Genomic DNA, 288358 nt, shown 5'->3' with positions numbered 1-288358 from the left:
TTGAGTAGCATCCAACATTATTACAAAGCATGGATTTTAAACTTATTATTTAGACCAAAAAAGCACTCATTTCATATCTTTGAATTTATTAATGGAAAAAGTAATAAACATGAACAGAATATTTCCTGTTTGGAGAAAATTCTAAAAAGAAACTGAGTAATGCTTCAATGGATGTAGGTTTTCACTCTTGGCCCCTTACACAGCACTACTCACTCCACCATGAGTGTGATAGCCTCTACTTAGTAGGACACCCATTGACTCCAATGGACTGATGGGAATCAAGACAAAGTTGCCTCATTCAGATTTAGAACATTGGGTGTTCTCATATTGATTTTTATCTGTTAGTGGCTTTAAAAAATGTAGGAATGTTTGGTACCTATATAGTATGGGGGACAGATATTTGAAAATACTTTATTCTGGGCTGGTGCCGTGGCTCACTTGGCTAATCCTCCACCTGCAGCACTGGTACCTCAGGTTCTAGTCCCGGTTGGAGCACTGGATTCTGTCCCGGTTGCTCCTCTTCCAGTCCAGCTCTCTGCTGTGGCCCAGGAAGCCAGTGGAGGATGGCCCAAGTGCTTGGGCCCTGCACCCACATGGGAGACCAGGAGGAAGCTCTGGCTCCTGGCTTTGGATCAGCGCAGCGTGCTGGCCATAGTGCCATTTGTGGGGTGAACCAACGGAAAAAGGAAAGACCTTTCTCTCTGTCTCTCTCTCACTGTCTAACTCTGCCTGTCAAAAAAAATACTTTATTCCAATAAGTCATCAGCTTCACTGTTTTTAGACATTGCAGGGGAAAATTTGAATAAATAGAAAATAAATACCAGTGGTTATATTGACATGTCCTGCTGGTGATGAGAGTAGTTGCAGTGAAAGCCAGCCAAGCCTACAGGGAAAATACCAAGATGATTTGAACATGGCACAAAATTGAGTTTCAGAAATCAAGTCCTAACTCCCTAGCAATTCAAGAATGGGAAGTTTCATGTGTTTAGAAAAACATATGGTGTCCCTCCCTCCTGAGGCTACTGACATTCCCTTTTTTAAAACCCATGAGATAGTTGTTCCCTTGGGAACCACTGGAAATGAAATGTTATGCTCTGGGTAGAAAGGAGACACACGGGCTACCATTCCTGAGCATGTGGAAGAACTACATTCTATATAGTGCATGAAATATCAGTTTGGCCAGCGTCGTCTAAGGCTAAATTGATCCATATGATTGGAATTTTGCCCAGACCCTTTAACCAAAAGGAAAAAAAAGGCATCATTTTGAAATTAGCATTATCAATATGGTAATACATTTTGAATGCTAGTTGGGTCTGACATAGGAAGTGATGTAATAAGGGAGTGCTTACTGCTTCTGCCCCTTGAACAGGAAATATTTTCCTTGAGGAATAGAATACTTGAAAACTGCAGATTGCATTTTAATATTAACCAGATTTCTACATTAAACATGATTTCCGAGAACAATTTGATTTTTCTTTTTTTCTTGTTACCCCCACTGTGCCCCTCAAGCAAGTGATCAGAACTGCATTCTACCACGGGCAGCTCCTGGAATGAACCCAGGGCTGCCTACAATTTACATGTCAACCTTTATGCCTTTAAGCTACAGAGAATCACTCAGCAACATGTGTCACTCATTGCTGCCCTGTCGCTCGTTACTGTTGCTTGATGCATTCAGATGGCTACAAATTCTTTCCTGATTCCTTTGATTATCTCCAAGTGTGAAATTTCAAAGCTTGTCTCTTCTTCCCGTTGTTTAAGATGTGTAAGGGTGATCACCTTTTAAAACAAGTAAGGAGCAGCAAGATTACCAAACCTGTTTTATATTTTGAAAGGTGCGGAAAGGGGTTTGCTGAGTTCCTAGAATTAGTTTCTGTGACTAACTGCAGAGTCAAAAAAGCTTTTAAGTTGCTAAATGTATCTGTCCCAGTGGAAAGCGCAAGAGAATTGAAGCTACCAAAAAGGCCTGTGCTGTGGCAGATGTGACATGAGTGACAGCTTCTGCTTGGTTAATGGAAGCACTTCAAGATTTATCACTTTTGATGGGTTCCATCTTCGGCAGTCAGTAAGATAGTGAAATAATAGAAAATTTAATCACGGTTGTGCAGGGACAGGGGAGATTGTAGAAGGACTGGTGGACTGGTACAAATACTGTGCCCTCACACCCAATTCTTAGAAAACAGATGGTTGTGATATGGGGACCACATAGAAGGATAAATTAGCAGAATATAAAGATTGCATTACAACATAATAAACCAAACATGTGGATATTTGATGCCTCTTATGGTGATTCAGAGGATGATAAGTATGACCTCATATGATAACTAAGGTTAAATGCTAAGGAATGGTTATAAACAGAGTTTGCATCATTTTGCATAGCTAAATAAGAATTTGTCTTGAAATGCCTGAAGTTATACAGAAATTAGAAAATGCAAAGGAGTCTTCAATCAGTCTGAGGATCTATCACTACCTCTTGCTCCTTAAAAAAGTGGTGTCCTGTGCAAAGGAACTCATAAGGCCACATTGTCGGTACCGTCAACGCTTCAACAAAAGCCAGAAGTTAGGGAGCAGCAACAGCCATGCTGGTTTCCCGCTGCGGTCAGAGTGCACTCTTCAAGCAGAGAGATATGCTTTGGTTGAAATCTTCAAACTTTAGGCTACAGAGACTCTTGAGAAAAAAAGAGCACAGTTATTTAATTCTTTATCTTGATGTAACGTAATGCCTCAGAGTCCTACGTCTCCCTCTTCTGTACTCATCCTACATCTGGCTTTACGGAGGAAGGAAGAAATCTAACATCTGTAAAATGCCTACTGTACTAAGCTGTCTGCTTTATGTCCCGACTATCACTCCATCCTACATCTAACCCCTAGGGAAAACATAACAGTTCCATTTGAAAAATGAGAAAACAAGCCAAAAAAAAGGTCAAGTATCTCAATGTAAGATAAGAAGGCACAAAATATGTGTGAAGGAAAAAGTCGCACAGCAGGATTTGAACTCAACGTTGCCCAAATGGAAGATGAATGAGAGCCCTTTTCGTGTTACAACACCGACCATCCAAAGTAATCCACACACAGTTTGACCTGATGTTGGGCAGCATTGACAATTGCACTGAACATGTGTGGTTTACTTCTCTCAGCTCCGTCTCCCTACACTGACCCAACATTAAGAGTGGACTTCAGCCTGATGTCCCTGCCTTACTCTAAGGACCTGCCCTGCCTGGTGAGCCCCACAATATCCAAACCTGCAGTCCAAGTCCTCTGCAGAGCCCCTATTCCGTTTGACTGAAGACCTGCCTGGCCATAACACAGGGTCTTTCTAGCACCTTCACCCCTCTACATTGGTATTTTCTACAAAGTAGTGGAAAACCCTTCTGATGGCTGCTTCTTAACTCACTTTCCCCTAGTTTATTCCCATGTTGTACTCTACATACACGCACACCCACATCTGCACAATTAGGAGGACTTTTTCTTTGTTCTAGAAGCAGTTGGCTGCCTGTTAAATCATGCTCTCTCTCAGAGCTTTTATCAGAACACGAATCCCAAATTGTTTTCTGTGATTCCACTTTCAACTACCAAAACACTTGAAGCAAAATAGGACAGAGGAAAAAGAAAAAGATAACTCCATACTTATAAAGATTTCAATGTTTCCATCAACAAATGGCAAAATAAAAAGAAACTCAATTGATTGATATCACTATCAGTTGTTATAATTTATATCTCCAGAAAAATATACCCCAAATCCACAGAGTGCAACTGTACAAGTGCACATGAACCACTCACCAAGATAGACCAGATGTCTGGCCCTCAAATAAGTCTCAGTAGAATAATACAGATTGAAATCAAGCAGTATGTTGTTTAACTACAGTGGAATTAAATTATGAAACAATAACAGCAAGATTTTTTAAAATACCCAATATTTAGAAATTAAATAACTCATGAAAAAAATAACAGGGTAAAACAATCATTCTAATTGAACAAACATGAAGAACAAAAATCAAAAATTGTGAGATATAGCTAAAGAAGTCCTCATAGTCAAATATGTAGTTTTAAATGATTATATTATAAAAGGCAGTAAGTGCAAAATCAATGACTCTGGCACACCTTAAGAATTGAAAAAAACAAAGCAGATGGAGGAGGAAGAGAAGTAGACAATATAGAAATAATAAAAATGAAAGAAATTATAACTAGTGATTTTAAAAAAAAAGAATAAAATATTTCCCTAAAATGATTATTAATATTTATAAAAATATGGAATAAAAGATGGACATCACTATACATCCTTCAAAAATTAAAGATGGTATCACCATGTTCCTAAATCTACATATATGAAATACAAGAAACACAAGTAACTTAAAATTTTAAAAAGAGAATATTATGAACAATTATACTAAAAAGTTTGAAAACTTTCATGCAATGTTCAAATGTTTTGAAAAAGAAATTTACCAAGTTGAAGACAAGAAGAAATAGGCAATCTGAGTAGCTCTCTATCTATTCAATAGATTGCATTGTTGAAGTATCTTCTCCAAAAGAAAATTCCCATATGGTGTTACTAGTGAATTCCAGCAAACACATAAAGAAGAAATAAATGTCCCATGTAAAATCTTTCATAATGAAAATAAGGAAACACTATTTTCTAAAATACTATATGAGGCATTTATTTCATTGATTTAAAAAATCAAAAAGGACACTTCAGGAAAGAAAATGGATTAATATTCCTCATGAACACACACTCAAAAAGTTCAAACAAAATTTCAGCAAATTTAATTCATAAATACACAAACTTGATGATGTATCATCACTAAGCAGAATTTAACAACATAAGATTATTTTAATTTTCAAAAAACAATTTATTTAATTCATTATGTGAACAAAATGGTAGGAAATCCATATAACAGTCTCAAGTTGAAGAAAGTAAATTTGAAAAAATCAAACATCCATTTGTGGTGAACAGTCTCCATAAACTAGATGTACATGTGAATTTCCTCAATTTTATAAGGGAACAAAAAAATCTTCAGCTGATGTCAAACTTGATGATAGCATACTGATGCTTTCTACCTAACATCAGAAACAATGCAAAAATGTCAGGTCTAAACACTTCTATTCAGCATAGTATGGGAATTCCTAGCCAAAGCAGTAAGACAAGGAGAAAAAAATCACGCCATTTGTAAAGGAAGAAGCAACACAACCACTCACTGATGACATGATTATATGCACAGAACTTTCAAAGAAAATCTACAGTGAAGCTATATGAACTTCATGAGTAGTTTTATCAGGGTCTTAACATAAAAGGTTAACATATCAACTTCTAGGTACTTTCAAGAAAACATTGGGAAAATGTTTTTGAAAATTTTTGGAAGGATATTTCGTACATCCACAGACTCAGGATAGACTATGAGATATGAAAAAGTTCGTTTTGGAGAGAACCAAGAGATACAGATGAATACAGAGGAGGAAAGCTATCCCTTCTTAATGGCAACTGAGCCTGCTCTACAATATGCATCACTTGACAACTCAGTAATGTAGACATCACATTACTCTTACAGAGAAGTTGAAACTAAGATATAATGACAGGTCCAAGTTACTACCAATTATGAAAAGTAATATCATTTTCAGGTTGTTGAAATTGAATTCCAGCATATGAGACATTAGCTGCCAATCATGAGAGAGATGCCATATATATTAAGAAGTTCTGGACAAAAGAATAATACTGTGAGCGCTGGATCAGTTATGCTAAGGGATCTAACATCACTTCAGCACCTGTAATTTGTCATTATTATTAAGCCATGAAATGAAAAGGTGAGCCAAATGGTATGTGCTTTCCAGTGGTAAGTTTATGTTGGAATGAGATACTAGGCCACCAGAGCCGCTAAAATATTTTTTAATGAATTCATAAAGAAAATCCAGACACTTAAAAATAACAAGGCCTACAACAGTGCATTTCAACAGGGTTTGCTAAAGGGGAATCAATATTTTTCCTTGAGACTTACTTCCTTTTATTCTCCCTTGCACATACAGACATTGGAAAGTGAAGAGATCATTAGTTTCATCTTAAATACTAATGAGTCAAAGGCCAGCTGTTTCAAATTTAAGGCACCGATTTTTGATAGAACTGCTTCTCAAACAGAAGACTATAGCCCATATGTTCTAGGATACGCAGCAGGAGGAATTATATTTCACATGTTCCCTAAGCAGACAGAATGACAAATAGACACCAAAACTTTGTCACAGAGTTAAAATTATCATAGTTCTGAATAAATTACTGCATATTATAAATTATAATAAATCCAAAATTTTATATTCCATTAAACTTCTTGTAACAATGTTTAATGGTTCTCCTAAGCTTCTATTAATATTAATAGAACACATTTTACTTTCATTAAGTGTTTACTATGTGCAACATACTATTAGACAATGCTTTCAACCTGAATAAATAACCTGTGAACAATGTATTAATTTTCCATTAGGAAGTAAGATCATCAAGGTATAGAGAATTTTTTGCCAAGATCAGTAGCTGGTTGAGGGTAGGGTTATATTTCATGTGTAACTTTGTCAGAGTTGATATTTACTGGCAATTGTGTCATACTCTGAAGACTGATCTGTTTATTTAATACTGTCACAGTCTGTATTACAGGAAAAGTATCTAAAAGACATTAAATGTTTCATAGCTTTTCTCCTGCTCACAAAATCTTTGAGCTCAAAGTAAAAGTGCAACAATATACTATGGCAATTTGGAAGTAAAAATAAGTCTGTCTCTATTCTTTTGAGAACTAGAATCTGCCATTTAAGAGTCAAGTACTGGGGCTGGCACTGTGTCATAGCAGGTAAAGCCGCTGCCTGCAGTGCTGGCATCCCATATGGGCGCCAGTTCGAATCCTGGCTACTTCACTTTCTATCCAGCTCTTTGCTATGTCCTGGGAAAGCAATAGAAGATGATCTATGTCCTTGGGCCCTTGCACCCACATGAGAAACTTGGAAGAAGCTCCTGTCTCCTGGCTTCGGATTGGTGCAGCTCTGGCCATTGCAGCCATTTAGGGAGTGAACCAGTGGAGGGAAGACCTCTCTCTCTCTCTGTGTCTCTTTCTCTGCCTCTCCTCTCTCTATGTAACTCTGACTTCCAAATAAATAAATAAATCTTTAAAAAGAGAATCAAGTACTAAGATTGTCCAAGTTACACACTTCTATCAAATTCTACTTAATTAACATAAAATCAAACCATTTGGAAAAAAAATGAGACCTAAAAAAATTTTCAAATCATTGAAGTCATTAGGATCAATCGATTATGGTAAGGTCTATTGGCGCCATGGTGCAGTAGGATAATCCTCCGCCTGCCGCGCCGGCAGCCCATATGGGTGCCAGTTCTAGTCCCAGCTGCTCCTCTTCCAATCCAGCTCTCTGCTGTGGCCTGGGAAAGCAGTAGAAGATGGCCCAAGTCCTTGGGCCCCTGCACCCGTGTGGGAGACCCTGCAGAGACACCTGGCTCTTGGCTTTGGATCAGTACAGCTCCAGCTGTTGCAGCCACTTGGGGAATGAACCAACAGAAGGAAGACCTTTCTCTCTGTCTCTTCATCTCACTGTCTGTAACTCTGCCTCTCAAATAAATAAATAAAATCTTTAAAAAAAAGTTTGTGGAAAATGGAATTAAAAGTTAAGTTTATCCTGATGCAAAAAAGTTGAAATCTATGCGCAGTTCTTTAACAATGTGTGTTTTTATGAACTTTTTGAAGCCCCCTCATGAACAGACTGAAAAAATTTTCTCTATAAAATAAAGGTATCTTAATTCTATTTTTTGTTTTGAAGTACCCTCAGAAGAGTTCTGGGACTTGCATACACACACACATATGCACACACACACATACATGCACATACACCATCCTTTCTTGTGATACCTTGAGTTAGTACACCATCATCTCAGGTAACTATTCCTTTTTTACATTATTGGAAAACCCTGTAATCAAGAGAATACAAGCCCTTAAAAGGAGTGCCAGAGAACTGAAAATCAGACAGCCTCTAAACACGTGTAGGTGTAGGGAAAGGGGCAGACATGACCAAAACAGTATTGAGGTGAGAGTGGAGAAATAAATCTCCCTAATGGCCCACCGCAGGAAGGGCTAATTATTCATGTAGAAATGCAGAGAAAGGATCCCTGAAGATTCTGAATCCCACCGCTACAGTACCAGGGAGCCTTAGCCCAAACAATTCTAGATAGATGAGGCTCTTCTTTGTTTTCAGGAAATCTTCAGGGTCTCAGATTTCAAATTTTTCCTTGCCCATGCATTTCATTTATTTTCTCCAACTTTCATAAATCTCTTTTTATTAAGTAAATCTAACTTTCCCACCCGAGTTCTGGTTTGGAAGTAGAAATACTCAACAAGACTTCTCAATTTCTCCAACTAAGAAGAATAGATTCAGAAAACAAATCTCCAGCATAACCCTAGGAAAATATCTCTAGGCCCTGTTCTATCTGTAGCCTAAGGGAATTGCTTGCCCACTTGACCTGCACACATCAACGCTTGGGCAAAATACTTGTGGGCACACAGACACACACAGGCCTTCCTTGATGAGTTTTTGCCCACACAAAAACGTGTGGAAGCATTCCATTCTAAGCAAACACTACTCTGCTTCCAAAAGGCTATCTTTGGAGCACAGGGCATTGCTTATTAAATATATACATTCCAAGGTTACTTTGCAGCCTACTGATTCAGAAGGTGTAGGGCTTGAGACCTGTCATTGAATCTGTAATTTTAACAAGTGGTTCTAGCAATTTTTACACACATTAAATACCGAGAAGACCGAAATTTGCTTAATTATAGTAGCAATTAGCTCTAGTCTACAAAGACTGCTGCATTTTTATCAGGAAAATCTAAGATGCTGAGACACCTAAACGCCTTTACAGAGCAACCCCAAACTGTCCCAACAGTGCCAGGAAATGTGCATTTGGCCCAGCACCCCTGAGGCTGGCCTTGTGCAGCAGGTAAAGCTGCCACCTACAACACCAGCTTCACTTATGGGAACTGGTTCGTGTCCTGGCTGTTCCTCTTCCGATGCAGCTCCCTGCTAATGGCCTGGGAAAAGCAGCAAAAGATGGCCCAAGTGTTTGGGCTCCTGCTACCCACGTGGGAGACAGGGATGAAGCTCCTGGCTCCTAGTTTCAGCCTGGCTCAGTACCAGATATTGTGGCCATCTGAGAGTGAATCAGCATAAGGAAGATTCTCTCTCTCTTTCTCTTTCTCTTTCTCTTTCTCTTTCTCTTTCTCTTTCTCTTTCTCTTTCTCTTTCTCTTTCTCTTTCTCTTTCTCTCTCTCTCTCTCTCTCTCTCTCTCTCCTCCCTTCTCTCTGTAACTATGACTTTCAATAAAGAAATAAATATTTTAAAAATAGTAAGATGTCTGCATCCCACACTGAAATGCCTGGGTTTGATTCCTGGCTCCAGCTCCTGAGGGGCTGTGTTGCTGGCTCCAGTGATTGGGTTCCAGCCACTTATACAGGAGACATGAGAATCCCTGGAGATGAGCTCTCTCTTGTTTTCTCTCAAATTAAAAATAATAATAATAATAATAATGGCAGGTTTGCTATCAAGGGCTAGAGCACAAGATACCTAAAATTTCCAAGAACACTTTCTTCACTAACAAATATGTATAGGAACTGAAGAGGGGGTGGTATTGGATGTAGTCATACAAGATAGTACTTGAGACACCTGCAGTCCATACCATGCCTGGGACTGAGTTCCAGCTCAGCTTCCTGCCAACGTGCAGCCTGAGTTGCGGTAGGCAATGGCACAAGTAAATGGGTAACTGGTATGAAAGTGGGAGACCTGGATTGAATTCCTTGCTCTCAGCTTCTGCCTGGCCCAGCATCACATTTATTTTCTTCCAATGATGGTAAGCCCTTGAAATGTGTAATTCCACATCCTCTCTGAAGGAGACTTTTGGCTTTCATAGGTTCCTAATGAGAATGTGCTGGGAACACATATATGCATTGGCTTCAGTCTGAGAACACCTCTGTCGATCCGCAGCACACTAAAGGTGAAAGAATGTATATTCCTCATTCTGATACACACCTTAGTTCCTTTCACTTCTTTTTTTTTTTTTTTTTTTTTTTTTTTTGACACACAGAGTGGACAGTGAGAGAGAGAGACAGAGAGAAAGGTCTTCCTTTGCCATTGGTTCACCCTCCAATGGACACCATAGCTGGCGCGCTACAGCCGGCACACCTTGCTGATCCGAAGGCAGGAGCCAAGTACTTCTCCTGGTCTCCCATGGGGTGCAGGGGCCCAAGCACCTGGGCCATCCTCCACTGCACTCCCAGGCCACAGCAGAGAGCGGGCCTGGAAGAGGGGCAACCAGGACAGAATTCGGCACCCGACAAGGACTAGAACCCAGTGTGCTGGCGCCGCAGGCAGAGGATTAGACTATTGACCTGCGGCGCCGGCCAGGAGTTTCTTTCACTTCTTTTGTACTTCTGGACAGAATATAAAAACATCCTCCAATCTAGTAATCTCACCCTTTTAACAAAGATATATTGCAAGGCATAGCTGCACAGACATTGTACAGCACTATGAAAATCCATAGAACTATTCATATACAGCTGGGGCATGAGATAATTATATCAATAATCAAACTGTATAGCATTGATTACACTACTCTAATAATATTGGAATAATCACATATAACTCATAGGTTTTTTTCCCTTTCCTTCTTACACTGAATGACCAATACAATTTATTGTTGGAATCATCTGAATAACCGAGAATAATAAAACAAATTCCTAATCTTAGTTGGACTCCCTACATCTGTTGTCTTTTTTCTAATTTATCCTGTATCTATGAATCAACAACTAATGAATTGATAACCTAAGTATAATGGATTTTTCAAGGATATATTTGGCACATTCTGTTTTTCTGGAGCATAGTTTACTGAGTAATTTGGAGAAAGAGTAAAAAAAGCAAAATTAACTGAAAACTTCTTTTTTTTTTTTTTTTTTGACAGGCAGAGTGGACAGTGAGAGAGAGAGAGACAGAGAGAAAGGTCTTCCTTTGCCTTTGGTTTGCCCTCCAATGGCCGCCATGGCTGGCGCACTGCGGCCGGCGCACCGCGCTGATCCTATGGCAGGAGCCAGGTGCTTCTCCTGGTCTTCCATGGGGTACAGGGCCCAAGCACTTGGGCCATCCTCCACAGCAGAGAGCTGGCTTGGAAGAGGGACAACCGGGAAAGAATCCGGCATCCCGACCGGGACTAGAACCCCGTGTGCCGGCGCCACAAGGTGGAGGATTAGCCTAGTGAGCCGCGACGCTGGCCAACTGAAAACTTCTATTTCCATTCATGGAAGAGAAAAAAGAGAACTGCGTTTATCCTGGAGGAACGACTGAAAAATGCAAAATGTATATGTGAAAAGCAATTTTAGGCATTATACAATAAATACCTCAGGAAAGTGTTTTGAGAAAAAAAGAGACAAGGTGAGCTGTATGAGTCCCCAAATTCAGGGTCCGAAGAAGGTTTCAAGGTACAGGAAGGGAAAACCTAAGCAAAGTCCAGCAGTAGCTCTAGAGCAGAAAAGATATTTAGGAAAAGCCAGTGCAGATGAATTCATTAGGCAGAGCACCAATGAGAGGCTTGGAGATGCTCAGAGTCTCAAATGTATACATAGCAGCATACTGACGACCTCCTGTTCTTGAAAACACTAACTGAGCCAGGAACAGGACTACCAGCAAAGAGCCAGAGACCTTAAATCTCAGCCAACAACGGGCTGTTCATATATCCACCAGCCAGAATGAGAAAAAGGTGATCTCCCGCTCCCTCTCCCATTCCATTCACATCAACATTCATTTTCAATTATCTTTATATACAGAAGATCAATTCAGTATATATTAAGTAAAGATTTCATCAGTTTGCACCCACACAGAAACACAAAGTGTAAAATACTGTTTGAGTACTAGTTATAGCATTACTTCACATTGGACAACACACTAAGGACAGATCCCACATGAGAAGTAAGTACACAGTGACTCCTGTTGATGACTTAACAATTTGACACTCTTGTTTATGGTGTCAGTAATCTCCCTAGGCTCTAGTCATGAGTTGCCAAGGCTATGGAAGCCTTTTGAGTTCACCGACTTCGATCTTATTCCGACAGGGTCATAGTCAAAGTAGAAGTTTTCTCCTCCCTTCAGAGAAAGGTACCTCCTTCTTTGATGGCCCCGTTCTTTCCACTGGGATCTCAATCGCAGAGATCTTCCATTTAGGTCTTCCTTTTTTTTTTTTTTTTTTTTCCTCCAGGGTGTCTTGGCTTTCCATGCCTAAAATACTCAAATGGGCTCTTCAGCCATATCTGAATGCCTTAAGGGCTGATTCTGAGGCACTCTGGCATCTTTCTTTTCTTTAACATTATATTGAAAGTCCTGAGGTGTGAAACAAAGCAAGGAAAGAATGGCATATAGATTTGAAAGACAGAGGGAGAAAAGTGAGCTTGCAGAAAACATGGTCACTGACAAACAACAATTATTTTCATATTAGTAATGGATAATCAGAACTTGAAATTGCAAAATTTATAGTTAATTTGCAATGTAAAATAATTAGGGTTAAATTTGACAACATGTAACCAAGATATGTAATGGAAAGTACTTTTCTTAGTGTTGTCTTTAGGGTTTTCTATGCAACAACACGAGATCCTGCCATCATAAGTAATGACAGTTGACTTCCTTCTTTCCAGCTTGGGCACTCTTTATTTCATTTCCTTGCCTTATTGCTCTAGCCAGGACTTGCAGGACTGTAGGTCGAACAGAAGTGGTAAAAGTGGGCATCTAGTCTTCTTCCAGATCTTAGGGAGAAAATCCTCAGCTTTTCCTCATTCACTAGGATATTGGTTGTAGGTATATTATATATGGCCTTCATTATCTTTAGGTACCTGCCTTCTATACTTAATCTGTTCAGAAGGGATGTTGCATTTTATTAAATGCTTTTCTACATCTATGGAGTTTGTTCTTCATTCTGTTGATTTGGGGAATCACATTTATTGACTTGCATATGTTGAATAAAACTTGGATCCCTGGAATTAACCCCACATGCACAGTAAGGTGACTGCAGATGATGATAACATATTGTGCATTTTAAAAAAAGGATGAAAATAATTTTGAATGTTTGAATCATGATGAAATTATAAGTGTTTGAGGCGATAGGTACACTTACTCTAATTTAAATAGAACACAGAGTATTCACTTGCTGAAATCTTATGGTACCCATACATATGGACAATTATTATGTGTCTATTAAAATATAAAAATTAGTTTAAAAGGTACAAAACATTGATTAGAGAAATTTTGTCAAGTAAACTAAATAAATGCAGAATATATGGTGTTAATAAATGGGAAAAGTCAACATTATTAAGATGCCAATTTTCTCCAAAGTTACCTACAGATTCAATGTGATTCCAGAAAAATCAATTACAGCAAGATTTATTTGCATATATGGAATTTTTTAAGATTTATTTTATTCATTTGAAAGGCAGATTTACAGAGAGGGATATGGAGAGATAGAAAAGGAGAGAGAGAGAGAGAGAGACAAAGAGATCTTCCATTATCTAGTTCACTCTGAAAATGGCCACAAGGGCCACGGCTGGGCCAGACTGAAGCCAGGAGCCAACAGTTTCTTCTGGGACTCCCACATGGGGGCAGAGGCTGAAGCACTCGGGCTTCTTCCACTGCTTTCCCAGGCAAATTAGCAGGGATCTGGATCACAGTTGTAGCTGCCTTGACTCCAACTGCTGTCTAAGTGGGTCATAGGTGACAGCTTCACCCACTACCCTACAACATGGGCCCCATTTCTATGGAGATTTTTAAAACTGATTCTAAAATTTATGCTGAAATACAGAAGACCTAGAGAATTCCCCACTTCTCAATAAAAAATAAATGCAAAGTTGGATGGCACACAGTACCTGATGTAAAAACCAAAATATATACACTTATATTATATTACTGTTTTTGACAAAGGCTCGAAAAATACATAATGGGGAAAAGACAATCTCTTCAACAGTGTTGATAAAACTGGTTACCAACACACAGAAGAATGACATTGGGCCATTATCTCATCCTATAGAAGAATCAACTTGATATGGGTTAAAGACCTGAAGTTAAGATCTGAAACTATCAAACTACTAGGGAAAAATCTCCATGACATTGGTCTAGGCAATGAGTTTTTGGAGTGACCCCAAAAGCAGGCAGCAAAAGGTAAAACAGATGAGTGGGATTACACCTAACTAAAAAGTTTTGCCCAGCCAATGAAACAATTAATAGAATGAAGACACAATCTAGAGCATGAGAGAAAATATCTGCAAACCCTCTATCTGATAAGGGATTAATATCCAAAATACATAAGAAACTTAAGCAATTCAATATCAGTTAAACAAATTACCCAAGAAAAATCTGGACACGAGCCCAAACACATTTTTCAAAAGAAGACAAAGAAATCACCAATATGTATATGAGAAAAAAAATCAGCATCATATATTTTCAAGGAAATACAACTTTAAACTACATGGAGATATCACCCTACACCTGCTAGAATGGCTATTATGAGAAAGATAGTAAGTGTTGGTGAAGATGTGGAGAGAAGCATATACTTTCATACTTTCAGTGGAAATGAAAATTAGTACAACCCTATGTGAATTAACTAAAACTACTAGCCAAACAGTACTTTGTACTTTGTGTGCCTGTGTGGGTGCAAACTGTTGAAATCTTTACTTAGTATATACCAATTTGATTTTCTGTATATAAAGATAATTGAAATTGAATCTTAATGAAGAATGGGATGGGAGAGGGAGTGGGAGATGGGATGCTTGCAGGTGGGAGGGAGGTTATGGGGAGAAAAGCTGCTATAATCCAAAAGTTGTACTTTTGAAATTTACATTTATTAAATGAAATTTTTTAAAAAAGGAAAATTAGTACAACCATACTGAAGAACAGATTGGGGGTTACTCAAAAAACTTAAAATAGAATTATTGTATGACCCTGTCAACTCACTGCTGGGTTTATGTCCAAAAGAATTGAAATGAGTATGTCAAAGTAATATCAGCAATTCCATGTTCATTATAGTATTGTTTACAATAACCACCAAGATATGGACACTACCTGTGTCCATCAATGAGTGAACGAACAAAGAAGATGTGCCACATATGCATAACAGGATACCGTTCAGTTTACAAAGAAGGCAGTTCTGTCATTTGTGACAGCATGCTTGACTCTAAAGAACATTCTGCTAAGTGAAATAAGTTGATCCTAGGAAGACAAACGCAGCACGATCTCACTTAAATGTGGAATCTGAAAAGCGAACTCAGAATTTGAGAGTAGAATGGTGGTTATTAGAGGATAGAGTAGGGGACAAGAGATGGTGTTAGTCCAAGGGTACAAACTTTCAGAAGATCTGGAGATCTATGGACAGGCTAATAAGGATAGCTAATGATAACATACTGCATATTTCAAATCTACTGGGATGGCAACTTTTTAGTGTGTTCTCACCACAAAGAAAGAATAAGTATGTAGAGGTGATGGTCATGTTGATCAGCCTGATTTAATTATTCTGCAATGAACACATGTATCCTGTCATCAAACTGTACATCATAAATATATACAATTGTTATTTGCCAATTAAAATTGTTTGAAAGATAAAAGATATTATTAAATTAAAACAGAAATAATTATAAAGCTTTGGTATCAAGAAGCTTATGTGATAGATCCACATATCAAAGAATCCAAATGCATTTGGGTTTGATTAGTTTTCAATGAAGTAACCAAGTAATTCAATGAGGAAGAGAAAATCTTTGTAAGAAATTATGTTAGAACTACTGGAAAGTCATAAAAAAATGAACCTTAATGTTTCTCGCTCACTGAAGACAAACTTAAAGTTAATCATAGACCTAAGTGTAAGGGGCAAAGCTATAAAACTTTTAGAAGAAGCATAAAAGAAAATCTCATGGCCAGTGTTTTGGTTGAAATTTCTTAAATAGGACACAAAAAGCACAAACTTTTAAATTTTGAAGATTTTTGTTAAATTGGACTTTGCCAAAATAAAAATCGTTTGCATTTCAAAAAATACCACCATGAAAATGAAAGAGCAAGCCACAGACTCATGGAACATACTTATGAAACATGTATCTGACAATTAACTAGTGTCTGGAATATATAAACAACTCTCACAGCTCATTAATAAGAAGACAGATGACCCAGTAAAAAGTTCCAAAAAATTTGAGCAGAAACTTCACCAAAGAAGATACACAGCTAGAAAATGAGCATTTTTATTTGTTTTGGTTTGTTTTTTTTTTTTTTGTAGAAAAATTTTATTTAATAAATATAAATTTCATAAGTACAACTTTTGGATTATAGCGGTTCTTCCCCCTAAACCCACCATCCCACCCCCAAACCATCCCATCTCCTACTCTCTCTCCCATCCATTTTTCATTAAGATTCATTTTTAATTATCTTTATATATAGAAGATCAACTCTATACTAAGTAAAGATTTCAATAGATTGCACTCACACAGACACACAAAGTATACTGTTTGAAGACTAGTTTTACAATTAATTCTCACAGTACATCACATTAAGGACAGATGTCCTACATGGGGAGCAAGTGCACAGTGACTCCTGTTGTTTTAACAATTGATACTCTTATTTATGACGTCAGTAATTACTCGAGGCTCTTGTCATGAGCTGCCAATGCTATGGAAGCCTCTTGAGTTCACGAGCTCTGACATTATTTAGACAAGGCCATAATCAAAGTGGAAGTTCTCTTCTCCCTTCAGAGAAAGGTACCTCCTTTGATGGCCCCTTCTTTCCACCAGATCTCACTCACAGAAATCTTTCATTTAGGTCATTTTTTGCTGCTGTGTCATGGCTTTCCATGCCTGAAATGCAAAAATGAGCATTTTAGAAGATGCAATTTAAATGCAAATTAAAACCAAAATGGGACTATACACAAAATATTGACAAGTATGTGGGGAAATGGAATTCCCTAACATGATTATCAATATGTCAGACTGTATTACCACTTTGGAAAATCATTTGATATTTTTTAAATTTAAAAATATATCTAGCATATGAAAAAGCCATTTTGCTCCTAGATAGTTACACAAGAAAAATGAAAGCATATGATAACAAACTAATTTGTACATGTATATTCACAACAGCTTACTTATAATAGGCACCAATGGGAAAGGACCCAAATGTCCATTAAAAAAGTGAAGGAAAAGAAAATTGTAGTATACTCATACGACAGAATACTATTCTACAATAAAAAAAGAATGAACCATAAATACATGCAACAACTTAGATGGAATTCAAGTATACTGAGTGCAGGTAATAAAACTAAAAGAACACATATATTTAAAAAGTATGTCAGCCTCATATAAATTCTGTAAAATGCAAACTAACCTATAGTGACAGGCAGCAAATCAGCTGGGGATGGGGTGTGTAGGTAGATACATAGCTACATTGAAACGGAGTTGAAAAGTGTTACAAAGTTTGAGGATGATAGATGCACTTATTTTGATTGTGTTGACCATTTCAAAGGTGTGTACATATGTCAAAAACTCATTAAAATGTAATAATTAATATATGCAGTTAATTTCCTCAATAAATCTGTAAAAAAGCTTTAACTGGAAAGATAAACACACATAAACATATATGTATATATATAAAATTTACAAAAGAAATAAAACAAAAATTGAATTGATTACAATCTTGACCTGTTTTATGTATCTTTTCCCCCAGTGGAACCAGGATGTTTGCTCTGTGACAGATCATCATACCTTATTATAATAGCCAGGATATATCCCAAATTATGCAAGTCACCACATAGCAGGAATAGGAAGAATAGGTTTTGTTCAACAGATACTGTATGGAAAAAAATGTGCAGGGTATAATGTGACCATATCTAAAGGATCTAAATAGAAATACACTTAGAACCTGTGTTTTTTTTTCTTTTTTAAAGATGTATTTATTTATTTGAAAGTCAGAGTTACACTGAAGGAGAAGGAGAGGCAGAGAGAGAGAGGTCGTCCACTGGTTCACTCGCCAGATGGCCACAATGGCCTGAGCTACCCCAATCCAAAGCCAGGAGCCATTCAACATTCATTCAACATTAGCCATTTCATCTCTGCTCCTATCAAAAGAGTCTCAAGATTGCCAAAATACATCCCAATCAAGGAGATAACCTTAAAATTTTGTTTTAGGTTGTTGCCCTTTTGGGGGGTGGGGATGGGTGTTGTGGAAAGGAAATTATAGTGCTTTTTGGTTACTTGGGTGTCATGTCAGTCACCCTAACACTAAACTATTACAATAATTATTTTCTCCACTGGAATTTATGGAACGCTTCAGGCACCATTTCCTATGATACTCCCTTTTTCCATTGCCCAAGACCTACAGATAATAAATATATGTTGAAGTACAAACAAAATTTGACTCTTCAATCTTATTCTTGCACCAATATACGTGTCTATGTATTATTTTATGAATCTGTGTATTTATGTATGTCTATGGATGGCAGCGATCTATAGTGGTGTGAATATTTTTTTCCTGGGATGAAAAACGTCCTCTGGGGTGGGCACTGAATGGAGCAGTTAAGACCCTGCTTAGGATGCCTTCAGCCTACAGCATGTTGCTGCAGTCAGAGTTACAGCTCCACTCCCAATTCCAGCTCCTTACTAATGTGCACCCAGGAAGGCAGCAGGTAATAGCTCAAGCAACTAGGTTATTTTCAATCATAGAGTTCCTGGATCCTGGTCTGTCCCATTCCTGGCTTTGGGGAGGGGCATTTGGGGAGTGAACCAGCAGATGGAAAATCTCTCTCCCTCTCTCTAGCTCATAGCTTCTGCACGCGTGTGTGTATGTGTGTGTATCTGTCTGTCTATGTATTTCGAATAAACTAAATACAGGTTTAAATTCAGAAAGAAAAACATTATCTAACAAGAAAGAAAAAAAGAGTTTGAAGTATCCCAGACATTCGAATACTCTGTGATTTTTTTCATTATCTCCGAAGTTTTGAACAATAACGTGTGAGACCGATATATTTCTTTCCTATTCAAAATATAAAACAAAGCTTGAGAATTGTTGTTCAGTGCAAATTTTCTTGAGATAATTTGCAAATGAAGCCTTGGCAATCAGATGGAAACTTTTAATTAGCAAAACACATTTCAAGTCATGGAGGGGGAGAAAAATAAAATAAACTTGTCAAAGATTTTATCTTGTGATCATAAATCCAGCCAGGGCTGTAAATTTGTCTGAGAAACCCACTGAATGATCCTAAGGGAAACTACATACATTTATGAAGGAAACATCAATGCGATACAAGTGTCAAAATGATAGGAAACCAAGGTCTATACAGTCTTTAGACTGTCAAAAAGATATACTTCTGGCCGCTTTGGATCTGACTGGTGGGACACCCAAAGGAATTCTTGGAGCCTCAGAACAGCAAGCCTCATTACCATAGATGCAATAAAGCTATTTTCTACAGACTTCTTGGTTATCACCCTTTAAAAGTGGTGAAATACTGATATCCCCAATACTCTCATGACAGATGGAGTAACTAAATCTAATTTCTGAGTCTAAAATTGCTAACTTCCTAGCACAGCCAACAAGAATTACATGAATGACTAATTTTATGCTTGTAATAAGAAACAACTTGTTATATAAAAAACTTGCTACAGTTAAAGAAATAAGAAAGAGTGATTTCTTGATCTAACACTGTTGAAACAGCAACAAAATAATTTATCTTGAAGGTTGCAAATAAAAAGTACCACAATGATCTGTAGCAGTGAATTAGCTTAGTATACAGCTATGTGTATAGTATATTAATAAGATTTTGGATATGCATTTTCTAACATAGTGAACAAAATAAGAACACAGTCTAGAACAAATACACGTCTCTCGGGAAACATAGAGAAGAAAGATGATTTTGCCTTGCTAAACTCATTACCTGAACCTGCAGGTTCAGCCACACAGGCAGGTATGCAAGTCACTTTATCATTTTTTATGCTAAATCCTGGAGACAGAGTAACCAGACTTCCCAGTTCCCAAAGTGTTCTATTGTTCTATCACCAGGATGCTTTCATTTCCACCATGAACAAATAGTGCTTTGAAAAGCAACACCTCAGATTTGCTTACTATTTTTATTTATGTGGTTTTCTTGGCAACCAGTATGGGAGCAGCAGTAACTGCTTGGGTCTCAGAGACTGCGGGTAAGGTGGCTGGTAACAAAAGGTTGTTGTATGCAGAGTTTCTTATTGCTTCTATTTTTATAGAATAGTTTCTTTCAGTAGCTGCATCTGACAAGTTCTTTGCCACAGCCTAATTTCCCCAAATGTGTTTGACTATAAGAAACTCCTGAAATGCTTCTAACTCCTGAAAGGTGTTGAAGAATCTTGATTTTTGTCCCTTGTTTGAGAAGACTGCCCTGAGTTATCACCCTGCTGCAGTCAACTATCAGAAAGCAGACACTGGTGTCAAATAATGCCACTGGGATCTGAGCAGGCTCATTAAATCTGGTTGAACTAGAACCTGTCAGCTTCTTTCCAGCTCTTAGGGTCTTTAAGAGATGTTTATAGAAAGTTGCCCATTGGGCTGTTTGCAAAGAGAGGCATTTGCATCACGATCTGTTACAGCTGTCCTTTCATGGTTAGTATTGTAGTCCATACTTCTTTCATGTGGCTTTCCAAAGAATCTAAAATGGACTTGGGGGAGGGTGTCTAGGAGCCAGTGTCAGAGAGAGATCTGCATGCAGTGAGTGTACTTGGGAGGTTTTGGGATTAGCATCTTGGAAGTATTGAAAGAAGAGAGGAGTGGACAGAGTGAAATCTGGAACATGAAGGATCACAAAGAAGGCAGCAGCAGCTGGTCACAAAGGAAGCTCTGGAGCGCGGAAGTCCGTTGCAGTTGTCCTAAGCTAAGGCAAGAAGGGCTCTGCCTTATTAATAATGATTTATTGACTGTGGGTTGCCTTTGAGGTATGACCTTGGGCTAGGTAGTTATCTTCTTTGGCAAGCAATTCTCAGGGAGATCTCCATCCTAATCCTCATCAGTCAATGCCAACTGGGCACTAAGTTGATTTTGGATGTCCTGGAGCAAAACCTTGGACACACACCACAGTATCCACTGAAAAGATTGACCACTGATTTCAGTCTTGCTTGCCTTCCCTGGTCACCACACATTTCAATAAGAAAACAAGTGAGCCCGGGTCTGTGATCACCTTTGAGAAACCTAAGAAGCTCTAAACACTTTGAGACCGCTGATTTAACGGAGAGTTTGTGCACATTTCAATGTACAATAAGGGCAGAGGAGGCGAGTCAACATAATTTAGCACTAAGATGTCAGGTTTCATTAGGGTTAGTTGTTCCAGGAAAGCAAAGGGAAATAAAACATAGGGAAATACTAACAAAGACTCACATTACCAGCCTCTTAAATACACTGACCATACATTGATAGTTTATATTGAAAAAAAGGAAATGTGCATTTTTACACATTTCAATGAATCAACGTTCTCATCCACTAAGGCTTCTCATCAATCATTTAGTGGTCAGACAACCCCACAAACAAGGAGTGCATCCAATCTCACTTCTGGAGTTATTATAATTTCAGGTGTTGTGTGCTAGCCTTTCACAGTGAGCACTTTCACAGGGTACCGGGCAACATGCGGCACCAATCCACTGCTAAATAGTCTGGTTCTCAAATTTTCGCTGGGGATAATCACACTTAAGCCAAGTGTCAACAGAAGTCTTATTTAACCACAAAACCCCAGACAGTGCAATATGTGCTCCAGAATTGCCTATATAGAACCCAGTGTTTCCAAGGCTAGCTTTTCTGATGTCCTTTCAGAAGTGGAAGACAATTGGTAATTGTGGATGGGGAACAGCTTAAAGGCCATATACTTGCATGTTCAACATGACCACAGACAAATCTATGAACTTTGAACATGAATCATCATTGTTCTAGTAAGTGGTAAATGTTTGATGAGCCAGAGCATCCTTGAACCCAAATCTAAGTCAATATATCCCCAAACAGGACAAAGGTCATTGGCTTTGCTGCTCATTAACTCATACTAATCATTGATACAATAATAAGCATTGATAATTAACTTCAATGCTAGTTTTCATTTCACTTGGAAATTCCCATTATCCTTCTATTCTACTTGGAAAGGAAACAGAGGATTGTCTCAGAGTCAGACTTCTGTCATTCTTGTAGTATTTGTTCAACAAAGTGTGTTCTTTTTCATGCTCATCTCTTCCCCATGCTAACGTATACTTGTCCTGATATGGACTTTTCTGACTATTCTTACTTGACCTGAGAACCAATAGAAAGATGGAGAAAGGGAAATCTATCAGCTTGTTTGGGAACCCAGAGTTTTATTCTCTTTACTATTACTAAAGTGACACTTAGCACTTGTGTTGTGACCAAATGTAATAAATGGTTGTGATACAAAAACACCTGCTATCTTACAAATATAATTTCTCTGTAATATCATCAAAATGTAACCAAGAAGTCACATGTTTTGTGTGAGTTTCTTCATCTCCATCCCTATTTCCTAACCTTGCATAACTAGTCTTAGGGTCTGAATATTCTTGTGAAAAAACTTATTCATAATTTCTGCTGTGGGTCTCTGTGGCTGCATTTCAAAACCTTCACCTCCTCTGTACATCAGTTGATTTTTCTCCCAGGGTCCTTTTTCTACCCATAAAAAGATTTTTACCCAAAACCGAGCATTTTGATCAGAACATAAATCAAGAGTAATCCTGTCTTAGGAATGGGGTCATGGAGGATGTTCAAAACAGAGAAGGGGACTGATGCACTGGTCTTTAGATTTTTAAGTCCCCAAAACAGCTGGGCATGCAAAGGAGCTTGGTGCTGCAAAACCAGCAGCAATCACACGGGCCTAGAGTTTCAGATCATCCCAACCGAGTGAACCGCCAATGCACGTTCTTATGCACTCATGAATAAGTTCACATCTACTCACACCTCTTACAAGGAAGTACATTTAGGAAAAATATATCTTTTTTCTAACTACTCCATAAGTTACAAGGAATTTTCAGAAGTAAACTCCTAAAGTTACTGAATATTTGCATTCACTCCATCCTTTCACCTTTTATTCTTTCCTCAATCAATTGCTCTTTAATTTTGATAATAACAAATATTATTATTAATATTATTCCACTAAAGTATTCTCTCTTACTTTCTTACCTCACATCAACCCATGAATGGACTACATTTTATCAACTTAAAAATAGAACCAAACTATGTCATCACTAGAATTCTCAAAATTCTCTCCCATTTGACCCACTACAAAACAGTCCAGTTCATGGGGCCAGCACTGTGGCACAGCAGGTTAAAGCCTCGGTCTGCAGCATCGGCATCTAGTGGGCACTGGTTCAAGCCCCAGCTGCTCCACTTCCGATCCAACTCTCTGCTATGGCCTGGGATAGGAGTAGAATATGGCCCAAGTCCTTGTACCCTTGCACCGGCATGGAAGACCCAGAAGAAGCTGGTGGCTCCTGGCTTTGGATCAGCACAGCTCTGGCTGTTGCAGCCATCTGGGGAGTGAACCAATGGATGGAAGACCTCTCTCTCTCTCTCTGTCTCTACCTCTCTGTAACTCTGTCTTTCAAATAAATAAAATAAATAATTTTTTAAAAAAGACTCCAGTTCAAATCCTGCTGTCACTCTTACCAACAGTATCTTCTCTACAAAGTGTCAAAATTAGAATTGTAGATGTCCATCAACTGATGACTGGATAAAGAAAAATGTGATAGATATGCCCATTGGAATGATACTCAGCCATAAAAAAATACAATGAAATCCTGATATTTGCAATAAAATGAATGCAACTAGAGATCATGATGCTAAGTGAAATAAACCAGACTCAAAAAGAAAAATAGACTATGTTTTCTCTTGTGTGTGGTAGTTAATATACAGAGAAGATAAAACACTGTGTGGATATCAGATCATTTGGTCCATAGTTATAGTAGTGCTTCAGTGAATCAAGCATCTAAAGGATGATAACTATCACTTCAGATGCTAAAAAAATAGAAACTGGGATAATGAGGACTCCTGGAAGACTAGCAATACTTTGTTCTAGGTGTGGTAAGTGTGACTGGATAACAAAAAAAAAAAACACATTAGTCTCTTCACTTAAAATAATATTATGCATTCTGACCAATAATCAATGAGAATTTTGGATATTCTTTAGCCTTGCACAATTGGCAATATCATATGTGTGTATTTTTAATTAATTGTAACAATTCTTTTCTTCACTTTTTAATTTTTTATTTTTTTAAGGTGAACATATACATATACACAGATTTAAGCACATAGTAGATGAGTAGTGTAACTATCTCATTGCTGTTTAATTTAGACTTGCTTAATGTATAATTCCTTTGGTTCCCTCAGTGTATTTTATGTGGTTGTTTCTCATTCATATGTATTGGATAAAATGATGTCTCTTTCTATATTTGCTCAGCTTTTAAATTGGGAACTTTATTATCTCAAAAATAGTGTAAAATACAATATTAAAAAAAGGAAGAAAGGGGCCGGCGCTGTGGCATAGTGGGTTAAAGCCTTGTCCTGAAGCACCAGCATCCCATATGGCCACCGGTTCTAGTCCCAGCTGCTCCACTTCCGATCCAGCTCTCTGCTATAGCCTGGGAAAGTCCTTGGGCCCCTGCACCTGTGTGGGAGACCCAGAGGAAGCTCCTGGCTCCTAGCTTTGGATCTGGCTGTTGTGGCCATCTGGGGAGTGAACCAGCAGATAAAGGATCTCTCTCTGTGTCTCTATCTCTCTCTGTAACTCTGTCTTTCAAATAAATAGAATAAATCCTTAAAAAATAATAAAAAAGAGCATGAATCAAATTAGGTTGTTTCCTTGTTGAAAATCCCTCAAAAGTTTTCATACCATTTTTTTAAACATCAAGAATCTCAGGGCTGGCGCTGTGGCACAGCGGGTTAAAGCCCTGGCCTGAAGCAACAGCATCCCATATGGTCACTGGTTCTATTCCCAGCTGCTACTCTTCCAATCCAGTTCACTGCTATGGCCTGGGAAAGCAGGAGAAGATGGTCAAGTGTTTGCGCCCCTGCACCTGCATCGGAGACCTAAAAGAGGCTCCTGGGTTCTGGCTTCGGATCGGCGCAGCTCCAGCCATTGCGACCATCTGTAACTCTGTCTTTCAAGTAAATACAATAAATCTTTAGAAACCTTCTTTAAGTAAAATAGTCATATTGTGGGAGACCCAAAAGAAGTCCTGGCTCCTGGCTTCAGATCGGCTCAGCTCCGGCTATTGTGGCCATCTGGGGAGTGAACCAGCAGATGGAAGACTTCTCTCTCTGTCTCTGCCTCTCTCTGCAACTCTGTCCTTCAAATAAATCAAATAAATCTTTAAAAAAATCAAGAATCTCTATGCTGCCTTCTAAGGCCATATATGACCAAAATCCTTCCTTTTAAGTCAATCCTGCCTTTTTCTGCAGCAGGAATGCCTGTTGTTTTCTTCAAGAACACATGTTCAGGCCAAATATTTTGAACTTACTGTGAATTCTGCCTAGAACATTCTTCCTAGATCGTCACATGTCTAGCTCCCTCAGTGCAGCAAGTCTGGCTCCAGTCCACTTTCTCAGAGAGCCTTGCTGTCATCACTGTACCTAAGTGGCTTTCATCCCCACTGTCACTCCCAATCATTTCACTGTCCTTATCACAACATTTCAGTACCTGAAACCGAATTCTTTTATCTTTTGTAAGTCTTATGAAGGCAAGGTCACTGTGTGTATTTATTTTTTTATTTACTTATCTTATGGTTTCAAAAGACAGAGAGACAGGCCAACAGACAGAAAGCATGGGGGTAGGAGAGAGTTCATTCTCATCCACTGGTTCACTCTCCATATACTTGCAACAATCCAGGCTGGCACAGGCCAAAGTGGAAACCCAGGATCTCAATCTGGGGGTCTCCCAGGTGTGGCAAGAACCCAAGTACTTAAGCCATAAGCTGCTGCTGCCTCCCATTGTGTGCAGGAAATTGAAATTGGGACTGGAGCCAGAACTCAAACCCAGGCTCTCCAGTATGGAATGGAGGCACCCCAAGCAATGTTTTAACTGCTATGCCAAATATCTGTCCCTATTGTTGCATTTAATCCCAGAACACAAATCAGTATTTGGCATAGGATAGACAATGAATATTTGTTGGATGAAATAATTGATGTCTTTCTCTGATTGATTCAATTGTGTCCTTTCACTGTGACAAGAATCAAGTCTTGATGTTCCTTTAAAACTTCTATTCCAAGTTATATAAACACCGGACAAGATATTTGAAATTACCCCGATTATCGGGTAAGCTACCTTTGTCTGAAAAATAATAGGAATAATGGTATACCTTACTTCTGGTCACAGTTATGTTATGATTTGTTTGGATGGGCAACATTATAGGTGGTATAATAAAGTCATGCTGTGTGGAGTAAAAGTGGATTCAAGAATCTTTTTCCCTAGAATCCATCCTTGACTAACTCAACCATGTCCTGATCATGGAGTATGTTTAATATTTTGTTATTTAATTGAAACCAGATTACTATGAACTTATTAATACACTCTATAATCTGTTATGTATCATTCTAAATATGAATTTTGTTCCAAAATCAAATTTTATTTCTGAAATACCAAAATACAATGCAGTTTGTTGGTAAAAGCTAGCCTAGCTAAACATGAAGTTGTCGGTTTTCTTCCTCATTCCTTTCCTGGGAATATTCAAATGTAAAGGTGAAAATTGATTGATCCATGCAGGGCTGGGGAACATCTAGCCTGTGGACCTAAAGGACCCTGGAAATCATTTGGTTTGGTCCTCCAGGACAACCATAGGCAAGACTCAAAATTCAATTTATCTATAGCAGGCAATTTTTAAACTGATAATTGTGTGTGGCCTTTGGATGATATAAATAGCCAAAAAGCTCTTGGCAGAAAAAAGGCTCCTCACCCCTGGAACGGCAGTCTCATTCAATTCTCTTCCTCCCAGGCAGTCCCTGTGGCATTGGTTGCCTTATCTAGTGGCAGAAGCTGACCAATATTTTTCTCTGTTGCACGTAGATGCAAATAGATATCCTTGCACAAATGTAGCACACAAGAATACTACACACATCACACATACACACACACACACATCCTTGCCACTTTTTTTTTACTTACAAACATATTATGGACACAATTTAATGTCAATAAAAAGCCTGCATGATTCTTTTCTTACAGTGATATATTAAATGGAAATGCTCCCCCAGTTATAGATATTTCAATTATTTCTAATATTTTGCTATCATAAATTATATACCAGTGTTCAAATGTCCAGACATATCTGTTAAATAAATACTCAAAAAAAAAAAAAAAAAGAAACCTAAACTGTATGGAAAGAAAAATATCCGTGTCTCCTTTCTCATGGATTTATAGGAATTTATTTTATAGAAATTAAATCTTTGAGTCTCACATGCTTTACAAATATGTTTTCCCAGTTTATTACTTAAATTTTGACTGTGATTATGCAGTTTTTATAAGAATTTCTTACAACTTTTATGTAATCAAGTTGTTTACTATTTTTATGCTTTTCTTTATTTAGTAAATACTTACTTCTTTATTTGAGAGACAGAAGGAGACACAGAGAGAGGGAGACAGAGGGGGAGAGAGGGGAGAAGGCAGAGAGAGAGAGTCTGGGGTACGGTGGGAGTGGGGATAGTGGAGCCTGAGGTCCCATCTGCTGGTTTGCCTCCCAAATGCCTGCAGGGCCCCAACTGAGCCCAGCTGAAGGCAGGAGCTGGGAACTCAGTCTGGGTCTCCAACACGATTGGCAAAACCCCAATTACTTGAGCCATCACTGCTGCTTCCCAGGATCTACGTTAGCAAGAAGCTGGAGCAGGGACTCGAACTCACGCACTCCAATATGGCATGTAGGTGTCTTAACCACTAGGCTAAACACTCACCCCTTTGTTTTCAAAGAGTCTGGAATTTAGACGGTATTAAGTAAGCCATCTTACTCAAAGACAATTGTTATAAAACAATTCCATGTATTGCTACTCTGATATGTATCTATTTTCATTTAAATTTTGATTTCAGCAGGTGTATCTTAGAGTAATAGGACTAGTATTATCAATTTACTCTCTCTTCCAATGACTACCCAATATCCACAAAACCATTTGTGGAGTTCTTTTCTTTTTATCAAACAGATGACCTCAGAGTCCAGGATAGCAACTAATGAACAAAATTCGACTTCCCCATTCATGCTGACTGACCCGCAGCATGATTTTTGGTAAAGCTGGCACGTTTTCTGTTCTCCTCTGGGGCCCGGAGAAGCAGCTAGGTTGCAGGATGGTCTACAGGGTGCAGGCACTGCCACCACCTCCGGAGGAGGCCAAGGGGGTCCTTGCTCATTTGCATTTGAGAAGACTTGATGTTTGGGCAAAGGCCAAGTGGTTTTCCTTTCCTCTGCTCCCTGTAGTTATTTTAGAGTCTCAAATGTTCAGAAACAACTGAACAGTCAAATAAAAAGAATTCCATTAGGAAGTTATTTTTCCTTTTCACTACAATTCAAAAAAAGATACTTGATAATAGGGACCTCTATAATTAAAGCTAATAAATGGATGCATAATACGCATCTTACTTTATAATATCGACTGTGAACCTATCTTTAACCAGACATTTTGAAGTGTCTGATGAAAACTTTCTAGTTAGAAAATTCTACCATGAATTTATTCATTCTTTTAATAAATTCCCTTTCCATCCTAATGTTCTGGCTTAGCTAGACAGTACCAGAGCAAGTCCCTTGCAGGAAGAGGGGATAATAGTAAAACAGTCGAATGTGACAACTATTGCCATAAGGATACAAGGAATACCTCTAGCAAACACAAGAAAGATAGCAATTCCACATGATTGAGGTAAGGTGTCTTAGAAGCAATGATTTTAGGCCAGTCCTTGAAAACTGTGTACAGTTTTAACATGTTAAAATACTTATGTGAAAACATTCTTGAAAGTGTGATCTTCATCCAAAAACAGGCATGAAATAAGATTATTGTTCAGGCAGTAAAGTGTAAGAAAGTTTTAGGAATTGAAACCTGAAAAATGAATGATTCTTTCTAAATTTCCTACTCCATATGTCACAAAACTGTCAGATTAAACTTCCATTGTTTTCTTGGTTAGGGTTATGTTGGAAGCACTTTGTGCTTCTGTATCAACAAGCTCTTATCTTAATCTAGTGCCAAGTTATTTCATTCCTAAATGATTTAACTACCCAGATCCCAAGTTCCAGCATCAATCTTCATACTGTCCTCATTTCACACACATATTACCATAGTGAAACTCCAGAAAGAAAAAAAAAAAAAAAAAAAAAAAAAAAAAAAAAAAAAAAAACCTGCATGGCTCCTTAACTACCTGCACAAAGAAATCAAAATGTATTAATAGGTTGACCAAGGTTCTCCATGGACTGTCTTTATTCTGTTTGCCCATATTCATATAATTTAAGCAACATCTTTTAAATATTTACTTATTTGCCAAGTGGCAGAGCAGGAAGGAGAGACAAAGAGAGAAAAAGACAGACAGACAGAGAGAGAGAAAGAGAATCTTCCACCACTGATTCACTCCCCCAAACTCTGGCACAAGAGCCAGAGTTGAGTCAAGCTGAAGCCAGGAGCCAGGGACTCCATCAGAGTCTCTCACATAGGTGCCAGGAGCCTAAGTACTTGGGCCACCATGCCCCACTTTCCCAGGCACATTAGCAGGGAGCTGGATTGGAAGCAGAGCGGCTGAGACTCAAAGCAGCATTCGGATACAGGAGGCCAGAATAGCAAGCTGCAGCTTCCCTTGCTGTGCCACAATTCTGGCTCCTTACCATGTACCTTGAGTCTCAGCCATTGCAGAATACGTGCAGTTCCTAAATGTAACTGCAGAATATCACATCTGTGTGTTCACGCTTCTCTCCACCTGCAGGTTTCCCACTTACCTCTTCTGTCGGCTTGACACGCTTTTGATTCGTTTTTCAAAATCAGGTCAAGTTCACGTTTGCCCTCCTTTGTGAAATATTTGCCAACTAAACTAACCCAAATAAATGACTGCCTCTCCAGCGTTGGCCTCTTACCTTGTTCATGAATCTATCCATGCACTTATTCCATGGTGGTGTTTATTCTTGTTTATTTATCTTCACATGACACACAGTCGAGCAAAGCTCCAGAAAAATGCATAATAGGCTATGAGTAAATTACTTCTGTGCTCTTTGGCTTCTCTGTCTTCTCTGGCCTGCTTATCAGAAGAAGAGATACTAGACGCTATGGTATAATGGGATAAAACACATTTCTGGATGGCGCCGTGGCTCACTAGGCTAATCCTCTACCTGCGGCGCTGGCAAACCGGGTTCTAGTCCCGGTCGGGGCGCCGGATTCTGTCCCGGTTACCCCTCTTCCAGGCCAGCTCTCTGCTGTGGCCCGGGAGTGCAGTGGAGGATGGCCCAAGTGCTTGGGCCCTGCACCCCATGGGAGACCAGGAGAAGCACCTGGCTCCTGCCTTCGGATCAGCATGGTGCGCCAGCCCACAGCACGCTGGCCGCGGTGGCCATTGGAGGGTGAACCAACAGCAAAGGAAGACCTTTCTCTCTGTCTCTCTCTCTCTCTCTCACTGTCCACTCTGTCTGTCAAAAAAAAAAAGAAAAAAACCATTTCTTACATTGGTTACAGATCTAATACATCATTACTTGGGGCTTGGAGACCTATTAGGAAAAGTGCTATAAAAACCAGGAACAAAGGAATGCGTATCATAAAAAAGTGGGGAAAGAAAAATGATTATAAAAGTGGAAGAGTCCTCAGAGATAAGAAATTTGTTTTCCTAGCAACTAACCTTGTGGAAGGCTGATTCTGTGCTCATGAGCCCTGGGCATTGTCCTACTGAGTTTCCAATAATTTGGGGGAAAAAAAAGTATTTTTATTTTGTTCATTATATTTTTAAACATGGAAACATCAAGAGTTTTAGTTTAAAGCAAAGGAATATGACAGGACAATAAGTCTTTGCTTAAGGTATTCCTCTTTAAGGAGACTTTGAGGGATTCTGCAAAAGGCCATTTTGCAAGTAGTTTGGCACATTTTACTAAATGTTTGAATTTAAAAGAGACCACATGCGATAGATGATATGAGAGCTGTAAGTTCTACTTTGAATATTTTTCTTCATCCATTTGAACTTTTCAATGAATTAGCCAAAATGTCATTCAATCATTACATTGATTTTACAATGAAATTGCAAGTATTCTTGCAAGTGGTTTGCCAAGCATTGGTTGCCCCCTTCTCCCTTGCTAACAGACTGCTTTTCGTCTGGATGGCACATACCAGCAGTTTGTTCCAAGTCAGCTCTTTCATCTTGTCCCTAATTCACTCCTTCCTTTGCAGCTGAGAGACTGACGGTGTGTCCTGTGTTGTTAGAGAGACGGGGGGGGGGGGGGGGGGGGGGCCGTGGGAGGGGAATCCCAGGGAAAGTTCTTGATGAGCTTGCTAGTAGTGCTGAACAAAGTACTCTCTTTCCCTTTATCTGTATCTCAGAAGCCCTGTAGAGACCAAGAAGCCAAAAGAAGGGTGTTCAGCTACGTGAACAGGAAGAGCATGGGTTTTTTAAAGTAATTTTTGTTGAGCTATTAGATCAACCCCACCTACTTGTTGTGTGCAAAGAGCAAAACCACACTAGGTAGGCTGTGCTGTTGCCTGTCACTAAACACGTTCCCAGTGGATAAGAGTGTGTGAGGATGTTCAGAACAAAATCTATGCCAACCCTCTAGGTTTTTACAGAGGATCTATGAATGAGGACTTTCTGATTTTTAAACAAATTATTTTGAGAAAAGGCCAAATATTCATGGTGAGATATCATACACTAAAGAAATGAGACTCATTGTTCATGAAAGATTTGAAACAATAATCCAAAAAAATTACTCAATGATCTATAAATCGTGAAAATAGATGTAACTGAACACAAACTGTTAAAAACAATGACCCCAAACCTTGAGTCAGTTGGTCTTTAGGTCCTGTGTCTTTGCTCAGGCACACTAAGTCTATTTAAGGTAAAAGAATCATGCATAACTATGTTTCATCAATATAGTTTACAGAAGAAATGTCTAGAAGAGAGGCTTTTGTTTCTCAGAAAAGTGGAACTCTTGGCTGGCAAATGTGTTTGGTCAGCCAGCCTTCTAAGCCATGAATTGAAGGCAATTAGTTTTCAGGTTACAAACTTTTTTTCCTGCTCTATAGGCTTTGCCTTCAAGTTATTTTCAACTTAAACAGATTTTTAGGGCCCTGAACTGATATTTTGATACCCTGATAATTTGTGGTCTTGCTAAAGACTAAGTCTTTGCACAGTCTCCCACACTTGATTTGTTATTTCAAACTTCCAATTATTTCACACCTTCCTCTGAGACTTTTTCTAATTGGGTTGTATTTTCCCAATTGAAATTAGAACTGGACAGACCCTTGCCTTAATCAAAATCCGAGCCCCCTTTTAAAAATTAAAATTGTATGGTGTTTTTAAACAGATGTTTTGTTTTCACAGTACTCCTCATTTCTTTGTGTGGGACAAAGTAGAACCTTGAGATAATTTGGAAATATTTTCTTACCCTATCCCAAATCCCAGTATTACTTACATAAAATTCCTGTAAATAAAAACTCTGGATAATATTTATAGCTTTTAAATGTTCAGCAGCCATTGTGATAACTATCTATGAACCAGCAAATGAATTTTATGATTTGTGACAAAGGCTATTTCCAACTTCATCCTTTGCCCAGGTAGAAAAAGTCATTTCTATGTAATCTACGACCAAACAGCTACTCAAAACCAAATTAGCCTAAACCCAGGTACTACTTTCTCATTAGAGAGAAAATAAAAAGGAAAAGTTTAGCTTTTCTTACAAGACCAGAGCAGCTAAATGTCATTCCAAGAATAAAAGATCTTGTTTCAGTCCCTTGTAGACTGAGAATAAACGTTTTGAGTTACTGTAACTTGATGGGCATGATTTCCCATTATTTTCCATTTCCTGAAAAAAAAATCTTAAGAAAAATAAAATCACAGCTCATATGTTCCACTGCCTTTCCCTAAACTGTTAGGGTTAAGTTGCCTTCTAAAAACATACCTTAATTTCCATGCATGTATCTATCTGTCCATTCATGTGAGTATTTGCGAATATAACTGCTTCTGAATATGCCTGCTCATTGAATCATGCTTCCAGGATGAAAAGTTGCTTGGGATAATCAGTGACTTCACAATGATTTCTTAATCCCTAACTGAGGAGATTTCAGCTAAAGAAAACCCCAAATCAGGTCCATTTCTTAAAAGGAATAGAATCATGAGGAACAAAAGAATTTCTGATCTAAGATCGTTCCCATTATTGTAATCACTCTTCTTGTTCTTAAAGCTACACCTCTCAGACCAAGAAAGAGCTTAGAAGATTTGAATTAAGATGTTCCCTAGAAAAGGAATGTCAAAGCTTCAACAAAATAAAAGAGTAGATGACCTCTGGCATCCAAAGTGCCACATGCTTTAAATACTTTGCTTGGCATAGGTTTCCCTACCCACCCATTGCCTTATTGTGCTTGTTGAGGTTGATGCCCAAACACCTTGTGAACAGTGCATTTCAAGAAAAGCTTACACTGACAAAAGCAAGATTATTTGCAAGTCCTCTCAAAAAGGGAAAAATATAGAAAAACTAAAGAGCTAATGAGAAAATCGAATGCATCATCAAACAAAAACATTGAAGTCTAGCATCGTTTAAAGTAGGGAGAAAAAACATATACCTCTATTTGTTGAACTCTTTACTTAGTGTAGGGTTAATTGTACCTGTAAAAATTAATTGAAAAGAGGTACTTGTAAAAAAATAAATAAGAATAGCAATAGGCGAGGGAGGGGGAAGACGGGTGGGAGTCAGGGGCTGGAGGGAAGGTATTGTGGGAAGAATCACCATGTTCCTAAATTTGTATACATGAAATGCATGAAGTTCCTATACCTTGAAAAAAAGGTTTCTAGGTAAAAACAAACAAACAAACATTTTACCACTATAGCCATTATTTCTTCCATAACAGTTCGAAAATTTATAGCAACAGGAAAATACAGTAATTTTTTCAGCATTTTATACTTTTTATATTTTCCTAAATAGGGAAAGGCTAAGTTAAAACAGTCATTTCTTCTTTGGCCAATAATTGTCATAGATAATTTATGACTCAGATATGAATCACACATACATTGTAACTGTGTATTAGCCTCTTCAAAATAGTAAAAAGAGAAACAAATGATTATTAGGTGTTTTTTAAGATTTATTTATTTTATTTGAAACTTAGACTTACATAGAGAGAAGTCTTCCATCCGCTGGGTCACTCCCAGTTGGCTGCGACAGCCAAAGCTGTACCTACCCGAAGCCAGGAGCTAGGAGCTTCTTCCAGGTCTCCCACCTGGGATGCTGGGGCCCAAGCAGTTGGGCCCATCTTCTACTGCTTTCCCAGGCCATAGCAGAGAGCTGGATCGGAAGTGCAGCAGCCAGGACTCAAACCGGCACCCATATGGGATGCCGGCACTGCAGACAGAAGCTTTATTTGCTACACCATAGCACCAGCCCCAGTTTTAACAACATATTTTGCTTAACTCAGTCTAATAACTTCAACATGATAATTATATTTATTAATATGAAAATACTTCAAAATCCATGGAAATGCATACTATTAAGACTATGCATGGATTTTTAAAATGCACCAAATATAAACTTATCCTTTGATTTCATTTATCCACAGACTTTTTAAAGACTCCCTCGTAGGGTATTTTACATTGTTATTCAAACAAGGTCTCTAAAATCTGATGTGTATTTTAGGGTTACATATTGATTTATGCTAAGCATATTTTCAAATATTCAATAGCCAATTTATCTACCAGCTATGGTATTGGACAGGGCAATTGGAGATACTGGGACTACAATAAAAAATACAAACAAGTCCTTGTTTTCCTAGAGTTCACATTCTATTTCAGGAATAACACAGAAAACTATAAAAACAATTGAGAGTGACAAAATAGCACAATTTCAAAATGCTTTGAAGAAAAATAAAAGGTTGACTTAGAAAATGCTGAGGAGCAAGGATGCTCTGCAGATGGGGCATTTAACTTGAGGCCTCAAAGAGTGGGAAATAGGTGTGCCATAATGAAAAGAATGTTCCATAGACAGTCAGCTTTTAAATAAACTTAAAGCAAAAATAAGCCTGCATGTCCACACAACAAGAGCAGCAACACAAAGCCACAGAGCAAAAGGGATAGAGAGGGAGAATGTTAAAAGATAGGGCAGACAGAGGATTCCAATTCAATCCCATCAAGGTGGCATATACCAATGCCATCTCACTAGTCAAAATGATCAGTTTCAGTTCACAATTGATCATAATGAAAGGATTAACAGTCAAAGGGATCACATAAACAAGACTAGTGTCTGCTAATACTAACTGATAGAATTAAACAGGAGAGAATGATCCAACATGGGAAGCAGGATACACAGCAGACTCATAGAATGGCAGATGTCCTAAACAGCACTCTGGCCTCAGAATCAGCCCTTAAGGCATTCAGATCTGGCTGAAGAGCCCTGAGAGTATTTTTGGCATGGAAAGCCCAGACACTCTGGCCAAAAAAAAAAAAAAAAAAAAAGCCTAAATGAAAGATCTCTGTGAGTGAGATCCCAGTGGAAAGAATGGGCCATCAAAAAAGGAAGTACCTTTCTCTGAAGGGAGGAGAGAACATCCACTTTGACTATGACCTTGTCTAAATAAGATCAGAGCTGGCGAACTCAAAAGGCTTCCATAGCCTTGGCAACTCATGACAAGAGCCTAGGGAAAGTGTCAATTTCTTAAGTCAACAACAGGAGTCACTGTGCACTTACTCCCCATGTAGTATCTCTGTCTTTAATGTGTAGTACAATGTGAATTAATGCTATAACTAGTACTCTAATAGTACTTTATACTTTCTGTTTCTGTGTGGGTGCAAACTGTTGAAAGCTTTACTTAATATATACTAAATTGATCTTCTATATATAAAGATAATTGAAAATGAATCTTGATGTGAATAGAATGGGAGAGGGAGCAGGAGATGGGAGGGTTGTGGGTGGGAGGGAAGTTATGGGGAGGGGGAGTCACTGTAATCCAAAAGCTGTACTTTGGAAATTTATATATATTAAATAAAAGCTAAAAAAAAGATAGGGCAGAGAGGTAGACAGAGCCAGATCATGTAGAACTTTGGAAATCAGAATCAAAAGCTAGAGAGCTAGCCAAGAGAGGAGGTACCCTGGAAATGCCACAAGTATTCAACTATAAATCCTGCAGTACTATGCCCTGCCAGTGAAGGCAATGTGACATAGTCTATATAACACCTGAAACAAAACCTCTAATGGTCTCAATACCTAGGTGATATTTCTACGGAGCAGGCATTTGGCTTAGCTATTAAGATGTCAGTTAAGATGCCACATCTCATAACGCAGTACCTGGCTCTGGCTCCTGACTCCAGCTTCTTGCTAATACACACCCAAAGAGGCAGCAGGTGGCTGTGTTGAAGAGGGAAAAAAGAATATAAAAACCATTTTAGTGATCAAGTTTTTTGAGACGTCAGATGCCTGTTTTATAACAACCATGAATAGTATTCTGTAGAAAATATATAGTAAGATGAAGAATTCCACTGGAGAACTGAAATGCATAAAAATAAAATTCTCTACAATTGTAGAGAAGGAAAAGCAACAATAAATGTGAAGAAAAGGCTCCTGTTTTCATGGAATTTACATTTTCTTTTAGGAAATACAAAGAAAACTACAAAAATAACAAATAGGAAAAATCATAAAAGCATTTTTTAGGAAATTCATTTTTTAGGAAAAAATCTTAAAAGCATTTATTTATCTTAATAGCTGATGAGATAGAGCAGAAATGAAGATTAGGAAAATAAACACAGATGAGCAAAAATACCCAGATCAAAATGGAGAGAAATAAAACTATAAAAAATAAAGTTTATTTAGAAAGCATAGAAGACATGGGGGAAACAAAGGAAAATAATCTAAGTGAATGTTACTATAGTTCCAGAAGGGGAGAAAAGAGAAAACGGGGATTGATTGTGATTTTTATTGTCTTAATGTTGCTCTCCACATTCTCATTCTCTTATTACTTTGGAATAATAAACAGGGAATATTTATTATATTACCTCATGTTAAATATGAAAATAAATCCCAGATAGATTAATGAGTTTAATGTGAAAAACAAAGTCGCAAAATAGCCAGAGTAAAAGGAGCAAGCAAATCTTGCCTTTCTAATCATAAATACAAAGTCTGAAGCCATTAAAAAATGGTTGCTATACTTGCCTCCACTGGATTTTTTGCTTATGAGAAACACCATAACTAAAGTTCAAAGGCTAAAACCAAATAAGAAAATAGTTGAACCAGGTGTATGATGGAAATTTATGTAGTAATTAAAATCATATTTCACAAGAATATTTAATGACATGGAAAATGCTCATAATTTATATTTACATTTAAAATAGTTTATTGACTTTCCTTCCCTGTGAATATGGAGTAAGAAGGCTGGATTTACCCTCTTGCAACACAACAAGACTATCGGGCAAAACACATGAAAAGGGACTGCAAATGTTGGACAGTGAGCATTACAGTTCCACCGTCCTTGAGATGAGAGAATGAGGAATAAGCACTGGGAGCCCTGAAATGACCTTAACTTACTGCTTGAACAAGGCAGTTTCCAGGCAGCTTTATAGGGAGAGGGAACCCAGAGAGAACCAAGTTATCTCACTGAGTGGAGGGAACAGAGGAAGGAAGTCATAATGGCCAACAAAGGGAGAGAAATCGGGACTGGAGACTGGAGAGAGAGGGAGAGAAATAAAAAGAAAGAGAGAGAGAGATGGAGTTCTACAGAAGGATCCACTGGAGAACTTGTATGATATTGATTTGTACATATATGAGAGAAAACCACAGAGGCCTAGATCAGAGATATTAGAATGCAGTATGCAAAATAATTCCATTAGTCTAGACACAACAAAAGATAGCACATAGACCCACAAGCCAGGGTACACAGGCTTAATAAGACATGGGAGAAAACAGTTCCTATAAACATGGCACATATCTTCAAGAATGTAGAGGAAACTCACGATTTTGAGGGATAAAATACGAAGAACCAAAGGGAACTCCTAAAGATAACAAATAAAACATTTAAAATAAAAATGTTTTGGGTGGGGGCCAGTGCTGTGGCATAGCGGTAAAGGCGCCACTTGCATTGCTGGCATCCCATGTGAGTGCCAGTTCAAGTACTGGCTGCTCCACTTGCAATCCAGCTCCCTTCTATGGCCTGGGAAAACAGTAGAAAATGGCCCAGGTCCCTGGACCTCTGCACTCAGAAGAAGCTCCTGACTCCTGGCTTCAGACTGGTGTAGCCCCAGCCGTTGCGACCATCTGGGGAGTGAACCAGCAGATGGAAGAGCCTTCTATCTCTGTCTCTCTCCCTCCCTCTCTGCCTCTGTCTCTCTGTAACTCTTCCTTTCAAAAAATAAATAAAATATTTTTTAACTTTTATTTAATAAATATAAATTTCCAAAGTACAACTTTTGAGTTATAGCAGCTTTTCCCCCCATAACCTCCCTCCCACCCGCAACCATCCCATCTCCCACTCCCTCTCCCATCCCATTCTTCATCAAGGTTCATTTTCCATTATCTTTATATACAGAAGATCAACTTAGTATATACTAAGTAAATATTTCAACAGACTGCACCCACACAGACACACAAAGTATAGAGTACTGTTTGAGTAGTAGTTTTACCGTTAAAATTCTCATAGCACTGTTTTGGGTAGATATGCAAGCATCATAGCCAAATTTTGTTTTTAATAGTATTTTCCAATAAAAGGAACAGGGGCTTCTTGGAGAAATAGTTGCTTCTGTAACTCAGGTAGGAAATAGACAAGGAGAGCTTGGAGTACCTTGGAGTGCCAGAAAGTAAGGAAGTACAAAAGAAAAGAAAAAAAATTGATGGGGCTATGGAATCAGTAACCAACCAAAAGAAGTCTCAATAGCCAAAGCTGGGATAATCTGAACAACAAAACAAGTTAAGTGGCACTGATCCCATTGTAAAGAATATTTAGAATGAGTACCTATGAATCCCTACTGATATAAATTAATCACTTAAGAAAAAAACAAAAAGAGTGTGTATGGAAGAGATGTAGGTTGGATAGACAAATCTCACAAACACAAAGTCCAAATCATTTATACAGATACTCTACCTCAAGACAGGTGCATAATTCCACACTGCTTACAAGTGAACTGCATATTGTGACACCAGGAAAAAAGATCAACTTGACATTGGAGAAACACAACAAACACTATCTCTATAAGATGGTGAAAGCCAACAAAAATAGGAATAAATCATGTTGGAAAAATGTACTCATGATATGATACAGTGAATATGATGCTTTATCTCTGAGGGTTTCATAAATTAAGTGTGACCATGAGAGTAACATCAAACAAATACCAGTGGAGGAATATCCAACTAGTATTATTTAAAACCATTCAGATTATTTAAAAATGGGCAAAATCTGACAATCCATAGCCAGGAAGAGTATAAGGATAAACAACAACTGAATGTAATGTGGTATTTTGGACAGCCTCTTAGAACAGGAAAGGACATTAGGTGAAAACTTGGAAAATATGAACAAAGTATGGACATTGGTTAATAAGAAGTATCAAATTTGCAAATTAATTGTAAAAAATGTACCATATGGATATAAGAAGTTAATGATAGAAGCAACATGGTTAGGGTGTATGGAAACTCTATATTACCTTCAGATTTTCTGCATACTAAATGTTCTTAAACAGTTAAATTTATTTTAAATTTACATTGGAAAGGAGCAATAGCATAATAAACACTGACTATGACTAAAATGGATTTCAGGTCATACAAATAAAAGCAATTCAAAATCAGACAGAAATAAAGATAAATATGGGTCACATATGTGTCACTGGAATCCCAGAAGTGTGGGAGGAGGACTGAAGGGACAGACAGAAAATAAATACGAGAAGAAATAATGACGATCATTTCCGAAATTTGATGAAATCTATACACACAGAAGTCCAAGCCCTTAATGAACCTGCACAGTCATACAACTCTATTACCAAATTGGTAAAAAAAAAAGTGATAGATAAGGAGAAAAATGATAAATAAATCTAAGACAAAAACATTACATGTAGAGGCATAAAGATGAGAAAATCCACAGACTTCTTTGTCAGAAGCTACTTACACCAGGAGACAATAGACAAATCCCTTTAAAATACTGAAAATTTTAAATAAACTAGTAAATTTAACTATCAACAATAAAAGCCAAAAAGTAATAATTACAATATTAAGAGTGGTAATGAAATATTTAGGGTGCAGTACCACAAAATAGAATTGATTAGAGAAGCTAAAGACCTGAGTGGACAAAGAACCATTCTAAGTCCATGCACTGTGGTCTGAATATTTATGACCCCCCAAAGCCCCACCATCAACTACCACTCCCACTAAATGCATCTGTTGAAGCTGGATCATCAATATGATATTATCTGGAGGTAGAGCCTTCCAGAAAGCCCTCAGGAATGGGATTATTTCCCCCTTAGAAAAGATCTTAGAAGAGAACTCAGACGGGGACAGTGCCATGGCTTACATGGTTAATCCTCTGCCTGCGGCACCGGCATCCCATATGTGCACCAGGTTCTAGTCCCGACTGCTCCTCTTCCAGTCCAGCTCTCTCTGTGGCCCAGGAAGGAAGTGGAGGATGGCCAGGTGCCATCCTGCACCCGCATAGGAGACCAGGGGGAGGCACCTAGCTCCTGGCTTCAGATAGGCGTAGCTCTGGTCGTGGCGGCCGTTTGTGGCGGCCATTTGGGGAGTGAGCCAATGGAGGGAGGACCTTTCTCTCTGTCTCTCTCTCTCTCATTGTCTAACTCTATCTGTCAAATAAAAAAAAAAAAAGGAAAGAAAAGAGACCACAGAGAGATTGTTTTTGCCATATGAAGACAGAGCTAGGTATCATATATGAACACATAAGAAGGCCCTCACCTGATACTGAATCTGCCAGCGGCTTGATAGTTGAACTTCCAGCCTCCAGAACCTTGAGAAAGGAATTCTAAGATATTTCAGAATAGCAGCCCAAATGGACTAAAACTTTGTGGAAAACTCAGTATTGTCAAGATATAATGTATCCCCAAGTTCCTTTACAGATTCAATGTAATTCCAGTAAAAATCCTCAGCAGCACATTTGTGAAATTTGACACGTTGACACGACAGACTATGAGGCAATGCGAAGGACCAAGGATAACCAAGTAGCTTCAAAAGTGAGAAAAAGCATTGGAGAATTTACAGTCCTTGATTATATTCACCACTGAGTTACAGGAACTAAGACCTTGCAATACTGGAATAATGATAGATACATAGAGCAACAGAATAAGCAGAAGTCTACAAACACATCCATGAATGTATTACCAAATGATTTTAATATAGTAGCTTTTTTGCAATACATTTCGCCTAACATATAATGCACATAAAGTGTACAGTTTAGTGGTAAAATGCACAGAATTCTACAGCCATCATCACAATTTCAGATATTTTTCATCAGTGACAAAAGAAATACCATAATCATTAGAAACCATTTAACTTTAACTCCTGACAGCTTTAGCCACTAATATGCTTTCTGTATCTATGGATTTGCCTGACCTAGACAACACCTATAGTAGATTTATACAATATGTGACTTTTGATGTATGACTTCTTGCATTTAGAATGATGTTTCCAAATCTCATCCATGTCAAATTGTGTGCATTAGTTTTGGTACTACTGAATAATCAATATATTTTTCTAATTACTGTCAGCAATTGGTTACATGATTATGGAGACTGGGAGGTTCAAGATCTGTAGTCAGTAACCTAGGGACCCAGGGAAGCCAAGAGCATAAATATGGTCCACGTTAGAAGGCTTGAAAACCAGTGGAGTTGATGATGTAAGTCCTTGTCTCAAGAGAAGTCTTAAGGTAGGAGAAAAGAGAGAATTATTTCTTCACAATCTTTAATTCTATTCAGTACTTTGGTGGATTGAATGAGGCCCAAGTATACTGAGAAAAAATATGTGCTTTATTCAGTTTATGGAATCAAATGTTAATCTGAACCAGAAATCTCACAGATACACTAAGGACATCGTTGAACCAAACACCTGGACACCCTATTGCCCAGTCAAGTTTACACATAAATTAATCATCAACAGCCACCCTTTATTAACTTGGCACCCATGGATAACTCCTTAAATCATACTGAATCTCCAAATAAATAAAATAACAAAACCGTAATTCTGATTAGCATGACACAGCTAAGTTTCGCTCAGTGAGAAACACACTAACCACTTCACCAGAAGAGGAGACAAAATCTTTGAGTGATACTTCCTCTTCTCCTTTATGTCCTGTAACTTAAATTGTAAAATTAACAATAATTCAATGCCTTGATGCAAAGTCAATATCTCTTATGTTACATGATAATGGAATAAAGAGGGAAGAAAACAAAGATGTCTTCCAGAGAAAATCACACACACACACACAATAAAATACGGCAGAATATTCATAACTATTGCAGTTTTCATTTCTGTAGCTGGACATTATGATCTCTGCTATTATTTGTAACTACCTTTTTTCTCAATCCATTTGGTATTTCCTTTGTCCTTAGCTAGATATGGTTCTTTACCCAGTAGGGTGATTCAAACCTTCATTTCATTCCTGAAGAGTCTGGGCCACTAATAATTCTGCCTGCATCAAGTTCTTGTGATTTTCCACTGATCTGAATCTCTAGAGATGATTATGGTGATACTAAGATCTCCTCATTTCCTCCACAGTGGAGTAGTAGTTCAGTTTCCCCTTGATAGTCAGTGTCAATCACTGACCCAGGATATAACTCCCTTCTTTGTTGACTTAAGACTTGAAGAGTACAAAGTGGCTGGGGAGCTGTCTGAACTTCCAGTTCAATAGAGTCATTGTGTGTCTTCCGGTGGAAGCATTCCCCCATTACAATGAAGATCTCTAGGCCAGCAGAGTATAAGCTTATGGGGATAGGAACTTGGAAACATTTTGCTAATGAATCAGTAGAGGTAATAGTGATGCCACTCCCAATTGTAGCACTTGAATCCTGAACCTGTGAATCCTGGCTGTGGGAGAAGCAGCAATTTATATTTGGCACTGATTCAAGGAATAGATAACCTCATAGAGAACCTTGCTATGGACTTGCAAAGTACTAATTCCCAGCTGATGCTATAACTGCACCCTAGAATGACCATCACCATTCTAGCAAACTCTGTTTCAGGATGGAGATGACCATAATAGACCAGTGAATGCCATGATCATGGCTTCATTTCTGTATTTCTTTTGCCATGAAGTGAGTTTCTTAACCAAAAGCAAGGCTGCAGGGAATGTCATGGAGGTGGCTAAGGCATTATGTAAGCCCATTAATTATTTTTGACACAAACATTGTATGAATGGAAGGTAATTCTAAATGCAGAATAATATCTATTTCAATAATAAATACTAGACCTCTCATGATGGAAGTGGCCCAACATCATCAAAATGTCACCAGATACCTAGCTGATCACTGCAGAGTGATGTCATAGCTGGGACTCAATGTTTGTCATTGCTCCTGGAACACTCAACAGTGATCATAACCTCGTTAGCCTCGTTAATAAGAACTCCATGTTTCTAGGCCCCGTGTATATCATCCATCCCTGCCACTTTCTTCACTTTGTTCATGAGCACATTGGTTGACCACAAAGGTGACTAAGAAAGATTACAGATATCCACATAACAAATTGTCCTACCCACTCGATTAGTAAAATTCTCCCCTGTTAAGGTCACTCTTCTGTGAGCATTCACATGGGAAACAAATATCTTCATGTTTTATTGCCCATTCAGATAGGTCTAACCACATACCTGTCTTCCTGGGTTTCCTTCTTAGTAATTTTCCCACCACATTCCTTCAAGTTCTTTTTATAAAGATTTATTTATTTATTTGAAAGGCAGAGGTACAGAGAGGCAGAGAGAAGGAGAGAGAGGAGGAGGTGCTGGTTCACACCCCAGTTGACTGCAATGCCCAGAACTGGGCCAAGTCAGGAGCCAGGAACGTCTTCTGGATCTTCAATGTGGGTTCAGGGCCCAGGCACTTGGGCCATTTTCTACTGCTTTCCCAGGCCATAGCAGAGATTGGATTTGAAGTGGAGCAGCTGGGACTCAAATCAGCACCCAAATGGGATGCCAGCGCTGCAGGTGGGGGCTTTACCTGCTGCACCACAGCACTGGCCCCTTCCTTCAAGTTCTTGATCATCCAGAAAAATCATTGACTTCAGCCCATGAATTTGTAGGTATTTGTACATATTTCCATTATTCCTTGCAAGCAAAATGGAAGATGCCATGCTATGACCAAGTAGGTTAATGGCAAAAATGCACAGAAAAATTAAATCAGCCACAAGTTCATCTCGTCCGGTGCAGAAAAATCATTTGGCAGAATCTAAGAACACTTAATGAAAAAACGCCCAGAAAACTGGGACTGGAAGGGATCTAATACAGGACAACAAAGAACATTTATGAAAAACGCACAGGTATCACAACCATGAAACACTGAACGCTTTTCATCTTAATATCAGGAGCAAAGCAAGAATTTCTGCTTCTGCTAATGCTATCCAATGGTATAGTAGAAATCCTAGTCAGAGCAATAAGGTAAATAAAAAAAAGAAGGAAAAAGCACCCAAATTAGAAAGGAGAAAAGCATCTGTATTAAAAGATGAAAAGATCCTCTACAGAGAAAAATCTCAAAAAATCCACAATATTTAAAATGTGTGTGTGAGTGTGTGTGTGTGTGTGTGTGTAGTAGTAGTAGTAGTAGTAATAGTAAAGCTAATCAGCAAATTCATTAAAGTTGCAGGGCACAAGATCTATACAAAAGTCAGATATTTTTCTATTCACCAACAAAGTAATATGAATTAGAAATGAAAAAGGTTCATCTATGTTTGCCAGTGGTCAGTGAAAGAAGAGGAAATGTGGTGTAAATGGACATGAGCAATAATGTGGGTGATGGAAATCTTCTGCATGATAATTCAGTTTGTGGTTGTAACTCTATGCATTTGATTATCCTATGAACCCTACGTTTGAAAATTGATTGCATATAAATTAAATCTCAAAAAAGACAAAATATTGATTTTAAACTAAAATGTATTATTAAAATACTCCATTTAAAAAATGTTTGAATGCATAGAGAAGAGTAAGGAATGATGGGCAGCACAATATAATATCCAAAAACTGGGTTATGATTTATAAATTTTGTGTACAGCATGTATCCATTAGTTTTACAAACATAAAAATGCTATATAAAATTACAAAAGACCACGACACACTTCAGATTGCTTCAGTTTAAATGTTAATGCTTTAAAGTATTCACACTCATCGTGTGAAGCAGACCAATTTTTGACAATTATAAAGCAAAGTGTTAAAATATGATGAGTTGACACCAACCACTTAATGTCCACTTTTACAGTATGTCTCATAAAATTGTGCATACTGGAACTCCATTTTTGTATGAATACAACTGAAAAGATTCCAGAAATCTAGATCATCACTGAAAATTCAAAGGCCATATCCAGTGAAATTGTTTGGTGTGTTTGACTAGAAATCTGGAAAGCTACTTGACAATCACAGGGGCATCTAAAATTCAACCAAGTGAAATAATAACAAGATAGCCTCCTAGGACCTAGGAAACAAACTCCAAGAAGTGCTGGAGGTGTGGAGAAGCCCAAGTTGGCACGGATTTTCATGGTTAAGCCATGTGTTGCCCTCGGTCCCATAAAGAATGATCTACTTGCAGAAGAGAAGGCATCCCCAGGATTCCTGCAGACAAACTAAATGTTAGCCATCCAGAGAAATGAAACTTGAAAGGATAGAATTAGAAAATTAAAACTGGTTCAAACACAACTCGGGGCTCAAACTTCAAAATGTTAGCATTTTTAATCTGCTCTTGGATAGGCAATAGAAAGCACATCTAACTTTAGATAAAATATAAGGGCAGGCACATGGCCTAGCAGTTTAAATGCCAGTTTACAACCCATTTCGGAGTACTTGGGTTCAGTTCTCAACTCTGCTCCTGATTCCAGCTTCCTGTGAATGCAGACCCTGGGGGACAGCAGGTGACGGTTGAGTTAGTTCACTCCTGGCATTGGCCCAACTCCTGACCCCTGCCATTCTGGGCCTTTGAGGAGGGAACCAGTGGGTGGGAGTATTCTTGCTCTCCCTCCCTCTCTAAATAAACACATCTCTATCCATCTATCATCTATATGTCTACCTGTTTCTCTGTCTACCTTCTATCTCTATCTACCTACCAATACTGCCAGTCCTGGCTTAGGATAAGTAGAAGTGGATTCAAGAAGCTCTTGGAGGGGCTGGGGCTGGGGCTGGGGCTCTGGCATAGTGGGTAAAGCCACTGTCTATGATGCCAGCATCCCATGTGGGCACTGGCTCATGTCCTGGCTACTCCATTTCTGATCCAGCTCCCTACTGATGGTCTGGGAAAAGCACTGGAAAATGGCACAAGTACTTGGGCTCCTGTCACCCACATGGGAGACCTGGAAGAAGCTCCTGGCTCCTGGCTCTGGCCTGGCCCCATCAGCCAATGTGGCCATCTGGAGAGGGAGTCAGCAGATTAAGGTCAATCTCATCCTCCCCCCCAACCACTCTGTCTCTCTCTCTCTGTAACTTTGCCTTTCAAATAAATAAATAAATATTTATAAAAAAAGAAGCTCATGGATACATTTATAGATGATCAACCCATAATGAATATTTAGAGCAAAGACATTTTAATTCAACCATTATGGACAATAAAGTCCTTTGGAAATTTTCTGAAAGTATTGGCACAAAATAGCTTGCATATATATATACAGAGAATATTACTATAAATAACAAGCATAATAACAAGGTAATGTATTTATTATCCTCACTCTAAATACTGAAAACTTATGACTTTGTGATAGAAAAAACAATTGCCAGAATTCTTTACAGTAAATGAATCAAGCAAGACGGAAGCCTCTGTTCCAGTAAAAATCTAGTCTTATTCAGTCTTATTCTGCCCCTCAACCCACACATGCGCACACACACATGCACACAACACATAAACACATGTGCATGCACACACATGAAGACACACATATGCACACACACGCACACACATACACACATGTGCACATACACACAGTTTAGAAAGCTCGAGTCTGACTCTCAGCAGAGAGTAGAAAGCGTCTGGTTATGTGTACCACAAGGAACAGGCTGACTTCGCTATGCTCTTTGAGAAAACTCAACCTCTGATTCTGTATAGAAACAGTCAGATCTGAGCTCATTCTCAAGCGAAATTCTCCTCCCACAAATTCATCAAACATGGATGCTTATCCTACATCCCTGAGCTGGTAAAAAAAAAAAAAATGAAACTCTCTTGTTCTAAACCTGTTTTCTTTCAATTACAGCAGATATGAAAGAGAAAGTTATGCCACCTAGATCAGGGTCAGACTCTCCACAAAACAGAAATAATGATTTCTGCTCCACAGAGTGGTAGGAACCAGGGACACAAACTGTTAGAAGTGCTTGGCATGAGGCTGATACCTAACAAGTCCTCAGGTCATGGTAGCTGTTGTGAATGTCACTTTCATAACTCTGTAATGATAAAGCCATCAACGTGGCAATCCTTTGGGGAGTTCCCACTAAGAAAGCATGCAAGTAACAGTTACAGGGACCTGGCACAGGGGACCTAAGGCTCCTGCTGCTCCATTTACCCCAAGATCAGATTTCATCCCCTTTACAGGCAATTCTCTTGGTCCATCACTAGGAGTTAGCTGCAGCACGATGCCTTTTGAATCCAGCTCTCAAGTCTTCTCACTTTTCCTTCTTGCATTTCATGCCATGAACAGTCCTCTCCACCCTAACTTGTGTTATGCTCTATTTATAAGAAAATAAAGCGATAAAATAGGTCAAACATGAATTAATCATCCTAATTTATTATTTTCATGTGTGTTTGAAAGGGTGAAGATGAGGGAATAGCAACATTCCTGCCTGTACCAACCCTGTGTGCTTAGAATAGTCAACAGCAATTCTTGCCACTTCTAAAATATGGCAGTCCTCGTGTGTGTGTGTGTGTGTGTGTGTGTGTATTTGAAACACACAGAAAATCAGAGAAAGTGAAAGAGAGAGAGAGAGAGAAATGATTGCCTCTTTACTCCAAACACAATTTTATAAATCCAATGTGTGATACATTAGACCTTTCGTTTTGAGTTTTTACTGGCAATGGTACTAGAACAACCTTCTAAACAGCTACTACTGCTGAATTTTAAAATCTTCCTGGCCCTGCCCTGAGCCACATTTTAAAGGTACATCAATGCATGCTTGGCTCACTCAATATTCAGGAACCTTATACTTTTTTAACATAAATTAATTTTACCAAAATATGACAGCATTTCCCAGCACTACTGCAAGGAGACAAAACTTATGCCAATCTATACTACTAAGAAAAAGGAAGGACACAAATAAGTATACGTTTCTAAAGAAAGATGTGTCCACCTAAACCAGGTTTTATTTCATCCCCTTTACTCTTGAAGAACTCCTTGATACTAATTGAAATGAATTTTTAAAGGGTTTGTAAAGTAAGCCTCTTAAAAATTTGATCAAACATGGTTAATAGTTTTTCACAGGAGACTTGTCTAGCATTTTAACTCAGTTTTCCGCTGGTCTTATCTGCCCCAGGGCCATCATTTTCTGTAAAAATAGGACAGATTTTACTCTACAAGCACATATCCTGTTAATTTAGCACTGAGTTTTCAGCATAGGAATGCTTAGCATAGAAGAATTTCTTCAGTCTCATCAACTGGCACACAGGAACTGCACATTCCAAGGAAGAAGGCGATATTTATTTTTTCAAACCCTATTCCAGCCAACTACCATAAACTTGGTTATTCTGAGAGCTCCTTGTTTCACATGATTTGGAGTCAGCCAACAGGTGACTGGATATGAGAGTGCATTTGCCTACTCCTCAGGGATCCTGCTAATGGGACCAAAACTTGGAACCAGGATTCCAAATGGAAAACCCTCAATCCAGGATCAGCAGCCCCTTCAAGTGCCTCTTCCGACGTTCACACCAGGAGGTGGTGTTCCAAGGTGGTCTCAGCACTGCATTGGCCAGGATGGATCAGCAGGAAGCTCATTAAAGGAAAGAAAATCCAGTTAACATCAGGTACTCAGCACTGGGCAAACTGAAGTGGCATGGTGTCACCTAAGGTCACCCAGTCCTTGGAGATTGAAATAAAGTTGGCTGGAGTCCTGATTCCACATCCTGTGAGACATGCCTAGATTTCCCCCCAAGATTTCTTCAAAATACCAGAATCTCATGTTCTCAAGGTCCTATCTTGCCTCAGATTCTTTTGCTTGTCGAATTTCTGATACCCATTCCTTTTGCTTGTATCTCTCTGCTTGTGGCATTTTCATTTTTCTACTCCAGACGTGGAGCTCATCTGTTATTGTTTCTTTCTCTCCCCCACAAAAATATGGCATTTTTGTGAGTAGTCAATCTTTGTGAAGGTTTTTGATGTGAGCAAAAGCTTGGCACATGAAGTAGTAATTAAGCAAAGTAGTGGATGTTATTCACCCTTGTTCTTAAGTTGCTCAGCCACGCTGACCTTGAGATTGCTCACTGGTCATGGTTCTTCTTTGGCTCCCACCTTTCACTGTCTTCAGCCCTCACTCCTCGTCTCAGCTCTCATCTACATTCACACCCGTGCTTTTCCTCATGCAAACGTTCACTTTGTTCACTGTCTCTGAACACATATTCTCAGAAGCTCACTTTCCCCATTGCCTAAAGAACAATAATCCTTTACTTAAATAAAAGCAACGTGTGATCAGCTATCACAATAAATCAACTCATCTTTTAAAATTCTGCTATGTAACAATCAAAATCACTACCTCACCCCAAATCTGCCATGCATACCATGAAAAGCTTCCTTTCTGGTCCATTCCTGAAAAACATACGGATTGCTTCCTCTACCGGTCTGGGAGGAAAGAAGAGAGAGGAATTATTCTACCAAAATGCCATCATCCTGTGCTCTCTTGGCCCATTGGGATCAACCAGACCTTTCTCCATCTGGGAGAGATGATTCCCTAGAGAAAGGGTATGAGCTTCGTATCTGATTAGCTCAACTCTTCGTGCATGGTCCTAGGACTGCTAAGGTTCATAAAAGTCTGAAATGTGGGGAATCAGGACATAATTGATTCCAAGATCTCAGAATACATTTTCCCAAAAATTCATTCTCTATTTCCCACATCAAATTATCCTCTATAGTTGTTTACTAAAGTGTGCTAGGGAAAGTTCTATGAGGAGCGCTACAATAAAATACAAAGTAAACCAACTAAAACAGTGTCAGAAGCACAAAGATACTTAACTGTTAATTATTGAACCATTCCTTTTAAATGGTTTTAACAAAAGGAGTTGAAATTATTCAGTGAAATCTTCTACTTATAAATGAGAAACAAATTTGAAGTCCAATATTCTCTTTTTAACAGTTTCATAAGGAGTCTTCTTAGATAACATCCATGCTCTTTTGAACACATATTCTATATTTAGGGCCATCTTCCACCAGCCAAGCCTTATCCTCAGTAGAGTCTTACAATGTTAATTAATTTTTCCCAACTATATCTATGCCCACTTTTGCATGAACCTACATTTCCCTACAAAATTCAGAAAACACAAGTAAATTCTCAGCTATTATCCTCAATGAAATAATCCTGGTACCCTGTGTACATCACAACTAGCCGCATTCCTGGTGTCCAGCCAAAGAATGTAAAAATGCTGGTTTCAGCCTCAGTTGGTCTGTTCCAGCTGTTCAGATTCTATGAACTACAAAGTTAAATGTAATGGGAAGAAATTCCTCATTTGGAAGCTGATTACTCTCTGGAATATCCCACAAGGCCATGTTGTCTTCTTTGTGGACTACTTATTTAGACATCTGCTCCTCTTATAGCTTTGCACAGACTCTTACCAAAGGTTCCCTTTTTTATTTATTGTCCATATTTCATTTTTTTTTAAAATCCTTTAGGCCTCTGTTTCTCCTCAGAGCCTTTTATTTCTGTCCCCCTGAGACATAACTCAATGTGAAGACTCAATGATGCAAACCCTGTCCAAATCAATGAATCTTCTCTCCATTCTCCACACTTCCTGTTGATAGTCTATTTGTCTCTCTTCATTTCCCAAATTTCCAGAGCAATATCAAGACTTCTGCTGGTCTCATGCCATGGCAGCCTCTGTCTATTGCTCTAAAATTCTGTTGGCTGTGCATCCCATCTCCTACGGAAGATTCCTCATACGCCTATGCTGCAGCTGGAAAAATCATTGTCTACAGAGCCCTGAAATTAAGCTGCGTTGATAGTGTCCTCAAAGCCTAAGCCTTCAGGGGTCACTTCCTTGTGTTATTCCCTTACTTCTTTCAAGTAAAGCTAATTGATATTAAAAGTAAAAAGTAAGTGTACTGTCCATTCTAGCTTGATTGCCCTCCTTTGCTCTCACTTGCAACCCTACCAGTGTTTTCTGCATCTCAAGACCTCTTTTTCTCCCCTCTTGTTTCTCTTTACTTTTGGGTCCTGACATTTCTTTTTTCCAAACATGTCTCCAGATCCTGCTTGGTGATCATCCACCTAGAGAGAGTTGTGATATTAATGATTACAGGGACCTTCAAAAACATCTCTTGCTCCCCCACACCTGGACTCCATTTTTCACTGGGCTGAAGAGGGTAAGTTCCTACTGGTGCATCCTCTTATCAGACCAGTCTGGCCCAGGTCTGGTCTGTGCTGTTAGGAACCTACCAGCTCCCTTTAATGTGACTTATTTAACCTTATCTTCCTTTCAAACAGTCGTCACAAGACCACCTACAGGGACCAGGTGATAACCTAAAGAGGAAAATGGGACAAGCGAGAATTACTATTAACTGGAGAGAACCAGCTCCAAGAAGAGTGACTTCCATTTTTCCTTTCCAGTCAACTGTTGTCCCATGAGGCTCTGGGCCAGGGACATCAGAATGTCCATCCTTGGAACATTTTATCTGAAACACCCATTTTTCTCATTTTAAAACTAGCAATACCTTTTCACCAAGATGGTGCTGCCCACGCCCTCCCAAATCTGAAGCCAAGCAAAGGCTTTGAAGGCTAAGAAGGCAGTACTGAAAGACATCCACAGCCACAAGAACAAAACAAAAAACAAACAGAAAGATCTGCATATCACCCACATTCCAGTGGCCCAGGACACTAAGTCTCCAGTGGCAGCCCAAGCGTCCTCAGGACAGAGTTCCCAGGAGAAATAAGCTTGACCACTATGCCATCATCAAGTTCCTCCTGACCACTGAATCTGACATGAGGAAGACAGAAGACAATACACTCACGTTCATTATGGATGTCAAGGCCGACGAGCACCAGACCAAACAGCCTGTGAATAAACTCAGTGACTCCGAAAAGAAGGCGTATTTTGGACTGACTGCTGATTATGAAGATTTGGGTGTCACCAAAAAAATTGGGATTATCTAAACTGAGTCCAGCTGGCTAATCCTAAATGTATATGTTTTGTCACTAGAAAGAAAGAATACTTTTTATAAAAGTGTATTAACAAAACAAAATATGTGTGTCGGCCTCATGTAACTCAGTGATAGTCAAATTGAGACTTGTGGTTTAGGCCCATTGATTATAAAACAAAAGTAACTGCAGTGGCATGCTGGTCACACCCAAACAGACAGTACAAGGGATGGAGAAGCTGGTGTCATTTTCAGAGAGAAGGTCTATCTTATACACCATTGTTAGAATCATCTGTGGCTTTTAGCCTAGCCTGCAAGATGGAACAGAAATGGAAAAATAATTTTAAACTAAGCTGAGCAAAGATAGACAAATTATAGTTCTTATAATACAGTTGCTTGTGGTATTTTCTCCTTTGAGCTTCATAGCAGTGCTAAGAGGCAAGGAGATACAACTTACTTTAGATCCATAGTCTCCCCTGGAGATGTAAATAAGACCAAGTTTATTACTGCAATCCCAAGAACTAGATCCCCTCATGTTTAATTTGCTTTCTCAAAATCTGTATGGTTGATTTGATGAGAATCGTTCTACCTTACGTATTTCATTTTCTCCATACTCCTGTTGTCTCTTTTTACGTCAAAAGTTTCTTTGTCATAAATCACACAATGCATAAATTATCTCTGACTCTAGACAAGAGAGGCTATGGTACAAATCACTGATAATATTTCAGATACAAAATAGCCACCATCTGAACTCAGCTAACACTCAGAAGCACAGATCCTGTTGCATTTACTCATAACAAGATGGAAGGTGATTATAAATCTGCAATCTCAAATTGTCCTGACTTTTCCAACAGCCCTTTGGACCAAAAAAACCTTCCTTCCTCCACTCTCAATTTCTGCAGTCCCACCATAAAGCTAGAAATTGCAGGTGTATTGATGTTAGAAGATGATTTTATGATAACAAAATTAAGTACAAAACCAATATTTATCATTTTTCGTATTCTGGAGGTTGGTAGTGCTTCTTCCTTGGCCTCAGTTGTCTGTAAAGAATTGGAACCTCTATCTTATCCTAAGCACTTGTATGACTTTAAGGAGGGCGATCTTCCTCCCCTGTGTGTTGGATCTCTCTTCTACAAAATGATGAATTGTGATTGCATAATATCTAAGAGGCCCTTGTGATTCAAAATCAGGAAGTCACAGCTCCCATTGAATTCTGTGAAATCTCCGGAAAGAGCATCCCAGCTAGGCTCCTCAAGGAAGCTTTCACAAAAGGAGTAGCCATGACGGTACACTTTGCAGAAGGAGAAGGCTCTAATCAGTGGGAACACAATCCAGACAAAGGAAAAAAGTGAGCAGAGGGTGGGGAAAAGGAAATACACTGTGCTGTCTCCTACCTACACGCACAGCTGTTGACAAAGAGCTCTCCTGTTCTGTGAATAAAGCCATATACAAATTTGCTTGAAAAGCAAGGTCAAGTTTATTTGTTACAACCTTCTTGAGATACGATTCACAGACCACAGAGTTCATGTATCTGACATACATGATGCAAGAGTTTTTAGCATACCAACAGATGTGTGCAATCACCACCATCATTTTACAACATATGTATCACCACCACCCCCGAACAAAAAAGATTCTTAAACCCTTTATCTTTTTTTTATTTTTTTAGGTTTTTTTTTTTTTTTTTTTTTTTGACAGGCAGAGTGGACAGTGAGAGAGAGAGACAGAGAGAAAGGTCTTCCTTTTGCCTTTGGTTCACCCTCCAATGGCCGCCGCGGCTGGCGCACCGTGCTGATCCAATGGCAGGAGCCAGGTACTTCTCCTGGTCTCCCATGGGATGCAGGGCCTGAGTACTTGGGCCATCCTCCACTGCACTCCCTGGCTACAGCAGAGAGCTGGCCTGGAAGAGGGGCAACCGGGACAGAATCCGTTGCCCCGACCGGGACTAGAACCTGGTGTGCCGGTGCCGCAAGGCAGAGGATTAGCCTAGTGAGCCACGGCACCGGCAAACCCTTTATCTAACACCTCAAACCACTCCTGCCCCTTTCCCAGCCCTAAACAACAACCTACCTTCTGTCTCCATAGATTTCGCTGTTCTTGACATTTCCATGGAAAGGGATCATACACATGGGCACAGACTGACTTCTTTTGCTTAGTGTAACATTTTCAGCAAGTCGTATTAGCCATCAGCATTTCACTCCTTTTATTGCTAATTAATACCCCATGGTATGCATATAGCACCCTTTGCCTACCCATTTAGGAGACGATAGATGCTCTTGAACACCCCCACACCAGGATGTGTGTGAGTGCATGCTCCCATTTCTCATGGGTGTACTCCTGGGGGTAGAAATACTGAGTCAAGTGCACATTCTGTATTTAACATTTTGAGAAACTGCCAGACTGTTTTCCAAAGTGATTGCACCATTTTACATTCCCACCCAGCCTTGTTATTGTGTCTTTTGATTATGGAAATCCCAATGTATATTTCACTGTGGCTATTTTTTAGAGATTTTATTTTTATTTATTTGAGAGGTAGAGTTACAGACATAGAGAGGGAGCAATAGAGAGAAAGGTTTTCCATCTGCTGGTTCACTCCCCAGATGATCACAATGGCCAGATGTGAGCCAATCCAAAGCCAGGAACCAGGGGCTTCTTCCAGGGCCCCCATGAGGGTGCAGGGGCCCAAGCGCTTGGACCATCTTGCACTGTTTGCCAAGCTATAAGTAGAGAGCTGGATCAGAAGAGGAGCAGCCGATACTTTAACCCGCGCCCATACAGGATGTCAGCAACACAGGCTGAGGCCTAGCCCACTATGCCATAGCACAAGCCCCTCATCATGTTTTTAATTTGCATTTCCTTGATGACTAATGGAGTGGAACATCTTTTCATGTGTTGCTTGATTTTTTTTTTTTTTTTGACAGGCAGAGTGGACAGTGGAACAGAGAGAGACAGAGAGAAAGGTCTTCCTTTACCATTGGTTCACCCTCCAATGGCCGCTGTGGCCGGAGCACCATGCTGATCTGAAGCCTCTGATCAGAAGCTGGGAGCCAGGTGCTTCTCCTGGTCTCCCATGGGGTGCAGGGCCCAAGCACTTGGGCCATCCTCCACTGCACTCCCGGGCCACAGCAGAGAGCTGGCCTGGAAGAGGGGCAACCGGGACAGAATCTGGCGCCCCGACTGGGACTAGAACCCGGTGTGCCGGCAGAGGATTAGCCTATTGAGCCGCGGCGCCGGCCTTGCTTGATTATTTGTATATTTTCTTTGCAGAAATATTCAGATAAGCCATTTTAATTTGTCTTTTGTTGACTTGTAAGAATTCTTCATATAGTTATTCTGGGTATCAGTAACTCATCAGATATATGATTTGTAAATATTTTCTGCCATTGTGGAAGAAAAGCCAAATTATTAGCCTCATTCAATTTCAAAGAGCAGAAACAAGCAAGTCTTGGAGTATAAGATTACAAATACTGCAATATTTTCTGCTCTGCAAACCCAATTTAGTTTTTATACAATATGAATCAAATATTTATGCCTTACTTAAAAAAAAAAGATGTATTTATTTATTTGAAAGGCAGAGTGACAGAGAAAAAGGGAGAGGCATAGAGAGGGAGAGAGAGAGAGATCTTCCATCTGCTGATTTACTCCCCAAATGGCCACAACAGCCAGGACTGAGCTGGCCGAAGCCAGGAGACAGGAACTGGATCCAGTTCCCCCACATGTTTGGCAGGGGGAACTTGGTACTTGGCTGGACATCCACCACCTCCCAAACACATTAGCAGGAAGATGGATTGGAAATGTAGAGTAGCCGGGACTTGAACTAGGCACTCGTATATGGGATGTGGACATTCAAAGTGGCAGCTTAACCTGCTGCACAAAGCCCACCCAATGCAACTTTAGGGGCTCTCATTAAAGTCATCCCTAAGCTGCATGATAAGAAAATAAACACACAAAAGCATGTGTGTAGTGTCTCTGCAGAGAATGACTTCTTCCCGCTCTGGTAAGACTATTGAGGTTTTTATAAGTCATGTTTTACCAATTCACGTACTAGAATTACATCTGAAAGTGAGTCTTGGAAGGCATTTGGCCACATGCTGCAACCATTAAAATGATGTTCGGTCCTACAGAGGATGTGTCAGAGGTGCCCTCTACACAAAGTATGACTAGATAGTTCAAAGTCTCATATGATTGACCCATTAGTTGCTTCCAAAGAAAGAATAGCACAAACCCAGGAGACGTGTAAGCACTGGCTCATTTTCTTGTTAGATTGTGGTCTCTGTTGTGCGCTGAGTGGAAAAATGTAATTCACTGGTCACTTTGCTATGAACAACAAAGGATTTCATTTCTGAGAACACACCCAGGCAGAAAAAGGTGTTTTTAGATCACAGAGCTCAGAAAACATAATTCTGGATGTGAAGCAGAGGTCAAAGATGGCCAGAGCTTTCTTGTTACTCGTGTTCACTTTATCTTCTGCTCTGACAATTCCAGCTGGGTGCCTTGCTCCAAGCCTACCTTAAAATTGCCTTTCCTGGAGCAGTGAATGTTGACGGGCATTTGAAATAGCTGAATCCTACTGCCCTGAGTTGAGGTACAGCCCTGCCTGGAAAGACCTGGGAAGCATTAGCTTGCTTCTGGTCTGGCCATAATGAAAATAAATGAGGGCTTCAATTTGAAGTCGTTACTAAAAATTTGTTCTTTCCTCCATTCTAATTCTGAGACCCACTTTGCAGCTAATTAGAGCAGTTCCCAGCGTGATCTCCCAGCACACTGCTAGTGTAAACACCAGCCATCTGAGTTTCATTACAATAAAGAAATCAAATAAACAGTGGACCAGAAAACAGTAGTTTGGGCATGGCTCATTACAGCACAATGCAGTTAACATTCCTCGCTCAGAGAGGAAAAGAAGGCACCAGGCAAGTGAGACTGATACCCAACACTTTCTATTCTTATTAATGATGTTAGTGAGATTGGGGATGACTTTTTTACCATTAAAATTTGCTGGAGAAGGACGTACTCTCTGAACCTTGTTGTAAACAAAAAGGAAAGGTAATTATTTGCTTTGGACTACCTACTGCTTCTCCAGTTCCTCATAGGATATACTGTTTACAATTTAAATAAGGAAAAAGAAAAAGAAAGCAAGAGAAAAACAGTGTCCATTAATCTGTTCAGGGCTTTTATTATTTATCCTGCTACAAATAAATCTTTGCCAGTGTAGGCAGGATATGACTATATGATTTCAAACGTCTAGGATAAAAATAATTTTAAAAAGGAGACATAGAAATAAATTTAAAAAGAGCCTTTCATGTAGTTAGGTACCTCACTATCTCATTCCCACTTATTAATATTTGGAAATGCATAAATAAGGAATCATTTTGAAGGGTCATCTGCTTTGTTTACCATGACCTTGGAACCATGAGAGGTGAAAAAAACTCACAAAGATTTGTGTCTCTGAAATTTAACCCTGCTTTTTAAGTGCCTGTAATTTCTGGAATTTGGATCACAAACTCAACAGAGGGCTGAGTCCTCTGGCTATGGGGTGTTCTAGGGAAGACACCAGGAACAAACTCTGGGGCCTCGAGCCACACAGCACATGTGTCTGGCTGTGGGCCCTGGGTCAGCCCATGGTTTCACTGCACAGGACAGGCAGTACTAAACCCTTCAGTGACAATGCAGCCACATCAAAGCTCCTGGAGACTCTTCTTTATTTCTGCTTTCAGACAGTCGAGGTCAGGGGGTCTAAGTACCACACCACTGCTGCTTAAACATTTAAGCTATTTCAGAAGAATTATGATACTCATGGGCGTGGAGATGTTCCATGATGCTTTGGACTAATGTGAATGTGTTTCTAAAATAGTCCCTTACTGGGGCCAGCACTGTGGTGTAGTAGGCTAAGCCTCCATGCCCATTGATGGCATCCCAAATGAGCAAGGGATTGTGTCCGGGCTGCTCCTCTTCCTCTCTGCTTGGCCTGGGAAAGCAGTAGAAGATGGCCCAAGTCCTTGGGCCCCTGCACCCGTGTGGGAGACCCCGAAGTAGCTCCTGGCTCCTGGCTCCTGGCTCCTGGCTTCAGATTGGCCCAGCTCTGACTGTTGAGGCCATTTGGGAAATGAACCAGTGGATGGGAGACCTCTCTCTCTGTCTCCCCCTCTCTCTGTAACTCTCTCTCTCAAATAAATAAATAAAATCTTTAAAAAAAAATGGCTCCTTCCTGGTTCCACTTTGACATTTCTCAAAAGCATTGACTAAAAGAACTCAAACCAAGATCCTAAACTTCATGAACCAATAATTGAAGAAAAGTCATAAAAATGCAAATAGTATTGAAGTGGATCATCTTCAGAGAAAAGAACTAAACAAATACCACAAGAGCTAAAATGCAGGCTGTGACCTTGGGATTCATTTTAATTTGTGGAAGGAAATAATTACTCATCCCTAAGCAAGAGAAAAGACGAAGACAAAGAAGAAGAAGAAGAAGAGGAGGAGGAGGAGGAAGAAGAGGAAGAGAAGGAGGAGGAGGGAGTGAAAGAGGAGGGGGAGGGGAGGAGGAGGGAGAAGGAGAAAGCAAACAAATGAAAACCAGGGAGACATTTGTCTGTAGCAGCTGTCTCTGTGAGAAACTTAAAGGAAAAAAAATCAGCTTTCATGTAATAATTTAAAGTATTATTTTAGAATTAATGGTCTATTGATCATCTACATGTTAGAAAAAAGTAGAAATCACAGAAAATGAAAGTCCATAGCCAAAAATCTTAAAACTAAAGATAGCATTTTTCAAGTTTGAGAGCACTATCATCTCATGTGTGTTGAAAATTTTCTCAGCCTGCTTAGCCTCAAAGTAATCTCTCTGGGTCCAACAGACATACATGCGGCTTAGTTACACAGGTACTTACTGAACATCCAGCTGTTGGAGGCCAAATCTATTCATGCTCTTCAAGGTGACATTTGTGTACTGTCAGGTGCACGACATAAAATGAGAGGTTTCAGTGGGTGGCTGGCAGGCTGGCAGGCTCCTCGCATTTAAACTGTCCTCTCACCACCAGGTCACGCACCTGCCTGCAGCTCTGCTGTGCAACCCGGGGCCTTGGCCTGCTCAAGACACCCCAGGACAAAGCACGGAAGAGAACTCTGGTGTCATCACTGATGAGCAGCCTGTTTTTGAAGCCAGGGAGTGTGAGAACGAAGTCTCGGATAGCATGAAGGGGAGGCTGTGCCATCCCTTCAAGGCTCCTTCTGCCTACACAGTCTCTACAGACTAGAAGGACACCAAAAATAATCTAATCATTTCAGGAATGCCGGAGAGTAACCAGCACTACCCCTTTAATTCCACTTTGCATTATGTGGGATTTTTTTCCTTTCAAAATATTTTATTTTAATTTTTTTTATAACAAGATGGCTTAGTTAAACTGTGTAACCCAAATGTGGATCATAGAATTGTGACAGAATATTAAAGTGAGCAAACTAGAATGAACAGTTTCAATTATTTTATCGGGGCATTGTGGCACAGTGCGTTAAGCAGCAGTGTGGGACGCCCACATCCTGTATCAGCGAATCACTTCAAAATGCTGGCTGTAGTGCTTCTGTTGCAGCTCCCTGCTAATGTTCCTGGGAAGGCAGAGGACGATGTCCCAAGTACGTGGGTCACCGCCACCCACATGGGAGACCAGGATGGAGGTGCGCATTCCTGTCTTCTGCCCAGCCCAGTCGCAGCTGTTGCAGGCATTTGGGGAGTGAATCATGGGATGGAAACTCTATTTCTCTCTCGCTCTCACTCTCACCCTCTCGCTCTCTTGCTCTTTTGTACTCTCTCTCTCCCAACACACACACACATGCAAGCACACACCACTCTCCCTTTCAAATACATAAATCAATAAATCCTTTTTTTTAAAAAATAATAAATTTGGGGGCTGGCACTGTGGCATAACAGGTAGAGCCATTGCCTGCAGTGCCAGCATCCCATATGGGTGCCGGTTCGAGTTCCGGCTGTTCCACTTCAGACCCAGCTCTCTGCTATGGCCTAGGAAAGCAGTGGAAGATGGCCCAAGTGCTGGGGCCCTGCAACTGCGTGGAAGATCCAGAAAAAGCTCCTGGCTCATGGCTCCTGGCTTCGGATAGGCACAGATCCAGCCATTCCAGCCATCTAGGGAGTGAACAAGCAGACAGAAGACCTCTCTCTCTCTTTCTCTCTGCCTCTGCTTTCCCGTAACTCTGCCTTTCAAATTAATTAACTAAAAATGAACTAATAAATTAAATATAATAAAATAATAAAAATATTAAATTGTTTTATTTTTCTTCCTACCAACTGCTCCAGCATGTTAGGCCCTTACATGCATTATTTAATTTCATCTTTAAAGCCTCACCAATGGGTCCACACTCTACAGATGACACTACTGAGAAAATACAGAACTGCATTTAGTTGTTCAGCTTCTCAGCGGTGAGAAGTGGAAGAGTTGGGATTTGAACCTCTTGGGCCTTAATTTTATTTTTGTGCCCAAAGGAAATACTTTACCACAAACTATGCTTTAGAAAGTGAATACATGGAAAGAAAACTTTGTGATGGAAAGTATGTGGCGTTTTCAGGTATAATGGCCTCAGAACTATTTGCATATCCTAGCAAATGAAACATAAGAGCAATGATGTTTGATTCTAGATAACTAAGTTATTGAAAATGACAGACAAAATTTGCCTTTTAAAATCTTACACTGCCTTTTCCCTGCCACATAGGATTTTCATGGAATACGTAACCTAGCAAAAATCATGGTAACCCAGAGACTAAAACCATCCCAAGAAAATATTACTGACCTTAAACATTTGCAAAGGAAACAAAGGGAAGGAGTCAATGGCTCCCCGTTTATTCTAGTTGTATTTTTCTGTCTTCCAGATCATTAGTGTGAAAAAATGAGGAGACAATGCATTATGATAGAATGAGCTTGGAGAGGAAGCCACAAGCCTGGCTTCTACTTGGGCATTGCCACTCAGCTTAGGTATCACTGAGTTAAGATACCACGTGTTACCATATCCTCAGGTGCTACAAGATTGAGGAGTGGTCTCACATTTCCATTTCAATTCTGTTGTTCTCTTAGCAGGATGACTGGAGGGTTATGTGATAGGATTATCATGATTCAATGCAGAAACTCCTCCCATCTGGTAAGAGAGATTTGTTTGTTTGAAAGGCAGAGTTACCACCCTGGATCTGAAGTTGAATGTCCAAAAGTCCAGGCAGGGCAGGCAACAGCAGATACTGTGGGAAGCTTATGATGCAGAGTTTAAAAGGCTGTTATTAGTATGTGTGAGCGTGCACAAATTCCGTGTGTGTGTGTGTCTGTCTGTGTGCGTGTGTATGAGCATGCACATATTCTACGTGTGTGTGCCTGTGTGCATGTGTGTGTGTGTCTGTATGCGTGTGTGTGTGAGCATGCACATGTTCCATGTGTGGGTGTGTGCATGTGTGGGTGAGCATGCACATATTCTATGTGTGTGTGTCTGTGTGCATGTGTGTGTGTCTGCATGTGTGTGTGTGTGAGCATGTACATGTTCCGTATGTGTCTGTGTGCATGTGTGGGTGAGCATGCACATTTTCTGTGTGTGCATGTGTGTCTATATGTGTGTGTCTGTGTGTATATGTGTGTGAGCATGCACACGTTCCATGTGTGCATGTGTATATATGTGTGTGAGCATGCACATGTTCCGTGTGTGTCTGTATGCATATGTGTGTGAGCACACACATATTCCATGTGTGCGTGTGTGTACAGGTGTGTGTGAGCACACAGATATTCCATGTGTGCGTGTGTGTACAGGTGTGTGTGAACATGCACATATTCCATGTGTGCGCATGTATCTGAGTGAGTATGCACATATTCCATGTATGTGTCTGTGTGCGTGTGTGTGTGTCTGTGTGTGTGAGCATGCACATGTTCCATGTGTGCATGTGTGTGTCTATATGTGTGTGTCTGTGTGTGTCTATATGTGTGTGTCTGTATGCATATGTGTGTGACTGCGCACATATTCCATGTGTGCATGTGTGTACAGGTGTGTGTGAACATGCACATATTCCGTGTGTGCACATGTATCTGAGTGAGCGTGCACATATTCCATGTATGTGTGTCTGTGTGCGTGTGTGTGTCTCCAGAAAGCGTCACTCATTTGCCCTCCTGGAAGTAGCACAGTTCCATCCACGGAACCTGCTGTGACACCATCTGGAAATCCTCGCTTGAGTCCCTGTTGACTTTGCTTTCATTGTATACCCATGGTGTTCAGCACACCAATAATATGTTTCAGTCTCATCATGAAACCCTGTAATGCTTACCCTTCACCCCTGGGCACGTCAGCCATGCCTTTGGTTACAAGCTGAGGGGATGGCAGTCAAAACACAGACAAAAGAAAAACCACTTGATAGAAGCTTGGGTTGTCCCTACTGTTTCCACACAGTAGCCAGAGCTGAGCTTTCAACATCTGTGGTGAACACAGGAAGGCTGCTAACTTCCTGCAACAATTTTTTCTCGAAGCGACAAATGTCAAAATGCCTGGCATTTTAGTGTGATTGGCAGTGCTCATGGAAAAACGCACTCTGAAGCTGAATATAGCAATAATGGGTTTTGAAGCACCTTGATGCATTACTGTCTAAAAATGTTATAGATAGTTTCGTAAATCTCACATTCTCCAGTGTAGATCCCACCAAAGGTCACATAGTTCTTCCTGGTTGTCAGAAACTCTCCAGATTTATATGGAAGGAGTGACTGACACTTGGCCCTGCTCCAAGGACAGTTTTGAAAGACAGTGGCCGGCGCCGCGGCTCACTAGGCTATTCCTCCGCCTTGCAGCGCCGGCACACCAGGTTCTAGTCCCGGTCGGGGCACCGGATTCTGTCCCGGTTGCCCCTCTTCCAGGCCAGCTCTCTGCTGTGGCCAGGGAGTGCAGTGGAGGATGGCCCAAGTCCTTGGGCTCTGCACCTGCATGGGAGACCAGGATAAGTACCTGGCTCCTGCCATTAGATCAGCGCAGTGCGCTGGTCGCAGTGGCCATTGGAGGGTGAATCAACGGCAAAGGAAGACCTTTCTCTCTGTCTCTCTCTCTCACTGTCCACTCTGCCTGTAAAAAAAAAAAGACAGTGGTCATTTTCAATTCTTCACCGAGATAATACTCCATGAATAAAGTACTCCTGACTCCAGAGGCCCAAGCCAAAGCTTGCAGCCTCGTCTTTGCCTGGTTGCTCTATCTCCATGTCTGCCTACTTCTCCTCCTAACATTTCTCCCCTCTGCTCCTTTATCTCTCCGTGACAGCCACTGGCATCCCGGGAAAGAGCCTCTGCAGTCCAGGTTCTTCCATCTGCTCCCACACCATGGCTCACAGAGCACCACGTTCCCTCGGTCGAGGATGTGATCGTCTTTACGCAGGGATCTGGTTGTGTCAGATCCAGGTTTGGACTCTTCACAGTTTCCCTTTGTGTACGTAAACACTCAATAAATATGGACAAGGATACTTAAGGAAGTGTGTGGAGGCTGTTGCTGTGTCCTGGTGGGTTAAAATGCAGTCTGCAGTGCCGACCTCCCATTTAGAGGCCAGCTTGACACCCAGCCGCTCCACTTCTGACCCAGCTCCCTGCTAATGTGCTTGGGAAAGCAGCAGACGATGCCAAGCACTGGGCCCCCCCCATCCATGTGGGAGGCTCCTGCTTGGCTTTGACCTGGCCCAGCTCTGGCTGTTGAGGATGGAAAATCTCTCTCTCATTCTTCTCTCTCTCTCTCTTTCTCCCTCTCTCTCTCTCTCTGTCCCTTTCTCTAATTCTGCCTTTCAAATAAATAAATCTTAAAAAATTTGTGGAACATAGAATTAAAAATGTTTATTTTGGTGCCAAAAAATCTAGAAACCCATGCAAATAAGGACTTTCAAAGAGATCATGGAAAGTGGGTATTATGAGAAAACAGTGAATGGATTTTAGGCCAAAAAAGAACTTTATTAACATTTATTATGCACCTGGTAATAAAATAAATGATTTTATTTATTATCCCTCTTTTTTTTTTACAAAAAATATGTATTTATTTCAAAGGCAGAGTTACAGAGAGAGAGAGAGAAAGAGAGCGAGAGAAAGCTTTTCCATCTGCTGGTTCTCTCCCCAAATGGCTGCAATGGCTGGGGCTGGGCCAGACTGAAGTCAGGAGCCAGGAGCTTTACTGGGGTCCCCTGCATGAATGGAAGGGGCCCCAGTAGTTGGATCACTCTAGGATGCTTTTCCAGGTGCATCAGCAGGGAGCTGGATCTAAAAATGGAGCAGCCAGGACTCAAACCTGCACTCCTAAGGGATGCCGGTGTCACAGGGGGGCAGCTCAACCCATTGCAGCACAACCTGGGCCCCATGATCCATGTCATGGAAACCTCTCAGTGTAGGATGAAGGGCTCTTCCATCTTTCACATTGGGAAACTGAGGTGCAGAGGACAAAGAGCCTTGTTCGAATCGAGTTACACAGTTAACCGGTGTCATGGCCAGAAGCTCTGTTTGGTTTCAATCTTCCTTACTTTGTCCTCATCTGCACATGGAGCCATCAGCCTTTGATGTCCCCATTCCTTCTTGGAATGAACCCCTTCTCTGCCCTCTGAGAATAATGCCCTTATCCCTTTACGTCTTTCCTGTTCTCTACATGCCTCTCCTCTGTTAAAAAGAAAAAGAAAGTTGTATCAGTCATCTCTTGTTTAAATGTGCCTGCTGCAACTGAGTCATCTCCCATTCATGCTCAACTCAAAAAAAAAAAAAAAACTCTGCCCTGCTCCTCACATAAACAATTCCTGCAAAAGTCACCAGGGATGTCCACGTGACTTCCGTGCCACAGAACCCAGTAGTCCATCAGTCATCTTCCCAACAACAACAAAATCATACTTCTAGGACATTGATTATTCTTTATTTGAAAGGCTCCATCCACTCTGCCCCCCCCGCCCCCCCGCAGATCCCCACAACAGCCAGAGCTGGGCTAGGCCAAAGCCAAGAGCATGACACGCAGTGCGAGTCTCACACGGATGGCAGGAACCCGAGTGCTTGAGCCATCATCTGCTACCTGCCCAGGGTGCACATTAGCAGGAAGCTGGAATCAAAAGTGGAGCTGGGACACAAATCTAGGCCCTTCAATAAGGGATGCAAGCATGCCAAGCTGTGTCTTCACAGCTACTCCAATAGCCCACCTCTTGGCTGCTTCCTTTATGTAAAACACGGTCTTTCCCCAGAACTCCCTGATTTTTCTTCTTCCACTCTGATCACCACCTATCACTTTCTCATAGATGCAGCCTCTTCACTGCTGCTTCCAATGCCTCACCACATTCAGGAACCTACTCTAAACCCTCTGCGTGTGTGTCTCTCTCCATCTATTGTTACACAGTTCTGGAAATCCAGGGAAAAGTCCTCTGGCCCCCTCCATTCCTTCCTCTCCCTCCCCATCCATGTCATTACATTGTCCTGCAGATTTAAACCCTAAATAACTTCATAATCCATTGACTTATTTCCATTTCTATCACTCTTGTGCTTTTTTAGTGATTGGAGAGGGTAGGAACATTACAAAGAATAATATTTTCATACATTCCTTTGTTCCCTAGAGAGAAGAAAGGGCCAATCTGGACAGCCATGGTGTTCCTGGGCCAGTGGCTTTAAAATGTTTCTCAGTGGATTCCTCTCTTCATGAAAATCCCTCTCCAATGCATTACCGAACCGTGTCCCTATCGCCAGTCCCCTAAACTATCCCTTCCACCCTTGGGTACAGTCAAGAGGGAAAAGGATAGATGGTGCATGGACAGAAGCCCAGAGAAAGCCAGAGAAGCTTGGGGAAATTGGGCAGCATAAACCCAGGCAGAGATTCCACTGAGCCTATGACTCTGGAGGTGGTAGCAAGCATTTCCTGTCTGGTCTTTCACCAGCCCTGGGCTGAGCAAACCTCACCACTTCCTCAGGCAGGGAGGCATCAGACCCTGCCTGAGCCACAGGGCTAAGGCCCCCGTCTGCGATGGCCTTCAGCATTTTCATTCTCACGTCGCATGCTCGAGCCCCCAAGGTCAAAAGAAAAGCAGGGAGCAAGCAGTGGCATGAGCTTGAAAAAGAAATGATGTTGGTGTCCGAAAAGAAGACACGGGGTGGGCTGACATTTTCCTCAAGAATCGACTCTTCTAGCTGCTGAAATGTGCTGTTTTGAATGCAAATTCTCAAAGAAATGCTTATTCAAATTCTTTATGAGGTCTCCGTAGAAATACTGAGAACCTGTGGCATATGAGCCTTGACTTTCCTTTCCCCTCTACTTTTGCATGATAGACGCCTACTGTGGGCAGTGGACTCCCTTTGTTGTTTAGCTCCCAATCTAGGGCTAAAGTTTCACGGCAAGAGGGACAGTACTGGCATCCCCCGTGCACCTCACCATCGTCATTCAGAACGATTCCAGCAGAACGGGCCAAAAGGTGGGGTATAGTAGGTGGAAGCCCTACACCAGTCGTAGCCGGCTAGGAACACTGGGCTCCAACTGTCTCCACCACAGCTCGCTCATTAAGCAGAGGATCCACACAGAGGAGGGCAAGCCACGAAGACCAGGGCTACCATAGCCACCCGGGGCCCCTGTGTGGTGCAGGAAACTCCACTCAGGAAGACGTAGCCTGCTGCCCTTTTCACCAGCTCCATATGCTAGGCTATAAAACAAGCCTCAATAAACGCAAACGGATGGAAGGCACACAAAGTATGTCCTCTAACCACATACAATTAAGTTGGAAATCAACAACAGATGGAAATTTGGGAAATTCACAAATACGAAGAAACACTTACAAACGGCCCATGTTTCAAAGCTGAAGTCATGTGAGAAATTAGAAAATCTTTCTAAAGATGGGTCAAGACAAAATACAATATATTGTGGCTGGCGTTGTAGTGCAGCAGGTAAAGCCACTGCTTCCAACATCCTGTATCAGAGAGCCAGTTTAATTCTCAGCTGCTCTACTTTCAATCTGGCTTCATTCTAATGTACCTGGGAAAGCAACAGATGATGACCCAAGAACTTAGTTCCCTGCAATCCATAGGAGACCAGGATGGAGTTCCTGGATCCCGGCTACAGCCTGGCGCAGTCCTGGCTGCTGCGAGCATTTGGAGAATGAACTAGTGGATGGAAGATTGTGTGTGTGTATGTGTGTGTGTTTGTGTGTGTGTGTGTGTGTCCCCATGCCACTATTCCTCTGTCATTCCGTCTTTTGAATAAGTAAAAAATATCTTAAAAAGAACACAACTTACTGTAGCTTGCAGAATGAAATAAAAATAGTGCTGAGAGGGAAGTTTATAGTTATACATGCCTATACTAGAGAAGAAGTTACTTTGAGTAACTGAAAAAGTAGAACAAACCCCAATAAGAGCAAAGAAAACAACAAAGATGAGAGCAGGAAAAAATGAAATCAAGAACAGAAAATAAATCCACAGTGAGGTTTCACATCATCCCAGTTAGAAGGGCCATCATCCAAAAATTAGAAAGCAATAAATGCTGGTGAGGATGTGGGGGAAAAATGTACCCTAATCCACTGTTGGTGGGAATCTAAGCTAGCACAACAATTATGGATGACAATATGAAATCTGAAAATAGATCTACCATGTGACCCAGCCATCCCACTCCTGGGAATTTACCCAAAGGAAATAAAATCAGCATATGAAAGAATTATTTGTACTCCCATATTTATTGCAGCTCAATTCACAATAGCTAAGATATGGAATCAACCCAGATGTCCATCAACTTATGACTGGATAAAGAAAATGTAGTACATATACACTAAGGAATACTATTCAGCCATAGAAAAAGAATGAAAACTTGTCTTTTACAACAAAATGGCTGCAACTGGAAATCATTATGTTTCATGAAATATGCCAGTCTCAAAATGACAAATATATGCTTTCTCTGACATGTGGCAGTAAATATAAGATACCAAAAAATGTATGGGAAAGAAATGGTTATTTTGGGATATGATTGTCATTCTCAGTCCTTGTTTGTATTACTGTGGAGCTGTGGTCTTCCTACGCTTTACTTGTTGAATAGTATGATTAGTGAAAATCAAGCCTGTGAATATAGAGTGGACTAAAATTATATCTGCAGAACCTGCTGGAGAGTGGGGAGGGAGAGATTGGGAGGGAGAGCAGGGTAGAGAGGGAAGTGTGGCTGTCTTCCTGGAATTGTACCTATGGAATACATGAAACCTCTTTATATTAATAAAAAAAATGAAAGCATAAAATCATTAAAAAGAACAGAAAATAACAAAAAAGAAAAATTTGGTTTTTAAGATTGATAAAACTATGACTCAAAACACTAAAATCAGAAAATGTGGACAGATCACGAGGCCAATGGATGTAAGAGCAGATACTGTTGAAAGATCCAGGCAGACAGAAAAATTTGTGAACCTGCCCAATGCTGTGGCTCACTTGGCTAATCCTCTGCCTGCGGTGCCGGCACCCCAGGTTCTAGTCCCGGTTGGGGGAACCAAGTACTAGCCCCGGTTGCTCCTCTTCCAGCCTAGCTCTCTGCTGTCACTCAGGAGGGCAGTGGAGGATGGGCCAAGTGCTTGGGTCCCTGCACCAGCATGGGAGACCAGGAGGAAGCACCCATCTCCTGGCTTTGGATCGGCACAGTACTGGCCGTGGCAGCCATTAGGGGATTGAACCAATGGAAGGAAGACCTTTCTCTCTGTCTCTCTCTCTCTCTCTCACTGTCTAAATCTGCCTGTCAAAAAAAGAAAGAAAGAAAGAAAGAAAGAAAGAAAGAAAGAAAGAAAGAAAGAAAGAAAGAGAAAGAAAGAAAGAATTTGTGAACCTATTGAGGACCCCAACTCTAAGATTGCAATGCTACAGGTTGTGGCAGGAAGCTGAGACAGGAACCCTGACATGAAAATCAAAATATGCTCCTTCTGGGGCCGGCACTGTGGAATAGCATCCCATATGGGCACCTGTTCAAGTGCCAGCTACTCCACTTCCCATCCAGCTCTCTGCTATGGCCTGGAAAAGCAGTGGAAGATGGCCCAAGTCCTTGGGCCCCTGCACCCATGTAGGAGACCCAGAATAAGCTCCTGGCTCCTGGGTTTGGATCTGCGCCGCTCCATCTGTTGCGGCCAATGGGGAGTGAACCAGTGGATGGATGGAAGACCTCTCTCTCTCTCTCTCTCTCTCTCTCTCTCTCTCTCTCTGCCTCTCCTTCTATCTGTGTGTAATTCTGGCATTCAAATAAATAAATAAATCTTAACAAGAAAAAAAGATATACTCCTTCTACCAGATCTGGCACCAAGACAAAACTTTTTCAAAAACAGAATCTCATAGTAAGAAACAACTCAGAAGCCACAAGGAAGATATGATGCTAGTATTTTAAATATTAAATTGGAGCTTCTTCAATCTCTAATGCAAAGATCAAGACTTCTCCTAAACTCTTGTACAACTGATATTGGGTATACATAGCCTCGGTCACCAGGAAAATAATCTTTTGGATGCTGGGAAGTATGCCATCGAAATCTGAAATGGACCATAGTTTATCTCACATTCTTGTATCTATTTAAAGAGGTTATTTCTCTCCCCCCCCCTCTCTCTCTTTAAGATTTATTTATTTATTTGAAAGAGAGAGAGAGAGAGATCTTCCTATAGATGGTTCACTCCCCAAATTACCACAATGGCTGGTGCTGGGATGATTCGAACACAGGAGCAGGAACTTCATCTGGGTCTCTCACATGGGTGGCAGGAACCCAAGGACTTGGTCCATCTTCTGCTGCCTTCCCAAGTGTATTATCATGGGTCTGGATCAGAAGTGGGACATCCAGAACTGGAACCGGGACCCCTGTGGGTCCACAGGTAGCGACATTACTGGCTGAGCCACAACGCCAGCCCCAGGAAGTTATTTCCATGTTAAATTATATAAAAATACATATATAAATATATCCCAAACTACATTTATAATTTAGTTTTTTTTTTCAACACAATGGGATCTAAGACCTCAAGAAGAGTGAAAAATTAAAGACGTTAGAGTCTTGGGATGTGACACTTTTAACTAATATGCTGTCTTTTCCTGTTGTCTCCAGGTGAGTGGTTTCCCAGTCTGAAGCACAGATCGGTTAGGCAGTTTGCTTGGGGTTTGAAGACAGAGCCCTATCTCCTGAAGAAAGCAAGTATTTGTTGAGTCCATCCTATGTATCAGGCTACCTAGCGAATTGGGGAAACTGAAGCCGAGGAATCTAGCAACTCCATAGAGCTCCATGGCTAGTAACGGGACAGCTGGAACCCACACAGGCAGGCTGGTTCCAAGCCAGGCACCACTTTCAGAGACCCATCAATATTTCAGGGAAAGTGCCGAGAGTGTTGTATGTTTTTACAAGCCCTAGATGACACTCCTGTTCATCCGGGGTTGGGAACCACTGCTCTGGCACTTTTCCGTTAGAAAGCACCCTTGCTTCTCACATCTGTGCTAATATTGCATTAAGTGTCAAGTATGTAGGGAAAGGATGGTTCCCTTTTTTTTTTTTCTTCAACTTGTTTTAGAAAGTCTCTACAAAGCTTAATAAGCAGATTGCTCTCATAATCCAAAGGACATCAGTGTGTCAGGAATATACCTTATTTCAATAACTATACAAATAAGTACCAATCATGATAGCCACAACTCGGTGAGTTTGCTTGCAGCATTGCCACCAGGATAAAAAATGACAGAATTTGAGGCTGTGGCAAGGTCCAGGAAGCAAAGTCCTTCTCTGAGCTCAGCCTTACTGATTTCAAAGTTCTTGCTTGTGCCAATAAGCTTGGGGACTTCATATGTTGTATTTTTAACAGGAAGTATCTTAGAAGTCTGTCTCTTGGGGTGGATTTTTGGCACAGTGATTAAGCTGCTCCTTGGAATGCCCACATCGCGTAGCAGAGTACCAGGGTTCATATACCAACACCATTTCCAATTCCAGCTTCCTGCTCATGCGCACTGTGGCTGCAGGTGATGGCTCAAGTCCTGGGTACTTGCTTCCCATGTAGGAGACCTGGATTGTATTTCAGGCTCCCGCATGTGGAAGATCTCTGACTGGCTGGCTGTCTCTATATCTCTCTTTCAAATAATAAATAATTTAAAATGAAGTCTGTGTTTGTGCTTATTGTAAATTCGGTCCTTTTATAACTCTTTGTGTGATTCAAGATTAAATCCTATTTGGTGACCATGATTCATCTCTAAGTACCAGAGGTGTCTGGAAAAGATTCATGAAGATAATTATGTTCCTTGTGAGTTTTTTGGAGTAAAGAAACAGAATTACAACCATCAAACTCTGGAGGAAAACCAAGAAGAGATTAGCAGGACATTGAATCAAGGAGCAAAGAGAATGGTAGCAGTGTTGGATGATAATGTGCTGGTAGCTTCTCACTTCGTGAAATAGCAACATATGTTATCTTAACACATGAGAAAAAAAAAAAAAGAAAGAAACTCATCTGTGTCAGCAACAATGTGAACTCCTGGAGTCCTGTATGGGAAGAATCAGATAAATAAAAAGTAGATGTACCAAGCCGGCGCTGCGGCTCACTAGGTTAATCCTCTGCCTTGAGGCGCCGGCACACCGGGTTCTAGTCCCGGTCAGGGCGCCGGATTCTGTCCCGGTTGCCCCTCTTCCAGGCCAGCTCTCTGCTGTGGCCAGGGAGTGCAGTGGAGGATGGCCCAAGTGCTTGGGCCCTGCACCCCAGGGGAGACCAGGAGAAGCACCTGGCTCCTGCCATCGGATCAGCGCGGTGCGCCGGCCGTGGCAGCCATTGGAGGGTGAACCAATGGCAAAAGGAAGACCTTTCTCTCTGTCTCTCTCTCTCTCACTGTCCACTCTGCCTGTCCAAAAAATAAATAAATAAAAAATTAAAAAAAAAAACCTCTCATAAAAAAAAGTAGATGTACCTTTAAGTGTAAAAGGTAACTGGCTACACTCAAATGGTCTAGCCCCAGCTCACCCACTAACACATGTTAACTGACCTTGAGCAAGGTATTTGGCTTCCCTGGATTTCAAATTCTCTCATTATACATCATTAAAGCACCAATATGTTCTATGTTCTCTCTTCCTGGAGTTGAACAGCAATGAGTCACCTATATTCAAATTAAAAGTCGCAACTGAGATATTACAACATATCAAGTTTTCAAGAACCTTAAGTCCCTGGAAACCAGGTAAGCCATACAGTGAGGTAGGGGAGCATTCTAAGTTTACAGAATCCCAGAAAGACCACCTGGATTCATGTTCCAGAAGTCATACTGGGCAATCCACATTTTCAGTCTGAAGAGAATTACTTAAGATTTCCTTTGGTGACTTTTTAAAAATGTGGATTACGTTTGTAGACATCTGCAAGGAAAGAATAAAAGAGATGCATATAAGATTCCTTATTTGAATATTGCACAACTGGAAGTTATACCTTGCCATAGGGGTGTAAATGGGCATGATTTTTTTGGAATATTCTTCAGTCTAAACTTTAGGCTAGAAGTTTCGTTGTGTACTGCCCAAAGATGTATTCTGATAATGGTTCGTTTGTTCATTTGGGTGTTTACTGTGGCTGTGCTCAGATTGAAAATTCATGGAGATTATTTTTAAATTTTGAGCAAGTTTTTACATATTTGCTATGCTTCATAAAAATGTTTTTTCTTTTTTCAAAAATTCTCCTCCTATTGTCACATCATGAGCTGTGAATGGCTGGCTGGGTAACATTAGCTTTAAACAATGGTTAAATACAGGCGCTCTTTAAAAAGTTCATGGAAATATAATTAAAAGAGAAGCTTATTCTAGAGCAAAAATTGGAAACTATGTTTAATTCTTTTCATAATACATATTTACCACTAACTTCTTTTTGTTAAAATTTATTTGTTTATTTATTTATTTGAAAGGCAAAGTAACAGAGAGAGAAAGAGAAATCTTTCATCTGGTGATTCACTCCCAGAAGGCAGAAATGGTTAGGGCTGGGCCAGACCAAAGCCAAGAGCCAAGAGCTTCATCCAGCAGGTCTCTCCCATGAATGGCAGAAGCCCAAGAATTTGGGCCATCTTCCACTGCTGCTTTTCAGGCCATTAACTGGCTCAGAAGTGGATAGTGTGGACAAGAACTGGCGCCCATATGGGATGTTGGCATCGCAGGAGGTGGCTTTACCCCCTACACCACAATGCCAGCCCCTCCAAGAACTTCTTGAAGACCTCTCATCTGCATGAATTCCAAAATTTTTCTGCACCAAAATAAATTTATCTGTTACTTCCATTACGAGCACTTTTTGAAGTGCTCACCCATCATTCCACATCATTATTATAGTAACTCTATATTACAGGTTAAATTATATTGCTCCAAAAAAGTATGCTGAAATCCTGCCTCCAAAACCTGTGAATATGACCTTATTTGGGAAAATGGTGTTTGCAGAAATAATCTAGTTAAAAGATGAGGTCACATCATTTGGGGGGATCCTTATTCAAGATGACCACAGTCCTTATAGGAAGAGGCACAGACACAGAGAAAGGCAAGGATTGCTGCAAAGTATCTACAGGACAGGAAGCTGTAAGGGCTGCTGATAACACAGGAACTAAGAGAAAGGAATAGAACCATTCCCCATCTAAGCCTTCACAGAGAGCATGGCCTGACCATTGCCAACACGTTGACTTTGGACTTAAAAGCTCTAGAGATTAAATTTCCCTTATTGTAAGTCATTTCATGTTTTGGTGATTTGCTAAGGCAGGCCTGGAAAACCAACAGGTGCTGCTCTCCTCATAAATGACATCGCTAAGGATCAAAAACGTTGCATAAACTTCTCAAGGATTATGCATCTAATGGGTGAGCTGACACGTACACTCAGATATTAGCTCAAAAGCCAACCTTGGAGACCACATCACCAAACCAGCTGCCAACAGCTTTCCTGCAACCACCCACCACCTTTCCGTGCTGCTGATGGGAGTTTGTTGCTTCATCCCTTAAGCAACTGTTGTTCATCTATGCCTGTGACCATGGCATCTCATATAAGCTCTAGTTCAAGCCCGGGCTGCTCCACTTTCAATCCAGCTCCCTGCTAACGTGCCTGGAAAGTAGCAGATTATGTCCCAAGTGTGGTGGGCCACTGCTATCCTTGTGGAAGACCCAAATGGGTTTCCAGGTTTCTGGCTTTGATCTGGCCCACTCCCAGCTGTTGCAGTCATTTGGGGAGTGAACCAGCAGGTGGAAAAAAAAATTCTCTCACCGGCGCCATGACTTACTTGGTTAATCCTCTGCCTGCGGTGCCGGGTTCCAGTCCCGGTTTCCTGTCCCAGTCCAGCTCTCTGCTGTGGCCCAGGAAGGCAGTGGAGGATGGCCCAAGTGCTTGGGCCCCTGCACCCACATGGGAGACCGGGAGGAAGCACTTGGCTCCTGGCTTCCGATTGGCGTAGCTCTGGCTGTAGCTCCCACTTGGGGGCTGAACCAACAGAAGGAAGACCTTTCTCTTTGTCCCTCTTTCTCACTGTCTACAACTCTACCTGTCAAACTCTACCTGTCTCTCTTTCTCTCTCTCTCTCTCTCTCCTCCTCCTCCTCCTCCTCCTCCTCCTCTTCCTCCTCCTCTTGTCTTTGCCTTTCAAATAAATAAAAAATAAATCTTAAAAAAATGCATGGTAAGTTCACTTAGAAGGTATTCTTGCTTTTGCCACTCACAATATTCCCTTCTATCTTTTGCTCATTGATGAAAGCTAAATCTCTTCCCCTGAGCACTTCTGGGGGAAGCCAGTTCTGCCCCAGCCTCTGGATCACATGAGCAGAGCAGTCCTATATGACCATCTCATGTCACTGCCCAGAGTGATGAATTCATCAGTGGAAGCATACTCCAAGAAGACCAATCAAGGGCAGCAACATTTTAAAGCCTTTGTTTTATTGTTTGAACTTTTTTTCCCAATAAATTTCCATGAAGGAAACTATAACTCCAGAGAACTTAGAAAAATAGGAAGGGAAGACTGAAATCAACACCAATATATCAGGGCCAATGCTGTGGCATAGTGGGTAAAGTGGCCACCTGTAATCCCATGTGGGCACCAGTTCAAGTCCAAAGGCAGCTCAGCCCACCACCTTTCATCTCAAGACCACTTGTCATGGATTTTTTTGTCTGTTGCAACCCAAAGCGTCAAGTCTCTCATAGCCAGTCTTCCACAATCCCCACACATGTTGCATTTGTTAGAGAGCCTCCTTCCAATAGGTACTTCCATCCACTCTACCACAGCAAGTTCTGGGAGTTTGGGAAAGAAGATGGAGTTCCTAGGAGGCTTGCCTCTGACACTGTCTTTCCAAACGAAAGAAAAGGGGCAGTGAAATCCAACCAACCACACAGTCCCTTTGGTCCACATCCCATTGTGCTCTGGGTGGAAACTCTTCTAATGCCCTTTCTCCCCTTCTTTTAGCCTCTGCCAGAGACTAGCATAGAATCACGGTGGTAAGAGGGTGCACTCACCTGCCAGATGGCAAGGACCAGGGTCAGTGGTTCAGGGCCAGGAGCTGGTGGTAGGGGAGTGAATCCATCTGGTTGCTGACAGCATGTAAAGCAAATGGAGCATGGAGAGCCGGGCTTAAGAAAGGAAAAGAGCTTTAAGACATCTCAGATTCAGAAATATACTCAATCTCTCTCTCTTCCTCTCCCTCTCTCTCTCTCCCCCCCTCCCCCTCAGGAGACTGAGCTCTCTTAAGTTTTCCTCTAAATTTGGAAATTTTATCATTGGCAGAGGTGGTAAATAAATTCTCTTTGAGACTGGCATTAAGGAGTTAAGGAACCCCCTGTTTTGCTTTGTTTTTTATTTTTTTTCTTTCTTTTTGGTATTAAGATAATAAAAGGCACACATTTTCAAACTAATTTACTCTCTAAAAAATTAAAGCATTTTTTACCACTGTTTGCTTTTCCAGTTTCTTTAATTTGGGTAATTGCTTAGTCAACTTTCAAAAATATATATTCTGTCTTAAAAAAACAGCCAAATATGACGGATCACCTTCATTTTCATTTCAGATTTGGCATGCAGGACCCAGATTGTGTATTCTTTCCATGGCGCCACACCAGCGTCGGATACTTAATTAATTTCCTTTCGTTTGTGCAGACTTGCTCTTAAAGAGACAGTATCCCATTTTGATGGCTTGCTTTTGGCTGAAGTTCAAAAGTATCACTTCTTAAATCTTTTTTTTTCCCCTTCAAAACTTCCCAGAGTGCTATATAGAAAAAAAATAAAGTAAAAACACTCTAGTGTTTTTCTCCACCCTCACCCTTCTCTTTACCACCGTTTCTTTCACTCTTATTTATTCTTCATTTAAACCAATCCTTGGGAAGAAAGAAAGGAAAAGAAAAAGAAAGAGCGTGAAGGAAGGAATGAGAGAAGCTTAAGGGGCTTGTGTTCTTGTTCATGGTCGTGCAGAGTCACCAGCGGGGTTTCAAAGAGTCCTCAAATCTGCAGATATTATCTCCTCCCCCCACAAATGAGGACCCAGCAGCCTCTCAGCAGGTATTTCATGCCACCTGTGGAATAAAGCAAACTATTCTTAGAGGCAGGTGATCACAGGGTGCATTTGGGAATAGAGGGCCTGTGGAGCAGCAGCACACTTGAATGTCTGCCCTGAGTCAGGCCTTGTCCTATGAGACAGTCCTGCTCATTCTCCATTAGCTTGGGACAGAGGTGCCGGTTCATCTGTGCCACACGTGTATTTGCTAATACGCTGTATCTGGCAATTTTGTGTGCTTATGTCCCGAAGAACGTATCTGTAGCAACCACTTGCTGCACTTTTTTTTCTTCCAGTATTCAACTCCCTGACCAAGACAAAAAGTCAGAATGAAATGTTTAATCTCCAGATTTCAAGGACACAAATAAAAAGAATTTCCTATGGGATATCTGCCTTTAGTCTGGTTCTGCGGGGCTCAGGTCCCTGTTCCTTTGTCCTTTTCTCTTAACATATGCTAAGTTGGACCATTTTTTCTTTCTCTCTCCATTCTTTCCTTCCTTCTTTTCTTCCTTCTTTCCTTCCTTCCTCTCTCTCTCTCTCTCTCTCTCTCTCTCTCCCATCCTTCTTTTGTTTTTGCTTTTTTTTTAAAAAATGGGTGGGGCCAGCATTGTGTTGCCATGGGTTAAGCCACCCCTCTCAATGCCCACATCCCATATTGGGGGGCCAGCTCAAGTCCCAGGCATTCCTCTTGTGATCCAGTTCCCTGCTATGTGCCTAGGAAGACAGCAGAGAACATAGGAGACCAAGATGGAGTTCCAAGCTCCTGTGCAGACCTGGCTACTGTAGCCATTTAGGGAATAAACCAGAGGACAGTTTGCAGTTCTGTTTTTCAAACAAACAGAAAAATATTTAAAAATAAATAAATAAGGCCAGCACCACCATTCACTTGGCTAATCCTCTGCCTGTGGCGCCGGCACACAGGGTTCTAGTCCTGGTTGGGGAGCTGGATTCTGTCCTCGTTGCTCCTCTTCCAGTCTAGCTCTCTGCTATGGCCCAGGAAGCCAGTGGAGGATGGCCCAAGTGCTTGGGCCCTGCACCCGCAAGGGATGACCAGGAGGATGCACCTAGCTCCTGGATTCGGATTGGCGCAGCGTGCTGGCCGCAGCGCACCAGCCGTAGCGCGCCGGCTGTAGCAGCAATTTGGGGGTGAACCAACGGAAAAGGAAGACCTTTCTCTCTGTCTCTCTCTCTCTCTCTCTCACTGTCTAACCCTGCCTGTCAATAAATAAATAAATAAGAATTGAGGGAAAATGGATATAACCTAACACTGACAATTTCCACCATTTTTCAAGGGTATTCATCATTGACCATTTAGTACCTTCACACTGTTGTACAACCATCATTGCTATCCATCTCCAGAGCCTTTTTTCACCTCCCTAAACTGAAACTTCATACCCATTAAGCACTCACTCTCTATTCCCTGCCTTCCAGCCCCTGACCACCACCTTCCTGCTTTCTATCTACATGATCTTGACGGCTATGAATACTTCTTATACGTGGAGTGATACAGCGGTTCTCCTTTGGTATTTGGCTCATTTCGCCCAGCAAAAGGTCTTCTAAGGTTCATCCAAGAGGTAGCATGTGTTAGAATTTCTTTTCATTATAAAGCTGGATAATATTACACCACATACAACTACTTGCTCTTGTTGATGCATTCATCTCCTGATGTACCCTCGGGTCGCTTCCACCTTTTGCCTAACAGTGATAATGCTACTAGGAAGCTGGTTGTACAATATCTGTTTGAGTCCCATTCTGTGCCCATTCTCAGAAGTGGAGTGGCTGGATTACCTGGCAATTTTATGTTTAATTTTTTGAGGAATTATCAGATTATTTTCCCCAACAGCTGTGCTGTCTTATATGCTCATCAGCAACATGCTGCTGCATTGCCAACATTTCTCCTTTTCTGAGCCGTTTCTGCTTTGTCCAGTACTTTGCTAACCTCCCAGCAGCACCAGCACTTACTCTACTTGAGAGTCTTTTCCCAACGCCTGCTGAGTGGGGTTTTTTAGCTGGATCTCCCTTCGGAAGGTTGAACTGCAAGGTAGGAACAGAAAACAAGCAAGCTTGTGAATCCAGCCTCTTGGTTAACAAGCCTCAAACAGCCTTCCTTGGTCAGAGAGTAGAGGTTCAGCTTTTATAAGGTTGGTGAAAATAATTCTTAACTTTAATCCAGCTGTCAGTGGGTAGGAATCTACTCTAAAATCATTTCTACAGCAAAAAGAAGTGAGCAAACTTGGAAGGAATGCAAAGTAAAGCAATTCCTTGTTGGTGGCCATAAAACACTAGTCCCAGGTCCCACCTCCTCACTCATCTTTATGGCCCCAGGCCCCTGGACAGTGGGGAACCCACACTTAATATTTTATTTTGCTCCTAGGGATTGGATTTACTGTCTATTCTATGTGAATTACCGTCTATAATACGTATATTTAATATAACAAAGAATATAATTTGATTTTATATTTTTGTATTTTTGTGTTGTGTTGGTAACAAAGAAATATAATAAATTTAAGTATGTTTGTGTGCATGTGTGTGTGAGAGAGAGTACTTCAAAAAGTTCATGGAGAATGGAATTCAAAAATAAGCTTATTTTAGTGCAAAGCAATTTTGAATTCTATGCATATGAGGAGTCATCATGGAAAATGCGTTTTAGAAAAGTGCATATCTAGCAACAGTTCTCATGAAAGTACCCCACGTGCAAACCTGGATGACAAAAACCCATCTACACTTTGCCTACTCTTATTCAAGAGTCTGAGATCTTCAGACTTTTCCTACCTCTTGCTCTCCCTCTAGGTTCCTGGGAGAGTTTTTTTTGTTTTGTTTTTGTTTTTGTTTTTGTTTTTGACCGGCAGAGTGGACAGTGAGAGAGAGAGAGAGAGAGACAGAGAGAAAGGTCTTCCTTTGCCGTTGGTTCACCCTCCAATGGCCACCGCGGCCGGCGCACCGCGCTGATCCGATGGCAGGAGCCAGGCGCTTCTCCTGGTCTCCCATGGGGTGCAGGGCCCAAGCACCTGGGCCATCCTCCACTGCACTCCCTGGCCACAGCAGAGAGCTGGCCTGTAAGGGGGGCAACCGGGACAGAATCCGGCGCCCCGACCGGGACTAGAACCCGGTGTGCTGGCGCCGCAAGGCGGAGGATTAGCCTATTGAGCCGCGGCGCCGGCCAGAGTTCTATTTTCTACAGTTGCTCTCATCACCCTGCTGAGGAATTGACTCGTGCAGTCCATCATCTATTTGACTCCAATTCAGGATAGAGTTCTCCATGGTGAGGTTTTCCTGAGTATCAAAACTAAACTAATGCACACATCCAAGGAGCATGAAAAGCTGAAAGTAAAGTGTTGGGGAAGAATAGCCCTTCAAACCTTACCCTTTACAATTATGTAACACCCACCTGCTACCAAATGCTCTGAAGGTGTTGTTGGCAAAAGGGAATTAAGACAGTCCCTTTTGAAGAGAAATTGACGGGTTGATGTAGCGGCTAATAAAATTATGAGGTCTCTCCAAGCAGCTTAGGGCTTAATCAAGGACAGCAAATTAAAACAAGCACAGACAGAGAAGGCTGCTAGCCCTGCTGTTCCTTGGCCACGTCTCGGATGGCCAGAAGTACCCAGCAGGGACAGATTTTTCTCTGCAGCTGGAGGCTTCACCACATACACAGAGACAATGCCCACCAGCAAGATCAAAGACGATGCCGGCAACTAGTCATTCTCAGATGCAATAACTGCACGTGGACCTGCTGAGATTAATCTCCAAGAACAAAACACTTTTTCAATGAGAGAAAAAAATGAGCAGGTTCTAACATTCATTAAGCACTGGCCAACACATGATGAATGCTAATTATTAAGTGATTACCATGGATAAGCTCTATCTTGCCTGCTTTATAAATCTCGCACACTTTAATTCTCATATCACCGCCTGAAACAGGTATCCTCCTCCTCACTCTACAGGTGAAGAAGCTGAGACAGAAAGCTTACATAACTGGTCCAAGAGCCCAGAGGAAATGTTGGAACTCTGATTGGAACTTTTAGCCATTAAATGCACAGGTACACAAACATGCCCCAAACACCCACTGAGCAACAAATGCATAAATCTGGGAGAAATGATACGGGTGTGCAGTGTCTCAAATAATATAACTTTTTAGCTCAAGAGCTGATAAACTCTTATCAACCACCTTCCTAGTAGCATTATCACTGTTAGGCAAAAGGTGGAAGCGACCCGAGGGTACATCAGGAGATGAATAAATAAACAAGAGCAGGTAGTTGTATGTGGTGTAATATTATCCAGCTTTATAATGAAAAGAAATTCTAACACATGCTACATCTTGGATGAACCTTAGAAGACCTTATGCTGGGTCTTAGTTTGCTACCCATTTTTCTTAAAAGAAGATTTATCTATTTATTTGAAAAACAAAGTTACAGAGGCAGCGGCAAAGAGAGAGACATCTTCCATCTGCTGGTTCACTCTCCAAATGGCTGCAACAGCCAGAACTGGGCTGATCTGAAGCCAGGAAACTGGAGCGTCTCCCAGGTCTGCCACATTGGTGCAGGGGCCCAAGGACTTGGGCCATCTTCTACTGCTTTCCCAGGCCATATAAGAGAACTGGATCAGAAGAGGAGCAGCCAGGACTCAAACTGGCACCCATATGGGATGCTGGCGCTGCAGGAGGCAGCTTTACTGCTACACCACAGCGTCAGCCCCTGCTACCCATTTTTGTACAACCTGTAGCTGAGAATATTTTTAACATGGTTAAATGCTTCAAAGAAAAATCAAAAGATATTTCACAATCTATAAAAATTATATGAAATTCAAATTTTATGATCGATAAAGTTTTCCTGGGACAGAGGCATGTTCTTTATTAGTATACCGTCTATGCTGCTTTTGCGCCATAATGGAAGAGTTCATAGTTGCAAACGAAACCATGTGGCTGCAAGGCCTGAGCCATTTATCATCTGATTCATTTGATTATGTAGAGAAAAAAACCTGCTGACCTCAGTTCTAAGCAACAGACCCATACCCAAGCAAGGCCTATGCTGCTGTTCAGTGGGTAGTGTGCATGTTCCCAGAATCTTCATTAGAGATATAACACTTGCAAATATTTCCCTAACACACAAATCTGTGTCTGTACTCAGATGTAGCATCACTCCAGAAAGAGTCACCACATGATGTCAATCTCAATGATTTTCATTTGAGTGTTTCAGATGGGATTTTAATGATGAAACTTGGTTTCATTTGTGCTTTCCTGAATATCCCTATGAGAAGACTTTGAAAAGCTCAAGGAAAATGAAATGAAAACCTAATTTTATTTTGGTGCAAAAATATTTGAAATCTGTGGATTTTTTTCCAGGAAATATGTATTTTCCGTGAACTTTTAGAAGACACCCTGGATATATCACGTAAAATAAGTCTTACCAAAATCAGCCCAGTACAAATCTGTCTTGAATCCTATCCAAGGGAGGTTGTTTTTCAAAGGTCTAGAGGGACCTCATTATAACCACTGCTACTTCTACCCGCGATGCTCCCCCACCAGTCCAGACTCCCGTGAGCACCTTTCTAGCCAGCTCCCAGGACACTCAGGCAGAGGGTAGCTAGCAAATCACGATGTGGTGTCAGCCCGCTCTCAGCCAGGAAACAATCAAGCTCTGGGGGAAAATTATTCACAGAGGAAATAAGATTGCCAGTGGGCCTTTTTTTTTTTTTTTTTTTTTTTTTTTTTTTTTTTTTTTTTCAGAAATCAAAGGACACAAGATGAGTGAGACAATATAGAGGTTAGCATTTTGAGATATTCAAAAGATCCTCTTTCAAAACCCAATAAGGCCAAAACCTATTTTGGGGGCGCTTCCAACCAATGCTGCATTTATTTAACACATGGCGGCTTGATGATAGGTATTCATTCTGGAACACTGAGCAAAGAAAGGTTTAGCCATTAACTAATACGAATAGAAAATAAGCTGGACCTGCCGGCCAAAATGGGGATATAAAATCTGGCCCTAGAGTGTTCTTAAATAAGAATGAGTTCCTTCGGGAAAGCAACAATGCATTAGATTTTCATGTGGGTTCTTGGTTGAGTTGAATCATAATGATTCAGGAGACTTCAATATCTTTCGTGTATGTTTCAATTTCTCTGACCACTCTGTTTTTCAGTTGTAGTTTCTCTCCAGCCCCTCCCTCTCCCCTCCTCCATTTTTTCCTCCACTGCACTCAGTGTCATCTAACATACTACCTGTTGTAATTATTTATTTGCTTTTTTTATGTCTCTTGCTTATAGAATAAGAGTTCCCCAAAGACAAGGATTTTGTCTGCTTTGTTTGCAGACTCCTCAGCCCACTGTCTGGCCCAGGGTATGTCCTCAAGAAATATTCCAGCATGAATAAACTCAGTTAGAATGTCAGAAAGAACCCCCTGGGTCTTGGCGAATTGCCTCAGGAATAGATCTGCACCCTCCCCTGAATGGTTGGAAAACTAACGTGATCACTAAATCTTTAGCACAATGAAGAACGATTTGCACTCTCTCTTGCTGCAGTATTAGTTTGCTCTATGCCACCAATCAGAACTAAATAAATATGTTCCAAAAGTCTAGCACCTAACACTTCACAAGGACTGGATACACAAGTATGATCATCTGAATTGCTAAATGGTCAAATAACTGATGCAACAAAAGATAAGCCACTGAACTGGCACACTTGGGTCACTGATCACCGGCTGGAGAACTCATTCTGCAAATGTAAATATTCAGGGTCCTTGATATGACTCCTTGCAGGTTCCCCTGGACCCTCTCTGCCCTTTCCCTCCTGGCTCCTCTCCAAAGATGACGTTCCTTTCCTTGAAATGAGGATATATTTGAAAGTTGGGAAAAGCAATAGTATTTCACGCATTTCTCTATATCAAGATGCATTTAAAGATGGGAACATTGGCCCAGTACTTGAAATAGAGTGAAATGGTAAATCTTCATGGTACCTGGGTAAGTGCTCCTGGGTTTTACTGGCATTAACCCTTCCCCTATTATTCCAGGGTACCCAGCAGCAGCTTCAAAGCAAAAACCATCAATGTGTCTGTGTTCTTGTAATTCATCCTAGGCACACCAGTATTCTGCAGCACACCAGTTGCTGCTCTACTGGTCTACTGGTCCACTTCTACACATTTCTGGTCCATCCTCTCCATCTGTGTCTCCTTCAGAATGAAGAGACCAGTAACTCCATCTACCTGTGCTTCTTCAAAGACCCATCTCTCTCCTAGCATCCAGGATTCAGAAGCATACATACCAGCACTAATATAAACACACCACTAGGACAGTCAACACATGACTACTTCTCTACTTATGGGATGCTTTCTTCAAATTTCCTCTCCCCTAGTCCCAAGTTGTCCGTCTTTATTTGTTTCTCATCTTCCACATCCAACCAACTGCCTAGTGTAGCCATGCCATCCTCCCCCTATATCAAATGTCAATTCATTTATTCTGGTCCCTCTTGTCTTTTGCCTGAGCTAGGTGAGTCTCCTGATATATTTTTGTTCTTTAGTCAATATTTTCCAAGCTGGTATTGGAATGGAGTTAACTTGTCCTGGTTCATGAGAGATGATTGTGCTCTTCTCTTCCCAGTTCTGGGTTCAATGACATAAGAGTGGTAGCTTCAATGGTGCTGCAGCTCAATAGGCTAATCCTCCGCCTTGTGGTGCCGGCACACCGGGTTCTAGTCCCGGTCAGGGTACCGGATTCTGTCCCGGTTGCCCCTCTTCCAGGCCAGCTCTCTGCTGTGGCCCGGGAGTGCAGTGGAGGATGGCCCAAGTGCTTGGGCCCTGCACCCCATGGGAGACCAGGAGAAGCACCTGGCTCCAGCCTTTGGATCAGCATGGTGCACCGGCCGCAGCGCGCCGGCCGCGGCAGCCATTGGAGGGTGAACCAACGGCAAAGGAAGACCTTTCTCTCTGTCCCTCTCTCTCTCTGTCCACTCTGCCTGTCAGAAAAAAAAAAGAGTGGTAGTTTCAAACCTGCCATAATCAGAGTATTTACACCACAGAAATTGGTAAATGCTACAATCATGGTTTTTTCTTTTCAGACAGTTGTTAAACATTTGCTAGCATGTCACTTCTTCCATCTATCCTCTGTAGAGAATAGTTTATTACATTATTTATTATTTATTACATTATTTATTACATTATCCCTCTTAGTAGTTTTTTTGTCTGTTCTACTTAATATGACTGATTTAATTCTGTAATTAATACACAGTTATTCTTAAGTGTTGAAATTTAACTGAAATGTGATCCCTGTTAAACATAAGAGTAGGAATAAGAGAGGGAAGAGATATATAATTTGGGACATGCTCAAGCTGACTTGCCCCAAATGGTAGAGTTAGAAACATACCAGGGGACTCCAATTTAATCCCATCAAGGTGGCATGTACCAATGCCATCTCACTAGTCCAAGTGATCAATTTCAGTTCGCAATTGATCATAATGAAAGGACTAAGAGTCAAAGGGAGCACATAAGCAAGTCTAGTACCTGCTAACACTAACCGATAGAATAAATAAAGGGGAGAGTGATCCAACATGGGAAGTGAGATACTCAGCAGACTCATAGAATGGCAGATGCCCTAAATAGCACTCTGGCCTCAGAATCAGCCCTAAAGGCATTCAGATCTGGCTGAAAAGCCCATGAGAGTATTTCAGGCATGGAAAGCCAAGACACTCTGGCAAAAGATCTCTGTGAGTGAGATCTCAGTGAAAAGAACAGGTCTTCAAAGAAGGAGGTACCTTTCTCTGAAGGGAGGAGAGAACCTCCACTTTGACTATGACCTTGTCTAAACAAGATAAGAGTCGGAGAACTCAAGGGGCTTCCATAGCCTTGGAAACTCATGACTGGAGCATAGGGAGATTACTGATGCCATAGACAGGAGTGTCAATTGGTAAAGTCAACAACAGGAGTCACTGTGCACTTACTCCTCATGTAGGATCTCTGTCATTAATGTGCTGTGCATTGAGATTTAATGCTATAACGAGTACTCAAATAATATATTTCACTTTGTGTTTCTATGGGGGTGCAAACTGTTGAAATCTTTACTTAATGCATACTAAACTGATCCTCTGTAAAAAAAAAAAAAAAAAAAAAAAAAAAAAAAAGAAAAGAAAAGAATAGAAACTATCAACTCCCAACTTGACTCTCACTGGGATTAAACATGACAATAGGTCTGATCTGATTTCATCATCATTAAAAAAAATCATCTATTATTTTTCACTTTATGTTTCTGTGTGGGAGCAAACTGTTGAAATCCTTACTTAATGTATACTAAGCTGATCTTCTGTATATTAAGATAATCGAAAATGAATCTTGATGTGAATGGAAGGGGAGAGGGAGTGGGAAAGGGGAGGGTTGTGGGTGGGAGGGACGGTATGGGGGGGAAGCCATAGTAATCCATTATTCGTACTTTGGAAACGTATATTCATTAAATAAAAGTTAAAAAAAAAAAAAAAAAAGAAAATAAAAATGTAGCCCTTTTATACCTTGTTTAAACCATTCCATGGCTCTTAATTACCCACAAGATTAACTCAAGCTCTACAGAGCGTCAAAGCAAGTCTCCGAGAGCTGCTACTGCCTCCTCTTAAAGACTTACCCATTAAGATTCCCCTTCCCTTGCACATGCCTGTTGGCAGCACTGAATTGCTTCTAATCCCCCATGTCAGGCTATTCTGACTCCATGAATTTGCATAAACTGTTCCAGAATTTGTATTTTTTCCTTATATTACGTTGTTTTGAATACTAATTCTTTATCCACAGCTTACGACAGAGCTGAGACAGTAGTTTCTGCAGAAATTGCCCACCCTCTCCTGGGCAACTAGAGCTGTCTTTTCTTATTTCTGTCACTGTATTTATTTATTCTATTCTATAATAATTTTATGAGTCTGTACCTTCTCTCATTTATCTCCTAGGAAGAAATCAGGAAGTATCTGATATTAAAGAGCATATGGATTCATCTTTGCACCCACAGTTCTCGAACAGTAATTCTTCAGAAATCTGAAAATAGATCTACCATATGACCCAGCCATTCCACGCCTGAGAATTTACCCAAAGGAAGTAAAATCAGCACATGAAGGAGTTATCTGTACCCTCATGTTTATAGCAGCTCAATTCACAATAGCTAAGATGTGGAATCAACCCAGATATCCATCACCTGATGGCTAGATTAGAAACTGTGATGCACACACACACACACACACACAGGATGGAATACTACTCATCCATAAAAAAGAATGAAATCTTGTCTTTTGCAAGAAAATGGATGCAACTGTAGACCGTTATGATTATCAAAATAAGCCATAACCAAACAGAAAATATCATATGTTCTCTGATTTGTGGTAGCTAATATATAGAGGACAAAAAAGCTTATGGGTGAAATTGACATCATGTGATTTGATTACTGTTTTAACCCTTGTCTATATTCCTGTGGAACAATGGTCTTTCTGCTTTTTACTTGTAGAACTCTATTTGGAGGAACATTAAGCCTGTGATTACAAAGTAAATTCAAAGTATGCTATTGCAAAAGATTAAAAGAAAAAAAGATAGGAAGAAGGAGGATAAACAGGAGGAAGTCAAGTGTCATTGCATTCTTAGAATCATATCTATGAAATACAAATAAATTCAATGTGTACTGACTATGTATATAGGTGAATAATAAACATTGGATGTGACACTGGCAATTCACAGAACATGCTAAAGAATACTGGAGTTTGAATTCACACTTTCAAATTTATTGATTGTGATTCCTTCATTACATGGAGTTGAGAGGCCGCTCCTGTTTCAGCCACATTCACACTGAAGGTTCTTGCTGAAGGCTGTTATTATATTCATGCACTTGGGAGGACATTCTCTTCTCCACATTTGTCTGTTTTCTTTGCATGCTGTTGGGCCATAGCAGCCATCCAAATAAACTGTCCACAGTTAGAAAGTGCGTGAATGTGTGTGTATGTGGCGAAGGGGTAGGAAGGAGGCAGTGAAGCAGATAGAAGAGTATTGGTATATGTCTGCTGGTTACAAAGGTCAGCAATATTAGCTCTCTTGCTTTCTGATACAGAGCCAAGTTACCAGGAAATCTTGTTGAAAAATGCATTATACAATGTTCCTCTTCTGTTATTCTTACATTATGTAAATACAGCAAGGCTCCTGTACATTGGGTACTGCACTGAGTTTTGAAATGTAGCTCTGTGGTTAGCAAAGGAGGCAAGCATCCATTTCTAAGTTTGAATAACTTTGTCATAAAAGAGAAATGAGTGCTTCCTGAACGTCGGCTCAACCAGCAGTAGCTAAGACACTTAACAATATTTTTTCCTTCCTGAAAAAAAAATTGATAAGCTTTTAAGTGACTTTTCAGTGGCAAAAAGGGCTTTTTTTTTTTTACCACATCTTCATTCCTTTTCTTTAAAAATTCCAAACACAGAGCTGACAGCAGTAATTGTGTGAGTATGTATTAGATATATTTCTTGGATTAATATGGTGTTTAAATATTGGAGAGAAAGTAAGTACATGACTATGCAACTAACTCAAGACCATAAAGAGAAGTTGCTAATTAAATTTGGAATTGATAGGCCTATGCCTGTATCAAGGAAAAATTTATTAAAATTATTCTGAAAATGTTTGATGAAAAATTTTCTTCATACCACCCCCACCACCACCAACAGTACCACTAACCATCTGTCCACCCACAGCACTCCCAAAAAGGTGACATTTATTGCAAACTTGGCATTTTCTGACTCTGTCTTGGACCACAAAAATTATGCTGAATTCCCTAAAAGAAATGAAGTTGTTTTTACTTTTTCGCCATCTCGCTTTTGCTTGACTAGTAACAGGAAGTTCTTGGAAACCACCCCAAGAACGGCTGGTCTTGTAAGAGTCCCAAACCAATCTTGTAGGCGCCAAAGTCTTGGCACATTTGAGGGAAGGGTTACAGAAGCACCTGCCCTGCTCCATGCTAACGAATGTCCTATCACCACACTCCACAGCTTCCTGTTGTTGTTTATTAGCTGTGAGCCGCAGTCAGGGGAAGTCCTAGAAAATAGGGTAAGCTTCCCCCAGTCAATTTTGCACAGTGAAAGTGCAAACAAATGCCTGTGAAGTCTCTTAAAGTGTGTAGTCCAATGAAGACCCTCACTTGAACCCTAAGGTCAAGCTCTGAGCTGTTCCCTATTCAGAACTTGTCCTCTTGACACATAAAATGTACAGTAGAAGGGAGAATTCATGGCATGACACCTCATTAGTTGTTAGGAGTGGGTCGTTTCTTCACCTCGGAGCTCCTCAAGAATGATTTGTGAGGCAGCTCACTTGCATGCCTGCTTCAGTCTACACCAAGCAATCTTAAACCCTCGGGTCTATTCCTTCTCTTTCCCCGTTATGTGGTTAGAATTCTGAAACTGTTGGAGACAATGCAAGAACAACAGTGATTATTTGCAGAAATACCTCCTCCAGTGCCGAGGGCTAACTGGGTTCTACCTGATGGTGTTCTGCATCTGGCTACCATAGCAGGGAAACCAGGGGTAGTGGGAAAGAAGGAGCATTGCTGGGGGAAGGGAGGACCTCTAAGGTCTTTGGGGGACTGAAAGAGCCAAATATCAGGTAATTCACTATGCTTAGAAGGGGCTATGGCCAAATTGTGGTTGAAGAATCTTGTTCTGCTTTTCTTCTTCTTCCTCCTGTTAGTTGCATTAACTTTCCAATCCCAATGGCAGTTGAAATCCTGATGACCTAGCTCCTCTCCTGGAGTGGGTTCACGGACTTCTATGAAAGCATCCCAAGCCCACAAAATAGATTCGTAATTCAGTTCATTGATGTTTGCAAAGCCACCATTAAATATCTATTATTTTGGCTTAAAGTCTGGCTCAGTGGAACAAAAACATTCCTAGAGAGGGATATCAAGTGATGCATATCATTTTCACATTAGTATGAATTAGTAAATTGTTCAGTAAATAATGATTCACTGAAAGCATACTTGTGCTTCAGGTTGTCTGAAGTGTTTTATACACAGTATCTCATTTAATATTCAAAAAAACCCCATGCATTCCAGTCATTATAGTTGCTCTCTGATCTATTTTAAGTGATCACCATCATTCCTCTTTTCAATTGACTTGTTTTAATTGACTTTTCAGTGGACTTAAGCATGGGCATGTGACCAAATCCTATGAACAAAAGAAGAAAAGAAAAAAAAGAAAGGAAATTTGGTGAGTGAATTTTACGGAGGGTTCACTCACTCCTAAAATTTTTATGTAAGAGACTTTTTTTTCTCTAATGAGATCACATTAAGACTTCCAGGTGTGATCCCTGGAGTTAACATAATCATATTACCTCCTCAAGATAGCCAAGGAGAGAGGGAGAAGACACTTGATCACTAAGGTTCACTTTTGAGCCACTGGTCATACTGCACCTGGAACCAAGCTATCTTCCTGACTCCCACTGATTTGAGATAACACAGTTCATTAGTTTCAGAAGAAAGCATCCTAACTAATGTTCACTGTGCTTGATAACATTGCTCCCTCAACTGAGGATGAAGTGACTGCGGCTCAGAGAGGGAGAAATAACTGTGTGTCTTGCAAGCTAATGGGTTATGAAACAGTGATTAGAATGAAGCGGTTAGACTTCAAATCCACCTTCTTAACTATCATCTCATACTTTGATAATATTCAAGAAAGCAGCAGCCTGAGATTGGTTCCTCATGCAAATTAAAGTAGAGAGAGTTGATCTAGAAACTCTGAACCATGGAGGCTCCAGGGGAACAAGGAAGCATGGTGCTGTCTGGTGTCCCTGCACAATTATTTAAACAACTCTACTCAGGAGACATTCGTTGAACATATTGGGCTCATCATTTTTCAAACCAAGCAAAGACACACATAGAGAACTGCCTATAAAAGAAGCATTATAGGCTGGCGCCCTGGCTCAATAGGCTAATCCTCTGCCTGCGGTGCCAGCACACTAGGTTCTAGTTCCGGTACACCAGGTTCTAGTTCCGATCAGGGCACCGGATTCTGTCCCGGTTGCTCCTCTTCCAGTCCAGCTCTCTGCTGTGGCACGAGAGTGCAGTGAAGGATGGCCCAAGTGCTTGGGCCCTGCACCCACATGGGAGACCCGGAGGAAGCACCTGGCTGCTGGCTTCCTATCGGCACAGTGTGCTGGCCGCAGTGGCCATTGGGAGGTGAACCAACGGAAAAAGGGAAGACCTTTCTGTCTCTCTCTCTCACTGTCCACTCTGCCTGTCAAAAAAAAAAAAAGCAGCATTATGGAATAGAGGCTACAAAATAGTTTTCTTTTAGAGATACAAGCAAAGACTATTTAATTCATTAAAGAATGAATTTCTTCATTTACCCCGATTTTCCATGGTTTGGGGTGACTGAGAACCTCCCTCTGGATCACCAGTGGGAAGTACAAAGAGCCTTCCAATCCTTGTATTTATTTTACAACCTTATTCAATTACCTAAAAGAATGAGGAAACATGTCCTCCTGTCAAGGGTCCTGGATAAGCAGTAGAGTGAATCTCCTCTAGCTGACACAGCTCCTGCAGCGTCTCTGGCTGAGAAACTCTAAGCAGGTTGGAGCCTAAAGCTGTATCTTCAGCCTCACTCATCCATCAACCTCTTCAACACAAATTCTTTATCATACTATTCAAAATCTCCCTCTATAGACACACAAATATCTTTCAAGGTTAATTCTTAATCTTCCCCAATAAAGATGGTGCGCTTTAGTGATTTAGACTACTGATGCTGCTCTAAAGAAGAATGCATCTCATGTGGGACAATGAACCATCTATATATATTATACATGAAAAAATACATTAAGGCATTCACTAGTCATGATTTCAATGTTTACAAAAAAGGAGAGAGCAAGAACCCCAGAAAGTAATGCATAAAAATCATGAAATGTAAGAAGTGTTTGCAGCAACCCTCAACGGTGTACATTTTACTCACAGGAGATGGATCACAAGTCTTCCCTTAAAGACCAATCAATGTCCTCTTGAAATTAGAGTCTGTACTCAACTCATGATTTAAAAGATCATGTAATTTAGCACCCTGATAAGAACATATTTGAGTATGAAAGGAGGAGATATTAAATATTTTGTCAAGCAACAGCCATAAACTAGAACTTCCCCAAAACCTGATTCACTCTTTGAACCACAGGAAAGATTTTACCCTGAAATCAAGGGATTCTCACCAATTTGCTGAAACAATTGGGCTCTAAAAAAGAATAAGAGTGAGTACATATGTCTGCTACCCCACCAGAGGCAGCAGGATGGAAACCGATAACCAATTTCTCTAATTCATACTCTGATATACAACTGGTCTCATTACCCTCATTATTTAGCCCATTTCATCACAGGAGCTCATGGCAAGGGAATGATTGTAGACCGTTATCTTTTCTTCCTCAAAAATGCATCAAGTTGATCTTTATATTTCAGACCCATTTCGTGGCAAATGATGGAAATTTAATTCAAACTAATTTAGGGTAAAACTAAAATAAAAATTCAATTCCTAGGAGATATTTGGCTCATGTAACTGGGAAATCTATGGGATAGAACTTATTTGGGGCATCTAACTACTGAGACATGTTTCTCTGTCTCCTTGTTTCTTGGATTTGCCTGCCTATAGTTATTTCACTGCAGTATAGATTCTCTCAGTAGGGCAGCAAGAGAATCTACAGTCTCTCTTGACTTAAATGTCATTGTTCCAAGCACCTGATATCAGACAACAGAACTCATCATCTCTCCTTCTCCACCCACTCCCCAGTAATCTATATGAGGGGGCTCTGAGTTTTCCTTTTTGCCTTATGGAGTCCAGTCTAGTTTTGCTAGGAGTGATAAACCTAAAGAATCACATGGGTTAAGTAATGGTCATTATTGAAAAGAAGAAGTAAAATGTAGATCAAAATGTTATAAGCGTCTAGTATAGAAGAATTTGTGGATCTTCCCCCGACTCCCTGTTTAGATTGAAGGCACTTTGACTACAAAGATTGCAATGGTTTTATATGGTTTCAGTGTGTCCTCCAAGAGTTCATGTGTTGGGAGTTTAGTATTAAAATATGAAGGGACCTTTAAGAAGTGTAACTTAGTGGAGGTTACTAAAGGCATCACTATTGGAAGGAGTTTATGTAATTCTCATGGGACCCTGGTTAGTCCTCAAGAGTTGGGTGTTATAATTGAGCAAGCCTGGCTCCACACTGGTTGCTCTGGCTTCCTGTCTCACCATGCAAACACCCCCTCTTGCACACACATCCACTACAATTGTGTCCTGTACCAGAGATTCAGAGCTGTGCAGATGGTGATGACTTGATCTTCAATTTCCAGAACTGTGAGCTAAATAAACTCTTTTTATTAAGTACTCAAATTCAATTATTCTGTTATAGTAACAGAAAATAGATCATATAGGGGATATATCTTTGTAAAGGAGGTTAGCTTATAAAAATCAGAACTTATTGGCCTTTGAATGAATATATAAATGCTCCAACAATTACTCATTGACTAAAATTAAGCTTGTGATATTGAAGGAAAAGCAGTGGCAGTGAGCAAAGCAGGATATAAAAATCCTAGAAAAAATCTGGTGGATGAGTATGGCAGCAGTTACAGCCCTATGTTCTTCAAAATATGTACTCATTCTTAGAAGTTCTATAAGGATTTTAAAATGTCAATTAGATCTCTTTATTATTATTAGTCCATGACTTATTCCCTTAGTCATTTTAATTGATTTCTCTTTTCATGTATTGTATTGCATTTATGGCCTTAGTAATGAATTTTTATGTAAAAATTCCATTATCACTAATTGCTTATTTGTAGAATATTTTTCTCAAAGTAGCCAGGCTACTCACAGCTACCATATTGTACAGACCTGGACAGATTTTGGTTGCAGTAATGCAGTTGTCCCTGCATTACATAAGAATGGCTCACACCATAGCATCATTATAAAATGTAATAACTATAATTTTTATGGGGCAATAGTAATTGGTAAAGTCTTTCCCATGACTTATAATTTCATGCTAATTTTCAATGTTATATACTCATTTCTGCAGATACAGAGTTGGATGCAGAAAAAAAAGCAAAGGTTTTAGGAATCTTTCTTCCAAAGAAAGATTTTCACCAAATTGTCACTAAAAATACAATTTTCAGGGTAAGAAGCATCAGCCTGAAAGAGAAGACAAAGTGACCATAGGTTAGCTCTCGGGCCCACGTCAGCAACCATCCCCATCTTGTCTCAGAAATGGCCACGGAGAAGGATTTCGTCCACACCACATGTCGAAGTGCTTTCTGAAAAACTATTCAAAGTGAGAACATTTAGAAATGCACATGCCCATGTCATAGAAAAGCCATCAACACTCTGGCAGAGCCATACGCCTGCCCTCCAGGGACCCAACACTATTCCATTATACCAGAAAGGCTGTGGAATGTAAATCCAGGGGCCTGCAATGCTGTATATTTTTCAAAAAGTACAAAGTGGAAGCCATTGATTCCATGGATTCACCAAATGAATGGATTGTTTCATCTGCGTAAATGAACTGTCAGAAACAATGGACACGTAGCACTTTGGGTACCATTCCCCAAAGAGGAAAATCACATATCCCCCGAAAAGCTACATCTCTTTTCTAAAACTTAAGCAAAAAAGCATGGGAAAACCAGGTTGATTTATATACTCTAATACCTGGATGCCTGAATTCAGACAGCATAAGCTAAATACATACAGCTCAGTTTTCTCTTTATACACAAAAAGATGGCAGCTCTCAACCTTCAGTGTGCACTTGTTGAACCCTCTTCTGCATGCATGCAGTTTAAGCTGATGCGTAAAAGCAGTTTTGTGTCTAACTGTATTTCTTTCTCACCCACTTTTAAGTTCCTTCCCTCAATATTTTAACCCCTAAGACTTTGAGACAAACTTGCTCTCCAGTTTAACTAACTCCATACCCACCATTTTGGACATGATCTTTCATTCTGAAATATTTAAAACCCTCAGAAAGTTATAACAAATAACCCAAGATATAGAATTTTACCTTTACTCACTGTATTATCAAGCCTTTGTATTTTTTGAACTGCTTAAAATTCAGTAGTAAATTATTCTAAAACTGATGCTCCCTATTCGTCACTATCCAAAATTATTGAACTTTCTCCTGAAGTCACTATCTTTCAGAATTTGATATTATTATTATTATTTTCATTTGTGTCTATTTACATAGCATTTAAATTGCTATGATATGATATATGCAATTTGGTTCATTATTTATTTTTGTGAAACTCTCTTCTGGATATCATTAACACATTACATGTATCCCATGGTGTGGGGAGCAACTCGGACTAGACTAAGTTACTGGAAGTAAGACTTATTCTATGCATCTGCTCTCCCACAATGTGGCGCTGGGAGAGGAGCGAACAGCTTCTACCCAGCTGCCTCTCACCAACTTGACAAGCTGCAGGAGCCGCTCCTGATTGGAGGAGAGCGGCGCGCTCGGCGTGTGGGTAGCAGAGCACGGATTGGTGGAGAGGACTATAAAGGAGGAGAGAGACAACATGCACCAGGAACATCTATCTGAAGGAACACCTGTGCAGCCCCCAAGAGAGCCGGCCGGCGGTGTGCCGCTCCCCCGCGGAAGTGGGGAAAGTGGCTAGGGGGAACCGCCCTTCCACAGAGGTGGAAGGGATGGTAGCCAACCCAGGAAGAACCAGCAGCAAACCTGGGGAGGGCCGAGCAGACAAAAGAACAGCGCAGGGTCCTGTGTCATTCCTCCATGAAGAGGGGGAGTGACATAATGGTGCCGTGACTCGGATAGGAAACTTAGGAGGGAAGAAACGGGAAGAAGTGGGAAAATACCGGAGAGAGAGACTAGCGAAGAGCCTAGGGAAAAGCCGGACAGAAAAGGTGCCAGAAGAAGCTATCGAAAGCCTAGGCATAGACTCGGATACGGACTGTGGGAAAGAAGTTAGGATTGAAAGCTAGGATTTAAAGTGAAAGCAGAAGAAACTTAGACTCAGATACGGACTGCAGGTTGAAAGTGAAAGTGAAACCTATAAGAAACATACTCGGATACGGACTGTGGGGAGAAGCCAGGAGAAATGAGAGGGGAATATTGTTGTTGGAAGAAAAGTTAGGGAAACATACCGGGTAGAGAAAAATGTTAGGGAGGATGAAGCCGCGGGGGCAGGCCGAGGCGGAGACATAAGCTACCTTGGGATTCGTCGAGTCAGCCCGGGGAATAAAAGGCAAAAATCTGGAACCAGAGGCAGAGACGTGGGCCGCCAGGTTGGAATCCATCAGATTAGCCCGGGGAGCAAAAGACGGGAAGCCAAACCGAAAGGCGCAGACGTGAGCCAGGTTGAATTCGCCAGGTTAGCCTGGGGAACTTAGACTGAATGCCGGTGGCGGAAACGTGAGCTAGGCTGTGTGATTCGCGGAAGCCGCCGCGTGCAGAGAGAGCACGGGGCGTGAATAGATAGGGAACGCGGGGCTGGCGCGAAGGCTGTGGTGCAGGCGCGAAGGGCGTGGAGACCGCTGAGCGCACGAAGCCGAGCCGCGCAGAGCCGGAAGCCGCCGCGGGCGAGGCGCCGAGAAGCAGCCTCGGGGCGGGCGCCTGGAAGCTGCGGGGATAAGAGAAACAGAAGTTTAGGAGTAAAATGAGAGAAATAGGAATGCTGGTAGATAGAAGTAAAATAGGAGAAATAGGAATGCCCGGAGATAGAGAAATAGAGAAAAATAAGGCCTCCCCACAACACGGCAATGAGAGAGCTTGGATTCTGTCTGCCTGATTAGTAAGACGATAAGCACCTGTGGGCGGCTAGTAGCTTATGCGCCGCAGGTCACCGAAGACAAGCACGAACTAACATCAATAAGTCTCCCCACAATACGGCAATGAGAAGGCTTGGATTCGGTTTGCCTGATTGCTAGGGCTTGTAAGCACCTGCAGGCAGTTCTAGCAGAGCAGAGCATGTGCTGCAGGGCACCGAACACAGGCACGCATCAGCGCCTAAAAACCTCCTCACAACATGGCAAAGAGAGGACCCGGATTCGGTTTGCCTGATTGGTAGGGCTTGTAAGCACCTGTGGGCAACTCTAGCAAGCAGAGCAGAGTGTGTGCCGCGGGGCACCGAAGACAGGCGTGTATCAACGCCAAAAAATAAAAAGAAAGGGGGATCTGTGGGGAGCAACTCGGACTAGACTAAGTTACTGGAAGTAAGACTTATTCTATGCATCTGCTCTCCCACAATATGGTGCTGGGAGAGGAGGAAACAGCTTCTACACAGCTGCCTCCAGTTCAACCAATAAACAGCAGGAACTGCTCCTGATTGGAGGAGAGCAGCGTACTCGGCGTGTGGGTAGCAGAGTTGGGATTGGTGGAAGAGGACTATAAAGGAGGAGAGAGACAACATGCACCAGGAACATCTATCTGAAGGAACACCTGTGCAGCCCCCGAGAGAGCCGGCCGGCGGTGTGCCGCTCCCCTGCGGAAGTGGGGAAAGTGGCAGGGGGCCCGCCCCTCCACGGAGGTGGAGGGACGGTAGCCAACCCGGGAAGAACCAGCAGCAAACCCGGGGAGGGCCGAGCAGACAAAAGAACAGCACAGGGTCCTGTGTCATTCCTCCACGAAGAGGGGGAGCGACATAATGGTGCCGTGACTCGGATATGAAGCCTAGGCAGGGTTTAGTGTCGTTCCTCCACGAAGAGGGGGAGCGACACCTAGGCTACTCGTGATAACATTATATGAATATGCAATAGTTCATCCAATTTCTTTCTGACAGATGCTTACTCCCTTTTCCATTAGTGTTTTTCCTTCCTTTTATTTAAAGTAACTTCATGATTTTACAAACTCTTTATAGTTCTGTGTCTTGGAGATGCTGTCTTTCATTCTAGATAAAGACAGACCATTTGCAACTGTCCACTTTAACCACACATATTTTTGTTTCCTTGTGATTTAACTAGTTTACATTGTGTGAATTATTATTCTGCTGATATTTTATTCATCAGAATTAAGTCTAGAGATGTAGGACTAGAAGGAGTCTTAGAAGTCACAAAGTCCACCCTTCTTTTTATAAACTATGACACTGAAACCAACAAGAGGTAGATGACTCATCCAGAGACACAAAAGTGCTTCGTGAAGAGCAGAGCTGAGAACCTGAGTCCCCTGGTCACCTGTTCTTTTTTCTTTCTACAACACAAACTTCTGCTCATCCGTTCAATTGAACAAAATTTGTTGTGTATCAGCAGATTCTCAAAAGGTCAAAAGCATCTTATGTCCTTCTCATTAGAGCAATTTGGGAATCATGGCCATATCCCAAAAAGGTTCATCATCTCAAGGACATTAAATTGCAGAGGGATAAAGACAAATGAAAACATTACAAGCAATTATATAATTCTTTATAAAATTTATAAAATTCTGTGAATCTAGCTGTGACTGAATTCCAGTACTGAAGATGGAGAGAAGACTCGTAGGGGCAAAGAAGTTAAGATGAGCACAGGCAGGTGACTGTCAGAGAAGTGTTCAGAATAAGGTAGGCTTTGTTGACCCATGAAATCAAGGAATGCCAGAGGAGATGAAGGAGAGTACTAGAGGCAGGAGGACCAACACAATCAAAGGAATTGAACAGGGAAAACTACTCCAATAAATTTAAGGGACTTCATATAGTTTTTCTCTGTGAACTTTAAATTTTTTGTTAACTTCAGATTAACAGGAAATGCCTGTGCTTTTATGGTGTATAGGTAGTCAATGCAAACCTATCTCTTCTACACTTTCATACAGGAAGGCTGGCTTTATGCCATTCAGTTTTCATCATTTCTCACTTCCTTCAAGGATTCTCCCTACCTACCTTTGTAACAACTTTTGTTTTGAACTTATTTAAATTTATGTGCGAGAACAAAAGGAACACCCTACATCCTTTAACACTACTTACCAAGTATTGTGTTTTTCACATTTGTTTCAGCAATTCTGTCAATCTGTATAATTTTTATGAATCTTAGGAAATAATTTAGAAATATCATCTATTTTATCACACATTATATCATCATGTATTTCTTAAGAACCAGGATGCTGTTTACACAACAAAAAAAAAGAATCCTTTATTATATTCATTGCATTCATAAATTTCATTTTAGCATTTATAAAATGCTAACAGCTCATCCACAGTCCATATTAAAATTTCACCAATGGTCTTAATAAAAATTTTTGTAGCTTTCTTCCCCTCTGCTCCAATGTAGAACCAAACCCAGGACCACCCATAAAATGGCATAATTTGTAAGCAAATCATTTTGAACTGCAAATCATTTTGAATAATTTGTAAGCAAATCCTTATGAACTGCATTGATTTTTCTATTTTTATAGCAGTTATTGAAAAACTACAGAGAGTTAAGGAGACCATCTGTGTTCTCTACATCCCCAAGACAAATCATTGAGGGTGGTTGAATCAACATCTAATCGTGACTGTAATAGATTACAACCTGTACTGTGGTAGACAGAGTCATTGGACACCCTGCTAGCAGGAGGTCCCTAAGAAGAGGTTATACTGAAAGCTGAGATTCTAGGAAGAGAAAAAGAGCAGCAACGACTTTCTTGGCCAAAGTAGGAAAGGCTAAAGCAAGGCGGATCAGCATTTTTAGAGAACTGTTAAGTAGCTTAGACTTTCAATACAGTAGGAGCCACATGTGTATGTGTGTGAGCCTCAGACATCAATCTGCTGAATATTGCTGCTAAACTTTATAAGAATATCCTGACAAATATTTCATATTTGGTACTCTACATTGCTGAGTGTTTATCTTTCCCTTCCTGAAAACTAGTATGTCCTTTTTCATAAACTTGTATATATTTCTCTGCCATACATGTACATGCAGATGGATTTCTTAAGATTTGGTGCTTGATGGAACTGAAAGAGGGTGTGAGTTAGCTCTTAAAACATTTTCTATGTCAGATATACAATCTGATCCTGAAAGCAATGGGGAATTGCTCAAGAAATTTAATCAGGAGTCCAATAAGAGCTAATCTGATTTGTTTTATGTAAAAGATTAGTCTGCCTGCAACATTATACATGAATATTTCAGCAAGGTGGGTAACAAATTATAGAAGTTTGAACCAGGCCAGTAACACCACTGGGTAGATTTGAAATATTCTAAAGTAAAATGGATGGAACTTAGTAAGTGCTGGATGGGGATGGAGGATAGTGGTGAGAGGGCAGCAACTGTTCACAAAGACCTCTCTGGGCTCTCAAGGACAGTCCTGGACCCACTCTACAAAGGAAAACACACAAAGTCTATGATTTCAGGCCATTGGAGCTTATTCTCCTAATATTCTCTCCATACTCTTTGGAAACATGGAAAAAGTACATATTCCTGAGTCCTGCCCACACAGCTCCCTGCCTCTTGCACACAAGCCTCCTTGTCTTTGGTCTGGTCTTAGTCCATGCTCCCTGGGTGATCTGGCCATCTTCCTCCCTGCAGCTAATTCACCATTTCTCTTGAAGTCAGCAAGCAGCACGCCATCTTCTTTTCACGCTGTTAGGGCCTCATGCATCATTCAGCTGCCCACGGCTTTATAGTAATAGCCCCACAAATATTTCATGTTGGGTATTCAATATTGCTCAGTGTGTTTATCCTTCCTCTTCTACAAACCAATACACCATCTTTTCATAAACTTCAATGCGTTTCTCTGCCAAGAAATCATTTAAAGATATGAAAGTTTCTTATAAAATTTAAAAGTGAGCTCATCTACTCAAGAACATTTTCATTTTTCAAAGGATTTAATGATGTATCTTCCATTGTCAGTTGGTTTTGCTTCTGAATCCTCAAATCTTCCCCAACTGTGTCAGCTCAAACAAGTTTGTTTATTCTCTTCTCTGTCTGCTATTGAGAAGCATGTATCATGTGTCTATCATTCCAAAATGTTTATGAGTTAATGCTGTTATGGGAGTGGACAAGGGTCCAAAGGAGATGGAATGGAGAGAAAAGGGAAGGAAAGACAATGATGCTTTGTTTGTCTTCACTCTTATACCTATGCCTTTTTTTTGATATCTCAGCATTTTCTCTGCTTTTTTTTCCACTTTTACTTTCATGTGGACTAGAACCCTAGATGTCTTTCTTAGTTGTTAATATAAATGACACCTAGCATGCTAGGTTCATGTCCTGGTTGCTCCTCTTCTGAGCCAGCTCTATGCTATGGCCTGGGAAAGCAGTAGAAGACAGCCCAAGTCCTTGTGGGAGACCCGGAAGAAGCTCCTGGCTCCTGGCTTCAGATTGGCACAGCTCCGGCCATTGCAGCCACCTGGGGAATGAATCAGCAGATGGAAGACCTCTCTCTCTCTCTCTCTCTCTCTCTCTCTCTCTCTCTCTTTCTGTAACACTGCCTTTCAAATAAATGAATACATCTTCTAAAAAAAAAACACCACAATGTATACCATAAACCTATCCACAGCCTCCAAAAATTTTCTTCTGCTGTCTTGCATATTAATTCCTTTGAATGATAAAATCACTTACCATAAGGTCTACCCACTTAGGAAATTTCTAAGTATTCAATATGGTACTATTAATATAGGCACTATGTTATTCTGTAGATCTCTGGGACTTCAGTATCTTATATAACCAAACTTTTGAACCTTTTGACTAAAACCTCCTCATTTTCCCTTTCATTATCCTTGACAACTACTATTCAAACTCTCTGTTTCTCTGAGTTTCTTTATTTTTGATTTATCCTAATTCAAAACTTCACAGAAAAATTACTTGAAAAGATAAGCTTATCTTTCAGAAATTTTGAAATCCACATATAGTTTTTTCTCATCATATGAATTTTCCACAAATTATTTTGAAGTCCTCTTTCGTAAGTGATATCACATAGTATTTGTTGTTCTGTGTATAGTTTATTTTACTTAACATAATGTTGTCCCGTTTCATCTATGTTGTTGCAAAAGGAAAAATTCCTCTTTTTTAAGACTGAATAATATTCTAGTCTATGTATACCACATTTTGTTCATTCATTCAACTATTGATAAACATTTAGTTACTTCCATATCTTGGTCAAAATGAATAATGCTGCAGTGAACATGGTGGGGTACATACCTCTCTGAAATTCTGATTACAGTTCCTTTGGACATATATACTCAGAAGTGGGATTTCTGAATTCCAGGCACATCTTTCTGGTAAGTTTGCTTCCATTTATTTCCACCCTTTTTGGAGGCATATGCTTTACATTGTGGAATTGAAATGGTAGGAACACTTTCCTGCAGGGGATATTTTTCAGAAAATGAAGAGCTAGCTCTCTTGCTCTCTCTCTTTTTCTTTCCCCCCTCTCTCCCTCATTATCACTCAGTCTCCCTACGGAGGCTTCCAATGTACTATTTCCAGCCTGAGTAGCAGTGTTGCACTATCAAAATGCATTCAATACATTCCCTCTTTCTTTTATACCTCCAATGCACTATTTATTATCTGTGCGAATTTAAGCCCATCATTTGGCCTCTCTGACCTCAGGATCATCATCTTTAAGTAGGAAACTGTGAAAAACGAAGGACTCAGTTTCATTTCATCACTAAGGTGGAGGATTAGTGAGTTTCTTTTTGTCTTTTCAATATTAGTTTTAGTGGGATTCCAGCTTCCATAGATCCTCTTAACGTCCACTACACCTCTACTAGTCCAAAACACTTCCTCACAATATTCCTTGAGAGCTAGCTAGACATCTTCCTTGAAGGAGAACAGCAATCATTTTAGTCATCATGTTTGCCATTTTCGTCTCCATATCCTACTTGTTTCAACATGAGAACAGAAATCAGAAAAAAATGGGTAGACACATCACACAGCACTGGGCTACTGTTCCTGCTTCTTCACTATAAGATCTCTGTATGGCTGTGACTGTCACCAGCATGGACAAGTCCTGGATCTCATGTCAAGTCAAGGGAACTTAAAAACAGTAGAATCATCAAAATTACAAATAGCTGAAATGGCAGTGTGACTTTTAGTTATGCAATGAAATAGTTCGAAATGTGCTTAAAGATATACAGAATAATGTTCAGGAGCCAGCGCTGTGACCCAGTGTGTTAAGTCACTGCCTGTAGTGCTGACATCCCATATGGGCACTGGTTGGAGTCTGAGCTGATCCACATCCCATCCAGATCCTTGCTAATGAGCTTGGGAAAGCAACAGAAGAGGGCCCAAGTCCTTGGGCCCCTCACCCATGTGGGAGACCCAGATGAAGCTCCTGGCTCCTGGCTTTGACCTGGACAAGCTTTGGCCATTGTGGCCATCAGGGGAGTAAACCAGAAGGTGAAAGATCTCTCTCTCAACCTCTCTCTCTCTACCTCTGTCTCTCCCCCACTCTGTAACTCTGCCTTTCAAATAAATCTTTTTTTAAAAAAAAAAAGAATAATGCTGAGCAGGTCTTTAAGGGTAAAGATTTAGAATCCATGTCCAACAGTAAGAGGAGGTCAATAAATTTTCTTAAGTTTGGACTTTAACGTGAGGTTACTGAGCTGTCATGGAAATGTTTAAGCAGAAAATGTGCAACCATGTTTTTATTTTAGATTGTCCTTTACCAATGAAGAGAATAACTTGAGTAGGGGCAAGAACTAGGAAAAGTGTGGCCTTGGCTTTGGTGATGGACATGAACCTAAACAGGCATATTTGAGGACTCTAAGGAGAAAGAATTGGAAGGACCTGGTGATTGATTGGACGAGGAAGTTGGGAGAAAGCCCCCACCAGTCACATATTAATCATGCCACTTTAAAGTCTTTCTACACCTTTTTCTCTTCAGGGCACTTCAAATTGGAACTTAAGTCACTCACAGCACAGCCTAAGAAAAAATTATCAAAGGGAAGGTCTCCAGTGCCACCACCTATATCCTTTTTCAATATCCTGGCTGCCCTCTTCTTGGGTCCCCTCTGCCCCCTCTAAACCTGGTCACCCAGCTAGCTTGTAGCACAGAGCCTGAAAAATCAGGATTGGGAATAATTAGGCAGAGTTTCTTATTTTATATTTTGGATGTTTTATCTTTAATTGATACATAAAAATTATACATGTTTATGATGTGTCATGTGATGTCCATTATGCGTATGATAGATTCATCCTAATGGTAAAGCACATGGAGGCTTTACACAATCTCATTGGTTCATGGATTTTAGTCTTCTAAATACAGTTAGATTTGGTAGGCTGATATTTTGTTTAAGATTTTAGCCTTGGCCGGCGCCACGGCTCACTAAGCTAATCCTCCACCTGCGACGCCGGCACCCTGGGTTCTAGTCCCGGTTGGGGCGCCAGATTCTGTCCCGGTTGCTCCTCTTCCAGTCCAGCTCTCTGCTGTGGCCTGGGAGTGCAGTGGAGGATGGCCCAAGTGCTTGGCCCTGCATGCCATGGGAGACCAGGAGAAGCACCTGGCTCCTGGCTTTGGATCGGCGCAACACGCTATCTGTAGCAGCCACTTGGGAGGTGAATCAATGGAAAAAGGAAGACCTTTTCTCTCTGTCTTTCTCTCTCGCATGGTCTAACTCTGCCTGCCAAAATATATATATATATATACATATATATATATATTAGCCTCTACATTTATAATGTGCAATTTCCTTTAGTTTTTATGCGACCACCTCCTGCACCTTTACAAACACATTCAGTCAGCCCTTCTCCTGGCAATGGGTCCATGAATGGGATACAGATTCTATAAGCTGCAGTTTCTAATTTGCTCTCTGAGACAATCATGGTATCCAAGAAAGGTTACATCAGGTAACAGATAATTGAATAAATATTCACTATGGAATGTAGCAAATATTAAATAAACGGTCACATTATTGTTGTTAATTTTATCTAACATTCTTCCATCCCTTGATCTAAACTTCTACTCTTCTTTTACTTTTTCTACTACAACATATTTTTGCCAGGAGATATTATGCATTCATTGAGTACTAACCTTGCATAAACATTCCCAAATATGTATGAAAATACTGCAATTTCACATACAAGCTTTGTGAAGAAATGTGATTCTCTCCCTGTTCTTATCTCACTGATATTTTCTCCTTATCCAGATTTTTTATATTTGGTACAGTTATTCCTTAAGTTTGCTATCTTCTTATTAATTGTGTTTTCCTTTAAATTCTTGATTGTAAGTGCTTACGTGCTTTAAAATTCTTGTCTACTAATTCCAATTTCTGGAACATCTTGAGATGTCTCCATTAATTGCCCTGTTCCACTTGGACATATCTGACATCTTCCTATTTTTTCATGTGTGAAGTAATTTTGTTGTGTGCCCTGGACATTCTTCTTAATATTTATTTATTCAAAAGGCAGAGTTACAGAGAGAGAGAGAGAGAGAGAGAGAGAGAGATCTTCCATCTGTTAGTTCACTCTCCAGATGGCTGTAATGGCCGGACCTGGGCCAGGCAGAAGGCAGGAGCCTGGAATTCCATCTGGTCTCCAAAGTTGTGTCAGGGGCCCAAGTCTGCTTTCCTAGGTACATTAGCAGGGAGTTGGATCAGCTTTGGAACAACTGGGATTGAACCAGCTCCCATTTGGGATGTTGGCACTCTGGGGCAGGTTAACTCACTGCACTGTAACAGAAACTTTTTAAGTTCACTTCTCTGAAACATATTGATTTAAAAAATATTATAGGATTATTTATTATGACAAAATTGATAGAGTAACATCTTTCCCCTTTGCCTTCAACTTCTTCCTCACTGTGATATATACTCAACTCCTTTTGTGATCAGGTACTAGCCAAGATGGAGAAACATATTTTTACCTGACTGCATTGAAACTAGAAGCTCTGAGTTCTGGGTTCTATATATTTTTCAAAAAAAAAAAAAAAAAAAAAAAGCAAAAAACCTTTAATTGCTTCCATAATGCAAATGTAAATCTGCCCCCAAAAAAGCTTTTAAAAATGGGAAATTTTCCACATGGTGCTACCATTTTTACACATCAACTACTTTTTACTATTTCTTTGCCTTATAGTCATTCTAAGAGCCTCCATATATTTCCATTTTGGGCATTGTCCAGAATTCATAATTATCACCTATGAAAGGATTGACAAAAGCTGCTTATACTTGCTAGAATTGGAATTCTTCAGTATTATTTATATCTTCCAAACTGAATAAAAACTAGAATGAGGATATTAAAAAGAAATGAAAATGATCCAAATGTTAGCACTCTGAAAATTCACATTTGATTTTTTCATTAAAATACTTTTAATTAGTTCATAAAATTCCTATACTGCTTGCACAAATATGCCATTTTGACTTGTATGTTCCATACTCTATAACACATTTTGCTGGGCATTTTTAATACTTTTAAGCAAATAAATATAGGTCTTATAATCTAAGTAACTTCTCGAAAATCGCAAAGCTAAACAGGAATGAGTGCAGATATTTTGATCTTACACTGACTATTCTGAAAGCAATAGGGCTTTAACACAGAGAGAGAGAGAGACCGCACACACACACAACACGAAATTCTCCTCTCCTGACTTTCACAAAGGATGCTAGAATTTTGTGTGCTTATTTCTCCCAGAAATTTATAGCCATGTGTCTGCGTTGGAGGCTTCTTGAAGCATGAAGTAAGAGAAACCAAATAGGACAAAGCTTACTCTAATTTTGAGTACTTGAAATCTAGTTTTTCAAAAACCCCTTACCTTTCTCAATCCACAAAGTCCCTTCTTTAAAACATTAAATTGGCTGGTGTCCCTTTACCTGTCCATTTCTGGTATCAAGTTTCCAAGAACTAATATACTCCATGCTTCCTACACACAAGCAAATTCCAGACAGAGGAGTCAGTGCCCACACATCAGGGATGGATTCCCAGCAGGGTGTAGGTGTCTTGGATTTGTGCTTTTCTTAATGTGTGGGGTTTGGAAAAAAGAATGTTGAAAATGTCTTTTCACCCCCATAACAGTTTAGAATTTTAAGTCATGTAGAACTGAGACAGCTATTTGCCATGCAATATAAACACTCACACCATGGTAGCTCATGCACTTCACTAGGCTTTGAAAAACTCACTCGTTTGGAGATGCTGGTTCAAGACTTTATTATCCTCTAAGTCTTCATTTGCCTGTGTGGCTTGGTAGATCATGTTCAGCCACGGGGGTAAGACTGTGGAATAGTGAGCTCACAATGGGATGAAAGATTGTTTTCTGGTCTTTCTTGTTATGTTTAACCAACTCTTGTATCTTCCACAGGAGATTATGCATACAAATAGATTAAGATATAGATATATAGCTACAAAGTTGTGAGATTGTTATCCTATCCTCTTATTCTAATATCAAACCCCTTGGGCTTTCTACCATGCTCTATATACCATCAATATTTAATAACTTCTTCTGGGATTCAACTGAAATATAAAATCTGGAAGAACTTGAGTATATTCTCACCATCAAATAGAGAACTATGAGATGTCTTAATTTTCCAAAACTAACTAAATGGTAGGAAAAAAAATTATAAAACAAGAATGTCTATTAGGTAAGAACTCACACTAAACTTTATTTTTGTAAAAGTCCTTACCAATGCACCTTAGATATTTTTAAGCCAAACACAGCACCAAGAATATACTGCCTTCAAAGAAAAACTTTGTGGTTTGATACTTCAGCCATTTTCCAAGGAGAAGGAGAAAAAATGACTTCACCAAATACATATTCATGTTAAAATAGATTTAAAATAATTTGATAAATTTAAAACCATAAACAGTTTTAAAGGAAAGAGGGTCATAAAACCAGATACCAACAATGTGTTGCAACTCTCAAAACAAAATCCATGCTTGAGAACAGCATTTGTCAGTGTATTCTTAATATCATTATTCCTGAAGCATGCTGCTAGAGAGAAAAACATACTAGCAGTCAAATATGTCCAGGAAGTAATGTTTACCATAGTTTCTCTTGGAGACCAGCAGTGCACGTTATCATATTACAGGCTTATAAGAAGTCTCGCTTACTTAGCCCTGGATTGGTGGTCAAGTTTCATATCTTGAGGCAAAGGAGGAAGAGAAGATGAAATCTGAAGTCAGAGACAGTAGATTCAACCCCTCAACTCAGTTGCCTGTTTCTGTAAATTTAAGAGATTTAATCATCAAGTCCTTCAGTTTCATCATCTACAAAATGGAAAACAATTTTTAATTCATAAGATGACTGTATCTTTAGAGTTTAAAATAAGTCCTTACTTAGAAAGTCCTTATAAAATGATTGACCTGGTAGATGACAGCTTCTACTGCTCCTGTTTTTCTTCTCCTCTTCCTTCCCCTCTCCCTCCTCTTCCTGCTGCTCCTCCTCTTCCTCTTTCTCTTCTTTTTTAGTCTCAAATGAATAGTGGTTTAATTGATTTAATGGACTGTCAGTGGCTGCTTTAGTCAACATTTTCTTATGCAAAGATAAGAGTAAATCCCAACTCTTACCTGTATTTCAGTTAAATTCAACAAGAGGCAAATTTAGAACCCCTTCTCATATCCCTTCCTAACAATGAAGTCCACAAAGAACAAGAATTAGTATGAAAGAGAGACCTGGTTATTTATCACTTTGTTAGGCAAAACAGATGCTATCCCTCTCCTTAACATCTATCACTTTTCTGAAAAATGACGTTCATTTGTTGTCTTGTAGATTTCAGAGGCTTGACCAGCAACTACATTACCATGGTCTTAAGAAGCCCACAATTCTCTAGAAAGGTGATGACCCAATGACTGGAACTGATAACACCTTACAATGGAAACACCTCTATAATAAAGCTGCTTATAGGGGGTGCTTCCCTCCTCTGATACAGAAGTGAAGACATGCTGCTGCTTACTTCAAATTGAAGATTCTACCCTAGGAGATTAATAACCAACATCCACAAAGAGGATATTGGTTAAGCAGAAGTTAACAAAGAAATTTCTGGATCATGATGATCAGTGTCCCCTTAGCTCCAGTACAGTAATGAAAGGAAAATGGTTTTTTTTATTCCAACAAAGCAAAGCTGTAAACATGGAATTGCACTTACATAGAATTCACTCTTAGTATTCTACTAAAAGACAAAAGATGCTATTGGGTGAAGTGGTTTCAAATGCTTCTGACTGGGATGCCAGCTTATAGTGTGACAGACATGCTCCAAGGTCAGGAGCTCAGTGAATGTTGGGCTTAAGATCAGTAAGGCTCTGAACGCAGAGTCTCTGTTAAAGCTATCACCCTGTGTTGATCTGAGTTCCAATTATAAATAAGCGCTATCACTCCAATTATCCTACAGTTGACGCCATCAATGGCTTACACACAATATTACATTCTTTAATTTGTTTAAAAAAATATCTTAGATTTCAAATTTAATAAACAAAGATATAAATAAGAAATTTTGACCTTAAATTTGTTCAAGTGATCTGGATGTATTAACATAATAATAACAGTAAGAGCCTCTACTATTAATCATTGAGTACTTACTACACAATAGGCAAAGAGCCTTAGAATATTTATATACTTTTGACTCCTCATAACAAATTAACAAGGGCAATATTATTAGCCTCCCTTTATATATTAGATGGGGTAGCTAAAAGAGAACAGGTATCATGTGATGTTCACATAACTTTGAGTAACAAAGCTGGTGTTTTGAACCAGCTTCTTTCACTTGAGTGTATCCACTCTGCCCTTGGAAGGAGCTACCTGTCCATCAGACTAACATGCATTAAATCAAGAGCGAGGGGGCTGGCACTGCAGCTGCTGCCTGCAAAGCTGGCATCCCATATGGGCATCAGTTCAATTCCTGGCTGCTCCACTTCCAACCCAGCTCTCTGCTAATGCATCTAGGAAAGCAGCAGAAAACAGCCCAAGTTCTTGGGCCCCTGTACCCCTATGGGAGATCCGGAAGAAGCTCCTGCCTCCTGGCTTCAGTCTGGCCCAGCACTGGCCATTATAGCCACTTGGGGAGTGAACCAGCAGATGAAAGATCTCTCTCTATCTCTGCTTCTCTCTCTGTACTCTGCCTTTTGAATAAAATCACTAAATCTTTAACCGAATGAATAAATAAATAAAGATGTAGAAACCTAATTAAAAGAGAAATTGATGTCAGATTCTCATCAGTAGGCGAATTCCACACAGACCAACCATATAAATCATTTTAAAAGATAGCTGACTAGTTCAGTGTGCACCACATTTGGGTTCCAGCAGCTGAGTGCTGCACTTTGCTGTCTGCCTGGTGGAGGTAGCTTCTGTCTGCTTTTGGTCCTCTGTCCCAGGGAACCTGGTCCCCGCCTGTGCCATGGCACTTGCATGCCTCTCCAGCCCATGAGATCAGATGGTCAAAGGAAGAAAGACAGCATTTCTCCGTTTCACATCTCCAGTATCTGACAAGGAATCTGCACATAGTATGTACAGGACAGTAGGTGTACATATAATCAGTGAACATGTGTTTGGGGAGTAGCTGTATATATAGCAAGGCTGGGTTAAACTTGCTGCTTTTCAATGCAAGTGACAGAATAATATTGAAGGCTCATCCGTTCCAGTTATATTGCAGGGTTTTGTCAAAGACATGATGTACATGAAAGACTTCTCTTAGCACTGTCTTATTCTGCTCCGTGTTGCCATTACAGACTGTCACAGAATGGGTCATTTATAATGAGCAGAAATTGATTTTGGCTCTTTTTCTGGAGACTGGAAAATCCAAAAATCCCAAAACAACAAGAAACATAGCACTGAAAATTCAGTGTTCATATAACTGGAATATTAGCAATGTGGTAGGAGATATGTTCAATGGCTATAGATTGGGTTTGGATGGCAAAAGACTTAAATTCAGTGCTGAGGGACATGCAATTTATTCAGTGGACAACAGAGGGCTGTTGAAAGCTTTTGAGGAATAGATTAGCATGACCAGAGCTAAGACTGAAGGTCTTGAAGGAATTAATTAGCAGCAGAGCGTGGAAAGGTTTGCAGTGAGAAAGAGGAGGCAGGGATGCAAGTGAGGAAGCTGAAGCAAAAACACAAAAAGAGAGGTCAAGGAAATCTGAGTGACAACAGGGATTAACATGAGGAGACAGAGACAAAGAAATAGGGAACCAGCAGTAATAGAACTTGACGTGAAAAAAATTCCTGAAACTGTCCAACTAGCTGAACTGAACTTTAAAGTATTATTACCTTTTTTTTCTTTCAAAATTACACAAATCCTTAAAACATGGGATTGGTTTCAACCTGTTGTACTTAAATCCTCTTGCAGGGTCATTACTTGGGTGTAATTTTCCCTCCTTGATTTGTTTTTGAGGGAGAACAAAGAAGGAAGGGCGTCCGAGTCCCCAACTCCATATTTCAGAAAGATTTCTCCCTGCAAAGCAAAACATCTGCTTCCCATCAGTCACAGATGTGGCTCAGCTCTGCACAGCCCAGGATGAATGGGCCAGGGGCAGTCCAGCATCTTGTGCCTCGGGAGCTTCCCTACAGTCCTCAGAGCTTGGACAAGGTCCTTCAAATCACACCTCCCACCACCTCCCCGCTCTCCTTCCTCTTAAGGTGGACCTGACTGTGCCTGGGTTCTGAGACTTGGGGTCAAATTCCTGCCCGCTTTCCAGCTGATTCCTCGGAGAGCTCTTCGACTTCTAGGCCCCGTCTTCAAAACAGGAGTAAATATTAAGGGTGAGACAGAAGAATTCCATTTGCAGTGAAATCTAACAGCGTCTCCGACTATCCTCTTCCATACCCCAAGAGTGATCAGTATGCACATGCTATGGAAAATAAAGTGAGCATAGCATGGAAGGGAAAATAATGAGACTTTAAAGGAAAAGACAGTGTCCACGAGCAGTCACACTTGCAAGGTCATGAATGTATAACATTCACAGCAAAGTGTTTCAGGTTAGAGGATGGCACTGGCCCCATTACCATTGAACCATTGGAGGTGGACATTTATCCATCACAAACCTAAAGGATCCCTCCCATTGTCTACTTTGTATTCACGGAAAATTTGGAAGAAAAACACTTCTTTCTGAAACCTTGGGGCTGAATAAATGATTACTCAATCAATTAAATCTGAAAACGTCTACTGAGCTGTTTAACTGGTGAGAATACAGTGAGAAGCAAGACACAAAAATCTTAGCAAACTTGGTACTTCTAGTAAGTGGGTACAGACAAATATAAAATAAATAGTGTGTTTAGATGTGACATGCAGCAAATGGAAAAATGAAGCAAGCTATTGGGTCAAGGAGTAGAATTTTTATATGGAGTATTCTGGTTAGTCCTCCCTGGGAATGCAAATCGGCACATTGAGCAAAGCAGTTGCCTTAGAGAAGAGTATCTAAGGAATTTGGAGGAATAAGAGCAAAAACCATGAGCCTACCTGGCAGGCTTAAAGAAACTGAAGCTGAAGTTGAATAAAGAAGGGCTGAGGAGTAGAAGCTGAGGCACCACCAACAGACCAGATCACAAGCGTATCATCAGACATTTTTTTACATTCAACTGGATGAGGAGCCCTGAAGAATTTGAACACAAGTGGCATCATATCCTGAAATGCCAAGCCCATAGTGCTGATGGATGTGTTGATAATTGACCTTCACATCAAGGTCAAGGATGGATTAATACTGGCAAAGATCTCCTAAAATTGATGGCAGATACATGAGGCAGGTGCATCAAATTCAATGCAAAAGAAGAAAAATTAGGAACAACAACAAAATCCATCTTTAATCAAAATGTAACTTCTAAAGGTAATCCATGCAAAAAAATCCTCAAAGTATAATTTGATGGATATGAACATGAGACACATCTTTTCATGTCAGATTTTCTTCCTACTTTTTCACTTCCTATGTTCTAAGGGACACACATTCTGTTCTCTCCTTTAGCTAAGAAATGATTTGCTACCTTTTGCTTAGCTTTTGGAAAACACTTTCCATTTTTTGAAAGTTGATAGCATTATATTTTTTTCCACCATAAATGCTGAGTAACAGATTTCAGAACATCTGGGTAGTCCCAACCATGCTATGATTGCATATCCATTGGCTTGTTGTGATTAGAGTAGGTGGAGGGAAACCTCGTATGTCCCAAGTACATGAGCTCTCCTTACTTTCATATTGTCACACGGAACATCTGGTGGAATTCAAGATTAAGTTACAAATGGTTTTGAAGGCCAGTTATTAGACAAATGATGCCCACTGTCTAATAGGCTGTGGTTTCGCCTCATGGTAAACCTTTACTGCTTGCCCTAAAACTTACTTATCATACATTTCATTTACATTAAACTAAAGAGGCAGAAGGTGGTTTTCTGTTTAGAGTGAAATGGAAGTATAACACATAGAAGTGATTAAAGGATAATAATTACTTCCTATATCTATGTTGAGCTCCCATCAGGGAAATGAAATGTGTCATATTTGAAACCCAAGTACCTGAGTAATATTAATGCCAGCAACAGTAAGAGCCTTATTTACTGTCCCATGCCATTTATAAGCAATATTTTATTTATTCCTCTGGTACTATACTATTTATGACATGGGTAAACTGAGGAACAAGGAGTCTAGGTAACTTCTGGAGTTTGAAAAAACTAAACTCTAGAGCCAAAATTCAAGGCAAGGTGTCCTGATGCACAGGTGTCACCTTCAAACATTACATTATGCTGAATTGACATGCTTTTCACTGTAACACGCACATCTCTTCCAGTGCCACAGTGAGCCAAATCTGCTGGAAAGTGAGTAATTTTACCAACTTACTCCCACCAATCTTGACATTATATTCCTTGCACTTCCCAGTTATAGAGTGACATAAAGAATTCTCTTATTTCCTGCATGTGGCTGAAACATGAATTACACCTTGTGCTTCAGCAGCTGCCCACTCAAGATACCTGTTTGCCATCAAACTGGCTTTTATGCAGACAAATTCACTTTTTTAAACTTTTATTTAATAAACATAAATTTCCAAATTACATTTTATGGATTATAATGGCTTCCCCCACACACAACTTCCCTCCCACCCGCAACCCTCCCATCTCCCGCTCCCTCTCCCAAATCCATTTGTATCAAGATTCATTTTCAATTCTCTTTATATACAGAAGATCAATTTAGTATATATTAAGCAAAGATTTCAACAGGCATGGACAAATTTACTTTTACATCAAGTATTTTAAAGCATAGTGATCCGGGACCAGCGCTGTGGCTCACTAGATTAATCCTCCGCCTGCGGCGCCGGCATCCCATATGGGCGCCAGATTCTGTCCCGGTTGCCCCTCTTCCAGTCCAGCTCTCTGATGTGGCCCGGGAGTGCAGTGGAGGATGGCCCAAGTGCTTGAGCCCTGCACCCGCATGGGAGACCAGGGTCTTGGCTTCCGATCGGCGCAGCGCCAGCCATAGCAGCCATTTGGGAGGTGAACCAACAGAAGGAAAACCTTTCTCTCTGTCTCTGTCTCTCTCTCTCTCTCTCTCTCTAACTCGGTCAAATAAATTAAAAAAAATAATAATTAAAGCATAGTGACCCATCTCCACTATGCTAAGAGTTTACGAGAGTGGAACATACACCCAAAGTGAACAGAAAATATGGACATAGAAATATTTTCTTTTTCAGTAGTGACTATTAGCTTCAAAAAGCTCTGAATCAATGACAAGGCAAGGCACACAAGCAATATCTTTTTTATGTCTTTATGTTTGCAGATCTAAACTCAGTGGCACATTTTATTGTATACTAATGACTTCCAAAATGTGTTAAATTTTATCCTTCTATGTTTCAGTTGGTAGTCATCAAAGAAAAAAGGTCGAATGCTTTTTCTTTTGATAGTAGGACCTTTTAAGAGGTAATACAACTTTTTTTAATGTAATAACCTTGAAATGTATAGAAAATTATAGCAACTCAATCCTGATTTAGGAGCCATGTAAGGAATTTGGTATTTCAAGAAATTGCATAATAAATTTATCTTTGTAAAAAAGGAGCTAAGCCCCACTTATTTCTAGTGACTTTTCCTTTATCTTCAACAAAGTTTTCATTTTCAGTAATTATGCATGGTCAGTGTTAATCAGTTTGTCCTTTTCTGTTAGATGTTTCTGTTAGAAACACCAATATAATAATCCTACCCTGACATCAGATGACCCAGCAAATGAAGGGTACAAATGAAAGCAACATTGAAGTAGCTCATCTATATAATAAAATTTCCATATCTCTTCAATTTCTATATTGCCAGGGTAGAACTATCTAAGAATCTTTCTTTAATACAATTTAACTATTAATAACTCTCAAAATGATCTTACAGAAAAACAGAAGATTCTTTATAAGCGCATATTTGCAGTTCCTACAGTAATATACAGCTTTTTATTCACTTACATGGACTTCTATTTTGTATCCCTTTGTTAAATGCCTATATAAATTTGGAGAAGACAGAATTGAAGAAGGCAAGATCTTCACAGCCAAGCTCTCTGTTTTCTGGGGTAGACAAATGGTGTGTAAAACAAAGGTATGAAAAACAATCAGTAAAGTAAACCTAACAAGTACAAAAAATAAACTAAAAACGAAATAATCTGCTTTATGACTTTGTATCTCAAATGTATCCGTATCTTTGATAATACTGTAAAGTTTTCAGCCTGTTGTGCCTTTAAACAAATTACTTGCTTTACTTATTTGAAACATAGAGAGACAAAGAGAGCTTCCATGTGCAAGTTTACCCTCCAAATGCCCTCACCGGCCAGGGCTGGGCCAGGCCAAAGCTAGGAGCCTGGAACACAATCCAGGGTTCTCATATGGATGGGAAGAATGCAACCACTCAAGTATCACCTGCTTCCTGCCTGGATCTGCATTAGTAGAAAGCTGAAAACAGGAGCAGAACTGGGACTCAAACCAAGGTGCTCTGATATGGGATACAGGCAGCCCAAGCAGTGCCTTAACTGCTAGATCAAACGCCTGCCTTTTTTTTTTTAATCTTTCAAAAGGAACATTCATTATTATAATTTTATTCAGGATTTGAGTTATGCTTAATCATTTTTATTTTTAAACTTGGCTGTGAATTCCCTTATTGAGCTATTAATATCAAAAAAAAAATTTTTTTTTGACAGGCAGAGTGGACAGTGAGAGAGAGAGAGACAGAGAGAAAGGTCTTCCTTTGCCGTTGGTTCACCCTCCAATGGCCGCCGCGGCCGGTGCGCTGCGGCCGGCGCACCGCGCTGATCCGATGGCAGGAGCCAGGAGCCAGGTGCTTTTCCTGGTCTCCCATGGGGTGCAGGGCCCAAGCACCTGGGCCATCCTCCACTGCACTCCCGGGCCACAGCAGAGAGCTGGCCTGGAAGAGGGGTAACAGGACAGAATCCGGCGCCCCAACCGGGACTAGAACCCGGTGTGCCGGCGCCGCTAGGCAGAGGATTAGCCTAGTGAGCCTCGGCGCCGGCCTTAATATCAAAATTTTATGTGTTATTTCCAAGGGTCAGAGCCCTATCCCTCTCTCTCAAGAGCCATTGGCCCAAAATATATTTAAAAGAAAGAACACATGAGATTAACAATGACTAGATGGTGTGAGTCACGATTTATGGAGGTATGGATCAAGTACAATCAGAAGTCCTTGACAGTGTTTGCCTCACCTTGAACCCCAACTCCGTCTCGTCTCTAGAAAAACCGTATTTCACACCTTGATGGTGGCTTCCAGGATAACATGATACAATTTCATCACTGCCCTTTGAACAGGGTCTGGGTAAGAGAGCAGAGTTTATGATATTTGGTTGAGATGGAATTTAATGATTCAGATGTTCATAAATACCTTTCACGTCTCACTGTTGCCTAGACTCCCTGTGTAAACTGTTCAGGTATAACTACATTTCAAAGTAGAGTAAGAGCATGACAAAGTAAAAACAAACTGGGCTGGTCTCCTCTGAAGGGCAAAACCGCTCTCAGTTCTCGGTCACATCAGTATTGCTGTGACACCCATCCTTGAGTGCACGGTGACCTGGGCTCCAGGAAGAGCTCAGGAGATAGGTCATTAACTCTGCGGGACCATTTCTCCTGTTTCTACACTGTGTGCAGAAACGTCATACACACTCTTTTCTCCCACTGGGGACTCTGAATCATCACAATGAATTCAAAATGAGACAGTGTCACAAAGTCATTCACATGGCATGTTGTCTGAAAGCATAAAATCATTACTTTGTAAAAATCCCAAGAAGAGAGGAAGGCATTAGACATAGCATTTAAGACACCACTAGGGACACCCACATTCCGTATCAGAGTTGCTTAGCCTCAAGTATTTCTCTGCTTCCAATCTAGCTTCCTGCTTATATGCATGCCAGCAGGCAGCAGGTGATGGTCCAAGTTCTTGGGTACCTGCCACCCATGGAGGAGACTCATTGAGTTCCTGGCTCCTGCCTTCAGCCTGGCCCATTTCTGGCTGTTTCAGGCATTTGGAGAGCAAGCCAATGGATGTAAGATCTCTCTCTCTCCCTCTCTCTGCCTTACAAAAATATTATTTTTGAGATAACATTTTTAATTTACATTATAGTCAAAGGTTTAATTCTGTACTAGATAAAGAGTTCAGCAAATAAAAAACAAAAAGACCTAAGATCAGCAGGAATATAGGCAAGAGCCATAAAAATAATCAAATGAATAAAAATTTTTAAAAATATGAGTGTAAGTTCATTTAAAAAAAAAAAAAGGAGGAAAGCACCATACATCACAAAGATTACCAGAGCTAAGCATACTCCTACTTTTCAATATGCACTATGCAAATACAAGAGAACAATTTAGCTTGAGCTTTGTATTTTTCTTGGTTTTTAAAACTCAGTTTTCTATTTAAGAGTTCCATAGGGATAGACATGCTCTTCTTTGTAGTCTTTATCCATGTATTTACTGATTCAAATTCTCAGCTTGGGGTGGGCATTGTGGAGCATCCCATATTGGCGTGCCTAGTTCAAGTCCCAGCTATTCCACTTCTGACCTAATCGCCTTCTAAGGCAAATTCTGAGGGGAAGGGGGAGGGCGGCAGATGATGGCTCAAGTAGCTGAGACTTCAATGAATTCTAGGCTCTTGATTTGCTCTGTCTCAGCCTTGGCTGCTATGGGAATTTGGGAAAATTTGGAAATGAACCAGTGGATATAGAATCAATCAATCTCTCTCTCTCTCTCTCTCTCTCTCTCTCTCTGTTTCTCTCTTTCTCTTTTTCTCTTTCTCTCTCCCCCCTCCTCTTTCTCTATCTCCCCTTCCCTTCTTCTCTCCCTCCCTTTCTCTCTCTCTCTCTTTCCCTCTCCCCTTCCCTTTCTTCCTCTGTCTCTCTCCCTCTCCTCCCTCTCCTCTCTCCCTCTACCCCCTTCTCTCCTTCTCTCTCCCTCTCTCTTTCTCTCCTTTTCTCTCCCTCTTCCTCCTCCCCTCTCCCCATCTCTCTCCCTCTCTCCCCTCTCTCTCTCCTTCTATCTCTCTCTCTCTCTTCCTCCCTATGTCTCTCTGCCTTCCAAATAAACTTTTTTTTAATCTCAGCAGTATTCTAAATAAAAAGAATGATCATTTTCCCTAATCTGTCCAAAAACATAAACTATTCTCAGAGAAATGGTTGTGATGATTATTCAGGTCTTTTTATTTTAACTGATAAATGATCTACTTCTGGGGAACCAAATAATCAGAAGTCCCTTGTATTATCTATAAAGCACACATATTTCATAGGCTATACCTAGGACTTCATACAAAGGAGGTGACGTATTACAACCACAGCATGGGTGTGAACAGGAAAAGGGATTCAGTTATTTGTTTCTCGAGTCAGTGTGCTTAACGTCATTACTATAGCTGAAATGATGGCAGGGTAGACATCAGTATCCTGAACTCACAAATGACAGAAATGGAGAATGTATCACATCAAAAAAAATCTTTCCAGGACCAAGGTTTGAATATAGGTACAATGTTCACACTCCCTGGGCTTCAAACCCTGCCTCAGTCATTTTGCGATTGAAATTCTACCTATTAGCACTTTAAAAGACATACACATACACAGGAAGACATGCCATGAACTTAACAAGGGATTTTTTTTTTTTGTTCTTCAGCCCAGTTAGAATGCTTTCAAGTTTATAAAATGACCCATTGGACTGGTTAAACGATAAACCAATATGCCTTATTATTTTATGTGTCAAGAACTCTCAGGTAGGGCGGATCCAAGACTGAATAACTCAGTGGATCAAAGAGGCCATCAAGGACCAACCGCTGTCCCTCGTGCTACTCTGCTGTCCTAAGCATAATGGCTTTGTGCTTGGCTTGTACCCCTCAGTGTTGTAATATGGCTGCTGAGGTTCCAGATGTCAAAAGCAGATACAGCAATGCCGGAAGGCGAGGCTTCCCCAGGTTAGGGGTTTCTTAATCAGCCACAAACACCTTCCTAGAAACTCTTTTGCACACTTGCTCTCACTTCTCATTGGCCTAAACTGAACCACATTCTTTTATATAAACTTTGCTGAAAAGGAAACTGGAATATTTTGTTTGAAAGGAGTAGAGACAGGCGGGGAATGCTGATTGTATTTAAACAACAATGACATTATGTCTGTGTTCTCTGTTTTCTAATATATAGATATTGATCACTATGAAAAGGGTTTAAAATGGGGAGTTAAATAGAATGAGACTTGGGCCTATAATTTTCGAAATTGTTTTTATTTATTTAAGAAACAGAAAGCTACCATCCACTGATTCATTTCCTAAATGCCTGCAACAGCTGGGGCTGGACCCAGGACTGAGCCAGAAGCTGGCCACTGAATCGTCTAGGAGATTTCTGAAGAACTTTAGTAACTAGAACTTTCTTTTTTTTAACTTTTATTTAATGAATACAAATTTCCAAAGTACAGCTTATGGATTACAATGGCTTCCCCCCCATAACTTCCCTCCCACCCGTAACCCTCCACTTTCCCTCTCCCTTTCCTCTTCCATTCACATCAAGATTCATTTTCAATTCTCTTTATATACAGAAGATCAGTTTAGCATACATTAAGTAAAGATTTCAACAGTTTGCTCCCACACAGAAACATAAAGTGAAAAATACTGTTTGAGTACTAGTTATAGCATTAAATCTCAATGTACAGCACACTAAGGACAGAGATCCTACATGAGGAGTAAGTGCACAGTGACTCCTGTTGTTGACTTAACAAATTGACACTCTTGTTTATGGCATCAGTAATCACCCTAGGCTCTTGTCATGAGTTGCCAAGGCTATGGAAGCCTTTTGAGTTCACCGACTCTGTTCATATTTAGACAAGGTCATAGTCAAAGTGGAAGTTCTCTCCTCCCTTCAGAGAAAGGTACCTCCTTCTTTGATGACCTGTTCTTTCCACTGGGATCTCACTCGCGGAGATCTTTCACTTAGGTTTTTTTTTTTTTTTTTTTCCAGAGTGTCTTGGCTTTCCATGCCTGAAATACTCTCATGGGCTTTTCAGCCAGATCCAAATGCCTTAAGGGCTGATTCTGAGGCCAGAGTGCTGTTTAGGATATCTGCCATTCTATGGGTCTGCTGTGTATCTCACTTCCCGTGTTGGATCATTCTCTCCCTTTTTGACTCTATCAGCTAGTATTTGCAGACACTAGTCTTGTTTATGTGATCCCTTTGGCTCTTAGTCCTATCATTATGATCAATTGTGAACAGAAATTGATCACTGGGACTAGTGAGATGGCATTGGTACATGCCACCTTGATGGGATTGAACTGGAATCCCCTGGTATGTTTCTAACTCTACCGTTTGAGGTAAGTCAGCTTGAGCATGTCCCGAATTGCACATCTCTTCCCTCTCTTATTCCCACTCTTATATTTAACAGTGATCACTTTTCAGTTAAGTTTCAACACTTAAGAATAACTGTGTATTGATTACAATATTCAACCAAAAGTATTAAGTAGAACAAACAACAACAACAAAAAAATACTAAGAGGGATAACGTATTAAGTTGTTCATTAATAGTCAGGGCAAGGGCTGATCAAGTCACCGTTTCTCATAGTGTTCATTTCACTTTGACAAGTTTCCTTTTTGGTGCTCAGTTGTCACCGATCAGGGAGAACATATGATATTTGTCCCTTTGGGACTGGCTTATTTCACTCAGCATAATGTTTTCCAAATTCCTAACAGGGATCACTTTTCAGTTAAAATTTAAACACCTAAGAATAATTGTGCATTAATTATAGAGTTCAACCAATAGTACTAGAACAAAAAAAATACTAAAATGGATAAAGTATTACATTGTACATCAACAGTCAGCACAAGAGCTGATCAAGTCACTGTTTCTCATAGTGTCCATTTCATTTCAACAGGTTTCCCCTTTGGTGCTCAGTTAGTTGTCGCCAATCAGGGAGAACATATGATATTTGTCCCTTTGGGACTGGCTTAATTCACTCAGCATGATGTTTTCCAAATTCCTCCATCTTGTTGCAAATGACCGGGTTTCATTATTTTTGACTGCTGTGTAGTATTCTATAGAGTACATGTCCCATAATTTCTTTATCCAGTCTACTGTTGATGGGCATTTGGGTTGATTTCAGGTCTTAGCTATTGTGAATTGAGCTGCAATAAACATTAAAGTGTCCTAAACAGCACTCTGGCCTCAGAATCAGCCCTTAAGGCATTTGGATCTGGCTGAAGAGCCCATGAGAGTATTTTAGGCATGGAAAGCCAAGACACTCTGGCAAAAAAAAAAAAAAAAAAAAACTAATTACAGGGCACCGGTTTATTTAAAATATTTGTTAAGGGACTTAAAGGGAGACTCAGACCCCAATACAATAGTACTGGGGGACTTCAATACTCCACTCTCAGAAATAGACAGATCAACAAGACAGAAGATCAACAAGGAGACAGCAGATTTAAACGACACTATATCCCAAATGGATCTAACAGATATCTACAGAACTTTTCATCCTACACATAAAGCATTTACATTCTTCTCAGCAGTACATGGAACCTTCTCTAGGATTGACCACATACTAGGCCATAAAGCAAGTCTCAGCAAATTCAAAAGAATTAGAATCATACCATGCAGCTTCTCAGACCATAAAGGAATGAAGTTGGAAATTAGCAACTCAGGAATCCCTAGAGCATATGCAAACACATGGAGATTGAACAACATGCTCCTGAATGAACAATGGATCACAGAAGAAATTAAAAGAGAAATCAAAAATTTTCTGGAAGCAAATGAGGATAACACCACAACATACCAAAACTCATGGGATACAGCAAAAGCAGTGTTAAGAGGAATGTTTATATCAATAGGTGCCTACATCAAGAAATTGGAAAGGCACCAAATAGATGAGCTTTCAATGCACCTCAAGGATCTAGAAAACCTACAGCAAACCAGACCCAAATCTAGTAGGAGAAGAGAAATAATTAAAATCAGAGAAGAAATCAACAGGATTGAATCAAGAAAAACATTACAAAAAATCAGCCAAACAAGGAGCTGGTTTTTTGAAAAAATAAACAAAATTGATACCCCATTGGCCCAACTAACTAAAAAAAAGAAAAAAAACCCAATCAATAAAATCAGAGATGAAAAAGGAAATGTAACAACAGACACCACAGAAATAAAAAGAATCATCAGAAATTACTACAAGGACTTGTGTGCCAGCAAACAGGGAAACCTATCAGAAATAGGTAGATTCCTGGACACATGCAACCTACCTAAATTGAACCAGGGAGACACAGAAAACCTAAACAGACTCATAACTGAGACAGAAATTGAAACAATAATAAAGGCCCTCCCAACAAAGAAAAGCCCAGGACCAGATGGATTCACTGCTGAATTCTACAAGACATTTAAAGAAGAACTAACTCCAATGCTTCTCAAACTATTCAGATCAACCCAGGAATATGGGGAGCTGTATGTTGACATCTAGGCACACTCCTACAGCTTATCAAGGTTTCTTCTATGTGAGTGACAGGAGCCCAATGACTTGAGCAATCATTGATGCCTCCCAAGGTCTACTCTGGCAAGGAACTGGAGTCAGGAGCCAGAGCTGGGAATTGAACCCAGGCACTCTGATGTGGGATGCCAGCATCTTAACTGGTAGGCTAAACACCTGCTCCCAGACCTATAATTTGAAACTAAAATGATGATACAGGAGAGCGAGAGATCAAATAGAATTGAGCCACACACACACACACACACCCTTATAGATTCATATGTATCTCCACAAATGGCTTTGTTTATTGAACATAAAATTAAAGGCAGCATTTTAAAAGTACAGAGATGTGCATTTGGGCTGGGAAGCAAGATGCTGACTATGGTGCCCATGTCTCACATGAGAGTCCTGGGATTTGATGCCCAGTCTTCTACTGATTCCAATTTCCTGCTAATACATACTCTGGGAAGCAGTAGGGATAACTCAAGTAGTTGGGTGCCTGTCATCCCTGTGGGAGACCTAGACTGAGCTTTTGACTCCTGGCTTTGCCCAGCCAGGGTCCATTGTAGGAATTTGATGAGTAAGCGAGCAGGCGAAACTCTATCCCTCTGTCTCTCTGTTCCTTAAATAGCACTCTTGAAAATTAATTAAAATTTAAAAAAATATTTAAAAGTGCAAATAAAGCATGCTAAATAAATACTTACTTAGTTTAACTATTAGAATGATTTGAAGTTTAAAAAGCCCATTTTTCAATGAATAAAATGGTAATAAATTGATTTTCTGGTTTTGTCTTGAATATTCATTCTGGGTTTGATTTTGTAATCTTTTTGGAGATTTCTGAAGACCTTCAGTAACTAGAACCTTCACAGACCAGGAATATGAAGAGCTGTATTTTGACACCTAGGTACACTGCAATATTTCATCCCACGTTCTTCATATCAATTCAGAGTACAAGAGGACATTGGGCACTATTGTCAAAATCACAGGCATTGAAGGACAGCAAGTCAAGAAACAGAAAGTAAGTGCTGGCTTCTAAAACCAAAAAGGAAAGATTTATAGTGAACCATATAGTCAGTCTTACACAAGGCCAAGTTCATTCAGCATCCAAGTCCCCACTTGGTCGTGTCACGGAAGATTGAGCTGAAGACCGCGTTTGCCAGAAGCTCATCTGCAACATTCTAGGCGCCTCTGCCAATCTTGGCAAGAACATGAGAGGCACCCTCCCTTTTCCAAGAAGCAGAGTTCTGAGCAGATATAGGCTAACTCTGTGGATTACACGCGGGCTGTTCCTGTCTGCAGTTGAGCTGCTTCCTTAGTGATTCAAAGGAACTGGCATTCCCTGCCCCAGTGATGGGTCTCTGTGGCCATCTCTCACCCTCCTGGAAAAATTCCTAATATACAACAATGTTGAGGTTTAGTGCTACATATCTGGTCTTGGAAACAAGGTCCCTGTTTGACTAGACTGCAGTCAATGACTTTCACCAACATTGCCCATGCCCCACACCACAAACTCTTCCTACAACTCCAGGAAATTCACATGCACACAAGAAAATCAAGTTTTATGCTATTAATGCAAACTACAGCATCTCCCTCTCTGAGAAAGGAAGCAAGCAGGAAGGGAGATCTTCAGTAATAAAAAGCAAAGCATCCACATAAGAAATAGATAAAAGTATCTATTCCCTTTACTAATACAGCTTATCTTTCATAGAAGCTGAAATTCTACTTCACAGTGTAGAGGGAAATGTGGTTAGTCATGGTTACTCAAGGACTAGAACTCTTCATAGAGAAGATGAAATCTTTACCTTTAGATCATTGTTCTAAGACCTGGTTCTCATATCCTTGGTTAGGTTGGAATGAGGCCTGCGCTGTTGTGGGCCCATGAGTCCTAGAGGAACACTGGGCCTTTTCTCTCCCCCACAGAATTCCAACTCTCATTCCATGCTGTCTGGAAACCAGGCCACTGAGAGATTTGAGGATACTGGCAGAGGTGAAAGCCTGTTGGAAGTAGGGTTGGGAGGTCAGGGACTTCACCTTGTCCAGGCTTGGTGGGGATGGGTCTCCTTGGGTGAGGATTGCAGGGACGACTCCAGAGGTCACATCTTCCATCTGACTACAGAGTTCTGACCCAGAACCAAGCCTTGGAAAGAATGGGACTTGGGAGATGGAGTAGGTGCCTAGGAGAGGAACAGTCACTTTGGAGTCTCCTTTCCAGAGAGGTAAACATGATACAATTTAGATAGAGTTGTTCTGGGAACCAGGAGAGAGATTTGATGAACACGGGAGCTTTCACTTCAATGAAAATTCTGATGACTCTAATGAGCAGCTCACATAGTAGAAACCATCATTTACAGACTCATTTTCTTAGAAGAAGAATATCATTTTGTTGAAAACGTCTTGGTCTTTAGTTTGTTTTTTTTTTTTTAAGATTTATTTATTTATTTGAAAGAGTTACACAGAGAGGGGAGAGGCAGAGAGTGAGAGAGAGAGAGAGAGAGAGGTCTTCCATCCGATGGTTCACTCCCCAATTGGCCGCAACAACCAGAGCTGGGTCCATCCGAAGCCAGGAGCCAGGAGCTTCTGGGTCTCCCAGGCCATAGCAGAGAGCTGGATCAGAAGTGGAGCAGCCGGGTCTTGAACCAGTGCCCATATGGGATGCCGGTGCTTCAGGTCAGGGCATTAACCTGCTGTGCCACAGCACCAGCCCCAGGTCTTTAGTTTCTAAAAGATGCACGCTCAATTTGGCATGGCCTCTATCAACATCCAAATAAACACATCAAAAAATGCCCTCTACTTCATCCTTCAAAAAAGCAGTGAATCTGTAGTAATATGGAAAATTAAAATGGCTAAACAAAAGTTTGCTAAAAATGAGGGAAATTCTGTTAGTTACAAGTTGAATGGAAAAGAGAGAAGGGGAAAGATTGCTGACACATGAAGAAGAATCTTTTTTCAAAAGAAGTTATATTGATTGATTGATTGATCATCGATTTGATCAATTGATTGATATATTTGAAATGCAGAATGACAGAGACTGAGAGAGAGAGGTCTTACATCGTTGGTTCATTTCCATGAAGGACTACAACAGCCAGGGCTGGACCAGATGGAAGCCAGGAACCCGGAGCTCCATGCAGGTCTCCCATATGGGTGGAAAGGCAGGGTCCCCATACTTGGGCATCATCTCCCGTCTTGTCAGATGCATTGACCAGGAACTGGATTGAAAGCAGAGAAGACAGGACTTGAGCTAGCACCCCAATATGAGACGCAGGTGTCACAATATGTAGCTTAACCCTGTGAACCACAATGCCCATTTCTGAATCTTGTTTGAATAAAAGAAAGGATAGATAAATGAGTACATTGTATTCCTACCACTTTGGCTCCTTCTTAAAAGAGGCAAAATGTCTACCAATTTCAAATGGAAGCAACAGTCACTCCACTATCAGGTTCTTTTTTGAAGTAAGATATCTGTTCATCTTTCTTCTACTCCTCCCCTCATTTCCCAATATTCCCAGTACTATATCATTTCACTGCTGCATTTTCAAGGAAATAAGTCTACAGTTGAGGAGTGAGAAGTATATGGAGTAATGATTGATATATTCATCGTGTCCTACAAAGTATATTCTCAATTATAGCACTATAGTTATCAATGGAAAGTCTGTCTATATCAAAGCCATTAGATTTATATGTGTGTGCTGTAGATTCAGACAACAGAGGCATCTCTTACCTTGGAATAGCATGACTGTATCAGAATTACAGTATAACATTCTCATCTAGGAGTTGACTCATAACCATCTGGAAGAATAGAACCAAGAGATTTATACACACCCTGTTTGTTTGCAAACACAAGGTGAGGAGGTATTTCATTTCAGGACAAATAAGGAAGAACAACCAAATAGAACCTATGGGTTATCAAACTTCAGAATAAGAAAAATGAAAAGCTATAAAGAAAAAGATATAGGACAGGAGTCAGAAGATAATCTCAATAGTATACAAGAATTTACGTCTGTAAAGGGAATCATGAAATCTTGTAAGCAATCAGGCAGAATAATATTAAAAGGAAGAAATGAAATAGACAAAAAGAAATAGCATCAAAGGGCCGGCGCCGCGGCTCACTAGGCTAATCCTCCGCCTAGCGGCGCCGGCACACCGGGTTCTAGTCCCGGTCGGGGCGCCGGATTCTATCCCGGTTGCCCCTCTTCCAGGCCAGCCCTCTGCTGTGGCCAGGGAGTGCAGTGGAGGATGGCCCAGGTGCTTGGGCCCTGCACCCCATGGGAGACCAGGAAAAAAGCACCTGGCTCCTGGCTCCTGCCATCGGATCAGCGCGGTGCGCCGGCCGCAGCGCGCCGGCCGCGGCGGCCATTGGAGGGTGAACCAACGGCAAAGGAAGACCTTTCTCTCTGTCTCTCTCTCTCACTGTCCACTCTGCCTGTCAAAAAAAAAAAAAAAAAGAAATAGCATCAAAGGCAAAAAGCTTAAACAAAACAAAACAAAAAGGCAACACACAAACACACACACACACACACTCAGGAGATACATGCACACCCAGGAGATACACGGAAAGGTGACACGGCAACTGAACTTACAGTAGCAAAGTTAAAATCTTCATTGTAGATTTCCAAAAAGCAGAAATAGCATGCAAAAATTTTGAACCAGTAATTTCAAAAGCAAACTTGTTAAGCTCTTGTGCAATATAAAGGAAAAGGACAAAGGTTCAAAACTGGTGTGAGGACAGACAATAGGTTTTAAAGTTTAAGAAGTATAGCTATTTCCAAGGATAGGAATAAGTGATCAATTGAAACAGTAGCAAGAGAAGCAGTAATAAAATCTGTATTCATAGTATTTCCTAGAACTCAAAGCTGAATACCATAAAATGGAGATTAAACAAATTCAATCCATTTTTGAGTACTATTAGAGGAAATAAATCCACAAATGAATACATTCTGACAAAATGTAGAATTATGAGGAAGAATATTCTTCCAGAAAAAAATTCTGCTATTAGCAAACAGAGTCTCAGGATCCTGGAAACAAGGAAAGTCCTCAAGAAGGTGTGTGTTGGCGAACCATTCTTACTAGGAGCTGTCAAGTGTCATGAAGACCTGTATTTCCACTGGGTCCTCTAGGATGATATACATTAGTTAACACATTTCGACACGACAGCAAATTCTCCATTTCCTTTCTACTCTATAGACTTGACTTTGGGTCTATGACAAATCTTTATCCAACAGTTTTGAGCTGATAAACAGACCAGCTGATGGCCAACCTCCAGAAAATAGCTCTTCACTTGGATTTTATTTTATTTGGATTTGGTTTTCCAACATCAAAACCTCACAGATCCAATGTTTCCTTTGTGGGTCATAGGTCACAAAATCCAGGATGCAAGAGTGGGATTTTCCTCAGACTGTTACTAATGAGCTGGAGACCACATGTTTTAGGGAAATAAAAACCAGAAAGGACAGGAATTCCTATTTAGCTTCAGGCAGTGAAGACCTGGATGCAGTATCCTCTACAAGAGATATAGTTTGAAATAGAGCCTTGTGTGGATAAAGTCCCTGTAAAGTTTCATTCTATGTGAAAGAAATAGAGTGCAGAGACATTTTTATTGCCTTTATGGAAGGCAATTAAATCATCCCCCAAAATTACAAATCCATTCATATCAGGGGTCTTCAAAAAGTTCACAGAAAATTCATATTATGAAAAAACTATGAATAGATGTAAAAAAAAACTTTTGCATCAAGATCAACTTACCTTTTAATTTCATTTTTCCATGAACTTTTTGTAGTACCTCTTATTCATCACTAAAGCAGAAGGAACAATATGAACACACGATGTGGCAAGACCTAGAAAAAGAAGGAATTAAAGGTTGATTTATAAATATTAAGCTGAAGCTTAAACATCAAGAATGATGAAACTATTGGATCTGGTGATTAAATAACTAATAATTAAATAAATAATAAATCTAGTTTCACTCCATGAAGGTGGTGGTGGTTGATATGAAGCTATTTCGCAAGAAATAACAAGTACAAACTTTTCTGTTATAAAGTTTGACACTGAAAAAGATGTGAGAGGCAGACAGACAGCAGCCTAAAGGGATATTGGAGTAAACAAGAAAAAAAATCAAGACCAAGCAAAGTTTTAGCATGTGTACAGCTGGAGAAGTCTATGGAAATTGAAAGTTTAAGAGCAAGATTGTGTTAGCGTTAACAGTCACCATACAATCAATAAAGATATAGAAATTAACCAAAAGAACAAATGAAGAGAAATTCTTTAGCAAGGAAAGAAGACTATTTCTTGAAAGACAGGGACAAAAAAAAAAATAGATGCAGATACAGAATTTAGTGCAGATACATAATTTACAAGTTGATAAATCATTCTTATCAAAATAGTCACAGACCTTTTAGCCTTTTAGTAGCATTGGATATTAATCTATATGCTGAAATTGAGGAGACATGAACTATATAGCAAACTCAAAGATACAGAAAGTTTTAAATAAGCATGCAATAAAAAGTCAAACATTGATGACCTACCTGGAATTGCATAGAAGTAATCATTGTTGGACCAAATTGATGCAAGTTCATAACATTATCTAGACTTGACAAACAATGCAAATAAGAGTGCACAAAAGAGATTGCCTTGAGATATGTAGAAGGCATGGGTTGATAAGGTGAAATGGAGTTTCTGAGGACAGGTCTGGCAGAGCCTGTTAAGAGAACCTTTTAAAAAATTTATTGAGAGAGAGAGACAGAGTGAGCTGCCATTCACTGGTTCACTCCCAGAATACCTGGAGTGACCAGGGTTGGCCCAGAGCTGGTGCCAGAAGGTGGAAATTCAATCCAGGTCTCCCACACTGGTGACAGGAACCGAACTACCACTGTTTCAATGCCTCCTCACTTCTGTGGTTTTTAGTATTCTTACTTTGTCAGGATTTATTAAAACCATGTGTGCAGGGGAGACATCAGAGATGTGACCAGGATAGAAGATATTCCAGAACAATCCAATAGATGCCCAGGCATAGAAGAAGGTATTGGCACAGAATGAAGTAGGCAGTGGGTTATCCACGTGACAGAAATCTCAACCCAGAGTCTTCTGAGATATCTTTTACTCCATTGTCAATGAATTAATTAGTTTACTTTGGACAATAAGAAAATTGATTATGAACTGCATCTTAGAGACGTTTATTGAGCATGTTTTCGTGATCATGATTTGTGGACAGTTTATTATACACAGGTTGCTTTCATTATTTTTCTAATTCTCAGGTGAGAGCTATTTAAATTCTCCTTAGGAAAAAATAGTACCAATTCACAGGTTCTGAAGTGGTTCACAGAGCAGGTGAAGGATCCATGTTTTAGCCTTGCCTGTTCCCTTCTCATTTGTTCCCTGATCAAACTGTATTATTGTCAGTGAGAATTTCCCAGGAATAGTTCTCTGACTGAGATAAAATGTAGGCATACATTGCAATGTGTGCTTCTTGAAAGCATGTAGCTTTTTTGAAAGTTATTTTATTTGAGGGGAGGGGTGGGGTGCTGCTAACATACTCTCTTCTCAAAAGACTAAAACATTTACTAAGGGCGGGTGTTTGGCTTAGCAGTAAGATGCTGGCTAGGATGACAGAATCACACATCACTATTTGGGTCTGATGCCTGGCTCCAGCTCCTGACTTCAGCTTCCAGCTAATGCAGACCCTGGGAGGCAGCAGAGATGGCTCAAGTAACTGGGTCCTTGCAACCCACTTGGGAAACCCAGACTGAGTTCCCAGATCCCTCCTTTAACCTCAGCCCAGCCCTAGCTGTTGCAGGCATTTGGGGAGTAAACCAACAGATAGGCACTCACACTCCTTCTTTATCTACTCCTCAAAATCTGTCAAAAAACTCAATTTTAAAAAATTGAATTATTTTAAAAAGAACATAGACCAAATGTTGCTCAGTCGCTCATACAATTGAGGTTGCAATGATGAGACATGTGGAAAAGCCTTCCTGGCACTGGACACTCCAACTTAGGATCCCAAATCTTTACATCTACAAAAATGAAGCTGGGCCACTGGAGGGGACCTAGATGGCCCCTTGATTTTCGGAGTTGTGCGAGTTTTTCCTGGGCATTAGGAACAATTCACTCTTCCTGAGCTTGCAATCATCTAAGTCTCGATGGACAGAGTAAGATCACAGATTTTGGTGTGCTAATGCTGGAACAGTTCCAAAATTAATGCTACTGCCGCTTCTACTTCTTATCTCCATCAAGGTACCTGCCATAACCATCTTGTATTCACTGGGCAGGGTTAGCAGTTGATATATTTGATTCCCATGCAACTTCTAAACAATTGTTCTACCTTTCTTTTGGTGAGTTCATACTTCCTTCTTCCAGCAGGGAACATGGTATCTTACCTTGCTTTGTAATTTCAGAACAATCCAGTGTTTCTCTTCATCACAACCATTAAACTCATCCTTGGTGTTTTTACAGAAATACAGATTCTTGGCTTTTTATTTTCTCATGTCCAGTTTCCATTCTCCAGGGATTTCAAGTCTTGATTCCACTTACGTTTTGAGCTGTGTGATTCTTTGTTGTGGCTGTCCTGTGCCTTGAAAGATGTTCAGCCTCATCCTTGGTCTAAACCCACAGATGACAATGCAACACCCCAAGCACCACCCCACAGCTGTGGCAAAGATGTCCTGGCAGTGGGTGAACAAAGCTGTTGAGGACCACTGCACACAGTAGCAAACAAAAAAACCCTCAAAGGACAAAGTTCGTTGCTGGGGAGTTGGACAAATATGAGAAAAATTAAGATGGACTTTCCAGAATCAAAGTATAACTTGTGAGAAATTTAAGACTTTAACTTCGGATTTCTGATATTTCGTGTTTTGTCTCTTGCAATAAAACTATCAATTCTCTGTGGGAAAGCATCTTTCAAAAATATTTTACATGTTTTCCAAAGCATTAGTCATGTTGTATGTGATGAATATTTATGTATTGACAAAATAACAAGAGTCTTGGCCAAAAAGCCACATCCTGCAAATTCTCTGAAGAACCACACTGCACAGGACTGGAGACTTTCAGTATTCCACCTTCTTCCTCTCTCATCTCAGGAAGGGTAATTTACTATGACTTAGATTCCCAGGCAGTAGTTGAGCCTGGAATTCTGGGTATCTAGCCACCATGTGTGAATGGTCACACATCTGAATGCAATTCTCCCTCCGACTGGCTCTCCTCTTTCCCTTGCATCCATGGTGCAGAAGAGCTACCTTGCTCTCTCTGCTTTATTTTATTTATTTGAAAGACAGCGGTGGAGGGTCATTTTTCTATCTGTTGGTTCACTCTTCCAAATTCCCACAACAGCCAGGACTATGCCAGATTGAAGCCAGGAGCCAAGAACTTAGTCTGGGTTTCCTACATGAGTGGCAGGGACCCAAGTACTTGAGCCATCATTTGCTGTTTTCCAGGGTGCACATTAGCAGGAAGGTGGATAGGAAGCAGGGTGGGACTCAAATCCAGTGACTCTGATATGGAAAGTTAGCTTATTACCTGCTTGTCAAATGTCTACCCTATCTGTATCTCTTGATTGTACATTTTGAAACAGACATGGCCTCTGTTCTCTCTTCTATCTCAAGATTTTTGCAATGAAGAAATGCAAGATAGAGCTCGGCAAGGTGGGAGGCATCCCTTAGAACATATTCTGCAATCCAGCATAACAGGGCACCATGAACTGAAGTTCAGACGTAAGCTTGGCCAATAGCAAGGTAGTAATATCCCAGTTGCTAGTGTCCTTCCTGTGCCTCCATATACTGAAAAAGTCGTGGTGAGTGATGGTTGTAGTTTGGCATGGAGTTCTGGTATTCCCAGGAGTCCTACCAAAATTACATGCTAATAGCATTGTAAGAAGCTTCCTTTAATCTTAATGCATGGCAAAGTTTCTTGGGCAATTATAAGTAAATTATAAGTAAATATTTATTTGTAAATAACTATGTCATCTGTTTATTAACATCTACTCAAGCCTTGAACAAACTAGATTCTTTTGATAAGAAGATCACATAATCTTCATTGGAAGAATGAGGCCAGGAGGTTCCAGTCGGCATGATATCCGGTGTCCTTCATTGAGTTCTGGGAGCCAACGAGCTCCCCCTGGAGGCAGCGGTGATCCTGACTGACTCAGCAAGCCAGAATGAAAGCTACACTTGCAGTGACCTTTCTCAGTTATCCTCTAGGTGACGATTGGCCCAAGTCCCTGCACACATACATTCGACATCACTCAGGTGGATCAGAAGGGAAAGGGGCACAAGTGTATTCCCGTGGGTAAGATGCCCGCTGGCTGCTGTGGCAGCCAACAGACACCCAGGGGAGGGCTGGTGTTTCTCCTCACTCCCTCTCCATCTTTATTCCCATTCTTGTTGATTTCTTTTGCTTGCTTTTCATAAAGCCTGAAGTCAAGTCCCAGTTCCAGTTTACCCAGATCTTTTCTCACTTTCACTCTCTCAGTTCCTTATTTCACGAACGCTCTGGCCAAGGACACTTCTCCATGTTAAAGTAAAACCGCAAAGATGTGTGGATGCTAACCCCTGGCAAACCAGTTCAGTCAAAACGTAATAATCTCTTTACCGGATGCCACGGTTCAAAAGTCCTCTCCAAAACTCATGTTGAAACAATTCTCAAAGTCATATATTGATGGCGTTTGGAAGTGGAGTCTTTGAAGATAATTAAGATTAGATAAAGTTATTAGGGTAGGACTGCCCTAAAGGCATTAGTGGCCACATAAGAGAGACCTGAACTGACAGAGCCATGCTCTGTGTCATGGTGTGATGCCCTCTGCAATGTTAAAATACAGCAAGAAAACTCTCATCATTCAGACTCTGAGTGAATGCCTGTGCCATCCTCTTGGAATTCCTGGCCTCCAGAATCATGAACCAAGTAAATCTATATAATCTATAAATTATGTATATATAATATAAAATATATAAATTATACCTATAGTGTATATTGCATACCAGGCTGTAGTATCTAGTTACAGCAACAGAAAGCAGTCATAGACTCAGATTTCAAAAATAGTTTCAATTAGTTTTTTTGCAATCAATTCCACAGTATGATTCTGTTTTGTTCCTTTCTTTCACTCTGACAGCTCATCACATGGGAGAAAAATGCAACCTTGACAGGTCATAAAATGTTCTGTCTTATTAGAACAATAGCATTCGCCCTTCAGAGCTACTGTAGCGTTTCCTGCACGTGAATACAAGGGAATAACATGCTTTTCATGACCCCCATTAATATTTAAAAACCTCTTAGTGATTAAAAGATGTAAGTGGTAATATAATCAAACTCAAGAAATACAGGCTTGTGAAGAAGAAGCATTTGTGCTCCTTGACTATGGGAATTAAAGATTCTTTCTCAACCCAAGACTGAAGTGCTAAGATCAGAGCCAGAAAGAATGCTAAAAGTGAGGCCAAACTGACCACTGAGGTCTGAACCAGGAGAGCTGAAAACTTGCAAATGCCCCTCTCAGGTCTTCTGCCTTTCCATGTAGGAGCCATCATCTTCCCCCATCAAGGCTTATATGGCTTCCTAGGTTTAGCAGAGTTACATGTAAAATGACACCATCTTGAGGTAGGGGGAGAGATTTTTTAGAGGTGTTTTATGGTGGAATTACCTAGGATTTTCCCTAACTCTTGAAAATAAAATGTTTTTCTGGACAGACTTTGGGTGAATAACTCATGTCTTCATCCGCAGAAAAATTTATCTTCAAGAAAGAAGGTTCAGTAAGAAAGAAAAATATTGTGGTACAGCAAATGACGTGTAGGGTAATTGTGGCTCCTGGGTTTTACAGCTGTTCGTATGGAAAATGGATACTTTTGGATTTCTTTGGAATATCAGGTAGCTCTGAGGGCTTTATTTTCCTCCTTTTGTACATCTTTTCTTTTTCTGGGGTGATTGTATGGACTTGGCCCAGACTGTAGGAGACATTAAAATACTATGACAAGGACTGCTGCAAATGGAAGTCAGTGACTGGGGAAGTGTTGGGTTAATGGTTGTGCATGCAATCACTTCTGGTGGAAGGAGAGGACCGGAGATCCTCTGTGCATTAGAAGGAGAACCCAATGCCTCCTTGTAAAGAGCTCACGTACTTATGGGAGTGCCCGTGTTACACTGAGTCTCTTCTTAACATGCTGGACCTATGCTGCCAGTTGTAAATTATGCATTTCCCTCAACACAGTCCACACACACTACCTGGACACACAAATGGCATAGGATGTCATAGGCATCATTAAAGTGCAAGAACTCAGTACCCCATAGGGTTGATATGCTGTGAATTGGAACAGGGACTATATGTTTTGGTGTTAAATAAAGAAATCACCTGGAGGACTCACCATTAACTCTATAGGTGGGTGAGATGAATGGAAAGCATGCGTGTGTGTTGCCTACCTTCTTATTCCCTATCTTTATGGTACCTTTGAGATAAGCATGGCAAATAAGAGAGGAACCTACTCATTTCCCTAAAGAATTTGCAAGGAGAAGACAGCATGCCCAAGGGGCTGCCAAAGGCTTAGAATCCCACAGGAGGGGCCTTGGACTTCAATGGGCCCATCTGCTGTTGCTCCATGTCCCGAACAAACTCCCCCAGCCTCTCTATGAGATATATATGCATTATATATATATGTGTGTGTGTGTGTGTGTGTGTGTGTGTATGTTTTCATGAGACCTCAGTGCCTTAGCATGTCACTGTGGTAACTGTCAGTGAAAAAGATGCCTTCCTGGATCCTGGAGAGGACAGTTGTGTGGACTAGAAATCAGGCAATAGCTAAAGACAACACAATCCTTGGCCCAATGAGATGGTCCATTTTCTACAAGGAATGGGCTTGCATAATTTGAGAGTAGATGACGCAGACCCTGCAAGGCTTTGGATGTGGTGACGGAGCTTGAAGTTGGGCAGGCTGTTGGTAGCTAACAGTTGAGGGGACCAAGATCAAGTGAAAACCTGAAAGCACACACTGGGACCTCAAAGGAGCAATGGAAATACAGGTGAGTTCATGTGGCCTCTGACCTAGGTAGTTAGGTTGTCCTGCAGAAGACAAGTCCCTTCATGGCAAACTTAAGCCCGTGAGCCCAGCCTAAAAGTGAGGGAATACGAGGAATGGAGCACAGTTAGAGGTACAGCTGCTACTTCACACAGCAAGGCAAGTCAGCAGATCAGTAGGAACATGCGAACCGCAAAAACATCTGTTGCTGCACGCCCACTCAAGAAATCTCCCCAAATTCTCCCTTGACCCTAACCAGAAACATACAAGTAGAGTTGCCAGATAAAATATAGGCCATCCAGTTAAGTTTGAATTTCAGATAAATAACTAATTTTTAGTATGTTCCAAATGTTACATGACACATACTTACACTTTAAAATATCCATTGTTGTTAGAAAATTCAAATTTCATTGCATGTCCTGTGTTTTCCTTTGCCAAATCTGGCTACCCTAAATGAAAATGAACCCTGGGACATGTCATTCAGCCAAGCTGATACATTACAAACCATCACATCACAAATTAAGGGATTTGTAATATATTATGAATTATATTGGCCACAGGTGCTCTTGACTCTGAATCACTTAGCTCTGGCAGGGATATAAGGTAGAAGAGGGGAAAATGTCTTTGGCTGCCCTTTTAGAAGGAGTCACTGTTTCAGGGGCTTCCTGTAAAGGGAGACGTGGGTACAGTCAAACCAGCAGTCACACTCCCAGTAAAAGTCACCGTACTCCAGCACGGCTGATCCTTGCACGAGTGAACACAGCACCACTACCAGTGCAGCTTTTTCAGAAGCATAGATGTCTGGGGCCAACTTCAAGACCTACAGGATAAGAATCTAAGAGTTGAGAGTAGAACCTGTGTGGTGTTTTGCTTTGTTTGTTTCAAAACCACAGTGGATTCTCTTTAATAAGAACCCTTGCCTAAAAGAAACAATGAAGAATGAGCGAGTGGTGGACCCATAATGGCTCATGCTAGCTTATTGCAGGATATATTTTTGCCAAGCCTCGCAGAAGCTTCCTATTGTACTAACCGTAGATGGGTGTTACAGCTGACGAGCTGTTCAGAGCACTATAATTGTGCATTGTGCCTCTGGTTGTTGCTAAAGCTTGGGTTCTGTGTTAGTGTCACCTTGCTGTGCAGGGCTGTCCACAACATCTAATCTAATCCCATCCATACCGTGGCACCTTGCGAATATCGCTGTTATCTAATTCATCTGTAGGAACTGCTGCCCCTTAGACAGAGTTTCTTGCACTTCTCCATGTTTCTAACAGCTTGAAGAAGTTGCACAACCCAGAGAAAGGGCCCATTCTACTTGGAACCAATCAGAACTACACACGCATTCCCCTCCTGCTATGTCTTGCAGCTTTTTGTCAGTCTTCATTAAGACTTTCAGAAATCAGAAAATTACAGCTAACATTTATTGAGTGCTTATTATAAACCAGGCTCTGTTGTAAGATCTTTATAATATTAACTTAATCTCCAAAATATTTTTATGAGATATGTGGCTGAGAAAACAGATGCCCACAGATTAGAGTGCTCATTCTCAGTCACATGCTTATTAGAGAGGGAGCCAGAACTTAGTCCAGAAGCCTTTTCTTAACTCCCAAGCAAAAGTGCTTCCCTGGAGAGCCCTTCCTAGGCCAGTGTTGCATGAAGCCACATTCTTAAGACCTCAGTAAGAGTGGATGCATTAGAAAACCCAAAGCCATTCTCACAATCAGTTTTCTCTCCCTGAGTATACCATGTTCGCCTAAGAAAGTATACCCTGTGCAGGAGAACAAGAAAGAAGATCATTAACACACAGTTCACAAAGGGAGGCAAAATTCAAATCATGGGGGTGAGTGCTGTGGCACAGCAGGCTAAGCTGCCACTAGGATGCCTGCATTCCACAGCAGAGTGACGATTCACGTGCCAGCACCTCCACGGATGACCCAGTTTCTAGCTCATGCATCCTGGGAGGCAGCAGCAGATGCTCAAAGGCGTGGAGCCCTGACACCCATGTGGGAGACCCAGGTAGAGCTCCTGGCCCTCAGCCTCAGCCTGACTCAGCCCTGGATGTTGTAGGCATTTGGTGTGTAACCCAGTAGATGAAAGATTCTCTCTCTCTCTCTCGCTCTCGCTCTCTCTTTCATTTACCTCTTCTCTCCTTTCAAGCAATTGATGTTATGCAACATCACATCATTGTATTGATGTTCAGAATGAGAACATGACTCATCAGAGGTCACCCAGCACCCAGTTGCTGGGTGGCAGAGCAGAAATTAGGAGCCCTCAGTTCTAACTCAAGGTCCACTGCCCACCAGCCTTCACTGGCACCTCCTGCCGAGGATTGCCAAGTCCTGCATGTGTGATGACTTGATCACCATTTGGCTGAAGAATGGACAAGGCAGAGCACCACATCACCACAAAAGGGGCTTCGTGCCATCTTCAAGGTGCTTTCCCTCTTCCCTGAGATGACAATTTTGTTGTGCTGTTGTCCTCTAGTTTGGCACCCAAAGACCTAACGGGTGAGTCTGAAAGTGCTCCAAGCCTAACAAGACCGGTCCAATGAGGAGACCAATGGGAGTAGGATGCAACAGGGCCCCAGAGCCCCTCCAGTAAGAAAGAAACGGGAAGATGAGGTCCTCTTCCAGATGATGGGGGCAAGGGAGACTTCTGGAGTTTTCCTTAGGAACGCCTGGCCTGGCAGACAGAACCAGGGAGCATCCCGAGAGGAGGGCCTGAGTCCTTCCCAGATGCTTGCAGGAATCAGGGCACATTCCGAAGCTGTGCCTTCACCTTACCAATGTCCCTTCTTGTTCTCTAAAAAAGCAAAGGCCACATAAATACGGCTTCAGAGACGAGACTGCTAAATAGAAAGCATAGACATAAAAAGCAAACAGTGAGATGAGACAGGGAAAGAGGCTGTTCAAGAGGATAAGCGAGAGGAGGCTCCATTCCATGCCATAAACAAATCAGAGCACGCTGAACACACACACGCCCTTCAAGAGCCACAACGATCAGACTGCATTTATTTTCTCAGTATTAGTTAGCCAGGTTGGGAAACAAAACCCTGAAACGAATGCCAAGATAACAGAGATGGGGGTAAGAATTTCCCTGTAATAATTATCTTACTATCTGTCCATCTAAGATCAACAAACATGCGTTGATTGACAGGTTAACATGTTTAGGTTAGTCTGAGCTCCCATAAACCATTTTCAGTTTTCTAGGACAGGAGGAGATAGTAAGACAAACAAGCTTCTCTCCATCTTCCCACTTTCAAACCTCTGTCCCACCTGCCCTCCAAGTCTTGTTCTCAAAGTTAAGTCCCGCAGACATCTTTGTCATTGCAGAGGACTGCTAAGCTGGTGGGCACTGCCGTAGGTAAGTCCTAACAAATGCGGCCGTTCTTTTAAATAATGAGAGAGAAATGCTGAGGGACTTCAGATCAGCTTCAGTGCACAGCACTCACTCAAGAATGAAATACACTAATTCTGGTAGCTATCACTCTTTTCTCCTTTACCGACCTCTTAGAAATACTAGGTCCCCTGGCATTCTCAATCCCTTATTGACCTGGGGAAATGGACGAGGAGATCATTGAGAGGAGCCTGGACCTGCTGGGTGAATTCCCAGTGGGCATGGAGGGGACTCACTCATAAGATCAGCCTCCATCATAATGGTTGGAGGGGATGGGAGGAGAAGAGGAAGAAGAGCTTGAAGTGTTTTTGGAAACCTGGAAGAGTTGGGTGATGGGCAGAGCATCTGCATGGAAACTTTTAGATGCTTATGGAGACAACTGTGGGCTGTGTAAGCAGTGTAGATTGAAAATGGACCAATTTTTATCAATAATGAAGATAAAAGTGCTTTTTCAGTGAATGTCACTTTGGGGTTGGTGTTTATTTGAATGTAGCCCTGGATAGAAACAGAACAGGAGGCACCCAGATTTGTGTGAATTACAAGCATTTAATGACCTGTTTCAGGTGATTTATATTATCATTCCCACCCTGTCCCCTCCCCCCAACCTTCTCTTGAGGAAAAAGTAAAACACGGTGAGAACAGTTGCAGGTGGATTCCATGAAGACCCTAGTGCCAAAAAGAGTTTAATAGAAAAACAGACTGCCAGGGTCCCAGTGAGAAAGGCCCAATCCTAAGTTTACAACTGCTAAAAAGAGAGAGGTGATACCCATTTATTCACTTGTTAAACGGTTTCAGTGTGCCTGGCCCTATTCTACACGATGTCGTCATAGCAGTGAAAAATGGGACAACATCTGTTTTCCTGTAGCTACTTTCTAGTGACGCTAGAGCATCCGTAAAGGGCAAACACTCCACAGAGGATGTCATTCAAGGATTAGTGCTATGAAAAGCAAGCGGGGCAACAGAGGAGCTGATGATTCGAATAGGATGCTCCCTCATTTGAAGTGGCTGAGAGTGTCAGCCGTGGGGATATCTGAAGGGAAACATTTCAGGCAGCAGATGCAAAGGCCCTGAGACAAGAGCTTGACAACCACTCTGGAAGAACGTACACACGGGGTGAGCGTTTGGCACAGCAGTTAAGATGCTGCCTGGGAGGCTCTGGGACTGTCTGACTTAAGTCTCGGCTCTTCCTCTTGCAATCCAGCTCCCTGCTAATAGAGTAGGTAAATAATACTCTTCCTGCTTATTTGTCAAGAGATGTGCTGCCTTCTGAAATCAGATCATAGAAAAAGGTAGCTAGTTGGCTCGCCTAGTGGCAAAAAACCACCATAATTATGTCTACAAATTCTCTACCCAATTCTGTTGCTTGCAAGATGTGTAAGCTTGGATAAGTTCCTCAACATCTCTAAGTCTCTTCTGTGTAATCTGTACAATGCTGGTAACATTACCTATCCTTTAGGGCAGTTGTGCGGGTTACATAAAATACCGAGAATAATGAAAGGTAACAATAGCAACAAAGAAAAAGCCCACCATGTTGATGGACACTGCAGAGATATTTCTCATAAGATGAGTAGATGATGCTATTATGCCCACTTTACAGACAAAGAGACTTAGCCTGGAAATGTGCTCATGGGTCCCTAACTAGGAAACCATGCCATCAGGATTTGAACCCGGCAGTCTGAAAACAGAGTCTGAGTTGCCGATTTCCAAATTCTCAGTCGCCTCCTGCTGTCCCTGACACATAATTAAATAAATGGCAGCAGATGTTACTGTGGCTGATGTTATTATTAGTATTAGGCCATTTAGAAGAAGAAACTCCTTTGGAAGCAAAGCACAAATTTGACAAAGCACAAATTAAAATAATAAGGCTGGCAGAGCTAGAGACGGATACACTCATCACCAGGGTTACACAATGAAAAAAGTCTGCCAGCCAGACCCTTGGTTTGCAAACGTTAGAGGAATGAGTCACAGATGTGAGGCATGGGCTACAGCCCAGGGAAGACATACAGCTTCACTCTAGTCCCAAGCAGCCTAAGCTTGCAAACACTAAGACTTAAAAAAGTGCATTGTGAGTTTTCTTGAAATGTGGTTGTTTTCTCAACATCCCTAAGCAGAGTATTGTCAGGGGCCCCTGCCTTCCTCCCCAAGGTGTGAAATGAAAGTAACCCAAACCAGCAACTGCATTTACCCAATCCCCAGGATCCACCCCACCCCACTCCTCGCCCCTCCTAGACACACACCATGTGTTTGCTGCCTGTCTTCCTTTTCATCGCTCAAGTAAGTTTGTACAGATGGTTTTCTGAATTGAGTTCTTTTTAAATAACTCACATTACAAAGTTGGTTCTTCTCTTCTCCTGCCAACCCTAAGTAGGACTGCTTCTGTGTGCTTTCTTAGTAATTCACAATCCAAGTGGATCTTTCTATGTGCCTCTCTCTCTCTCTCTCTCTCTCTCTCCCCAAACACACACTCACTGACACAAGTGTGTTCTGGAAACTCCTCCTCCTTCAGGGCACCAAGAACCAACAAGAAGTATCTGTCATCTTCAGTTCAGTTTCCTCAAAAGGAAAAGGATAAAACTCTTCTGATAGGAAAAGTCTATTTTGTAGCAATGACTTACAATATATAAGGAAATCTTGTGCCAGCTAATGAATTTCCCAGTAAGAAATATCTAAGTGGATAGCACTCTGGAGAGAGTGGGTTTTGCAATTGGACAGAATGGACTAGTATAGGTGGGTGCATAGAATTCTTGAGAGTTTTCTGTTGCACAAAGAGATGCCCGGAACTGCTCAGCCTACTTTAAACTGGCTTCGCAGTATAAGTAAACTGACAAAGACTCTCTTCATTTTAGTTAGTATTTAGTAAGCACCTGTATACCTGCACACCCCCAGCCCCAAACAGAAGTCTAGCTCAGATATCCCATTCCCTAACTTCATTTTTATTCCCTACCTTATAGACAGGTAAAGATGTCCCGATTAAATAAATAAATTGCCTTCTTAAAACCAGGAAGTAAGGTTTATTGTTTTCCACTTAGCTTTATCTGTCTTTATGCTCCTATGCTCTTTAACTATTAAGAATAAGAGCTGCCAAGGCTATGGAAGCTTCTTGAGTTCACTATGCAAATTAATGGTAAAACTAGTATTCAAACAGTGCTTTATACTTTGTGTGTCTGTGTGGGCTCCATCTGTTGAAATCTTTACTTAGTATATACTAAGTTGATCTTCTGTATATAAAGATAATTAAAAATGAATTTTAATGAAGAACGGGATAGGAGAGGGAGTAGGAGATGGGATGGTTTGTGGGTGGGAGGGTGGTTATGGGGAAAAAAAAACAGCTATAATCCAAAAGTTGTGCTTTCAAAATTTATATTTATTAAATAAAGTTTTCTAAAAATAATAAAAATTAAAGAAATTTAAATGAAAAAAAATTTTTTTAAATGAGAGAAGATACAGAATTCTTAAGTCTGTGCAAACCCAAGGTCTTTTGTGATGGACCTCAAGAGAGCCACACAGATTCTTAGACTAGATGTTGATTTCCAGGCACATTATCAGTCCCCGTTGGGAACCACTAAATTCTACAAGCCAGGAGACTCCCACTCTGTCCTGATCCCTCATTCAGAAACAAGCACTGATTTTTTACTTCCATTTGGTTTCTCCTCTTACGTTCATCTTGCAAACTAAGCATTGCTGGTCCTTCCTCCCATCCAACCTTTGTGAGGTTTGGTGGGCAAATTAATAAAGATTGAGGCAGTTAGCAAAAGCAAGAGCAATGAAGTCTCCTCAACGGGGTAGCTTGATTCAAACAGGATTTTCTTTCTGCAATATGGAGCTCCTGCCAAGCCTCCTAGTCCTCCTCATTTTCCTCTTACATGAGCAGGGTGAGCAGTGGAGGGAAAAGCAGTCAAGTGCTAGTTAACAGTGTCAGAAGTCAAGACACATTACTCCTTCAGGAGCCCGAGGTTTTCTAAACGGAGTCACTGCTGCCGGGAATGTTTTCTCTCACTCCGTCTCCTTTCGTCTTCTTGCTGAGTGTGTTGAGTAAGGCAGTGAGCTGTGGTTTCTTCTCCAGGCCAAGGCAAGCAAGCTGGATGCCACTTGGAGTGCTGAGAGGCCCCTGGGTCACCTTATGGTATGCAATGAATCAGAAACTTACCAGGGTATCGATTCCCATTTGGGACACATTAAAATGGATAAGCCATCCCTGTTGTGATTTTCATTTGCAATTTTTTAAAATACCTGTGTCCCACGCTTTTGGGGTTAAGATATTCAGGTATATGTTAACATATGATAAATAATCCAGATAAAGTCTTACGTTGACATTCCAGCCTTCCTGTAAGACCCCATCTCATTCAAGAGAATATTCTTCCAAAAATTATTTTATTTATCTATTCATGTCTCTCATAATGTTTGCTTCGCTGCTACTATGCTACTGAATATGGTGGGGGGAGGTGTAAAGAGAAAACACGACCTAGTATATTTGACCCAAAGCATTCAACTAGAGACGAGAGTGATGGTTCATTTTATCTGTCAACTTGACTGCACCACAGAGTGCCCAGACATTTGAACCATCTATTTGGGGTGTTTCTGTGAGGATATCTTTGGATGGATTTAACATTTAAATAGGTTGAGTACAGCACCTGGCCCTCCTTTATGCAGGAGGACATAACTCTAAGGCAATCAACTGAAAATCGGACTAGAACAAAACATTGCTCTGGCCACATGCAAGAAGCAACCTCTCCTGCCTGAGAGCTTTAGCAATAAGTTCAGGTTTGTTTGTTGTTTGTTTTTATTTGAGAAAGACAGACAGACTGAGCTCCCATCTGCTGGTTCACTCCTCAAATGACCACAACATCCAGGGCTGGGCCAAAACCAAAGCTGGGAGCTGAGATCTCAATCCAGATCTCCCACAGTGGCAGGATTGCAGCCACTCGCACCATCACTGCTTCCTCCCAGGGGCTGTATTAGCAGAAAACTGTAGAGGACTCACTCAGCAGGGGTTGGTGAGCTTATTTAAGAGAATTTTACCTGGCACAGGCTCAGTCCTTCTCCTATGCACACCTATGGCCTCTCTAGTACCTGTTTGAGTTACTTGGTCCTTTAAAAACTTTAAAGCAAAGGCAACAGAAAACCAATGGCGCCGGCACCGCGGCTCACTAGGCTAATCCTCCGCCTGCGGCGCTGGCACACCGGGTTCTAGTCCTGGTCCCCGGTCGGGATGCTGGATTCTGTCCCTCTTCCAGGCCAGCTCTCTGCTGTGGCCCGGGAGTGCAGTGGAGGATGGCCCAAGTGCTTGGGCCCTGTACCGCATGGGAGACCAGGAGAAGCACCTGGCTCCTGGCTTTTGATTAGCGCGGTGCGCCATCCACATCAGCCATTGGCGGGTGAACCAACGGAAAAAGGAAGACTTTCCTGTCTCTTTCTGTTCACTCTGCCTGTCGAAAAAGAAAAAAAAAAAAAAAAAAAAAAAACAACAACAACAAAAAAAACAACCAATGGCTCAAGTTTGTCAGTCTCTACAGCACAGCCTGGGAAAAGTAGAGAAATCACAAGGGAATCACAGGGTTTACTCAATCATTACAGCAGGCCAGGATTTGCTCCTATGTCTGAATGTCTCGTCCATTACTCGTCCTCTACACCGATGTTTGTAAACTTCAGCTAATAGTTGTGCTGTTTCACACTAACCACGTATGCTTTACAAAACTTTTGCATATCATTATCAAATTTAATATGTGGGCCAAGTCTGAGAAGTAGATATCATAATTCCCTTTTTACAGATAGCAGAATGGACTTAGATCAAGTGGCTCACCCAATTTAATGCAACTAATACATAGCAGAGAAATGTTTTCTAAACATTACTGTTCAACCAAAAAGGAAGACGTTTCCATAATAAGAATGTTGCCTTTTTTGAGTCCTAAAATCTTCCCCATGACTTGGGAAAAAGCTGGAAGACTCCAAATACTAAAACCTTCAAATATGTGAGCTCATTTGGTCTTCAGTTCCTGCAGGAACTGTACCTGAAGCTCTCCTTCAAAGATTGAGGCCTGTAATGATAGAAACAAAAATCTCTACCTTTGATAGGCTGACATGAATGCCCTCATACTGTTTTGCTTTATAATGAATGTTAATGATCAAAAAGGCAACAGTATTATAAAGAATAATTGTTCTTGTGATTATTTAAAAACTAAAATTAATCAGTGGTTTAAAACCACTGTAACCTTATTGGTGACTCATTTTGCTGCCATGGTACCTATAACACACAAATAAAATAAAGCCAAAGCAAACGTGGGGTTAAGCCATTTACAGTGAACTTGTAGGGCTTGTGGGACCTGCATCTCTGGTGAGTGGAGAGTATGGGACTAGCAGGAGAAGGAATTTTCTCTCATTTTTATAAAAGCTCTGTGTGTCACATAGAAGATGTTTATTTCTCCGCACATCATATGTTATCAAAAACACAAGTGTTCCATGTCAGTTACAAATAAATAAACTGTCATTTAGACATCACACAATTTCCATTTAATCAAATACTCCAATCATTTATTCTAAGCACTTTGGGTTTTGTTGTTGTTGTTAAAGATTCATTTTTATTTATTTGAAAGGCAGAGTGACAGAGAGAGAGAGAGAGATCTTCCATTTGCCAGTTCACTCCACAGATGGTCCATTGAGGCTGGGCCAGGTGGAAGCCAGAAGCCAGGAGTTTTACTGGGGTGTCCCCAGTGGGTGCCAGAGCTCAAGAACTTAGGCCATCTTCTGCTGCTTTCCCAGGTGCATTAACAGGGAACTGGACAAGAAGTGGAGCAGCCAGGACCCAAACTGGCCCTGCAGGCAGCAACTTAAAGCCTTGTGCCACATCAGTCCTGAACCACTTTGTTTTAAAATAAAATATTACTAATAATAATTACAATGAATTTAAGGACAGCAAGCAGGGTGCCTAATGTAATAAAATATTTGTAAGAAGAGAAAGGATAGAGATAGAATGACAATAAACTCTATTGTCTTATCTCCTTCCCCACGATTTTCACGTGAACAGTCACTATGCATACATTAGGAATCTAGTACCTGGCAGAATATCATGAAATAGAGAGGGAGAGGGTGAGGGAGACAGAGAGAGGGAGAGAGAAGAGAGAGGAGAGAAGCTTTAATTTTCTTATCCTGAAAAAATAGGAGAGATGGCGTTCACACTTCTTTCCAGATTTAAATAACTTTTCTCAAACACGTGCTTATAGGAGACATTGTGCCAGGTGATCACACATGCATTATTTCATGTGAATTTCACAGTGACATTCTGAAAAGGTATTTTACTAGCCATTTACTGTTGAGGAAACTGAGGCTCAGAGGAATTAAGTGATTTATCCCAAGGTCACGATGCTGTTTAAATAGCACAAAGCTTGGTCCAGATCCTCGGCTTTCCAGCTACTTCCTGTGGTTCCAAATGGATATAGCATGTGTTACTTCTTAGACAGCATTTGCACGAGCCTTAGATAGTAACCAACAAGCTCCAAGTTACCAAATCCTAACAATGTTTAAGGGATTCTTTTCTACCTTATAGCATCCTTTAAGGAATCAAAAAGCAACGACCCAAACAACCCAAACAAAATGTCAATTAGTCACTTTGAAGGTCCTCTAAGCTTTGAGGCCAGATCAGACCCCTCTAATTGTCCATTTCCTCTCTGTTCACTAGAGAATTCCAAATTGGATTAATATCTTATCTGATCTGCAAGTGCTTTTCTGTCTTTGAGAGCAAACCTATCCGGGTCTCTCCGGCTTAGAGGCTGCCAATCTCCTACTGAAGTCAAAGTCAAAATTCTCCTATTCTGTTACCAGCTCCACTGGGTTAACTGCGATTAAGAAAAATTATCACCTTGTTTAAAAATGTTGGGAGTTCACAGGGGCATTGTTCTGTTCATTTCAGAACCGCTGTCCTCTGAGGTCGGAGAATACAGTAGTGACATGGAAGTAATGGATTAGAAGAGAAAAATGAGATCTCCGTCCCCTTACTCCTCATTAATATCTCCGAAGATCTCTAAGTCCTTGCCAAAAAATGTGAGTGAGCCTTCACGTGGGTTTTCAAGGCAAGTTCAATGTTTGCCTAAGTTATACGGTAACCTTATCAGTCCAGCTTCATACACCCATTGGAGTCCAGCTTGATTTTAGGTTTCTGAAGTTGACTTGGTAATTTCTAATAGATGTCAAATATTACAAAGGTTCAGATGTGCAGCCAAACATATTTGGGCTGCAAGTTTTTGGAAAGCTGGAACTGACTCTCCGGAGAGATTTCCAGTAGGGATGGGCTCATGCCTTTCTGCCAAGTTTAGAACCCCTTCCAAATCTAAAAGGGTTAGAACTCAGGCTTGGCTTGGGTCTTCTGGAAGTTGAGGGAGAGTTCTGTTTTATTTTCCTCTAATTTAGCAAAAGTCTTCTTAGCTTTCAGAATTATACCCCCAAGGGAACCGTGCATAGATATTCAGTGGCTTTGAGAAAACCTCCTTTAAGTGACTTAATGTGATTTTTAAAATGTTTTTATGTTTTTGATCCTACCCAACCAAACGCATCTTCATTTTCTGCTTTTCATTGTCTTAATGTGATGGACAGAGATACATTTATTCAAGAAAACTCTTCACTAAATAGGCCTTAGAAACTAGCTTCTTCTCTCCCTTAAAGTGGGAGAGAAATCACTCCTCCCAAACAAATGGTTTGTGCCCAAAGTTCATCCATCCAAGAAAGCAAAGTGGCTACTTAGCCCCAGGTGAGTTGTGCAAATGTAATTCTGTGCAAGCTCCACTCTTGTCCTGTTTGTGGAGATGTCACAGCCAGGACGGACCTTGTTCGTGGAAACAGTGGTAGAAAGCAGGTTGTATTCTCCATGGATGGCATAGGATTTGTGTATTTAAAAACAATGGGGAAAGGGGAGTCTTGGATCAGGAGATGGAATCAGAGGATCCGGTTAAAGTTCCAGTTCTGCCACTCACTCACCATGATCTCTCATTGGCAAGTTGTTTCATCGCTGTAAAGAAGAAAAATAATAGCTGGCTCATTTATCTTAAGGAAGATTATACATAATGTATATATAACATAAATACACAAAGAGATAAAATTCTAGGAACTGTAAAAAACTGCTTATTCTAACTTTTGTAATCTGCATCCATTTCAAAGGTAATGAAATAGGATCTGCTTAGATAATCCAATGTCATTATAGCCCTATAAAACAGTGCCATTCTTAAGGAACAAAACAGCCTATGACTATAGAAAGCTCCTCCCCAGATTTAGTTCTCTGAACCTCCCCCTCTGACAAGGTCTGCTTTAAAGAGCAAAGTCTGACAAAAGCCAATGATGATGATGACTGTCCCAGACTGGCAATGAGAGAGGTCTCACTCTTCTTACTTGGGACCAATTAATATTCATGGAGTCCCAACCCTAAAGGGATTTAGCTCCAGCATTTCGTAAAACTGAAGCAATCCATCATCCAAAAGGCCAAAGAGGAAAACTTTTGAGCACTTTCCCTCAAGCTCCATCAGAGAACGTAAGCTCACGTTACCTCCCCCTCCCCTATCCCTTCCTTCTTTATGAAGTGAGACGATTGTGGATAACTGCGGTCTCGTAATGCATTTTTGGCTAGCCAAGGCAATACCATGGCTTCAGAAACTCTCTTTAGTAGAAGTTGGCCAGTGTTCTATTGTTTGCATCTGGGACATGGCCAGGAGAGTTCGGACATCTGCCCATTGTGTTAGCTCCTTGGGCGCCAGTGGGCTGAAGCTCATTATTCTACTGGGAGTTATGATTCTGTTCCTGAAAAGGAGAGTGACTCACCAACTGCCCTCTATCACATCTGACATTTGTAAGATGAAAATCCCTTTGAGTTCCAAGTTTAATTTTGTGGGTGAGTTTCTCATTCTGACCGAGCTGATCCGTGAAGGTATTGACTAAAGTCGCTATTTGGTAGGAAATTTGGGAGAACCATTTCTAGACATGCTGAGAATTGTGGCAATGCAAATGGTCTGCCCCCTCTGGCTACAAAACCAGGAGATAACAAAAGGGATTAGGCAGGGAGTAATGCTAGCAGGGTACAGGAAGTTGGCAGAGTTCTCAATCCTCTCAATAACTTTGCTTTTTGTCCCCATTTCTGCCTTTTAATCACATAGTAGCTAATTCCTAGCCCTTTGAGAATCTCAATAAACTTTCAATCCCCCACTTCTGTCATTGACTGAATATAGCACACTGGAAAAGTTCATTAACCCAAGTTTCAAAGTCTTTGCCTCAAAAGGGGGATTATATCAGCATTTGCCATCAAGACCGAAGAGTACAGTACTTAGTGCAAGATCGTGGTACATAGTAAGCGCTCAGTAAATGTTAGAGATAAAAATTATGATGATAATAGTGTCTACAAACACACTAGCACAGTAGTTAGCATGGAATAGTGACTTGACAAGTGATGAAAATGACTATTAAATTATTATTATTTGTTCCAAGTAAAGGGTGAGCAGGTGGCTTCTCACTTAAGGTCTGTTTATAGACTGTTTACCATAGAGGTCAGCACATGGCTTTACCCAGATCTCAAACAGAGGCCTCGTCATGAAATACTCTCCCTTCTGCGGTTCCACGACTTTGCTCACCAGCACCCAAGGGGTTCCAACCTAGCCTTTGTGACCAACAATAGAAAATAATCTCTAGAAAAACAAAGAGCATGATATTGGGGTCTGTCAGCCGCTCATCAAAGAACAGTTGTATCCAATTCAGAGCCTTAACTGAAGAAAGAAAGAAAAATGGCTGTCCTTCCACTGGTCATGAGTCAGCTGTCACACGCTGTGTCTCCACCACCTGCGGCAACACATTCAAATGGGGCACTTTCATTAGGGCAGATCTCATGGTGGATTTTAAGAAATGCCCCAATGAGAAGCTAGTCCTATGGAGAACTGACTGTCAGAACTTTCCTATGATGCTGCAGCAGGTATAGCCCTTGGAGCAGAATCTGAGCTGCAAAAGCTGGCCAGACCCTTACCTTAGGCAGTTTTGTCAATCATTTCTGATCAGCAGGTGCTTCTGTTTACATAAAGTAGGAGCGAGGAACTGTATAACACGTAATATTCAGAAGGACTACTCTGAGATCTAAATCAAAACCTGTTCACTCAAGAGTGCAGCACAGTCTGTGGTAGTTAGTAAGTAGAGCAGTCACACTCATACCCTACCTACCTGTTAGTAGTCAGTTAAAATCCACAGGTTAAGATACTTTGAGAGTTGGCCAGTGCCGCAGCTCACTTGGCTAATCCTCCACCTGCAGCGCCAGCACCCCGGGTTCTAGTCCCAGTTGGGGTGCCAGATTCTGTCCCGGTTGCTCCTCTTCCAGTCCAGCTCTCTGCCGTGGCCCGGGAAGGCAGTGGAGGATGGCCCAAGTGCTTGGGCCCTGCACCCGCATGGGAGACCAGGAGGAAGAGTCTGCTTCCTGGCTTCAGATCAGCGCAGCGCTCCGGCCGTAGCAGCCATTTGGGGGGGTGAACCAACAGAAGGAAGACCTTTCTCTCTCTCTCTCACTGTCTAACTCTGCCTGTCAATAGAAAATAAAAAGATACTTTGAGAGCAAAAGGAGACCAAATTCATGTAACTTTTATCACAGTATATTGTTATAACTTCTCTTTATTATTGTTGTTGTGTTAATCTCTTACTGTGACTAATTTATAAATTAGGTTTTATCAAAGGTATGTGTATATAGGAAAAAAACACAGTATCTATTGGATTCAGCACTATCTGTGGTTGCAGGCACCCAATAGGGGTCTTGGGATATATTTTCTTTTTTTTTTTTTTAAGATTTTATTTATTCATCTGAGAGGTAGAGTGAGAAATACAGAGAGAGAGGAGTCTTCCATCTCTGGTTCACTCCACAAAGAGCCACAGTGGCCAGAGTACGGCCCATTCAAAGCCAGGATCCAGGAGCTTCTTCTGGGTCTCCCATGTGGGTGCAGGGGTCCAAGTACCTGGGCCATCTTCTACTACTTTCCCAGGCCATAGCAGAGAGTTCTGTCAGAAGGGGAGCCTCTGGGACTCGAACCAGTGCCCATATGGGGTGCTGGCACCGCAGGCAGAGGTTTAGCCTACTACGCACTGGCTCCTTGGGGTGTATTTTCTACCAGTAACAAGGGATTATCACGTTCAACATGCATCATGTGTGTTGATCTCTTCCCTCTCAGAGCTTTTCTGAAGAGCACATTTGTGTACACTGAGCAAAGTAATGTCAAATATACAGTAGGCGTTCAATAAAAGTTACTTCCCTGAAAGGCAGAGAGGAGTTCTGAGTTCTGTTCTCCCTGGGGTTGGTACTCTGATGCTGACACAGCAAGCTGACCAGTGAGACAAGCACTAGGTCTGAGTTTCCAATCTGCTGCAAGGCTCTTGTTTTTCCTCTTCAGCCTTCCCCCCATAGCTGCTTGGTCTCCTTCAGTCCCTCCTTCCCCGCCCCACAGTTCAATAGCTCCCTTGCCTGCCTGTGAGCATCTCAGAAAAACCCTTCCTTACCCCTCCAGGGAGCCTACAACACAGGCCAGATGCTCTCAAAAAAAAAGAAGACTTTTAAGTCCAGTCTACAAAGCGAAGCAAAAGCCCTGTCCTTTGTCTCAGGCCATTATTTCTTCTCTGATTTTGGAGAATGTAATTTCCCATTCTTCATGTACATTATTCTGCTGAGGGAATTTGTAGATCATCAGCCTATATGTCAAGTCTCCTTGCCTGATGGCACCATATAAATTCAGTTCTATTTATAGGCTGAAGTGACTACTACTGGCTTAAGAATTAAATACATTTCTAGTTTTGGAGATAAACAAAACTTATTTTCCTAACTCCGTATCTCTTTGGATAAAACATTATCCTCAACCTACAGACTTATAGACTAGAATCAGTGCTGCGAAGTAATTGTCTCATTTGGGGAGCAAGAAATTTGCCTCAAAGGATACTCTCTAGCTAATGGCAGGGTCACGATTCACACACAGGTGGCCTGCTTCATGGTCACCGACCTGGTGGGGTCACCCAAAGTTTAAACTCCTCTGCACGGAGTCCCTTGATGTTTGGGTTCCTGCCAGGGACTCTTGGTTTCCCTGCATGCTGCTCAGTCCAGGGTCCATAGACTACAAACTCCATTCCTCCTAACAATTCCAGCAGTCTTTATCCCACTCCAAAATGACTTGACTCAACTTCTACATGGGGAACAAGCTCACCCTCCAAAGTGCAACTCGAAGTTCACCTTGTTCCTCTGTAAGTCTCCACGATCCACTCAGAAACCAGTCTCTTCTCCACCTGTGTTCTAATAGAAGGTTGTGTTTGTCTCATTGATAGAACATAGTACAGCCAAGTGTAACCATCTGTGACTCTGCCTCTACTAAATTGTGAACTGTTCAAAGCTGGAAATTATATTCTATTCATGCTTGAATCCACAGCCTTCCAAAGAGGTCCTGACACATGGCTAAACCTAAATAACTGGTTTTTGTTATTGCTTCTTTTTGGGGGAGATGAGGGCAGAACATGCTGATGTTAGTGGCCCAGAAAAGAGTAACGATGCATTGACATGCAGTATAACTATGGATTCTGATCAGCATCTAAATATGTCTGAACTTCTATAGGTATCTTGGATTTCTAGGAATTAGAAGTACAAAAGATAATATTTTGCGATCTTCCCTGAAAAGTTCTGTTGTGTAAAAAGAATAAATGTTTAGGGGCGGCATTGTGGCAAAGCGGGTAAAACTGCTGCCTGAGACACCGGCATCCCGTACAGGCACTGGTTTGAGTCCCGGCTGCTCCATGTCTGATCCAGCTCCCTGCTAATGTGACTGGGAGGGCAGCAGAGGATGGCCCAAGTACTTGGGTCCCTGAACCCATGTGGGAGACCCAGAAGAAGCTCCTGGCTCCTGGTTTCAAATTGTCCCAGCCTTCATCATTGCAGCCATTTGGGAAGTGAACCAGTGGATAGAAGATTCTCTCTCTCTCTCTCTTTCTCTTTCTCTGGCTTCCCTTGCTCTCTCTCTAACTCTGCCTTTCAAATAAATAATATAAATAAATCTTTAAAAAAAAGACTAAATGTTTGTGGAATCAGAGCACTGAGCAGAATATTCAGTGAGTTTCCTTTTAAGGTGGAGTTTCCTTTTAAGGTGGCTTCATGTTTTCACCATAAGAATTCTACTATTTTCTACTTTGTACAAAAAACATACAAAAATATTACCAATGATACACAGCTTAATGTTTGAATAATGATAAACATTAAATTTTAGCAAAATAAACATGGCTTTAGAAAGAAGATAATAATCATAGTACACAAACTTCCAGAGACTTAGAAATTGAGTTTTTTATCTCAAAATGGTGATTAACTCTCCAACTATAATTAAAATGCTCCAGCAGTACTTATAGTAGAATTTTTTAAAAAACTAGTCTGAACTCTAAATTATGTGTGCATCCTTGGGAAATGCCATGGAATTTCTCAACTTTGTTATTTATTCTTTAATATTTTCTACTTCATTCAGTTCTTCTTCAAAAATAGATGAGCATTTGCACACTTAGCAAGTAACCTAGAGGCTTCAAAACACTAATAGTAAATGACAAAAAATTCCCTCTAAATATCACCTCTCTGGGCAAACACTTACTTATGGGACATTGTCGGGGAGTCAGCCCACCACCAACCCTACAGCCAACAGTCTTTGTGTATCCTTTGGACGGGAAGAAGTATGATTTCAATTTTATTCCATTTCCAATTCAGCTTGCCATGGGATAATATCAGACTGGAATTTTAAGCCATGTTTAGTTTATCTTGGCACCAGATAATCATTGCTTATACACATCAGGCTATGACGTGCTACAATGAGAAGAAATGATGTATCAAGACAACTGAAATACATTCTAATGCATGGAACACACAGAAATCTGCAGGATGAGAGCACAGGTATGCAAGGGTTCCTGTCAGTATTTCATCTGAAGATTGAGGCACTAATGGTATTCAACACAAAGCCAGAAAGCTAAAGCAGATTAGAATTCCTTCACCACATGGAAAGCAGCGAAGGTTAGAAGTTGCTGAGGTAAAAATGATGTGATGTAAATGTTGCAGTTAAGATTTCTTCAAGTTCTGTGTGTATGTCCTTATCTTACCTTGGACACTGAGGAGAAGAATATCAGCCCACACATGCAATTGTGCCATAGATCCAAGAAAGACTTTCTCACCTGGAAACACATGAAAATCATGTGTATGAATTTTAGGGTTAAGTGTTGCAAGGACGTTTGTTCCAACTGCATGAGAAGTTTCAAATAGTTTGACCCTAGTCCCCAATTTTTGTTTGTTTGTTTGTTTTTGTTTTTCTTAGCATTCTCCCTCAACAGTACCAGAATGAGATATTTTGTTCTTGCTTCTGTCTTCTTCTAGGGTTTCTTTCTGTTTGGAATAATTATGAGTCAAGTAAGCAATGTTCCATATTGACTACTGGGCCTGATGGAGAGTTCAACGGAGAAAGCAAAGTGAACAAACTAAGTTATTCACTTATTTTTATTTATTTGAAAAAGAGACTGAGAGAGACACACACACAGAGAGATCTTCCATCCTTTGGTTTACAGCTGGGGCTGGGCCAAAACAAATCTAGGAGCAGGAAACTTAATCTGGGTCTCCACATGTGGGTGGCAGGGGCACAACTGGGTGGGTCCCCCCCTGCTGCTCTCAGGGTGCACATGGGCAGGAAGCTGGAATTGGAAGTGGGGCTGGAGCTGGAAGCCAGGCAGTCCACATGAGATAGATGCATCCTCGAACAGCATCTTAACCAATGTGCTCAGTGCCCAATTTAAAAGGAATAAATTAAAAGACTCCTAGAAACTATATCAAAGAGACTGGGAAAAGCAGAACACCTGAAATTCCTGTGTGTCAGGGTTCTCCAGGGATACAGAACCAGTAGAAGATACAAGACCTCTGTCCGTCTTGCACATCTGCTGAGATTTATTGTGTGGAACTGGCTCATGCAACGTGGAGGCTGAGAGTTCCAAGATAAGTCCTTTGCCCCCTGGAGACACAGGAAAGCAAGAAGTGTACTTTGAAGGCCTGAGTACTGTAGATTCCAGTTCTTGCCTGAATGCTATGGAGATCCAGGTTGCAACTCAGTCAGGCATGGTACAAAGCTTCCATCCCTCCACCTCTTCATTCTCTCCTCACTCTCAAGTGAATCTAAGACCAGAGAGGCCCTTCCACTCTGGTGAGGGCAACCTCCTTTACCTAGTCCTCCAATCCAAGTGCTAATCTCTTCCAGAAACATCCTTGCAGAAACACCCGAAAATAATGTTGACTCATAGATGTGGCGATCCCGTGATCCAGTCAAGTTGTCACCAAACATTAACTATGACATTCAGGGCTTGCCGGTGTGGGGAACATCCGGCCCGCAGGCCATATAAGGCCCATGAAATCATTTGATCTGGCCCTGCCAAGGCAACCACAGGCGGAACTTGAAATTCCATAAATCTATAGCTGGCTAATTTTTAAGTTGATAATTTTGTATGGCCTGCAGAGAATATTATAAATATCCAAATGGCCCTTGGCAGAAAAAAAGTTTCCACAACCCTGGTTAGAGCGTGACTGACTGGAAGCTAAATAGCTTTTCAATGAACTGTTCTCTCTGCCTCAGCATCACCGTCTGCAAGAATTAACACAAACCCTTGTATTTCTTTGTGGTGACTAACTCATTGCCAAAAAAAAAAAAATAGGTTTCTACACTTATTATTTTATACTCTGCTGTTATCTACCTCTAAATCAATGTCATTCTGCTGTTTTATGCATGTACAACTGTACATGTTTATACACAGAGTTGCTGTTTCAGACAATAGTTACTATTTTTGAGTTTCAATTATGTATTAAGCAGTGAGATACAGAAGATCAGGAAACAGGCAGAAAAAAAATAGGAATGATGTCCTCCTTTTCCTTTGAGCTGGATGTGGTAGAGGAAGCATTAGATTCAAAAGGAAAGTCCAGAAACATTGACCAAACAGACTAGCTTTCCCTAGAGAGTGCCAACGTATGCATATTGCACCCTCTGTTTGAAGAGCGTCCTGGTTGTACCAATTAAATGCTCCCATTCATAGTCATGTATCCTGGGATAAACCTGTTGAGTGCGAACACTGGTCCATGTAGGGAGGCCAAGTGGAGAGTCTTCCAGGCAGGTAACATTTAGTTGCTTGCTGATAGATGAGCAGAAGTAGCTGTGCAAAAATGAGGCAGAAGCATGAGAAGCAGCATTCATTGCCAAGGGCAGAAGAGGGAGTGCAGAGATCAAAGCACAAGGGGCTTCAGAGAGCCAGACAGAAAATAAAATGCAGCAGGATCCTGCAGTTCAAAGGAGAACATGGCGAAAGATGGCATTAGACAGATCAGTGGTTGCCAGAGCACAAGGGCTGATAAGTTGGACCAATCTACTTCAAGGGCAACAAAAAGTCAAGGGAAGCATTCTGTTTAGTTGCAGGTACACAGTGGACACTGCGGACCTGAGGATCTTGGATACAGAGGACCTGTTTCTTTGGGAAGCCCTGCAGGAACTGTTGATTTTTCAGGAAGCTGGTTATCATTTCCTTCATGTCATTCCCTCTTCCAGACCCTGCTGCGCTGCAGCTCCGAACCCCAAAGTGTGCAACATCCAGTTTGTTGTTAAACTTCCATTTCAGCAAAGCAATTGCAGGAGGAGTCATGGCACGCACGGGCGGCTGGTTCTGCCCGGTTTGTAGCCTATTTTCAGCCGCTTTCCACTTTGGGTTCCAGGCTGACTTTGCAGGGATTTATGTGGAGATTTCTCATTCTCCTTGAAAAATATGAGATCTTTCACCAGAGTGTTTTCCTCACTCAGTGAGGCCGTGCTGAGCCTCCTCCTCGATGTTATTGCCACAAGGCCTGGGCCACCTCTGCTCAAAGCCATCACTTTTACTTGAGAAAGGAGGAGAGCAGTAGTTGAGAACACAGAAATCAGCCCCTGTCATGTTCTAAGAGATGGCACTTCAACTGAATGCAGCCCTGGGAAATTCACAGGAAGTGAGAAAGGAACCATCAATGCAGAGACAAAACTCTGTACTGTGAACCAGGAAGCTGACTTTCCAAAGAAATGCCTGTGTGTTTCAGTTCTGCTGCAAATACAGTGTCTTGTCAAATTTGTTTTAAATCTTGTTCTAACAAATTGGTAGGAATTATATACAACTATAGTCTCAATGACTTTGTGGTTCTTTTAAAATTTATGATTTATGAATGAAGTTGACCATCTTCTCATCTGATGCTTGTTGATAGACCTTGCCCATTTTTCTGCTAGACTATTTGGTATTTTTACTTTTTCTTTGTTGAGTTCTTAGTTTAATAGAGCCATTAAAGTTTTTTACTATAATTTAAACTAAAACAATGTTATCTCAAAAAATAATAAAATATTGTTGGAGGAAAATACTAATTTTTACAGGATTCAATTTCTCAAAATCTCTTAAATCTAAGACCTGACTCAATATGTATTCAAATGCCTATGGGGCTGACCATAATTCAATATTGGGAAGGAAACTTTTTCTTTCAAAACTTTTTTGTTAAAAGATTTTATTTTATTTGAAAGAGTTACAGAGAGAGGGGCCAGCACCATGGCTCACTTGGTTAATCCTCCTGCAGTGCCTGCATACCATATGGGTGCCGGTTCTAGTCTCAGTTGCTCCTCTTCCAGTCCAGATCTCTGCTATGGCCCGGGAGGGCAGTGGAGTATGGCCCAAGTGCTTGGGCCCCTGCACCCTTGTGGAAGACCAGGAGGAAGCACCCGGCTCCTGGCTTCAGATCAGCATAGCTCTGGCCATGGCGGCCATTTAGGGGGTGAACCAATGGAAGGAACACCTTTCTCTCTCTCTCTCTCTCTCTCTCTCTCACTATCTAACTCTATCTGTCAAATAAATAAATAGAAAGAGTTACACACACACACACACACAGAGAGAGAGAGAGAGAGAGAGAGAGAGAGAGAGGTCTTCCATCCATGGGCTCATTCTCTAAATGGCCGCAATGGCTGGAGCTTGGTTTATCCAAAGTCAAGAGCCAGGAGCTTCTTCCAGGTCTCCCACATGAATGCAGGGACCCAAGGACTTGGGCCATCCTCCACTGCTTTCCCAGACATGTTAGCTGGACTGGAAGTGGAGCAGCAGGGACTCAAACCAGCACTGGTATGGGATACAGGTGCTGCAGGCCAAGGTTTTAACCTGCTGTGCTACAGCACCAGCCCCTTGAAACATTTTTATAAAATTCATTTATTTGAGAAGCAAAAGGCACAGAGAGAATGAGAGACAGGCAGGCAGACGGCGAGTGCTGCCATGTACTCTTTCACCCCTCAAATGCCAAGCCAGGAGCAGGGAATTTACTCCAGGTCTCTCAAGTGGGAGACAAGAATCCAATTACTTGATCCTAGGTCTGCATTGGCAGGAAGCTGGAGTCAGAAACGAGGAACCAGAGCCAAGAAGTAAACCCAAGTATGAAAAAAATACCTTAAAAATGTAACCACGGATGCTTCAAGTATCCAAGGAGGAAACTGTCACACGGTTTACAGAGGGAGAAAAGAAAAGGACTGTAGAGAGAGAGCAAGCAGTGGTAGAACAGTGTTGCCACATTGACTGGGTCTGAATCAGGATCTTCCATTTACGTGCCATGTGATCTAGGTCAAGTGTCTTAAGTTCTCTGAGTCTCAATTCCCTCATTCATAGAATAACACCTCCTGGGTTATTATCCTGGGCTATTATTGATTCTAAATGTGTTAATATTCATAAAGAATTCAGACTCATACATGGTATAGTGTTTGTGAACACCAACAAGAGAAAAAGATACCAATAAATGCTGCTCAGGTATGATGTCATCCACTCCAAACTTTCTAAAATTTCTGTTTCCATTTCTCTGAAATGATGGAGTCCTCCGCTATATCCGTCTCTTGAAGTCGTCTTGAAACCAAGTCAGATCAGCCACTCCCAGAGCAAGATGTATAAATTCAAAGTTTATAAACAAAGAATTCACAATATACTTTGCAGATCCCCAGGGATATCCCCACACATACATCGAGTCCCTTGCTGCAAAGACCATTCGTGCAGGTGGCAGTGGGAAGGCTGAGGCTTTATGGAGGTGGATACAGCTGAGCAAGGTCAGGGTTTACTTGATCTTAATATCTCTTTGTCTCAATTTAGAAAAAAAGGAACGGGCCCAGCTTCCAGACAGCCATGAAAACAAAATAAACAGGCATGCAAATGAGATGTGTTTTGGATGTGAGTTTGTATATATTGGCAGTAAGAGCAGTGAAACTTATGACTCTACTTTCTTATTCTTTTTTCTCTCTTATGTCCCTCTCAGTGCCAAAGGAGTTATTTTTAAAAGCATGGGTGCATGTTTTTGATCATAATGTTATCCAAAAGGGGAGATGACCTTTACATCTAGTTAGTAGCTGTTACACAATCAGCAAGCTCCAAATGACAGCACGTTGTGTTTAGTCACCGATAGTTTAGATATTCAATAGTTTTCATTTCCCCTCACCATTAAACGGCACTCACCAAGCCTGAACATGCTGAAATACTCATTAACTTCTTAACTCGTTGAGAGAATATCTGCTCCGTGGGGAGTTCCTCTAGAGCATCTCGCAAGGTCCAGTCTGGTATAGAATCCGATAAGGAATGAAGGGAGATGGGAGATGCGAAGACTTCACCAAAGAACACAGATGTCAGCCAGCTTTGTGCACTGCAACTGACAGAGGATACAACAGCTGGACGTGTTTCTATGAAAAACCTACAGACTAGAGGGAGGCCCTCCAGAAGCAGCAATCCAAGGGATTCCCATCTACCAGAAAAGATTAGAGTCTCGTGGTTCCTACGTTTCCTAATTCTCCAGAACCCAAATCCTCAGGTTTGATCACTCTGAGGAGGGTTATCTGCATGGAAGAATAGTACACTCCTGACAAACAATAGCAAACGACGGATTGTGTACCTTGTGTGCGCTGCAATGAGACAAACAAAATTATTTTGTGGACTGGAAATGTTTGGCCCTTATCTGGGAGATCAGTGAAGGTATTATCTGTGTCGCCCAAAATTTTAAAAGAAAATCGAAAAATGTAGTAAATATCATGTATTTCTGTTTCTTCATACAAGATTAATCAACTTGGAAAAAAATCCCTCCATGATGAGTGAATTTCTCTATTTTTTTTTTGGATATTTAATGATGGGAGTCAAAATCTATTAAAATATATTTCTATAGAATATATTTGAGGAGCAGACACTGGCCTAGCAGTTCGGATGCCACTGGGGACTCTTGCTGTCCATATCAGGGTGCCTGGGTACCATTCCCCACTCTGCTCTCAACTCCCATTTTCTGCTTATGCAGACTCCGGGAGACAGTGGTGCCGGCTTGTAGTTGGGTCTCTGACATCCACATGGGAGACCTGGACTGAACTCCTGGCTCTCGGTTTTGGCCTGGTCCAACCTGGCCATTGTGGGCATTTAGGAAGCATTCTCTCTCTCTCTCTCTCTCTCTCTCTCTCTCATTAGTTTATAAATTAAAATGCATGTCAGTAAAAAATAATTTGTTCACAGACAGATTTATTTGATCTTCATTTCCAATTCTTTGTTGTGAAACAGACTTAACTTCTGAATTTCCAAATCCGTGCTCCAATAATGTTATTCGATAGTGAGACTTAACATTTAACAGAATTAGTATCAAAGTAGAGGATATTTTGTCCAAAAGAACAAAATAATTTTATATCTCTCACAAGGCTGAAAGGGTAATGAAATCTTATCACATATTTGAAAAAAGGGTAAAATTTCAATTAAAATGAGTAATGTTTATAAGTTTTATTCCTTTTTGTTCATGAGTGACTATATGGCATGTTATGGAATATTTGAATACCTGGCTATTGAATATTTTATTACTGCAAGCTTTCTAAAAATTCCCAAATGTTATCACTTACTGTTAAACAAAAGAGAAAAAGCTTAATTTTGTTCCTTTGTACAAAATCTAAATTTTATCCTTGAATATTTAGAGAATTCTTTCAATCCTTGAAATGCAAACATTTTTTCAACATACATTTATGTTTGAACAATACTCTTTTCAATCTGCTTTTCGTATTTATCTTTTAAAATAGTTTATTAAAATATCATATACATATCAAGAAATATATTTAAGTGTGTGGATTAATGAGTTTTGTTGGACATCTGATCTTACCTGAATAGCTAATAGTTTCACTTTATAGACTTGAGCCTCCCTTTAAAAGGGGGAATTATTTCTTTTATATATCAAAAATAACTCAAAAATCACTACTATATCCATTGTTTGTTTCTTTTGCCTAGATACAAAAGCATTAGTGCCATTACTTTTTTCTGAAAATACACTGGAAATAAATACTCTTAAGCTTTCCAGTGCTTATAGGTTAAAAAATTCCAAGAACTATTTGCCTAGCTGTACAGCTAAATCCGACTCTCAAAAAATCATCTTGAAATTTGTCACCCCATTCCTTTACTTCTTCTGTTCCCTACCCAGTCTTGAGCACATCTCTGGGAAGCAGAGAAAGGTCTCTCCATCATCTGCATTTTATTAAGTGTCTAATACACTATAGGGGAAGCCAATTCTCTGCTTTCCCAACATCTCAGCCGAGTACCAGAATTTGGAGCCAAACAAATTATAGCAAACCATTTTCTAGTAGAAAAAAAAAACTGCCTCAGGAGTTCTATAATGTCCTAAACAGAGCAATCTTGGGTGTTTAGAGTCCTGATCCAAAAGACGCTCCCATCATAAACCAAGTGCAACTCAATTTATCTCAAAAAAGACGAAAGGGTGAGTCAACGTGGCTGTAACTTGAACTTTACAGCTCTAGGGAGTCTCCGCATTTCCAACCTGAGACATAGACCACTGAGCTATCTCCCCCAGTGGATTTATTTGCCTCTTTTATTGTCCTTGGTTAAAAATGTCTGAGTCACCATAAACCAAACACTGTGAGGATCTTTACTTTAAAGGGAGCATTAAAGCAGCATTGATTGATTTGGTGGGAGGCTGGGAACTCTGTTTTGTTCCCCCAAAATTATGAAGAACTTCATTCGGTTCTTGGAACACCAAAAGGGGAAATCACAAAGGCCATATCGTCTTCAACCTCGCAGTCTGAAACTTCTCCCTCTTGCCCTATCCCTTCCCAAATAGACCTTCCAGCTGCTCCCAAAAGTGCATACACATCAAGACACCTGAAGATACAGAATAACCGAGGCTTTACTCATGGCATTTCTAACCAGAGCAAAATACAGTGAGACCAGTACTTTCCATGTTGACGTCAGCATCCAATCATTCAACTTCAAGTGTTTATTGAGTGCCCACTGTATCTACTCACTCTTCCAAATGCTTGTAGTAAAATTATGAACAAGGGCTTGTCCCTTAAGAACAATCCAAACATCCTATCATCATAATGATGAAGAGGAAGATGACGATAAACAGAAGAAATTAAGTATAATATTCCCACTTTACAGTTGCCACAACTGAGGCACAGAGAGGTAAAGGAACATATGTGAGCTCACCACAACAGCAGGACCAACACTCTAAATTGTTAACTGAATGAACACACACTCATAGCCTCCAGGTTCTGCTGTCTCGAAAGATGATTGAAGAAATGAACTGAAAAGGAATTCAATATAATCACATTTGTCTCTTGACACAATGAGTCACAGTCACAGCCATGATCCAAATGCTGAATTCTATAGACTTGTCCTTTCTATTTTTAGGTCTCTCTTTTGAAGGTCTTTTTTAGAAAGAGATCTTCCATTTGCTGGTTTACTCCCTAAGTGGCCACAACAGCCAGGTCTTAGACTGAAATCAGCAGCCTGGAACTCCATCCTGGTCTCCCACATGTGTGGCAGGAGCCCAAGCACTTGGGCCATTTTCCACTGCCTTCCCAGGTGCATTAGCAGAGGGCTGGATCAGAAGCACAGCAGCCAGGACTCAAATCAGCTCTGTGATATGGGATGCTGGCATCAACGTGCTCATAAACTTTTCCTTCTTGTTCTTCCTCAGATTCTGGTCGTGTTTGCCACATAAGAATAGCTGCTACAAATTTCATTTATTCAACAGACATAAAAAAATTCTAGCATGTGAAAGGCAGGCTATTATTGAGCATAAATAAAATGCCATTCTGATTTCAAAGACATACATGGCCTAGGAAGAAAGAGGCACCCCAAACAAATTGTATATAGGTGTAAGTAAGCTCAGGGCCCTTAGTAAGATGACCTTCCATTCTGAATCACCAGGTACAGGGGCAGTCCTGGCCCAGCTCTCAGCTCCGGTGCAATAATGTAATGGATGGTATTGCCAAATCTCACTCTAACAAACACCTCCATTGGGATGGCAATAAAAGAGGCATATGCAAAGTATTGCAGGAAGACATTGAGAGAGCAGCTCATTTTCCAAGAAACAAAGGCCTGGTCCTCTAAATAGTGTGTTTTATGGTTTATATGGAATCAGTGTTTTGCTTTTAACCCACCAACCAGATTATCCTGGCGGGCAAAGGAATATTCAGAAAAAAAAATCAGACAACTTGTTAAATGTCTGTGTTGTACCCTTTGGTAAAATTGGATGATTCTGAAAGGGCCTTGTTGGGTTGCCTCCTACGTTCTGTCCGATGCACTAATGGTCTTTCAACCTAAACTGGGGACACCTTTAGGAAGGAGAGCAAACATACAAGGAGTTAACACAACACAGTAAGAACAATGATAAAATATGGATAGAGTGTTTAGCAAAAAGGAGATTTTTTTTCAAGCTGTGCCTCTACTGGAGGGAACAACAGAACTGAATTTGAAGGATCAATAAGAATGAAGGGGGGCGGGCGCTGTGGCGCAGTGGGTTAAAGCCCTGACCTGAAGCTCCAGCATCCCATATGGGCGCTGGTTCTAGTCCCAGCTGCTCCTCTTCTGACCCAGCTCTCTGCTATGCCCTGGGAAAGCAGTAGAAGATGGCCCAACTCCTTGGGCTCCTGCACCCAGGTGGGAGACCCGGAGGAAGCTCCCGGCTCCTGGCTTCAGATTGGCGTAGCTCCGGCCATTGCAGCCATCTGGGGAGTGAACCAGCAGATGAAAGACCTCTCTCTCTGTCTCTACCTCTCTCTGTAACTCTGTCTTTCAAATAAATAAAATAAATATTTAAAAAATGAAGGAAAATGAATACACAGATTCATGAATTTCTTAATTTAAAAACAGGACAGAATTCACAATAAAACAGTCACCTTCTCCACAGACATGGAATTCTTTTCTGTTACAGAGGAAAGTGGGTCCATTACAAACAACACAGTCACACATGGGACAGCTGAGATGGAGCTGGACCATGATACAAGTTTAGTTTCAGACTGAATACCAGTTCACCATAATAATGATCTACTGGAAGTTACTCATGAAGTAAAAAGAACCTATGTGATTATGTTAACTCTTCTTCCTCTAATTTGGGAAGATTCTTCTTTCTATTCCCATGCTGTTGTTTTTTTTTTTTTTTGATTGATTGATTTATTTGAGTGGCAGAGCTACAGAGAGAGATCTTCCATCCACTAGTTTTCTCCCCAAATGTCCACAATGGTCAAAACTGGGCCAATCTGAAGCCAGGAGCCAGAAGCTTCTTCCAGGTCTCCCACATGGGTGCAGCGTCCCAAGCTCTACAGCCATCTTTCACTGCTTTCCCAGGCCATTAGCAGGGAGCTGGATTGGAAGAGGAGCAGCCAGAGCTGGAACCAGTGCCCATATTAGATGCCTGCACCACAGACAGAGGCTTAACCCACTATGCCACAGAGCTGGCCTCCTGTTTGTTTGAGAGAGTTATTTCTTTTATTATTTATTTGAAAGGTTGTGTGTGTGTGTGTAAGAGAGAGAGAGAATCTTCCATTAGCTGGCTCACTCCCTAAATGCAATGGCTGGGGCTGGACATGCAGAAGCCAGGAGCCAGGAACTCCATTCAGTCTCCCACGCAGGTGGCACGGATCCAGGCACATTAGCAGGGATCTAGATGGGAAGCAGAGTACTCGGGACTCAAACTGGTGCTCATATGGGATGCTGCCGTCACAAGCAGTTGCTTAACCCATCAAGCCACCATGCCAGCCACTATGGTTCCCGTTTAATTCATTCAAACAGTGTATTAAAGTATATCTGATTTCCTGTTTCTCAGGGCCCTACCTGACTGACTATAGGAAATGCGATCAATTCCTCAATTGGATGTTTGTAAAAACTATATAACAGCTATTTCCCATTTCTGTTCTACCATCTTTGGAACAAATCAAGTAACCTACTGATGATACAATTTTGAATTTACACTTTGCCTGATCTCCCTAATCTACCCACATTGATAATTACGAGTTATCCGCATGGCCTAGTTTGGGAATGACTCATTCTTAACAAGGCCACGTAGATCCTAGTCTTGTTTTGAAAAGTTGACGAACCTCACAGTGGGCAGTGGGAAGAGCAGACTTGCCATCTACGTGCTGTGTCATGGTGGCTAAGACACCACAAGTCCCAGGTCACACCCACCGTCCTTTGGAAGCCGCTCTGTTAGAGACAGAGCTAGAAAATGCAGAGCAGGTGATGGATGCCAGAGAAGTTGAGACCCTGCTTCTACCACCACAGCTCCCTTCCATCTCCTCCACTGGGATTCTACGTAGCACCAGACGTGGTTCAGGGCAGGTTGCTTCCAATTTAGCTCCTTGGCATGCAGGTCGCACGCAGTTCCCTCGGCCCCTCCTCCCTTCAAGCAGGCCATCCAACCTCGCTGACCTCCGTCCATCGTGGGTCATAAGACCCTCATTCCAGAGGCAGCCTCTGTCTATCAGGTGGAAAGGACAAGAGAAGCCTGAAGCATCTGGAAAACAGGCCCTGCCAAGTTCTGCCTGGTTTGCTACCGTCAGCTCAGGCCTCTTTGGTCATCCAATCCTGTTCCTCCACGTAGCCTAAAAATACACAACTTTCTCTTTCTTGGGGTCTGAAGTCACTCTTGTCATGGAAACTTACTTTAGATAGTTTGCATGCTTTCCTCTTGTTGGTTGGTCCTTTGTTATGCCAGGAACCTAATGGTGGGTAAGAAAAATCTTACCTCTCCTCCTCTCCTTCACACATCACTTTCTATCAAAACACACTGTTCCAAAGCTGTCATCCTGGTCCTGTTTCCTCACATGCTGTTTCTGACAAGGGAGCTATCCTCATCCTTTAGTTCCGTCTTCTGGCAGTGAAATCACCATAAAGGACTGTTTTATGCATGTGGAATTCTAGTCTGTTGGTGCACTTGTGTGATTTGAAAATTTCTCCCTCATACTTCTGGCTTTTTTTAAATTTTTTTAAGCCAACACATTTTATAGCCAATTCTTTTTGTTTAATCATTACAGGCAAATACTCAAATGCAAAATATAAATAACGGAGGAACTAATTTAAGGAAGAAAATGCTAGGGTAAACCGAGGTAGTAGCCTGAGCTCTGGGCTGGGAGTCAAGAGACCCTGCTTCTCTTTTACCGCTGCCACGAAATAACTGAGCAAGGTTATGAAAGGAAAGGACCTGGACTCCGGCCCTAAGAGTCAAAGGGTGGGTCATGCATCTCACACCATTTTTGATTGGATAACCACGGCGCCATTAGCAACACAGAATGGCCCATTCTGGAAAGAACAAAATATGCTGTATGAATCATTGTGTCCCTCTCGGCTTCTGACCATGAAAAGAGTGGTAAGAAAAATGAATTCTAGAAAATTCAGAGTATGAGACCATCCAGAAAAGCAGCCTAGCACTTACCAAGCCTCTGCCTGAGGTCCTGTCTGCTCTGAGAAACAGACTTCTTCCTAAGTTATCCTGGCCAAGCCTCTAACAATCCCCTAGGTGGATGGTATGCTCCCCTTAGCGTGCAGGCAACACCGCTTGCCCCAGACTACGCTGCTCCTAAAAGATTGAACTGCACCTTGAAGAAAGGTTGCGTGATTTCTCAGTGTATGGGTTGGTACACCAAGCTTATATTTTTGCTAAATGTGAACAGTTGGAACCAGTGGGGCGCTTCAAAAAGTTCCTGGAAAAACTGAATTTGAAAGGATGTTTGTTTTGGCATCTAAAATCCATGCAAAGTTTTTTTCAGAATACTCTTTTCATACGAATGCTTTGAAGATCCTTCGTATAGAATAGAGAAATTTCATACATGTTAATGACAGGCAAACCTGTGGCAGTACGAAAGCTCAGAAAACATTCAACCTGGATTATAACAATTGTGGGTAAGTCAAGCTTCATTAGGAAGGATTAGGGACCACGGTACCTTGTTGAACCCAGGACTCCTAAAGTGTTGGTCTAATTGTATAGCATCTGAAAATACAGAGTGATTCATTATACTGAAAATTACTTTATGCTGACTTGTTCAGTAAATACTTTGTTGTTTTATTTAAAAGTAGGACCTGGACTGGTAGCTGCCTAAGAGTTCTCTCATTTGACCTTAGCTATGATGAGTTTTGCAGACTGAATGAGAAAGTGTGGAAAAGTAGCAAATCCTATCATGCTTGGAATATTCAACAGGTCTCTGGACACAGGCCTACAGATTCCTCTGGAATGATAGCATGTGGTGAAACACGTCATGATCTGTGATCACAAAAAAACCACCTGATCTTTAAAATTCAGCTAAAAATCCAGCCCAGGAAAATCGTCTCCCATCCCAGATTCAGAAGACTTTGCTTATTTCTTTGCAAGGTAGAGTTACAGAGAGAAGGAGAGACAGAGAGAAAGGTCTTCCATCTGCAGGTTCACTCCCCAAACAGCCGCAATGAAGTCAAGAGCCAGGAGCTTCTTCCAGGTCTCCCACGTGGGTGCAGGGGCTCAAGCACTTGGGCTTTCTTCCCCTGTTTTCCCAGGCCATTAGCAGAGAGCTGGATCAGAAGAGGAGCAGCCAGGACATGAACCAGCTTCCATGTGGGATGCCGGCACCACAAGCTGAGACTTAACCTACTATGCCACAGCGCCAGCCCCAAGACTCTATAGTTTTAGTTGAAGTAAAAAGTGGAGGGGGGTCGGAGAGGAAGACTTGATAGGCTGCACATGAAGACAACTGGAAAGAAGCGAACACCTAAGAGACCCTCAAAACCTGGCGGACTCTTCCCACAGTTGCTGTCCTGCCTGACCCAGCAACACATTCAGGGCTCCCAGGGAGAATGGGGAGGTGCCCCCCACTCCCTGAAAATTGTAGGGTTCATCAATTGCATCATCTTTAGAACTCATGAGCTCAGTTTTAAAATACATCATACATTTTGGCTTTCTATAGTAGTTGGGAAAAAAAAAAGATCAAATATGAGAACTCAGACCTCTCTCCAAGGCTTGTGATTTCAGGGAGGATTAGAAGCACCATACCACAGGAGAGATGTGACCGCTGCTGGCTCCCACCCCAACTTGTGGTGAAGAAATGGCGGAACAAAGTACCAGGATAAAGATCTAGCCCCAAATCCTCAAAGACAGATAGGTAGATGATAGAGAGCTAGATACAGCATATAAACAATATTTAAATAAATGTACATATATACACAAACACATATATGCATGTATATTTTTGCATGCATGAGGGTACTTCGAAAGTTCATATGGAAAATGAAATTAAAATGTAAGTTTATTTTGATATAAAAAAAAGAACCCACGTATTGCATATTCGTAATACAGATTTACAAGAACTTTTTGAGGATCCCTCATATATATTGGGAGCTGTGTGTGTTTGTGTGTGTGTTAAATCGGAGGCTTTTTCTCTCTAATACCAATAGCACCAGAAACTATTACAGTGAAATAAAGACGGTGCCAGGAATAAAGCCGGGTTCTCTGCCAGGTTATTAAATGCATGGAAAGACTCCCATAGGGAGATGTGTGCTGTGGGTGGATCCCAGGAGCGGAGCAGGCAAAACAGTAACAGACACTGAGGTTGGTTGCTTTCCGAAAAACAGGACACCAGCGACACAGAGATAGAATACCTACGATATTTTATTTTCAAAACAAGACAGAACCCAACTGCAGCTCCCTAAGGAGAGCCCTACTTCCCAGCGCTGCGGCTGCATCAGGAGTCCTGGGACTTCCTCCGAGCAGGGAGCGCAGCCAACACAGCAATCAAGCTGTGATTGGGAGCTGAGCACAGTGGTTAATTAAGGCTGCATCTTTTATTCTCCAGGGCAATTCAGCACAGCTTGAATGAGCCCCAGAGCCAGTCTGTGGTGGGAATGTTTCCCTGGGCAGTGGGAGAATCCAGGCTCAGAGGCTGGCTCATCAGCATGACAATGGCCCCCAGGATGCACTTGGACTGATGTAATGGCCAGCACTGGGGAGGGGTGAAAGCCTTGTTGCAGAAGCCTGGAGCTTTTTGCAGCTGACTGGGGCTATTTCAGTGCATGAAATTCCTTCCCTCTTTCTTTCTTTTATAAGAGATGTTTGCTAATTGGTAGAGCTCAGAAAACAATATACCATTAAAACTCACTTTCCGTCCTCCCACCCCGGACTCTGCGTTTTTTAAAAGTCCCTGCTCTCCTGCTTCCCTGGAAATCTCCACTTCTGTGCTTTACATAAAGTCTCGATTTTTCGTTCTCTTTAACGTGGAACATATAAACAAGGATTTAGCAGAAAAGATCCTGCAGACGATTCTTCTGTATCAGGGTTTCCCAAAGGCACGCCTCTGAGAATCTTGGCTTTGAGAGTCTTGGCTGTAACTATGCTTTGCTACAACTCATGTCGTTGCCTCACGTGTCATGCATTGATACAAAGCATCTTACAAAAGCAAATCATGCAAAATCAGTCTGCTTTTGTATTTTTTTTCATATTTATATGTATATATGTATGTGTGTATATTATATATATAATACATATATATATGTTAAAATCAAGACCCTATAGGAAGCTGGAGCTATTGAATCCTGCAGCTGAGCGTGTAGTGGTCTTAGTGGAGATCACAGGAAAGTCAGCTTGGTCTGGCGATGGGTGCTGCTTAGCTTTGCCACCAACTCAGTAAGTGATCTGCCTCTTCCTCTCCCTCCTGCATCTCAGTTTGCTCATCTTTCTCAGGGGAAAGGGGACCCTCAGTGTTTTCCAAGGCCACCCCAGTGCTATCACTCTACAGCTGAGATAGGCCATATTTCCTTCATCGACTCGGGCCATGAGTTCTGATATGCCTGAAAATGTGTGGGGTGTCAGTTCTCGGAAGGTGCAAGGTGTTCGTGTTCCAGCTGGAGTGTTACATGTAGTGTTCTTGGTGACTTTGGAGGCCACTTCCGAATGCTACTGTGCCTTGGATCCCATGCAGTCTGTCTCAGGACTCACCTGAGAGAGCTGGGGGACTGATGAGCAGAAACAAGGGCAGTTTCAGAGGAGGGTTCTCTACCCTCCAGAGCAGAGAGCAACCTGACAACGAGATGACCCTGCAGCCTGGCCTCCGTTCCAGACTTGGCCTCAGTGACTCCCTTTTTCCACATGGCCAGAACCACCAGCAAGACTAGAGAGAACTTGTAAGGGTTTCACAGAGTTGTAGAAGAGGTCCTGGAGACACCTGGTCTACCTCTAACTCACTGCTCTTCTGTCCCACCTTTCCTTTGCACGTCTTCCTGTGGATTTCGCCATACAGAAACACCCTTAGCTCAGCCCTGCTTCTTAATTCCTTGTGTAGTAAATACACGTCACAGAGCAAGATGAATTCCTTCCACCAGGCACAGAATCTACCCCAAAGCAACTACTGTTTTTGAAGTGGTTGAACGGTCTGAGTTTACTCTTGAAATCACAATCTTTGTCACCCCAGCTACTTTCTTAACATGTCCATCAGATTATATGACTTGATGATAATTTACATTATAATACATCTTTCCCAAAATTTTCATTTATAGAGAACACAGTCATCCAATCAGGGAGTTTCAGTGTGGTTCTCCAGGAAGTCTATGAGCCTGCAGTGGTACATGCTTTAGACATGGGGGGGGGGGGGCGAGCACATGTGCACATTCAAGGGAACTTCAAAACATTTGGAGTGACCACTAAGGCACTCAAGACATCCACATCCCATATCTGGAGTGTCTCGCTCAGTTCTAATCCCAGCCTTGCTCCTGATTCCCATCTCCTGCCACTGTGTACCTGGGGAGGTGGCAGCTGATGATGGTTCAAGTAGTTGGGTCCCTTCCAGCCACACAGGGGATGCAAACTGAATTCCCAAATTGAGTTACCAGTTCCTGCCTTCTGGCTGGAGGAGGTGTGGCCATTTTTATTTGTTTTTGTTTTGCTTTGTCTTCAATGATTTATTTATTTATTTGAAAAGCAGAGCTACAGAGAGAAAGAATGAGAGACAGAGAGATATCTTCCATCTACTGGTTCCCTCCCCAAATGACTGCAATGGCCAGCACTGGGCCAGGCTGAAGCCAAGAGCCAGGAGCTTCTTCTGAGTCTCCCATATAGGTGGCAGGAGCCCAAGGACTTGGGTCATCTTCCATTGCTTTTCCCAGACCATTAGCACGGACCTGGATAAGAAGTGGAGCAGCCAGGACTCAAATCAGAGCTATTGCAGACAGCTGTTGAGAGTGAACCTGTATATGGAAGATCTCTTCCTCTGTTTCTCTCTCTACCTTTCAAATAAATTATATAAATAACACTATTTTTAAAGTGCATGGAAAAACTCATGTTACCCTTTAATCCCAGTTTTTGATACTTATTCATACCATAATATTGGGAAGGGGTCCTAGACTTTTGTTGGGCTAACAAAGCCGATTAGAATCTTAAAGTTGGCTGGCGCCATGGCTCACTAGACTAATCCTCCACCTGCTGCGCCGGCACCCCGGGTTCTAGTCCCGGTTGAGACACCGGATTCTGTCTTGGTTGCTCCTCTTCCAGTGCAGCTCTCTGTTGTAGCCCAGGAGGGCATAGGAGGATGGCCCAAGTGCTTGGGCCCTGCACCCACATGGGAGACCAGGAGGAAGTACCTGGCTCTTGGCTTTGGATCCACGCAGCGCCGGCAGTAGTGGCCATTTCGGGAGTGAACCAACGGAAGGAAGACCTTTCTCTCTGTCTTTCTCACTGTATATAACTCTCTCTCTGTCTCTCTCTCACTGTCTAACTCTGTCTGGCAAAAAAAAAATCTTAAAGTTAAAAATCACAAATTGAGCACAGAACTTACATTGTGCAATGGATTGCAAAGGTAGAAACCAACATCTACGTTGGTAGTTACCACTTGTGTTTTTGTTTGTTTAAAGATTTATTTACTTATTTGCAAGTTAGAGTTATATATAAAGATAGACAGATCTTCCATCCACTGGTTGACTACCCAGATGACCGCAATAGCCAAGACTGAGCCAGACTGAAGCCAGAAGCCAGGAGCTTCATCCAGGTCTCCCAAGCACTTGGACCATCCTCTGCTGCTTTTCCCAGATGATTAGCAAAGAATTGACTTAGAAGTAGAACAGCCAGGATAGGAAACATTGCCTCTATGGGATGCCAGGGTCACAGGAAGCAGCTTTACCCAGTTTGCCACAACACCAGCCCCTAGTAACCTCTTGTTTTGGCTGTTGCGACAAACGCTGTCACAGCTCTCAAGATGCTACTGTGAAGTCCCTGGTCATTAGCTACAGAACTGACTTAATTCTTCCTACTGTTACTTTCTGAGATCTAACAGAAGAAAAATAAATAATAGAACTCCCAGCAGCTCTAAAATCTACAGCCTTCTGCATTAAATGCTAAGACTTGAGCCACAAAAAGCCATGACACTGTCACCCAATAATTTCAGCTTGAGGGTTATTCTAGGTGAGTCAGGAGTTTGCTGTGTCTTTCTTCTCCCAATGCAGCAGAATTCCTGCAGACCCCCCACTCTCCCCTAAGCAAAGATCCTGGTCACAGTATCCGGGCGAAAGGCTCTTTGAACTTGGTAGGGGACCACTTTATTATCATTATTATAAAACTGTAGCGGAGAATTCAGCTTGCTTGATATTTTCCTGAGGCCCAAGTCTGAGGCTGAATAGAGGGATCCAAGAACGGAGTTCTTTTGAAAGGTGCCAGATTTACCATCAGCTTTGGTCTTGGCCAGGAAGTAGACACACGAACGAGGGGGCTTCAAAAGCTCCATGGAAAAAAACGGAATTAAAAGATAACGTGTATTTTCCACGGAATTGTTGAAGATTCCTCCTACACACACATACACACACACACACACACACCCAGACAGTCTTATAAGGGAAAGAGCCGGCCCCTGTGGCTCAGCCGACTCGCAGCTGTGAGCATAATATGGTAAAATGAAGACAGCAGCACATCCCTTCCCCCTGAAGCAGCCAAAGAAATCTTTGTGTAGCCCAGGTGTTGGCTGCCTCCTCTTCACTAACATCCTGTCTTGAATTATTCAGACCCATTCATTATGGATCCCACATAGACACAATTAAATCGTTAACATTCCCTTCAAGAGAGCAGCCAAGCCTCCAGGGAACTGCGGGGACAGTGGCCTCGTTTCTCCCTCCCTCCCGGGCTGAGAGCCGCCTGGTGGAGCTGGTGCGAAGGGGAAGGGTTTGCAAGTGGGCACTGGGTTGGGGAGGGGGGTCTTTGCTCTGGAGTCTCAGCCTCAGCCCTGCCAAGTGATTCAGCTGTGCAAGCAGCTTGCATGGATGCTTCCAAGGAGGGGGAGGGCTGAGGAAGTGTTGAGCAACTGAAATTTAGCTGAGGGTCTGCATAAACTCCCGGAGACATCTCGAAACTGCCCAGGTCAGAATGATCTGTCGATCTCTCTCAACCTCTTTTAGACATTTTATTTTTATGATATATGTGTGCATTTGGGTCCCTTAGATTGGAAACTATGAAGGAAGTCTAGAAATCTCTGCTAAAGTGACTCTGGGAAGGGCAGCAAAGAAAATGCCTTGTACCTTCTTGAGATCCAACAGTGAGATAAAACTAAAAGCCTTTTAACCGCCCTGCTCCCTCCCCAAAAAAGATCATTCTTCCATAATGCAGTTCATCCCCACAGGTGCACTCGATACAAAGGGGCTTCCATAGAAAGAATCATTGCAAGATGGCTCAGGGCAATTCCGGGCAGATAAATGATAGAATGATGACCAAGTTGGATGAGGAGTGGGAAGGGGTCTTCCTTCCCTTTTGTGCATCCTGTCATCCAACTTCTCTACCCCTGGGCATCCAGAACCTTACGCTGGATGGCACTGACCAGCTCTTATCCCAGAGAAATCCGGGAGTTACCACTTCCTGCCCCTGTTGAGAACTGACCAGAGGCAATTTGATCACAACTCTTTGGTTCTTTGTGGTAGGTAATGGTAGCCACTAAGAAGTTCAAGATAGGAGAACCTGAATTATTTCCTCCTCGGACTTGGACTAATTTGCCAAATACACTCAACCCAAGTGACACCAAACCCGTGTCTGAGATTTTAATGTAAACATTTATGTTTGCAAGTGGCAGGCATGCAGAGATCAGCAGACCTGTCCCGGAGCTCAAGGAGGCCTCAGTGTTCCACCTTGGAGGGATCTTGTCTCCAGCTTTAATGACTGTTTACCCAAGGTAGACAGGAACATGGGCATGGTCAGGACGCAGTTTCTCTTACACTTACCCCCAAGTTACCAGAAATCCATCAAATGTGTCTTTCTTAGGGTGGGCATTTGGTATGGTAGCAAAACTGCCACTTGGAATGCTGACTTCCCATATCACAGTGTGTGGGTTCAAGTCCCAGCCCCACTTCTGCCTCCAGCTGCCTACTATTGCGTACTCTGGGAGGCAGCAGGCACTTGGATCCCTGGCCCAACCCCAGCCATTGTGGAGATTTGAAGACTGAACTAGCAGACAGAAGACTCTCTCTCTCTCTCTTTCCCTTCCTCCCACCCTCCCTTCTTTACTCCCTCCCTCTCTCTCTGCTTTTCAAATAAGTATCTTAAAATTTAAAAAATAAATTAAAGAAGTCCTCAACTGGACATTTTCCCTTCCATAAGAATTTGTTCTAAATATTTATTTTATTTATTTGAAAGGCAAAGTTAGAGAGAGAGAGAAGCAGAGACAGAGAGTGATCTTCCACCTACTGGACTAATCCCCAGATGGCCACAATGGCCAGAGCTGGGTCAGTCCAAGGCGAGGAGCCAGGAGCTTAATCCAGGTCTCCCACATGGATAGCAGAAGCTCAAGTACTTGGGCCATCTTCAGTTGCTTTCCCAAGAACATTAGCAGGAAGCTGGGTTAGAAGTGGAGCAGCCAGGACTTGATCCAGTGCTCTGATATGGGATGCCAATGTTACCAGTGGAAGTTAAACCTGGTACACCGTAACACCAGCCCCTCTAGTGTCCCTTTCATGTTTGTACTACTACTTAGTAGCAAATAAGAGGGCAAGTTTTGATCTAGCTACTCTAAAAAGGGTCCCTGAAGCATCTCCTTGGATGCAGATAAGACCAAATAAATTCCTGCAAATTATTTACCACTAGAATATAATATGGTATTGACCTTTTGCTTGTACTCCAATGAATTTTAAAATTATTTCCCTGAAATAATCCCCTGTGAATGAATTATTCACAGACAAATGAAATCTCCCACAAGTTTCATTTTACACAATGACCTCAACAAGTATTCTCTTCAAATTTTTATGAAAACTTTTGAATGAGCTTGATTATACAGTGTGTGTATGAAGAAAAGGAGAGAAAATTCTGTTCTTGGGTAAAGAAAAGCAAGATCAAACTGATGAAGGGATCATTTTTCCAGTTTCCTCTTAGCACCTATTTGAAGGAGTGGGATATATTATTCAGGGAACCCCATGATGAAGAGAGGTGTGATTGAGGTCAACATAGCACTTGTGAGAGCAAAAAAGATGGTATTTATAATTATGCTGAAACAGCAAGAGCAAAATCAACAAACTAGGACTCACGTTCACTCTTTATCCAAATTTTAAATCCACAACTCCTGAAGGGATGTGGTGATAGGAGTTTATGGAAAATGAATGTAAACTCCCCAAACAAAGGCCATAGGCAGGATGATAAATTAATACAGATGAACAAAACTGCAAGGAGAAGCATCTGGGGAAAGGGGACAGCACCCAGGACCCTCTTGTAAATGCCAGTCATAGCTGACATCTGCCTTCAATAAGGACGAGGCAGATGACCACATCCAGGAGGCCAGTGGATGACTAAATGGATACAGAATGTGAAGCCAGCAGGAGGATAAATCACTTGATAAGGAAAAAAATTGCAATTGAACCTTACAAAGAGCTACAACACTTTGAATGGCATCAAAGCAGGACCTCATAGAACCAGGGGATTTGAACTGAAACAAGAAACCATGTTACACTCAGATACAACATGGACCAAATTCTGTTCTATGAGATGGAGTCAACAGGGCAGATCTAAATTAACTTGGAGTAGCATTACCTTAAAGTGGTCTTAAATGCTGTCCTTGGTACCAGAAATCCTGGTTCAAATTCATGCTTTGTTACTTTACCAGTTATGTGGCATTAGACATGAAAATATACATTACGTTAGGTCAGGAGGTTGTGTGTATTTGTTTATGAAGGTCTTCCAAGTGCCTAGAATATTAGAATAGTACCTGGCAGATCACAGGTGTGCAATTAAAAAAAAATTGTTACACGAACTACTGGATAGATTTGCTCTGTATTTCAGTTTCCACATCTATCTAATGAGTTGTTCACAGAAATAAATGGGTTAGGGCTGGCATTGTGGCATAGTATGTTAAGCCTCTGCCCCTGGTGCTGGAATCCCATATGGGCTCTGGTTCATGTCTCAGCTACTCCTCTTCTAATCCAGCTCTCTGCTCACAGTCTGAGAAAGCAGTGGAAGATGGTCCAAATGCTTGGGTCCTGCACCCACATGGTAAACCCCAAAGAAGCTCCTGGCTCCTGACTTCAGATTAAACCAGGTCCGATCATTGCAGCCATCTGGAGAGTGAACCAGCTGATAGAAGATCTCTCTCTGTCTCTCCCTCTCTCTGTCTATAGCTCTACCTCTCAAATGAATAAATAAATCTTTAAAAAGAAAAAGAAATAAATACATTGGCACATGAAACTCTCAGCAAAGATCACAAAAACAGCACAACATTGACATGTGAGCAAATAGGCATGACTGTGTCCAAAAACAATTTACACAATTTTCACATGTTTAAAAATATAATTCTTTGTTTGATTTTTTTCTTCAACTACTTAAAAATGTAAAGGTCATTTGTAACTCAAAAAATGTTCAAAACAAGTGATAGGTATATTTCACATGCAGGCAGTATCAACATCCAGTCTAGAGGGAGGAAAAGATAAATAATCACAACTTGCTCACTGGTGACTCAAATAAGATTAAAAAGGAATGTGATGAAGTGTCCATGCACTTAGAAGTTCTGCTGAAAAGAAAATAATGAAAGAAGATGAATCTTCCCCTAGTCCCTTTGTAATTCCTAAAATGATATCTATAGGAGTTCAGTTGCAGGTGAAGATAGCCCTATGGCTGTCCACCTCTTGGCCCTTCATCTGAAAGTGAGGTCTTTGTACAACACTCCATTGGTCTGAGATTATACAGGTTGTTGCAGGCACTTGCCTTACTCAAGCCAAAGAAGCCTTGAAGGGTTTAGATAGTATCTGGCATCAAAATTAATTGTAAATATATATAATATAATATAAAAGAAACACTTAACTGGACTAGAACTCTTGGTGCCTTATAATCATCTTCTTAACCTAGGAATCAAATCTTTAGAGACGTGTGACATGATTGATAGGGGCTGGGATAGCATGATGTTTCTTCAAAGGAGGATTTTGAGAAAGTACAATACCTAACTCAGGAGAGCATGTCCATAGGGATTTGGGAACAGGTGTCAAGTGTGAGACAGGTCCCTAAAGGAAACCTTTGAGATGTGTTTAGAGATGAGTAGGAACTGGCCTTGGTATTTTGGGCAGCGGCAACAGCCTAATGATTTGAGGTAACCTCAGATAGTTTGACCTGTTGAGTGTGAAGTATGTGTGAACAGAAGATAGAGGAGGAATGAGCCAAAGGCAGACTTGGAAGGATCTTGACATGGGATCTGGACCAAAGGAGCAACTCAAGTGGGTTTCTAGCAGGAAAAAATGGCACAAGAAGGTCAGATTTGTATATTGAAATGATTAATTCCAGCCATAAAATGGAGAATGAAGACAAACACATCAGAGACATTCATGGCACTTGCCTAAAGTCACAGAGCTAATTCAAGGCAAAAACCAGAAAACCCTAGAAACAAATCAGGTTTGAAACAGAATTCTTCAGCACCCGTTCTAGCACTTTCCACTTGAAATGTTTTTGTCTCTGATCTCCAGCACCTGGTCACAAGAGAAGTCTTTCAAGTAGAAGACAATAGTGTTAATTGACTCTCTAAACCTGCCCACTTTGAATAATTTCTGTAAAATTAGGGCATTGTAGTAAAAATATCTTAACATTAGCCAACCTTTAATCATTATATGTTTCCCACATAAAATGAAGTACGTTGCTTCCATCTGAATTAAAGAAAAAGTATGAAAGTGGGAGAAAGGAAATGAATTCTTAGTATCCATCCACCTTTTCCACAGTTCTTGCTGTATTTTATCTCTTAGAACTTTTAAAATATTGATAAGGCAGATTATTTTTTTAAATATTTATTTATCTGAAAGTCAGAGTTATACAGAGAGGCAGAGAGAGAGAGGCGGCGGTGGGGGGGGTTCTTCCATCCGCTGGTTCACTCCTCAACTGGTTGCAATGGCCAGAGCTGCACCAATCCGAAGCCAGGATCCAGGAGCTTCTTCCCGGTCTCCCACGTGGATGCAGCAGCCCTAGGACTTGGGCCATCTTCTGCTGCTTTCCCAGGCCACTGCTTCTGCCGGCAGTGGCCTTACCTGCTATGCCACAGCATCGGCCCCAAGGTAAGGCGGATTATTTAATTCATTCCTCTCCATCTCCACATTTCACCAGGTCAGACTGGCTTGACCAGTATTGGGGAAAGAGAAGCAGACATTGGATGGAGAGCTCCTCTCCAAGGAACAACAGGGACAGGGGCTGTATCAGAACAGCAGGTGCATCTGCCCATGCATATGGAGAAGGAAATTCTAAAGTGTAAAGGGATGAAAGAAAGGATCCAAATCTCAAGGACACTCATCATCAGTCCCCTCTTCTCCCCATATACAATGATTAAAGAAGAAAATTGTATCCAAGGTACAAGTCAGAAAACATTATGCTTTCATTGATCTAGGATATACCCTGTTTGCCAAAGCAGTGTCCTCTCCAGTTCTCAAATAGTCCATTAGCTAATCCACCTCACTAGGCCAATGCCTGGAAACCACCACCAGGATGCTGACAAGAAGCCAAGATGAGAACCATGATGGAGATGAGTCCCACTAAGATCTCAAGCTCACTGGTCAGGAGGGAAAGGGTTACAGAAAATTAGCATTTTCTCCAGTGTTTGAGCCATCAGGGAGCCACTCCTAGAGCCTGATGCATAGATGAGCTACTGTGGCTTCAAAAGCAGGAGTATTATAGGAAATGGGCATTTTAATTCCCATTTTTAGAGAATGCTTGGAGATGCACCGCTACTAAATGGCAGAGTTCACAGTCCACCTAGGTCTGTTTGGCTCCATATTCTAACCCCTCAACCAAGGTGAAAGGGGGTGACTGCTTGTGTTGGAAATAAAAATAGACTAAGAAGTCTCCTGGGCAATATGCTGAACAGTCTATTTTTATGTGACCATTCTTATGTAAGTCCTGGGGCTATGAAGGAACACTCCACCAGATAGCCCACGAGGCCGCTGTGGTGATTCATGCATTCATCCCATCTTTCCTCTTTTCAGTCCAGAGAGATGGGAGGAGCCTCCCTCCCCAGGCCGCCCTCTGCCCCCCAGGGAAGTCTGGATGATGACATGTCAGGAATGCCCCTCAGGGAGGAGCTGACACATGGAAGCTCACACTCTGCTTTCTCCCCTTATATTCACCCCATAAGTACCCACTGGCTTCATCAGACCTGATGGAGCCGGAGAGTTTCAACTGAAGTATAGGGTGAAGGCAACTTATTTAGAAAATGGGAAATGGAGTAAAAATGGATTCCAACCAGAAAGCAACTCCTCCAAGTGTAGTATGTTCCAAAAAGGAAGAACAATTGGGAAGTCAAATAAGCATGGGCAAACCCAGAGGTCCTGGAAAAGGCTAATTTTAAGAGAGTTTTGGAGGCATCAAGAACTCTCTGCAACCATTTGGTGATGACTAACCCAGCGGCATGGATGGGCTGAGAATCTGGGGATCATTTTACTCCGGTCCAAGCTTTTGTTTCTGCTAGACTGTACCACGTCCTGGAGACATGGGAGCATGAACCAATCGACATGGAATTACTTAGGATAATAGTTTCCAGAGTGATTGCACTACTTTTGGATTCTAAACACAGGTTTTGTTCCCAAAAGAAAACTATATTATTGTTTGTTTCTAATACTTGTTTTCTTTTTTTCTTTAAACACTCGTCTGGAGTTTTCTACATGGAAGGCGGCAGTAGCAATATTATTTCTCTTAAATAAAAAACATCCAAAGGACCACTTAGCAACTTATTATGCATAAATTTAGCCATAGCCCTATAGTCCCTACATCTGAGGGTGAAAAAAGTATGTATTAGTTTGCATATAATAGTGTTATTTTCTTCCATTATGTTTTATTCTGATTACTAGCTATTTTCTGACATTATAACAATATATTTTCTATGCAAGACTGAAAATACAAAAAATATATGGGATACTTATTCATGAGTCATATGTAACCACTGGTAAGAAATTGGTTTACTTGTCTCCTTTCTCTCTCTCTCTCTCTCTCTCTCTCTCTCTCTCTCTTTCTCTCTCTCTCTCTCCAGGTACATATATAAACACATTCATATGCATACATATGTATTTGTATGCTATTTTTACTTAAAATATCATGGTTTTCAATCCTATTTTCATGTTGTTTTTATGTTCTTACATAAATAAACAGTTAGGACACATCTATATCTCTTAAGGATTTTTTATTATAGATCCCTAGAAGTAGCATGCTGATTTATACTTCAGTAACATTTAAGAACAGCAATACCAAATTGTTGCCAAAGTGTACCAATGTGCACTAGAGTGGTACAAATAGCACTGGACTCACAGCAGCCCTGTCAGCAAAGAGAACTGTCTATTTCTCTAACTTGTTTATTTTCAAAGGAGGTGAATAACCTTATTTACACTTCTTTACTCAAACTTTTTAAAAAATTTGACCCACTCTATCCATAGGCTTAATTCACCACTAACAATAATATTCAACAAGAAAAAGTAAGATGACCACAGTTTGACAGGAATATAAACAAGGGCTAAAAATGACAATCATATCACAAAATGTCCATTTTTGGTATATACATATTTTTGGTATTCTATATTAACTGCCACATATCAGAGAAAATACAGTATTTGTCTTTCTGAGACTGGCTTATTTCACTTAGCAAAATGTTTTCCAGTTGCATCCATTTTATTGTAAAAGGCAGGATTTTATTGTTTTTATGACTTGGTAGTATTCCATAGTGTGTGTGTGTGTGTGTGTGTGTGTCACATTTTCCTTATCCAGTCATCAGTTGATGGGCATCTCACTAAAGCCAAAGTTTGAGCATTGATTGACTAGACACAGTTCAATGGGCGGGAATGCTTACGTTGCACTGACCATGTGAGCATAAACAAGATGGTGTCTCTGAGCACTCTCTTCCATCCCTCAGCACTCTCATTGATTCAGTGAGTCCAAGGCTGAGCTTTCCATGGGATGTTGTCCGTAAATCCCAAGAGTGAAAGGGCAATGTGAGGAAAAAGTATTGTAATGTCATGGGAGACAAACAATTTCATTCTGTTCTGTGGCCTCCAACAGTAATGTAGTCTGTGTCTCCCATTCCCAATGAGCTGTAACTATGGGATGCTGGATGGGAGGGTCTGCAGATAATCCAGCCAGTCGTTTGTTTTCTCTTATTCAAGTTTTTCACTTCTTTTTGAAACAAAGAGTGAGAGAGATCTTCCACCCACTGGTTCATGTTCCAAATCCCTGCAACAGTCAGGACTGTGCCAGGTCAAAACCAGGAAATCTATTTGGTCAGTCATGTATGTAGCAGGGGCCCAAGGACATGAACCATCATCTGCTGCCTCCCAAGGTGCTTTAGCAGGAAGCTGTATTGACAGCGGAATAGAGGAGCCAGGACACTGATGTAGAATGCAGACATCCCGTGCAGTAGCTTAACCTGCTGTGCCATAGTGCCACTCCTCATTCGTTTTATTTTTTAAAAATTTATTTATTTGAAAGACAGTGTGTGTGTGTGTGTGTGTGTGAGAGAGAGAGAGAGAGAGAGAGAAAGAGAGAGAGAGAGAGAGATCTTCCATTCACTTGTTCACTCCCCAAATGGCTGCAACAACCAAGGAGCCAGTGACTTAACCCACTGTGCCACAATGCCTATCCTTCATTCTTTGTTTTTAAATTTATTTTAAATCTCAAATTCCATGTCCATATACAGAAGGGACTTGGAATATGCTTGTTTAGTGGTTGACAGTGGCTCTGTCCCTTCTCTTGATAAATGTAGAGTAATAGAAATTCACATTTAAACCACTAATGCCATGTGAGAAGGCTATGATCGGTTTGTGTGCATACCACAGATGGGTGTATGGCTCACACTTTTACAGTACTTAAGGCTGCATGGTGAAATTTCAGTGAATTCTTTCCTCTCTTACTTTGCATATTTGTATGCATTTTTAAAGATTTATGTATGTGAAAGGCAGAGGGACGGGGGTGGGGTGGAGATCTTCCATCCACTGGTTCACTGCCTAAATGGCTACAATAGGCAGAGCTGACCCAGGCCAAAGCCAAGTTCCAATCCAGGTAACAGTGACTCATTTATCTGCTGCTTCCCAGGCACATCAGCAGGAGGCTGGATTGGAAGTGGAGCTGCCAGGACTTAAACCAATACTCTGCTATGTTATGCAGGAACCCCAAGCAGCAGCTTAACCCATGGCACCACAACGGACGGCCTGTTACACAGATTTTAATCATCCTACAGTGATGTGTGTTAGTGAAAAATGTGTTTTATATAACTAAAAACAAAAGGGAAAAAATGGCTACCATCTTTAGTCACTATATCTGGGTCTTACACAGCACTCAGGGTTCTAAATGTGCCTTAGATCTGGCCAGCGCTGTGGCTCACTAGGCTAATCCTCCGCCTTGCGGCGCCGGCACACCGGGTTCTAGTCCTGGTTGGGGCGCTGGATTCTGTCCCGGTTGCCCCTCTTCCAGGCCAGCTCTCTGCTGTGGCCAGGGAGTGCAGTGGAGGATGGCCCAAGTCCTTGGGCTCTGCACCCCGTGGGAGACCAGGAGAAGCACCTGGCTCCTGCCTTCGGATCAGCATGGTGCGTTGGCCACAGCGCGCCGGCCATGGCGGCCATTGGGGGGGTGAACCAACAGCAAAGGAAGACCTTTCTCTGTCTCTGTCTCTTTCACTGTCCACTCTGCCTGTCAAAAAAATAAATAAATAAAAAAATAAAAAATGTGCCTCAGATCCAATGGTACTTGTCATCCTCAGAGAAACTAAGGAGCTCGGTCCTGCACACACACGAATGTAGCAAAAACAACCCAGAGCTTCACTCCTCCCTGTATCCACAACCTTTCCAGTGTGAATTTGCAGTGCCTCTGTTGAAATAACTAATTCAGAGGTCATAGACTGAGGGGCTCCAGCACCCCGGGTTCCTGTGTAAGTAAACCAAACCTCAACTCAGAGTAAATGGTAAAAGGAAACTTAAGCTTAGCCAATCAGAAACCGCTAACTAACCTCTAACCAGGGGCTTTCCATTGGAATGATCCAAATAAGGCTACAGCTCCATTTTACCCAATCCAATATTTTCTTTACCTTTCCTCTGCATTCATGTCAAAAAAGCTTTTTTGCTAACTCCCTTTTGGTGGAACCCCTGAAGCTTACGGTTTGGAGTTCCCTGTGTAATGAATCGCTGTTTGCTCAACTCACATTTTAATAAGGTACTGAAGATTTTTTTTTTATTTTCACTTTATTTAAAAGAGAGAGAGAGAGAGATTTTGTCTGATGGTTCTTTCCCCTAAATGTCCACAGCCAAGTCTGCTTCGAGCCAAAGCCAGGCGTTAAGAATTCAATCCAGGTCTCCCTCATGAGTGTTTGGGACCCAGCTGCCTGGACCATTACCTGCTGCCTTCCAGGGTATGCATTTATGGGAAGTTGAATCAGAAGCACAGAGTGGCCGGGACTTGAGCCAGGCATGCTGATACGGGATGCAGCTGTCCCAGGCAGTGACTTAAACACCAGGCCAAACATCTGCCTCCAGTGCACTCAAGTTTGTGTTTTAACAATTCCTTCAAGAAGTAGAGTCCATTTGCTTGTCCTTTTTTTTTTTTAAGATTTCTTTATTTATTTGAAAGTCAGAGTTATACAGAGAAAGAAGGAGAGGCAGAGAGAAAGAGAGAGAGAAAGAGAAAGAGGTTTTCCATCCACTCGCTGGTTCACTCCCCAGTTGGCCACAACGGCTGGCGCTGCGACGAGCTGAAGCCAGGAGCCAGGAGCTTCCTCCCCATCTTCCCATGCAGGTGCAGGGGCCCAAAGACTTGGGCCATCTTCCACTGCTTTCCCAGACCATAACAGAGAGCTGGATCAGAAGTGGAGCAGCCGGGTCTCGAACAGGTGCCCATATGGGATTCTGGCACTGCAAACAGCAGCTTTACCCACTACGCCACAGTGCCGGCCCTGCTTGTCCTTTCTATCTGAGCTAGTCTTACGACTTTCTTTGGTCAAGAGAATACGGAGCATGTGAGGTGGTGACAGTTCAGAGCTCAGAACCTGAGAGTCTTTGCCCTTCTCTGTCTTCGCAGTCCTCCTGCCTTGTCAGCGAAGCCAGCCTAGAATGCCAGACGATGAGACACAGTGATTCTGCCACATCCATTACCTGGGCCAAACCAGCCAACCGTTGGGTATCAGATATGGGAATGAGGACACCCCACTCCAGCCCACCCCTGGCTAACCTTGAAGCTGAAGGAAGACTCCTGAGCAAGCCCCACCAAGGTCACTTACCTTAGCCAAATTCAGCAGCCCCATTGATAGTGGTTATTGTTTGAATCCATTTAGTTTGGGGGAAATCTGTTATACACCAGTAGCTTACTGATAGAATAAGCCACTGCTGGGGAGGCCCACACTCCATATCAGAGTGCTGGTTCAAGTTTCAGCTACTTTGCACTTCCAATCCAACCTCCTGATAGTGCACCTGGGGGGCAGCAGGTAATGGCCTAAGTTTTGGGGTTCCTGCCACCTACATGGGAGACCCTTGGGGAGTTCCTACTTCCTGTCTTTGGCCTAGCCTAGTCCTGGCTGTTGTGGGCATCTGGGGAGTGAGCAAGCAGATGGAGAGAGAAAAAGTGAAGCAACCTTTCAAAGAAATAAATAAATATTTAAAAAAGAAAAGAAAGGAGAGGAGAGGAGAGGGGAGGGGAGGGGAGGGAAGGGGAGGAGAGGGGAGGGGAAGGGAGAGGAGAGGAGAGGAGAGGAGAGGAGAGGAGAGGAGAGGAGAGGAGAGGAGAGGAGAGAAGAGAAGAGAAGAGAAGAGAAGAGAAGAGAAGAGAAGAGAAGAGAGAGGAGAGGAGAGGAGAGGAGAGGAGAGGAGAGGAGAGGAGAGGAGAGGGGAGGGGAGGGGAGGGGAGGGGAGGGGAGGGAAGAAGGAAGGAAGGAAGGAAGGAAGGAAGGAAGGAAGGAAGGAAGGAAGGAAGGAAGGAAGAGAGAGAGAGAAAGTAGAAAAGCTGAGATTTGAACCCATGTCAAAATTCACTCGTGTGTCTCCAAATTTCTTCTGTTAAATGGAAACTTACCCAGTGAATGACATCAGGATTTATACCTAATTTTCGTCCCCATATCCCCTTCCCCCAGTGTTTTATGTAAGAAAGATATGCCTGGTTTTCATACCAGCCCCACTCAAGATCGAGTTTGCATTACATTTAAATTTTCAGACTCTTCCAGGAAGGTCTAGTGTTGTTTTGCTTTGGGGTAACCTATCCATATAATTAATTTGCTGGAAGAGAGGGGCTTTAACCCTGGTTCACTAATAACATTAGAATGGACATAAGAATATATTTTATTGCATGTCACCTTCCTATATATGATTTTATATTTAGAAATCTATGGATTTTAATAAATAGGTAAAGTTGTCCTCTGTATCTGTTGAGGATTGGATCCAGGACCCCCTGAGGGTACAAGAATCTGCAGATGCTCCAGTCCCTTAAATATAATTACATATAATTTGCATATATGCATATAATCGATACAATCCTCCCAAATACTTTAAATCATCTCTAGCTTACTTATAAAACCTTATACAGCAATGTAAGTGCTATGTAAATATTATTACGTTGCATTGTTAGGAAACAGCGTGGTGTGTGGGAATCTGTAATGCTCAGTAGAGATGCAGTTGTATTTCCTGAATATTTTCAACCCACGATTGGCTGAATCCACATATGTGGAACCCAAAGATACAGAGGACTAGCTGTATTATTATACCAATTTTATAGGTACAACAAACAAAACTAAACAAGAATTCAGACTGAAACAGAAGTAGGGTGCCTATGTGGGGTTGAACAGTGAGTGGATCAGATACCCTGCCTGCAAGTTCAGCCCGACCTCACCACCAACCATGAAATCCAGATTCTGACCCAGAATTATTTAATCCAGCTGTGAGCCTTAAGAAGCCATTTCACATGCTGGCTTTCTAGTTAAAAATAACAATTCATTTCCTATTGCATTTCAAACGCTGATGGTCTGACAGAGATCCTTCCGTTGTACCCAGAACGAGTAAGGAAACTGTCAGCCCCTAAAGAGAGAAACCTTCAGGAGGGCGAGGCCTGTCCCTGCCCATTCTCCTTGGCATTGCACTCTTGTGCATATACAAGGCATGTAAGACAAAATAAGCAACCAAAGCATTGAGCATCTCCGTGCTAAGGCCTTAAAAATACATATTTAATCTTCCCATAATCTTATTTCTTGCATGCTTTTGTGTTATAGACAAAACATTAAAACTCAAGATTTTATATATATTTTTTCTAAAGTAACTCAAATAATGAGTGGCAGACTCCAGATTTGAACCTCAGAGTATTGAGATCAAAATAACTGGTTTTTTTCTATGTACTCTTCCATCTTCCCTAAACAACAGATTTATATACATATAAAAATGGCCCAAGCAGCTATGTCTACCAGTTATGAAAAATGCAGAATCAATAGATTAAGGATTAATTTAAGAAGTACTTACTGATCATCCAACTTTTGAATCACCAGAGTATATTGTAAATCAAAACGAGATTTTTCTGATTCATTGTTTGACACTACAGAGAAATAATTCTGCAGGAAACGTCACCTGTGTGATTGCACCAAGAATTCTGTGCCCGTTTCCCATTGTACCATAGCATGACTGTAGGGGCCAGATAATTCTCAATTTGCCTCCTGAGTTGCTCTTCACCTAGGCCTTCCCTAACATAGCATGGACACAAAGGTCAATTTCCTGCAGTTGGTTTGAAAAAGGCCAACGCTCAATTAACTTTGCAAAAGGGGTTAGAGGTGACATGGGGGAAATAAAATCCATGAGTAATACAAAACACCCAGTTCAGCTCTGAACCTTAATGGCCGCTGCTTCCCAATGCTGACCAGAGCCGAAAACCAGTAGTAACTGGTAGACTTGCAATCTGTAGCTCAAATTGTATCATTTCTGCCACCAACCATGGATGAACAGTTCAATAAGAGAAAGATACGAGAACAATGACAGGAGGGAGGAAGAAAAAGTGAAGGAGATGGGCATAGATGCAAGCTGAATATTATTAGTAAAGTCATTATTATTTAGAGTTTATAGATTCCTTCCCCTCAACCTCAAATAAATACGCATTCGTCCCACTAATCTTTAATTGCCCTCCCACCCCTGAAGGTGAACCAACTCTGCAAATGTCACGTAAAGGATTCCGAGGACTATTAAAAAGGCACCCTAACCTCCATGCTGTGGAGTTGCCCTCCAAATCCAACCCAGCGGGGCCTTTCCTCGAAGAGACTTACTGTGGTCTACCAAAATTAAACCCCAAATATGCACTAGGCCCCTAACTGTTGACTTGGGGGAAACTAGGGCTTGCGAGTACACCATGCTCTCTAGGGAATGGTTCTTACCTTCTTGAGTAAGGGGCGTGGAGTGTGAGGCAGGGGTTGGGGAACGGGGAGTCAGTAAAAGGCACTATTCCACTTTTGATACAAATCCCTATAATCAGAACCATACTTGGCCAACTCGGTCTTACCTCCAAACTCCCTCTGAGACGCTATAAACATTGGCAGACAATGCATATGATTAAGGTGGAATATGTTCTCATAAACTGTTTGTTTCCATCTGCTAGTTGTTTCAGCAAATGTTAGAAGATTTCTTGTGGTCAGTCTGGAGAACAACAGACTCAATTCCTCGAGCAACAGCTCAGGGAGGCGTGGCAGCAGGACAGCGCCTGCGCGTGCAGACTTGGGGAGCCCCAAAACGATGGAGGCTGCAGTCTGCTTTCCTGCCTTAATTGCCCAAAAGCAGTCGAGGTGCAACGGCGACGTGACCAAGGGCTCCACTTCCGCGAGGAGAAACACTGAGAGACTGCGAGCATTGTTGTCTTTCAGTACCAAAAGGGGGAAGTGGGTGAAAGAAAGTCAGAGTGTTCTGGCACCAGAAGAATTTCTCCATTACCTCAATTAGTTCCAATGATGTGGAAAAGTTCTGTCTGGAGAAATCAAACTGAACGTAAAATCACTGAAGCGCTGGTGGTGGCGGCGGTAGGTGTTGATACAGGCATTAGTCAGCAATACTGATTGCAATGAAGTCACCCAATAGCCCTGTCGCTGGAACCTGGGCAGAGAAATCAACTCATTAGATCACCCACTTTCATGAAGCATGTGGTTTTCAATGTGGCACCAACACAACCTGGCACCTACCGAAAGATTTAGCTGTCTGCCCCGGGAAGGCACAATTTACTAAGGTGTCTGGCAAAGAAATCTGGATAAGTACCGTTTTTATTTTCTACAGAAACACAAATAAGTCCTCTTTCTTCAGGTTCACATTTGCTATTAGTTAGGGCACATTAGATTTTCTTCAGAACAGTAACCAGTTCTGTGTGGCTGTAGGCCCCAGAACTGAGACAATTGAAAAGAGGACACTATAGCAGAGACTTGGGCTCAGCACACAGAAGAATTTCTGACCACTGAAGCTGGCCATAAAGACAATGGATCCCTGGCAAATAGACACCCAGCCTCCATCCCCAGAGGATGTCCAAGATATGCTGCATCACAACCCACCAGGGATGGTGCAGGGAAGACTTTTACCTTAGGTAGGCCATTGGATGACGGAAAATCCCTTTCTCAAAGGGAGAGTCAGTTGGCAGAAGGAGTTGAGATAAGGAAAAATCAGATTTCTTTCCATGTTGGTGTCCACATATTCTCTGTTCCTCTTCCCTATCAGGCTATAAAATAAAAATAAATAATCCCTATAGACTCTCAAAAGGTGTTCTCTCCTCTCTGGAATCAAATTAATGCAATATATACTCCAATATGTTTGGGGGAATTAGTGAAACTTGAGATGCTCTGTGATGGGTTGACCAAGTTATTCCATAACCATAATTTTGCTCAAGCATTTATGTTGCTAAAAAGTTAATGAATGCAGTATATGGGTGGATGGAAGAATGGATGGATGGATGGATGGATGGATGGATGGATAGATGACTGGCTGTCTAGATAGTATTGTTCAGTTCCTGTGTGGCCAATGACCCCAACAAGACCACGTTTTGATATTAAACCCAGTTTTAACACCGAGAAATTGAGACTCAGAGAAGCCCAGTAACTTGCCCAAATCATGCAGCTAAAAAGTTGCAGGAAAATGAAGGTCTAGGACAAAGAGACTCCAGGCTCCATCCACCTTTTTTTTTTTTTTTTTTTTTTTCCTGACAGGCGGAGTGGATAGTGAGAGAGAGAGACAGAGAGAAAGGTCTTCCTTTTTGCCATTGGTTCACCCTCCAATGGCCTCCACGGCTGGTGCACTGGGGCCGGCGCACCGCACTGATCTGAAGCCAGGAGCCAGGTGTTTCTCCTGGTCTCCCATGGGGTGCAGGACCCAAGCACTTGGGCCATCCTCCACTGCCTTCCCGGGCCACAGCAGAGAGCCGGCCTGGAAGAGGGGCAACTGGGAAAGAATCCGGCGCCCCCACCGGAACTAGAACCTGGTGTGCTGGCGCCACTAGGTGGAGGATTAGCCTATTGAGCCGCGGCGCCGGCCTCCATCCACTTTCACATGCTGTCCTGTAACACAAGTCAGGGCACAGTCTATCCTGCTTTCAACATTCTGATTTACAGGACTTCAATATGAAGCCCGACAGTAAAGAGGGGGTAGGAATCTTGGTTTCTTTCTCCACCATTGCTTAGAGATGGCAACTAATACATGGCTGATGGATAGGAGAGCTTGAAATTACTCCTCAGAATGATTTTCCCTTTTTAAACATGACATAGTGAACACCAATCCAGTGCCTTATGAAGTTGGAGCTTCACACCTCCATAGGAAGCCTTAGCCAACTGGCTTCAGCCCAGTGTTTGAAAGCTAGAGAAGTAGTTAATGATGGCATGCACCCCTGGGGTTCTTTGCAAAAGGAGCCAAGTTCAAGTTCAGAATTATTCCTGAGTATGTTAGAACTTCAATGCCTTGAAGCAATTCTATCCCTTCAGGCCTGAACTTTTAGAAGATAGATGAGAGTGATGAAAATATTACTCCTCCACTTGGGGACGTCAACAGCATAGAGAGATTTTTGTAAATGGCACTGGAGTTTCCCAGATCCTGAAAAGAGACTGGCTTTTACAGTTTGACAAACACCAGAGCCCCCACACGGGGATCCAGCGTAGAAAGAATTCCTCATCCAGGACGTTTCCTGCCTCTGAACTTTATGATAGTTATGTTTATAAATCCAACTGATTTTCCACATGACAAGTGGTAAGGTTCTTTTGACCAAGAACAGTCAGGAACTAATCATTTTATTGTGCACCATTGCACAGAAAATTCCATATAGCTCATCAAGAAAGGACTATTTTAATCTGTTGTTAGACTAAAAACTTGATTCTCTACATCATCGTGGGAATAAGGATTGCAAAACTGAACAAAAACCATAGATCAACTGAAAATACTATACCAGACTTGAATGTCCACAACCTCCCATGCTGGTTCTGGTCCTATGGTCATTTTGAAGGCATCACCATGATTTTCTTTTTTTTTTTTTTAACTTTTATTTAATAAATATAGATTTCCAAAGTACAGCTTTTGGTAACAGTGGTTTCCCTCCCACCCGCAACCCTCCCATCTCCCACTCCCGCTCCATGATTTTCATTATAGATGCTTAGGTATCTACATCTTCAAAAGTGGTCAGCAAGGATCATGTAAGTCACTGTGAAACACAATGATTAAGAGAAGAACCTGAATTTAGGTAGTGATTCCACCTCTGCAAGTCATTTACTGTCTCTGAACATCTAAAATTGGACTCTACCAGTACAAGTTTCACTACATTGGTGAGGGAAATATGTGCTAATGATCAGGAATCACCCAGCACAGTGCCAGGCACAGGGTAAAGGTTTGTCAGCCTGAACTCCGAGTACAACCTTGGCCTCTTTCACAGGTGATTGTGTGCTAAGCATTCAGTAGAAGCTCAATATAAAAGTGATAATTTGTAGCACAAGGGAGAGACACTAGTCACACAGGGGACTGTGTTGTGGGTGTAATTCTAGGAGTCTAAAATTATTATTCTACTTTTCAAAGTGTTTCTATCATTGCCCAATTTTTTCTCCACCTCTCTTGTTGCCCTATTTTATACTTTGCCCAAGGCATCATTTAGTGTTCCAAAATATTAGACTATTATAGGTATTCAGAAACCCCAGGAGAAATGGAACACATTTACAGACCCATAAACATATAAATTAGTGCCATAAAAGGGAAACAGAGTCTCTCGTTGGACAGTACCCAATACATAATATGTTGTGGCATAGAAGAAACTTCCTTTCTGGTGGCTGGAAAATCTATTTGCTGTAAGTATTCAATTTTAAAATGGATAATAAAAATAAATAATAGGCATGCTTCTACTTAAATTGCACCCTCCTTGGGAGATCTCAAAGAGTTTTTTGACTGTTAATTTATGACCCCTGGGAAAAGGTAGGTGGCAAGTAGTAGTTTTCTTCTTCAATTGGAGAATCAAACATATAGAGGCCTGGGTGAGATGTCCAAGGATTCAAGGCAAGCTCTGGCTGTATGCAAACCAGCAAAGAAACGTGGAGTTTCTGTTTTCATTCGTGCATAAAACCCAAGATGAGTGCGAACACGGGTGGTACCTCTGTCATACATCTATTATTTGCTTTAGTGTATCCGTTGTCTATTTCTGCAAAACAAACTATTACAAGTTTAGTGTCATCTAGTTATAAAAGCTTCTTCTCTTTGCATCTGTACAGGAGCTGGGAATGGACTAAGCTGAAAGCTGAGACGGAGGTGTGACTGGATGCGGATGCACTCTGCTTTCTCTCACTCTTCGTAGAGCAGGGCTCTACCAGTGCCGTGGTCATCTCACTGGTAATGGCCAAAGAAGGCCAAAGACCAAGTCCAAGTGAGGGGCAGAAAAATACGTTCTACCCACCAAGAAGCCAAAACGTCGTGTGGCTATGCCCAAAACCAATTTCCTTGGAAGTATTCTCTTCCCACAGAGGTGAGAAAAGGGAGAGTAAACGCTTTTAAACAATAACCACATGTATCATAATCAGCACTTCGTTGTTATTTATGTTTCAGACATTTTTGGATGTGCTCATCCTGGAAACTGTGGCTGTATCTCACACTTCTGTAAGTTCTACTCTACCCCTGGTTTGATCCCGGCTTTAGGAGGTAACCCCTGAGCACTAGTGTATTATTCACCCACATTAGTTAATGGCTGCTTTCTTCAATTCTCTCCTTGGTTTCATGTAAGACCATCTTTTAGCTGATCTACCTTTAGAGAACAGCAATGAGACCTCTGTAATAATACAATAAAGGTGTCATTTATTGATAATGTCATCATTAGTGAGTTCCCACTGACAGATGTTATCTATCTTGGCCTCTTTTAACCCTCATAATGCAACAGGGAAGTACAATCCTCATTTCACAAATGAAAAAAAAACCTGAAGATTAGAGAGAAGAAGTGATTTATTTACAGTATCACAGAAGCAAGTAACACGGCTAGAATTCAAATCTGCCACAACTGACTCTCAAAGTCCAAACGTGACACCAGTGTGATACAGTGAGGTGAAGTCTAAGACTGATGCGACTGTAAGGGACGGCCAAGAAAGTAGAGTTATGACACGTATGTGTAGAGGGAAGATGAGGAGTGCATGCCCCGGTCTGAGCAGCAGACCTGCCACTGTCTTGCTGTGACCTTGAGCAAACTAATTGAACTCATTCAGCCTCTGTGTCTTATCCATAAAATGGGGACGATGCCATTTGCATTTGGTTGGTGTGAAATTTAAATAAGACCACACCTGCCTCTTGTCACCTATTAGCAGCTCCTTGATACTAGACCAAAGACACTAAGAGATTTAGGAGGTGATCTCCTAAAAAGAACACCATGTTCGTGAGTTTGAATGAAATTATACATGGTACATCTATGTAAACAACTCACACTTCAGGGTACATTCATAGTTCCCAAGATTCCCAAGTTGCCAGGAATGCCTGACACCTGTGAAAGCCTTAGCATAACAATGTGAAAGATTATCAGAAAACTCAAAATTCCAGGATGTCACCTGAGGATTCCTTCTGGTTTACACCATCCTGGTATAAACCCACATTCCTCTTAAAGTTGCCGCATGCCGTGTCTACACCCTTCCTCAAATACTCAATTTGTTTGTCAGCTGTGAACAAAATTACGTTTGAATATCCATCGAGGATAAGACTTTCCTTCCCTCTTGCACTCTCCCAGTACCTCTTTTATTTCCTTCCCCCTCTTTTCCCTCTCTGTCACATTAGCAGGATCAAAGAGAAGCCAAGGATTGAAGCTCCTGGCTAATTTAAATTTTCTAGATAGCAATGCAATTTAAGACGCTCCATTAAGTACAGTGCACGTTGTCTTCATCTTAGGCAACTCATGATAGGGGAATGAGCTCACTGCATGGCAAGACCCCATAGGGTGGCCTGGCTATAGAGAGCCAAAGAGAAAACTGGCTGACTTTTTGACACTTTGCTTTGAAGTCCAGCTTTCTCTCCAAGGTAGCCTCTCCACGCCACCATCACCCCTGCCTCCAGGCTCTATCTGAATCACTCTCCTCTCCTGCTAACTCTGTGGACTCCTGTGGGGAGGAGAATGGCTCCCACTGGCTCGGGATTATTTCTCCAGGTTATATATGTCACAGTTTTCCATGCCTTTAACAAGACTCAATTAAAAATTAATCAGTCCAGCATGGCAATTTGGAGAGTTAATTGTTTCTTTTCCTGACTCCATGGCCATAGGCTAAAAGCACACCCAGTACCTAAATTAATCATCTAATTGGGATTTTTCCATACTCCAGCCACTCAGCCTTCCAGCAATCCTAGCAATGTGTTGCTTGACCTCAATAATTAGATTGCCCTAGTGTCCACTTTGTGACTTTCTCCCCTACTTTCCCCTCCAACTCTCTTGGTAAAATGGAAATGAGCCATATTGGCTGCTTTTTCCCTGGGTCCTCTCCAATGAGCAAGACATGTTAATCTGCAGATGATAAAATGTCACTCACGAGGAAATACTGGAAACAGTGGGACAGGGTAATACACTCAAAGTGTCACAGTGGTTTGCAAGAGAATTAGTTACAAACTAAAGACAACATAATGGGTTATAAACTAACAATGGTATATCTATGCAACACAGAGCAATACAGTTCTTAAAATAAATAAGAAATTAATATGTATACAGCTATAAAATGTTCTCCAGGATGTACTGTTAAAAGAAATAAATCAAATTACAGAATGGCTGTGAAATATGTGATACTTGCATAAATAGAGGAAAATATATAATTAAATATTTGTACATATTATATACATGTATACATGTGTGCATACATGTGCATGCATATAAAGAAACATGGATGAATTTGTTTATGTTTGCTTAAACCACTTCTGGAAGGAATCACAAGAAGTTATCAATACCAGTTGCCTCTGGGAAGGGAAATTGGGTGCCAAAGGGATTAGAAAAGAAAAATTTCATTGTATATCATTTGTGTGTCTTTTGAATTATGAGTGGTTTTTGTCCAAAAAGTAAATGACTCTATCTCTCTAATATAATTTAACAGTACTTGGTTTATGGTTGAAAATCCTGACACATATACATACGTACATGAATCAATAAATAGTAAATTTCAATAATTTTGAAAAATGGAAGAATAAGGTAAAAGAAAACTAATGCTTTTTGAACTGTGTGTCAGCCTGTGCATTTCCTCATTTAACATTCACAGCAACCACAGAATTGTCTCTTTTTCTTTTTTTAACAAATGAACATGTTGAACATGAAAAGAAGAAGTTAGGTTAGTACCAGAAGTATCTATGATGACTCCAAGTAGTTAATACACTCACCTGTATCTTTCATGTTGATAGAACACATAATTCTATTTATCCTTCCCAAATATGAGACCATGGCAAGTTTTTTTTTTTTTTTTCTGTAATGAAAGAAAGTAAAGGCCTGTGTTTTATTATTTCCTTTTTCAATCTCAACATGAGTTTTGGATGGTTCTAAAAAGGTGGTGCGGAACATTCTAGGGATTTCTTCTTAAGTCCCCACAGGGAAAAATGAACCAAAATGTTTCACTATATTCTTCACAAGCATTTATCTGCAACTTATCAAAGACCACAGTAACAACGTCATAAGAACAAAGAAAGGACGTGGGTGAATATTGCGGCAGTGAGTTAGGCCATCGCTTGGGACACCCACATCCTACATAAGTAGAGTCCCAGCTCTGATTCTGATTCCAGTTTCCTGATAGCACAAACCCTGCAAGGCAGCAAGTGATGCCTCAACTACTTGGAAACCTGCCACTCATGCAGGAGACCAGGAGGGAACTGCTAGCTCCTGGCTTCAGTTCAGCCCAGTGTTGGCTTTTGCAGGCATTTGAGGGAGTGAACCTGTGGATAGAAGACTCACTCTACCACCAACGTCTATCAAATACATAAATAATTTTTTTCTAAAGGATTTGGAGCTAGAGTGTTTACTTGAATATAAATAACTGAAACTCACAAGAGCAGCCAGGATTTAAGATTCCCTTATAGCAGAACTGAAGTTCTCTTTCGTTTATGAATTTAACTATCAACAACATCATTTTCATCACACATTGTTCTTTCCGATTACACTCAGACTACAAACTTATGTCTCAAAAACTCCTGTGAACCCTTTGCATCACTGAAGACATCATTTCTACCTGGCAGGTCATTAGAAAATCAATTTTAATCAAATTGACCTGATCCTTCCCATTTCATACCCAGAACTAGCTTCATATGATGCTAGTAATACATGTGTTTAATGAAGTGTATGGTAGCATATAAATAGTACATCCAAATATGTTGTTGATAACAATCACAACAATTTGTCTGAATTAACATTGCATTAACAGCACCAAAAGGGTTCTCCCTCTGCAGTCACTAAAATCCCCACTGCCAATGATTTACAATAGCATTCAGCTTCACTGCTCATGATTACATAATTGTACAAAGATATTGTATGTAGTCATCATTTTAATTTCTTGTAGGTACGTAAAGAATAATGCCAACATGCTGTCAAAACTCTTTGTTCAATAGAGGGGAATGTGTAAGGAAGCATACAAGTTTAATGTGTCCTGGTACTAAGACCTTGAAATTGCAGCTACCATTCTCACACTAAGACCCTAATACCATCGCTGATGGGTATCTGGTGCTGGAAGAAGGGCGTGCCTCTTCATCCCATTAGAAATGTTGTTCCGACAGGCAATCCTGAGTGGACAAGCCTCACCTCAGTGTTCAGCATCACCAGCACGTATGCCTAACAGACACTCAGCAGGAATATTGCATTTAGTCTAATCACAAGAGCCAAACAATGCATCTGAGTTCCAGCAATGCTGGCTTTACACACATGCAGAAAATAAGAACAATTCCAGTTTCTGTTAAGTATCCTGTAAAATTCACGGCTTACGCAGACAGTTCACAGGCCCAATCTGGACACAAGACAATCATTTACGTAGCATCCCATGGCATAAACAGACGCAGGATTTTAGGATTTTCCCAACTCGCTGTTAATGCTAACAGCCCCTGGACTTTATTAGCTATGTCCAAGCAAAGTCTCTCCCTGGAGAGAAGAATTTGCAACAAGCAGGAAGTTCTGGCCTCTTCGTGTTCATATCTTGAGAAGTCAAGAGGACTCCCAATGACCTCTGACCTCTTCTCCATGGCTGGGGTTGCCTTAGGGGCTCTTTCCCATGGAGACGGAATCCCCAGCCTACTTTCCCCTCTCTCCTTCCTCCCTCCCTGGTCAGCCTCACCTGTGATCACCGAGGGTAGGAAGAGACGAAAGCCCTCCCTGGCCTCTGATAACAGGGTTGTATGACTGTAATTACAGGCTTTCGCCTCCCAGTTCTCCAAATGACAGTCACAATCGAGACTGAAACTCCTCAGTCAGATGGAATCAATTACTGGGCAAAATTGGGAGGTTAATTTTCCCCAGAATGAGATATGCCTTTTAGCTTTGCCATCTCTTTCACTCCAGCTGGTAGCTTATTTGGTTGCCTTGTTCTCTGGCCCTATGAACAAAGTTCCATTAGGAAGGATTTCCAAAAGAGTTGATTTGAAAAGGAAACTCCATCAGGCCCCAAACTCAATATGTGCTGAATAGAAGGACTGTTATTAACAAAGCGGCATGGATGGCTAATCACTAGAATTTACATTTGATGGGCACGGGGTTAATCCAATAAGAAGAAATGGGATCTGCCAGTGCAGTACTGTTCTCTAAGTTCTCCGGGCCCTACTCTAGTGTGATCCAGCTTTTCCTTTGGAAAACTACCATGAAAATCAGCCAGTTCCCTCATTAGAATAATTTTTCTAAGTATGACAAAGCGTCTCTTTGAAAACCAAACAAAAGGACAAAACAAACAGAAATTATCTCCTCCTAATGGATTTGCCTCTTATGAATGGCTCAGAAGTGTTGCAACAGCTTCTGTTAAATAGGTGATCATAGGAACCACAGTAATGAACATGACATGATCAAATGTATTCAACAGGTACCACGTTTCAGGAAATGCTAAAAATGATCTCTTCATTTAACTCAAACCCCTCAAAACTGTCTTTTTTAAAAAGATTTATTTGTTTATTTAAAAGACAAAGTTACGGTGTGGGGGGTGGGGGAAGAGGTTCACTCCCCAAATGGCTGCAATGGCCAGAGCTGGGCTGACCCAAAGCCAGGATCCAGGAGCTTTTCCAGGTCTCCCATGCAGGTGCAGGGGCCCAAGCACTTGGGCCATCTTCTACTGTTTTCCCAGGCCATAGCAGAGAGCTGGATGGGAAAAGGAGCGGCTGGGACTCAAACTGGCACCTATATGGGATGCTGTCTTAACTGAAGTACTGACAAGTTAGATTTAACTTGTTAATGTTGACCTGCTTAGTAACAAACTTAGACTATGAAACCAGGTGATCCGAACACAGAAACCACAATTTAAATTCACTCTGCTTTGTGAACAGCGAAACTCTCCCATAGGTTCAGGTGGGATGTTAGAAGCATGGAGATATTAACTGACTTGTGCAGGTTTACCTAGCTCATAAGTTAAGGAACCTGCAGTTCCATACCAGGTCAGTCAGAATCAATAGCCTAAACACGTTAAAATCCTACAGAGGCTTTGCCAAGAGCCACTAAAACAAAGACTTGGTAAGCTAAAATCATTGGCAGTGAGTATCAATTCTCAAAGCACTTATCTTCTTCCATTAGTATCTTCCATTTGAGGAATATGGCTGGGGCAAAATCTAGTGGATTTATTATTCCTATAATTACACTGTAGGGGCCAGCGCTGTGGCATAGCAGGTCTGTGTGTGCCAGCGTCCGATATGGACAACGGTTCAATTCCCAGCTACTCCACTTTGCATTCATCTACCTGCCGATGTGCCTGGGAAAGCAGCAGAAATGGCTGAAGTGCTTGGGCTCCAGTACCCACATGGGAGACCCAGAAGAATCTCCTGGATTGCAGCCATTTGTGGAGTGAACCAGCAGATGCAAGATCTCTCTGTCTCTTTCTCTCTCTCTCTCTCTCTCTCTCCAGCTCTAGATTTCAAATGAATAAAATTAATCTTTAAAAAGTTGTATATTCATATTATATTCCTAATCCTATATGGCTCTCACCTGTATACCATCTCTTGGAAGCAGTCAAGAGTTTGAGTAACTTACAATAACATCCTCAGGATGAGAGTACAGTGACATTTCTACTATTGAAATCGACACTCCTATGATATCTGATGAATTTAAAGGCAGGTACCTCATGATCTCCCCTCAGGCTCTATATCTAAAAAAATAAGCTACCGTCTGCTAATTTTATGGCATTTATTAGTAGTAGAATTTGTTGGGTTGCTTCAATCATTCAGCAAGCATTGATTGAATTTTCGTTGCACAGCAGCTTGGCGGCGTATTAGTAGTAGACCACTACTGACATCTCAGAACAGAGTAGGAAGTGCCCCCGTTCTCAGGGACCTTGTGATCTGTTGATAAACACAGCAGAGCTTTTGCAAAATGCTTTTGCACTTCTCAACTGACCTGATACATTATGTAATGTGGTTGGAAAATTGGATTTAATGGCAAATAAATTAGTGTTTCCTGGGTAGCAATAAAATATGCTAGATTCATTTTCTTTCCCCAAGGAGTATACCGTGATAATATATGTATTTATGAATATCTGAATGTGACCAAAGGGAAAATAATCCAAGATCTGAAATTGAAAAAGCAGATAATTTTTCTTCCATTTATGAGGATGTGGGTGGTGGTATTTATATTGTACCTGAATTCCTTACTTTAGAATCACATAAATGTTGGTGTATGTCAATCTTTAACCTCATGTAGAAATGTTATTGCAAAAAAACATGGAGAAGCTAGATGCACAATTACCACTAATTTAAAATTAAGTTTAAATGGAGCTTAGTTGCTGACATTCAGAAAGAAAATAAAATTTTTAATTTATAATTAAACATTATATAATAATGTATATTATGCATGTACTTGTGGATGATTGCTAGATATTACAGAATTTATTATAAGAATTTGATCTGCTAGCATCATAAATAGAGGCTTACTTGCATTTATAAGACATCTGGGGCAACACCATATTGCATAAGGTAAGAAGACATTCTGTCCTCAGTAGATATTGAGAAATAATATTTTATGGAAATCAAACACACACACACACATGCACACACATACTTTTTGTGCCATAATATTTTAGTTGAATTATAACATAATTTCTGGATTCAGAGAAGAGGTAAGAGACCCTGTGAGTCTTCATCTCTACTAAGTCATCTCCATTCTACTTCTCTACCTTCTACTCCTAACCCTGGCTTTCCCTGTACAGTCTGCTTCCCTCTTTGCAAAAGGTAGTCTCTGATAAGCCCTGGGACATAGGCCGAGGCCCTGTGAAGACTGGCCTCCCCACAATGACAGCAACTTTAGTATAGGTGTAGAAGCAGACCTTGTAAAAGGGGCTTTCTCATTATTATTTTGTGGTCAAAAGGTTGCATACACTATTTTTTTTTGCTGCTGCTAAAGCTTAGAAAGGGTGGAAAGGAAAATATTTTGATAATTATTCAGGCCATCAGGTTACATAAGAGGTTCCATAGCTTTCTGCATCAAACTTGAACAGTTGAAACCACAAAGTCTGTTTTTGCAGCCATAAAACATTCATGGCAAAAAGAGAGAGAGAGAGAGAGGGAGAGAGAAAGAGAGAGAGAGAATAATAAAATCCATTTTCCATTTGCTTGAAACTTATAAAATTTAATGTGGTGAAAAATGACAGTTTACTCCCCGTAGGGAACCGCCCAGAGCCGTGTTTCATACGCCTGGTGCAGAGACTAACACACATTTGCAGTCATCGAATAAAGTAAGAAACTGCAAGCTGGCGGAGGATGGTACAAGGTAAGACGTCCAAGTGGTAAGAAAAACAAGGTCTCCATCTAACAAGAAAAGTTTGTTTCACCATGCAATAACCTGCATCTATTCAATAACCACAATTTGATCCCTCAATCATAACTTGAAAAATATAAGCAAATGGACATACCTTGTCAACTGTAGTAAAGTGGATATTTTAACACCAAAACTGAAGTCATTTTGCTATCAGCAGTAGCTGAATGTGGTTATCAGCATAGGAAACAATTCATAATTTTTTCAAAAGAGATATGGCTGCACTAGCTACAAACTCCATATAACATGGTATTCATGTAAGGTTTTTTTTTTTTTTTTTTCTGATATATCACTAAGAGCAGAATCAAGGCATCTGATGGTAAACAGGGAAAAAGTTCAGCCCCAGCCCTGTGAAATAACTGCAGAATTGTTGTGGACAGCCTGTTAATCCAACTGCCTTGATTCCTTTCCTATAAAGTTAATGGGTCAGACTAAGTGATTTTCAAGCCCAATTTCAACTAATCTCCTGTAGGACTTTTAGTAAAGGATAATTACCTGGATATCCCAATTAATGGAGCATTGAATCAAATCGCAGCTGAAAATCAAAAATTGCTTTGAGACTGCATTTGAGTAAAATTAGATATTTTGTGTGGTTTGTGGAGTCTCTGAGTCCCACCACTGCTTTAGGTACATCTTTAATGCTTGTCTATATCACTTACCTATTGTCTCCATTGTGCTATCTAAAAAACTATCTCCAAACTCAAGGGCTTCAAACAATAAGTAGGGATTACTCCTCAAGGACCTACAGGTTGACTGGGTTGACTGGACAGTGGTGCTGATCGGGTCTCTCTCTGCTGGGCCTGTTCATGCATCTGCGATCAATTGCTGCACCGACTGGGAGGTGGTTGGTCCTATTGGTTGAATGTTCATGAACCTCCCTGAAAACACCATATGTTGAAGTCTAAAATCCCAATATGAAGATAGTGGTGGAGCCCTTGGTGGTGACGCTGGCACTCTCATGAATGGGATTAAAAGCCTCGTAAAAGGGAAGGGGACAGGAGATCTGTCTCTGTTCTCTGACCTGTGAGGATACAGTAAGAAGACGTTCATTGACAACCCAGCAGAGTCCTCTTCCACCATAGAACAGATCATCTTGTACCTTCACCTTAGACTCCCAGTCTCCAGAATTGTGAGAAATAAATACCTAGTGTCACAAGCTACCCAACCTATAACATTTTTATGGGAGTGCAATGGACCAAGGCCACACATCTGAAGTGTCTTCTGGTATTAAAATCTATAGATCTCTCATTTCAAGTGGACTCAGGACACCAAAATTCCCATGTGGTATCAGACTCCTGTAGCTCACTAAAGTCTTAAAATATATTTTTTTCAAAATACTTTGAGTATTCTAACTATCTAATTAAGTAAAAATGCTCAAGTAATTCAGTATACATGGGAATTGGCAAGTAGTTTTGAAAGCATTTAGCCAGGAACAAATATTTAGCTACATCAATTTCATGATCTAAAAACATTGGCAGCACTTTTCACTCACTTGTTTGCATTTATTTCAATCCCATAAGCTTGTAAAAATATTGAGAGTGCTTTTTGCATACAAACATTTTTTAGTAATTTTGCGACTGTTCTCTGTCCATTGTATTCAAATCTTGCCTGGTTCTTCTGAGTCTCTAAATCTAGGTTAATTACTATGGTTACAGGGAGAGAAATATTTTAGACCAAACCTGGTAGTACAATTTGGTCATTCTTATCTCATCTGCTATATCATCTGGGGAAAAAAAACTGATAAATAAAAATTATGACAAATGTTTGTTAGAGTTCATATAAATTGTGTTGCCCCCAAATCTAATTGACTTTCCTGTAGGTGTAGGTCTACAGATGTAGAGCATTGTTTTTCATTTTAGAATGAGTTCTGGTGATGATTAGAGGAAAGATATTTACCACTACATTCAACATTTCCAGAAATCTTTCAAAAACCTCTAATCTCTTAAAAATACAAGATGAAGAAACATGTTAGAAGTTCTCCAATAGTCAACCACAAAAATACAATATTTCCAACTGAAACCCAACAGTATTTCTCCTCTTCAGTAGAATTTGGTACATTTGAACATCAAATTCGATGAAAATATATTTCAAGAATATAACTGAATATTTTCTATTTGAGAGGAGGAAAATGCAATCTTATAAATATACAAATATAAAAAGCAAAAAAGTTACCAAATAGAAGACAGAGACCCCCTGGAATAAGCTATGCCTTCAGCATTTAAAAAGCTATTCAGGGGGCCGGCGCTGCGGAGCAGCAGGTTAAAGCCCTGGCCTGAAGCACCGGCATCCCATATGGGTGCCAGTTCTAGTCCCGGTTGCTCCTCTTCTGATCTGGCTCTCTGCTATGGCCTGGGAAAGTAATAGAAATGGCCCAAGTTCTTGGGCCCTGCACCCACATGGGAGACCTGGAAGAAGCTCCTGGCTCCTGGCTTCGGATCAGCACAGCTCTGGCCATTGAGGCCATCTAGGGAGTGAACCAGTGGATGGAAGATCTCTCTCTCTCTCTGTGTCTCTGCCTCTCTCTGTAACTCTGTCTTTCAAATAAACAAAATAAATCTTTAAAACATATATATATGTATATATAAAAGCTATTCAATTCCAAAGGCATAGTTTTTGCATTATTGTTCATATGTGCTAGGAGTATTTTTGATTGGCAAAGCAATGACATGGTGCAAGAACTTTTTCATACTTTTTGTTTTTGTACAAAGCTATTTTGGTTGACTCCACACAAATACAGGGAAATAGAAGCTTGAGGCTACCACTGGAATTATTCAAAACACAAAGAAAACCCATGTGCTTCACTCAGACAGCAATATGGGGTGAATGTGGTTTTTGGCCAACATTTTCCAGAAAACCACTTAACCCCACAAGTTTCTTCTGAGTTTAGAGATGAAACCAGAATCCCAGCTGACTGGCTTCAATCAGTATGCAGACACACAAACTGGTCTAGGACATACAGTCAACACTTCTCTGAACTCTGGAACATTGAATAACACATGCATATAACACAGAAATAGGAAGTCCCTCAATGCCTTTCTAAGTCTAGTATTCACAAGGTGAATTCTTACAACTGCTCAGGACAGTTAGCACATCCTTGACTGTTCTCTTGTTTTATCCTAACACACTGATCTAAACAATAACCAGGCTCTCTGATTTCATATCCAGACTTGTAACTTACTAACAGTGGGATTCTGCGTAAGTTACTTACCCACTGTTTATTTCAGGTTCCTCATGCATAACGGGAAAATAATTGCATATATTTCCTAGAATTCTTATAAGTAACAGATGATATTAAGCATATAGATATGAATACCAGAGTACCTGGCACCTATTTAACATTCAATAAATATTACCTTTTATTGTTGTAGCCTCATCATCATCAGTTACATGCAACTAAACACATATAAAGAAGCCTGACTATAAATGGGACATTAAACTTACTCATTACCTAGAATTTTAGTCCTAAGAAAGGGACAACAGAGAACTGTCTCCCTAACTTGGCCCCAATGCTCATCCGTGGCAAATTACGAAAGGGGACTGAGAACCCGTCTTCCAGTCAAGCCCATGCTCACTTCTGGAAGCCCCATTCAGCCCAGCAATCATCAATCAGTATTTATGGGGCACCGCATCAGACAGCGAGATTATTAAAGAAGGAGACAAGTTCCCCTGCTCCAGACAGACTCACCACCCAGCGAGGAGACAGCCATATACAAAAATAATTACCATGCATTGATGCATTGCATTAGCACACAGAAGACAGCCAAGCAACAAAGAGGAAGGGGAAGGATGCAAGGCCTGAGAATGGTGGAGAGAGCTTGACACCAAAAGGGGCTTTTGGTCCCAGCCTTGGAGGATGAGAAGAAGTCCAGCAAATAAAGGATGAGGCACTCCACATCCTGAACAGCAGACACCAAGGAGGTACGAAAAGCTCTGGACGTGGCAGGAGCCTAGGAAGTTAGATGCAGCTGAAGCAAGAGGTACAGTGTAGGGACCAAGCAAGTGAGTTTGGAAAGACAATCACCAGAATATATCGCCCTCACTATGCATAAATTCAAAATGAAAATCTAGATCATACAGAGATTCACACAGGAGTGAAAAAAAAATCCAAAACTGACTCTCTCCAAAGGGAGGAAAAAAAAAATACTTGCTTAGTAATACCATGTTTTACTTAGTAATATTATGCTTTATTTAGTAAGCCTATGTTTTACTTGCTCTCAGACAACTTTCCCTGTGCATGTCTTGTGTCCACAATAAGAACCTTTTTTCAGTGTACCAAAGGAAGCGAAATAATATTTATTGTGTCTCTTCCATGTGCTCCTTAGGAAAATGGCATTAGCCTCATATGGAAACACTTTGACAGGCCCCTGATAATAATTCCTTAACCACAAACATGTCCTCTGCTTGTCTGATCTCAAATTGCTCCGAGTGAGTATCACAATTTCAGGTCAGGTTCAGGGATGTGACAGGCACTATCAGTCCATTAACTATGAATGATATATGAGGTAGAGGGCGGAGGTGTTGGCACAGAAGGCAGCACCGCTGCTGAGAGCTCCGTTCTGGGTTCCGCAGAGCATCTGCCTCCCTGAGAACTTTCCAGTCCTACCTGAAGACGTTTACCGGCAGCTCCTCCATACAAAATGAGGGCAGGAACAATGGCAGTTCTCTCTGTGTTCATCATCCAGATACCATCTCGGAGCCCCAGTGCAGCACGATTATTGGAAGCAAAATAACCCAGATAGGATTTCACATCTGAGCCTTGGACAGAGGAACAACAAAAACGCAGGGACACAAGCAACCCCTCTCAGTGCACTGCAGCCCTCCCCACACGGTGCATCCACCCCCTCGTGGCCCTTTTGCTTCCAACTTCTAATTGGCAGACACCTGATCTGCACTGCTATTTCATTTTCAGAGTGCACAGGCCACTGGAGACTGACAGATACGTGTGGGAAAGTGGCAGCCATGTTGCTTGCACCTGCTGCGTGGAGCTGCCCCCGCCCCGCCCTTCCTGTCATTCCCATTGTGTGCCTCCTTACTCTGTTTCAGTAGCAGCAGAAAAGAAGTCAACGTAGCTGGCATGCAACAATGACACATACAAAAAGAAGACCAAAAAGCTTCCTTGTACCTCTTTTCCTCCCAAAGCCTGCCCAGTGGCCTATTTCCCGATTTCAATAGTAAGTGAGCCGTCGTATCTGTTTTCAGAGCTACAGCCTGTAAGAAGAATCAGTAAAAGGCAACAACACACACATCCATTTCTTTGGATGGCCCACTGAGCATTGCTAGTGTGAATCAGTTACACACACTCACACGTGCACACACATACACACACAACCAAATAAAAACTACTTACATTGGGTATCCCAAGAAGATCATATCTATTACATTTGTGAAAGTAAATAGCTTCAAGATCAAAGGCGCCAGGGACTTTCAGCTTCCGAGAAAATGGGTTGTAATACCAATGAACTTTCACAGCAAACTCCTTGGAATGTAGGCTGAAATTGAATAACTCTACATGCAGATCTTAATGGCAAGGATGAAACACTCACATTCAAATTCAAAGTAGAGAAGGATGGTAGCTACTGCCGAAAGCAATTGGGAAGCAATGAAACAAGACTAAATTTTGAAATCTGATGGTCAAACTCTTTGGTTGGTGTCTGTTACCAAATGGATACTAAAATGTTGGACTATAACCATTCAATGGTGGTAATAATACATCACAAAACCTGGAAATGGAAAGGATTCATTAAATCATCAAGTAATGCCTTTGCCAGTACAGGATGTTGTTCCACGAGAATATTCCTTAAAGCACCCCTTGGGATGAACTCCAAAGACCAAGTCATTTTATCCATCTCAGAAGAGTGCAATCCGTCTATCTGTAGTATCCGATTTCTGTTATGAAATTAAACTTTGGCCTTAAAAGCATTGTTCCATACCAAACTAGTCCTTGGTACCAGGTTTTCATTAAGGACCAGTTATAGCCCTTGGAGGAGGCAGGAAAGGTCATTTTATCCATTCCCCTACCTCCGGGCAGGTCCTGTGTGAAATGACACCAGCCTGGCTCTTATTATAAAATTCCCATAGCAGGAAGTTCTATAGCCCTTGCTGTAATACAGCTTTCCCATGACACATAACCCTCATGGTTAGAAAAGGTTTTCTACATTCTGGACAAAGTGCCTCCCACTACAGTTGGAAAACATGTTTCCACAGTAGCAGAGACCTATTTAGCACATTCAGTGCATCTTGCACACCTGAAGAGAGGAGAATTACTTAATATTACTTCTTCTATACTTCTTGATGTATCGTAGCCTTAACGTGAGCTGGGTTGTTCGTATCAGAGCTTATCAAAACAAAAGGTGAGGCAAGCCTTTGGAAGGCAAAGAGTGTTCTTATCCTTTTTGCTACTTAAGGACATGTTGGGGATTTTGATTAGTGACAAAGAAAAAGTGGAAAGTAGAATAGGACTCTCTCAAGGCTGTTCATTCAGATTTTAACATATACCCCAATAAGACGCAACCAGGCCTTTAGATCTGCTTAGTCACTTCCTTATGCCATTTTCTTTATATTGAAAGAACCATAAAGAAGTCTACAAAATCAATTACATATGTAAAAACTGTGACCCAAATTCTTAAAATATTACCATTACAATATTACAATACGCGAAATATACTGAACTACTTTCTACTTGTCTATTGCTTAAAATAGGGAAGATGGCAGGACATCCTACTGCAAAGCACCTATTTTCCTATTTTCAGTTGTTAAAAGCAATCAAAAGCTATGAACTACAATGTCTTTGCAAATCACAATTTGTTTTTAAGACCTTTAATTGCTCCTTCAATAGCACTCCCAGGAAGGAACCTGGAAATGGCATGAGTTCACAGTTCTGACAACTCCTTAACTCAACTTTCAATCTGCTAGTAGAAAGACACTTACCATAGGTACTTTGAAGAAAGAGTTCAGAATTGATCGCTTTCATGATACTCATACTTCCTCAGCATTTGCATAATTTAGATTAAGATGTATAACTTTTCATACCAAGCTTTACAAAAATTTTGAAAACATAGCAAAGAACAATTTGCAATTCAGTCATTGATGTTTCATGCTTAATTCAAATTTTTGATCAACCTTGAATGCATTCAAAGTAGAGGGTAAAACAGTGAGCTTGTGCTTTTTAGAAAGTGTGCACTGTCGTTTCCATGATTTTATCATCGTTAAAGGGGAAGGGATGGGGAAGAAGCATTTTTGTGAAGCTGTTGAAGACAGGACTGCTCCAATGGACATAAAAACGGGACTTTCCTTATTTGTCAAGCTATAATTCCTTCACATATAATAAGGAAATTTAGACATGTGACAATTCTTAAGAAATACCATAATTCAAAGTGGGTTGATAATTTTAAGTATTTTATATACAATAATATTATACCCTTGCGAGCCCACAATGCTTATATATGAGCCACTGTGTAAGTGTCCACACTTGGTCCTCCCGTAAAAATTTTTTTAAGATTTTATTTATTTATCTGAAAGGTAGAGTTACGGGGGTGGGGGAGGGAGACAGAGAGAGAAGTCTTCCATCCACTGGTTCACTCCTCAAATGGCCACAATGGCCAGAGCTGGGATGATCCGAAGCCAGGAGCCAGGGTCTCCCATATGAATGCAGGGGCACAAGCACTTGGGCCATCTTCCACTGCTTCCCCAGGCCATAGCAGAGAGCTGGATCAGAAGAGGAGCAGCCAGGACATGAACTGGTGCCCGTATGGGATGCCAGCACCGCAGGCCGAGGCTTAGCCTACTACACCACAGCTTTCATGTTCTAGCATCTTCATCTGAAGAGAGACTCTTCTTTGGTGGATTTCTAAAATCAGCAGGGTTGTTGGGAAATATTTATCTACAGGGCTGATATTGTGGCATAGATGATAAAACTGCCACCTGTGATGCCAGCATCCCATATGAGCACCAGTTTGAGTCCCAAGTGCTCCACTTCTGCTCCCGCTCCTTGTTAATGCGTCTGAGAGCGCAGTGGAGCACGGCCTGAGCACTTGGGCCCCTGTGTCCACGTGGGAGACCCAAAGGATGTTCGTTGTTCCTGGCTTCAGATGGGCTCAGCTCCAGCTATTGTGGCCGTTTGGGGAGTGAACCAGCAGATGGAAGGTCTCTCTCTCTCTCTCTTTCTCTCTCTCTCTCTCTCTCTCTCTCTCTCTCTCTTTAACTCTGTCTTTCAAATGAATAGATAAATCCTTAAAAAAAGAAAGAGAGAGAGAGAGAGAGAAAGGAAGGAAGGAAGGAAGGAAGGAAGGAAGGAAGAAGGGAGGAAGGAAAGAAGTAAAACACTCATCTGAATCAAAAACAGCACTGAACATTTTACTGAGCTCTTAACATGTGCTAAATATATTCTTCACATCCTTCCTATGACTTGATTTTCATAATCACCCTGTGAAGTAAGCACTGTCATGATTTCACTTTACCTTGAGGCTCACCAAGGTTAAGGACCTTGGGCAAGGTCACATCCTTAGTAAGCAGCATGGCCAGGACTTAAACCTAATACTCCTTGTTGATGTCAGAGCCTCAGGTTGATTCTATACAAGATTTTGCATGCAAATCTCTTTAGGCATCACCTATTCCCATCATTCCACTTGCCCATGTTCAACAGATCCAGAAGTTTGGAATCAGAAAAACAAATCAAATAGACTCGAAATAAACATGGTAAAATACCTCTTATGATCTCATGATTAGAAAGTACAGGAGAGAAATTAACCCCTGAGCTAAATTTGCTTTCCTGTGTTATGTAAGCAAGGGAAACCCGGGCTTTCTCATTGGTTCTGATAGGAATCTGTCTCTTCGGATCGAAGTTACGGAAAGGCAGGTGTTAAGGAAGCAAATGTCACCCCATCTCCCTTTCTGCTGCAAACAGCCATAGTTAGCAGCAACATTTCAACCTGCCAGGGGCACTTTTCCAGCAAATTTTCTAAACCATCTCACTCCTCATAGGGCAAATTTAAGTACCGAAAGAAGAAAAAAATCAGCCCATCAGAAAATAATTCTATCCAGGCCCTTTTCAACAAAAGTCATTTCTTATTTTAATTAAAGATTTCTCCTTTTGTGTTCGATCATCTATCATTTCACATAAACTGTAAACAGGCAAAACTCCATAGTCATGAATTGTTACTTTTTCGGGTTCAGCTGAATTCTGCATTTATTTTAGATTTAAAAAAAAACAATAAAACACATAATATTATTAGACATGATTAGGTATTTTGTGGCACAGGAAGCAATTATTTGATACAACTGGCAGTTTCAACTAACTTTAGAAAATATATATCTCTCTGTGGTCAGGGGCTCCTTGCTACCAGCAAACGGATGAGTTTCAAAGCACGGGTCTGGACCACTGGAAACAGATAATCAACAGATGATAGAGAAACCTACCCCTTGTCGAGTTTTTTTTTTTTTTTTTTTTTTCTCCTTCTCCCAGATCTTGTCAAAGGATGATTGATACGTGTGGAGCAGCCCTTCAAATGCCAGCCACTGCCCGAGGCACTTCCTATAATCAAAGCACACGCCCACCCAGAGCTAATTAGACATTAGATTAGTGTCAACTGATTGATTTAAAGCAGCCGGCCCTCCCTCCCCCATCCTCCATCTCCCAGCACCGTGAGGATGGGGCTGGTCTCCAAAAGACGGCTCTCTCCACAGACAGACAAATGATTCATGGACGTTTTAGGAAGGAAAGCTAGAGACAATGCAATGTGGCTACAAAACAACCAGAACATTTCTGGGAAGAAAGAGGATTAGGATGGGGGTCACAAGTAGAGAGAGAAGAGGAAAGAAAAGAAAGAAGAGTGGATGAATCATGTTTCTGAGAGCAGTGAAACCCCTCAGCCCAATTTGTTGAGTTAAGTTAGAGAGAGTGTTTGTGATATTTGAAAGAAAATTATTTGCAATTTAACCTAGGCGAGTTCTGAGTACATTTGGCTACAATTTAGATACCATTTTTCAAAGTCTTTTCCCCTTCTTCTTTTTTTTTTTTTTCCTTTATAAATATATGAGCCGGGAACATTCAACGTTGTCTTAATGGATTAAGCAGAGACAAGGCTGCAAGGAGCAAATTAAAAATGAAATAGTTACAGCTGTTGGAACTGGCACTGGGCAGGGAGAGGTAAAAGGGATTTCTCTTCTCACAGGATCAGGGAGATTTGAGAGAACACCGAGGCTGTGCAGAGTTGGGGCACGCATGCCTACCAAGCAGCGCAGTGAGCCCTGGACTCCTTAGCAACTGCACACAGATCCGCCGCTGCTGGCGCTGCAGAGGAGCCCACGTATGCTTCACCTCCAAAGTGGGCCCATTCCCAGAAGAGACCACCAGGGAAGGGGAGCAGCCAGGGGCCAGTTTTAGACTTTTCATTCGTAGATTAAAGGCCTTTTCCATTTGTCAGGGGCTGCTTCTACAGCACTCTGGGGTCAGGCCTGATCCAACACAAACACATCTCTGCAGTTATTTCTGTGCACAGGGGCCCCTGAGAAGTGCTGTGATTGTAGTAGGAGCATAAAGAAAGATAGTGCTCGCTCATGGGTCTCCACTAGCCTGCCTGCAAGGATGCTTCTGTCTCGTGGGTTGAAAAGCACTGGAGAAAAGGAAGAGGGGACTGTACAGGATTTGGGGGGAGGGGCCAGAGGATGAGAAGAGAAGCCACAGCCAGGAGACAGAGTGACTTCCCACTTGCTGGTAGGTGCGATGTTTATAGAACTTTTTACAGCTTTCGAGGCCTGTTGCTTTATCTCACTGATTTTCCCCCAAATCCCTAAACGACAGATAAGGCATGTGCCGTTATTCACCTACAGATTTGATATTTCACTTATTATGGATGAAATGATGAAAGCCAGTATGTTTTTTTCGTCCCAAGGTTGTAGATCAAGTCAATGATGCAGCCTCAGATCTGAAGACTTTTGACTGTTTACCAAGCTTCAAAGACTGCAAGTGGCCTCCCAACCCTCTGCCTTGATAGCCCCTCACATGTCCATTTACTATTTTGCTGTTGTGAAATTCAGATGCCCAGTCCACTGACAACCACTGGAAGATCTGGAGAGCCATTTCTGTTAGTTGAATAAATGAAGCAGACTCCAACCTGGGAATCCAGGAGGTCACTAGGAAGAATCTATAAAATTCAAAGGAGAAAATCCAGGGGCCGCTATTGTGGCATTGCAGTTAAAGCCACGGCTGCAAGGCCGGCATCCCTTATGAGTGCCAGTTCCAGTCCTGGCTGCTCCACTTGCAATCCAGTCTCCTGATAGCGGCCTGGGAAAAGCAGCAGCAGATGACCCACGTATCTGTGTGCCTGCCACCCACACGGGAGACCTGGAGGAAGCTCCACGCCTCAGCCTGGCCCAGCCTTGGCCATTGTGGCCGTCTGGGGAGTGAATCAGCAGATGGTTCTTTCTCTGTCTCCCCCTCTCTCTGTAACTCTGACTTTTAAATAAATAACTAAATCTTTAATTAAAAAAGGAGGATATGCTGAGCACTGTTCAAAGACAGATGCGATGGCTCAGGTTTTTATTTGATGTCAGAACTGAAGACCTAAACTAGCTTCCTGAGTCCCACCAACCAGTCAAGACAAGGGGAAGTAGGCATTGAAACCCTACCAGTGTGCCCTAAACTGCATCAGGGACCCTGAGGTCCAAAACGCACTGAGGCACTAGACTAGGACTGAGTGTCATTTATCTTGTGTGGTCCTCCCACAGTAACAACACCTTTCAAGGGCTACTCCAGTGAAAGCTGAAGCCACCAAAGGCCAGCGGCAGGTAACTCTGGACAATGCCATTTATGCCACTGGTTCCCCCTGGCTTCCTGGTATCCTTGTGGAAGCAGGAATTCAGAGAACAGAATCAGAGAGCCAAAGGAGAGTCCTCCAAATGCCGATTCGGCAAATTCTAACTTTTTCAGCTATAAACCTTTCAATACCTCAGAATAAATCCTTCAATTTTATATGAGAGTTTGGTTTCTGCAGCTGTAGATTTATGCAGTGTGCTGAGGCCAGGCCAAGAGAAGTGAACATAAACGGTATGACAGACAGCGAAAAGGATGTTATTTAGTTTCTCGCTATAGAATTGCTCACTTAGGAACTTTCCAAATGCCATGTACAACCCCTGCCACTCATTAGCTGCTCAAGTGGCTGATCTTCTGCCACGGATGAGTGTTTCCCACTGCTGGTCTCCAGCTGGAGAGACACTGCAGAAAGAAAGTGTTCCTCATGCCTGGCTGGAGTCTGAGACCTACAGACAGGCAAATCAGTCCACACTGCACTGCCCCTGCAACCCTGCCCTCCCTGGGTGCCAGGCTGTGCGCCCAGGCATTGAGCTCTGAGACATACTGTGCTCCAAGAGCCAGATACACCCACTAGGAAATTATTTCAGACATAAGCAGCCAGTAGGTTTCTTTTAAGATTGAGATATTTATTTGAAAGGCAGAGTGGCAGAGAGAGAGAGGGAGAAAGAAAGAGAGAGCAAGAGTGATGTCTTCCATCTAGTGATTCACTCCCCAGAGGCGCGCAACAACTGGGATTGGGCCAGGAAATCCACCAAGGTGCCCCATATGGGTGCCAGGAACTCAAGTAATTAAACCATCATCTGCTGCTCTGCTGGCACATTAGCAGGGAGCTGAACTGGAAGGGAAGTGACCCGGTCTCAAAATAGCACTCCAAAATAAGGAACACGTGTATAACAAATGACATCCCAACTGCACCACAACACCTGCCCCAGCCTGGCATAAGAGGAAAAAAATAAAAACAGATCTATCACTATGTTGCCTTTATTGACATGTTTAAGAATAAACTAACTAGAGGCTGGCGTTGTAGTGTAGCAGGTTAAGCTGCTGCCTGTGATGCCAGGATCCCATGTGGACTCTGGTTCCATTCCCAGCTGCTCCACTTCTGATCCGTCTCCCTGCCAATGCACCTGGAAAAGCAGCAGAAGATGGCCCAAGAGGCCTCCGTACCCACATGAGAGATCTAAAAGAAGCTCCTGGCTCCTGGCTTAGGCCTGGCGCAGGCCTGGATGTTGAAGCCATTTGGGGAGTGAACCAGCAGATGGAAGATCTGTGTGTGTGTGTGTGTGTGTGTGTCTCCATAACTCTGCCTTTCAACTAAATAAAAAATAAATCTTAAAAATGAATTTACAAATATTTTCTGAAAATTATTACAGATAAGATGCTGTGTACCAGCAATCTCAGTGATATGAACTTTATTCTGTGGAGGAAGACAGTAAGTTACATGCTGCCTTCACCCACTTCATGCTGCTGAGAGAGAACGCTTGAGACTGACTGAGTACCTGATACACATGCCATAGTTTGAAATGGTTGACATCTAGATCTATCATCTGCTAGGCAGGCATTGCACAGGCCTGGGCTCTCAGGAGTGGTTCGGCCCCCACAATTGCACTAGGCATTGCCCCCGGGGGGACCCTGAAGCAGCCCTAGCCCTGAGGCTCACTGAGGCATTCTTTGAAATCCCAGTGGAGCCAGCCGTGCCTCATAGCTCATGTCCCTGGACACCCACAGAATTAGCACCATAGGGACTCTTTGGAGATTCAGCTTGCACTCTCTGGAGCAGTGACCTGAGCTGCACTGGGACCTATCTGAGCCACAGGAGGACTGCACCGGAATGGGGGGGGAGCAGAGACTTGCTCCAGTGGGCATCCTGTACTCTTCCCTCAAAACTGCTCTGCCCTCACAGTCCTGGCATACAGGGCCCGGGGTGAACATGGCAGCCCCCAAAATCCCTGATGCGCCTTTGGGTCATTGTCCTGTTGTCTTGATACACAGTGCCTGACTTCTTTGGGTCTACTCTGATCTCCAGTCCAAGGGATACTTGGCAACATCTTGGTTTTCTCTCCTAAACACACCTTTTTATTCTTCACCCTGCCAGGGTAAGAATTTTCCAACCTCCCACTTTGCTTCCCTTTTCATTATAGATTGCATCTTTAAAGATATGTCTCTGCTCAAGCTGACTTACCTCAAATGGTAAAGTTAGAAACATACCAGGGGATTCCAATTCAATCCCATCAAGGTGGCATGTACCAATGCCATCTCACTAGTCCCAGTGATCAATTTCTGTTCACAATTGATCATAATGATAGGACTAAGAGCCAAAGAGATCACATAAACACGACTAGTGTCTGCAAATACTAGCTGACAGAATAAAAAAGGGAGAGAACGATCCAACATGGGAAGTGAGATACACAGCAGACCCATAGAATGGCAGATGTCCTAAACAGCACTCTGGCCTCAGAATCAGGTCTTAAGGCATGAGGATCCGGCTAAAAATCCCATGAGAGTGTTTCAGGCATGGAAAGCCAAGACACTCTGAAAAAAAAAAAAAAAAAAAAAAAACCTAAATGAAAGATCTCCGCGAGTGAGATCCCAGTGGAAAGAACGGTCATCAAAGAAGGAGGTACCTTTCTCTGAAGGGAGGAGAGAACTTCCACTTTGACCATGGCCTTGTCTAAATATGATCAGAGTCGGTGAACTCAGGGGTCTTCCATAGCCTTGGCAGCTCATGACAAGAGCCTAGGGTGATTACTGATGCCATAAACAAGAGTGTCAATTTGTTAAGTCAACAACAGGAGTCACTGTGCACTTACTCCTCATGTAGGATCTTTGGCCTTAGTGTGCTGTACATTGAGATTTAATGCTATAACTAGTACTCAAACAGTATTTTTCACTTTATGTTTCTGTGTGGGAGCAAACTGTTGAAATCTTTACTTAATGTATGCTAAACTGATCTTCTGTATATAAAGAGAATCGAAAATGAATCTTGATGTGAATGGAAGGGGAGAGGGAGTGGGAAAGGGGAGGGTTGCAGGTGGGAGGGACGTTATGGGGGGGAAGCCATTGTAATCCATAAGCTGTACTTTGGAAATTTATATTCATTAAATAAAAATTAAAAATAAAAAAATTAAAAAAAGATATGTCCCTTTCCTTGCTTTTACTGTGACAGGTTAAGAGAAGCCACACAGCACCCTGAAAATTTTGCTGCTTGCTCAGCAAGTTTTTCTGCCCAATGTCTTAGTTCATCACTAGGAAGTTCTGCCCTCTTCCAAGTCCTGGGACACATCGTTCAACCAAGGCCTTTGCCACTTTGCTGTAAGGACGGCTTTCTTCTCCTTGACAGCCCCTGGCTCCTTGTACTCCCCTAAGACCATCTAATAATGGTCTTCATTGTCCACTACCCACCTTCTGTCCATGACCATTAAGTAATTCCTAAGGGGCTGGTGCTGTGGCATAGCTGGTTAAGCTGACACTTGAGGCACGGGCATCCCATAGGGGCACCAGTTAGGGTCCGGCTTCTCCACTTCCAAAACAGTTCCCTGTTAATGCACCTAGGAAAGCAGTGGGAGATGGCCCAAGTCCCTGGGGCCCCTGCCACCCATGTGGGAAACCAGGATGGGGCTCCTTGGCTCCTGGCTTCAGCCTGGCCCAGTCCTGGTCATTGTGACCATTTGGGGAGTGAACCAGAGGATGGAAGATTCCCTCTCTTCTCTCTCTCTCTCTCTCTCTCTTTCAACTCTGAATTTCTAATAAATAAATAAATATTTTAAAATAAATAAATAAGTGAAAAAGATAAATAACTATAGTCATCCCTAAGGAGAATGAGGCTTCCCCTACAGTGCTTCTGTTCTTTGTAATCTTCACTGGAATATCCCGTCAAATCCTACTTACAGCAAATCTATTCTAATTTCTTCCCATTACAAAATTCCAAATCCACTTCCACATTTGTTACAGTAACACCTCGCTACTCCAGCACCAATTTCCTGTTTTAGCATGTTTTATGCTACTAGAACAGAATCCTTGAGACAATTTATAAAGAACAAGAACTTACTTTTCTCACAGTTCTGGGCGTTGGGAAACCCAATGCCTCAAAGCGCCAATGGTTCCTTTATCGGGTGCAGGGTGCAATCTCTGGAAGCTGGGGACACTGTCCTCACGTCCCACTCGTGTGACGGGAACCTCGCGGCCCAATCACTCGTTAAAGACCTCATTTGTTGTCCCTACCCTTTTGGCAATACCTGAATTTTGGAGGTGATGCGTTTAAGTCATAGCAAATGCCTTACCTAAAGAATAACGCACAAAGACATTGGAGGGATGACCATGTCTTTTGAACCCTCAACATCATGTGATCAAAGTGACCATTCTTCCAAAAATAGCTTCCTGTGAATACGAAGGAGAAAATTCTACTCTAGATAAGATGATTGGAGAGATCCAAGTTGTTTATCTGCCTTGCAAACATGGCAGGCTGTGCATCTGCAAAAAAAAAAAAAAAAAAAAAATCGTAATTTATAAACAATGAATGAGACAAATGGAATTTTCATTTTTTCAAAACTTTCCATGTGTGAGTACTACTTCTGGCCAACATGGCATTAGAAGGTCCATGTTGCTCCTACTGGAAATAATTGAAAACAATGGGATAGAAGTACGTGAGTAATTTTTATGAGTATCCCAGAATATTGCTGTCTATGTTGTAAGAATGCTTGAAAATAAAGACCTAAAATCACTGTCATTGTGACAATAGGAGTCTACCCTGTGTTTCTCATTGAATTCCTGGAGACATAGGTTATGTTAACTGATATGCTATTAGATGAGTAGTAGGAGAGGTTACAGCCCAGGTGCTAATCAGTCTAAACATTTTCTTTAGCTCAGACTTCCATTCAAAGGAAAGATTTTTCTTTTACAAGCTATGAATCATTGACATTTCAATATACTAGGCTTAGACCTGGCAACTTAAAGAAATTTTTCAGAGGAAAAGCACACAATCCAAGCAACTATCTTAATTACCTGCATCAGTCCAATTAATTTGAGGTACATTTCAAGCTGAAACAAAGGCTGAGGAATGAGGCTTGCTGTTCCAGCCCAGTCAGAAGATTCTAGGAAGCCTCTCCCTCAGTCATTCCAAAGATGAGAGACAATAGGATGTAACTGGCCCCCGGGGACTTGGCAGCCCCAAAAGGAGGAGAAACTCTGCCAGGGCTCGTATCAGGATGGAAAATCACATCACTGCTTGCTGCAGTGAGGAATCCTTGAGACTCAGAGGAGCAGTCAGAAAACCATCAGAGAAAAGCGAGTTTTAAAGCTTGCTCCTGAAGAGGAGTTTTATTTGTGTCATAGTCCACCTTCTATCGCGATAGCTGAAGACCACGGACAGGGTAACAGGGTAACAGAATAGACCTTTACTTGGCTCAGACTTCTCAAGGTGGAAAGTCCAAGAGGCTGACACCAACGCCTGGTGAGGGCCTTCCTGCCACGTCAGAACATGGCAGAGGGCATCACACAGCAGGCGAGAGCAAGATGCCAGCTCAGTTCTCTCCACCTCTACTTACAAAGCACTGATGCGTTCACGGGGACTCTGTGCTCATGACCTCCTCCAACCACAATCACCTCCCCAAGGACCACTAATGCATGAACTTGGGAATTAAGTTTCCAACTCAGGACAGCACCGTGCAAATTGCACAACTGATTGTGCAGACACAGTAAATCCTCAGAGACCTGTAACAGCCTCTTGGCTACATGTGCCTCTTTTCCCCCCTCTATCTCCGATGGGTGCGAACATTGGATCCTGGGAAGAGCCTCTGATGATGACTAGGAAGCACCTACCCAGCGACCTGAGTGTGTCTCCCTTGCTTCCCTCTCCAGATAAGATTCCTGGCACGCAGCCTGCAGTTGAGATCAGTCCTGAGCTTGCAGTAATAAGATGCTCTGGTTAGAGCAGTATCTACTGTGTGATTAATCAATGCTGTGCAACAACTGAAAGCTAAGTAGAACACATGGAAACCCGGATTACCTGTGCAACAAGGATACTGAGTTGTATAACCTCCTCCCTGGGCTGCAACATCTAGAAAATCCCTGAGAATCCATCGCTGATGTGGGAAATTTCATCATTGTAAGTTTGTATTTTGGATTGAAGTAGGAAAATCTACCAACATGCAAAGAGTACATGGACATATAATTAAATTGTCATTAGTCATCAACTAATAGGATGTAATTACCCCATTCTTAATGTTTCCAAGGGAACAAAACTCAAGATAATTTTTTGTATGAGAAGGTGAAAATATATGCCCATACCTTAGCCAAGTGAAAGAAAGAAATGGGGGCAGCTCAGAGCCCTGGAGATCCTAGTGGGAGGAAAAGCACAATCAAAAAAACTGAAAAGAGAAACGACCGCCTTCTCCTATTTTGCAATTTTGCAAACTACCCAACACAGGGAAAATTCCGCGGTCAACACTTTCAGAATAACAAAAGTCTAGATTAAGCGTCCCCCAAGCTACTTTCAGCAGCTGACTGGCAGCAGTCACTGAGAAGTCATCATATAGCAATGGTAGAATGCAGGAGCTTTGGGTCATGGTGTCAGGCAGAAGCTGGGTGACTGCCAGCTAGGTTAGAGAGAGCATTCCTGGACTGCAAGCCTGGGTTGTGCCAGAGGGTCTCCGTGGTTTCATCTAGGTTATCTGTGCGAAGCAATGTGTGAATTATTGCAGAAAATCCACAGATTGGAACAAGAGATCGGGCATTGCAAAATATACAAATAAAACAACCAGACAGCTGGGTGGAGATGTGTAACAAACCCGAAGACTTTGCTAGTTTCTACTGTCAATAAACCCATGATCTGGTCATTGATAAGAAAACCAATAAGGACAGTGACCAACAGGAAGAAATGGTATTAGTGCTTTATAGACAAATGCTCACAGGGGCCCACCTTGTGGCACAGCAAGTTAAGCACTGCTTACATCCCTTATCAGAGTGCTGGTTCAAGTCCAGCTACTCCATTTCTAATCCAGCTCACTGCCAACGTGCTTGAGAAGCAGCAGATCAGTGCTCAAGTGCTTCATTTCTGGCCACCCACGTGAGACGCCACAACAGAGTTCCTGACTCCTGGCTTTAGCCTGGCCCAGCCCAGGCTGTTGTGGCCACCTGGGGAGTGAATCAGCAGAAAAAAGATATCTCTCTGTTTGTCTGTCTCTCTCTTTCTCTGTCACTCTGTTTTTCTAATAAGTACATAAATAAATATTTCAAATGAGAGAGAGAGATTCTCAAAACGCTAGGTACTATGATTTGAATGTCACCCAGAGTTAATGTCTGCTTAATCCCCAGTGCAGCAGTATGGAGCAGTGGCATCTTTAAGCTAATTACATCATGAGGGATCTGCTCTCATCCGTGAATTCACGCTGCTAGAGTAGGAGCGGGTTTGCCCCTCTCTCATTCTCACTCTTGCTCTCTTACACTCCCTTGCCCTTCCATCTTTAGCCATGGGGCTATCCAGCACAAAATCCTTTGACAAATGTGGGCCCTTGGATGTGTAACTCCACAGCCTTTTGATCTTGAATGTTCCAGCTTACAGAGTGGGAATAAATCCATTTATTTTCTTTATAAATAACCCTGCCTGTGGTGTTCTGTTACAGCAATACTACACAAACTGAGATATTGGTGAATCTGGAAGAGAGTCCCAAATCCATTCCTAGGGAAGAGTCCCAAGGGCAGGCTACTTCTGAGTTAAGACTTGAGAAGGCGGGAGGTTAGAGCTGGAGGAGGTGGATTTCCAAGCAGAAGGAACAGCAGTACAAGGTACCCCACAGGGTCATGGGCAGAGCAGGATACCTGGAGTATCTAAGGGAAGTGAGGTAAAGAGTGAAGGATCAGGTCAGACAGGCTGAGCTCGCTGACCGAGGGTCTTCCGTATGTGCCCTGCTACGGAGCTCACCCAACATGCATCCATGCTTGTATCCCCACCTTATTCCAAAAAGGATTTAAAACGACTCTTTCGAAAGAGCTTGGATTGTATTATGAATGCAATTGAGAGTAATTGAAGGATTTTAAGCAAGGAATGACATGCTCAGGCATGCATTTAAGAAAGATTATTCAAGCAACGCAGAAAATAAATTGTAAGGGGTGCAGGGAGAGGGACGAGACTTCAGGCAGTTAAGACAGAATAGAGGCAATTATAATAATCCAAGGGGAAAATGATGCTGGCTGGAATTAGTGCAGTGGCGCTGGGAGTGGAGAGGACAGGATAGACTTCATATGGATTTAAGATTGCGCAGAACGGACCTAATGATACTTAACGCTCGGGGAGTAAACCGTGCAGAAAGCAACTACTCAGGAAATGTGTCTTGATCAGGAATTTGAGTACGGGAGACGAGTGATCTAGACAATTTGCCTGATATTAGGGAGCATTTATAGCACGGACATATACAGTTTCAAGTCTTGTGAGTTTACGTCGAATTTCCATTCCAGTCATCTGCCTCCTCTCCTTTAAGCATGGGCTTCCTTCTTTCAAAGTACAAATTGGGGGGATTGTTCAATTGTCATAGCTGCCCTAGAAATTAATTACTGCGATTTTGAAAGACGTGTGGCAGCTAGCACCTCTTCAGGATATAAAAATTCATCTCAGTGTCATCTCGGGTCTCCAGCAGAAACCGGGGGTGGTCATATTTCTCCACAAAGGAAAACCTCTTCCTAGCTGATTACTTGGCACAGATCTTAAATCAGATATTGTGAGTGGAAATGCTGGTGGATAACTACTGCTCTATAAGTAAAAGTTGGATTTTTTGAAGCTGGAGTTTTTGAATGTATGTTTGAAAAATTCTCATTGAAAGAATTAATTTTAATATGAATACAAAATCTGGGATACCTTCTCAAAATCACTTTGAGATAGAATTTGACCAAATAAGCAATCAACCAGGGTGAAGGAAGAGGGATGAGAATATGATTTAATCAACAACTGCTTTTTTTTTAAGATATATTTATTTATTTGAAAGTCAGAGTTACACAGAGGAGAGGCAGAGAGAAAGAGAGAGGTCTTCCATCTGATGGTTCACTCCCTAATTGGCTACAACAGTCAGAACAGTGCCAATCCAAAGCCAGGAGCCAGGAGCTTCTTCCGGGCCTCCCACGCAGGTGCAGGGGCCCAAGGACTTAGGCCATCTTCTCCTGCTTTCCCAGGCCATAGCAGAGAGGTGGATCAGAAGTGGGGAAGCCAGGTCTCAAACCAGCGCCCATATAGGATGCTGGCACTTCAGGGCAGGGCATTAACCCATGGCACCACAACACCGTCCCTAACTGCTTGGTTTTAAAAGAGGCAGTAGTACAGGTTGACCATTACAGAAAGTTAACACTTTCCACCCAAGGTGTTCAGTAAAGCCATGGAGTCACCCCCCAAAGAAAATTTTAGCTATAAAAATATAAACAGTTGAATATGACCTTAACTGCTTTAAAATGTCTTTGCAGCAGTAAGGTTTCATTCAAAAAATAGAAAGTTGGCTTAAGGTCTTGTTATTTTAAAAGCAATCTTGAAAGTTAACTAAAGACATCTAATAAAATTCAACACTATAATTTTATTAAAAAAAAAAAAAAAGCAGGTAACTTAGAAACAGATGGACACTTGCTGAACTTGAAGAAGGGTACCTGTCTCAAACCAACAACCAACGTCATCCAGCCAGCCTAGAACGGCTGTGCAAGCTTGATACCAGGAAAGGTGCCACTATCACTTCACATGATGCTGGATACTCCAGGTAAATCAAAACAAAGGACAAATACTTCAAAGGAGGAAATGAACCTGGATGTGCTTTTACAAAAATTGACACAATTAAAAAAGTAAAAGATTTGAAAACATTAGCATTTTCAATAAATGCACAGAATTAATAGTCTTTTTATCTGTAATGCAAACTTTTTTTTAGAAAACAATCATGACAATTGAAAGAACAAAACGATTTCATCTGAAACCTGCATGTTCTTCTCTAGTTTTCTCTCTTCTGAATCAACAGGGCAGCGTGTCAAGGACACACCCTGCTTATTTCAGGAGTCATTCATTCACTTTTTTTTTTTTTTTTTTTTTTTTGACAGGCAGAGTGGATAGTGAGAGAGAGAGACAGAGAGAAAGGTCTTCCTTTGCCATTGGTTCACCCTCCAATGGCTGCTGCGGCCAGCGTGCTGCGGCCAGCGCACCGCGCTGATCCGAAGGCAGGAGCCAGGTGCTTCTCCTGGTCTCCCATGTGGGTTCAGGGCCCAAGGACTTGGGCCATCCTCCACTGCACTCTTGGGCCACAGCAGAGAGCTGGCCTGGAAGAGGAGCAACCGGGACAGAATCCGGCACCCCGACCAGGACTAGAACCCGGTGTGCTGGCGCCACAGGCAGAGGATTAGCCTATTGAACCTTGGCGCTGGCCATCACTTGTTTAATATATTCATTAACTCCTCCCACGAACTTTGCTGAGTATGACTATTGCTCGGCTGCTACATCTGTGCCTGGGAAATAGCTCCCAATGCAGCTTCCTGCGAATGGACACCTTGGGGGGCAGCAAGTGCCAGCTCAAGTACCCGAGTCCCCACCACCCACTGGAGCCCCTGGATTGAGTTCGCTGAGCTCAGCTTCAGTCTGGCCCAGTCCCAGCTATTGTAGACATTTGAGGGAAAGAATCAGCATATAGAAAATCTGTCTCTCTCTTTCAAATACACAAATAAATAAATATATTTAAAAAGTGAAAAAGGAATTCACCAGAGTTGGTCAAAAAGGTGCAATGAATGGGGGGGGGGGAGAAGAGGTGAGAATGATCTGAACTGTGACTCTCCGCCATTGCTCATCAAAGGGCCCCCACCTGCTAGGCATTGTGGTGTAGCAGATAAAGCCTTCACCTGCAATGCTGGCATCTTATAGGGCACACTAGTTCTAGTCCTGGCTGCTCCACTTCAGATCCAGCTCCCTGCTAACATGCCTGGGAAAGCAACGGAAGATGGCCCTAGTGCTTGGGCCCCTGCACCCACATAGGAGACCCAAAAGAAGCTCCTGGCTCCAGGCTTCATTCCTTCTGGCTCAACCCTGGTCCATGCAGCTATTTGGCGAGTGAACCAGCCAATGGAAGATCTCCTCCACCCCCTCTTTGTCCCTGTCTTTCCCTCTCTTTGTAACTCTGCGTTTCAAATCAATAAAATAAGTCTTTTTTTTTTTAAGGGCCCCCAGCTGAGAGCTAGCAGGAAAACAGGGACTTCAATCCTACAACAGAAAAGAGCTGAGTCATCCCAACAACTTGGATGAACAAACAAGGGTTCTCCTATACGTAGGCTGCAGAAAAGAGCACAGCCCGCAGACACCTTGACCTTAGCCTCAGGAAACCCCATCGGACTGCCGATCTTTGGAACTACAAGATGATGCATTTGCACTGAGTTTGCATCGAAGCCACTGAATTTGTGTAATGGGGATCCAATACCATCTCATGATAAAATGAATTACAGTTCGATTCTCTGGTTACATAAAAAGGAGAAAGATAAGGCTATTACTACCATTCCTGCAAGGCCTAGGACAAAAAGTATAAAAGCATACATAAACGCCCAAAGATCACATGTCTAACTATTGAAAAGTATGAATCTAACAACTAAATAAGATGTTTTCTCCCAGCCAGCGCCATGGCTCACTAGGCTAATCCTCCGCCTGCAGCGCCGGCACTCTGGGTTCTAGTCCCAGTTGGGGTGCCGGATTCTGTCCCAGTTGCTCCTCTTCCAGTTCAGCTCTCTGCTGTGGCCCAAGAGTGCAGTGGAGGATGGCCCAAGTGCTTGAGCCCTGCTCCCGCATGGGAGACCAGGAGGAAGCACCTGGCTCCTGGCTTCGGATCGGCGCAGCATGTCAGCCGTTGCAGCCATTTGGGGGGTGAACCAACGGAAGGAAAACCTTTCTCTCTGTCTCTCTCTCTCTCACTGTCTAACTCTGCCTGTCAATATACATATATATATATATATATATATATGTTTTCTCCCATCGTGACTGCATGCACGCATGCTAAATACAGGAAGCCAAGTGCAATTCGTAATCCTCTTAATTCTGTATGGTTCTCAGCCTGCAGATATCACATGGAACGTGCTCGCCCTCTTCCTACACCTTCACCCCTCTCATCCCAACCACTCTGCCGGGATTGCAGAAATGATGTCTAACCTGGTAATCCATTCCCTGGCATCTAACATAAAAGCAAAAATAATAATTTACATGGAGAAAAAGACAAAAAATACAGAGTAAAAAGATGGCAGGTTACATAAGTACAAGATGTGATTTACATTATTAAATTAAAAATATGTAACAAATACCAAATAACATGATACAAGTATCTGTGTGTGGTGATGTCATGGAGGGAGCTGAAGGATAATTCATGTTTCTTTCTATGCAGTTTTTGGGCTTTAAAATTTTCCACTAAGAAGGTTTTCATGTGTTAACTGGTGTAGCATTCTTCAACACAGGGAAAAATTCACTCCAGAAAAGCCAAATACACCCACCAGTATTTTCTTCACATCTGTTGATGAGAATTCTAGGATTCAACCTGTCTTTACAGTTTCATGGCCACCTTCATTTTTAACACATAAATGGTTTGTAATACAGGGGGCTTAAATCCAGCAATTATTTCAAAATAATACCTGAAAAACAGATTAGTCTACTTCCACTGTAGTTAGTCCACCTTAAATTGCTAATGTAATACAGGAGATACAATCCTCCTCTCCTCCTTGATAGACAGATGGATAGAGATATGGAGGGGGAAAAGACAAAACAGGTGTTAGTGCATGACATTTAATCCCTGAGACATAGTGACTTAGAGAGTAGTTAATGTCACCTTTTGACACTGATTTAGTCTCTGGCCTGCAACTACAAAACACCATAGGCCGGTGCCACAGCTCACTAGGCTAATCCTCCGCCTGCAGCGCCGGCACCATGGGTTCTAGTCCCGATTGGGGTGCTGGTTCTGTCCCGGTTGCTTCTCTTCCAGTCCAGCTCTCTGCTGTGGCCCGGGAAGGCATGGAGGATGGCCCAGGTGCTTGGGCCCTGCACCTGCATGGGAGACCAGGAGGAAGCACCTGGCTCCTGGCTTTGTATCAGCACAATGCACCGGCCATAGCGGCCATTTTGGGGGTGAACCAATGGAAGGAAGACCTTTCTCTCTGTCTCTCTCTAACTCTGCCTGTCAAAAAAACAAACAAACAAACAAAAACACCATAGGCAGGGGCCAGTGCTGTGGCTCAGCAGGTTAACGCCCTGGTCTGAAGCATCGGCATCCCATTTGGGCGCCTATTCTAGTCCCAGCTGCTCCACTTCCGATCCAGCTCTCTGCTGTGGCCTGGGAAAGCAGTAGAAGATGGCCCAAGTCCTTGGGCCCCTGCACCTGCATGGGAGACCCGGAAGAAGCTCCCGGCTCCTGGCTTCGGATCAGCTGCAGCTCTGGCCGTTGCAGCCAGCTGGGGAGTGAACCATCGGACGGAAGACCTCTCTCTCTCTGCCTCTCCTTTCTCTGTGTAACTCTGACTTTTAAATAAATAAATAAATCTTAAAAAAAAAAAAAAGCACCGTAGACGAGGTAACTTCCTCAACAACACAACTCTGTTTCCTCACAGCCCCCAAGGCTGGAAGTCTAAGACTGAAGAGGTTCTGGTCAGTTTGGTTCCTGGTGAGGTCTCTTGTCCTCACCTACAGATGGCTGCCCTCTGCCTTTAACTTCACACGGGCTTCCTCTGTGTGCAGAGAAAGGGGTGCCAGTGGGAAGAGACCAAGGTGTTCGTAGTATCTCCTCCCATGAGGATGCACTAGTCATGTCAAACCCTGTGTGTGTGTGTGTGTGTGTGTGGCCTAAGATGATAGAGAATCCCTGTATAGCTCTTTTATTTGTCTTTCTGAGCACTCCCCAGAATTGCCTTTAACAGTTTTGCCAAGCAACCACACAAAATATTACATAATGGGTTGGCTTTGTGGCACAGCCGGTTAAGCTGCTGCATAAGATACCCACACATTCAGGAGTCCTGGGGTCAAGTACTGCCTCTGATTTCCGTCCAGCTTCCTGTTAATGCACCTGAGAGGCAGAGGAGGCTGACCCAATTTTTGCCTCCCTGCCATCCACAGAGGAGACCTGCATGAAGTTCTGGGCTCCCGGCTTTGGCCTGTTGCCAGCATTTGGGGAGTGAACCAGCAGATGGGAGATCTCTTTCTCTCTGTCTCTCCTTCTTTTTTTCTGTCACTCTGCCTTTTAAATATACAGATAAATGTATACCTTTAAAACAAAATGTATACCTTTAAAACAAAAAGGCACATAGAAAGTTTGGGGTCAAAACCAGCTTAACTTGTAAATAGGAGACAAAGTAATTTGTCAGTGGTTGGTTTGTCTCCTGTCAATGCCCCAGACAAAAGTCTTTGCTGAATATTGGTATATTTGGAATAAAGCAGATGTTGGCTCAAGCGCTTTTGCCCCTACCCACTCCCAAGGGAGATACAGATGGAGTTTCAGACTCTCACCTTAGGTCTGGCTCAGCCCTGGGCTGCTGTAGGCATTTGAGGAGTGAACCAGTGAATGGAAATCTCTCTCTCTCTCTCTCTCTCTGTCTATCACTTTCTCTCTTTGCCTTTCAAATAAAATGAAAAAAAAATTTAAATTTAAAAAACAAGTGCAGAAAAATCAAGTTTGAGTTCTTTGCATAGGATAAGACATACTTTTTTAAGAAGCTATTTATTTATTATTGGAAAGATAGAAAAAAAGAGAGAGAAATAGAATGCATCTGCTAGTTCTCTCTCCAAATACCTCAGAGCCAAGAATTCAGTGTGGATCTTCCACAAGGGTGGCAGTGATCCAGCTCCATGGACCATCACCACTGTATCCCAGGGCGCTCATTAGCAGGAAGCTAGGACGGAGAGCACTTGACTCCAGGTACTCCCATATGTGATGGGGGAGTTCCAAGTGACCTCATTACCTCTGTACAGAAGGTCCTCCCCAAAGACAGAACTTTTCACGAATGGAACATGCTAAAGAAGACCCACGTGGATGAGCTGTGGGGAGAGGCTAAGCTGGAACGCTGAGGGGGGAGCCAAGCTGAGAGTCTGCAGGGTTAATGCAGAAGAGACGCGAAGATGCCAGGACACCTGCAATCCATCTGCTTCCCCCCTCGCTATCCGTGGGACTCCAGCAGGTCACTTCACCTCCTGGCTTTTTCTTCCTTCTTGTATAAAGAAAACAAGGATTAGATTTGATGGCTGCTAAAGACTTTTTTTCTAGTTCTGAAATTCTACAGCCCTTAACATGTTCAGACATTCTTTCACATGCTCTGACTACTAGAAGCTCCACCTTCTTTTAATAAATTCTATTTACTTGCAGGTGGTTAGACTATTAAGAAAAGCAAATTGTTTAAATAATGTCTGACGTTTTGACTGGCTTGACTCTATTTTTTTTCTGGGTAGTGATTTTTTAGGTACATCAATCAAGTGGCTAGTATTTATTGCATGGAGCTAATTAACTTTCAAAATGACATTTTCATTTGTAGCAGTGGTTGGGATTTGAACTCAGATCTCATCAATGAAAAGCAGCTGCACTAATAACCCAAGTCCCAAGGAGCCCCCTAATTCTCCCAGCTTACCCTCACCATAAATGTGTGATTAATCACAGGTTTATGGGAGTTCTCGGTTACTGTGAAAACAAATCATTACCAGAAACTGGCATTCGCAATTTATTTTATTTATTTTATTTTTATTTTTATTACTTATACCCTATTCTCCATATTTTCCATATGTTTTGGGTCCTTCTCGTCCATTCAGGAGCTTGCGGAAAGCTCATTTCACCTCCATCTCCTAATGGGTCACGATACACAGGAAAATGGTGGTGTTTTCTCCTCCCTTCCCCATTCCGAAGGTTGTAGAAATGTGGGTGCCTCGTCGGAACAGGCAAGGGAAGAACAACACCGGTGACAAGAGACGGAGTGGAGAGCAATGTATGCGGTCACTCTATGCTTCAGGTCAACACAGTCAACACTACCCTTCACCCACTCATAAGAGGCAGGCAAACAAAAGGCTGAAAACTTGGAGGTAGGGTGCGGAATTTAGAGTAGCTTAGGCTTACTCTCCTTCACTTTGTTTCTATTACAGGTGGGAAACTGTAGAAGGAATTCCAGGTAAACAATGGACCACCTTGCTTGATGTTTGGCAAGCACCAACAATGGCTATCCATAATCCAAGTTACATTGGGTGTCCTGAGGCAGACCTGGACATCAAAACACTGGGAATCCAATCAGAGACACACCTTGCTAAGGTGCCAGGAGCAGAGAGAACAACGCAAATACAACCCGGCATCGGCTGTGCTTGCACACAGCCTTATTACCGGTCTCAGTGGAGCTGTCTCTCAAACCTGCAGGTCGGTGTAGCCCAGCATTTTGGTTGAGTAGCAGTAGAAAGTCATTTAATTGAAAATAGTGCATAAGAAGTGAATCAGACTCTTCAGCGATGTCATGCAGGCCTCTAGAGAGAGTGAGAGAGGGAGAGCGAGAGAGCTTTAGACTGTCCTTTCACTTTGTGGAGACAACGTTTCTAGGAGTGTCTACACAAATGGTCTCAATCCCTTATCTTTTAAGAAAGGCAAGGGGCCTGGCTTCTACAGTCTGTGAGTTTTCCATAGGAACTTCGCCTTCTCAGTCATTTCTTTCTCCAAGGTCTTGCTCTTACAGAATTTGCCCTCCCTGCTGAGTCCTATGTGGATGCCCTATTGGCCCTCTCCACCCGAAAAAAACTTTAAAGCATATCCCACTGGCATTTCCCCATGTTTCCCCACATACCACCATCCTGAGTTCTGTATAATCAGTGCATTAAGGAAATTTGAAGTTAAATAAGTTTGAAATGAAATAATGAACAGGGTAGTTTTGTTGCATTTATGGCAGGAGCCAACTCCTGAGCATATCCCTGCATCACAGCTCTACTGGCCTTCCCACTTCAAGCAGTTTCTCACTGTCAACCGCTGGTCTCGTGCCTCAGCTCACTGGCCTGTCTTTGAGCTCCTCCTCTCATGGCCAGTGTACAACCTTCTCCATCCCAGTGCCAGCTCTTCACTTGTTACGGGAAATGGCACTGCCCTCCTACACAGACCTCAAAGGCACGTTGGCTCTCTTTGGCTGCCCTAAAACTCATTAAGGTTGTTCTAGGAAACAAAGATGTTTTTACTTTCTACCTAGCTCTTAGGTACCCCAAACTTCCCCATCAGTCTTTGTAAGTCAACAGGAATAAAATGAAATGACATCTCCCCAAACAGGTATTTTTTTTAAAGATTGATTTATAAATTTGAAAGGCAGACTTAGAGAGAGAGGAGAGGCAGAGAGATCTTACATGCACTGGTTTACTCTCCATATGGCTGTAATGCCCGGGCGAGGCAGGTCAAAGCCAGGAGCCAGGAGTTTCTTCTGGTCTCGCATGTGAGTTACAGGTGTCCAAGGACTTGCGTCATCCTCTCGTGCACTCCCAGGCACTAGATTGGAAGTAGAGCATCGAGAACTTGAACAGGCACCCATATGGGATGTCAGCACTGCAGGTGGTGGCTTAACCCACTGCACCACAACACCGCCCCCTCCCCCGAAACAGTATAAGTCCCCTTAGAAGGCAGAAAAAAGCTAATAGGCTATTTGCTTTTTGTTTCATTTCTAATATATTTTCTTTGCCATCTAGCATGTCTCATAAACACTCATACTCTTAAACTCTCTTTTATCCTTTCTTTTATTTTTTAATTTATTTGAGAAGCAGAGAGACAGAGACCTACAGAAAGACACAGCCCCCATCTGCTGGTTCACTCCCCGAATGCCCACAACAGCCAGGGATGGCCCAGAGCCAAAGCTGGGAGCCAGAAACTGAGTCCAGGTCTCCCACGGGAGTGACAGGAGCCCAACCATTTGAGCCATCGCTGCTGCTCCTAGGATCTGAAATGACAGGAAGCTGAAGTTAGGAGCCAGAGCTGGAATCAAACCTAGGATTGGGGATGTAGACATCTTAACTGTTAGGCTGGGTGCCAGCTCCCTTTTGCGTTCTCTCTCTCGCTCTCTCGCTCTCTTTCTCTCTCACACACACACACATTCTTGTTGACTCTCATATTCATTTAAAAACCCACACGTTCATAAAATATCAGAAATCAAGGTCTTACTCAATTTTTACTCTTTCAATGTCTATCTAGAGGGGACAGGAAAAGCAAAGAATCAAAGCAGAAATATCACAGAAGCCAGGAGGCAAAACGTGGAAGGAGGAAGGAAGAAGAAAGAAAAGTAAAAGTGAGGTAAACAGTGTGCGACTTGTTTGATTGCAGAGGGTCGAGAAAGCCACGAGAAAGGGAGTTCTGTGGGTGGCTCCCTGCCCCTGTGGGCCCTAGCGATATCCCTGGTGGTAGCAGTGTGTGGGGGTGGGAGGTAACATGCTGACAATCACCTAGGGGCAGCACAAGTGCGTCCTTGCAGAGACACCACGGAGACACAAGTGTGCCTCTGCCTTTTATACAGCAGCTGCCCCTCTTGCCCTGCTGAGGACGTCAGCAAGAGGAAAACGGATACAAAAACACACACCCAACACCGATAACCTTTCTTTTATCCGTGACTGGTTTTCTTTTTAACTTTATTAAATTGAGCTGATTCTCCACGTATTGACAACGAACAGCTTTATTTTTGTAGATTTCCCTCCCATTCTGATGCAACATAGGCCAGAAACTGGGACCAGAGCCGGAGATTCAGAAGCACGCACGCGGCCAGGTGAGGAGGGGGACGCTGTGTCCTCAGACAGTCTCCTCCTGTGACATCACCAACCTCATAATTCACCCCGCTGAGGTTAATCCAGTAGCCCAAGTAGCCAAGGCCAGGAGTGTTAACACAAACCAAACCTCAACGCCTTCCAAGGCTTCCTCCTGGGGGACTCCTGAGCCCCCACACCCCCTACCCTGAGTCATCACCACCACCCACTTGGAGGCCAGGGGCTTGGAGAGGCTCGTGCCCACAAACACGTCTTTCTCTGTGTGTGACCCAGCCAGTGCCAACTCGTGGTGAGACACTGGATGCCAAAAGTAACCAAGTGCAGAAGTCCCCAGCCTGTGGCTGAGGCATCAGTGTGGGGGAGTATATTCCCTGGATGCCAGCAGAGCTGGGGTTCAAGACCACTGGATTCCCTAGGAAGTCTGGAGCGGTGTCTTCTTGAACTGGCACCCAGCCATGGTGGGCATCGTCCCGCCCCCACTAATGTCTACAACTGCACCCTTTGGGTTTTTACTCCACCCGTTATTCTCCCAGTAAAATTAACTTACTGGACATCAAAACATGCAGAAACACTGGGACCAAAAGAGAAAATGAGTGAATAGAAATGAAAGCAAAACTAAGGACTTGCAAACATCCCCTAAATGACGTAACAACGTGTTCAAGTTCATTCTTCTGAAATTCTCATGACATCAATTTCTTCCTCTCCAAGTCCATGACCTTGTCATTATCTTTCACCTTTTTCCTTTAATATCTCTGTCTCCCAAATTATCAAGTTATCCTTCTGAAAACAAACATCTAATTATGTTTCTTGTCTTTCCTGGCTCTCCATCTGCTATATAGTAAAACACAAAATTTTAAGCATATGTACCTCACATGCATTGGAATATTCATATTTCCCCATTCAGACTGTGTCCATCCTTGTCAGTATTTAACCACACATTCTATGACTGCTTCTGGAATGTTCTATGTCTTATATTGGTAAAGGGATCCTCTTTGCAGGGTTCATTTTTTGGACATCTACTTTGTAAAATTTTCTAAAGCCCTTCAAATAGAGCTACTTCTCTCTCTTTTCTGGTTGGCTCTTTCCTTGCAATTTATTTCCCTCTTTTAAAATAGGTATTGCACTATATACTATCATTGTCTTAAGTAAACAGATTGGCTCCTGTAATGGAAAGTAAGCTCAAGGAGAGCACAGAGCGTATTTTTAAGTCCCAGGGTAAGACAGGGCTCAGCAAAGATGTCCAAGAAATACGTGATGAATATCAATGGAAAACGAACAATCAAGGAACAAAGACTCCGTCAACAAGACCAGTGGGGAGCACACTTGGCGTTTATAACATAAAACAGCAATTAATCCACACACAATTCTATGAACATACCTGTATATGCAGAATGATACAATTCACAAAAACCCAGGACATAAACCCATGTCAAATGCAGTACAGTGCTTTGCATTTTCTCTGGGCATGTACACACAACTTGACTTTATTATTTATAACTATACCTAAAGGTCTTTCTGAGTCAGGCCTACTTGTGTTAGTTTTCTTGTTTTCCTTTTTGCTTTTACACCGTGTTGGACTCCACAGACTAGATGTGCCCCAGTATTGTTTTTGTTTTCAGCTATCCTCCTTGGTAGAAAGATGCTTTCTATGTCTTCCTTCTTCCTTGCTGGCGTCCTCTTCTCCTTTTTACTATCGGGAGAGATCACTGTCGTGCAATTTCATGGGCTTTGTGCATTCTTGTGCACCAGTGCATGTTTCTTTTAAGGCTAATGCCTAGACAGAAGAATTGCTAGGTTCTGGAAATACGCAATTTAAATGTTCATAAGTTCTGCAACTTACTTACAACTTGTTTACAAATGCAGCTACTTATATATTCCCCAATGGACACTAGACACGTTGAGTATTTTTCTTTTATTCTAGTCTTTCATCCTCCCATTTCACCCCAACTAAACTAGTCATCAATCTCTTCTGAAAATTTAGTTCTAAATATTTCAATGAATGCTTGTTAAGCTTAACATTAATTTTTCCTAATAGCATTGCTTATCTTTGGTTATTCTAGATCATGTCCTATGAGGTTCATCTTTCTTGTTGCTGGTGTGTGTCCTCTTGTAATTCCTTCAGCATATTTACAGGAATTTGCGATTCATAAATATCTCCCTTTCAAATTCATGATTAAATACTAGCCTTAGGTATAGAGTTATAGACTAACATTAATTTTCCTTTATTGTAGATAATCTTTATATTTTTCCCTACTCTGATAGCTTTTAAGATTTTTCTCTTGATTCTTGATGTTCTAAAATGTTTTCACAGTGCTTCTAATGTAGAATTAAAGGTTGGTAAATAATGAAGAAGCTTCTAGATATGTGGATGTTTTGTGTTGGGTGGACAAGCCATCTGAATATTTCTTAGATGTTATCGTGGATGCAATATCAAGGGCATAGATTAATAGAGTTCTGATTCTAGCTGTCCTTTAACAACCTTGTGATCACTGTCTGGGCTTAAACCCTCTCTGTGTGTCACTGTGCTCAGATATGAAATGCAAGATTTATAGAAAGCACCTCCAAAGTCCTTTTAGTCATAAAATATGGAATCTTTAAGGGACTTCGTGTTGTTTTTTCTTCTTTCTCAAGATAAGATCAAACTTAAACTATCTCCCAATGGTAGTGCTGCCTGTTAGAGTCATTTCATGGGACTGATTTTTGGAAATCAAACCTCTCTTAATTTCATTCTTTTATGTCTCTTTTCCTGGCAGCCATGCGTTTTTTTTAAGTACAAAATTAAAAATCAGGGGAATCGTGCGTGTAAAAATGTTATTAATTGTTTCTACTTATCTTACAGCAAGGTTAACAGGGCATGCATATAGGTCAGTGAATTAAAGGATTTTATCCGAGATGTTTTATATATTCAAACTTTTGCCAAAAGAATACTTAAAACATTCACAGAGGGAATTCAAGGAAGCCAAAAGATTTCTCCCTCCCAAAAGGCATAGGAGCCCTCTGAATTAAAGCTTCCGACCTCTGAGTACCAGGCTGCCCCTGATTGAAAACAAATGGAACATGTGCTACGGAGCATAAGGCTACCTGATTTATGGCTTGGAAAATTAAGTTACTATTACTTACGGGGCTTGCAAGCAAAGGCCCAATGCAATAGCTAATTGAGAGTAGAGAAAGGGTATATGCTGAAATTGGGAAAATATATTTTAGAAAATGGCTGAGTGAAGACATCAGGGTATGTAATTAAATGGCTTTTTTTAAAAAGTCACACTCCCAACAACCTCTTATATCAAGCATTTGGAATGTGTTGGCTTTATTAACTGGTCTTCTGCCATTAGCTCCATCATGCTGGGTACTACAGAGTTAACCTTCACTATTGACTGGCTTTAGTAAACATATTAAAATTTGCATTACAAGATGTCTTATAATCATGCAATATTAGTTTAGGAGAAAAATGTCCCGTGGTTCTCTAACAACCAAAGACAATTTAAAAGTCCAGCCATTGCCAGGTTTTGTTGAACTACCCTGATGACTTCTTCCAGGGTCTTTGTGGTTGTAAAGGTATATTTTGACGAGTTTTCTGACTCATCAAGTGAATTTCCATTCTATCCTAAGATGCAGTGTTATTTTCATGGGAGGTAGGGACCAGAAGTTCTGGTGTGAGAGGTCAAATGCTGAAAGCCGTGGGAGGGACTAAGACTGCAGAGTGCTCTTGCCACCAGTTCTCATTCCAGCGTAAATCCGCTTTCCAAGCAGCTCAGAAAGCTGCAGGGTAGGGAACTCACAGCTTCATTACTTCTTAGGGTTGGGCTGTTAACTATATGGTTGATAAAATTGATGGCATATGTGGGGAGTTTTCATTTTTATTGAGCAATCAATTATTCTACACTGATTGCTGTAGTTTATTAGAATAGCTACTCAATATTTCTGAGATTGAAAGATGATGCTAATAATAATACAAAATATTATCATTTTCGTTGAAATTGTGAAGAAGTATGTATTATACTTATTTAAATAGAACAAAGAACTATTTCCCAACTGAGAGTTATTTTATAATGAGACACTAAAACAATATTTTCTCTACCTGCTGCACTTTCAGAATGCATGCACTTTATTCTACACTTGTGGTTCTCATCGGAGATATTTCTCACATGTCCCTCCAGGGGGCGTTTGACAATATTTGGGGACATTTCTCATTGTTCCAACTTTTGGGGTTGCTATTGGCATGTGACGGTAGAGAACAGGCATGCTGATAACCACTCTGCAGTGCACAAGGCTGTCCATGCAGGAAAAAATTCATTTCTCCAAAGCAGCAGTATTGTCAAGGCTGGAAACACCACTCTACACACACATTCTGTATGTACGTCATTCATTAATTCAATAAATGACAATCCACAGAAAGCAAACTTGAGAGACTATTAATTATCATTCTAAGGGGACTTGATTTATAAAAAGTCAACTAAACAATTTTTCAGGAGCACATTTATTGTTGAAAATGAGATATGACTGTATATTTGACTGTACCAAGCCGACAACAACAGAAAGAAAACCCAGGATACTGTCTGGAAGGAGAAGAAGTTTTTCAATGCCTGGGCTAGCACTTGTCCACAGCAAGAACTCAATAGATCCTGCTGCAGGCAGCATATTTTTAAAAATCAGTTATTTAAAATGTAAAAGGATAGGTTTTCTTGAAGATTTCTATGATTTACTTAGAATAAAGATCAAAAATGCCCAATAAGAAAAAAAAAACTTCCTTTCCAAAGAAGCTAAATTTTCATCTTACTCTAATTTAAACGGGATTAATATTGTTAAAAGATACTTTGGTCTAAAGAGTGTGAACTTGATTGAAAGGGAAGATGGCTCCATGGTGTTCTGAGTCGCAGATCTGCCCCTGTTTCCATAAAATACACTGATTGCTTCCAGATATAGAAATATTTGTGTGACCTGTAGAGGGCCATTCCTCTGTAGCTTTCTCCTGTCCCCAAGCTACCTTCTTCCTAGGGACACTCTTCTCTCTATCAATCAATGGAAAGACTGAAGTCTTCACTTGGCTCTGTAGCCTGAGGTAACAAAGATGTTTCACACCCACTAATTAGGGCTGTCAGGTAACCCAGCTGACCCCTGAGATGCAAAGCACATGGTTAATAGATTGTGTGGTCACACTTCCTGCCACTCTGAGATGCTCACACAGCAGCTGTCCCTCGGCAGGTCCCTCATCTCTTGGGTTTTCTGGTCATGAATTCTGAGGAGGGGGAGAGATAAGGGGAAGCCAGAGAAACAGATCCAGAGAGAACCAGAACCAGAGAGACAAAGTGCTAGAGATAACTGACCTGGGACAGGAGTCTTCAACCTTCCACTGGAGTCTCATACATACACACTGAGTGACAAGTCGTTAAGCAATGACATTGTATTTCAGAATATCTAGACATACACAAACACACCTAGGAGCCAAGCATCACACTTTCTCAATCACCATACTTAAAGCACTGATTTCAGACTAGTGTAGCTTTCCTTTATTACAAAGAATTTAGAATGATTATAAGAAATAAGAGTTAAATATTAGGACAATGAGGCTGGGAATGGAAATTAAAGATGTAACACGACTTTCTCTCTCTCTCTTTCTCGACATATATATTCCTTATCATGACATAGGATAAAAAGTGTACTAATGCTTCTACCTATGCATGATGATTTTTGTGATATTTTCTTTCTAGTAGCTTTCCCTGCACTTGAAAATAAATTAATGGATCCGCAATGAAAGACAAGTGCCAAGTTAAAGATGAGCAACACTGTATTAAGAAAAGTGTATCATACAGACTTACAGAATTTTTGAAAGGTGCTCTCACAAAGCTAACCAAAGCAGGCTTCATGTTTGAGTCATGACACTAAGATCTGAGAAGGATCAATGGGCACTTACCTCTCAAAATGAGAAATAAATAAGGTTGATGCTGTGCAATGCTAAATTGGATTAAAAAATACAAGGAACTCAACCTAATATCTGTTTGTTTAATGAGTTTAAGCTTGCTAAACTGCTGAGTCTACAGGTCAACAATAAATATCAACAAAAGTAGCTAATATGTTTTTCTTAATTTATTTTTAATTCTCAAATAATAATCACTTACATTTACAGGATACATTGTGTTGTTTCGATCTATGTATACATTACAGGAAGAGTCAATAAAACTAACTAACATATTCATCATCCCACCAATTTAGTATTTTTTTGTGGTGAGAACTTCAAGATCTATTTTAACAGTTTTGAAATACAATACATTATGGCTATATTTGGGGGCAAAAGTTTAAATCCATACATAATTTTTTTCATAATACATATTTTCTGTGAAGTTTTTGAAGATTTCTTTTAGGTTTGGATTTCAAAATATGTTTGCATCAAAATTAACTTACTTTTATCTCATTTCCATGAATTTTTTGAAATGCCCAGTTTATCACGCAGCACAATAGATCGCTAAAAGTTATCCCTCATTTCTTTTTTTTTTTAAATTATCCCTCATTTCTAATTAAAACTTGAACCTCTTTGATTAACATCTTCCTAGTCTCAGCCCTCACCTCTCCATCAACAAATAAATGGATTAAAAAGTATGGTACCTATACACACTGAGATACTACACAGGCTCAGAAAGAAGAAAATGTTGTTGTCTGTAGCAACCTAGATGGAGCTGGAAGGCATTGTGCTAAGTGAAATAAGCCAGGCACAAACATTGCATGATCTCATCTGTGGTGGGAATCCAACAAAGTCAATCTCATAGAAACAGAGAGTAGAAGATACAAGCTTCATATATTTTTTTAAATTACTAAACAGTAAATGTTAGCTATTTCCCATTACTTTGAGATATAATCTACTCTTGCCTGTGTGCCTGGTACCAGGGCTACAATTGTATTGCTCATTTGATTTCTAGCACCAAGTCATGCATACTCTCCCTTGAAGCTTTCCAAGGGCTTGACCAGGATTCAGATGGTTCCCTGTCACTGCAGATCGTCACCATTTCCCCGTGAAATCCAAATGGCTCAAACAAGGAATGAACCCATACCTTGGCCCTCATGAGCACCAAAAGTTGGACAAAATTCTCATTCTGGAAAGAGGAGACAGAACAGGAGTGAAGCATTGCATAATTAGATATGAACTGTTTCTATGAATTTAAATGAGAACTGTTTTTATCAGTTATGGTTTGGAAAACAATTTGGGTATCTCCAAACGACTCATCTATAAAGTCTTCATCCCCAGGGCCTTGGGTTAATGGATTAAGGATGGAATTTAATGCAATTATGGTGTCTGAAGGTGGAGCCTTGGAAAGCTATTAGATTGGGTTAGGCTGTGAAGACAGAACCCGTGTATGCAAATCACTACAGCTATATAGACAGAGACACAAGGGCATAAAGGCCATGTGCTTCCTGTGCTTCTCTGCTTCCCAAACCCCGTGGGCTCATTACTCTGTTACTCCACACAGGCTCCGCACTGCCAGCCTCCACCAGATACCAGACTAAAAGGAGTGTCCAACCTGAGACTGTGAATCTTCCAAACCCTGAGCCAAAACAAACGTTCTTCTTTCATAAGTAGCTTCAGTCAGGGATTTTAGTTAAAGTAATGAAACACTAATTCATACAGCACATTTTCACTTTTCTGGATAATGATTACTACTATGTCCTACAGTTGTAGAAAAGGAAAACAAAATTAAATAAGATGATGAGCATTTTCTTTTTGCATTTTTCTTTTCATGAAGTTAAATATCAGAGAACAGTCTACACAGCTGCAGTTAAATCAAAGTGGGACAAGTATCTGAAGATTTTACATTGATAGCCAATGTGCAATAGCCAATGTTCAGCTTCAGGTGGATGTGTGCTTACACACGGGTCTGTAGGGGAGAGGAAGCGGAAATTGGACATCCATGCTCATTTTCTTACAGACGTTTATCCTCCAGAGAAGGAAATATTCCGGCTGAAGAATTTCTTTCTTTCTTTTTTTTTTTTTTTTTTTTTTTTTTTGACAGGCAGAGTGAATAGTGAGAGAGCGAGACAGAGAGAAAGGTCTTCCTTTGCCGTTGGTTCACCCTCCAATGGCCGCCACGGCCAGTGCACTGCGGCCGGCGCACTGCGCTGATCCGAAGGCAGGAGCCAGGTGCTTCTCCTGGTCTCCCATGGGTTGCAGAACCCAAGCACTTGGGCCATCCTCCACTGCCTTCCCAGGCCACAGCAGAGAGCTGGCCTGGAAGAGGGGCAACCGGGAAAGAATCCGGCGCCCTGACCGGGACTAGAACCCTGTGTGCTGGCGCCGCTAGGTGGAGGATTAGCCTATTGAGCTGCAGCGCCATCCTGGCTGAGGAATTTCTTATCCCTCTCTTGGTTCAGAGTCAAGAAGCCAGCTTGTGAGCATCCACACACCAGTGTATTTGGAGGTGTGGATGTGTTTACTACGGAGACTAAATATGGCTCCTTCTTACCTCTCCAACACAAAGCTGAAGCAATCCTGGGAATGGACACCAGGCAAAGCAAACTCCAAAGCCTGGTGTTCAATCCTTGAGTTTCCCGTCCAGCCAGCATACAACCATTGTTGTGTTCCCAGACACTAAGAGAGAATGCTTTCTGCTCCTCACATACAAAGATGACCTAGGAAAAGTCTTTGCCCACTTACAGTAAATTGGGGAAACAGATCAATAAAGAGTATGATGATGTCGGGCAACTATTCCCATAAAAAAGCAACATGGGATTGCCCGGGAATGTGGACTATGATGTCTTATGGAGATTGAAAACCTTAGGACCAGAGGGTGCTGGAGACTCTCCTGGCCTGGACACTTCATATTAAATAGATATACCTGAATCTGAAGACACTTGGGCGGCTGAACTCACAAGGGAACAAAGAAGTGATGCATGAGCTGGCTACCCCTTAATTCCACGAAAGCCACATTAAGAGGACTCAACAGGAGAGTGCCCCTCTGTGAATGAAGGGGGTATGCCAACGTGAACCCAACTAGAGAAACCACAGGCACTCAGTGTTCCTAAGGAATGCAGGTAGGGAAAAGATATACCCCCAATGCTGTGTGCTACAGGCTTGCACTAAAAAGGAGAAATGTGTATCTGCAATGGAGAACACTGGCTGTCCTTTATTTTTATTTGTTAAGCTGGCAGCCCTAGGCTTCACATCGGACTGCCCTCTCTGAGCATTCCTGCTTCCGTCCTGGAGCCTGCACCTCGACAGGTACTCCAAATGCTTTCACGAAGCTTGCTGAGCTCTGGGGAGCACAAAGAGACTTCTTTGGGTCCGCACACCTCTTCCTGTTTGGTTCCTGACCCCTTTCGTACTCTCTGACACCACCTCTAATTGGCATCCCACTCTTGTCCTTGGGCCACCCTCCCAGACATTCTGAGAGTAGGTTAGGAGGAGAGTGGGAGGGTGCAGGAGTAACCCTGAGAATTTGGAAGCTGAGTGGGAGTGTGTAAGAAGAGAGAGAATAAGTTGGCAACAAAGTGTCACCAGTTTCCTGGTGGGAGCTCAACAGCAACTCAATTGCTTTAACTCAGAGAAGTGTGGCCCTGGACAATGCAAAGCCAACCACTCTGTGTTCTTTCAAGTGTCCCGGACAGAAGAGAGCAGGCTGAGGATTCCACTCTCCAGCATGCAACTCAATGACAGCATAAACTAGGTGGCTCCTTCAGACCTCCTTCACCCAAGTGCAAGCACCCATGACCAAGTTCAGATCCTGGTAGTTGGCCGTGTTCCAAGCAGTTGACACCTTTGCAACGACCGTTTTCCATCCTTTCTCTAATCAAGCCACTGATCCTCGAATTAGTGCTATAGGCGCTGTCTCCAGAGTATGGTGAGAAGGGACTCTGAGATCACCAGAGGCATTCTGACTCTGTCTTCCAATGTGGACTTGAAATCTTAATCTGATTTGACACGGTTATTTGGGGGAATCTGTGGACTTGTCATGAGGCAGATGATTAAAGCGGAACTAAAGGATTTGAGCTTGTCTTTGTGACTAACATTTAAAAAAAAAGTTGGAGGAATTTGCTTTGTTTCTACTTCTACACAATCCACACAAGAAAACTGCATTATAGACACTTGGCAATGTCATTGGCTCCAGTAACCAGGTTGGGTTTGATTATAAAAAATGAGATAATAAAAATTCCTTTCTCATCATCAAGCTGTTAGTGAGTATATAAAGCTTTTTCTTATTCTTTTCTTTTCTTTTTTTTTCTGGCCTGTCCCTAGTCAACTTGGCTAAAGGAGATACAGAAAAAAATATTTTACTTCTTTTAACTGCAAGTCCTTAGAATCAATAATTAAGTTTTGAGAAATGAGCAATAGCTATAGCTCTAGGGATGAACCACGAGAAAATAAACTGTACCTTCTGCAATTGCTTTTGAAATCTATGTGAACTAACTCAACTTCACCTTTTTTCAGCTCAAGAAATGACTTGTGCTTTCCTTGCTCCCAAAGGTTAAATCAGAGGGCAAGTTGTTCGCCAGCATTCGAAGACCTGTGCTAGCAAGGTAGCAGGTAGGTGTGCACCTTTCTGACATGAAACCCAGAGCAGTTGACCTGCAGGGAATGTGTGTGTGTCTGTGTCTTTCTGTGTTCTCAAATGGTTTTGTTGTCTTTACATCTGCTCACAGATTCCCTACCTTCCCCCTAAGTGCCAGAGAAGGCTCTACACACAGGAGCAAGATCCTCACTGAAATAATGGTATTCTCCATCTTGGGCATCTGAATAAATTTTTGCTCCAAGTTGAAGAACACACCAAGGCTCAAGGACCAAGAATCATATTCCTGGTTCCCACCCAATCCTTCTCCCACCCATCAACATCAGGAGCCTGGGATGTTACACGTGAGAAACAACTGTTCTCATGTGGAATCAAGGTTCCTACAGAGAGAGTCAGGGGTTTCTTGAAACTCCCATGGGGGAGATGGAATGGGGTGGGGTGGCATTTCCTGGCGTCCTGACATCAAAGGACAATTTTTATGGGAGTCCTCCTACTCTTTGTCTGAGAGCCTCATTATGCCTCCTGCTGAAGAGGCCCCATAGACCAACAGAGAGGTGTTGTTCTGTCCTTGGTGCAGACTCTCAGACCTTGCACTGTGACCTTGGGCAAATGACATCAAGTCTTTGGACTCCATTTTGCCATCTATAAAACAGGAATATTTTTATCTACTCCTCCCAACCTCACCGAATTGTTTAAAGAGCAAAATTGTGAGATCATCTCTCTATTTTTGTTTAAGATTTATTTACTTATTTGAAAGGCAGAGTTACAGAGAGTCAGAGAGAGAGAGAGAGAGAGAGAGAGAGAGAGAGTCTTCCACCCACTGGTTCACTCACCAGATGGCCACAACAATGGTCAGAGCTACGCTGATCCAGAGCCAGGAGCCAAGAGATTCCTCCAGGTCTCTCACATGGGTGCAGGGGTCCAAGGACTTTAACCATCTTCTACTGCTCTCCCAGGCCACAGCAGAGAGCTGGATTAGAAGTGGTGCAGCCCGGACTCGAACCGGTGCCCAAATGGGATGCCGGCACTGCAGACAGTGACTTTACCCGCTACGCCACAGTGCTGGCAGAGATCATCTCTTTAAAAGCATTCAGAAGTGAATATGAAAGCAGTTTAGGCTTTAATAAATCATTGTTGTCATTATCCTGACAACAGCATCAACACGTATTGATTCTGTCAGTGGACAGCTATCATATAATCCCCCACATTCATGCTCCATATCCCATTACCCATTAGATATGCTTCTGTCTTCATACTGACAGTTCCTTCTGCCTGGAATGCTCACCTACCTTCTAACACCATGGCCAGCTTCCTCACTTCCTTCAAAATTTCCCCCAGTGCCATCTGCTTCATCTCAATCTCATCTCCTTCTCTGCCTAGTCTATGTTCCTTAGAACCCACTCCTCTACTCTCAGGACTCCTAGTACTCCCTCCACTGCTACACATCTTACCACAGAACTTCTGTCTTTCAAAATACTATGAAATCTATTATGCTTGACATAATCATAATAATACAATGTAATAACTATAACACATATTATGTATATGATCTACTACCTGTCTCTCTTTTTTTTTTTAGAAGGGCAGAGGTGCCTGTATGTTTTGCTTATTAAAATGTCCCAAGCTTATTCAGGACAGTGCCCCACACAAAGTAGACATTTAACAAATATTTGGTAAGTTTAAAGATTAGTTACTAGTAAGTCTGGGAACATTTATTGCACACCAACTATATAAGTTCCATGTTCCTTAACCTAGAATTCAAGACCATCTAGAATCCAGTCAATCTACCTTGTCAGCATCACTTTGCTCTTTCTTACTGGTTTCCCCCTTTGATAAACAACTGGATTGTTCACAGTTGTTCCAAACTCTACAAAGCACTAACGTGAGCTTTCTTTACATGGTTTCTGTGGCTTGGAATGCCCCCTCACCAAATGTTGCCGTTTCAAATCCTATTTATCTTTCAAATTCAAATGCCTTTTCTTCTATGGATCCCTTCCTTATTTTCAAACAAGGATACAATCTTTCCCTCCCCTTGATTCAGTGTGCAATTTGTACATCTAGTCTTTCCCTTACACTTCTATTGCACTAGTGACTCACATCTAGTCTTTCCCTTACATGTCTATTGCACTAGTTACTTGGCAGATAAACCCGTCTGCTAGTAAATACCACCTGACTTAAATAAAATTTTCTCCAGACATCTGAGATGAAGGTGTTAGCAGGTTGGTTTCCTCTGAGGCCTGTGTTCTTGGCTTCTGGGTGACCTCCTCCTCCTCCGTGTTGGCAAATGGTCTTCCCATTGTGCACTCTGGGTCTTACATAATCTCCTTTCGTAAGGACACCAATCATAGTGGACTACAGCCCTCTGTAATGACCCCATTTGATCATCCTTACCTCTTTAAAGGCCTTCTTTCCAAACACAGTCACATCTTGAGCTACTCAAGGGTAGGACTTCAACATAGAATCCAGTGCTGCTCCTGCAGGTACCTCCCCTCATGCTCTCTCAAGGGAGCTTACAACCTGTTTCAGGAGCTATGCATTCCTTGGGGATAAGCAGTATATCTTGTCTATCTTTTTCTAACTCCCAAGCAATCTAGCACAGTTTCAGACTTCATGTCTCTCAAAAGCTGTAAGTGAGCTGCATCTCCCAGCACAGTCTCACAGAGACATGGAACATAAAGATAATCTTGACTCCCTCACTTCCTGCCCTTTGCACCACTCATCAGAGCTATAGGATCCTTCTGAGTTATTCTCAGCTTATTTCTTTACTCATTTCATTTCACTCAAGTTTGCTCTCCTAAAGATTATGCTCTAACTTGGAGCCCGTGCTGCGGCTCACTTGGTTAATCCTCCGCCTTCGGTGCCAGCATCTCATATAGGTGCTGGGTTCTAGTCCCAGTTGCTCCTCTTCCAGTCCTGCTCTCTGCTGTGGCCCGGGAGGGCAGTGAAGGATGGCTCAAGTCCTTGGGCCCTGCACCGGCATGAGAGACCAGGAAGAAGCACCTGGCTCCTGGCTCCAGATTGGCGCAGTGCCAGCCATAGTGGCCGTTTGGGGAGTGAACCAATGGAAGGAAGACCATTCTCTCTGTCTCTCTCTCCGTCTAACTCTACCTGTCAAATAAAAGGGAAAAAAATATTATGCTCTAGCTGAGAAAATAGTTGTTTCTTTTAAAAAAAAAGATTTATTTGTTTATTTATTTGAAAGGCACAGTTACAGAGAGACAGAGGCAGAGAGAAAGATGTCTTCCATCCACTGGTTCATTCCTCAAATGGCTGCAATGGCCAGAGCTGTGCCAATCTGAAGCCAGGAGCCAAGAGCTTCTTCCAGCCATCTTCTTCCATTTTCCAGGCCATAGGCAGAGAGCTGGATCAGAAGTGGAGAGCCAGGACCTGAACTGGTGCCAATATGAGATGCCAGCACTGCAGGTAGCAGCTTTACCTACTATGCCAAAACAGCACCGGTCCCACAACATATTTGTTTCTTCAGTTGCTTTTTGCAAATCAGAATAAAGCAAGGTTTCATTTAAATGGATATTAACTAGTCCTCCTGTATCTTTCAAAGAAGACAAATATTGTCTATATGGGCTCATATTGTAGTAAATAATGTTCAGCTAAAACTTAGGGAAAATTTCTACCTGGATGATGTTTAACTATTCTGAGAAAAGCTAGAACCTGTCTATTTTGTTTTCAGTACTTGTTAACTTGGAAGCACATAATGTCCTTGCCAACCTGTACTTCAACTGTATGATTCCTGAAGCTCTTTCCAAACCACTAGAATTGTGCATTTCAGTAAAAATGTGAAATGTCATGAGCTAATACAGGATTCCAACTTGAGAATCTGTTCATTGAAAGAACTCTAGAAACTTATGTTAGGATACTGACAATATGAATGCTGTCACCTTCAGAAACACAGCAAATTCTTAATTTTCTGGAAGAGAGCTGGCACTTACAGCTAAAGATTTTATATGCAGAAGTTCAATCATCAATTAACTTCTTCAGATCGTATTTATGAGCAAAGAACAAGTTTTCTGTTACTGTAACAAACACACAGTAAGTAAGTAAACACACACCGGTAAGACTTGGGAAACCAAAATGATTTATGGGTGAAAGTGCAATCATTTGGAAACTGTCTCTGAGAAATAAGGATCTCCAAAATTAAACAAAACAATCCTTATACTAACTCTTAAGAAGAGTAGGTAGCATTTTCAGGGGAAAAGGACTGAATTTGGTCAGGAAATTTAAGCTCTAGCTCTGCTTATGCAACACATTTTTTTCTGTGTCAATTGGGGTCACTGATATATCATCTGGGGACTTCAGTATCTTGGGAGTGGGAAGATGAAATATAACCATCCGTAAGGAAAGACTGAATTGTCACACTCAGAAATGGTAAACATCTTTGAGAATTTGGGTTGTGTTTCAAGATCTCCCTTCCCTTCATAGATGCCTCGTTGACTATTTCAAAGACTATTTGTATGGACAGAGAATAAAAGCCAGCATTCATAGCATTGTATGATGACCATGCAAATAAACTAAGATGCACCATTTCTCTCAGAATCCATGGTTGTGGATAGGGTTCTCTAGCCCCTCAGTGAGCCCCACCTTCTGAAGAAGAGAATTAGACCTTTCACTGTGGGGTCCCACAGAGATGATAGTAAATGCCTACTAGACATTGTGGTGGTGAAGGCATGCTCATAACGTACTTGTATCCATTTAAGTAGCTTCCCAGATATCTTCCAAGGAACGGCATAGGAATACAATAACCATGATGGTGCTGTGGAGACCATAACTGTAATTCACACAGTAAAAATCAAGAGGGAAATTGCTGACTTTCCCCCAAATTCTTAAACAGGGCATTCTTGCATTCTTTTATTCTTATTCTTTTATTCTTATTCTAATAAGCCCACTTTTTAAGATGAACTTATTCTGAAGGAAGGGATTTCTTGATCAGCTACTGGCATAAACATTGCCTAACATCTCCCAGAAAAACCTGCCAGTTACCATTCCTGAAAGTGTTAACATCTACTGGCGGTAGACAGGAGACCACATCACCCAAGAAACTTGTCCATCAGGAAGAGCCCAAAAGCTGCTTAGATCATAATGAAGTCTGCTTGTTTAAGGCATTGTATACAAGTGTGGTGTGTTCTTTCCCTCCTTCCACTTCACAAATCTCTACATTTGCAAAGTAAATTGGTTATTAAGAGGTGTTCCAGTGTTGCTTTAAGAAACATGGAAGTTCCAAGTATCTAAGTTAGAGACCTGCCAATGGAATTCTGCAGGCTGGCAAATTCCAGCAGGGGATTCTGGTGTTAAAGAAATGATAGTGTAATGCATAAGGCAACCAGAAGTCTACTCTCTGGTTTTACCCATTCATTGATCAGGTGCTGATATTCCATATGCATAGAATGATGCCATATTTATAATTCCACAATGTCTTTTGCATATGACTTCTTCAGTTTAGTCATATTTTTAAATTCATCCACGTTGTAGTGGGCCCCAGTACCTTGTTCCTTTCAATTGCCAAATGGTAGTCTATTGTGTGGGATACCCCAAAGTTAACTTATAAATTCACAAATTAATGGACACTTGGCTTATTTTAATTTTTGGCTATTTTGAATAATATAATTATAAATATTCATGTATAAGCCTTTGTGTGGAAGTGGAATTATTGGGTCATATGGTCAATTTCTGCTTGTCTTTTAAGAAACTGCCAAAAATTATTTTCTAAAGTAGCTGTATCGTTTGGCATTCCTACCAGTTCAGGTTCCTCTATACTCTCTTCAGTGCTTATTAGGTTTTTATTATACCACAGGAGTTTTGAAATTCAGCTTATCTTTGGCTCTACTCAAATCCGGATATTCTTCATGTAAGTAAGTTTGTGCAGAAAAACAATACTGTTGTTAAATTATCATACCTGTGTGCAGAGTTAAAGTCCTCTTGATATATCAACATTCATTTCCTCCGTCACACCAAAAGAATTCCAAATGACAACCTGTCCTATGCTTTACAATTCTAAAATAAGCTGTGAGACTTCCTCTCTGTAGTTAACTCTTTGATCACCACTAATGCATATTAATATGCAAAGTTCCAGTTGCAGTCAAGAAAAAAATAACCCAGAAGTGGTGAAAGAAGAAATGACAAACCAGAGTTTTTTGACAGACGTGAAAAAGTATGTAGCCCAATGTTTCTAAAAAGGAAATGGAAACAGCTCAAGACCATAGAAGCAAATCTAGGCTGCGAGCCTTGGCTTCTCTCTCATTTCATCAGTACCAGCGGCTCCACTAAAATGAAAAGGTTAGTCATTACTCAGTGGAAAATTTTGTTGAAGGAAAAAAAAATATATTAGGGAATCTCGGGTCCAGACCACAGATTACTTTACAAGTGACAATTAATTAGGACCCACAACACATGTATAAGGCAGGTCTATGCCATGTTGTAGAAAAGCTTGGTTGAACCTAGTTATTTCTCAGGATGTAACATTTGGAGGAGAGTCTTGGGAAATGGGAATTTCCTAAAAACTTTCTCAACAAATAAGATTGGGAGGAAAGATCTTTTCGTTTAAGCCACTTATAAAAGGAACAGAATGAGTCTAATGGATTTGCCAGGCGTTGTCCAAAGCACATTGTCTTTGGGAAGCACGGGTTAAGTGAGAGTCTTCCCACTTGGTTTTAAGACATTTGGTGGTATTTTTCTCACTCTTACACTATCCAACTTTGAACAGCACTGAATAGTGGCAGCAGTGAGTTCTTTAGTTTGACATTCATTCCACAAATATTTTTTGAACATCCAATGTACATCAAGCATTTGCCCTTCCTAGAATTGACAATTCGAGTAATTTTTTTTTCCTACAGCTGTTGGCAGTAGATGGTGACACGTTGGATGTGGGAGATATAAGATCCAGAAGATAAGGTGAGAAATTCGCTCATGGGATTTTTGTAGAATAAGAAAAGAGGCTGAACACAGAAATCTTAACTCTCACCCCCTCAGCATGTGACATCACTTGTCAGTCCATTAAATTACTTGTTGATGATGGGGTGTTCTCTTCCCCCCCAAATCCAGAACTTTTCCAGGTTCAGTCAATGTCCAAGCCATCAGGCCAAGTGCTATTTTCAGCTCCAGCAGCTCCCTTGTTTTTCGAGTTCAGCCCAGACAGGAAACCACCCAGTCTGGGAGGATTCATTTAGATCCCAAAAGAGCACGCACACTCAGGTGCAAGACCTTCAGAGCAGCAAGGGATGTTCCATCAATCAGACACTGCCTAAGACATGGACAAGTAGCCATTGTTTCCCCAAAGGGGGAATATGGTTTAATATATGTGTACATATGTATGTATGTGTGATTGCAGAAGTGCAAGTGTATATACATGTATTTCTATGTAGATATATGTGTGGTGGACCTACAAGGTGTTTTACGAATTCTGTTGCTTCCTTACATGCAGAATAAATATGTCTTCCATGGATTTCCATTGGGAACTTATGGAGAGAGAGCTTGGACACAGTTTTATTTTTGAAGAAGTTTCCTTTGGATTGGAAGTGCCACTGGCTAAAAAGTTTGAAAGAATGAAGGGAGTAATACACTTTTGATTTTGAGAAAGACAAAAATGTTTGTTACACATGAAGCTTTGGTCTAGAATTTGGAGAATTTCTTTCAGGTGTTCTTGACTTATCATCTCCTTGTCATAAAGAACAGAGCTTAACTGAGGCTCCCATTAAATACATACATACAAACGTATACGCATACATTCCTGGTTCTACAGATGTCCACAGTGGTGACAGAAATAAAAGAAGAAGGGGAGAAGCCAGTAAGACTCATCATATTACTCAAAAAATATTTGCAATATGAGGGGACTCCAAAGAGTTTGTGGATAAATAGAATTAAAAGATTTTATCTGGTAACTCTGATACTCATCACTCATTCATCTCTATGGATTGATGTCTCCATGGACACTCTTGAACTAATTTTAAAAGATTTATTTATTTATTTATTTACTTGAGAAACAGAGAGAGAGAAACAGACAGGGACTGAGAGATAAACAGAGAGAGTATCCATTGGCTTGATTCACTGCTCAAATTCCTGCATGGCTGGGGTCAAAGCTGGGGAATGGGAAGTCAATCCAGGTCTTCCATGTGGGTCGCAGGATCCCAATTACTTGAGTCATCATCACTGCTTCTCAGAGCTTGTATCATCAGGGAGCTGGAATTGGGAGCTTCAGCTTAGAATCAAAATTAAGGACTCTAATGTGGAATGTGGGCATTTAACTGGCATCTTAACTGCTAGGCCAAATGCCCACACCACTCTTTGTCTATGGGATCTATATTTCCCTAGGGGGCTGAGTCCACAGCTAGAAACAGAGTAGATCATCTACTGTTGGTCTCTGGATGAATAGATGGATGTATTAACAGAATCCAAATCTTTAATTCTTCTAAGGTCTATATTTTGCACAAAATATTCAACTTGGAGTTAATTGAAAGAATAAATTTCAAGGAGTTCAGATCAGAGCATTTAATAGAGTTACTTTCTAACCTTGGTTGAGTCTTAACTGGATTAGGGTGAATAACTTTTCTGCAGGGGGAACCCAGAAGTTCTCCTCAATCATGAATTGCTAACATCTATGGATGCCTCACTATAGGTCAATACATATTTGTATGAGCATTTAATTCTCAGAAAATTGTACAAGATTAAAGTTTAATTCTCTTTCACAGTTGATAAGGACAAGGCCTTTACAGAGAAGCTAAGTAATCTGCCAAAGATCACACAGCTGTCAAGTAACAGTGAAATTTGCAGTCCAGCCATCCAGGTGCAGTCGATCTCCTAACTCGTCACCTAGACAGCGTCTCAAATAGAATGATACTACATCTGAGTGTCCAGCTTTTGCTCCATGAAGATAGGCAATTCTTCCCAATCACTCATGCCCCTGTCCTCTTCTTTGACCCATCACTATCATGGTTGAAGGAACTCTGTTGGGGTTCTCCCCTCTTCAACAAACCCACACCCCAACCTCACCCCACCACTAAACAGCCACACTGCAAATGGCTTTCCAAAATGGTGACAGCAGCATGCAAGAGAAACTCCCAGGGGAAGTTATGCCCCAGTCTTAAGAGCTTAGGTAAACCGTACCTCTGTCTTCTTCCCAACAAGACAGAGTAGAAAAAATACAGCATATGAAGGTTTCTGTCTTGAAATGTTTTCTTGTTGGGTGGGGAGGATGGGTTCCTCAGGCCATAGATTCGTGTCCTGTTACATAAGCAGAGGTCCAGGGAGCTGAAAATAATTCACTTTGTTAAAGATGACTTAGGAGATCTCAAGTGACACATATCATCTAGGTTTTGAGGAGAAAGAATATCTTTGGAAAGTTCCTTAAAGTTACTTTGTGCAGAGAACTGTAACAGTATTAGATGCATGCTATTTTATCTGCATTTGATAGAGATGCAACATGTCTTTATTATTCAATTTAAAACTAATATTTTAGGTGATGACAAGCTGAGAAGACTGGATTCAAAGAACTGGAACTGGAACTTGTCAGCTGGGGAACTCTAACACAGTTTGACTGATAGCTGGAAGGAACAGGGGCAAGGTTGAATTAGCATTTTGGAAGGCCAATTCATCATCTTTAATAAGCCAATTTTAAGGGGAAAAATGATGTGATAAACCATGAGATTCTTCGGTTCGAAAGGGAAAAAAATACTACTAAGGCCAATGGCTTAACATTGAGACATTTCCCCCCAAAATTGCTCTAACTATACCCCCAAGACTTTTTTTAGAACTATTTATTTTTTAAAAAATCACTTATTTATTTACAAGAGAAGGAGAGGGAGAGAGAGGGCACAGACTTCCATCCACTGATTTATTCCCTAAATGCCTATAGAGGCAACAAAACTGAGATCCAAAAAGTTAACCCAGATCTCCCACATGGATAGCAGGACCCACCTACCTGAGCCATCACTGGCCACTGCCTCTCAGGGCCTGTGTTATTAGTAAGGTGCTAGAATTGGTAAGTGGAACCAAGACTCAAACCCAGGTACTATAAGGTAGGATGTGGGATGTGAGGATACCAATCACTGACTTAAGTGCTAAACCAAATGCCCACCCCAGATCTACTTTTAAAGAAAACGAAATAATTGCCTATAGTGATTTCCGTAAAATTCTCACTAGGCAGATAGTGATAGACAGAATGACTGCTTATTTCCTAATATTCTCTGAATCTCATATCAAAGGGCTTCCAGTTTAATTAACAGTGACTTTATTAATTTGTGTCCCATCATCTACCCACATCTACCCACAAGAGCCAATAGATTTTGTTTGTCAGGGGCTAAGGGATCCACCACCTCACAAACTTAAAAAATCACTGGTGCTATCTCTGGATATTCATTCTCCGTGTACCTCAGCCAAACTACCCACAGACTGGTGCATTCTTGACATTCCAACTACTGTCAGAAACAACAGACATGTCTTCCCTATTTCACTTCCACCTCCCAGGCCACAGGGTCTTCTCACACTCAAGCCCCATGGGTATTAGGAACCTCAGAACATGAGTCCTTGGGCTATAGAGCCAGATGTGCGGTCAGCCAGGTTTGTTGACCCATTGCATCTCATAGAGTGCAAAACCTCATTTCACTCACAAAGGGGCATTTGGTATAGCGGTTAAGATGACATTTGGGATGCCCACTTCCCATATAGAAGTGCCTGGGTTCAAGTTATGACTCTATGCCTGCTACCTGCTTCCTATGAAGGTACATCCTGGCATGCAGTGCTGATAGTTCAGTAATTGAGGACTTGCCATATGGAAGACCAGATCTGAGCTGCTGGCTCCTGGCTTCAGCATGGCCCAGCCCCAGCTGTTGTGGGCATTTGCATTATGAACCAATAGATGGGTTTCTCTCTCTCCAAGAAAAAATAAAAATAAATAATAAAAATGTTTAAAATACTCTCAAACTATCTCTTGGGTGAAGGACCTATAATTAGACCAAGCTCAGTTGACAAATGTGCAGAATCTTTGTGGCCCACCTACCCCTTGTATGTAAGGAAAAACTCTTGATAACCTGATCAAAGTGGATTTGACCGGAGAGTGACATGTTTTATGCTTTGGGTCTAATGTGCACTTAAACCTGAGTATCTGAGTGACATTGGTTCCAGGAATCTGCCCATCATAGATATCAAAATCCACGGATGCTTAAACCCCTCATGTCAAGCGGCACAGTGTTAGCATGTACTTCATGCAGTCTTCATGTATATTTCACATCGTCTCTACATTATCTATAATAAAAGCTATGCAAATTGCATTATTTAGGGAATAACAACAGGAAAAATGGGCTGTACACATTCAGTATAGATGCATTTTTACCCCAAATATTTTTGATCTATGGTTGGTTGAATTCTTGGATCCGGAATTCCCAGGGAGGGAGGGTCAACTTTCAAGTTAAAATGATTGCTTCATTAAGAAATCCAGAAAACACCCATGGAGCAGAGGGCCTGGGATGAAATAGGAAAAAGAAAAAAAAAGAGAGAGAGAAGGGGTTGGAGAGGTTAACTGAAGCCCTGCTCTGATTGAGACCCTGAACCTCTGCCAGTCCATGTGAGGCTCACTGCTACATTGTAAGACTCCATTTCATTAAGACCAGGAGTTGGGCAAGCTTCCCTCCTGATCACGAGGTCAATATACTTTTCTGTTATTGCTACCATTGAGAAGGAATGAAAAAAATTTGGCATCATAGCTTAGACAAATTTACATTTCATTGTGGAAGATTTGTGTTTGCTCAACTCCACTCAGTTCCAATCTGCTCCAGCCACATGAATTTTTTATCCTTCTTCCTCATTTTAGTAAGGGCCAAAAGGAAAGGAGAGGAGAGAATGAGAAGAGACAGGAGAGAGAGAGAGAGAGAGAGAGAGAGAGAGAGATGGCAGGCAGGGAGAGAGAAGGATCACAAAAGAGATAGAGGATGAGGGAGCCAGAAAAGGAGAGAAAGAGATATCGATGGGAGAGGGAGAGATACAGATAGATAAGGAAAGGGGGAGAGATGGAGAGAGGGGGAGAATAGAGAGGGGGGGAGGGGCGAATACAGTGTCCCAGGGTGTATTGCGTTGTGCACAGCTACCTTCTGACGTGGTGCATTTCCTACATGTGTGCAAAGATTTAGAATTTGAGTTAAACTGTTTCTTGATCCCATGTGGTTTCAAACATAGAGACAAGGTAAGGACACATCATGGCTTAATTTTGGTTTTACATAGAAAGTCCTGTATAACAGTGAATTTAACACAAGAAGGACTTTCTTGATTCCTACCCCCAGAAGAAGCTCTTGTTTCTAACATGCCAAAAGGCAACCATTCTAGATCAGCTGTGTCCATCAGTCTGCTCAAATCTTTCTTCTTGGAAAGGATAACAGAAGGCATCAGGCTAGACCAATTAGAAACAATAGTTAAGATCTGTGGTGAAGTAATTCGTGACAAGCCTGATATAATGATTATCAGTGTATTTACCAGTGTGACAAAACAGCCTTTAGTTCAGTGTGACTCTCCCATACCAAGTTATACACCAAAGAAAGAGAAAGATGGCAAACTTGGAAAATCAAAATCTCATGTTGGAAATTGGCATTAACAAAACCTGAATATTTAACATAAAAAGTCTGAATAAATAAAATAAGACTGCAAGACCTAAGTTAAAATCAGAACCAACTGCCCCAGTGCTGTATCAGTTATGATCCAAGCCCTGAGATGGACGTATATGAGTAAAGTAAGCGAGATACAGCATCAGTGCTTGAACACGCAAACCACCCTTCTCAGAGTCTTCTGTATTTGGAGATGTGCTGCATTTGAAATGATTTGACTTCAAAACAAAACTGATGATTATTGGCTTCATTTTCATTAAAAGTATTGATAGATATGTATACATGTACAGCTCCACAAATACACATTCCAAATAAATTAGGAAATGGTATAATTAGTTTAGCATGGTGGTTGCAGTCACTCAAACAAAAAAAAAAAAAAGAGGAAGAAGGCTCTAACTGCCTATTTTGAATTGTTTAACCAAGGAATGGATAGGACTCCACATTGGCTTGCCCTATGAATGTTTTCTCTTTTTGGAAACTGAATCTCCACAAGCTTGATCAAAAGTGACCAAAATAAAATAAGCCAGACCCAAAAAGACAAATCTCGTGTTTTCTCTGATATGTGGTAGTTAACACAGAATACAAAAAAAAAGATATTATGAGAATGAAACTGATATCTTATGATTTGATTATTGTTTATAACCTTTGTCTATATTCCTGTGGAACTAGTGGTCTTTCTACATTTTATTTGTTGAATGTGATGGTTAGTGTTGTATTAAGTCTGTGATTACAAAGTATATTGAAAATATGTTATTGCAAAAATCAAAGGAAGGCAAAAGAGGGAGGGAGAGAGGAGTGGGGGAGGGAGGGAGGGAGGAAGGAAGGAAGGGAAGGGAGACTGAAGGAGGGAGGGAGATATGTTTATCCTCTTAGAATTGTATCTATGAAATACAAGAAATCTGTTCCTATATTAATAAAAATTTTTAAAAGAATGTTAATGAAAGTAGTCTTTTTATTTATATAAGGGGAGAAAACTTCATGTATTTCATATATACAGGGAGAGAGAGACACAGAGAGAAGTCTTCCTTTTTCCATTGGTTCAACCCCCAAGTGGCTGCTATGGCTGTCGTGTTGCGGCCGGCGCACTGCCCCATCCGAAGCCAGGAGCCAGGTGCTTCTCCTGGTCTCCCATGGGGTGCAGGGCCCAAGCACTTGGGCCATCCTCCACTGCACTCCTGGGCCACAGCAGAGATCTGGACTGGAAGAGGAGCAACCGGGACAGAATCCGGTGCCCCAACCGGGACTAGAACCCAGGGTGCCGACGCCACAGGCGGAGGATTAGCCTAGTGAGCCGTGGCACCGGCCCTCATATATACAGTTTTAAGAGCACAATTATGGGGCTGGTGCGGTGGCATAGATGATAAAGCTGCCACCTCCAGTGCCAGCATCCCATACGGACGCCGGTTTGAGTCTCGGCTGCTCCACTCCCAATCCAGCTCTCTGCTATGGCCTGAGAAAGCAGCAGAAGATAGCCCAATTGCTTGAGCCCTTGGACTCTTGGTGGGAGACATGGAAGAAGCTCCTGTCTCCTGGCTTCAGATCGGCGCAGTTCCAGCTGTTGCAGCCAACTGGGGAGTGAACCAGTGGATGGAAGACCCCTCTCTCTCTCTCTCTCTCTCTCTCTCTCACCTTCTCTCTCTGTGTAACTCTTTCAAATAAATAAATAAATCTTAAAAAAAAGAGCATAATGACACTTTCCACCCTATTCTCCATCTCTTCCACCCTCCCTCCTCCTTCCTTCCTTATTTCTCTTTTAAGCTTTACAATGAAATAGTTTCAATTTAGTTTATTTTTTTAAGATTCGTTTCTTTTATTTGAAAGACAGAGTTACAGAGAGAGGTAGAACCAGAGAGAGAGAGGTCTTCCATCCTCTGGTTCAATCCCCAGTTGGCCACAATGGCCAGAGCTGAGCAAATCCGAAACCAGGAGTCTGAGCTTCTTCTGGGTCTCCCATGTGGGTGCAGGGGCCCAAGGACTTGGGCCATCTTTCACTGCTTTCCCAGGCCACAGCAGAGAGCCAGATTGAAAGTGGTGCAGCCTGGACTCGAACCAGTGCCCATATGGGATGCTGGTGCTGCAGGCCAGGGCTTTAACCTGCTGCGCCACTGCACCACAGCACGGGCCCCTCAATTTATTTTATAATCACAAGCTTAACCCTCCACTAAATAAAGGATTCAACGAATAGTAAGCAGAAAAACCACTGTTCCTCAAGTCTTGTAAGCATTTGAAGAATGAACCAATGGATGGGAACACTGTCTCATTCTCATTCTCTCTCTTTCTCCCACCCCCCATTCGTGTCTTAGTGCCTTTTAGATAAAGAACTTCTGGGCCAGCGCGGCGGCTCACTAGGCTAATCCTCCGCCTAGCGGTGCTGGCACACCGGGTTCCAGTCCCAGTTAGGGCACTGGATTCTGTCCCGGTTGCCCCTCTTCCAGGCCAGCTCTCTGCTGTGGCCCGGGAGTGCAGTGGAGGATGGCCCAAGTGCTTGGGCCCTGCACCCCATGGGAGACCAGGAAAAGCACCTGGCTCCTGGCTCCTGCCATCGGATCAGCGCAGTGCGCCGGTCGCGGCGGCCATTGGAGGGTGAACCAACGGCAAAAGGAAGACCTTTCTCTCTGTCTCTCTCTCTCACTGTCCACTCTGCCTGTCAAAAAAAAAAAAATTTCTAAGACAATCATAAATCAACAGTCAAATTATTCTTGGCAGTGAAATACTATAGGCATTCTATTTGAAACTTGAGTTCAATATATGCATATATATATATATATATAGTAATATGAGTCTGGAAGTTCTAATAAAGTGAAATAAAGGTTGATAATTATACTATATGCTATATGCATAAATAAAACACAAACCTGAACTGATGCCTGAACCACTTATTTTCTGGGTGTCTACTGTTCCAAGCACCCCCCCCCGACACACACACACACACACACACACACACACACATTTCTTTAAAAGCTGGTACACAGACAGACATGGTGATTGGTTTTACAGATTTATCATCTGGAAGGCAAGAGAGCCAATCATCAAATAATCATCCAAACCATATCCCATGTGTCCACCTTCCATACCCACAGGTTCTGCATCTGTAGATCCAACCACCTGTGGGTCAAAGATAACAGGAAAGAAAGTCTATGGACTTTTAGCTGTTGTCTTATTCAGAAGGAGCTGTTTTTTTTTTTCTCTAGGCAGACAGGATGCAGACTTCTATAGACATAGCAGAATCAGCTGTAAGAAAGCCGATGGTGGCTTCCTGAACTGGAAAGCACCATCAGGCACATAGCCATGAAATCACTGTCAGTGATTTCTGCCGTGGGGTGGGGAGAAGTCTCCCTGATTATGTCACAGAGAAGGACCCTCAGGTGACAGAAGCAGAGCGTCACTCAGAAAACCTGAAGCTGGATTAAGGCTTTCAGTTTTTATTAAGATTCTCAGGAGCCGACATCCTGTTTTCTCCCAAGTTCTGAACTCATCTGCGTAGCCAGACTGAATGGGAACACTCCCTCCTCCCAGGTCTGGGCACCGGGTTGGGAACTATTTACTGGCCCCTTGATGCATCACAGGTTTGCTATGAATGACATGCAGAGTGGGGGGCAGCTCCTGGTGTCAGTCAGATTACAGTGCTACTACTATGCACGCTGAATTTTCAATGCAGAAAAAAAGGAAGGAAAACCCTCAGTCCCTCTTAGCCAGAGGAGAACAAAGACTGAAACTCAGGTTTCCCGACTTCTTGCCTGGAGTCCCTCTCAAAGCCTGTATTTTTACATCTGTGGGTAGCATGGAGGGAAAGGCACTTTCTCTTTTCCACATTTGAGGTTTGTATAATATTATGTGTCCTTGTTTAAATTGCAGTGTCACTTTATACAATATATTTGTATTATTAAAAATTGACCACGTTAAATGACTGGTAAAATATGTGGTATGGCACCGAACAATTGTCGAGAGGGTCTGAATGCATTTCCAGTTCCTGACGTCACACGGTCCCCCTGAGCATCAGGAAAAGGGTAAGGTTTTATTTACCAATTTAAGAGTCATCTTAGACAGATGCAAAATGCATTTACCCTACCATAAGCTATAAGTAGAAAACGGGTTAGGTTAAATGTTTCATTAAACTGCTCTGATTAAGTGCTTTGAGAATGCAGGCTATAGAATCACAAACTGCAGACTTGGAAACGTCACCCAGACCAAACCTTGATCGGGTGTTTAAATGCCTCTAGCAATAGAGGTCTCACTACTTCCTAAACAGCCCATTAGACAGCTTTGAATTTTAAAAGCTGCATTCCAGAAGAGCACCAAGAAGGACAAAAATAAATAAAATAAAATACCTTAACTCTACTTCCATGTATAGAATAAATGAGTTACCAAGCACACACAATATAGTCTTTTACCAGGATGGTCAAATAAAGAAATCATCCATTAAATAAATAAAACATTGCCTTAAAAGGGAGTGGGGAAATGTCAAGCTAATATACTAAGTCATTAGTTGAACAAATATGTACTGAATACTTATTATACAAAGACTTAGCACTGCCCTACACATTAGGGATAAAGTAGTGAATAAAATGGACTAAGTTGGTGCCTTGTAGCAGGATAGCTTGTACAAGAAGAGCTTGAATGAGAATGAGTAATAGATGGCAAGCACTTCCATGGTGCTGACACTCTGTCAGACCCTGTTTGAAATGTTCTATGTATATTAGTGTAGTTGATCTTCACCATGACTGTAGGTGGCAGCCATGTTGTACTCCTCTAAGTGAGAAGAGATGGAGGTGTTTCCCCCAGAGTCACAAGCTACTGCATGCTGAAGCCAGGTAGGACATCCAGACTGGCTTCAGACTTTCTCTATTAGCCATCATGCATGGTTGTGTTTTAGAAAAAGATACTTGTTAGATCCTAAGGGAAATCCTTATAAGGTGGATATCAAGTCCAATTTTAGGGATAGGATCTGTGATGTCTTCCTGAAGAAAGAAACCCTAAACTGAGAACTGATAGTCAAATAGGAAAGAGATCAAGTTTGCTGCAAGGGGAAGGAGCAGAGGAAGGTGATTCTGCCAAAGAGGATGATGATGTCCAGGCCCAGAGGCAGAGGCCAGCCTGACACAGACAAGCACAGGAGGACCACAGTGTGCCCAGAAAGCTGAAAGACAGGAGGGCAAGAAGCAAGCAGAAGTTTGTTTGTGACACAGGAAGATGAACTCACATTTTGTTATCCCATGGAACGTTCACTCGTTTATGAATTACTTAATTGATTCAACAATTATCCATCCACTGGGGATAGTCACTAGTCAGTCACTCCACAAGAACTCCATGCACGAACCCCTGCCTGTAAGATGTTGTTCACTCTGGGCAACGTGAGCACATGGAAGGCTGAGCAGTACACAAAGCAGCAGCCTAGCATTGAAGGTGGAAGACGCTATTGTCAATACTTTATTTCTTTCTAAATGAATCTGTATTTAAGTGCATGGTGAACACTTGGTTAACCAAAACCCCAAAGACCTACTTTGAAACTTGAAAGAGTGGTTCTAAAATTTAACTGGGAAAAGAAAATGTGCAAAATAATCAATACATTTCTAGGAAACATACACAAACAATTTGGAGAGAGTACCAGATAATAAAGTGTATCATGAAGCCATAACAACTTTTAAAATAGATAGGCCGAATTTCAAGAACAGGTACTGGTACAAGATTAGACAATGAACCATCTCGTGGCAAGCCAGTCTAAACTTAATGTGGAAAAATCATTTCAAAGTCATCAGAGAGATGAAAACAGAATGCCAGGTTAATTTTCATACTTCAACTACTGTTAAAATTGAATACGTCCCATCCATTTGTTGTCCATTTGTACTTACCCTTTGGTGCATTGAAATTTTCATTCCTTTGCTAGATACGTATTTCTAGTACTTGGGTTTAGATTCAGGAATTTGTTGGAGATCATTATGTGTCAAGAAAATGGAGTTCTGATGGCATTTATTCATTGTGAATGAATCCATGCTTTTATTTTAGATGTTACACCCATGTGGATGCTTCGTATTTGTAGTGTCCACAGCCTTGATGCACCCCAATGTGTAATTATGCACACATACTTCCTGGTCTGCATCCGCATTCCTTCTCTGTCCACAATGACAACACAGAGGAAGCATCAAAACCAGGCAAATGCTATCACGGTGCACTTTTGTGGACCCTGCATTAGTCCAGCTGTAAAGTTCAGGAGTGTTATCCAGACAACATAGCTCTCTTAGATGAGAAACGCCATAATGCCAAAACTAGAAAATTTGAAAAATGTGTCAGTTTGAAGAAAGTGTTCTAAATAAAAAAATAGTTCTATTTATATTTCACCTTCTTTCCACTATCCATCTTTACCTATCGAATAAGTGAACATAGGCTTGCTTTCTCCCCAGGGATTATCCCAGTACAGATCCAGTGATATCCTAGAGTAGACACATAACCAAGTGGGTAGGCTGACTCTCCACATGTCTAATACCTGGGTAAATAAACAAAGCAGGCTCCCAGCAATGCCCTCATTCACAACACTAAATCCAGCGTCTGTAACTCCCTCTCCCTTGGAGCTGATTGACTTCCATCCTCAAAGCTTCTTCGAGGCTTGGGTGCCCACCAGAATCCTGGCTCTTAGCCTGTGGTATATTTATCTAATGAAATATGAGCTGTGGGTACAATGAGCAATGCCTTGCCACAGACACCCCATCCATCTGCTGAAAATAATCAATCTCAGAAAATAAAAGTCCGGGGGAAAGTTAAAATTGGGTACATGCCGAGGATTAACAAGGGGTTAAGGGCAGGACGGCAGTTATTTTATTGACTTGGAATTGGCGCTTGGGTAAGGGATTTGGTCATTTACCATTGATCTTAAAAAAGGCATTTGTCACAGGAAGGCTGGAGTTACAGTCTGCGTGGCAGCCAGACGGGTCACACAGAGCCGCCCTTTGGGTGGGAAATGATGCGTTTGTCAGTTATGGCTGATCATTCCTGTATCTGCACAGGCAGATGCCCTAGCGTGTCCAGCTTGCTTGGGAGACCTTCACAGGGCCCTGTGGTCCCACACAGTGCCCTTAACCTTGACTAAGAATAGTATGAACAACAACCGTAATAATAACAGTGAGAGCAGGTAAAGTTCATTGAGTGCCTATGATATGTCAGGAAATTTCATAGAAATGTTTCAAATTAAAAAAAAAAAAAACTTTTAGTCCTCCTAAGGACCCTACGAGATAGTCTTTACTACTTATAGTTGATGGACCCACTTATAAAACAAGGCTCAAAGAAGATACATCACTGGTAAATCATGGAAACAGAGATTTGAACACAACCTTCTATGACTCCATAGCCAGCCTCTCTAAATGCAGCACCAGGCCAGCGTCATGGCACACTAGGCTGATCCTCTGCCTGTGGTGCCGGCACAACAGGTTCTAGTCCCAGTTGCGGCACTAGATTCTGTCCCGGTTGCTCCTCTTCCAGTCCAGCTCTCTGCTGTGGCCTGGGAAGGCAGTGGAGGATGGCCCAAGTCCTTGGGCCCTGCACCCACATGGGAGACCAGGAGGAAGCACCTGGCTCCTGGCTTCGGATTGGCTCAGTACGCCAGCCGTAGCAGCCATTTGGGGGGTGAACCAACAGAAGGAAGACCTTTCTCTCTGTCTCTGTCTCTCTCTCTCTCCCTAACTCTGCCTATCAAAAATAAATAGATAGATAGATAGATAGATAGAGCACCAGAGTGTTAGGAAGTCAAGTAAGACTGGGTATTTGTTCCATTCTGTTCTGTTTCCCTTGCTGGGAAAACAAGGAATATCCTCCAGATCTAACAATGTCATCTCATTGGATAGGTCGTTAGCCAACCAGGAGGGGGAGAAATGGGTCCATTGGTGGCATCTCTCCCAGCAAGTCGAGGTTTAAACGATTAACACTCTGAAGTGGCTTTCTGTACTATGGAGCCCGGGAGCGACACGCACATGGCCATGGCCCTCTCTTCTTTGGGCAACCCTAGCAGCAGGCATTTGCCCTCCCACCCTTGCTCCTGGGAAGACCTGAGATGCCTTAACCTCCCAATGCTTTCCAGTTGAGGTCGGAATACATTTACTCCTGAAGAAAAGAATCAGCTTTAGATGGAAAAGTATGGAGAGAGAAAAAGAAAGAGAAGAACTTGAAGCAAAGATCGAGAAGCAATATTTCCACAGACTCCTGAAATTTCTTTCTAGATAATAATGGAAGCCCTAGAGTCAGCTTGAATTGAGTCTGACTTGGGCAAACCCACTTTTATTTTTATCCATAAAATTAGGGTTAGAGCAGAAGCTGCCACATGGAGTTGCTACTTGGCTTTCACGAGATAGAGAATGTGAAGAGCTCACCACATATAAAGCACCCCACGTGCAACAGGCAATAACAATTATCATTATGCTCCTTCCATCACCCTTTTGGTACCCACAGTGCATGGTGCAGATTTCTGTCTTCACTTGTTCTATGCCCTGAAGTCTCACAGACTCTTATCTGTGCACAGTTGGCAGGACAGCCCAAGGAGGTAGGCAGGAGAGGATCTGCTTTCTGCTTGCTTTTAAAAATTTTACAGGGCCCAGCACTGTGACATAATGGGTAAAGCCACCGGCCTGAGATACCGGCATACCACATAGGAGCTGGTTTGAGTCCCGGTTGCTCCACTTCCAATCCAGCTCCCTGCTGAGGAACCTGGTCCTCTCCACCCACGTGGGAGGCTGGGAAGAACCTCCTGGCTCCTGACTTTGGTCTGCCCCAGCCCTGGATGTTGTGGCCATCTGGGAAGTGAACCAGCAGTTCTAAGACGCCTCTCTGTCTCTCTCTTTCTCTGTAACTCTGCCTTTTAAATAAATAAAATAAATCTTAAAAACAAAACCACCTGTGGCCGGCACCGTGGCTCACTAGGCTAATCCTCTGCATGCGGCATCGGCTTCCCATGTGGGCGCCGGGTTCTAGTCCCGGTTGCCCCTCTTCCAGTCCAGCTCTCTACTGTGGCCCAGGAGGGCAGTGGAAGATGGCCCAAATGCTTGGGCCCTGCACCCGCATGGGAGACAAGAGGAAGCACCTGGCTCCTGGCTTCAGATCAGCGCAGCACCGGCCGTGCCGGCCATTTGGGGAGTGAACCAACAGAAGGGAGACCTTTCTCTCTGTCTCTCTGTCTCTCTCTCTGTCTCTCTCTCTCTCACTGTCTATAACTCTACTTGTTGAATAAAAAATTTTAAAAAAATCACTTTACCTACCATGCTAGGATTTAGATATGGCCAATAGCAAGTGGAGTTATTACCACCACTTTCTTTAATTTTGTTTTCATAAGAACAATGAATGGCTCCTGACTTAGGGACCATTTAAAAAGAATTATTTCATTTATTTGAAAGACAGGGTGACAGAGAGAGGGAGAGCCAGAGAAAGAGAGGTCTTCCATTCTGCTGGTTCACTCCCCCAATGACTGCAATGACCAAAGCTGAGCTGATCGGAAGCCAGGAGCCAGGAGCTTCTTCCAGGTCTCCCACCTGTGTGCAGCGACCCAAGGACTTGAGCCATCTTCTACTGCTTTCCCAGGCCACAGCAGAGAGCTGGATCAGAAGTGGAGCAGCCAGGACATGAACTGGCACCTGTATGGGATGCCATCACTGCAGGCTGGGGCCTTACCCTAATGCGCCACAGCACCGGCCCCAAATAAATAAATCTTTAAAAAGCCAACAGAGTTGTAAGTGAAGATGCTAAACTCGGAATAAACATAAATGCTGAAACAGAGTGGAACGGCTGAAGCTGGGGAAGGAAGTCACAAGGAGAGAACAAAGAAAAGGAATCGGATTCCCTGAGCCTGGTCTGAGTCTCCAGATGTTAAGTTGCCCTCTTGAAGAAATACATTAAACACTGATACGGAACTTAATCTCACACGATCATAAATTTGTAAGTACAACCTTCAGGTTACGTTGGTACAAACTAGAGAATCACCTCCAAGGAGTTCTTTCATGGAGACTGTGTCTTTCAAAATGGAGTTGCAGAGATAGCCAGCATATACGAGTGCCAGTGGAAAAATCCAGACCGGCAGCAACGTTATTGGAAGCACAATCCAAATAAAATAAACTCAGGGCTTTCCTCTGCTGACCTGGAATCACGCATGAGATTTCTTATCCCACACAGAGGGACTTTCTCCATTGTGTCCCAGAGATGAAGCCCAAGTGTCAGCTTCAATATTCGAATTTAATTCTACATTTCCTTTGGTGGCTCACTAATTCCAAGGTTCAGCATGCCTAAGTATTCTGTGGTTCGGTGGATTTCAGAGGTCTTTAAGAGATTACCTCCAATGCAAAAGTCTCTCCATACATGACCAGAAATATCCCGAAAAGAAAAGAAAAACTCTTCCCACTGCTTTATAATTTAGCTTTCAAGAATTTTAAATTACTTAAGGACATATGTTTGTACGAACACTGTGCCAGGTTTCAGGCATGAGAGATGTCCTATGCTAGCTTGTCAGACACCATGTCATCCTTCACGTATTTATTGAACCCTGAGTCACACATAGCAATGTGCAATGGCAAGTGATAGACCCAATGAAGAGGAGACAGCTCCCTGCCCTCAGGGCACCTGCAGTTTAATTGGGAGTCTTGTTCTGTGCAGTGTTCATTAGTACTGCCGGTGCTGGTATATTTGTTCCCATGGACATACAGCGTGACGTGTCACAGAGTAACAGAAGAACCTCACGGGTTGGCTCACTTCTGTTCTGTTGAGTGACGTCAAGCACTGATCGTCAGGATTTGCTAGCTGTGCAGCAACGGTTCAGTCTAAAGCTGCTGAAGCATGTGTATTCCCTAAGCCTAGGACGAGAGTGCTAAGCAGAGGCGACCCAAGTGATGGCGAAGTCCAAGAGCAGGCACTGCTTGGAGGGAGGCTGCCGAGCGGTAGGGCAAGTCAGGAAGGCACGCAAGGAGGTAATGAGCAGGCAGTGAGGTCGAGAGGAGAGGAAAGGGCGCTCATTCCAAGTGGGGAAGGTAATAGATGCTAAGGCACGAAGTCCGAAGGAGCCAGGTGCGCGCCACCGCTGGTCAGCCCACGGGGCTAGCTGCTCTCTTTGCTTTGGCGGCGACGACGTGGTGCGGAGACGCGTTCGCGCTGAACTTTAAAGTGTAGGAAACAGAACGTGTTTTGTCCCCTTCGGAGAGTGTCCCATTTTCCACTCGGGCCCAATTTGCGTGCCACAGCCCTGACTCGGCCATCCTCCTTCAATGGGCGCTTATGTTCTCGCCAGGAAGGGCAGCCCTCGCTAAATGTTATGGTTTGGAATGATCCTTCACAAGGATGGAAAACCGAGTTAATTCAATTAAGGCCCGGGGTCCTGGGCTTTGAACCAGCCACAGTCTCAATTTTACGAGAGGATGAAAAGTTAATTATTTGCCGAGTTTGAGTGAAGTCTGCTTTGAAAATCCCTGTCCAAAAGAGTAATTTCCACTTCGGCTTTCCCCGTGGAAAATCAAGGCAGGTTGATCCCGGGTCATAAAGAGAAGCTTGGGAGCTGGGTCCGCGAATGGGGGTCAGCCTCCCCCGTCGCCACACCGCATTCAAGGGGCTGGGTCCTATTCCGCAGATGACGAAGCTTTTCCTTACCACCAGAGATTAACCTGAAAAAGAAAAAGAAAAAAAGATATAAATAGAATGCAGGAAGTCATGTATTTAGGGTGCTTTTTAAAGGGGAGGTCTTCATAATGCATTTGATGGGGTTTTGTCTTTCTAACTGGCAGCTACTTTAATGTTGTCGGTGTATTTAATATTTTAATTTTAAAAGTCAAACACATCTATGTATGTGTGTAGATATAATCACAATAAAAGAATCCCCCAGATGTAGAAAATATAAAGAAAACTAAGTCATCCGTGAGTATATTGGCAGACAATACATTCGTGCTTTTGGTATATATATATTTTTTTTCCAAAAATTTTTGAAAGTGTTCATGCACTTACACACACACACACACAAATGTCCCTCACAAATAAGCACAAGATCATATTTAAAAAATAGCTTGCTCCTGGCTTCGTTGTATTTTTCACAATAGCATATCGCAGACTTACTGTCACACAGACTGGGAGGGCCTAAGTGAAGAGCTTGGAAGAAAAACTTCAGAGCTCATCGAGAAAACTTCTCAGTGTTTCAAGCCCCAGCAAAAGCACACTCGATCTCTGGGATGGTTCTGAGGCTTGCACAAAATTCTCTGTGAAAGGCTTTTAGCATCTAAACATGCTAAATAACAAATGTCAGGTATTGTCTTAACATCATCGATTATAGGCTTGTGTCTTCCTTTTCAATATTAGCAAACCATTCCATTGTATGTATGGCTATGCCACCATTTATTCGAATAATCGTGTAGGTTTCAGGTTTGATGTGAAATTAAGATATTTAGGTTGCTTCTAATTCCTCATCCTCATACATGGGTCTGCAGTGCAGTCTGTGAATGCAAATTTCCCAGCTTTGGTGTCAGTTCAGGAAACTGGATGGAAGTATTTTCTGAAAATAAGAAACATCGTGAGTGCCCCTCCTAAAGTTACGTTACCCTTACAAATACATTGACTTTCATAATCTCTAGCAATATTCTAGAAATGCTATACAGTACCCAAGTAACATTTTCCAATCCACGTGTTCCTGACAAGAACAGGCTGAGAGTAAGGAGAACCCAGCTCTAGTTCTGCCCTTTGTTTAGTATCAACCCCACATAAACAACAAGCTCTCTTGGTCTCAGTTTTCTCTTTTGTAAATAAAAAAAAAAAACTGTTGAGTGAAACAAACTAGGAGTTCTTTTCCAAATGACTGCAAAGTTTACCCTCTGTGTTGATAGATAGGAAATCTTACCATCAACACTATGAGAAAACCTGTCCTAACGAAACATGGCTTTAGGCCCCAAGAATATCATGAAAAATCATGCCATCGCATTCACCGCTAGTGAAACGAGATGAAATGCAATGCAAAATGCAGCTCTTTTCCCTTAATCCCCAAGCTCGACTTTAAGCAATCGACGCCGCATCCTATTGCAGAACACGTGGAGGATTTTCAGGGAAACAGAAAATGCCTGGAAACCAGCAAACAACCTACTGAATCTTACCATGTACAAAAAACAATGTCAGAGAACTGTGGAGCACATGGGATGCTTTCTGCTTTAGAACTGATACCATGTCGTGGGAGAAGATGAACCATGCCCATCACAAGATTCCTGAAGATAAAAAGACTGATTATTTATGAACTTATTCCTTTTCTTGCTTCAAAATGATTTATGTAGTTTGGAAATTTGCATTTAATACAAAGATACATCACAAAAACAATACTACCAAAATGACAAATACAGTTACAAGATTAAGGTCAAAATGATGTTAGTGCATCAAATCCATTTGGGAAAATACATCACCTCTTTAATTAAGAATTCCCTTCTTTAATTTTCTTTATTTGAGAAGGAGAGAGAGAAAGTCAGAGAGTTCCATCCTCCAGTTCATGCTCTAAATGACCTCAGTGGCTGAGGTAGCACTAGGGGTCAGACCCATGAGCCAGGAACACAAACCACATCTGCTATGTGGATGGCAGATGTGTGGCAGGAACCCAATTACTTGAGCCATCACCACTGCCTCTCGGAGTCTGCACCAGCAGGAAACTGGAGTCAGAAGTTGGAGTCTGGAGCCAGAGTCAGGAACCAAACCCAGGCACTCTGATGTAGCACCTGTGTGCTACTAGGCTAAACATTTGATCCCTTTAACTAGGAATCCTGCCAGTGCCAAGGCAGAGCTAGACAAGATGAAACTGACATTACAGGTATATAGTAGTTACAATTACTCCAAGTCATCATACCAGTTCATGCTTCTCTTGGGTTGACCATACGGTGTGGCAGGCAAGGTTCTAAGGGTCTGACATATGGCCTAACTCATGTAACCTCAGAATAAATGGAAGAGTAGGTAGTAGTATTACACCTTATCTACCAGTGGAGGAGAAACCAGGGAGTGCTCATGTAAACTACCCATGGATCCCCATCTAGGGAGTTGCAGAGCTGGGAGTCAGCTCCAACAGTTTCCAAGGCTCCAGACTCACTTCTCCTGTGAGGGATCACTAAGGCTCTCACATATTACCCCTGGACTGCAGAACAGCCAAGAACTGTGGAGGCTAGCATAGTTTTCCAGGTATGTAGACAAAGTTGAGCTCCTGAGCAACCATCACATGAAAATTCAGTTTGATTCCCACACAACCCAAAGACAGAGACTATCACATAAGGATCCATCGAAGAGAGACAAATAATTACAATGATTAATTATGTTCTGTTTGCATGTATTTGTGCATGTCCACAATGACTGAATTCCTTGCAGGAAAATGATAACCACAGTGGCTGATTTGCTGTCTCCTTTTCCCCTCTTGTCTTCCTTCTCACTCATCCATTCCTGAAGTCACAGATCCACAGCTTTGGATGAGAGTGACATGACAGCCAAGGGCAGGAGAATGGGAATGAGAAAGAGAGAGAGAAAGAAGTAACAGCAAGCAGACTTTGGAGCCCGTTCCTGGGTGATTTCTGCCAGGACACCAAATTGCAATGATGCAAAACCCACCCTCATTAAGAGCCTGGTGACAGATATGAGAAAGGTCACCCATGTGAGGCCACTGGCGCTTCCTTGTCTCTAAGAATCCCAGGCAAACAAGAAAGGCCCTGCTGGCAGATATTTTCAGAACATTCATTCACATCAAAATCAGATCAGTGAAAGGTTGCAAATATTCTCTGAGAAATCTGGTCTGCCTTTAAGGAAAGGGTTTAAATGCAGTCATTGATGCCATGATTAAGGAGAATAATTATCCTCCCCTTTATTCTGCCACAGAGAAGTGCTGGAGGCCAAGAACCGATTAGTGCTGGCTAACGAATCCTGTTCTTCCCCTCCCCCACCCCCTGCCCCCAATGGCTCCCAAATGAAAACGGACAAAATATTTTTCAGCTGAACTAATTCATGAAGCTATAAAACTAGCAGTCTTGCTTGCCATTCACCATTTGGGATTTAAAACCCCAAGAATAGGAGATTAGACAGTGTCTTGGCTTTATATACTGTTACTACAATTCAATGAACAGCCCCTTGAGTGAATTAATCACCTCTGCACAGGCTAAAGTAATGTAAGAATCTAAGCAAGATTCTGAAAAATGTTTAGATCAACTAGGAATTGCTAATGGCTTTTATAGCTAACACTTTCAACCATCTCTTTCCAACGCACACACACACACGCACATGTGTACACATACCACACACACACACACACACACACACACACAACCAAGGCAGTAATGATTAAATCTCATTTGATCTTGCAAAATGAAATTTTCTTATCTTTTGCTCCAAAACATCCCGACAGGGCTATCTTCAAATGGCTACTCGTTCCTCCTAATTGAAGGTACATCTTTTATGACCGACAGAGTGTTCATTTCAACATGAGATCTTGGACCAGAGCCCTCATAGTTTTCAAGTAATCTTTGAAATAAGGCATCTATGTGATAAAGTGGCTATAATTTACAACAGAACAAAGAATCTTAGAGCCTTGCAAGTCTGCAGACAGAAACATGGAGACTCAAACGTATAAATACTTCTAAAGACTCCACCTAAGAAAGCAAAGTGAGAGGGCTAAAGAATAGCAGTGCATGCAAGTTAAAATCTTTTCCCGGCCGGCGCCGCGGCTCACTAGGCTAATCCTCCGCCTAGCGGCGCCGGCACACCGGGTTCTAGTCCCGGTCGGGGCGCCGGATTCTGTCCCGGTTGCCCCTCTTCCAGGCCAGCTCTCTGCTGTGGCCAGGGAGTGCAGTGGAGGATGGCCCAGGTGCTTGGGCCCTGCACCCCATGGGAGACCAGGAAAAGCACCTGGCTCCTGGCTCCTGCCATCGGATCAGCGCGGTGTGCCGGCCGCAGCGCGCCGGCCGCGGCGGCCATTGGAGGGTGAACCAACGGCAAAGGAAGACCTTTCTCTCTGTCTCTCTCTCTCACTGTCCACTCTGCCTGTCAAAAAAAAAAAAAAAAATCTTTTCCCAACTTAAGATATAATTAGCAAATAAAAATGGTATGTATTTACAATATACACTGTGACATTTGATAGGTGTAGACATTGGGAATGATTAAATCAAGCTGATTAGCTCACTCTCGGCATTTTCAAGTGCACACTATGGTATTATTAACTACAGTCTCTATATCATACAATGGAACTCCAGAACGTTTCCTCCTGTCCAGCTCAAACTTGGTACCCCTTGACCAACACCTCCACATCCTTGCCCACACCAGTCACGTTAATTCCTTCTGATTAAAAGTAGGATGGAGTCGCCAGAGGCTGGGAGAGTAAGGGTATGAGTATAAGCTCTAGTTAGACAGTAGAAAGAAGTTCCGGTATTTCATTACATGGTGCGGGGCCAGGGAGGAGCTCTAGATAGTAATTACATACTATATATCCTTCTAAAAAAGCTAGAAGGAAGGATTTTGAATGTTTTTATTATAAAGAAATGATAAAATCTTGAGGGGCAAATGTATGTTTGCTTTAATTTGAGTCTTTCTTTTTTTTTTTTTTTTTTTTTTTTTTTGGACAGGCAGAGTTAGACAGAGAGAGAGACAGAGAGAAAGGTCTTCCTTCTGTTGGTTCACCCCCCAAATGGCCGCTACGGCTGGCATGCTGAATCTGAAGCCAGGAGCCAGGTGCTTCCTCCTGGTCTCCCATGCAGGTGCAGGGCCCAAGCACTTGGGCCATCCTCCACTGCCTTCCCAGGCCACAGCAGAGAGCTGGACTGGAAGAGGAGCAACCGGGACAGAACTGGCGCCCCAACCGGGACTAGAACCCGGGGTGCTGGTGCCACAGGCAGAGGATTAGCCTAGTGAGCTGAGGCGCTGGCCTAATTTGAGTTTATAGAGCATATAGGGACTTCCAGACATCCCACGGAGGAAAGCATATGGCCTAGTGGTTAGAGTGCCAGCTGAGATGCTCACATGCCACATCACATGAGTATCTGGATTTGGTACCCAGCTCTGCCATCTTACCCCTGTTTCCTTCTAATGCACACACTGGAATACAGCTCAAGCAGTTGGGTTGGGTCCCTGCTCTCATGCAAGATTAATTGAGTTTCTTGCTCCCAGCGTCAGCCCCAGCTCATCCTTGTCTGTTTTGGATATTGAGGAGTGAACCAACAGATGGTAGCTCTCTGTGTCTCTGTGTGCCTGTCTCTCTCTCTCCCCACACTAAAATAAATAAAACTAAAATTAAAAAAAAATTGTACACATAAATTTGTAAAATTTTCATATGCTACTTAAACATTTAGAAAGTAAGCTAATTAATTTAATAAACTTTTTACTTCCTTTTAAAAATAAGATGAGAGACAAACAACAGCCAATCCTTCTGGGGAAAAAGACTAATCCACAAGCTCTGTAGAGTTGGTTTTTAGTGTCACAGCAGTGAAACGAGAGGCATTGAATCCCATTAGCTTAGCTCTCCCAAGAAAAGAATGGGAAACCCTAAATACCACAAATAGTGCACAGGACAGTCCTGGGATTATCATGGGAAAAGAAATGAAAAAAAAAAAGTTCTACAAGAATTCACTGGCCTTGGGTAATGAAGGAGAATGGGACACACTCAATGGAAGCCCCAAACGCAACAACAGGTGTAGAAGATGTTTACTTTACTTAGCATTAATTGCAGGAAAGGGTCTATAAAATGTGGTCAAAAATTATTAAACCTCCAATGTTAGCCAAAATTATGCCATCCCCTGGTCCAAGGCAGGTGTATTATTCCTGGTCCCTAGGATTAAAGTAAATCATTGCTTTTCCATGTATTCTGAATATTGCATTTCATTATTTTTTACTGCCCTGTTTCTCAAGGTTTTGCAGCTTAATAGGCACTGCTTTGTATACGCTCATCATGGGTTCCGTGTTGAGAGAAGGAACGGCAGAAAAGGAATGCCCCTCCAACATTCCCTCTCCACTCTTGAATTCCTTGATGAACTTTCTCTGTAGTTCTAGAAACTTTCATCAGGTGAAACATCTTTCCAGTGATGGCCATCTCTCTCTCTCTCTCATTCCTCTGATTTGGGATACTGTCTTAAATTTAAGAGACTTACCTCAAATCACTCACTGCTAGTTATCCAGAGAAGCTCAGACTTGCTTATCTGACACCCAAAACTTTGCTCTCAAAGCCACAAAACCATGCTAAATCATTTCAAGCACAAGAAGGGTTGGGTTCACCCATAAAATGAAAAGGAATCAAAACCTTGTTACTAAATCTCAGTTTAAGAGTCAAACACCACAGTATCATTTGTGCAGGAAGATCTCACCCCCAGCTACTAAAATAGACCCAGAAACCATAAGCTCCTATTGATGAATTGATCAAAACAAGCAAGCAAAAGCATTGTCGTGATTGATCCATTCAGCTGTCTCACTGCCACTCAGGAAACACAACTCATGGCAGCCAGAAAACCAAGCCACCTCTCCAATTGTGGACTGACCAAAACACTGCCCCTCCCAGCCATTTCTCACTCCAACCTCCAACTTTGTTTTTGTCTGAAATTCAACAAGATTTTACTGATTACTTTGGAGATAAAGTATTTTTATTTTACATTAAATCCAAAAGCTTAGTGTTCCACTAAATAAAGAGTTCAACGAATAACAAGTAAGAAAATCGTAGTTCAGCAGGAATACAGGCAGGGGCTATAAACAATGATCAAAGGAAAAGATGTTAACTTCACTCACACACAATAGATTCTACAATAGCCACTGATTTTAAAACTATAGTAGTATATCATTCTTAACAGTTTGACAAAACACTGTATTTGTAACAAAACTGATGCACACTGGCATTTCTATTTTGATTTTCTTTTTTGATTTTTTTTAATGTTAGCTCCCACATACAATGGAGAACAGGCAAGATGTATCTTTCTGCGTCCAGCATGTCTTAAATTCTTAGTAAAGGGGTAATGCAGTCTGAGTGCGACCTGCTGTTTTCTCAGCCTTCCCGGGTGCAGAGAGGAGCACACAGGTCAAAGAGCTGTCAGGACCTGCAGCTGAACACGCACCACCCTTGTTCGAGTGCCAGATAGCCAGGCAGCAGCATAGCACTGAACCCACCTCTGCATTTTCCCCGGTCTTGCTTTCATTGTCACTCCCTCCCCAGAAAACTTTGTAACTACTTTTTCTCTCATGGCTCCCTCCTCAGAAAAGTTTGAGTATCATGTTCTGCAACATTGCGATACACTGGTCTGCATGGATTCCAAACATTCTGCACTAAAAAGAAACCTTATCTTTCAATTCCATTTCCCATGATTTCCCATGAGCTTTCTGAAGTGCCCCCAGACCGTGAAGCCACATCTATTATGATGTAGACCTATGGTGCATGTCCATTTCTGTACTGTCTGGATAGCCATACTTTCTACATTGAAGAAGAGCAAGAATTATTTTCACTCTTGTCCATGAAGAACCAAATTTTGCCACTTGGTGAGGACATCAGACCCCTTGAGAATGGCTGTGCCAGCCCCTTACGCCCTGAGAGTTGGATTTTGTGTCCAGAGAGAATTTTTCTCCCTTACATGGTAGAGTTTCTCACCTTTTGCCCTCCTGGCTTCTAGGGCCAGGCAATTCTTCGCAGTGGTGCTGTCCTGTGCAAAGGAAGATGTTCAGCCTCATCCCTCGCCTCTGATGCCCCTAACATTCCTGCCCCCTCACATCCCCAGTTGTAACAACCAAACCATCTCCAGATGCTGCCTAATGTCCCCTAGGGGACAAAACAGCCCTGCACTGCAAACTGCTGCTCCAGGGGTTAGCAGAGGATGCCGTAGCCAAACACCAGGCCTGGGTTTTGCTACTACCACTTGTTTAATTTTAACAGCTCTCACTTGCTTTGCTTCTCAAAGCAAAAACAAATTAATTAAATAAAGGCCTCTCCAACTTTACTGTCCTATGTCAAGTGATTTCTTTGTGTTTTCAAATGAGCAAACCTGATCCATTTCAGAAGGCTCTTCTTTCTTCTTTGTGCTTTTTGCTATTTGTACCAAAGCAACATTTATAATTACTTTTTAAAAGTCTCTCTCACTAATATAATGTTTTGAAATTCAAAACTCGGAGACAAATCAAATGCTTATAATGGTAATAAAAATGAGAACTTACATTAGCATGCCACCGAATATCATAAAGTTCTTTTGATTTGCACCAAAAATAAATCTTTTGATGTTGATAGTACAGAAGGTGTTGATTAGGAAAGATGAGTGATGGAAGCAGAGTCTGCCCATAGGTCCTTCTGGAAGGTGACAAGGAAGCCCTTTGAAGGGTACTAAGCATTTCACAGTCATTCTTTTTATTTTTTTTTAGAAAACTTTTATTTAATAAATATAAATTTCATAAGTACAACTTTTGGATTACAGCAGTTTTTCCTCCCATAACCTCCCTCCCACCCCCAAACCATCCCACCTCCCACTCCCTCTCCCATCCCATTCTTCCTTAAGATTCATTTTTAATTATCTTTATATACAGAAGATCAACTTAGTATATACTAAGTAAAGATTTCAACAGTTTGCACCCACACAGACACAAAAGGTATAAAGTACTGTTTGAAGACAAGTTTTACTATTAATTTGCATAGTACAACACATTAAGGACAGAGATCCTACATGGGGAGTAAGTGCACAGTGACTCCCGTTGTTGATTTAACAACTGACACTCTTATTTATGACATCAGTAATCATCCAAGGCTCTTGTCATGGGCTGCCAAGGCTATGGAAGTCTCTTGAGTTCACAAACTTTGACCTTATTTAGACAAGGCCATAATCAAAGTGGAAGTTCTCTCCTCCCTTCAGAGAAAGGTACCTCCTTCTTTGATGGCTCCTTCTTTCCACTGGGATCTCACTCACAAATCTTTCATTTAGGTCATTTTTTTCCAAAGTGTCTTGGTTTTCCATGCCTGAGAAACTCTCATGGGCTTTTTAGCCAGATCCAAATGCCTTAAAGGCTGATTCTGAGGTCAGAGTGCTGTTGAGGTCATTTGCCATTCTATGAGTCTGCTTTGTATCCTACTTCCCATGTTGAATCACTCTCTCCTTTTTAATTCTATCAATTATTATTAGCAGACACTGGTCTTATTTATGTGATCCCTTTGTTCCCAGTCATTCTTGATACCAGCAAGTCCTGTGTGCCCAAGGTCACTGAATTATCATATGGCTGGATCCAGGAATAAATTTAGAATATCTCTGAGTGGGAGGGTTGAGGTCAGTTTTTACATCCAGGTCTCATCTACTTAGGTGATGATGTGATGTCTTGTGAACCAGGAATAAGAGTTGTATGGATTCCTTTGTCTATGAACTTGAAGCAAGAATTCTCGCTGTGGAGACTTAATTCAAGGGCTCTGATCTGGATCTAGGGCCTATTTGCAGCCTGGAGTGCTAAAGCACCCGTCTAGGTTGATGTTGCACACTGCAAAAACGTCAAATGCCATCTAAGAATATTGGTGACTCATTTGTTCTGCCAGCTCTTACATGACCAGAGAAGTACATCGAAGATCAGAATGAGTCTGATGTTGTAAACGAACAACCTATCTTCTTCTGATCACCGTCAGTCTTAAAAGGAAACCAAAGATCTACCAACACAGGGTGAGACTGCTGCCTTCTTTTTCTGTGTACATTAGAGAAAGGAGATGGGTTTCTCTTTTTCTTCTTGTGTCATCGATTTTGAGGGGTGAAACATTTTGAAAGTGGCTGGTCTTAAGTTCTTAGAACCTACAACTTCAGAGTGGGCATTTGGTACAGTGGGTAAGAACATGTGCACTGATGTTACCCGTGCTCACATCCTATATTGGAGGGTCGGAGTTTGAGCCCTGGCTCTGCTCCCAATTCCGGCTTCCTGCTAATGTGCACCTTGGGATCCAGCAGGTGATGACTCAAGTACTTCATCCATACCAACCATAAGGAAGACCTGAGTTCCTGGCTCTTGGCTTTGGCCAGGCAGAGCGCCACCTATTGCAAACATCTGGTAAGTGAACCAGCACTCAGGAGATCTCTCTGTCTCTGCCTTTCAAACACAAATATTAAAAAAATAATAATAAAATTTGGGACCTCATTTCTCATCTTGGGTCTTGCTCAGCATCTAGGAAATCTGTTCATACCACCTGCTGACCTGTTGCTTAACAAAACTCTTCAGTCCTGGATCTCACTGAAGGGCTCCCACCCAGGGAGTGTCTCAATAGCTAATAGCTACTGGACTTTAAACTTCGTGTTCAAGATGTCTCGTGATGGCAAATTTGCATGTTCCCTGTGGCTTACTTAAGTGCTTGCTGTGGTCAACATCTGGAGGACATTGCCAGAAAGCCTAGATGGTTATTATCCTATTTTGGAATCGTCTCACTCTCTGGCCAAAAGTTAAAATAACTGGCAGAAGAACCAGGAACTTCTCCCAAAGTGGCATCCAAAGGAAAAGCCAAAGAGCTCATAAAATCTCACTCCAGTCTGTAAAACAGCAAAAGGGACACTTAGCATAGGGGGCTGTTTCCTTGGTTCTCTTTATTTTATGAGGTCTCAATAAGTTTCCTGGGGCTGCTGTAAAAATGATTTCTTTATAGTGGTTTGCTGGGTTTGATTCCCCCACACACATACCCTCCCACGCACACCCTCACTCCTGCCTGCCCTCCACACCGCCCCTCCTTTTATCGATTCATAAAAGTGTTTCTGTGCCCATGCTTCTCTGTCAGCAGATCTTTCCCCTAAAAATGCTTCTTTTTCCTCAAAAGCAATGTTCATTGCTGTTTGGGCTGATCACGGGTCCAATGGTTGTCTCCTCAAGGCTGTATGTTGAAGCTTTTATTTACGTATTAAATATTTATTTATTTATTTGAAAGGACGAGTGACAGAGAGGGAGACACACACACATGCACGCAATAGCCAGGATTGGGCCAGGCTGAAGCCAGGAGACAGGAACTCCATTTGGGTCTCCCACGTGGGTGGCAGGGACCCAAGTACTTAGGCCATCTTCCACTGCTTTTTCAGTCACATTAAAAGGGAGTTGGGTCAGGAACAGAGTAGCCAGGACTCAAATCTGCACTCTGATATGAGATGCCAGCATTGAAAGCGGTGGTCTAACTCACTGTGCCACAACAATAGTTCCTGAAGCTTCTATTTAAAAAAAAAAAAAATATATGCCAGAAACTCCTCACAGCTCCTGGGTGGTCACTGCAAGGTGCCAGCCAGCCCTCCCTTCAAGAGTGGAAGATGGGGTTGTTCAGGCACCGGCTGTGCTGAGATGCGCCTTGGCTGTCAGTCTCCTTGAGAATTGTCCTGGCAGAAGAAACCTGATTCCCTCAAGACTGTGTCCTCTTCCAAGGCAGCTGGGACCAGTGAGTGACACCCATGAACTCCAAAAGCCCATTCTCCTTGCCCTAACCATGGACAACTTGAAAGATGATTCTAGCTCCGGGGTCACCATCACAGCCCAGTTTTCTTCTGCCCAAGCCACTCCCTTCCCCCCTCTATCACAAGACGTGGGTCCGGGAGCTCTCTATGATGTCTTCCCTGCACACCAACCTCAGTGTGGGAGTCTGCTACTTAGGAAACTCAGCCAGTGATGTTACTGCCAACAATAGGCTGAGCAAGCAGGTGCTTGGGTAGGTTTCAATCCCATGCCACCCAACTGGCAATGTGAATCCCTTTGCTGATGGCAGATGAAGCACAGGTAGCATTGGCACAATGGAGCAAGGTGTTTGGTAACTACACCTCTGGGAGACTGGTGTGATCCATCTAGGGAAGGGAGTGCTCTAGCTAGTACGATGTATTAGGCCTTTAAAAACACAAAAGAGAGAGAGAGGGAGAGAGAGCAATTATAAAGACTGGAGTTGGGTGACGTTGATAAGATTAACTGACACTCTATAGACAAAAGAAAAGCTAGGTGTGATGAATCAGCAATTAAAAGCTAAATGGGAAAACCAGAGGAATTCGTGTGTAGCATACGAAGAGGCTCTGATTGGTTCCAGAAGAAGGCAGAGGCCCAAGCCAAAGAAGGTTAATTTCCAACCACATTAGGGTGGTTATGGTCAGGACTCTGGCTGGAAAGAATGAGATCTCAACCCATACGACAGAAACATCTGCACTGATGCTGTCTGCAAGTCTTGGATTCATAGGTTTCCCCAAACCCTTTGATCCTGCAGAGGTTGTCCATGCTTCTCAATGGGCAAGGGTCTTTCCTTTGCTTAAAGTAAATTAGCAAATTACCAGGCGTCTTCTCTGCCAGATAACATGGTCACCCTCAAGATCTGGCCCACCTCCTGCCCTGAACACTGGATTAATAACTAGGGTTGGGCCGGTGCCGCGGCTCACTAGGCTAATCCTCCGCCTAGTGGCGCCGGCACACCGGGTTCTAGTCCCGGTCGGGGCGCCGGATTCTGTCCCGGTTGCCCCTCTTCCAGGCCAGCTCTCTGCTGTGGCCAGGGAGTGCAGTGGAGGATGGCCTAAGTGCTTGGGCCCTGCACTCCATGGGAGACCAGGAAAAGCACCTGGCTCCTGGCTCCTGCCATCGGATCAGCGCGGTGTGCCGGCCGCAGCGCGCCGGCCGCGGCGGCCATTGGAGGGTGAACCAACGGCAAAGGAAGACCTTTCTCTCTGTCTCTCTCTCTCACTGTCCACTCTGCCTGTCAAAAAAAATAAATAAATAACTAGGGTTGAGTAGCAACACAGCCCAGCTAAGATGTGCTAGTCCTGCTAAGAGAAGAAAGGGACTATATACAAAAAGACCTGCAGGGCCTGTTCAGTTTCCAGGCAGGAGCTGATGGAGGGGAGTCTTTGGGCTGGGTTTTGAAGGTGCTGGTCTAAGGGGGTAGAACATAAAGTTGAATCAACTAGATGAGATTGAGATGGCCACCCTCTTCCAGAAAACAGGAATTAATCTCTTGGCCCTGAGGATCTTGAGAGAGGTACGAATGCATTGTTAGGATGGCTCCCAGATGTATGAGAAAAAATGAGCACCCTCTCTACGTGAAGTAGAAGTGCTTGAAACGGCTCGGTAGACACGGGAAGAAGAGGTAAATAGCCAGAGATGGCATCTTAGAGTGACTAAAAATCACACGAGGGAAAATGCTTATGGATAACCCAGAGGAGCCACCATCCTCAGAGCAATAGGGGATGGTTGGCTGAGAGGGGCACTGCCTCTCTAACAAGTCCAATGGAGACCGTGCTTTGAAGCACAAAATCCAAGAGAAAAGACATTGACTCAAACTGGGCTCCCTGACAGCAATGGGTATTGAGGCCACAGAGCCAAAGTGGCGAAGTTGTAACACATAACTTTCAGAAATCAAGTGGGTGCAATGATCATGATGAGCAGACAAGCAAGGGGGCAGTCAAGGGACCCTGACCCGCAAAGGTGGATGGACATGGTTACAAGAGGCCAGCTGAAGAAATGAGAGAAAACCAAGACCGGCACCGCGGCTCAATAGGCTAATCCTCCACCTAGCGGTGCCAGCACACCGGGTTCTAGTCCCGCTTGGGGCACCAGATTCTGTCCCAGTTGCCCATCTTCCAGGCCAGCTCTCTGCTGTGGCCAGGGAGTGCAGTGGAGGATGGCCCAAGTGCTTGGGCCCTGCACCCCATGGGAGACCAGGAGAATCACCTGGCTCCTGCCTTCGGATCAGCGCGATGCGCTGGCCGCAGTGCGCCAGCCGTGGCGGCCATTGGAGGGTCAACCAATGGCAAAAAGGAAGACCTTTCTCTCTGTCTCTCTCTCTCACTATCCCCTCTGCCTGTCAAAAAAATAAAAATAAAAAAAAAATAAATAAATAAATTGAAGATGGATGATTGGGTGAGGCCAGTTGCCATACTGAAAAGTTGCAATCTTTTGCCTAGATTTCAGACGTGCACCTGTTTTGGGGCCTGGAACCTATGGACAGGAGAAGAGACAGAGTCTTCAGGAGAAAAGACGGGGCAGCACCACTACAAGTGTACATGGTAAGCAGGTCCCAAGTCCTTCCTTATAGTGGTCTATTGCCATTCGCTCTGATAACTACACACAAGAGAAATGGAAAGACTCAAATATTTTGAGGAGTTTTGGACAGAAGGTCTGAGCTCATGTAGATAACCCCCACATGCTAATACTCATGGCCCTCCTTGTTAGAATGGGAGCACACGGGAACCAGGTAATTAATGAGGTCTTGGCTCCAGTTCAAACAGAGAGTTCACTATGTCTTATGCATCACCAAATGATCATTTCCCCAGCCTCTCAGTGTTTAAATGGAATGAATACAATTGGTATTTGACCCAAAGGTAAATAATGAGCCATTAGCCTATGGGATAGTAAGAGATTTCAAAGTGGAATAGGACAAGCGGAAGCCTTTGAAACTGTTCTCCTAGACAAGAGAGCAAACTGAAAGGAACATTTCACCTTGAAGAGGACAGCTGAAATTAATGCCAACCATAAAGATCCCAATAATTAAATCAGGGATCAGCAAACTACAGACCATGCCAGCCTGTTGCCCACTACGCTAAAAACGGTTTCTATTTTCAAATGGTTGCATTTAAATGGTTAATGAAGTACTTTGCCCTTTGGCTCCCAAGAGCTAAAATATTTACTATATTTACTAAACAGCACTTTACAGAAAAAACATAAAAGAGTAGTCTCATCACCATTTATTCATGCAGAAATCTGACTTCTGAAAAAAAAAAAAAACCAGGTTAACAGTGGACTGTTGCAAACTCAACCACTAGTAGCCTGACTGGCAGTCACATATAGTTTTGCTACAGTAGATTCGCAGGTGTCTCATGTGCTGTGTGGATGATACGTGTTCATTGTTCTGAGAAATATGCTCTGCTGGCTATTAGAAACCACAGAGATGGTGTGGGTGTTCAGCCTAGCAGTTAAGACACTCAAGTCCCACATTAGAGTGCCTGGGTTCAACACCAGCTCCGGCTCCTGACTACAGCTTCCTGCTGATGGAGACTCTGAAGGCAGCCATGATGGCTGAAGTAGCTGGATTCCTGCCGCCCACCTGGGAGACCTCATGAGTCCCTGACCCTCAGCATCAGCCCTAGTCATTGTGGGTATTCACAGATGAAGCCAGCAGAGGGGATCTCTATATGTGTCTGTCTCTCTTTCTCTCAAATAAATAAATAATTTTTAAAGGTTTATTTATTTGTTTGAAAGGCAGAGTTGTAGAGAGGCAGAGGCAGAGAGTTTATTTATTTGTTTGAAAGGCAGAGTTGTAGAGAGGCAGAGGCAGAGAGAGAGAGAGAGACATCTTCCAACTACTGGTTCACTACCCAGATGGTCGCAACAGCCAGAGCTGCACTGATTCAAAGCCAGGAGCCATGGGGCTCATTGGGTTAATGCCCTGGCCTGAGGCACCAGCATCCCATATGGGCACCGATTCTAGTCCCAGCTGCTCCTCTTCTGTTCCAGCTCTCTGCTGTGACCTAGGATAGCAGTAGAAGAGGCCCAAATCCTTGGGCCCCTGCACCCACATGGGAGACCAGGAAGAAGCTCCTGGCTCCTGGCTTCGGATCGCACAGCTCCGGCCATTGTGGCCATCTGGAGAGTGAACCATCGGATGGAAGACAAGTCTCTCTCTCTCTCTGCCTCTCCTCTCTCTGTGTAACTCTGACTTTCGAATAAATAAATAAATCTTTAAAAACAAAAACAAAAACAAAGCCAGGAGCTTCTTCCAGGTCTCCCACGTGGATGCAGGAGCCAGGGACTTGAGCCATCTTCTACTGCTTTCCCAGGCTATAGCAGAGAGTTGGATCGGAAGTAGAGCAGCCGGGACTCAAACCAGTGCCCATATGGGATGCCAGCACTGCAGGCCAAGGCTTTATCAGCTAAGCCACAGTGACGGTCCCTAATAATTTTTAAAAGAGTAAAAATAGCTTGCTTGTTTTGAAGGGAAAACAAAATATATTTTTACACTTTTGTCCCAGGGCTATGTTAACTTCTCACCTTCCACCATAACATAATTTGAAGAGATCCAGATCACCTAAGCATTCCACATGACAAGCTTCTAGGCCTGTCTATGGATAGCATTCCATAGACCAGACCAGCAAGAAATGACCAGCACACTGGAGGCTGTAATAAGACACAAGGATTCCAGGGGATGGATGATAAAAACCACAGAGATACAAGGTCCTGCCACATCAGTTAAGCTTTTCGGTTCCCAGCAAGGAGGGAATTTAGCACAGAGATCAAGACAGCAGACCTTGGCTGTTCTCTGCCAAGTAAAGTGCACATCCTCAGAAATTGGTAGTTAATGTGATATGTGATGATGGTAGTCACCAGTACCACAGTATAGCTGTTGGTTATACTATGTGATATATGACTATGGTACTCACCAGTACCACAGTATAGCTGTTGGTTATACTATGTGATATATGACTATGGTACTCACCAGTACCAAATATAACTGTTGGAGCTTGGAAGTCCTAGCTCCGTATCTGCTGTTAACCTGCCCATGTCTGTAAGTCATTAGCATTGGCATACCATATGGCAATATGATGGCTTGAACTTAGAATGCTGGAGCTTAGTAACAGTCCTGGCTCTGCCCTCTTGGTGGTTATGAAAGTCTCTAACCGCGGCATTTAACATCTATTTGAGATATATATATTCTTCTCTGCTGATTATCACTTTGGATTGGATAATAGCCCAAAGAGCTTCCATCTTGAATATTCCATCAGTGAGTGGTGCATTGTGATAGCTATGCAGCTATTAAAACTTACAGTACCGGCACCGCGGCTCAATAGGCTAATCCTCTACCTAGTGGCGCCAGCACACTGGGTTCTAGTCCCTGTCGGGGCGCCAGATTCTGTCCTGGTTGCCCCTCTTCCAGGCCAGCTCTCTGCTGTGGCCCGGGAGTGCAGTGGAGGATGGCCCAAGTGCTTGGGCCCTGCACCCCATGGGAGACCAGGAGAAGCACCTGGCTCCTGCCTTCGGATCAGCGCAGTGTGCCGGCTGCAGTGCGCCGGCCGCGGCAGCTATTGGAGGGTCAACCAATGGCAAAAAGGAAGACCTTTCTCTCTGTCTCTCTCTCTCACTGTCTACTCTGCCTGTCAAAAAAAAAAAAAACTTACAGTAACATTAATTAAAATTAAGGTAAATGGGCCAGCGCCGCGGCTCACTAGGCTAATCCTCCGCCTTGCGGCACCGGCACACCGGGTTCTAGTCCCAGTCAGGGCGCCGGATTCTGTCCCGGTTGCCCCTCTTCCAGGCCAGCTCTCTGCTGTGGCCAGGGAGTGCAGTGGAGGATGGCCCAAGTGCTTGGGCCCTGCACCCCATGGGAGACCAGGATAAGTACCTGGTTCCTGGCTTTGGATCAACGCGGTGCGCCAGCCGCAGCGCGCCGGCCGCAGCGGCCATTGGAGGGTGAACCAACAGCAAAAAGGAAGACCTTTCTCTCTGTCTCTCTCTTTCACTGTCCACTCTGCCTGTCGAAAAAAAAAAAAACTTACAGTAACATTAATTAAAATAAAGGTAAATGAAAAATTCAATTCCTCAATGGAACTGGCCACACTTCAAGTGCTCAGTAGTCACATGAGGCTAGTGGCCACCATATTGGACAGCCCAGATGAAGAACACTGGCATCATCACAGAAAGTTCCATTGACCAGTGTTGCTTTGTAATATTATCATAGTATTCCCATAGTTTTTAAAGATGTATTGATTTATTTGAGAGACAGAAACAGAGAAAGGGAGAGAGAGGTCTTCCATTTGCTGGTTCACTCCCCAGATGGCCACATGGCTGGAATTGCACTGATCCAAAGCCAGGAGCCAGGAGGTTCTTCCAGGTCCCCACACAGATGCAGGGGCCCAAGGCCTTGGGCCATTTTTCACTGCTTTCCCAGGCCATAGTAGAGAGCTGGATCAGAAGTGGAGTAGCTGGGACTCGAACTGGCACCCATTTGGGATGCCGGCTCTGGAGGTCAGGGCCTTAACCAGCTATGCCACAATGCCGGCCCCAGTGTTCCCATAGTTTTAGGTTCATCATACACAGATGTGTGTGAATAAAATATATATGACAATGAAGAGAGTACTGAATCTATCATAGAATAATGGCTTTGTACTGAAACTTGTCTCGTTTAATTTATTTTTTATTTCAATTCACTTTTTAAAAAAATTATTTATTTTATTTGAAAGCAGAGTTACGGAGAAAGATAGTGAGACAGAGATGGAGAGTTCCATCCATTGGTTCTGTCCCCAGATGGCCACAATACCCAGAGCTGGGCCAGACCAAGGCCAGGAGCCAGGAGCTTCTTACGGGTCTCCCACATGGGTACAGGGCCCCAAGCACTTGCACCATTCTCCACTGCTTTCCCAGGCACGTTAGTAAGGAGCTAGATCTGAAGTGGAGCAGCCAGGACTCAAACCAGTGCCCAGTTAGGATGCCGGCACTGCAGGTCTCCACTACGCCACAGTGCCAGTCCTGACCTCACTTAATTTCATAATCACATGACCTTACGGCTATTATGGCCATACTATCTATAAATAGGAATCATTTCAGTTTTTCAAGGGATAAGATCCTTGTTCCAGTCATACAACTAAGAAGTGGAGAAGCTAAGTTCAATCCTCACTGGTTTCCCCAGGTGTGGGAAGTGATGCTGGCTGACAGACTGCTTACCTCAATGCGGGGCATCCATGCAGGGCCGTCTCAGCTCTAGGGCTCCCCATGAGTTCAGCTGATGCTTCCTGTTAGGACCACATGGCGGCTCAATTTCTCCCTTTTGCTTGTGTAAGTTTTTCTCACCCTTTCACAGGTGGGGCTGTTTTAATCTATTTTATGATGTTACCACAAAATACCACCGATTGAGGAATTTATTTAAAAAGAAGCTTATTTGGCCCATGGTTCAGGTTCAGTATTTAATCTCTTGACTATTTTCACATGTCCTAAGATTAGAGTTAATATAATATGATCTGTTTTATAATTTTAAAATAATATTGTCAGAAAGAATTTTCATTAATGACTCTAGAGACCTCATGCTATGACATTGCTGTCCATACTCTCCACCACGTGTCTTCCCAACACTCAGCATCAAAATCAGTCATTATTTCCTTGCTGCTTCTGTACAAATCAGGCTGAATTATTTGCATATGTGAGTACATTTGTCTTCCCCGCTGGATTGTGGTGCTGCTGTAAGAGAGGTACTGGATGTTAATTACTCATAGTTTATCCCCCAGAATCAAGTTCATCACCATCCACTCAGCATGCCGCCTGCAAATGTTGGCTGCATCTCAATTTGGGTAGTTTTATTTGTTATAGTTTCTGTATAATTATAGGGCCACTTTTCCTCCATTTTTTCTGAAGACTACAGAACAGAGAAAATCTCTTTAAATTGAAGCCTGAAAGATTTATGTGATTATAAGGTTTATTATGCATTAAAAATGACTACAAACACCAATTTGTTTATGGTCGACTGATCCTGCAAGAGTGTCAAGACCACAGAGTAGGAACCCACAGTCTCTTCAACAAGTCGCACTGGGGCAACTGGACACCCACAAGTGAAAAAATGAAGTTGGACCCCCTACCTAACAAACACCAAACACACAAAACCTAACTTTAAGTCTGAAAATGACCTAAAACACAAGTAAAATCATAAAACTCTAAGAAGAAAATACAGAGTTTAATCTTCATTACCTTGGATTTGGGATTTGATTCTTAGATTTGATACCAACAACATGAGCAACAAAAGACAGAATGGATAAACTGGACTTCAGAAAATCAGAAACTTATGTATACAGACAGACATTACCAATAAAGTGAAAACAAAACTTACAGAATTGTAGAAAATATTTGCAAATCATATATCTCAAAAGAGCCAAGGAATTAGAATATGTTAAAAATTCTATGTTAAAAATTCTAACAACCAATTATAAAGAAATAAACAAACCAATAAAAATTAGGCAAAGGACTTGGATAGACATTTTCTCAAACGGTATACAGAAATACCCAAAAGGTACATGAAAATATACTCAAATATAGTTATCATTAGGGAAAAGCAAATCAAAATTACAATTACAAACCAATTTGCACTTGTTAAGATGTCTGTAATTAAAATCCAACAAAAAATGTGTTAGGGATTAGGGGAAATCATAATTCTTGTACATTGCTGGTGAGAATGCCAAATGGTTCAGTTGCTGTGGAAAATAATTTAGTATTTCCCAAAATTTGAACATAAAATCAGCACATGACCGCAAAATACCTAGTGATAAAACCAAAAAAAAAATAATTAAAAACAGGAATCAAACACACACACAAACACAGAGGTGGTAGTCAGACTATAAAAACAGCCCAAATGTCCATCAGTGAATGAAAAGACAAAATTGTGGTATATGTGTGTAGCAGAATATTATTCAGCCACACAAAGAAATGAATTATCAATACATGCTACTACATGGATAAACCTGAAACTCATGCTATTTCTAAAATATCAGAATCAGTACATCCATAGAGACAGAACACAGATTGACAGCGAACAGGAGATGAAGGGAGTGGAAAATGGGCAATAAATGCACAGTAGATTTTGCTGTGGAGGGATGGAGATATTTTGAACTATATAGAGATGCACAACGTGGATAATTTTATGTTATGTGAACTTAACCTCAATAAATTAGTTTAAAATGTGTCAATGACTACTTGAGGAAGGTAGTAGATTCTTTGCAGGATTGTCCAGACACATTGTTGATGGAAAATCAAGGGTATTGGGCATTCTGGGTCATTTAGGTCATTCCTCAGGTCATTTCTAAGTCAGCAGATAGCAGGCCTCAGTATTATACCTATTGCTCCTCTGTTTCGGCATAGATGAATAATGACACATCCGTCCCTGGTACCCCCTCAAAGTGACTGATCCTGGCCAATCCGATGCGAGCAGAAGCTACACATGTGATTTTCAGCGGTAAGTAAGCCCTGTCCTCTCCCGCCACGATCCTAGGGAAAACAAAGCATGGTGGATTCAGGCGTGTCCCAACGTTGCAAACAGCTGGAATGCTGAGTACCCAGTGGACAACAGCGTTCTTACACGGTAGCCTGGGCCCAAAGTGGACTTTGTTTTTTTTAATTTATTTGAGAGACAGACAGAGTCCCCATCCACTGGTTCATTCCCAGATGTTTCCACTGACAGAGAGTGGGCTGGGACCTCAGTCAGGAGCTGAGAACTCAGTTGCGGTCTCCGATGTGAGTTGCACAGAAACTCAATTACTCGAGCCATCACTTCCTATCTCCTAGGATCTGTACTGGCAAGAAACAAGAATTGGAAGCCAGAGCCAGGAAGTGAATGCAGCTACTCTGTAAGAGACATGGGGCTCTCACCACCAGGCCAAATGCCCACCCACACAGTGGACTTCAAAAATGCAAGAAACATTTTTGATTTGTCAAAGTACTAAGACCTTGACAGTGCTTGTTACTCCACATCACTAGGCTGTTCTTGTTAATACTAAGTGGCCCATGAAAAGAGAATTTTGTGCTTCCTAAAATTGCTCAGTTAAGACTAAAATTTTTTAAAAAGCATTATTTATTTATTGACTTATTTCAGAGTGACAGGGAGAAAGA

Source organism: Oryctolagus cuniculus, chromosome 17 (assembly GCF_051225735.1).
Source record: "Oryctolagus cuniculus isolate XC-2025 breed Fujian yellow rabbit chromosome 17, ASM5122573v1, whole genome shotgun sequence".
Lineage (NCBI taxonomy): Eukaryota > Metazoa > Chordata > Mammalia > Lagomorpha > Leporidae > Oryctolagus > Oryctolagus cuniculus.
This window is presented reverse-complemented; position numbering follows the sequence as displayed.